The sequence below is a fragment of the Gobio gobio genome, assembly GCF_949357685.1.
Source record: "Gobio gobio genome assembly, chromosome: 7".
Taxonomy (NCBI): domain Eukaryota; kingdom Metazoa; phylum Chordata; class Actinopteri; order Cypriniformes; family Gobionidae; genus Gobio; species Gobio gobio.
In genome coordinates, this window is record NC_137103.1 from 19,888,084 (window position 1) to 20,176,441 (window position 288,358).

At 38.2% G+C, this 288,358-nt stretch overlaps 5 protein-coding genes and 1 long non-coding RNA gene across 10 annotated transcripts in view; 4 read left to right on the forward strand and 2 right to left on the reverse strand.

Moving 5' to 3' along the window:
- The window catches only part of dnajc15 (DnaJ (Hsp40) homolog, subfamily C, member 15), a 28,198-nt gene extending 8,513 nt beyond the window's left edge, over window positions 1-19,685 (forward strand). The window contains exons 4-7 of one of the 2 annotated variants that reach the window (XM_079820988.1): window positions 5,064-5,140; window positions 7,691-7,761; window positions 9,886-9,928; window positions 19,220-19,685. In XM_079820988.1, the coding sequence (XP_079677114.1) occupies window positions 5,064-5,140; window positions 7,691-7,761; window positions 9,886-9,928; window positions 19,220-19,253 (225 nt within the window). In that variant the 3' untranslated portion in view covers window positions 19,254-19,685. The remainder of the gene's footprint in view (window positions 1-5,063; window positions 5,141-7,690; window positions 7,762-9,885; window positions 9,929-19,219) is intronic. The other variant, XM_079820989.1, reaches the window with a different exon arrangement.
- Window positions 19,686-36,779: 17,094 nt separating this feature from the next.
- On the reverse strand, window positions 36,780-194,600 carry enox1 (ecto-NOX disulfide-thiol exchanger 1). 2 transcript variants are annotated; one of them, XM_079821157.1, is made up of 15 exons: window positions 194,435-194,598; window positions 103,279-103,409; window positions 101,014-101,151; window positions 88,365-88,532; window positions 86,992-87,198; window positions 81,862-82,095; window positions 69,238-69,450; window positions 64,258-64,364; window positions 60,818-60,935; window positions 54,753-54,937; window positions 48,803-48,910; window positions 43,591-43,650; window positions 41,078-41,177; window positions 39,850-39,935; window positions 36,780-37,531 (listed from the first exon to the last, which is right to left on the reverse strand). In XM_079821157.1, exons 2-15 carry the CDS (start codon window positions 103,286-103,288, stop codon window positions 37,400-37,402), a joined length of 1,866 nt encoding a protein of 621 aa, XP_079677283.1. In that variant the 5' UTR covers window positions 103,289-103,409; window positions 194,435-194,598; the 3' UTR covers window positions 36,780-37,399. The 2 variants fall into 2 exon arrangements, with proteins under 2 accessions (XP_079677283.1, XP_079677284.1); XM_079821158.1 differs by lacking the exon at window positions 103,279-103,409 and having other exon boundaries at window positions 194,435-194,600.
- Window positions 173,694-176,844, forward strand: LOC307129675. The gene is made up of 5 exons (XR_013816925.1): window positions 173,694-173,824; window positions 174,051-174,103; window positions 174,754-174,922; window positions 175,471-175,641; window positions 176,289-176,844. It is a non-coding gene; the product is annotated as an uncharacterized lncRNA (long non-coding RNA).
- A 9,106-nt stretch (window positions 194,601-203,706) lies between the features above and the next one.
- On the forward strand, window positions 203,707-214,396 carry lacc1 (laccase (multicopper oxidoreductase) domain containing 1). The gene is made up of 5 exons (XM_079822597.1): window positions 203,707-204,361; window positions 207,320-207,498; window positions 207,691-207,856; window positions 212,228-212,453; window positions 214,105-214,396. Exons 1-5 carry the CDS (start codon window positions 203,806-203,808, stop codon window positions 214,271-214,273), a joined length of 1,296 nt encoding a protein of 431 aa, XP_079678723.1. The 5' UTR covers window positions 203,707-203,805; the 3' UTR covers window positions 214,274-214,396.
- A 54,781-nt stretch (window positions 214,397-269,177) lies between these two features.
- On the forward strand, window positions 269,178-272,912 carry serp2 (stress-associated endoplasmic reticulum protein family member 2; the record flags this gene model as incomplete). Its single annotated transcript, XM_079820994.1, has 3 exons — window positions 269,178-269,261; window positions 272,707-272,779; window positions 272,872-272,912. The coding sequence occupies 3 exons, from the start codon at window positions 269,178-269,180 to the stop codon at window positions 272,910-272,912; spliced, it is 198 nt and encodes a 65-aa protein (XP_079677120.1).
- Window positions 272,913-274,240: 1,328 nt separating this feature from the next.
- Window positions 274,241-288,358, reverse strand: part of tsc22d1 (TSC22 domain family, member 1) — a 67,884-nt gene continuing 53,766 nt past the window's right edge. Inside the window, exons 1-3 of one of the 3 annotated variants that reach the window (XM_079820991.1) lie at window positions 276,787-277,117; window positions 276,275-276,326; window positions 274,241-275,618 (exon numbers count right to left, since the gene is read on the reverse strand). In XM_079820991.1, the coding sequence (XP_079677117.1) occupies window positions 275,358-275,618; window positions 276,275-276,326; window positions 276,787-276,908 (435 nt within the window). In that variant the 5' untranslated portion in view covers window positions 276,909-277,117 and the 3' untranslated portion in view covers window positions 274,241-275,357. Of the gene's footprint in view, window positions 275,619-276,274; window positions 276,327-276,786; window positions 277,118-284,570; window positions 285,134-288,358 lie in introns of those variants that run through there. The other 2 variants (XM_079820992.1, XM_079820990.1) reach the window with 2 other exon arrangements.

Sequence of the window (288,358 nt, forward strand, 5' to 3'; positions counted from 1 at the left end):
CAATTGGAGTGAAGATGAGACCCTTTCATTTTTACTTTTATAGTCCTAAAACTTGAAGCTTCTTGAAAATCAGGTTGTGTGTGGCGTTCCTCCAGTCATTGACATTGACACAGCAAAAATGCAAATGAGAACAATTGCCCAGTGTTTCGAAATGTACAGTGTGAAACGTCTTAAGAATACCGCAGATTAATTGTTATGAGCAGTGTGAAACGTGAAGTAGGATAATACAGGATTCCATTTACCCGGTGTTTAGAATGATGCAGGGTTAAATATTTCAAGTGTGAAACGCCCTATTGTGTGAAAGGAGAAGTCCCAAAGTGAAGAAATGTAAAAAATTTCTCATGAGGTCTGTACTGTAACAAAATCTCAGCAAAAAATTATTGAATTCGAATGAAGAATACAGCCTAAACTTCATCCAACCACCTGAAGCTCATAAGAAACTTGGCCTTCATGATCTTAAAGGGATAGTTCACCTAAAAATTAATCATTGACTCACCCTCAAGTTGTTCCAAACCTCAATGATATTTTTCTTCTGCTGAACACAAAGGAAGATATTTTGAAGAACATGGGTAACCAAATAGTTGAAAAATACTAATTCTTTTGTGTTCAGCAGAAGAAAGAAATTCGTACAGGTTTGGAACAAAGTGAGGGTGAGTAAATGATGACAGAATTTTCATTTCTGGGTGAACTATCCCTTTAAAGGTGCACTATGTAACTTTTCCATCCGCTAGAGAGGCCTATTCAAAACAAAGGCTTAGTTTGATAACGCCACGTTTGAGCGCAGAATCTTGGGACATGTGGTCTTCACCTCACAGCCGGTGGAAAAGGACTCGGGCAGAAATCATGTTCATGGATGCGATTATTAACGTTACTGTAGTATGAAGCAGAGTAGGACCAAGTGTTGTGGAGCTGAGCAAGGCCGCTGGAGCGATTGTTAATAAGATGAACGCAACACCTCCTGAGCAATGGGACTTTTATTATGCCACAGTTGCCGGCGCCATTTCTGCTTTTCCGGTCATGAGTATGAGGGAACGCAGCTCTGTTTATCATATTAGATACATCTGAGTGTGTTGAAAATTATGTTATGACATTACTCTGTGCATTCGCTCGGCGGCTGCTATGACACTTGTTGCACACTGCAGTCAGAGTAAAGCGTTTCTGCAAAATAAAACCGGAAACCGAGAGTAATGCAGATATGATGCTATTGACAGGCGATTCCCTCACACGACCCAGTTCCTTGGTTAAAATAGCAATTTTCTCACGATTTACAAATAGTTGGAAACATTTGGGATATTGTAAGTACTCAACTGAACAAAATATATAACACTGGCCTAGTAGTTTTTGGATATTTTACTGCAAAAATGTTTCATATTGCAGCTTTAATGCTCACTCTTGGGCTGTTTAATTTATGGTGTGTTCACGCGATGGCAGAATTACTGTAGTTACTAGATGACAACCTGGGATGTTCTACTTAGAACTTTTCACGTCCTTGGACTCGGAATTATGCATAATTTTATGGCAACACAAATTAATCTTTGTAATTTGAGTAATCAATAGACAAAGCCACAACATAACATATAATGCAAATGCCTTATTAATAAACCTATTAATAAGGCTTCTCACTACTGTGTGTGTGTGGATGGGTTAAATGCAGAGCACAAATTCCAAGTCTGGGTCCGCATTCTTGGCTACACTTCACTTCACTTCACTTCACTTCACTTCACTATATTTTAAAGGGGTGGTAAAACACATTCTTTTGAAGGCTTGACTGTGTTTGTGGGGTGCACTGTAACATGTGTTCATGCTTCGTTTTAAAAAAAATTGCCTTATTTTTCATATATTTGACCTTTATTCTACACTGCTCTGTCCCTCCTTGTAAAACGGTCTGATGCTTTCCGGGTTGTATGAAGCCAGTCCCTCAAAAATACGCAATGGGCTCAGATTGGTTAGCTGGCCCAGTGTGTTGTGATTCGCTAACCGCCTATTGTACGTTTATCGGAAACGTCACGCCCCTTACCTGGAGGCTGTGCTTTGGTCAGTATTAGAAACAACGGCGTCAATAAAACCATATGAGCCCGAATCAGACCCAGAACATTTGAGTGAAGATGATCGAGCAGAACCTGTTCAGTCCTCAAGAGTAAAGACTGCGGATCTATAATCGCTACTGACTGGCACTTTAACTTTTGTATTTTTAGAACGAATATCGCCAGATATCTGTCGCAAGAACTATTAACCCAAAACGAACACTAAGCACTGGCTTTAACTAAGTTAGTAAGTTAGCCAAATCACACACAGAACCATGTTTAGCAAGCCTGTAGATAAACAATACATAAAAGCTCTAATCAAAGAATCATTTACACTAATGCCAAGTTCGCTGTTGAGATTTTAACGTTAGTGTTTGTAACGTTATGTGTTCGTCGGATAACGTTAAGTGTGAATGAGCATTTAACAGACTGGTTTGCAGAACAGCGCTGTCATCTGTTTACTTCCTTGCTACAACCTATTACAGGAAAACACATCGATGAAAAATAAATCAGACTTACAGGTTGTGGCCCGTAAACAGCTTCTGTTTGTAAATCCAGCTTTCAGGACAAGCCGTTGTGCATATCCTGTATTGAACTCGCGAAGTTTGTGGAAGTTGTCCTCCGTGAAATGTGCAGCGCGCACGTCGTGCATCCACGCACCGGCAGTGTTTTTTTCACGCAGCTGACGTTGTGCAAATCCGGCATTGAAATCGCGAAGACGGTGGATGTTTTCCTCTGTTAGATGTGCTGCAGCGAGATCCGCACGCGCCTGTTCCCCGCTGTCTCATACACACGTGCAACATGTTGTATGTTAAACGCTCTGCAACGCACCCCCGTCCCAAGGAAGGCTGAACAGAGCAAGTACCCCAGACCTGCAATCCGGATGAAAATAACAGCGTTTCCTTGGCATCGCGGCAACACCACTCCAGCCTAACTATACCACAACAGCGCCGCAATACAAAATGGCCTCACCCCCCCTTATTTAATATTCTCGGAGGAGGGGTTTATGTAAATATTGGGGCTGGTGATGTCAGCAACCCTGGAGCAATGTCTGTAGTCGCCTACTGGCCGTTTGCTGTAGTTCTTAGAAATGGATTTCTTTAAAAGCAAATATCTCCCTTTGCTTTAAACTTTGAACGTTGTAACTTTGCAGATGTTGTTTATGCTCAAGCAGCAACATTACACGCTAGCTAAAGTTAGAATAGTGAAATCGTGGTTTACCACCCCTTTAATGTTAATTTTTTGCTACTTTCAGTGCTATCTACAGTAAATTATTATATACCTTTTGTATATTTAATTTATTAAGTCCCCCTTGTAGTCAGTCATTTTATCACTTAAAACTAATCTTTGATCACCAAAATGACATATTTAAATATTTTTTTTTTTTTTAAATGTCTTCATGCCTTAAAATAGCTTGAATGTAACTCTACACCCTTGCTTCATTTAGTCTACCCGGATCCATGAATATGCAAATCAGCCCCGCTAATTTTTTCCTGTAGTACACACTGCACAATGGTATCGCTCTTTAAAACGTCAGACACATAACGGTAATGAATATGCTTAGCCTTTTTCTTGACCGCGTTATCAAACAGCTAATAATGTGTTGCTAATGTTACACAAACCATGTTCCCGTTCGCCATCTCAGTCTACCTTCTTAAAATCAGCATCCTTAGAAATGCTTTGAACATCATAGAACGTCAGTGGAGAAAGGCATATAGTTCATCTTAATATACATCATATACATAATTCACCTGCTATATTGCTAAATGTATAAATTTTTTCATATTAACAGAAAAAGGTATACATATACTGGTATGGCTTCTCTTGAGACTCCTCTGCTTAATTCGCTGCATAGCAATGATGATATGCTAAAACCCGCCCACACGTTGACGTGATTGGTTACAAGGTAGTTTTTGACGTAAGAAACACAGTTGATTTAAAACCGCCTTTTTTTTCTTTGGTTCACGTCAGTTTTAAGGAGAAAATACTCCTTAAATGCTGACTTATGACTAAGAATATTAAAAACACCACATAGACATATAAACAACATTAAAAACGTGATTTTCACCACATGGGTCTTTAAGACATTAACAATTGTGAAAATATGATATATCAAAATGTATTTGACTACAATGACTACATTTTACTGCTGAAGCCGCTGCCATTTCGAGTGTTTACGGTTGATGTTGCTGCGATCAGGCAGTACAAGTCAGGACTCTCCGAAAATTCAGTTTACAAATTGGAACTACGAGTTCAACGAGGACATGCACACTTTTCAAGTCGGCAATTATGGTAATTCTTGCGTGAATGCACCTTTAATTTTGGAATTTGGATAATTATGGGGTCAATCTTCTCAAATCCCTAAAATCTCCATTTTCACATAAGGAAAAACTAAATGCTGATCATGGGGCTTTTAGCTGAGCCAAAACATCTTGGTTGCCATCCGTATTGAGATTATACATGTTATTGTGCACATTAGTCATCTCGTATTGAGATTTAAAGGATGGTTAAGGGTTCAGTATTATATTATTGACAGCATTTGAGACAGCATAATGTTGACTACTACAGAAATGAATTCTGACTCATATTTTTCTTAAAGCACTTAAAGGAGTTATTCAGTTAAACCCTGTTTATAATTTGATCTGTACAATTTGATGAAATCGGTTTCAGCTGGGACCACTTTTCTGGGTGAACGAACTTCTGATTACGGATTACCAGTGTAATGTCTGTGCTTTACAGATACCTCCATCATGTCTCGTTGTGTGTATCATGACAACCAAATAGAAAGATTGGGTATAACTTTACAAGTGATTCTATCATCCCAGTTTCATGTCAGTGAGGTTGAAGTATCGTGACATGTTGAAAACTGTGTGTATGTTATCAAGGCCAGGCGCCTTGTGTATTTCCATTCTAACCGTTTAAAACTGAGGAAGGCATAGTTTTTTTCCTAGTAATCAACAATATACCACAGATGTGCTGTTGATAGGGCTTAACTTTGAATCTGGACCATTGTTTTCAACATTTTCTGTTTTTTCCTAGTCATTTTCTGCATATTACAAAGGTGGATTTGAGCAGAAGATGACCAGACGGGAAGCCAGCCTTATTCTCGGGATCAGGTAATTGTGGGCCGTGGGCTAAACAAAGCCCTAAATCACTGCAATTCCTCTGGCTGAATTCTCTCATTATGAGTTGTCATGGAAGAAAACAAAGGTGTTTTACAGTATATACACACACACTGCATCACTAAACTTCCCAGAAGAGCTTGCGGTTAAGTCTGGGGGCAATTCTTTTGGTTTGAAGTCGGTCGTCATCTCCTGTCGTCAGAGCTTTGATCCTGTAACGTCTAATGGGAAAAATTCTCAGCTGTGTCTCTTTTTAATTTGTGATCTGCTTTTGGGTGGACCACCCTCCTCATCCTAGGAGGGTATATTTCTCCAAAAATTCCCCTTACTTCAACAGAAGTTCACATGGTCCCACACCAGGTGTGACTCACACCGTGCAAGCATCACATCCTGTGTGGCGTGCCTTGCGTCATTTCTTTGTGTTGTCAGTCAAACTGGACTAATGTTTTCATAGAACTGAACTAGACTGTGTCCAATATTTCTTGGATGTGACCAATATGAACTCGGTCAACCGCATTCATGCTCATAAAACGCAGCTGATTCGGGTTAATAGTTTTTATTATTCTCTTCTCATCTGTCTTCAGCTTTACTTTGGTGTCTGTCACTTACAGCTGAAATAACTGACTCCAGTAATGTTATACTGTTTGCACTGATACACTTTGATCTCTCTACACCCATAATAAATTCAGCTTATTTGTAGGGTCATTTGTGCTTTTTAAAGGGATAGCTCACCTAAAAATGGACGTTTTGACATTTTTGTTCATCCATCCAGCTGTCAGTCTATCCAGCAGAAATGTGCGGCAGTCGGGAGACTAAGCTATAGGAAAAGTTTCAGGTCAGTTTTTTTATTTTTTATTGAAAGGATGCATTAAATTGACAGGCAGTGGACAGGTGTCAGCATGGACACCCTGACTGGTCTGTGGCTATGCAGCCTATTTGAGCTACAGTTGCTCATCTGTTTGATCAGACCACACGGGCCAGCCTTCGCCGCCCACGACCCTGTCGCCGGTTCACCACTGTTCCTTCCTTGGACCGCTTTTGATAGATACTGGCCACTGCAGTTTTGGAGATGCTCTGACCCTGTCGTCTAGCCATCACAATTTGGCCCTTGGCAAACTCAAATCCTTATCTCTTCATCACGGCACCTGGTAGTGGGTGGGATATATTAGGCAGCAAGTGAACATTTTGTCCTCAAAGTTGATGTGTTAGAAGCCGGAAAAATGGAATTTGAGTGAGTTTGACAAGGGCCAAATTGTTATGGCTAGATGACTGGGAGCATCTCCAAAACGTATATATAGATGTTACAGTGTATTGTAATATTATGTAATACTATTTCAGAATATTACTGTTTTTTACTGTATTTTTGATCAAATATATGCTCTTGTTCATGTTTCCTTTGATGATCCTCATAGTCATTGCTATTCTGACATTAAATGAGTTTGAGCGCATAGTTTAGTCTCCTGACTGCCACACACATCTGCTGGATAGACTGACTCTTCCAACAAATGCTGTTTTGTCTAACGGATTCGTCATCACATTCTGGAAGCATCCACTCCGCTCAGTGTTTTAATCAGTTGCTCTGGCCCCTCTCAGACGCCCACTCCTGCGTATGATTTGAGACTTGAGAGGAGGCTTGGTAGGACTGAACGCTTGTGTGTAAGCATTAATCTATCTTTTAATCATCACTTCTGGCTGTTTAGCCATGACTCAGATCCAAACCCTGAAAGCTGTAGGCTGGAACGAAATGTATTCATCTTTCGGAAAGGATACAGTGTAAACTCATAACTCAATGTTTAATATAAATTAAAATATTTAATCTATTTAATAAATACAGAAAGTTGAATCCTTTAAAAAGAAACATTACTATATACTGACTGAATGAAGATGTACATTTATTTTATTTATTTATTTTTGTTTATAAATGTCCTTGAATGTGTCACACAAATTGTAAAGAAATGTTTTGGGATTTTAAGCAAGTCTTATTAGTATCTAGCACACTACAAAAACAAAAAAGTATTTTAAAAGAGGGAGATGAAAACCATCATATAGTCTTCATTTATTAATTAATTGAAATGAATGCTTGATTTGCCAATATTCATTATACACATCTTGTATGTATCTCTGATTTTATAAAATTGTATTCAACATAAAAAAAAATTCAATTAAATTCATGTTTTAAAATATAGTTAAATAAAACAATTTAACTAACTACTGAATAAATCATTTTAGATGCATTTTAAATTGTAATTTGCAAAAGTGTAATTTTGTCTCTTGCTTTTCTTTATCATTTTGTCAGTTAAGTTAATAAATATATATATTTTTCTCATTTCTGTTGCTTGTTTTGCCCACTAAATTGGGGAATTTCAGGGAATGTACAGCATTTCCAGTTGATGTGTGCAATGATGAAGACAGACCACACATGTTGATGATTAGTGCAAAAAATCAGTCTGGAGGCCTGTAATTATATTTATGCAGCAGTTCCCACTGTGACCACTAGATGGTGGTGTGTTCCTTCTCTAAATGTTCTGTTTTCTTGTTTTCCAGTCCAACCAGCGCTAAGGCAAAGGTACGGGATGCCCACAGAAAGATCATGGTCCTAAATCATCCAGATAAAGGTCAGTAGTTCACGTTGACGTGTTGGGATGGTTGTTTTAATCAATAATTCTCTGGTTCGGTTTTCCACATGCAGCCCTAGTTGTAGGTATTGTCTGAGCAGACAGTAGCAGAGACGGGTGTTGATTACAGTATTGATTTGACCAGCATTTGTCATTACACACTTTTTAAAGAGGGCTCACATCCCTGCAATGCTGACTTGCTGTAATTTAAGCCAGAACCACACAAAGCAGGACATAATCGGGTGAACCATCACTTCAGCCAAACATTTGTTTCGAAATATTTAAATGAAAAACTTAAATGCTGTAAAAATATACTGAAAATAATCAAGGCATGTTTTCCAATCTGTCCTTCACTAAAGGTAGAATAATATTAAATCATTTGCATTCATATTCTTCCAAAAATAATAGTACATAGTGACATATTTTTAATAAAACGTTATAAAAAAAGCCATGCCATGCAAATTATTAATTCAAATCAGTTTTATATTTATTCAGCTAATAATTTTAACTGATTCATGGTAATCATACATTCATACATGTCCGCAGGTTGAAGCGACCCCAATTGTGTGATATTTAGCACCGGGAATGCGTATTTCAGCAGGAAACCCTGCCAAAAAGACATATATTTTACCCCCCATTAGAGATTTTTACCAAAAAAACCCCACTGAAATGAGACTGGGCTTGTTTTGGGCTAGTTTTGAGTAGCGATTGGGCGGGTTTTGTTGTGAATATCTGGCAACCCTGATCTGCTGACGGACACTGTGCTGCGTTGTCACCGGAACATCCCAGCTGAAGATAATGAGGAATTTACGCCGCTCCCTTTGCCAAGTGCATTCCAAACTGCTACATACGGTACAGGTGTGTCCTGCTCACATAGGGATGATCAAATAGGGAATACTGATTCCCGTGTCCTGCTCACATATAGGGATGATCAAATAGGGAATACTGATTCCATTTGGAACTCACCCCGTGAACCGTTCGGTACGAATACACGAACCGTTACACCCCTAATATAAATGTATAATGTAAAATATAATTTTGCAGCTGAAGTTTAGAGACACTATTGATTAATTATTACTTAAAGGGATATTTTGAAGAATGTTTGTAACAAAGCAGATAGAGCAACCATTGACTACCACTGTATTTTTCCCCCTACTTGGTTACAAACATTCTTCAAAATATCTTCTTTTGTGTTCAGCAGAACAAAGAAACTCATACAGGTTTGGAACAACTTGAGGGTGAGTAAATGATGACAGAATTTTCATTTTTGGGTGAACTATTCCTTTAAGTCATGAAATGAGAAAGGAAAGTAAAACTTGCACATTCTTTAAGAAACTTAATGGTTGATTAGCAGATGTTTATCCCAAAAATAGTTTTTAATACTTTTATTCATCAAAGATGCATTAAAATAATCAGAAGTGACAGTAAAGACGCTTACAAAGTTTACAAAAAATCTGTTTCAAATAAATGCCTTTCTTTTGAACTTCATTAAAGAATCCTGGAAAAAATGTATCATGGTTTCCAAAAAAAAAAAAAAAAAATTAAGCAGCTGTTTTTCAGCATTGATGATAATGTTTCTTCAACAATAAATCAGCATATTAGAATGATTTCTGAAGGATCATGTGACACTGAAGACTGTAGTAATGATGCTGAAAATTCAGCTTTTCCATCAAAGGAACAAATTGCACATTGAAATATAAAATATTTTAAAATATTTCACAATATTATTGTTTTGACTATATTTTTGATTACGCAAATACAGCCATCGTGAGCATAAAATACTTCTCAAAAACATTTAAAAAATATTGCGCAGTGTATATCACAGGCAAAATCATTTTCAATACATTTAGAATATTCTGTGTATCTCACAGTAGTGATAATGCACCAGGTTCCAATGTATTTAGATCTGATAGGGATTTGTTCACTCTGATCTGTGCGACACAGGTTATAAATCACTGTCTAGCGAATTGCTTTTTTTGCAGTGGTCTTTTTTAGTGCAGGGTCTCACCTAATAAACACTGTGAGCAGGAGTCTTTATTTTCCCTTGGTCACTGTACTCGCCCTGTTTTTCTGTTCAAGGTTAATGGCCTCACCTTGCCTTTCTCTGTTTTTTTCCTCTTTCAGGTGCATTTCTCACAGCGCTCAGAGATGCTGTTTATATATATATGTGAGTGTGTGTGTGTGTGTGTGTGTGTGTGTGTGTGTCAGCCCTTGTTTGCTCCTCTAGTCCACTAATACTCTCAGTGAAATAAGCGATAGTGTCTGTGATGCTATCTGTAGTGGAGCGATAAGGCCTCTGACTGTAGGGAGGACGACCAGCTGAGAAAGTGTGCCAGATTTATCCAATCCTCCAGCGCTGCTAAGAAATCCTTTACTACAGTGCTGATAATAATGGTGTGCAAGTGCCCATTTTGTTTGTTATGGTAGTGGAGGGGGCTGAAGTATTAAAGACCCCATGAAATGGCTTGATGAATACAGTTTGCTTTCCTGTGGCATGTATGTATTTCTTATTCAATCAGGAAGCTGGAAAAAGACGTACTAAGAGGCTGTTTACACTACACCGTTTTCAACTAAAATAAAAAAAAAAACGTTTAATGAATTTTGGCCATTAATTTACACAACATCAGCGTTTTGGGGGCCTGAAAATGCAAGCTTTTGAAAACCGTTATCGTCTCTGTATAGACTGAAAACCACGGATTTGTGAAAACGCTTACGCATGTATATTACGTGTTCAGTCTAAAGGCGTGTAGTGTTTCTTTACAAAGTGACATCGCCAGCTACTGGCCTGGCATGAATAATACAACGCTTTTAGATGTTTTCGCAGATTTGTGTGAACAGGGATCGTTTTCACAACGCTGTCGTCTGTACACGAAATCACAGGATAAACTTTTACATTTTTGGTACATTGTTGTCATGTAAATGTACCCTAAAAGACTCACCCTTTTTTGTTTTTAAAGGGTTAATAGCTTTAAAGGTGCTGTGTGTGTAAGTTTTTGACTGTACTAAAGCATAACAATACTATAATATGTTGATATTTAGGAGTTCACATACTGGTTTCTCTGAAAAACTAAGCTACAGCCAGTTATTTTACTTTTAAATGTGTCTTCCGTGTCGGAATGTCTGTTTTTGTCTCTGTGATCCCCCCCACCCAAACAAACTGGGTCAGAGATTGCAGAATCTACCCGACCTAAAATGCTCCGCCAGCCATTTAAAAATCTATATGAACGGAAGCACGTTAAAACGTGGATAAATCAATTCATCCACTTACAGTGTGCAAGTTTTCTCGCCTTCCATTGTTGCTCACTCGTTCCTGTTGCGTGTCCTGTCCAGGCTCACACTGGCAACTCGCGTGAGCGTCGAGTCTGAGGGGGCAGGGCAACTATATTTTGAATTTGGACTGCAGTACCCATTTCAACCACTTGCTGTCATTCTTACATACAGCACCTTTAAGCTGTGGCCACATTTACCATTATTTGGCTAATTTTCATGGGTAAAATCCGGTCATTTTAATAGGAATCCCCGCAATTTGGAATTTCCCATGAGGGCAAATGATTTTTCCAACACCGATTTCGCAACAGGTTCAGGGGTGAGTCTTTCAGAAAGCTGCTTGGGTTGAACGTGACTTCTGTGTGAGCTGCGCTTCATACACCGCTGGTCGCGATTACTGATTTAATCATCTATTCGTGGTAATTCGTTTATTTGAGATAACTGCAATAATCGTGTAATTCAAATTTCACATTTTGCCAGCCAAATTGTGTGCGCTTAGAATTGCCAAATGAAGGTTTGTGGCTTTTATCGGATTTTATTATATTTTTTACAGTATATAAAATTGTATAAAACATAGAAAATACATTTTCATAGCATTAAAGTAAATCATATGATCCTATTTATTTTTAATTTTATGATTTTGAGTAACTGTAAGTGAAAAAAATGTCAGAATTAGAATTCCCCAGAATTAAATCGTTAATCACAATTATTTGTATGACAATGAATGGTCTGCACAAAATTCCTGATCATGACAGGCAGATTATACATTGCTACACTATTGACAATAGACTTATTTTGCCTGGTGAAATTTCACTAATGTGATCGCACCTTTATGCCTTGTTCCATTCAAAGTTGGATGTGTGATAGTCCTACTTGATATCTCAGACTTTCGACAACAAAGGTGTTCTGTTACACAATGCTCCCATAAGGAAACGAAAGGGCAGAGCAACCATTAAACATTGCAGGTGTCGCAGGCGTTTCATTGTCAACACAGAGGTCTCTGAGAGGGTGAAATATGCTGTGCGACAGTAGCGTCTGTTCTGCAGGAGTGCCATTATCAACAGGGAGGATACTTTATGATTTAATATAGAAATTTAATGTAGCATTTTATTTACGACATCTGACTGGGCGCCCTGCATGTGATTGTAACAACATATTTGTACATTTGCATCTCGAAATGTCTTCAGGTTTTTCCAAGTTGAAATTTCAAGTGGTGTCAACTGCATTCTGTTCTGTTAAAATATTGTTTTCTGAGGAACTCTGACTGGTGAGTTATCAATATGGGTCTATACATAGACGTCTCACCTTGACATCACACACAATTCAAGTCAGAAAAGAGTCTGTGAACCAACTGAGATGGAGCGCTTTTCTATATTTCTGTGTTCATCTTGCGTTTAGCCCTTTTGTGAGTTTAAGCCCCCATGGCAAGGTTTCACAGCGACATGAGGATCGACGTTATTCGCTCCGGTATCTGCTCTTTAGGTCGTAATGAGATGATTAACTTTGAGCGGTCAGGGTAATGGCATGGAATGATTGTTGAAATGGCTTTCATTAGTTTGCTAGCTATGAGCAAATGAGGACATTGAGAAACCGTCATACTTGCCTTAACTCAACTAACAGAAACTGTATAAAAGTGGGAGCAAACTAAAAAAAGGAAACGCAAATAATTTTTTACAGGTTATTGTGTTCTGTCTGAAAAGATGATGACATGACGTGTGCTTTGTTCTTTGTTCTGGCTGGCAAAATTATATCTCATTGAAATCATCTAATTATTTATGTATTTATTCTTAAATGGCTTAAAAAGAGAAACCATAATTTTAACCTAAAAAAGCTTTCATTATTTCTACTCGTTTTAGGCAAAGGAAAAATGATGTTGAATTGTTCACCAAAGTGTATTTTCACCAATGCAACAAAGTAGCATACTTTAAACAAATATATGTTTACTTACATATATTTATAATTAGGGTTGTCACGGTACCAAAGTTTCAGTAGTCGGTTAAAATACGAGCCTGGTCATAGATATATCAATCGTAGATGCCTCATTCTACTGATCCGTGCAACCGCCTTCCCTGTTCAATTTATGGAAAATTGTTGAAAGTTCCCCTGCCGATCGAAAGACTAACGCGACCAGGTACGCTCGCCATGACGTCACGTACGCATCTTGAGTTTCACTTTAAACATTCAACACTTTTCCATGGAAGGTGGTCGGTCGAAAGTTTACTTGATAAAGTTTTAAATATTTTTCTTACACAAATGCGTCGATTCGCTTCAGAAGGCCTTTATTAACACCCTGGAGCCGCGTGGAGCGTGTTATTTGACGGACAGATGCACTTTTTATGGACATCAAAAACAGAGCAACTATGAATCAAATTCTAATGCTTCGAGTAGCCTGGACTTTTGTAATATACAACCCCAAATCAGAAAAAGTTGGGACAGTATGGAAAACGCAAATAAACAAAAAAAATAAGTGATTTCTAAATTTACTTTGACTTGTATTTCATTGCAGACAATATGAACACAAAATATGTCATGTTTTGTCTGGTCAACTTCATGTCATTTGTAAATATGCATCCTTTCCTGTCATTCAGACCTGCAACACATTTAAAAGAAAGTTGGGACAGGAGCAATTTAGGGCTAGTAATGAGGTAAAATGGTTAAATAATGATGTCAACAGGTGATTGTAAATATGATTTGGTACAAAAGCAGCATCCAAGAAAGGTCTAATCCTTTAGGAGCAAAGATGGGCAGAGGATCGCCAGTTTGCCAACAAATACGTGAGAAAATTATTGAAATGTTTAAAAACAATGTTCCTCAAAGAAAGATAGGAAGAGATTTGGATATTTCACATTCAACAGTGCATAACATAATTAAAAGATTCAAGGAGTCTGGAGGAATTTCAGTGCGTAAAGGACAAGGGCGCAAGCCTAAGCTGAACAACCGTGATCTCCGATCCCTTAGGCGGCACTGCATCAAGAATCGTCATTCATCTATAAGCGATATCACCACATGGGCTCAGGACTACTTTGGCAAACCTTTGTCAAGTACCACAATACGTATTTACATCCACAAATGCCAGTTAAAACTGTACTGTGCCAAAAGGAAGCCCTATGTTAACAGTGTCCAGAAGCGCCGTCGACTTCTCTGGGCTCGGAGGCATCTGGGATGGACCATCACACAGTGGAAACGTGTACTGTGGTCAGATGAATCAGTATTTGAGGTATTTTTTGGGAGGAATGGACGCCGTGTGCTCCGGACCAAAGAAGAAAAGGATCATCCAGACTGTTACCAGCAACAAGTCCAAAAGCCTGGGTCTGTCATGGTATGGGGTTGTGTCAGTGCCCTTGGCAAAGGTAACTTGCACTTCTGTGAAGGCACAATTAATGCTGAAAAGTACATAGAGATTTTGGAGCATAATATGCTGCCTTCAAGAAGACATCTTTTCCAGGGACGTCCATGCATATTTCAACAAGACAATGCAAAACCACATACTGCACACATTACAAAGTCCTGGCTGCGGAGGAAGAGGGTACGGGTACTTGACTGGCCTGCCTGCAGTCCCGACCTGTCTCCAATAGAGAATGTGTGAAGCGCAAAATGCGACAACGAAGACCCCGTACTGTTGCCCACCTTAAGACTTGTTTGCAGGAAGAATGGGACAAAATTACACCTGAAACACTTCATCACTTGGTGTCTTCAGTCCCTAAAAGTCTTTTAAGTGTTGTGAAAAGGAATGGCAACATTACAAAGTGTTAAATGCTTTACTGTCCCAACTTTTTTTTAAATGTGTTGCAGGTCTAAATGACAGGAAAGGATGCATATTTACAAATGACATGAAGTTGACCAGACAAAACATGAAATATTTTGTGTTCATATTGTCTGCAATGAAATACAAGTCAAAGTAAATTTAAAAATCACTTCTTTGTTTCTTTTTTTTTGCGTTTTCCGTACTGTCCCAACTTTTTCTGATTTGGGGTTGTAACTCTGATTTTATTAGTCTGAAAGAAGAATGTCATATACACCTAGGATGACTTGAGGGTGAGTAAATTATGGGCTAATTTTCATTTTTGGGTGAACTATCCCTTTAATAAAGGCCTTCTGAAGTGAAGCGATGGGTTTTTGCCAGAATAATATCCATATTTAAAACTTTATAAACTATAATCACAGGCTTCTGGCAAAGTCCGTACACGGGCTCATGAGAGAGTCGAGTTCCCTCTGACCCGAAGTTTTGTTTTGCTCTATCCTCTGCGCTTCCGCGTTCATCAATACTCACCTAAGCTTACACTACGCCTACATCAGGTCATGAGACAAAGCTGGGAAGAGCCAGGATATTTTTTTAATATATCCGATTGTGTTCGGCTGAAATAAGTCATATACACGCAGGATGGCTTGAGGGTGAGTACATTTTTTAATCATGGGGTGAACTATTCCTTTAAGTAACGACTGGTATCGTTTTGTTTGAGAACTCTATTCTAATGTGAAAAATTCCCTGGCGGGTGATGATGCAAACACATTTTTGAATCATAGTTTTGATTGAAATGGACTCTTGGATTTGATTCATAGAAATTAATCAAACATTTCAAGTGTAACTGTCACTATGAGTCACAATTTTTTTTTTAAATTTCTCTTTTGGGATATATGTCTATTGGAAATGTATTGGGCAAACTGATATTGGCAGAAAATAATGTGTAATTAAGTGCATCACTGCAGGCTGAGTGCACAGCTCCACTTCTCTGACACACAGACAGATTAGCAGCCTCCTCAGGCCCTGCTCTCTGCTACCTGTTCACTCTCCTGCGTGTTTTCCAATTTGTTATTGCTGCTTATCATGATAGTCTTGTGCAAGTGGGCAGGCAGAGACTGTGTGTGTGTGTGCGCGTGTGTGTGTGTTTGTTTGGGCACACAATGGATGCTTTCAGGATCTTGGAGAAGAGTGGCTTTATGTAAATCCTGTGACTGCGAGTCCTTCAGGTAGAGCAAGGTCATTGATATCTTAGTGCTGTTCTCTGAATCTCATATTTATAAATCAATAAATAAATGAATGAATGAAATAAAATAATTGTAGGATAAAGACCACCAAACATTAATGTTTTTAATAAATTTTTATATTGTAATAATTTCACATTTAAACTCCAAATGAATGTAGACAGACAGTAGACAGTATATTTTAAATGTGTTTAATGGCATCTTTTTTATGAAAGAAGGCCATATCACCGATATACCAATATTGCTACTGATGTCTCTATGAAATTTATATTTTTTCCTCAATTTTAGCCATTAATTATAGTCATTCAACATGAAATGATTGAAAGCTGTCAATTTTAACATTTATTAGGCTTAAAAAATATAACAACTTTTAATTTGCGTGAACTTAAAACAATCTTCACATAAACCCATTATAATAATAGGAACACCATACTAATACTGTGTTTGACCCCCTTTCGCCTTCAGAACTGTCTTAATTCTACGTGGCATTGATTCAACAAGGTGCTGAAAGCATTCTTTAGAAATGTTGGCCCATATTGATAGGATAGCATCTTGCAGTTGATGGAGATTTGTGGGATGCACATCCAGGGCACGAAGCTCCCGTTCCACCACATCCCAAAGATGCTCTATTGGGTTGAGATCTGGTGACTGTGGGGGCCATTTTAGTACAGTGAACTCATTGTCATGTTCAAGAAACCAATTTGAAATGATTCGAGCTTTGTGACATGGTGCATTATCCTGCTGGAAGTAGCCATCAGAGGATGGGTACATGGGGGTCATAAAGGGATGGACATGGTCAGAAACAATGCTCAGGTAGGCCGTGGCATTTAAACGATGCCCAATTGGCACTATGGGGCCTAAAGTGTGCCAAGAAAACATCCCCCAAACCATTACACCACCACCACCAGCCTGCACAGTGGTAACAAGGCATGATGGATCCATGTTCTCATTCTGTTTACGCCAAATTTTGACTATACCATCTGAATGTCTCAACAGAAATCGAGACTCATCAGACCAGGCAAAATTTTTCCAGTCTTCAACTGTCCAGTTTTGGTGAGCTTGTGCAAATTGTAGCCTCTTTTTCCTATTTGTAGTGGAGATGAGTGGTACCCGGTGGGGTCTTCTGCTGTCGTAGCCCATCCGCCTCAAGGCTGTGCGTGTTGTGGCTTCACAAATGCTTTGCTGCATACCTCGGTTGTAACGAGTGGTTATTTCAGTCAAAGTTGCTCTTCTATCAGCTTGAATCAGTCGGCCCATTCTCCTCTGACCTCTAGCATCAACAAGGCATTTTCGCCCACAGGACTGCCGCATACTGGATGTTTTTCCCTTTTCACACCATTCTTTGTAAACCCTAGAAATGGTTGTGCGTGAAAATCCCAGTAACTGAGCAATCTGCTCAAATATACTGTGAAATACTCAGACCGGCCTGTCTGGCACCAACAACCATGCCACGCTCAAAATTGCTTAAATCACCTTTCTTTCCCATTCTAACATTCAGTTTGGAGTTCAGGAGATTGTCTTGACCATGAACACACCCCTAAATGCATTGAAGCAACTGCCATGTGATTGGTTGATTAGATAATTGCATTAATGAGAAATTGAACAGGTGTTCCTAATAATCCTTTAGGTGAGTGTGTGTGTGTATATATATATATATATATATATATATTATAGGGTCTAATTCTCACTATTAACTAGTTGCTTATTAGCATGCATATTACTAGCATATTCGCTGTTTATTATTACTTATAAAGCCCATATTAATGCCATATTCTACATCCTTAATCAGGGGTTTAAAAACAGGGGTTGTGAGCATGCTCATTGCGTAGTGAAGGGGAAATGATTGATACAGATGTGAGGGTCTAGCTATGAAATCTGCTACGACTTTGTGACCGTGTTCTGGACCTCCAGGGCACCTCACACACGCACTCGTGGAACGTGATTTTTGAACAAAAGATGCAATGGAAATTTATAGCAGCATGATGGGGCGCAGCGGGCACCAGGTGTGCCTCATCACACTCTGCCAGCAATAGCACACCCCCCACCCCCCCCTCAGCCACACACTCCCATCATACACCATGGACGTGGGCTGAAAGTCAGTGATTGGAGGCAAAGAGATTTCTTTTCTCAAGCTAGCGGATGTAGAGCTGTAACTAGGGCTGCAGAAATCATGAAAGATTTGCGCCTGTGGACTCGGGGTAGCAAATTAATTATGTTGCTCCATTTAGTTTCAAAGTGACTTTAAAGTCAATGGAAAGCACTGTTTGTGACCCATTTGATTTCTGTTATGACATGTCTGAGTGAAACGTGATATTAAATGAGAAAGAAAATGTAAGGTGGTCAATTTTATCCACCCCGAATTGATTGGAATGTGAAAGTGGGTGTTTTATACACTGGTATATACAAGTTGGGTCATTAAGTTTTATTTGTTTATTGAAAGAAATAAATACTTTTATTCAGCATGGACATGTTAAATTAATCAAAAGTGACAGTGAAGACATTTATGTTAACAAAAGATTCCTATTTCAAACAAATGCTGTTCTTTTGAACTTTCTATTCAATCCTGGAAAAAAAAATACAAGATTTCTAAAGGATCATGTGACACTGAAGACTGGAGTAATGATGCTGAAAATTTAGCTTTGCACCACATGAATAAATTACATTTTATAATATATTAAAAAAGAAAACTTTTTGGTTACAAACATTGAGCATGAGACTTCTTTCATAAACATTAAGAAAATATTACAGACCCCAAAATAGTTATTACTATTTGGAATAACATGCGCTAATGTATCATGCACAATAAAAGGCATTTAGAGAGTATTAAGATAAAAATAAAATTGTAATTTCTTGTTGTGTAAGGAGTGTTTACATTTAGTTTACATTTTGTGAAATTTGTCTGTTCGCAACAGGCAATTTATCCATTTGGCAAAAAGGAACACAATGTGTCACTGCGATGGTACCCTTTCAAAACCATTTAGGTACTAATATGTACACTTTTAGGGGTAAATAAAGTACAAATGTGTACCTTTTGAAAGGGTACCGCACCAGTGACAGTTTTTTTGTAGAAATGGGACAGGAAGTTATTGGAGATAGAGGTTATTGGAGTAAGTGCACTTTTTACAGTTTAAAAGAATTAAAAGAATAAGAGGAGGAAGGGGAGACAATTCATGAACATGCTGAATGAAAACTGCTGCTTGTCCTGCAGGTGGATCCCCGTATTTGGCAGCCAAGATCAATGAAGCAAAAGATCTGCTTGACTCTGGCCCTCGGCGCTGACCCAGCTGCCCGCGCTACCCCAACAGAGAGTTACATCTACTTCAGTGCCGCCAACTCATGAGCCTCCACAAGTCATTGTTCTTCTCCATGTTTTTCTGCCATAAATCAGCCGACTCTCTGCATTTTGTGCTCCGTTCTGTCACTGTTCCTTACCGACACTTTAATGCATGTCGTGAAAGGTTGATCCTTCATGTTAAAGGATTTTCACACGGTCCATGTGAAATATCTCACAGTAATCTTTATTATTTATTGAGGTGACTTGTCTAATGTTTAACATCTGCTGAGAAATCTGGTGGATGTATCATGTCCAAGTATTTCCCCTAATCCGCAGGCACCAGACCATGTAGGTGTGAGTTATTTTAGCTTGCTGAATAAACAGTTTTACAAATCTGGAATGACTCATTGTGAGTATTTTTTGTTTGTTTGCACGCTACCGTTTTCCTCCTGCTGTGCTCGTGCGGATGCATGTGGTACAGATGCCTGTCTGGTCTGCACGTCTGAGTTATCCACGCAGGAGCGGAGCGTTTGGGATTGGACAGAGGGATGTTCTGTACGCCAAGCCTTGGACTGCTGATTTGCTGTTTGTCAGTTCTGGAGATTAATGCCAAGGCCAAGATACCACAACACAAACTGCACAATCCACTAACACGTTACTGCAGAAGAAATAATAGGCAAGCAACAGGGAAAGAAATTGCTTCCTGGTTGCATTTTATATTTCATTTCTTTGAGAGAGGTTATGTTTAGAACTGTTCAGTATTAGCATGTACCTACTGCATACTGCCTACTCTGTTTTAAAAATAGCTATTGATACAAGGCATTAAATGTTTCCAACGATATTATGCTTTATCTTATTACCTCACTTATTCAGATGTGATTGGCATCCAGTCATCATGCTTTTTTTATTCACTTTAACTTGTATTTTAATGTGTCCTTGTTGCAAGTTACACACTGTCAAAATCTTTTAAAAACTTAAGTATAAACAAATTGGCTGTACAAGTAATTTCATTTAATTTCATGAAAAATGTAAGTTGATATTGGTTCTGTTTTTATGAGTTACATTTTTTAAACTAATGGAAAAACAGGAAGCTGCCATGACTTATTCATCATATATTTTTTTTTTTAGTGTAATAATAACAACAATTTATTCTTAATTGCAAACAACTAACTAACACTAAACCAAACCTTAATCTTTTGTAGGTAGCCTACGTTAGATGATATTATTCACTTCTTATTTGTTAATGGCAATGTAACAAGTGCACATAAAAATGACAAAAAAATATTTTTACTTTTTGCATCTTAAAAAGGAATATTAAAAATCACAGCTGCTATTACTTCCAGATCATCTCACTAGAAATTGAAGATCATTTACCTTAAGGGACATGGTGGAGGAAAGAAAAACGAGAAAATATATTTCAAAACTTGTGCCCCCCCCCCAAGAACACTGAGATTACTTGCAAAGCATTCCCTGAGAAACTTTGCATTCTCTCACAAAAATTGGTAACACTTTATAATAACGTTCAGTTATAAGTCACTTACAAGTTATTAGTTAATGATGAAATAATCATTTACAAAACATGACTATATGTTCATAAATATAGTCATGTTTTGTAAATGATTAGTTCATCATTAACTAATAATTAATAAATGACTACTGAATTAACAAAACATTTATAAATTATTAGCATGTCACCTAATCATTTATGAACATATTGTCATGTTTTGTAAATTATTAGTTCATCATTAACTAATAACTTATACGTGATCTAGGTAAACTTTACAATAAGGTTTCATTAGTTAACATTAGTTAATGTTTTAACTAACATCAACTAACCATGAGCTGTACATTTGTTTCTGTATTTGTTCATCTTTGTTAATGTCAGTTAATAAAAATCCAGCTGTTCGTGGTTTGTTCATGTTAGTTCACAGTGCATTAACTAATGTTAACAAGATTTTAATAAAGCATTAATAAATGTTGAAATTAACATTAACAAAGATAAATAAATGCTTTAAAAGTGCAGTTCATTATTAGTTCATGTTAACTAATGAACCTTATTGTAAAGTGTTACCGTGATTTATAACTGAATTAACAAAAGATTTATAAATTGTTAGCATATCACCTATTAATCATGTTCATAAATGATTAATAGGTGATATGGTAACAATTTATAAATGTTTTGTTAAGTAATAAGTCATTTATTAAATATACGTTAATGATGAACTAATCATTTACAAAACATGACTATATAAATATAACTTATTAATAATGCTAGTGATATACAAATGTGCTGTAAGTTATCTTAAAAATTTATAAATCATAAAAAAATCAAACAGATCAATAGTAGATGGTTGGTGAGTTATTAGTTGATACACTATTTATAATTTATAAATCATTGAAGTATTTACGTCTAACTTGTTTCAGTATTGTCTCAATAAACACTGGTTAATCTTGAACAAATCATGTTATCATTAGTAAATGATCAGTATAATCTGTTCTGTGTTCAAAAGCACAAACATGTGGGATGCTAAAACAGCTTTTTTCTTCATTTTTTAAGAAGAGTAATTTATTTGTTTTCAAGGGGATAAACATTTATAAATGGCTTCCAGTGGGTTTAATAAATTCTTTGATCTAGTGGTAATGTGAATCAATTCCACCTTCCACTGAAGCTCACATCAGTGTTTAAAGACTCCATGTGTGTCAGAGAAGAATATATATATTCCCTCACCAGTCAGCACTTACACTGCAGTACACACTGCAATGTTCAACGCCTGTTATATATGATTTGTAAATCATTTACAAAGCTTTCTGCGTCCCCTAATCCAGGGGTTTTCAAACTTTATGACGCTAAGGACCCCCAAACATGATGAACCTTAATGGGGGACCCCCTTCCTAAAATCCATCTATATATACGGTATATTTTTATGTATGAAAAAAAAAAGTTTTTTTAAAGTGTTAGAGTAAGTGTGACATTATAAATTCAACACATTGTTTCCACACTTCAATTGGCTATACTTAATGTTGGATGTATAAACCTGAAGAAGAAAATTTTCGATAAAAAATTATTTGTATAAGCATCTTTCACAATAAATGTATGTAAGCAGCTTACGTACTGCGTACTACCCCAGTGAGCAAGATAAAGCGGACTATAGGGAGAAACTCAGTAGAAAGATACAAAGCAAACACAAACAATTCTGGAAAGTATATACATGGCAAGAAAGGAGAGAACCATTTAGACTTTATCCATTTTTGCTTTGTCTTTTTATTCTCTGAAATTTTCTGGAGGACCCCTGGGGGTCCCCGGACCCCAGTTTGAAAACCCCTGCCCTAATCTAAAGTGTAAACCATTCATCATGGGTTACATATCATTTGTAGATCTTTCTTACCTTTCTTATATTGTGTGTATGTGTATACAAGTCATTTACTAAGCTTTCTGCATCCCCTAATCTAAAGTGTAAACTATTAATCACTTATATATATGGATATAGGCGGTCTAACATACCACTTATTAATAATTTATGAATGTATTAACTAATCATTTATAAATTACTAAATTAACAAAACATTCAAAAAAATGTCAGCTTATCACTTTTTAAAGGGGTGGTTTGATTATGATTGCTAACTGGAATTCTTGAAGCTCCGCCCCATGAGCAGCAGCTCATTTGCATTTAAAGGGTCACTCAAAAATGCCACATTTTTGCTCACCCTCAAAAAATGGCAATTTTAACATGCTATAAAAAATTATATGTGGGGTATTTTTAGCTACAACTTCACATACACACTCTGTGGACATCAGATAATTATTTTACATCATGTAAAAAGGGGCAATCAACCACCCCTTTAATCATTTATGAATTTATAGTCATGTTTTGTAAATGATTAGTTCATTATTTATATCTTAACGTTATTATAAAGTTTTACCCTAAAATTTTGCTAAACATTTCGTAAAACATTTGTGAGACCCCCTTGTCCTCCCATCTTATTTTTTTTTTTCCATAGTTCCGATAGTTTTCCATATTTACTGCTTATTTAGACAAATGTAGGCCATCTGCATATATAAAATACTATGTAGTGCAAAAAATTGGATGAGTAGTATGCTATTCTGAACATAGCTTTTATATGTGTGGAAGTTTTCCTCTTGATTCTTATGAGACCCACTAACAGTCTGTGCTTCAAAACAGGACGTTATCTTGGAACGTTCGTCGTTCCAGATGGACCAACATGAAAATTAAGCCAGACCGTTGCAGAATGAGTGTGAGTCGTATGTCATGGAAAGACTCGATCGACCCAGTTCATTTTCCAAATGTTCCGTTTGATTATTGCAGCCATGAGATTTCTGTAGGTGAAAGCTTGAGTCTACAAATAAAACCCAGTGAGGTGTTTGGCACGCTTATGAAATACTTGCCACTTTGAGGGTTGCCCTGCTCTGGCCTCGCTAGCTGGCTTTATTTACTGCCACAGCCTGCTTCTTTTTGTCTGACCCTTCTTAGGGGCTGTTAAAACTGATTAAAGCCTAGCATGCTGTATGCAGGGGGAGACAGCTGGGAACGCGGTCCCAATGTGTGACACTGTCTTTGTCCTGACTACATGTATAACAGAGGTAAAAGCCCCGATTCTGGCTGAAGTTGCTTTTTGCTCTGACCCCCTTGTGACTGCAGCTATTTTCGGCTTCTGCTTGCCGTGCAACCAGCATGGAGTTCCTGAGCAAGCCTGTTCTCCACAGGTTTCTCTCTGTCAGAGTGAATTTCCATTAAACAGTGTAAAAAAAAAATTTAACTAATCCACACAGGGTTTCATTACAGATATGTGTTATGCACTGTCCAGAGGAGCATATGATGCATGTGAAAACAAAATACCTCATGAAACTCCTATTAACAGCTTGTACATTTGAAATATGCATGTGAAGGCCTATAGTTGAAAAAAGCGTGCCAACTTTCACACTTGACATGACGCACTTGACACACTTGATACTTGATCTTGGTATTGATCAAGTGTTATAAAATTGTGTTATAAAATCAAAAGTATTTTTTCCTGACATTATCGGTCTGCTTGAATGAGACTTCATGATATGTTTCATATAACTTTTATGACAGTCTACCAGCTGCCAGCTGTAATTCTTTGAAGACTCTTTGATGCTTTGGTTCTATTCCTGTTATCAAAACTTTTTTCATTCATCTGCAGAAAAGGATGTAATTTCAGCTCCCTTATGTTTTCAGTTAGGCTTTTTGATTCAAGAATTTAGAAATCATTTAAGTGCGTATTTGGAAATACTTTGTCCATATGTAACACCCAATAACTCCACCAGAATTGAAGTAGGCCTATACAATAAATCCAGTGGTGTGGGGTGGTGTTTTAAAATGAGAAGGCAAAGTCCTCATATATAAAATACGGCCGATGGAAACAACGATAATTTTGATTGGGTTTTTTAAAGGGATTTTGGTTAAATGGTTGAAATAAGATCTGTGGTGAACACAAGCTCAAGACACTTTCACATTTTACTATACGACATAAAATACATTAGCTGTTACATGTCTTGAAAAAGGCGGTTGCTAACAAGTGGCTAAATGGGACTACAGAGGCTGTCGAGGAGATTAAACACCATCAGCCGAACAGATAAACTCAGTCCGCTTTTCCAGCCTCATTATGGTTCTAATTGTGCTCTTATAAACTAGTCTAATTCAAACAATCTGCGAAAATGTTTTTAGATAAAAACTGAAAGAGTTGTCAGAAGCTTAGTGATGAGGATGTTGAAGTCGTGGGACCGTGGTGTAGTTCGTTTTTAGCTTACCTTTAGCTTTTTACTTCTGACGACTGCATTTAGTTGTTTTGTCTTATCTTGATGGACAAAACGTGCAAGTATCATAAACTTTTCTTGATCACAGAGCTTGTTTTGGGAAAATGGGTAAATCCTATTGGGTTTCTATGGAAACAGTTTTGCATTTGCAGGTCACCTGGTGCACGTAAAAGTAGCATGATAATTTTTTAGAGATGGTACGGTAAGTTTGGACAGAAGACGAGACAGGGTTCTTTATTAAACAAAATAATAACAGTATATTGGATTCTTAAGAAAGAAATGCTACATTTTATCAAGACCTTAAAGCAGATAGGAGGGAGAAACACCCAGAAACACCTCATACGTGGCGGCTTTCCTTTTTACTTGTACACTGTAGAGCGTCCTTGAGCACTGGAAAGGCGCTATATAAATAAAAATGTATTATTATTATTAATATTATTATTGGATAACCTGCTATGTAATTAAAAATAATGGCTAGTGTGGTGGATTAAAAATAAACAGTGCATCCGGAAAGTATTCACAGTGCTTCACTTTTTCCACATTTTGTTATGTTTTGCAAATGGATTAAATACATAATTTTCTACAAAAATCTGCAAACAATACCCCATAATAACAACGTGAAAGAAGTTAGTTTGAAATCTTTGCAAATTTATAATTAAAAAAAGGAAAAAAAAATCACATGTACATAAGTATTCACAGCCTTTTCTCAATACTTTGTTGAAGCACCTTTGGCACCAATTACAGCCTCAAGTCTTTTTGAGTATAATGCTACAAGCTTGGCACACCTATTTTTGGGCAGTTTCTCCCGTACTTCTTTGCAGGACCTCTCAAGCTCCATCAGGTTGGATGGGGTGCGTCAGTGCACAGTCATTTTCGGATCTTTCCAGAGATGTTCAGTCGGGTTCAAGTCTGAGCTCTGGCTGGGTCACTCAAGGTTAGGAGACCATGATGGACAGGGGCCAATGGGCAAATATGGCCAGGATGCCAGGGTTACACCACTACTCTTTATCGAAGGACATCCTTGGATTTTTAAAGGGGTGGTAAAACACGATTTCACTCTTCTAACTTTAGCTAGTGTGTAATGTTGCTGTTTGAGCATAAACAACATCTGCAAAGTTACAACGTTCAAAGTTTAAAGCAAAGGGAGATAATTGCTTTTAAAGAAATCAATTTCTAAGGACTACAGCAAACGGCCAGTAGGGACTACAGACATTCCTCCAGGGTTGCTGACATCACAGGCCCCAATATTTACATAAACCCCTCCTCCGAGAATAAGGGGGATGAGGCCATTTTTTTTATTGCTGTGGAGAAGAGTTGTTGTGGTATTCTTAGATTTCATGTGACGTCCCACAGTGGCGCGGGCGCCATTTGTAGGACTGAATTGCAACATGCCGTCTATCTGCAGTGTTGTTGCTGCAATGCCGACGAAAACGCTGTTATGTTCATCCAGATTGCACATCCACTTTGTTCAGCCTTCCTAGGGACGGAGGAGTTAGGGATCAATGGTTATCTCGCTCTCTGTGCTGCACATTTTACAGAGGAAAGCTTCCACAATATCTTCGCGAGTTCAATGCAGGATCCGCACAACGGCTTGTCCTGAAAGATGGATTTAAAAACAGAAGCTGTATACGGGCCACAACCTGTAAGTATGATTTATTTTTCGTCAATGTATTTTCCTGTAATAGTTCGTATTGTTAATTGTACGTTGTTGCAAGGAAGTAAACAAATGACAACGCTGTTTGGCTCTGCAAACCAGTTTGTTAAATGCTCATTCATACTTAACGTTATCCGACAAACACCTAACGTTACAAACTTTTTAAAATCTCAACAGCGAACTTGGAATTAGAGTAAATTATTCTTTGATTAGAGCTTTTATGTATTGTTTATCTCCATGCTTGTTTATCTACAGGCATGCTAAACATGGTTCTGTGTTTGATTTGGCTATAGTAAAGCCAATGTTTAGCATTCGTTTTGGGTTAATAGTTCTTGCGACAGATATTTGGCTATATTCGTTCTTAAAATACAAAAGTAACGGTGCCATTCAGTAGCGATCACTATAGATCCGCAGTCTTTACTCAAAAAAACCCTTTGAGGACTGTAGTAGGCTATACAACAACAACAAAAAACAAACCATTCTGAAATGTCGTTTAACAGCCGTTCTTGAACAGGTTCTGCTCGATCATCTTCACTAAAATGTTCTAGGTCCGATTCGGGCTCAAATTTGTATGGTTTTATTGATGCCATTGTTTCTAATACTACCAAAGCACAGTCTACCGGTAAAGGTAAGGGGCGTGACGTTTCCAAAAAATGTGCACTAGGCGGTTAGCGAATCACAACACACTGGGCCAGCTAACCAATCTGAGCCCATTGTGTATTTTTGAGGGACTGGCTTCATAGAACCCGGAAACCATCAGACCGTTTTTACAAGGATGGATAGAGCAGTGTAGAATAAAGGTCAAATATATGAAAAATAATGCAATTTTTTTAAAACGAAGCATGAATACATGTTACAGTGCACCCCACGAACATAATCAAGCCTTCGAAAGAATGTGTTTTACCACCCCTTTAATTACCACAGAGAGTCAGGACTTCTGTTTAATGTCTCATCCAAAGGACAGTGCTTGTTACAGTATAGTGTCCCCATCACTATATTGGGGTGTTAGGACCCACACAGACCACAGGGTGAGCACCCCATGCTGCCCTCACTAACACCTCTACCAGCAGAAGCCTAGTTTTCCCAGTTGGTCTCCCATCCAGGTACTGACCTGGCTCAGCCCTGCTTATCTCCAGTGGGAATAAGTCCTTTGTTATCTTGGCTGTGTGCTTAGGGTCGTTGTCCTGTTGGAAGATGAACCTTCACCCCAGTCTGAGGTCCAGAGAGCTTTGGAGCAGGTTTTCATCAAGGATGTCTCTGTACATTGCTGCATTCATCTTTCCCTCAATCCAGTTCCAGCCGCTGAAAAACATCCCCACAGCATGATGCTGCCACCACCATGCTTCACTGTAGGATGGTATTGGCCAGGTGATGAGGGGTGCCTGGTTTCCTCCAGACATGATGCTTGCCATTCAGGCTAAAGAGTTCAATCTCTATTTCATCAGACCAGAGAATTTTGTTTCTCCTGGTCTGAGAGTCCTTCAGGTGCCTTTTACTAAGGAGGGGCTTCTGTCTGCCCACTCTACCATTCTGGCCTGATTGGTGGAGTGCTGCAGAGATTGTTGTCCTTCTGGAAGGTTCTCCTCTCTCCAAAGAGTAACGCTGGAGCTCTGTCAGAGTGACCATTAGGTTCTTGGTCACCTCCCTGACTAAGGCCCTTCTCCCCCGATCGCTCGGTTTGGCCGGGCGGCCAGCTCTAAGAAGAGTCCTGGTCGTTCCAAACTTCTTCAATTTATGGATGATGGAGGCCACTGTGTTCATTGGGACCTTCAATGCTGCAGAATTTTTTCTGTACCCTTCCCCAGATCTGCCTCGATACAATCCTGTCTCAGAGGTCTACACACAATTCCTTGGACTTCATGGCTTGGTTTGTGCTCTGACATGCACTGTTAACTATGGGACCATATATAGACAGGTGTGTGCCTTTTTCAATCCACTGAATTTACCACAGGTGGACTCTCAAGTTGTAGAAACATCTCAAGGATGATCAGTGGAAACATGATGCACCTGAGCTCAAATTTGAGTGTCATGGCAAAGGCTGTGAATACTTATCCCCGTTTTTTTATTTTTAATAAATTTGCAAAGATTTCAAACAAACTTCAAACAAATCCACTTTGGACAGTTACATAACAAAATTTGGAAAAATTGAAGTACTGTGAATACTTTCCAGATGCACTGTACCAAAGACTTTCTAAATAGGAAGACGTTGCACTCCGATTACTTATGAATGGGAGAAAATGCAAAGCCCAAAATAGCGAATAAGCCCCGCCTTGTAAATAAAAGAGCTAATCATTGATTGGTAAAGCCATCGCGTCACTGCTGCTGCCGTTAGACGCTCCGGTTGCTATAGAAACAGGCAGTGTTCTAAAACGTGCGTTTAGGACATTACGCATTAGCTTTGTTCAGGTTGAAAAATGCAGTTTATTGTTTTATAAACAAAATTCATGCGACAGCTGTCAGATTTCATTGGGGATTTGAAATATGAAATTTATTCGTAAGATTGGCAAACAATTTTGGAGAATTTGATGTTTCCTCATTCAAAGAGATAGGACCTACACTTGCATGCCTGAGAGGCGTTTCAAAGATGGTCGCTGAGTGAAATGACTTATTTTAAAGGGACTTTGGATATACGTAAACCTACTAACCTACGTTTTGGAATGATTTATCACAAGAGGAAAAAAAAATATGTTTAGTCGCATAACATCAGTTAATGGAGACACTTCGCAAAAGTTTTGTGCTAATCTGTAATGGAAACCAGGCTAATGTAACACATTTTTATTCTGCTTTACCAGTGGAGACAACGAAAGAATCGGTATCTGTATGGCCAAAGAGGCAGAAAATACCTGTCTAAAGATAGAAAGACCAATAAGGACAAAAAAACAAGGGTAAACATTGGCACAGCAAGGAGGAAATATGTGATGACTGAGAAAATCCTAAGTGACCCTTCTTCTTCCAGACGCCGAGTTGCATCTTTTTTGTTGGACAGGTAAGGGAATAAATTATTATGTAGACTGCTCTCTAAAAGTTTCAAGTATTAGTTTAATTTACATAAAATTCACCATGCCACCATTTTGGCATCCAACAGCGATAACTGAATGCACTTTTAAGCTGTCAGCCTTATTATATGCATTGTAACGCCCAGAGAATTATATCAATGGCTGGCAACCACCCTGAATAGCCCATCATAAGCTTAGTAATTATCTTGTCTAAGTGTTCAATCTACCTTCAAACGGCAAAACCTTTTGAGGCAGTATTAATTTTGTTGACACACTTTCCTTTGCTAGTTGTCATTCTGCTACATCTTTAGCATGGCATGTTCCATCACACTGTAGAGGATAAGTTATGCCAAACAGACTGTATATTTCCAAGTGTGTTTGGTGGAACTCTTTCGCTTTGCACAGATTGTTTGAATGTCAGGAAAGAAGCAATGTAGTAGACATGATTGACATCTGGAGGAAAGATCTTATGAGAACTAGTGTAAACTGCTGTCTGCTGCTCTACCTGACTGTAATATACAGTTATATACAAAACAGCAATAGAGTATATAATGTGCAATGCTCTACTCTAGACAAGCCTCATTAGCTTCATGCAGAGAAGCTGCAATGCTCTCCAATGGGGAGCTTTAATAAGATCACCTTCAGAATGATGATGAATGCCATGTACCAGCACAAATGTTTTCATTTGATCGTTTTAGAGCATGAAAATGATTTTCATACCAAATGTAATGTCACAAATCATTCACACCGCCACCGATGCAGTGACATTTGGAGGGATGTAAATGACTTTAATGTTGAATTTCTAATCGTTATAAACAAAGCACATAAAGGCTGACTTTAATTAGAGCTGTCGAGCAGCTTCATTAGCAGAAATCCACACATCTAATGTTGCCGTTTCCCCCCTCCCACTAGGTTTATTTATAGACGATGTCAATAAGGCTCATTTACAAAACCCAGCTTTTGTCTCCCAGGCTCCCTTGGAGAGCCTCGGTGCTTCATTTTCTTAGCTTAAAAACAATTCCCTGCTAAATCGCTCATCTTAATGCAAAAATATGCAGCTCACTGGTGATGGGAGCATGTTTCGTTTTTGCACTTTCTTCTGTGAAATGAGGAAAACTCTTTCGAGAAAATGACTAGCTGTGCAGATCGTTTAGTCTGACTTTAGGCTCCTGCAATGCAGTGCAATATCTCTGTGCCTCAGGCTTGACCAATCAGGGTGAAGAGCTGCTTATGTCACATCACCTGGTTTTCATTAATACGGAGACAATAGACATGCTGATGGCACCCACAGGACAAATACGACATCTCCGTCTCTTCAACGGTGATGTGAGTAGCAGACAGATGGGAACAATAGAACAAGCTCTGGCTAACGGTTTGGGAGGGATCCAAAATAGGAGGGAAAGACAAGCGCTCAATCTGAGCGTGTAAACAGGCCGCTGTGTGTGTTGGTGCCTCACTGGTCATCCATCACTTAAAGGACGTTGATCGCACGCAGTACAGACTTCATGGATGAAAATCAAAATGGCCCGGGAAGGAAAGCTGTAAAAATATGCATGTGCTTAATGCAGCTGCCGCGTGAAACCGCAACAAGAGGGTCTCGTTCATTTTCATTTGCTGGCGGTGCAGTGAAAACAAAGCAATCCGTCACATAGGGAAGTGCGGCTGTAATATGGGCTGTTTGGCAGGCCTCATTTCATTGGCCGGCATTATTGCAGCAGCACTATTTTTGTTTGTTGCCTCAGTCAATAAAAATAGCTTGGCCAGACAATACATGTCTGTCCCATGCAGCTGTCGACATCAACAACAACTCCTTTTATTATTTTTGTGCAAGCACAAAATCTATAATCTCTGGAGAATGAGTTTTGTAACCAGTCCAGCTGCCTTGTTTGCTATTCAGAATGTGAAAATGTTCACACACTTTTGGACATTAATGAAGCTTTCAGTGTTTGGTTATCTTTTATTGATTGCAGAATATTAGTTTTATCAGCAGTCCAGTCCAATGATTATAAGTCTTAATTTAATATTTCAACAATTTTTTTAAATCAATCGCTATAAATAATTTTTCATAAATTAGCCAGTGTATTACCATGGGGACTACTATAATTGTCCATGGAATGTATGGAAAAGTCATATTTTCAGAAGATATGCATCTGTCCTCAGAACATAACTCATACATTAAAATATAATAAATGATAGATGGATGGATGGATGGTATAGATAGGTGGGTGGGTGGGTGGATGGATGGATGGTATAGAAGATATAGATAGATGGGTGGATGAATGGTGTAGATGGATGGTATAGATATATAGATGGATGGATGGATGAATGGATAGATGGGTGGGTGCATCGGGTGGGTGGATAAATAGATGAGATGGATGGATGGATGGATGGATGGATGGATGGATGGATGGATGGATGGATGGATGGATGGATGGATGGATGGATGGATGGATGGATGGATGGATGGATGGATGGATGGATGGATGGATGGATGGATGGATGGATGGATGGATGGATGGATGGATGGATGGATGGATGGATGGATGGATGGATGGATGGATGGATGGATGGATAGATAGATAGATAGATAGATAGATAGATAGATAGATAGATAGATAGATAGATAGATAGATAGATAGATAGATAGATAGATAGATAGATAGATAGATAGATAGATAGATAGATAGATAGATAGATAGATAGATAGATAGATAGATAGATAGATAGATAGATAGATAGATAGATAGATAGATAGATTGGATGGATGGATGGATGGATGGATGATATACTGTAGATAGATGGGTGGATGGATGGTATAGATGGATGGATGGATGGATGGATAGACTGAGAGCTCTGCAGTGCAGTGTAGTCACTCATCAGCAAACTATGAATGACATACTGTTTGATAATAAGACGTTTAGATTCAGAAGAGCAAACTAAAAAAAAAAAAAAAAAAAACGCTTGAGAGCTCAACTGCACCTTATTCATTTTTCCAAGGAAATGTCAGTTTAATCTGATACTGGAAATCTAAATATTCTCCAGGAGGTATTACTGTCTCTTTTCGTTTATATGTTGTCTGTATAGTTCCGATTTCCTCTCTGTGCTCTTGAAAACAGCTCGGCTGAATATCGAGCCGTCATCTTAATTTCTAAACCGAGGCCGATTAAAAGGCCTTGGTTTAGGAATTAAAAGTTGACCTCTGCTTCCTTCACAGTGATCTTATTAACATTTCATTGCAGTTAGTCTGTTTCATTCTCTCTACTGAGAGAATGCAGATGTTCCACTCACTGAGCTTTAATTGTTGCGTTCAGAACATTAAAAGCTGAAGTAAGCCTGTTCTTAGAACTGATCATAGCACTTAATTGGTCAATTCATGATCTTGACTGGTTGAGGTGTTCATTTTCTATCACGTGTATCACAGTGACCCTGAACACATTGCTGCTTTGATGTTGTACACAAGTTACAGTACAGGTGTGTCTTGCGTGAGCTGGAACCGCATGTTTATTACTCGGTAGCGTGACCTGTTTAGCTCCACGAGTCGGTGGGCGGGCTTGAGGTGGTGCTTCTGTATTCTATGACGTCAGTGCTCGACATATTCTGAGATCGATCGTTTTCTGGGCCTAGTGTCAATAAAATCTTTTCTTTGACTAACAAGGACGTTTTCAGCTCCGAAACTTACAGGATATTCTTATATTACCATGACCTTTTATATATCAAAGGCTTAAAGGAAAGTTGATTTCTCAATTCATCACCCCTCTAAAAGAAGACGTCAAGCTTTCTAAAGACATATCTCTCATGTCTGTGTGGCAAGTATTCTCTGAGTTTCAGTTCATTTTCAGACTTCACTGGGAGACAGACGGGAGTAAAAGTAAACACTTAAAGGTCCCATGGCATGAAATTTTCATTTTATGAGGTTTTTCAACATTAATATGAGTTCCCCTAGCCTGAATATTGTCCCCAAGTGGATAGAAATGTTGATCGGTGTAAAACCGAGTTCTGGCTGTCTTTCTCTGTCTTTGAGAAAATGACAGGCCAGACGAGCCAATCCTGAAGTCTCCTGGTTTACCGTCCAAGCAGGAACGGTTACCTCCCTTTCCTCCACCCAGAGAATCTGGCACGCCCATGCAAACGCTCGAGATCATTGCTTGTGAACGAGTGAACGCTGGCAGTTTCTCAGTGTTTGGATGTACAAATGAAAACATAAGTCTTTTTTCAGTTCCTTCTGATCTGTGATCAGTGATTTCTTATGTGTAGCTAATTATTTATTATTCGTGCACACGCTGCGGCTTCTCTCTCTCCCGACAGAACGGTGTTTTCGTGTTTTCTATCTTGTGAGTCAGTGTTTTTGTACGTCCTCGTCGCGTCTATCTGTTCTACAATGTGCATACAGTTGTTTCTGCTCAACATCAGCAGAGTAACATCTTTAGAGATAAACCTTACACACGCCGAGGCTCGGGCTGCACTGACCGGTCGGCCTCCAACATCCCCGACCCCCAGTACTGCATCTGGCCCACAGCGGAGGCACCAAACGCGGCCAGAGATTGAGCAGAAGGGGGGTAAGCGTGAGCATATCCGGCTAGGCTAGCCAGCTATTCCCACAATAAACTGGATTACATCCGATTACTGCTGTTGTGTCTTTGTTTGCGCTGTGTACTCAATGCGCGTCACTGACGCTTTCCATATGATAGGAACATATCTAAAAATAATGGTTTTATCAACACTTACTCATAACTCGTTCATCTCGACAGCTGTAATGGTACTTTGCATGTGTTACAAAGTTGGTAATAATGATGAAGACTGACTCGGTGTGACTGGGACTCGTGTTTATTCAGAACTCTCAGATACAAACACAATAAACTTGCGCTGACTGACAGCGCTCTCATAACTCAGTAACTTAGTTACTATAAATAACTTTGTTAGCAATCGCTGAGCTCAGTCTCTGGTACATTAGTGATGTCCGGTCCGGATCTTTCTTTTGAACCGGTTCTTTTTAGTGAACCGAATCAGTTCACCAAATCGGACTGAATCGTTCTAAACGGTTCGCGTCTCCAGTCAGCGCTGATCCATAATTTACTAAAGTTACTAACTTTCTGACATGAGTGACAGCCCCTCCGACTAGAAATAGACTAATAACCTGAAGTATATGCTGTAACTAAAACAGTTCACTGAACTGAGACTGACAGAACCGATGTGAAGTGAACTCTGGTCCATCCATCTCTCTGGCAGCAGCTCGTGCCTGCTCGTGCCTCGTAGACCAAGTTAAACCACGCCCCCTCCGCTCATATCAAATGCAAAGATGTCAGCCAATCACAACAGTGGGCGTTTTTACTGAAGTCTCACAGCAGACACGCCTCTTGAAACAGGGCAGTCAGCCACAGGGCAAACAGCAGTATAGAAAAAATGCCTTTTATTTCTAAATTATGACATTTTATGATGTAAAAATCATACTAACAATATAAGTACACCTCAGGAAACATTATAAAATAATAGAAAAATGCCATGCCATGGGACCTTTAACAGTTTATAATGATGTCTCACATTTATCTGTATGGCCAAAAATGACGGAGTATTTTAAGTTGTTTCCGCTGTCATTAGGAAAAATCCAGCAGAACGTGGCGGCGCTTTCGTCGGGCTCAGAGTTTATATTGAGAATGGTTTTCAGAATAATATTTGTATTGTTATCTTTATAGTTATCGTTGTGAAAGGCCTTTAGTGTGCTATATCTTTTCTAACTGATCAGACTTATGGTTTTCGTATAAATTATGACCAAAACTCCCCAAAAATCACTCAGATTTACAATTACGCTCCGTTTCCATCAGTTAAAATGACAAATAAATGCATACCCTGAGAGCGCTCCACAAGTTATGGTTGTTTATATACGATCTGGATATGGTATGTTTTTAATATGTAACTAGATAAGACCACGCGAGTGTGTGCAGTTTATGTTGTAGAACAAAACATCCATGTATCGGCAAGTTATGTTTACCACAGACCTTATTTTAGTCATGAATTGAGAAAAATGCCCTTATAAAAACCTATAGGAGAATCTCGAGGGTACCGGTGGTAAATTAGGCCCTGTCCCAAATGGCACACTTCACTTGCACTTTTGGCCTTGTGGACAATGGCTGCCGTGTGCGCGTGTCCGTTAAGTCCATGAGACCGTAGGGTGTCCCATTTGTCTTTTTTAAGCTTCAGAAGGGTGCTCGCACTTTTGCTGAGCCCGCAGCCAAACAGTCAAAGCGGTGTTACGTCAAGAACAGTGCGGACTCGTAGTGTTTAGGGTGCCATTCGGGACAGGGCCTTAGTCTTCCGGGTTTTGACAACATCCCTGCAGAACTCTAAAGAGTGCATTGCACATGAAGTGTTCATTCTTGTACTTTGTGACTTTATATCTCAGAATTGTACAACATATTTACTGTTCGTTTGAATTACACATTGCAAATGCAACTAAAGGGGTTCACTAAAGATGCAGGTGCTCTAGGTCTTGCATCACCATAATCCTTGATCTTTGTGCATTAACTATTCATGACTCTAACAACCTCAAATAATGCCAGTGCTGGTACAAGCAACAATGCAAATGGCTTAGATGGTCTCAAATGCACTACTAACAGCGTCTCAGTGGCTGATGTAAATAGCAAATAGATCACATTAAACACACACAGAGCAGCATTCTCCACCCCTCTCATTCATTATTCACAGCTTGTTATATTCTGGGTGATTAGGGAAGTTCTGCTCCACATTCATGGCAGATAGTTCAGTTGTTTATCCCAGACATGCATCAAAAAACATGTCAGACACAACGCTACCAGGCAGCTTTGACAACATTCAAAGACGGGGTTGGGCAAAATCCAGAATTGAAGAACTGGCTTCCCTCCAGAGGGTGAATTTAAATTCGCCACACCTCAAAAGATGTTAAGCTGTAGTGACATTTATGGAATTTCAGTAGTCGAAAACAAAATTCCTAAATGTTCTGTTTTCAATTCTGCTTTCGATACTAAATGGCACCCAAAGCTGGCTTTGATTTCTCCAAGAACAACTGCGTTCGATTTTGGATACAAAGTTTAATTGATTAAAAAAAAATCATAATTTACATAAGCAGACCATTGACAACAGTGCATCAACACATGAAGAGCATGTTACATACATTGTCTACACAACATGGATGGCCTGAAACACAGCAAACTGTCCAAAGAGCGTCAGCTGTGTAACTGTTGTCTATCAGCTCCAGCACTGGAGGCCATGTATTAAATCATTTTTCAGAGCAGAAATCATCTTCACACACACTCTGGCTTTGATGGGCGCTTAGGGCCGCAATCACACATCTGTGTCCCACATTCAACATTCCGTATTTTTAACTGAGAGGCGCGATATTCCTGGATATCACCCAGCCTTTAGGGACAACGCCACTGACAGATAAGTTACGCAATCGGCACACAAGTCTGGAAGGAGCTTTTTCAAGTAAATACATCTGATGCTGCGTCACACGTAGAGTCTTACTTCCTCTAGAGAGTCTGCAAGAAAGAGACGACTTCCATCTGATCTGATCTGTGGCGGTATACGGGGGTGTAGAGCCTGTTGTTTGTCTATGAGGCTCTGGCCCTTCTCGCTGAACCTGGATCAGTCCTCCAGAGGTCCAGCAGCCTCAGTGTCAGTGTATGTGGCTTTGCGAGTCACGCCGACTTGAGAGCCTCAAACCCGCAGAACTTCCAGCGTTTCTCCAACGTCGCTCCAACGCCACTGAACTCCTGCTTGAACATGTTGGGCAACCGGACCATTAATCTTTCAAGTTCACTGGCCGAGATCTGAAGAATGAGAGATGAGCAAAGCAAAGTGACACTTGGATCCACGTTGAACGTTCAGTGCATAAACTGACACAGTTTGTGACCTCGCCTAAGCTTGTTTAGAAATTAATAAAGGCACTAATGTGTTTGTCAGTAAATTTGTCATTTGCTCCCTGCAAACAGTTACTGTCATATTGTACTGCTCATTTTTAAATGGAGATTATATAAACATTTTTATTCTGTTTATACTACTGCTTGACTGCTGATTTTCTCTACTTTTAAAGTAAGTGACTATTTAGATTGGGATTTGATAAAACAAACTAAGCTGATCTCATATTAAAGACAACATGAAATGGCTTGGTGAGAGCAGGTTTATTTTCCTTCAATTGAAGGAAATTGGAACTTTTGGACATGTTTTTTTTATTTTTTATAGTCAATAGAATTTACTTCATAAGGCCTGTTCACACCGGGACGATTTTCGTGCGCATTTATCGCCGACATTGAACGCCTCGTGACTGAACAAAGGGCACCAATGTGAGTGTGTACACCGATGCGCAAAACGCCAGGCGTAAAAACGTTTTTGTTTGTTTTGACGCGGCGTGTTAAAAACTGTCCGACCAATGAGATCGGCGCTTTTGTTCACGTGCCTAGAGCTGCTGAAGTGACAGTAAAACACGACTTGGTGGCGCTCAAGCACAAAACGGTCTTGCCGAGCACACATTGATACGACAAAGAGGAAGTAAGTAGAAAATACTGTCTCTCTTCTTCTTTTGCGTGACAAGCGAGTGTCAGAAGCGTAAAGTGGCACAGCACCACCTTGTGTACTGGGAGCAGTACAATTTCTACTGAAATTGCACGTTCACTCGGCGCATCGCTAGTGAAAATCGATTCGGTGTGAAAACAAAGAAGCCCCAAAAACCGATAAGCGCGCGATAATCGCCCAGGTGTGCACAGCCTGTTAGACTGGCAAATCCAGACTAACTTGCCAGCTTATACCATAAACAAAAGCAATAAAGACATTTTCAAAAACAAATTCCAGTCACTTCCTTCACAACCAATTTATGGTAAGAAATACATTTTCTTCATTTCTATTTAAAATAAATGTTGTTCTTTTTAACTTACTATTTATCCAAAAATCCAGATTTGTTTTGTTTCCTGTTTTCCAGCAGCTGTTTACATGTTAAAATAATAGCATTAGTGACTTCTTTCAAATCATAAAAAAACTATTTTAAACTTGTATTATATTATATTATATTATTTATTATTACAGACAAATTGGTAAATTTTGGTCTAAAATCTCAATATGATTCACAGGACAACTTACTGCTTAAATATATTATCCAATTGAATAATAACATATACAGTACTGTTATGATAGTATATTATAATAGTAAATTTGTATTATTTTGGGGCTTTTATTTATAAAGACGTATGAGTGTTGACAGGAAGGAATGTTTTGTCTACACATAAGCACCACCATGCAAAATGTCAGAACACATTCAGTGCCCTCAAAACCACATCTGACACATACAATCTGCATTATGTTGTAGACTGATCAAGCTCCACCAGGCTACCTGGGTGCAAATGGCTGAATTCAAACAGTCCCTCTAATATTTCATGGGATCTATAAGGGACAAGGAGATAATGAACACATGGCTCATATAACATATTGACTCAAAGGAGATTGTTTCTACTCTATTGTTAATCCTGCATGCATCATTGCCATAATGTGTAAATTAATTAAAATGATAGTTTAAACAAAAATGAAACACACCCTCAAGTTGTTCCTGACCCATAAGACTTCAGTTATTCTTCTAAACACAAATTGAGATATTTGAAATGAAATCTGAAGAGACACAATCACTTTATATTATGAAAAGATTTCATTTAGGCTTTATTTACATCTAAATGATAAACACACATAGACCATATCACATATGGTAAATGGAAGCTCAACCATGCTTGTATGATGCATGAGAACCAATGAGGTTGTTCAAGCGTGTGACATACGTTTTTACCACGTTATGAGCTCTATGTAGCCTATTTGTGTTTATATGTGAATAAAAGTCTAAAATAAATCTGTTCATCACATAAAGCCTTCATATCGCTTCACAATACTTACATCGCTCAAATCATATAAATTCGTTTTACGACACCACTATGACCTTTATGGATCTTCTAAGTTTTGGTTACCTGGAGACTCAATGGAGGGACTGAAACCTTGCAGATTTCATTAAAAATATGTGTTTTGAAGATTAACCAAAGTCTTATGGGTTTGGAACAGCATGACGGTAACTAATAACAGAATTTTGGGTGAACTAATTAACAAAAATGATCACCTTTGTATCAAGTCTCTGGATGTAAGACCACAGATATTCGATGTTGGCTCCAAATGGGTGGACATGGAGGAAGGTTGAAATGATTCCTGGAGAGACAGACAACAGAACAGGCTTGTAAATGAACGGACAGTATGTTGTCTCTGACTAGTAGTCAAGACAAGAGCCGCAGCCGCATGGTCATAAATATGCCGCCTGAAGCAGAAGTCCTGTCCCTCCCCCACTTAAGCTGATTACTTTAGAGAGGTCCTGCAAAGGTAAAGTACCGATGCAGAGGCGCAGGATATAGTGCCTTGCCTGAAGGGCCAGAGCCAATATTTATTTCCTTGATTTATATGCCGTTACGCAACCAATTACGAATGAACCTCATTCAATTCCCTCCGTAAGACCTACTTTCACAGAGCTACACTTGGGGAGGGAAGGGGAGTCTCAAGATGCCCATTCCGATTTTAAAATTCAATGCAGAACAGCTGAGCCGGCACCATACGTCTCTGTTCTGCTACAGTGCGTCGTACTTACCGAGATAAACATATCTGTTTTCGCATACTCGTACGAGAAATCCAACCAAACAAACTCATTTGAATGGCCTAACAGCGGAAGCTTATACAAAATTATGTTTACAGAGCAAGCTAATCCAATAACTGCATTAGACGTTCTCTTCGGAGCTAACAGTCTAGAACAGGAGCGCCTGGAGACTCAAACAATTTGTTTTCTTCAGTCCGTCCCTTCACTTTGTTCAGCTCAAATGAGTTTGGCTTTTCTGCCGTTCTGGCTCAGGGCCTCAGAGCCTGGCTGACGTTCCCTACTCCATCAATGCGGTATATGTGTCCTCTTTGCGAGCAGTGGTGTTGTGCAGCCATTAGATAGAGCGAAGGCTGTGTGGCCTTCTCTGGACTAGAGCCAATAAAGCGCCTGGCAAAAAGAAGACCAGCTCCCCGGAGCTCCTCCTAAGGATCATCATCCAAAAACATGACAGAGAGACTGGGGTTTTGCAGAGTGTCCGACCGGCCTCTCTTCCCTCACCTTTCCTAGTCATTGTTATCGTAGCGGTTCAAACATGGGTTGGACAGCCTTGCATTCAACTGCTTGGCTGCTCCTGCACCTGCTCGCCCTCTTGTGCTTTTAAGCTAGGACTCAATCCTCCAAGCCCATCTGGTATTCAAGCCCCTCAGCACACGGCTCAAGATGTTTTATAGATCAAAACGGCATGAAGCGGAGTTGGAATAATTACCGAGCAAGAGAGCCTCTTTCTCTGATCTCAAAGGACCCCAAATGACCGCGTCGTTATTCTTCTCTCGATGGTGGTAGAGTGCTGCTGTGCCATTGACTCCCTGTACACACGCATACAAAGGGAAAAACACACATTAGGATGCAGTGTAACCTACACGAAGCAGATAAAAGAGTGATGGGATCATACTAACTGTTGAGTTGGATGGGTATGCCTGCTAATCTTTACTGAAAATGCACTGCATTCTGCTGCCTTCAGAGAAATCAATGCCTATTGACATTTAAGAGGCTCTTCTTCCAAGATGGCAGGCCGTAAGTCACATAGAGGTTGAACCAACATTATAGCAAACATGCTTGCGCAGTGCATTTTTGGACACCCTCGGGGACAAACTGTAAATGGAGGCAGCAGTGCATAGCATGTGTCTAAAGCCATATATGACCTATGGAAAATTCCAGTTCAGTAATTTTTTAAAGAAAACTTCACAATATGTACATGTATGTCCTCAGAGAGAACATTGCTTATTGTTTCTTGAAAGTGCATCACTCCAGTGGGATTACAGAGCACTTCCATGCCTTTTTCAGTGCATGGGGATTGCTGACCAGAGATTGAATGAATGAATAAATGAATGAGGTATTTATAAATTAACCAAGCAGACCTTCAGTTTCTTTGTTGTCAAACTACATTTTTAAAATGTGGGTTCAGTTTGTTTTCACAAGTAAATAATTCAAAACGGAGGACGATTTGTTTTTAAAAGTGTCATTGGTCAGAATGTGCAGAAATACAAAATTACAAAGTACAGAGCCTGAGCGACTGAGCAAAGTCATGTTCTAGATGATACACGAGTTGTGAAGTTGGAAGGGGCATGTAGATTTGAAACAAGGCGGAAACACTGATCTATGATATACTGTAAATAACACATATATATCTGTAATCTGTATATTGTGATCAAAGAGGAGAAAGCAAGTCAGTAGCAAAATTGTGTAATGTTAATCACTCAACTTTATTTTACAGTTTATTTCACATTTAGGCGTGATACCATGTGTAAATATGTGATAGAAATTCATATGCATGTTTCTATGTGGGACAGCTGTGCTGACCCACACATTTTGTCTTCAAAGATCAGATACTCTCATGGTTGTTATCCATTTTTATATAACATCTATCTTTATCTCATCGCTAGGAATCGATTGGAATATCGGTTTCTTTGGTCTACTCGGTTGGATTGCATTCTCATTACAAGCAGTCTGTTACAGAGTTGACAATACCACTTTTTGGTGTGAATGTGGTTGCTGTATTTATATAGACCTATTTTGTGTTTGTAAACAGCGTCTTCTTTTTCCCCTCAGAATTGTGGGTTTATATCCGTCAATTCTGACTTTTCCCCCCGAATTGTTATATCAACTCACTATTGCAAGAAAGGAGATAGGCCTAAAACGTTGTTTAAATGTTATATGTTATATATATGTAAAAATTTATAGATTTAAATATTATTTCATGCTGTAACTGTAAAGCTATTATGCTCCTATGAACTGCATATGTGATTATTATGTAGATCTATTGTTTACATCACATCCATGCTTTAATAGTAGAATAATCATCGCAGGTTTCAGGTTTCATCAGTCCATTATGTGGCTTGTAAACATAATTGTCTTTATTTAGCTTCTTGACGACTGTACTCTCTAAATATGAAGACCATTTTTTTTGCATTCCGATTTTGACATCCAAAGGCGCAACAAGACATCTGTTCTCTTGTTCTGTAGATTTTGCCCATTTTCCTCCACTTGTTACAATTGTTTTTCTGCCACCACAATGCACGCGCAGCTGCAAATGACATAAACGTGATGTAGACTCCAAATTGGTCATACTAGATATTAACATGACCTGACCTAAGGGAGAAAGAAAACATACAAGGTTCTGAATCAATTGCTACAAACGAACGGGGTGTGAAGAAAAAAAGAAAAAAAAAGCTGATTTTACTTAATGCGAAGAAAAGACTCCAAAACTCCAAACTACTGTGACAGACAATAGAGTTATTATCTAACATATGGGTTAACCGGTCAGCTACATTAGTATTTGATTTCATAGATTTAATAGATAAGGATATTTAACAGATTTAACAGTCATAATTGTGAACTACTTCAATTGTGGATTTATTTTGCACTGTTTTTCTTTGGTTAGAAAAAAAGATGTTTAGAAATTTAATTCTTGAATTCAAATATTGCGCCTTAATAAAAAGTTAATTTCTGACACTGCGGCTGACACTCTCGGTGGAACTGGTTCAGCTTGGGAGTGTTGTATTATGCAGAAAAGCAGAGGGAGGCCATATACTCACTGAACATACAGATCAGTGGGCTAAAATTAACTCCTGCCAGAGAACTCATGGTGTGAAGAGAAATGAAGGGATGATACAATGTTAGCGGTTCACATGCCTCTTTTGAAGTGTTCTGATATTGCAGACTAATCTCACTGGTGGTGTGTCAATGCATCAGTGACGTGATGGACGCTGGGTGACTTACCTTTTCATGGCCTTCAGAGTTGTGGTTCATCAAGTCTACTGATTCCATGGCATTCAACAGCTGTCAAGAAAGAACAGAAATACTCACTTACAGACCCAATCCTGTTTTGAAATGCAGCTGTGAAGGAGCAGACAGTAGCTATGTTTCCATCCAAAGTTGCGAATTTAATTAATGCGCAAAATTGTAATATCGCATAAAACATTTGCGCCTCAAAGCGCAGACGAAACGGAATAAACGCGGTCATGTTATCGGAGGCGAATGCCTACTGTTCGGGAACGCAGTCGTGTAAGACAGTTCTGGGAGGAACCACGTTGACAACAGACTTTGTTCAGGCATTTCAGAACAACCAAAACAATTTTTCAAATGTTATCATCTAGCATTTCAGTTATGCCGTCTCATCGCTCAAAGTTACATGATTTTTTTGATGCGCATCAAAAAAAAAATCCAGTAAATGTGTTTCTATCGTAGTTTATGCGCGTCTTCTCATCGGATAAAAAGTGTATCCGACTCAATTGAGTGCATACGTTTCTCATGTGCATCTTGGCGTTTCCATCCAGCGTTTTTTATGCGATATACCAAAATGCGCATTAAAATAGGTGGACAGAAACATAGCTTATGTTACTCCTGGGACGGGCTTCGAGTGTGCCAAGTTGATACTAAATTTTTAATGGATGTGGGAGAAATGGGGTAATGAAACACATTTGTGATTCCATACATTATGGCCAGGGTGTCTCTAGAAGGTCACAGCAGTTTCTTATTTATGAAATATGAAAGCAAGCCCCGTCTGATTCTAAAAATACTGTACACACGTCTCCCATCTGCTAGCGGGTTCGGTTAGGAGCGTTAATACAGTACGGGCTCCACAGGACCTCCACGACTATTGATGTTCCTATTATCTCAGTCAAATAACATTCATGCAAACCAATGTCTGCTGTTAGGAAAATAGAGTAAACAAGCCTGGTCATTATTCCCTGCGTCTGGGCAAACCACTTTACCGGCACAAATGATGAGGTATCATGTTGTGCTGTTCATCAACAGAGAGAACATATCATCTGTTCTCAATGACAATAGCTCTATACCTTAATCAAGGCAGAAAGAACATTTCAATTGACATGGATGAAGAAGCTGTGAGATGTACAGTCTGTTAAATAGATATGGTAAAATGCCTTAAAGGATTAGTTTACTTCAAAATGAAAATTCCCTGATATTTTACTCACCCCCATCTCATCCAAGATGTTCATGTCTTTCTTTCTTCAGTCGAAAATAAATTAAGTTTTTTTTTGAGGAAAACATTCCAGGATTTTTCTTCATATAATGGTTTTCAATTGCAACCAAAATGTTCAAGGTCCAAATCAATGCAGTTTCAAAGATTTTCGAAGGGCTTCAGACGCTCTGCGCGATCCCAGAGGAATAGGGTCTTATCTAGCGAAACGATCAGTCATTTAAATTTGTTTTTTTTTTAAATAAATTTACTTTTTACCTAAATTGCTCATCTTGCGCTGCTCTACAACGTGTTAGTGATTGCGCAATCACATCGAAAACATCACACTAGACGTAGAAAGAAGTATGGTCCCTGTGTTTACAAAGTGCATATGTGAAGACTAATACAAACACCCTTTAGCCAAAAAAAGGTAAAACAATGTCAGACGATGTTGAAGTTGAAGATGAAGTGTTTTTTTTTTGGTAAAGGGAGTATGTATTAGTCCTCGCACGGTCACTTGGGGCGGTACTTCTGTCTACGTCTAGTGTGACGTTTTCGACGTGATTGTGCAATCACTAGAACGTCACAGAGCAGCGCAAGATGAGCAATTTAGGTTCAAAAGTATATTCATTTTTATTTCATTTTTAAAATGGCCGATCGTTTCGCTAGATAAGACCCTATTCCTCGTCTGGGATCACGCAGAGCATCTGAAGCCCTTTGAAACTGCATTGATTTGGACCTTCAACATTTTGGTAGCAATTTAAACCATTATGTGAAGAAAAATCCTGGAATGTTTTCCTCAAAAGAACGTAATTTCTTTTCGACTGAAGAAAGAAAGACATGAACATCTAGGATGAGATGGGGGTGAGTAAAATATCAGGGAATTTTCATTTTGAAGTGAACTAATCCTTTAAGGCCAAAAGTCACATCTAACTTTCACAACTCATGTGTCTCTAATTTTTGTAAAGATCTATTTTTATGAGTGCCTACGGAGACAGAATGTTAAGGCACCCCTTGTGAAAAAGAAGTAGCTTAACTTAAGAGTGTTTTTAGAATTAGATATACACTTAACTATTGATTGTGCACCTTGGGTCAGATTTGCTAGACAGGGCAAATTAGCGTGAGAGCACAAATCCATAAAAGCACAGATGGGAGTGGACAGTTCTGCGTGTGATCTACTGACGACGCGCAAATTAATGTATACAGGCGCAAGCCGGATCATTTACATAATGACCAGCGCAATCTACCCGGTAGCGTCTGGTGCTTTTACCCGGTAGCATCCCGACATGCTTTTTTTGGTCGGTAAATAATGGTGCAAAACACCAGTAAATTGACTAGCGCAAACCTTTGTTAAATCACCTCAATTGATTCATATAAATACTATCCTCTCATGAATTTTGCGCCAGAAAAGGGAAACTCCTACGAATGCATATGCAACAAGGTCACCCACAAAAATAACCCTGTGTCTTTAGTAAATCATGACAGTAGTTTTTTAACGCCAAAACAGGGTTTGCGCTGACGCAAGCTGTTAGTAAATCTGGCCCTTAGTATATTCAGAAAAACTGTTTAGATATGAGCTTTAATATGCTAGTCAATATTTATACCTTTTTTTCTCATGCTTTAAAGACGTACACTTATGATGTGTTGACTAACGTCCTAAAGCTCATGTAAAGTGCTTTCTTATAATTTTAACTGTGGTGTTATTCAATATTACATTTAAAGTTTTTTTTTATTAATTTTAAATGCACAAAATTGCAACTTCATCATTGCAAATGTTTGATTACAAATGTATTTAAATATATAACATGCAAGTTTGACAAAGTATTTTTTAGTTAACCATAAATGCTTGTCGGTACATTCAGCCATATGCTTTAACCACATTTCAAAGATAATAGAAGTAATTATGAAAATGCATATAGGCCTGGTTTCACAGACAGGGCTTAGATTAAGCCAGGATTAGGCCTTAGTTGAGTTAGGACATTTAAGTAGCTTTTATAATCATGCCTTAGAAAATTCGTTACTGGTGTGTATCTTGAGACAAAACATTGCCATTGATATATTTTAAGATATGCAAGTTGCTTTCAGTTAAAACAGCTCAAACATTAATTTTAGTCTGGGACCAGTCTTAAACCTCGTCTGTGAATTTGAGAACATGTGTTTCCTGCAAATGCAGGTGTTGTGTTGTATATCATTTTCATAGACTGGGCCTATATGTGACTATGCGTGTCTAGTGTAGAAATGAAGAACAACCCGGCTCTCCAGCGTAGCCTTGTTTCCCTTCTCCAGCCATAAAAAAACATTCATCTTGAGACAAAAACAGTCCTGCTCTTTTTCGTGTGTTGCTGCTAACATGTCTCTATTTTCAGGTGTGTGCGTGTGCATCCTGTGCTCCTGCTGCCATGTTGAGTTGTGTTTCTCGCTGCATGCACTGGGGGAGTGAGGACAGTAAGTGACCCCAGGCTGCAGAGCTTCCCGTTGTCACATGAGGAGACAGACACTGCCAAAACGCAGTATATCTGAAGCGAACAGTGCTCTTAATGGCTTATATAAGGCTTTGTGCCTCTCTACAAACTAACTCCCTACCAGTGCTGGGAAGTAACTGAATGCTACACACTTAACTATATGACACTGCCAAAAGTAGTGACACAATTATATATTGCACGTGAAGTTTTACAGCCAAGTGAACTAATCAAACAAGCTTGCCTAAAATTTTCACTATTTCTTTCAAATGAAGCAGTGAGATATGGAAGCTTGTTTCCATCGCAGAATAAAATAAAATAAAAAATATATATAAAAGGTAATTGTGACCTTTTGGGCCCTATTTTAACGATCTGAGCACATGGTCTGAAGCGCATGGTGCAGGTGCACTTAGGGCGTGTCTGAATCCACTTTTGCTAGTTTAACGACGGGAAAAATGGTTGGCGTGCCCGGCACATGGTCCAAAAGGGTTGTATCTAGTCTCTTAATGAGTCATGGGTGTGTTTTGGGCGTAATGTGCAATAAACCAATCAGAGTCTCATCTCCCATTCCCTTTAAAAGTCAGTTACGCTTGCACCATGGCAGATTCACTATTTACATGGCGGAATTTGCGAGCAGAAAGACTGAACACTTCTCCAGAGGGGAATCCTTTTATTTTTAATATTTATTCACGAGTTCACACTTACATCAAATTAAATAGAGTAAAGATCTCAGCAGCCATTGACTACCATAGTTTATTTTTCCCCCATTATGGTTGTCAATGGCTGCTGTGATCTGCCTGGTCACAAACATTCTTCCAAATATATTCCTTTATGTTCAGCAGAAGAAAGAAATTCATACAGCTTTGGAACAACTTGATGCTACTATAATGCTATTTCATGCATTCTGACTTATTGTTCAAGAGTTGGATGCTCATGCTAAACATGGCCAAAATTTCAAAAACTGAGTTAGACATATGACTATGAGTATTTCTGTGCCAAATACACTCCTTCAGGATTCGAATACGTTTCGGAAAGTTTTTTTCGAGTATAGGCCTGTGTAAGGTCATAATTGGCGGAATTGCTTGAATGGGCACTTGTCCCAGGTGAGCACATCAACGAGTTTCGTTCGGGTAACGGAAGCCGTCGACAGGGCTGGCATTTTATTTTTAGACCACGAAATCAACAATGTCACTAAAGAAGTGTGTTTCTGGTTGTGAGAGAAAGATAACCATGTTCAGCTTCCCAAATAACCCAGCGTTAATTAGTGGATGGGAGACTATATTTTTTTATCACTACAATTTCTGCCAAAATTATTGGTAGATGGGTAGAATAATGTAGACTAATGTCACCTTAATTGGAATCCTCATTATTTTCTGCCATATAAATGTTGTGATTGCAACGAAATAATAATCTTGTAGTGTAGCTAAAAGGGTACATTTAATTTGAGTAGCTGTAGCTTCTCCTCATAATCATTGTTTGTGCCCTCAAATAAAACTATTAAGTATATGGAAATTCAGATTATTCAGTAAAATGGCCAACAAGTCTGTCCAACCTTTTCCCTGAGGCTGAGGACCTCTCCCTCTAGGTAGCGCTGCTCATCTCTGGCCTGTTCCAGCTCCAGCTCCTTCCCTTTCAGCTCTTCCTGGAGCCGAAGCAGTTGCTGTGGAGACAAACAGCATCGTGAGCAACAGAAAGCAGATGGCTGGAACAATGAGCAGCGTGTGGGGCTGCATGGTGCCCTCATAAACAAACAACACATAAACATTATTGAACGGCGAAGATAATAAAGAGGGGTGTGGTGGGTTAGCAAGGTTGACCGAGTCAGACCTTTATGCCTGTTCAGAAGTTCATGCAGTCAGCTTTTTGTTGAAAAGAAAAAGAGGTAACACTTTAGTTTAGAGTCCTGTTCTCACTATTAAATAGTTGCTTATTAGCATGCATATTACTTGAATGAATAGAAACTTAAATTTGAAATATATTTTTTATATCAATGTAAACTTAAAGTTTTAAATTAAATGATGGCAGTCCACTGCTCTCTATATATATCTGAATATCATCTTTCTTATTCAACAAAAAGGATACTAATTTCTTACATTAGTATTTATCTTGTACATAAAAGCCTTTGAAGCAACTGCACAATGTAAAATGATAGCGAACAAGAGAGAGAGAGAGAGAGAGAGAGAGAGAGAGAGAGAGAGAGAGAGAGAGAGCTCACCAGGGCCTGCGTTAATGGCTGCACTATGACAGCCTGCGTCATGAAGAACACTGTGTCCAATCATCGTTTAAGCTGATTTGACAGCTAATTAACGGAGGTGTGAGTGTTTGCGTTCCAGATGGAGCGCTGACGTGCGAGCATGCTGAACACTTATGCATAACTGATGCTTTGAGTATGTTTGAATGTGTCAAATGTGTTTCACTGTTTAGAAGGGTCTTCAGTCTCAGCTGTGATGATGTGATCTTTCGCCAGCATCAACTGAGATTGAGTGGACTGTGTAAGATGTTACTTTGCAGATTCTTCAGACATAGGACAAATATGTCCCTTAAGTCTTTTAAGCCTACTGTATCATATTTGAGACACACATTTCCAAGGCCTCTAAATTCATGATCAAAACTTTGCCGAAAAACCTGTTCTTCTAAATGCCTTCGATCATCTGACAGAACTACAGAGCTTTGATCATAAAACAACTGCATCAAATTGCATATTTATGTTCAGTTCGGGCCTCTGGATAAAAAAAAATTTTCTCTCCTCGATTATGAGCTCAATATTCTGACTATATTATAATATATGAGCCATAAAAGCCTGATGTATCAAATATGACTGAATAAACACAATATTAACAACATATTTTTTATTTAGTTTTATCTAAAGGTTTAACTGTTCCATTAAAAAAATACACAGTATATGTATATATATATATATATATATATATATATTGAAGGGCAGGTAAATGTGACATTTATTATAATGGGTTATAAATGTGACATTTAATATAATATATATATATACAGTGCATCCGGAAAGTATTCACAGCGCTTCACCTTTCCCACATTTTGTTATAGTAAATGGATTAAATTATTTTTTTTCCCTGAATTCTACAAACAATGCCCCATAATGACAAAGTGAAAGAAGTTTGTTTGAAATCTTTGCAAATGTATTAAAAATAAAAAATGAAAACAATCACATGTACATAAGTAATCACAGCCTTTGCTCGATACTTTGTTGAAGCACCTCAAATCTTTTTGAGTATGATGCTACAAGCTTGGCACACATATTTTTGGACAGTTTCCCCCATTCTTCTTTGCAGGACCTCTCAAACTCCATCAGGTTGGATGGGGAGCGTCAGTGCACAGTCATTTTCAGATCTCTCCAGAGATGTTCAATCGGGTTCAAGTCCGGGCTCTGGCTGGGCAACTCAAGGACACTAAGCACAAAGCCAAGATAACAAAGGAGTGGCTACGAGACAACTCTGTGACCTCTGAGTCATTGTCCTGTTGGAAGATGAACCATCGCCCCAGTCTGAGGTCCAGAGAGCTTTGGAGCAGGTTTTCATCAAGGATGTCTCTGTACATTGCTGCATTCATCTTTCCCTCAATTCTGACTAGTCTCCCAGTTCCTGCTGCTGAAAAGCATCCCCACAGCATGATGCTGCCACCCCGCTTCACTGTAGGGATGCTATTGGCCAGGTGATTTCCTCCAGACATGACGCTTGCCATTCAGGCCAAAGAGTTCCATCTTTGTTTCATCAGACCAGAGAATTTCGTTTCTCATGGTCTGAGAGTCCGTCAGGTGCCTTTTACTGAGGAGTGGCTTCCATCTGCCTACTCTACCATACAGGCCTGATTGGTGGAGTGCTGCAGAGATGGTTGTTCTTCTGGAAGTTTCTCCTCTCTCCACAGAGAATTGCTGGAGCTCAGTCAGAGTGACCATCGGGTTCTTGGTCACTTCCCTGACTAAGGCCATTCTCTCCAGTCCGCTCAGTTTGGCCGGGCGGCCAGCTCTAGGAAGAGTCCTACTGGTTCCATTTATGGATGATGGAGGCCACTATGCTCATTGGGACCTTCAATGCTGCAGACATTTTTCTGTACCCTTCCCAGATCTGTGCTCGATACAATCCTGTCTCGGAGGTCTGCATACAATTCCTTAGACTTCATGGCTTGGTTTGTGCTCTGACATGCACTGTTAACTGTGGGACCTTATATAGACAGGTGTGTGATTTTCAAAATCATGTCCAATCAATTGAATTTACCACAGGGGGACTCCAATCAAGTTGTAGAAACATCTCAAGGATGATCATTGGAAACAGGATGCACCTGAGCTCAAGTGTCATGGCAAAGGCTGTGACAAGGCCAAATTGTGATGGCTAGACGACTGGGTAAGAGCATCTCCAAAATTGCATCTCTTGTGGGGTGTTTCCGGTCTGCAGTGGTCAGTATCTATTAAAAGAGGTACAATGAAGGAACAGTGGTGAACCGGCGACAGGGTCATGGGCGGCCAAGGCTCATTGATGCACGTGGGGAGCGAAGGCTGGCCTGTGTGGTCTGATCAAACAGATGAGCTACTGTAGCTCAAATTGCTCAAGAAGTTAATGCTGGTTCTGATAGAAAGGTGTCAGAATACACAGTATCACAGTTTGTTGTGTATGGGGCTGCATAGCCGCAGACCAGTCAGGGTGCCCATGCTGACCCCTGTCCACCGCCGAAAGCGGCAACAGTGGGTACGTGAGCAACAGAACTGGACCACAGAGTAATGGAAGAAGGAGGCCAGGTCTGATGAATCACGTTTTCTTTTACATCACGTGGATGGCCTGGTGCTTGTGTGTCACTTACCTGGGGAACACATGGCACCAGGATGCACTATGAAGGCAAGCCGGCGGAGGCAGTGTGATGCTTTGGGAAATGTTCTGCTGGGCAACCTTGGGTCCTGCCATCCATGTGGATGTCACTTTGACATGTACCACCTACCTAGGCATTGTTGCAGACCATGCACACTATTTCATGGAAACGGTATTTCCTGGTGGCTGTGGCCTCTTTCAGCAGGATAATGCCCTGCCACAAAGCAAAAGGATTAAGGAGCACAACAACAAGTTTGAGGTGTTGACTTGGTCTCCAAATTCCTCAGATCTCAATCCTATCGAGCATCTGTGAAAAGTCAGATCCATGGAGGCCCCACCTCGCAACTTACAGGACTTAAAGGATCTGCTGCTAACATTTTGGTGCCAGATACCACAGCACAGCATATACAAACTGACTATTATTTCATTTATCAGGCTTTACAGGGTTAAATAACAGCATAAAGAAAAGGTTTAGAGCAGGCTTGCCCGTTCTTTAGTGTGATCTAATTGGTCACCCTGTGATTCATGAGTCTGGCCTAATGACTGGACAATAATATCAAACATGCTAGTCATCAGTGTCAGCAGGAAGTTAAGTCACCGAGGCTGTTAACGCACACCCGCTGAGACACGCATCAGCATGTACCTCTGATTCACCCACAACAATACAATACACCAAGTACGATTTCTGTTTTTAAAGAAATTAATAGTTTAATCGATTTCTATTTCAAATAAACGCTGTTCTTTTGAACTTCTCGATCAAAGATGTCAAAAATGTATCACGGTTTCCACAAATATATTAAAGGTGCCATAGAATGGAAAACTGTATTTAATTTGGCATAGTTGAATAATAAGAGTTCTGTACATGGAACTGACATACCATGAGGCTCAAACACCATCGTCAGAAGTTCTGCAGGCATTGAGAAGATAAGGACAACAGCGAAAATGGCAGATCATGGATATAAATGTTATGTTCCAGGCTGTGCAGGGGATGTGAGGACTTTTCATACCCTTCCCACAGACACAAAACAGGCATGGTTAATGTTTATCTATAACAGGATAGGCTACCGCACTAATTTAATGCAAAGTTGTTAGTTTCCTCCAACTAGTGTCAATTTCGTTAACGAAAATTTGACGAAAAAAGTTCGTTGACGACCTTTTTTTCCATGACTAAGACAAGACGAGATGACACAAACGGAATAACTGGGATAATAAATTAAAGGATAACTGTGTATATAATCATGCAATATCGTTGACGGAAAAAGATGAGACTAAAATGTAGTTAAAAAAACAAAAACTTGACCAAAAAGCATTCTTTGGTTTTGTCGGGGGAAAGAGAGGAACGTTCGAGTGTTCATGCTTGCGGTTGCCAGATTTCGATAATTTAAAACAGAGCTTTTCTGTTAAAATAACACGTAATCTATCCTGCGTTTTACTCAAAATGTGCAATCTGGCACGTGAGCTCTCTCTCTCTCTCGCACGCGGATGATCTGAAAACACCAATAAACAAGCAAGCTGCATTTCAGCAATCTCCATTTGAGATTTTCTGCTTAAAGTGACATTACGGTGGTCTGTGTTCTGTCACGACTCACGAGCCGCTTGTGCTGTTTGCAATTGTTTTTGCTGAATAACTGCACTTGTGTGAGCTGCTGAAATGAGCCTTGCTGTGAAACAGCCAATCAGAGCACAGCTTAACATTATTATTCATGACCCTTCCAGATAATTCCAGGTAATAACAGCCCATTTCATTCTAGGGACAAATCCTAGGGTTGTAAATAGACATGTAAAACCGTATCTGGAGTATTTTTGCCCTTACCTAAGCCACACACCTTCTATGTAGATATCAGAGAACAATTTAAAATATTGTATCAATGCATTAAATGGCACCTTTAAGCAGCACAACTGTTTTCAACATTGATAATAATAAGAAATGTTTCGTGAAACTGGAGTAATGGCTGCTGCAAAGTCAGTTTTATCACATAAAATTACACAAATTACATTTTGAAGGGGACCTATTATGCAAAATTTAGTTTTACATGGTGTTTGAGCATAAATGTGTGTCGGCAGTGTGTAATTTATTAGCATATACCCCGCCTTCAGTGAGCTGTACACAGTCCGCCATGTTTATCTCCTCGCCAGAGCATTTAACAGCAGCATTCAAAAGACATGTATTCTTATTAAAGCTACTAAAGTAATTTATTCAAGAGCAGTGAGTTTTCTGTTTTTCTTTTGTTGTTTGATTCATATTAGCATATATAGCAGTAGGTATTGTATATTACGCTGCTTTCACTTTAATACACAGATCTAATATACACATGCAATTTCTTTACTGTTCTTTGCTGTTTACGTTAACAGACATAACGACTGTGTTTATGTGATCTTTTTGTGTTTTTGACATAACCTTGTGTGTATTTGACAGTTTGAGTGCAATAAGACGTGAAAGAGAACTTATGATGAAGATTAAGAACTGCAATGCTACGTGAACGTGGCCGTGATAGAGATGATTGCCAAAAACTAAAACATCTTTAAGGGCTAAAAAATAATTTTTTTTTTTAATGGAAAAAACCCTAATATTTTGAATGATAGTATAGCTTATGAAAATCAGCTGCAAAACCAAAAGCGGGACGCCGGCCTGAGACTGAACCCTAAAACTGCTGCTGATGTGTGTATTACCTGCTGCATGTTCTGCATGGTCTGTTGCAGGAAGTGCAGCTGCTGTTCTTGCGTGTGGTCCTCCTCAGTACGGTACGCCTTGCCCTGCTCCTTCTTCAGTAGCTCTACCTCGTTCCTGTAGGCGTCCAGCTGCCAGCGCAGACTGTCATTTTCCTCTCGCAGAGCACATGTCTGCGCAGACAGCCCTGCTCTCAGACAGGAAGGAAGACAGATAGGAAGTGAGCTTGGAAAAAAGTTTTCAATTTACAGCTTCCCTAACCTGTTATATAGATGGGGTGAATTCACACTTTGTGCCTGGTAGACCGTGACTCAGCTGGTGAGACCGGTGAGCTGGTTAACTGTTTCATAATATGTCACATGTGGTCTTAAATTATTTGACCATCTTTACCACCTTAAAGTCAGCATGAAACAAATGTTGTGATAGTCTTATCTTCCCTATTATGACATATATCAAAATGAAACAGCTTCTTGAATAGGAAAATATGCATGATAGGACTTGATTTTGTCTGTGAGGAATTGATTGGATCATTGGATGGTTGTGGTTTGCTATTGGTGGATCTCATGTGAGTGACAGGTTGTCCCGCCCTCGCGTCAGTAAACACAACATCAGAAATGAGAAGAGATGTCACTGTAAAAGGGAGGGGAAGTTATTTTGATTGAAGATTATGAGTACATGAATAAAAATAAAAATAAAAAAAGTATATATATATATATATATATATATATATATATATATATATATATATATATATATATATATATATATATATATATATATATATATATATATATATATATATATATATATATATTTGTCAAACACTTCACTTCATAAATGTGTCATAAATTAATCTGTGAACATCATATATATATATATATATATATATATATATATATATATATATATATATATATATATATATATATATATATATATATATATATATATATATATATATATATATATATATATATATATATATATATATATATATATGTATGTATGTATGATGTTCACAAATACATTTATGACAAATTTATGACAAATACTGCAACAATAATTGTCAATTTTGATTTCATGGTGACTTTAAGGTAACATTCAACACTCCAGCTGAATAGAGCCAAAACTTTTATTAGATATTATCATATTTCCAAAGCTGATTGGTTACAACAAGAATTTGAAAGGATTTTTTGTACTACATTTTCTAAAAAGTTATGTTTAAATATGCAAATTAGGCATCATCTAATTAAATGTGCCCTAATTTACATTCATTTCCAGAACAGAAATCTGAACATTGGATAAAGCCAGGTTCAGCATTCTTGATCATTTTGTTGACATATTACAGAGGGAATTTTGGATATCTCTTTATTACCCAATAAATAATAATAATAAAAAAAAAGAAACGTCCACACCATGTCTTTAAGAATAATATGTTGTATAAAATCTGCCAAATGATATATGAACAAACTAGTGCTATCAATTGATTAAAAAACAAACAAATAAATTGCACGTTTTCTTTAATTAATTGTGATTCATTGCAATTTTTATATTGCAATAATAATTTCACATTTAATCTCCAAATTAATGTAGAAACATAAAGACAGGAGTCTATATTTAAATTTTTTATTTATGACATCTTTTTATGAAAGAAGGCCAGTATCACTGATCCCAATACTGCTTCTGATGTTATGAGTGTCATAGATTTCCCCCCCCTAAATTTGATCCATTATAGCCATTCAGCATGACATTATAATTGAAAGCTATCAATTTTAACCTTTATTAGGCTTTAAAAAATATAACGACTTTTAATTTAAGTGAACTTCAAACAATCTTCACATGAACCCACTATAATAAATGTCACATTTACCTGCCTTTCAATATTTCAAGGCTCAATTTTTTTCAATTGTCTCAGTCAGACCAGTTCAGATTCTTACTTGCCCTGTCAAAATGCACAAAAGGTTATTGTTTTCATTGTTTTTGGCCCATGTAACCTTGTAAACTGTGCTTTTAAAGATTTTTTAGGTAGTTCTAACAGGTAGGAAATATACAGAAAGGGAATAAAGTGATCAAACACTTCAGTATTCACTGCATAAATATAGATCAATCCAAGAGCAGTGAGTGATTTGCTCTTTTTTTGTTCATTGATTATGCTGAATGTCAGACAGCAGCAGGTTTATTAGGCTATTTAAACTTTAAGACCTCCTGCTGCACATGACGCGGATCTGACACGCATCCCATTTTTCTCTCTCTCTTTACGTTCATTTAAGACTTTATTTCACTCATTTAAAGTCCCAGTGAACCGGAAGTTGCAACTGATTTCATTTCAGCGCTGTGACGTATTTCCAAGTGAAACGGAATATTGAACAGAAGGCAGGTTACTTCAGCGACCCCTCCTCTCCATCTCTCGCTCATAGCAGACTAACGGTTGGAGGGGAGTGGTTAAGGATATTCAAACCCAAGCCGTCAAACTGCCGTCTTTGGAAGGGGAACGCCATTCCAGACCGAGAGTAATTTTTTAGATTTTGATTAAAGATTAGGCCTACCACGGCAAACTATTTTTTTCTGTGCACTGATTAATTGTTCACCCTAGGACCTGTAATGTGTGCTAACAAAATAAATAAGATTGATTTTGATTTCATGAGGACTTTAAGACTGTGCTTATTATGTGTGTTTTTGTCCATTCAAGCGCTGTCTGAAGCAGCTTTCTGCACGCACGAGTGTGTGTCACACAGACAGGAGATTCACAGACAGCATGTGCCATTACCACACTGCACTCTCTTTTGTGTCTTATCCTTTTCAGTCTATAGTCTTATCACACTTGAATGGTTTAAAAGCATTTGCATGAATAAGAGCGTAATCATATAATGTAGCCAAAGGATGACAGAAAAAACGGATGCTGTGTTAATTGCGTTGAATATTTTTAACGCGTTAAACTGAAAAAAAAAAAAACGTGTTAATTTTGACAGCCCTAGAACAAACCCATCTGTAAATAAATATGTAAAACAGAATATGTAAGTGCTACTGAAGTGGAGATTTCTGACTTCTCTGAATTTTTTGTTGTTGCTGAGAAAACAGCCTACTGTCATTTAAATCTAAAGATGCAAATAGAAAGAAATGTAATAAAATAAACACTTAAAAGTGTATTTTGGATGTTTTCTTCCCACTAGTCTGAAACAACATGCAAACTCAAACAGCCCCAAATCTCAGAATTGACCAGCGCGTGAAAAAAACCCTATGATTTCACCTGTAGTGAACCTTTCTCTGCTAGCATTGGGCAACATATGATCTGTTACTTCATCTAACACGCAGCATATAAGACAAGTTCTAACATCAATCCGTCTGGTTGAATCAGCATAAATGCGTGGCAGTCACGGTGGCAGGCTTTAGAGGAAGTGTTATGATTCATAGCTGAAATCGATGGTGAAGTTTGCATAACAACTTGGTCACTGTGCTGAGTCTCTGCTGTGTCAACAGAGAATCTTAACTATTAGATATTCCTTCCTGCCACCGAAAATACTTCTTTTATTGAGCCAGAGCTAGTGTGCTGTGACAGGTCATGAAATATCGCTGAGCTCAGAATCCCCTGATACTTTCTGCCGCCGTTCTCTGCTGAAGCAATATCATTCATAATCAGATTTGCTGTGGGATACGCGCAGGAAAGAGAGTGTAATCACTCATGTTGATATCTCAGCACAAATGCTGTTGTACTCAAGGTTATCTGAAGGATGTGATCGCTCCGTTTAAATAAAGCTAATAAATATACAAGTGGTCACGGCAGAGTTGATTTGATTAGAGACTAACAGGGTGATTGTGTTTGACATTAAACCAAGTTTATTTTTTTCATTACATCAAGGAATGATTGCAGCAAGCCAGATGTTTTCATTTTCAAAGCATTAACACACTTGTAAATGATCAGATGTAGAGAGAGTGCAGCACTGGTCCCATAGGACATTTTAACAGGGCTCTCATGTTTTGAACTGAGTTCAGAGTGAGATTTTGGCGACGGCAGCAGGGGTTTGGGTGGGGACGAGGTTCAGATCCAATTTTTTTTTATAAATAAATAAATAAATAATAATATTTTTTTATTTAATTCAACATTTCTGTCTGTGTGTGTGTGTGTGTTTGTGCATAGTATTAATTCTTGCATTTCTCTATTTCAAAGATGTCAGGGAAGAGGCAAATTAATAATCCATAATAATAAGAAATATATATATATATATATATATATATATATATATATATATATATATATATATATATATATATATATATATATATATATATATATATATATATATATATATATATATATATATATATATATATATATTTATCAGAATTGACTGTGTTGTAACTTGTAAATATAATTTATTCTGAAGCAACAGTCTCACAAGTGTTCAATCAGCTTTGAGATATTTAAATCTGCATATCTTTGATATTTTTACCTTTTATGAAGGGCATTTTCCCATAATCTTATTAAATATAGGCTATGCTTCAGCTTTCATTTTATATTCTTAAATTTGATCTATAAATTAAATTAGAATAAGACACTGTAGGGCTGTTGCCAATCAAATTAAATCATTTACACTGAAAAATGTTATGAGATAGTTTTAAATATTTTTGAATATACAAATAAGAAATGTTGGAAAGAAAACATTAAACTAAACCACCAGTAGGTGGCAGAATGTAAAGTTGTTGCGGGAATATCTAAATCTTACCCGGATACAGCAATGCTATTTTCTGATTGGCTGTTCGGTAGCTATATTTTTTATTTGATTGGCTGGTGCGTGGCAGGCCCATCTGAACTCTATGTGGAACTCACTTGATTGCTCTAAATAGCGACGCAACTTGGTGGGCATTATTCTGGAAATTTCTCTGCGTGAGCTAGGCTAGCAGTGGATGCATCAGACAGAGTTATGGCTCGCACGGAGATGAGAATGGTATGTACGGACTTATCTAACTCTGGGGGATAAGGTGAATAAGCTCCCAAAAAGTTGGCGTGTTCCTTTAAAGTGTATTGTGAAGTGTTATAATTTTTGTATAATGTAGCAGGCTAACAATAATTTTCAATCATTCCTTGATTTAATGAAAAGTGTTTAAGTAAACATGTTTAGTTCGGTAGACATTGATGAGGATTGTTGAAATTGAGTGAAACTCAGTGATTTGTGATCAGTTATCATCAGTTACATATTGAGTTAAAAAAATTATAAACAAATAAGTTTTGCACTTTATGCTTTTTCCAGCATTGATATATATTTGTATTTTTCACAATCTATTATTAATTACGAATGTACATTACCATTCAAAAATATAGGTTCAGTGAGGTTTATATTTTTTATTTTTTTGAAGATATGGTACTTTTATTCAGCAAGAATGCATTGCATTGACCAAAGATAACAAAACAAATAATTTATGATGTCATAATGTGAGATTTCTGTTTCAAATAAATGCTGTTCTTTTGGACGCTGTGCTCCTCAAAGAATCCAAAACAAAAATCCACACTTCATTAAGCAGCACAGCCATTTTTGACTAATAATAATAATAATTTCTTGAGCATCAATCAGCATATTAGAATGATTTCTGAAAGATCATGTGACACTGAAGTAATGATGCAGAAAATTCAGCTTTACCATCACAAATTTACATCACATTACATATTTAAAATTGAAATTAAAATAGAAAACAGTTCATTTGTGCAAGGGAAAAGCTTGCAGGTCAATGAAAAATTATTAAACTATTAAACGATTGGCCTATAGCAACAGCAAAAAAATCCATGTTGTTGAACTCTAAAATGAAATGTAATTATGTGGGCACTGAACAAAGCTCTCCATGGCACTAGCATTACATATTCCTCTTATTCACCAATGACCTTTATTATTGATTTATTAATCAATCAGTTTAATTGCACTGCATTTGGTATGTAAAACAGCTTCGTCAAGCATGAAACTACAGTCGATGTCAGTGTATATGAACTAGATGTTAGGCCATCAGGTCTAGGCTTGTTTTGGGCACAGTCAGTGCCTGTCTCATGATTATGATAATCAGCGGCTGATCACAGGCCTACCCGTGTCCTCCATTCTGATCTTTTTGCAGGGGTTTTCCTCCAAGTCTTCGTCTGACATCTCCATTTCCTCTTCTCTTCGTATTCCCATGATCTCTTCACTGTGAGCATTTCTCAGCTCCTAATGGAGCACAATACAGAAATCAAACGAACACACACACACATCCCATTACTGGCTTCTGTCTGAGACCTTGAACGATTAAAGATTACATTTTCCACACATTAACATTTCCTACAAAGACACACGTTATAGTTTAATTTGCTGTATAAATGTGGCAGTAACATGAAAATCACACAATGAAATGTTTTTCTGCAATTCTACTCGAATTTAACCTGGAAAATTTTGATCGGATGAAAAACCAGGCAATGATTTGGCAAGCGCCGGCTCTGGTGATTGATTCCTTAACCATAAAATACAACCCAGAGGAAAAACCGAGGCTCTGCCGTCTCAGTGCCGTGCAATAGTGAAAGTTCATTTATCTAGGTCTGAAAATGGAGCGTAAAAATCACATTACACAAACTTCCAAGCCCACTGATCCTCTGATAGCCATTATAGGGATCAGCACAAAGGACGATTAATGCCACCACTGTGAAATCTTTCAGATCGGACTCTATAAAAGGAGTGCGTTTGAGCTTTTCTTTATCTGTGATTGAATACATTTTATTCTAGCACTGTGTCGCCTGAGCATTCATCTGTTTCTTGAAAGCAGTAGTATCAGAGGAATAGAGGTGGAGTTCTGGATTGTTTCTGATATCATATTTCTCTCCAATTCTCACATTATTTTAGGGGGTTCCCACACCTTTTTTGACCATTGAATTTCCAAGACTTTTCCGATAGCATTTTAGTCATTTGGGAAAACAGTGGCAAAACACAGTAAGGTTTTTAAAATTCCTTTTATAAAGACTGCATTCACAAAAAGCAATTTCTAGCCAACAAAATAGGTGAGCCTGAGACTATTTGTCACACTGGGACACTCTCACAAGGTTTTAAGGCAAAAGTCCAAAATACGTTTTCCATTTTCTAGCAGTGATATGTTGGTTTAAAATACTTAGTTCAAAACTGAGTTGAATTAAAATATATTATTTTTAATTTAGTAAAAAAAAATTAATTCCAATATCATATATTTGGTAACACCTAACAATAAGGTTTAATTTGTTAACATTAGTTAACTACATTATTTAACATGAGCAATTAACAATACAGCAACAGTATTATTAATGTTAATCTCAACATTTACTAATACATTATTCAAATCAAAAGTTGTATCTGTTAAAATTAGTTAATGAACCTGAACTAACATGATCTAACAATGAACAGTTTTATTTTTATTAATTATTGTTAACAAAGATTAATAAGTACTGTAACTCATTGTTAATATTAGTTAATGCATTATCTAACCTTAATTAATGGAACCTTATTGTAAAGTGTTACCATATATTTTGTAAAAGCTGTTGAGTAAACACAATAAAACGTGTATAAATTACACATCAAAATGTATTTTATATATAAATTATGATTTCTGATAGACAAAACAATGTTTTTTTGTAAGCATGTGCTTAGTGTGTTTTGTAAATTTTTGTGTTTTTCATGTCGCATAATTCATGCATTTCATAATTGTGTTTCTGTTTAAATTTAGCTCAAAGCTATTAGCTTCTGATATGCTATTTAATGGTAACTTCCCACTTTGACAACATACAAAAGGTCATTTTAATGAATGATATCTTTTGTCATGGGCAAGCTTTAAAATATATAGCATTTTTTCATGACTTTTAATTTGTATGATCAAGCCTTTGTACAACATCCTGACAGAAAAACCTGTAAAAATCTGTACTGAACTTTGTTTATTAAAAGTTTGTCTAAAGTCTTGTTCACACCAAGAGTGATAATTACACCAAAAAGCAATACTCTAGTCTAGGGTATGTGCTGCAGTTTTGTTGTCTGTCACTTTAAATGCTCGAGCTTTTTAAAGCAGGATGGATTCTGATTGGTTGCCAATGTTTTTATCGTTCATCAGCTGGAAAAATCATTCTGAAAGTGATTCCAATAATATTGTTATCATTATAGTTGTGGTGTGGCATTCTTTTATATTTAGAACGATTTTTAGAACTATCTTTATCGTCATAACTTCCTTCCCAGCAAGCAATTTTGCGTTTAAAAGATTTTTTGGGGGTTTCCCGTCCAAACACAGCCCTGATGTCTCGGCTAAAACAAGACAACTTTTCAAATAAATTAAACCAAACACCTCGTAATCACTGTTGACTTTGCTTACACGATGGAATATCATACATCTCGCATGTTATTTTGGCAAAAACAACATGTAACCAAATTCAAAGTTATTTTTGCTAGAAGTGGGTTACTCATAAGTGGACTATATCGGGTCTATAGTTAACCGAGATGGTGAAATGACGTCTATTGCTTGCTGGGTTGGTGTTAACAGGCCGTAACTCTATTTATATAAAAATCAACAAGAACTCTTCACAGGGGTGGCATCTCAACTGGCTTTCACCTCTCACAGCACCAAAGACTCTGCCGCGTCACTGATGTCTTACCTCTTGGCGGCTGTGAACTGAAATGGAATCCTTTCATAGACTTGACTCAAAGCAATTAATCAATACAGTCAGTGTATTTCTAGGATTAGCTTTCGGTCCTCACATCACTGCTCATGATATACAGTCACGGAAAAAGTCAGATGGCTGGAGGAAAGACTGCAGCTGGAGTCTATCACCAGTGAGGGATTTGTATATTTCAAGGTTCATTGAGTATTCTGTTTGCACTAACATGAATTTTGCATACTGGTGATGTTCCATATTATGAATATGGAAATTCCATATTGTGCATTCCAGAGAATTCAGGGGTTTATATGTTTACTTTCATACAGGCACATTGTAGGTTAACATGCACCTCCCTTTCCTTCCTCATAGAGAGCTAATTCAAATTGGATGAGTTATTAACAATTAATTCAGGCTAATCACTGATGAGCATCATTATAATCCTGCCAGTATCTGTTGCCATGGCAGCAATGGAGGTTCTTTCTAGGTGGCAATTTCAAGGAGAGCTCTGCAGCACGAAAGGCAGAGGCTAGAAAACTGGGATGTTTGCTGTGTGAGGGCCCACAAGTCTGTACAATGAAAAGCCACAAGATACACTGCCATATAAACAGCTGCCGTGTCAGTGTACCATGAAGAGCAGGGGTCTCAAACTAATACTAGCCAGGTGGTGTTCTCCTTCGGGGGAAGTTGAACATTCACAACAAAACCATGAATTTGATTAAATATTAGCGCAATATGTTGGCATTAAAACATATCACGGTCAAACTAAATATGTTGGCGTTAAAATATATCACAGCCAAACTAAAAATGTATTTGCAATGAGAAATCTTGGCCCAGAGTTTGAGACCCCCGATGTAGAGTCAGCATGACAAAAGGGGTGGAGAAATACCAACCTCGCACTGCTTTCGCCAAATGTCTATGTTCTTGCGCTGCGCTTTTGAGAAATGGTCCCATGCCTTTTGCCTGGTGGCAGCGGTGAACACAGCCGTAATCTGCTCAACTTTGGTGGGTAAGGAAGTCAGACAAGACAAGCCATTTATGTAGAGCTCAGCATCTGCGCCAGCTAGAGTCAGACGCATCAGGACCCTCGCAACACTTCTCTGAGAGGCTCCTGATAGTGTCTGTTGTACTTACATCTCATTAGCTGCTGTTTCAATTCCTTAGGACTGAGGGAGGCAACAGTCTACAATGATGGATTTGCAGGAGAAGTATTAATAAAGTACTGAGTGTTTGATGTCAAACATTGATTGAGGATTTAGCTCAAAATGTGAACTGTTTTTTTTTTTTTTTTTTTACTTTAGATTGTTGGATTTGCATTACAATTGTAGGCAGAGGCGTCATGCCCATTCAAACCGAGGGGACACGAGCAGCTTCCAAAAGCCACAAAAATATTTGTATATTTGATAATTAAACCTTTATAGCGTACAATCACACCAGTGTGATTAGAATATCAAATATTACTAATGCTAGTGCACTCGTGTTACTACGAAAGGGCGAATGTGCAATGTGAAATATGGTGGAATAAGTCCCGCCTTCCAAGTAAAAAGCCAATCGCAGATTGGTAAAGTCATCGCCTTATTGCAGCTGCCGTTAGAAGCTCTGGTTCCTATAGAAACAGGCAGTGTTCTGAGACATGCGCTTATGCACATTAGCTTGGTCCAGGCTGAAAAATGCAGGGGGGTTTTTTTTGTCATGATTCGAGCATTTAAACAAAATTTATGAGACAATTAATCGTAAGCTTGGTGAACTGTTTTGGAGAATTTGATGTTTCCCCATTCAAAGAGATAGGAGCTGCACTTGCATGCCCAAGAGGCGTTTCAAAGATGGCCGCTGGGTGAAATTAATTGTCTTAAAGGGACCTTGAGAACGTTCACTGTGTCACGTTATCAACTGTTGAATTAAAATCTCCATTTGCGCTTTGGCTCGTCATATATCACAACTGTTCAGTGTTTTCAGTAACCATATAGGGCCCTTTTTTTAATGATTTGAGCACATGGTCTGAAGCGCACATGGTCTGAGGGTTGTACCTATTCTCTTAATAAGTCGTGGGTGTGTCTGGGGCGTAACATGCAATAAACCAATCAGAGTCTCCCAGAATCTCCCATTCCCTTTAAAAGCCAGTTGCGCTTTCACCATGGCGGATTCGCTATTTACATAGCGGAATTTGCGAGGGGAAAGACTGAATGCTTCTCCAGAGAAGAATAATTTTATTTTTTATAATTAAAAATGTTTGTGTGCTGCTGCGCGTCCGTGAGTGTGTAACAAGCAGAGTGTACGTGTGCTGTGCACCCACCTATAGGCGCATATTTCTCACATGCACATGATTGCGCCAGGTGTATGATAGGGCCCATAATATTTATTTTGTTGTCTGACAATTTTAATACAGATAAGTGCAAGCAAAAAACATGTATAGTTTGTAAAACATACACTGATGTCTATGGAAGCGGCAATAATACTTTTAAATATAAATTGATGAAGTGTTTTATTGGTATCCGATATTCTACACATTGCGTAGGTAACTATAAAGTTTACTCTAACCTTAGAATATTGTAGGTACAAAGTCAATAGTGCCCCATAGTTGTCGTCTTTTGGTGAATTTCTTAGTTTTGAAGCTGTCATTCTGCTGCCCAAACCCTTTTTTTGCCCCCCCCCCCCCCCCCCCCCCCAAAAAAAGGTGGTGCCCCCTCAAAAAAAAATGCATGACGCCCCTGATTGTAGGATTAAGATTTAGATCAATTGTAAACTGTTGCCTTCTATTTATTAATTTGACCAAGTCTATTCTTTTGTAAACAATAATATGATTATCTTCTTCACTTCAACTGGCATAACTCTAAAATACATTTTCTCTTAGTATTTCATGCACATATGGCATCGAAAATGTCTAAATTCTGTGAATCTGCCAATTGAAAATCTCCATCACACATATTCATTCAAGCAAATTACTTTTCTCGACTCTTTGGTTGAGGTGGGATATTGTCTTCTCACCTGTCCAGGCCGCAAAAAAAGATGAGTGAATCTGATGTTGGCCTACCTTTAAGTTAAGTTGAACATCTCCACATCTGCTATATGGTCAGAGTGCTTCTACTGAGACTGTACTTACCCAGGGCCCTTCTATGGGCTTTGGCTACAGTCACACTGACAAGGGCAGCTAGGTCTCAATGCTGTTTGAGCATACATCATATCTTCTAGTGTACGTGTGTATTGTATATCTGCAGTGAAGGGTTGTGAACTGTGTAAAGGAAAGACTGTGTGGCTCTGTTCCACTACTTGTGAGCTGCTTTCTTAGCTACATACTGTAGGCTACTGCCTTCTAAAAAGCATCCAAACCTCAAGCACTTGAGAGATTTAACACACAGGCCTAATTGATTTCACAATTGACTTCTGCTAAGCTAACAGAAACATAAAAATAATTTGTATCACACTGCATTATAGAATATTAGATTCTGATTGCTCAATTGTTGGATTCAGTGGTCAAATATATCCTAATATTCCTAGTTCTGTCATGACAACTCTGGGAATGTTTGGCATGTTAATGGGTATGATATGTTGATATGTTTGGTCTTGGCAAAATAGATCTGCTATGCTGCTGCTACACAACACACTGCTGTGAGCAAGAAAAGACATGCTGTTGCTGTACAATAGTTTTTAGACCTGTACAGATCTATACAGGTGGAGTTGGGGAAGGTGGAGGGTTTCTGAAAGTGGGCTGCACTGCTAAGGCAAATGCTAACCAAGTATTTGAAGGTTGAGCACGCAAGTTCATTGGCTACTGATACAGCAGGAACCAATCAGCTATGACCTATAGAGAATTATGTGATTGCAAACAGATTGAGTTAAGGACCTGTCAGCCTGTTCCATCAAGAGTTTCATGACAGAACTTTGTATTTGTCCATGGCAGTAATGTATATATATCTGACCGAAATCGCTGCTACTTTCATGTCTCCCATTTCACGTATGTCAGATTCACTCTCTTGTTTCATACAAATGCAACTGCCGTTATCTTGCGTCTTAGTTATCAGCTGTAGTGACCTCAGAGGACTTCAGTATTAATAGAACTGCAATATTGTTGCCATGCTAATGTTGTTGCTAGTTTGGTTGTTTTTTACATTGGACTATTGATTTCATAGCAGAAGCTTTAAAATAATATACAGGTAAAATTATAAAATAATTTCTAGGCAAATCAATAGTTCATGTCTTAATAGCTATTTATTTGGTGTTAGCAAAGTAATGAACAGGAGAATGTAGAAAACCCCTCAACTCAATGTTGCGTCCTGATCACATCATATATACATACACACATACATACATACATATATATATATATATATATATATATATATATATATATATATATATATATATATATATATATATATATATATATATATATATATATATATATATATATATATATATATATATATATATATATATATATATATATATATATATTTTGCAAGAGAATGCAAATGTTTTATGAGCGAACAAAGTTTCTTGGGGTAACACAATATTTTTGCGAGAAATTATGAGAGAATGCCAAGTTTTTCAGGGGAACGCTATAACCGCATTATTTTGTAAGAGAATGGAATTTTTCATCCATTCCCATTTTTTTTTAATCAACATGTGCCCTTAGGGGATCTGTAGACTGGCACACACAAATATACAATTTCTAATTAGACAGAATTAATAACAGTTCATTTTATCAACATACACTGCCTGGCCCAATAAAACTTGCTGTTTGGATAAAAAAAACAAAAAAACATTTATGCATCAATTTTTGGTCAAGATCTTGTACTGACAATGCAAGACTCGAGCACTCAATAAAGTCTCTTTCAGCACATCCCAAAGATTTTCAATGAGTTTAATGTCTGGACTCAGAGGTGCCAATTCATGTATGAAAATTCATGTATGAAGATTCTTCATGCTCCCTCCCAACCATTCGTTCACAATTCGAGCCTGACAAATCTTAGCATTGCCATCCTGGAATATGGCCATGGTGTGTCTTCCTACATGGTTGTTTAAGAGATGAAAAGCTACACACTTCATCAATTAGGGTTAGAAGAACTGTTGCCAAACATATAACATGCTAGAAACATCATAATCACTGCAATGATGATCCAATCATTGACTCTTATGTATCTGCATATTTAAATCCAAACAGCAACTTTTTTTATTTTGGCCAGGCAGTGTAGAATGAACTACAAGTATATTTATAACCTACATTTCTAATCGTTGTATTAAGGTGTGAAATTTCACTGACAAAAAAAGTCCATTGTCAATAGTGTAGTGATGCATGAAGCACAGCTCACATAAAGGTCACTTTCAAACCGAGCAGCCAACCTGGCAAACTTGTGTGACCAACTTGAACCACTTGAAACTCCCAATTGCACAGATTACTATTGAATTTACTTGATTCTCTCAAACTTGTACAGAGCAACGGTAAATGTGATGCAATTTAAAAAGGATTTTATCGCAGTGCATCATGGGATTTTATTATCCGTGAAGGATACTTGTGGTGGCTTTTATGGTGCCTACCTTTTGGATCAGCTCTGTGTAGGAAGCTCACCTATGATGCCTATGTAGGCAGCTCTCTAGGTTTTGGAACAGAGCCTGTGTCTTGCCTGTTCAAGTTAGGAGCAGTGTAGTGTATGTTGTAGTTGTATTAACAAATACACTCCTACTGGCAGTACAGCCATATTTATCAATATGAGTGTGAAACGTCCAAACAATCAGATCAGAGACTGAGCCCACTTAAGGACAGCTTTATCATCTCTCTCTCTGTACAAAGGATGTGCCGTTGTCATGGCAACACTAGATAAAAAATCTCAAGTAACCAGTTGGGATAGAAACAGTGAAGGCAGGAGGTATCTTACATTGTGTGAGGATGGCAAGCAGGGAATTCTTAAAGAGTTCTTTGGCCAGCTCCATCTCCTCCTCGTGCTGAGCTTTCTCGTTCATTAGGCGCCGCACGTGGCTGTTCGCCGACTGGATCATGGAGTAGAAATGATTTGCTGTGCGTCGGTTCACCTCGCCTCTGTCGACCCACGTGAACAGCACTGTCGATGCCTCGCTGAACTTGTTGTCATCTGGAGAAAAGAATGAGGAAAACTGTCAGAGGGGAAAACTGTCATTTTTACTTCAACTACTGATGACAGAGACTGCTGTTACACTTACTTTGTTGGCTTGACAAAGCTAGCATACAGTATAACTACATAAGGCTTACATACCCTTCACACTTCAAAATCTCTCAGTTTTCACATTATACGAGACTCACAATAACCTTCAAACTTTGAATCTCTTTTCAAACTGCTCAAGTATTCGAACGACAGTACACAAGTCTTATAACCTTCAGAAACCAGAAACTTTACTACAGATTTAGACAAGAATTGTTTTGACAGACTTTACTGTGTGAATACTATATAATTTATTTTATGAGCAAATTTTTTATGGTTTATATTCGGCACTGTTAATAAAGGGAGTAAATAAATGATTTAATAATATATAAATAAATAAATTAGGCTAAATAAATGTTAGCCTGCACCCCCGCTTTTGAAAAAATCCTAAGAAATGGCATAATCAGACTAAAACTCTTACAGTTAATGATTCCTTTGCACTAAAATCATAAGTATGGCGTCATTTGAAAGCAGACACTTGGCAGTTTACTGTCAATTCAAAATTATAATTATTTTCATAATCAAAAATAGCTATTTTGTAAAGTTATTAGAAATATATTTGTATGAAATATCTTTATGAAAATAAAATTGAAGTTGGCATTTTAGCAATCTAGAAGTGCACTACAGCTGAAGCCACATATCTGACCATGTTATATTTCAAATCTAAAGATGATAAGTCTAAAACTCTGAATTTTATTAAATGTTTTTCAAGATCATGTTGCCTCTGGCTTGGCGTGCTCAGTTGGGGGCACTACATTTTTCAACTAAACATCGAAATAAATCTAATTAATAAACTAAATTAACCATTTAAACTAAATTACTGATCTAATTATTGATCTAAAGCCCACACTGTCACTGTATGATAATTGAAATGAACTGATGACATCAGCGTTTTTTTCAGAATGGCTATACAGCTGAATAAAATTATGCTGCATTATTTTCCTGTTTAACACTGTAAAGCTGCTTTGAAACAATCTACATTGTTAAAAGCGCTATATAAATAAAGTTGACTTGACTTGACTTGATCATGTTATATGATTTTATTTTGAGATTTCTCTAAAATGTTAACTGATGTTTATTGCCATCTCTTCTGAGCTACCATTCAGTTTATTGTCTCTATTGTTTTGAGGTGCAAACTGCCCATTCAGTTTCAGTCTCCCCAGAACACTTTCACACCCCTCTGGCCAGGTTATGGCTTATTATCTTATTCTTTTGTCTTCATTGTAATCACTGACGACTATCTATTCAAACTGTTCTATTCAAACCTCATTTCTTTGATCAAACTTCTCACTTCACCTTCTAAAGTGCCTCAAATGCCGTTGTTGACAATAGAAACATTTTAGTTGGTTTTTCATTTCAGTCTATTCAAAATTATTAATAAAAAATAACGTATTTGCCCAGGTGGCAGGTGCATTGGCTAGTTAGCATAATACACAATCAAAATACAATAAAGATTAAAACCATGTTTTTTCTCCAAAATTACTTTATATCACAAGTGGGATGTTTTAAATAACCTCCTGTTGTCTCATTTGGCTTTAGATCAAAAAATCAGACAGAAAATATATCATTTTACAATATTCTGCATATTGATAAAAGCTATATCGAATAGCATTGCATTATAAATATAATCTATTATGAATACACCCAACATGGTATAAAGAACACAGACAAACCATAAATCGTCGCGATTGTGTGTTTATTATCTTCAAATGTCTCTATTTGCTTATTTAGCGATCTCAGAAAGTAAACTGAGGTTAGGGAGCGGGGCCACGCCTCAACCAATCACCTGACTTCTCAAAACCTTCTTATATCTGGCTACCCTTATGGTGTGTGCATACCAAAAGCAAATTTAATTATTTAAGCAAGTAGATTATATACAAAGTCAATGTAAAGATGGAAATAGATGCAAATTTGCGCCGGGCAATGCAGATGACACAATTTGGGTGACATGCAATATTCACCTCATGTGAAAATTCGCATGACACGATATCAAACTGGTCACCCCTCATCCTCAAGTCATCTGATGAGAATTTAAATAATCAAACTGGCCACCCCTCCTCCTCAAGTAGCGCTGGAAGCAGCTGTCATCCAGGCTCTGGATGGTGCTGTGAACCCAGACACGTCGGTGTTTGCTTTCCGGCGCATTTGGGACTTCCACAACAGGTACAGAGCAGCAATAGTACAGTATTTATCTCCAACATGGTTGATGACGGAAAAAATGGCAGGAAGAAATGTTGTTGTTGTTGTGTGTTAAGACACTCCTCATCTTGCAGTGTTTTTATTCGCGCGAGTGACACGAAAAGCAAGTAATCGAGTAACGAGATTTAGTGAGTAACAAGATTAAGTGAGTAACATGATGGGAATATTCGCTTCGCTTTTGGTGTGAACACACCATTACAGTACTATCAGTCTCGTTCTCTCGAACCCTCCCTTCCTATCCCTCTCTCATCCATTCAACCATCTTTACCATCCCCTCTTCTCTTCCCTCAACCATCTCCAGGTTGTATCGGGGGGTCCTAATTTCTCGGCCTACATTTAACTGAGATGATGCCCGTGCCACCAACACCAGACACCCAGATCTACCTGACTACCATCCCATTTTCATCCTTCATTTTCATCCCTAACTTTATTCAATAAATTATTCTCCAACATTCATTGTTGTGACATGGTCCTTGCTCATGAATAGGTGCTGTATTGAGAGTAAAAGAAAGGACAGGGAGAACGAAATTAGAACTCATATCCACACTAAACACTAAACCACGGCTCTAACTTTAGAGCCTCATTTAAAGACTCTTTCCCTGCATTGTCTTTTCCTATTGGACAAGAACATCATCTCATCAGTGTGTTCAGTCACGGCTCGTGAATCAGTAACTAACCCTGCATTTTTCCTGTCTAAACATGAAGTGTAATTCCAGTCTGAGCAGCTGAGACATGAGGCGTTCAGTGTGGCCTCTCCCAAGCTTCAGTAATCTGCTCCCTGTGGACCTGTGTGAAATACATTACTGAAATTGGAAGAATAATTGAATTTTGACTCAAAGTCAGTGCAGTAGGGCTGGCAGTAAATTCGATCCCTCCCTTAATGAGATCCTGTACACGGCAACAACATCATTCCCTGCATCTTTGCTCTTTTCACCAGACTGTTATTGCTTCATCTCACCACATAAAATACGATTTCTAGCCAATGAGGAGAATGACATCATGAGAGATGTATCAATTATACCAAACCTCTATTCCAGTTCTTTAAAATATGTCCTCAAATCGTTTAATTTGAAATGTGATATCTGTTTTAGTCCTTTTTTCAATTCAATAAATATTATTCCCATGTGCAGTTGGTAAGAGACCCAAGGGACTTGAGATCAAGAGCAGGTATGCTATTAAGGTGGCACTCAAACTTCCCAGTTAATTAAAGGAAATTGAATTCTCCCAACCCTCGGGCAAAAATGCCATCTGACGAGAATTAAAATAATTTCCACAGTCAAATGAGCCTGCTCTGCCAATCTCACGCCTAATGAGAGCCTGCATAAGAAATGCAACGTGAAATCTCCACACTCTCCTTCAAAATTCCCAGCATCCAGTCATCAGACCTCTAGGTAACTCAGACACTATGTAAGCCGCTATGCTACTGCCAATTCAGTCGGTTTCAGTTATGGTCGGGAAATTAGCTTTGTTTTAAACATTGCTCATATTAATTTTTCCATGAAAGCATAATGTGGCAATGAGCATTTACTTGCCAGAAAGCATTAACCAGGGGCTGTTTGAAGGAATAGCATTAAAGTCTTTCCAAATGCAAGAGACAGAAAGCAGCAATGGATAGAATAAGAGTCAATTTTTTTTAAAGAGCCGAAGAACGGCCAGATTTGAGGATGAGTGAAACAATACATTTATATTAAAAAGGGTTTTAATGTACAACTACACTCTCACTTAACTTTTCCACTTCCATCTTTTACAAACTCCTTTTCTTCTGTAACATCATGAACATTTTCACAATGTAATTTGCATTACATCTATCAAGACATTGTACTGTTTAAATGACATTAACATTTGTGGAATAAAATGACGAATCTTTTGTCTCGCTACAGCTAATTTCATAGCTAGCTATTCTATGTATCCACAATGAAATATTGTTTTCACACCTTTTACATAATTTGATTGAAAATGAATAATGAAAAAATAAATAATGTTTCTTATATTTATCATGTTTTATATCGCTTTAAAGGGATAGTTCACCCAAAAATGAAAATTCTGTCATCATTTACTCACCCTCAAGTTGTTCCAAACCTGTATGAGTTTCTTTGGTCTGCTGAACACAAAAGAAGATATTTTGAAGAATGTTTGTAACCAAGCAGATAGAGCAACCATTGACTACCATAGTAGGGGAAAAAATACTATGGTAGTCAATGGTTGCTCTATCTGCTTGGTTACAAACATTCTTCAAAATATCTTCTTTTGTGTTCAGCAGAACAAAGAAACTCATACAGGTTTGGAACAACTTGAGGGTGAGTAAATGATGACAGAATTTTCATTTTTGGGTGAACTATCCCTTTAACACCGTTTTCCCATTGATAAACAAACATTTATAATATTAATTAATGAACTGTATAATTGTTGTTTGTTGTGGAACGCTATAATTGAGGGACAGTCATCATGTGTGTAAAACTAATATAAATCGATTTCACACAATACATTTTATTTCATTGATTGATTAGTGAAATTATAGAATTATAGTTGTTTTCATAAAATTTAATAATTGCTATTTTATGTTGGATTTTCATAACGTGACAAGGGTAAACCAAAGGCATAGTCAAATGTTTTCAAGACAACGAATATATTAAAAAATGGTAACACTTTAGTATGAGGAACACATATTTATTATTAACTATGACTTTTGCCTCAGTAAACTCCTAATTACTGCTTATTAATAGTTTGTAAGGTAGTTGTTAAGTAGGTGTTGGGTAGGATTAAGGGATGTAGAATAAGGTCATGCAGAATAAGGCATTAGTATGTGCTTTATAAGTACTAATAAACAGCCAATATCCTAGTAATATGCATGCTAATAAGCAACTAGTTAATAGGGAGAATTGAACCATTAAAATAAAGTGTCAACTAAAAAATCTGCAAATGTAATAAAAATTTATCTTTGGGACACAAATGTGCCCAAAAACGTTCCCTAACACAAAGACCGAGGCCAATTTGCATGCTGTGGATACTTAAAAAGGCTGTAGTCAAAAATATGTGTGTAGAACTAATTAGCAGAATGGCTTGAGTTTAAACAAAGGTTTTGTTGAAGAGGCAATTAGATGTCAGGCATGAGCAAAACCGTGCCAGACACCAGAATATCGAAACCCCGTCTGAGATGTTTTGTCTGTTGCCTCGTGGGCTCAATAAACATGAGAACGTACAGACAGAGCTCTGGATGCGCCACGCAGGGAGAATGGGAAGTGCTTGACATGGGAAGTGCTGTGATTGCTGATGAGGTGGAGGCTGCAGTCAAGTCCCCATCATCGAAATGAAAGCAGTCTCTCCAGAGAGACAAGAGCTCAGAGAGGCATGGAAACCACCGCAGCCAGCATAACTCAACCATCACTACCTTCCTGGAGCCGCTAGCTGTAATCAAATCACAGCATGGGAAAACAGCTGTCAGCCAGGAGCCGGCTCTGAAATTAAAACGTGAAAGGTGACGTTACAAATATGTGTGAACGTCAAAGGGTGTGATGGATTGGCGAAACTCTGAGGTGTGGAAACACAGTATGTGGCAGCTTGAAAATAATCCTGTATATTGAAAATTTGACGTACCGTATGAGCTTTCAAACCTCTCAAGATTTACAAATAAATGTGGTTAAATATATTAAACCTTACACTAACTATTCCTGTCTGTCTGAAATTGATAGGAGATCTGCAAAAACATTTACAGCCAACATTATTGACGCAACTGGCCACTTAAGTCCACGCAAATTCGTAGGACAGATACTAAAATAACAAATTATATCTCTTTAATATCTCACTTTGTTTTTTTAGACAAAAATTGTATTAAAAGAAGAGCAAATAGATACTTCTGCTTAAGTCTCCAGCTTCTCAGAGTTTCCTGATATGTTCCAATAATTTTCACCCATATCTTCTCTCGAGTTTCACAAAATATATTTAAATAAAGCAATTATAATTAATTAAATTAATTAATTAATAAATTAAGCAAATGAAAACTATTTAGTCAACATTGGAAACCCTTTGGGTTCACAGAACCCTGGTACTGAGTAGTGTTGTCACGATACTGGAATTTCTAACTTTGATACGATACCTTGAAAAATATTGATATTCAATACCATTTCCGCTACCATGTGGAAAACTACCATACAGATAATGTATCATAATTTGGGTCATTTTGATGCAATATTGTATTTATTTGTTCTTTTGTTTGCAATTTGTTTATTGATTCTTATTTTATTAATGACTGTTTACTTGTATTTTTTTCAATAAAAAATTGCAAACAATACACAAATAAATACAATAGAATAAAGTGACAAATGAAATAAACATGGCTTTGAGTTTTTCAGGTGGGTCTAACTAGCCTGGTTAAAACCAGACCATTCTCAGTAGTACCTGAGTTATGGTCTGGCAAAGCTTCATAGACAAATAATTTCCAAAGGGGCGTCACCAACGGGCGTCGCTCAAATGCCTCTCGGCGCAATTGGATAGACCTCAAACCAATCAGAGCGATGAGGGAGATGACGTATGCAGAGCGACAGAGAAACACTAGCGTCTCTCAATATTCGTTCTTGTCTGTACTTGTGTTCTCAAATAGGAAATGTCCCCGGTTTCCATTTCAGAAATCTGGTCACCTTACCTAAACCACATATTAATGTTTAATATATTATTTTTAAAATGTAAACGAAAAGAGGCAGGGTGTTTTATACTTCGTTTTATTATAAATATATAAGATAATCAATGTAGGCCTAGCTACGCGTTGCCTGAACCACATTCGTGTGGCTATTATGTTTAAGAATTTTTTTTATTTTTATGAAATGAGGCAGTGGTGTTTTTTATGACATATTTCGTACGCGAACTTCTGACTTGCGTCCGTGACTTACCAAGTTTGACTCCGGAGAAGGAACTCCCGAGGACGGGAGGACACTAGTCTGCCTACAATGCTCTTGACAGTATCACTCTGTATATATTTGTATATGTAGTGCAGGCAATGCATGTTATCTTCAATGCATGTTTATAACAAAACAAAATATAAAAAAACCAGCCTCTTTTCGTTTACATTTAAAAAAACACACACATATATATGATTATCACTGTAATAAATTAAATATGACATAAAACACAACCCAGTCTCTTTTTGTTAAATGTCAGTTTATGTGTGATCATCAATAGCAATTATAAAAGTATAAGTAAAAGGTGTAAGAAGCTATACAATAAATAAAGCAATTCAGTCAAAGTCAGCGCTAGGAGACAACAACGGTAAAGTTTAATATCGTAAAAATATAAAGTTATGAAACTTCACTTTGCCCTCAGACAAAACGATCTGTCTGGGAACAAATTATAGATTAATGAGAGCAAAGATCAGCCGTTAGATCTACACAAGACGAGACGAATCATATCTTATGTTTAACCACTACTGAGACATCAGAGCCAGCGGCAGACGGCAGAAGGACTGGCCGAGGAAAGGCGCCTCTCGGCGGGCTCAATGAGCGATTGAGCGCCGCTGAACCACTGGAGCTCACAACTCCGAAAACGGCAGATAAAATTTTAAAAAAGGTGCTCTCTTTATAAATAAACCACAGATTTGAGCTTTAAACAACTACATTCTCGCCTGAAAAGGACTTTTGAAAAACTATTTTGTAAAACATTAACACTACCAGAGGGCTCTCGCTAAGACCCATTCGTTTTTATCCACCAAGGGCCAAGCTGGTATATCAGACTTTTGCCGAATCCAGTCGGTAAGACAGCGATTACATCTTTTGTAGATATGAAGGCTTCGAGTGTTGTTCTTTGCTCGGGTTTTAACGAAAAATAAAAGTTTAAATCGATTAAAACAGACGCGATAGCTGATTCGAACGAGTGATGCTCCACGGCGGCTAAATCTGCTTCAATGTCGCTGCGCTGTCGTCATCGTGTAAAGCCCGCCCCAACGTTTCTGATTGGTGCCGCGATTTCTAGGGATTAGAAATGGGTTTGAATGGGGTCTTTGCCAGACTACTTGCAGAGCAAATCTAAATTTGCCGGAAGTTGTCTGGGTTTTCCCAGGCTAGGGTCTAACAGTATTCAGGTAAAAATGACTGCAGAAATTAAAGCAACCAAATGTAAAATAATGCTGGATAGTTTTCATTGTAAAAAATTAAATACAGATTAATGCTTACAATAAAGTTACAAAAGTTATTTAGCCAAGAGCAGCAAGAGATTTTCTCTGTCTTCTGTAAAACTGCATTCTACCATCTTAAAAAATATATATCTAAATTACGCTACATGCTCTCAATGCAAAATGCTGAACAGTTAGTTCATGCGTTCATGACATCAAGGCTAGATTATTGTAATGCTCTGCTCACTTAATAAACAAACTCCAGCTGGTCCAAAACGCAGCAGCCCGAGTTCTTACTAGAACCAAGAAGTATGACCATATTAGCCCGGTTCTGTCAACACTGCACTGGCTGCCTATTAAACATTGCATACATTTTAAAATCTTGCTTATTACTTACAAAGCACTAAATGGTTTAGCTCACCAATACTTGAGCGAGCTCTTAACATATTATACTACATCACGTCTACTGCGGTCTCAAAAATCTGGCCAGTTGATAATACCGAGAATATCGAAATCAACTGCAGGCGGTCGATCCTTTTCCTATTTAGCACCTAAACTCTGGAACAGTCTTCCTAGCATTGTTTGGGAAGCAGACACACTCTGTCAGTTTAAATCTAGACTAAAAACACATCTCTTTACTATGGCATACACATAAAACACTTTTTTCAATTAAAGGATTGTTAGGCTGAGAGAGGTGGTGGTCCAGTGGTGGTGGTCCAGTGGGTTAAACCACTTAACTGATATGAAGAAGGTTGCTGGTTCGATCCCAGCGGTCACCACCAGTGTGTCCTTGAGCAAGGCACTTTACTCCACGTTGCTCCAGGGGGATTGTCCCTGTAATAAGTGCACTGTAAGTCGCTTTGGATAAAAGCGTCTGCCAAATGTGTAGAATACTAGGCTGCATTAACTAGGTCAGCCGGAACCGGGAACACTTCCCATAACACCTGATGTACTCGTTACATCATCAGAAGAATGGCATATCCGCTAATGTTAGTCTCTCTGTTTTATCCCGAGGTTTACTGCAGTCAGCCGGATCCGGGCCGTATCCAGATCAGATGGTGGACCTGCGCCGAGACATGACCAACGCATGACCCTGAAGTGTCTGCAGAGACCATGTCAATTAGACTCCCCCTGAAATTACCTCATCGACACGGCATCCTCAATAAACCGGCGTGATGACTCAGATTTTTCGAATTTTGCAATTTAATAATTGTTTAATCGACACATCATCCTCAACAAACCCGTCTCTGGCGTGTTGCCTCCGATCTTTTGAATATTCCGATCTAATATGACTTCTGACCTGTAAGGTTGCCAGAATAATAATCATACGCTGTTTGTTAATTGACCAGAGGAGAACTGGCACCCCGACTGAGTCTGGTTTCTCCCAAGGTTTATTTTTCTCCATTAGGTCACCTGATGGGGTTTTGGTTTCCTTGCCACTGTCGCCTTTGGCTTGGCTTGCTCAGTTGGGGACACTAAATTTTCAACTTAATATCCAAATAAATCTAATTAAGTAAACTAAATTAACCATATAAACTAAATTACTGATCTGCCCACATTGTCACTGTATGATAGTTGAAATGAGTTGATGACATCACCGTTTTCTCTGGATCAGCTGTACGGCTGAATAAAATTCTGTTGCATTATTTTCCTGTTTAACACTGTGAAGCTTTGCATTGTAAAAAGCGCTATATAAATAAAGTTGACTTGACTTGACTTTTGTTCTCAGATTAAAATGACTCACAGCAGCAGGTTTATTAGGCTCCTGTCACTTTAAGAGCTTATTACACAACATGCCTTTTCTCTCAACTATTTATGTTCCAAAACTGACTGTATTTACCTGAATACTCAGCAAGAGACTAAAAATGTTGACATACTTTTTTATGTATCTGACCGTTTAAGCACAATAAGCCACGAAAAATAAATTTGGTACCCGCAAGACCTGTGGGAATGACTAAAATGATGCGCAATACAAGCACTATTTAACCGGAGCGAATGAGATGAGCGAGTGCGTCTTTATATTTTGAAGAGTCTATACCGTGAACAACTTTAATATTCAACAATATGATTGATGAGACTGCACTGACACTATTGGTTGAGAACTGAACTGAGCTGGACGATGGCATCACTGTTTTTCTGCAGAACTGCTTTATAGATTAAATGATTTAAAGCCGTGTTTCCACCGCAGGAACTTTCCGAAACTAGGGACTTTGGAGTGGTACTCGCTGTGTTTCCAACACAGGGACCAGGGTTTAAATGAAGTTCCAGGTAAAAATTTCCCCCTCAAAAAGTCCCCCTCGGTAGTATTTTTTCAACGTTCAGGAACTTTCAGGGGTGGGACTTGGGCGCTGAACATGCTGATTGGTTGAGATCACGCAGCATTTTATTTCAACCACCATTAAAGTGTATTGCGGTGCGTGCAGTATGAGTTGTTTATACCAAGGTTCAGGCTTTATTAAGCTTATATGCGGAGGACGAATTCCAGCAGAAACTGGAAAGTTGCGCCAAGTTCTACATCAATGGACTAATTTGCCTAACATTCACAGTACTTTAGGCCGCGATGGAAATGCAACAGGTCTGGGGGAAAAAATGTCCTGGGACAAAATGTTCTGGGTAATTTCAGTGGAAACACAGCTTAAGTTATTTTACATAATATTAAAAAATAATTGATGATCTTTACAACAGATCTGAATCAACACTGAACTGACTTCAGAGCTTCACTTTGAGAGCCGCTATACAGCCGAAATGAACTCTGTCTGCACCATTGAATCAATTTCCTGTTATCACTATAAAGCTGCTTTGAAGCAATATGTATTGTATAAAGTGCTATATAAATAAAGGTGACTTGACTACAAATACTTTCGAAATCCAGTGTTTAGTTGAGCATGATAGATGCTAATTGTCACAGTTGTAAACACAACAGCTTTCTTTTTCCATGAGGGGGTTTGGTGTCAAGAACGGCTTTATGTGTGGATGGACTGTTAAAGAACGAAACGCACGCACGTCTCTCGGAAATCCTGAAGAATTGAACCAATCAGATGACGACTTGCATGGGAGGGGCATAGGGTAGGGAAATAAAACTTACCTAAACAAACCATAGAAGAGGAAAAAATATGTCACAAATTATATTTCATTTGTTTCTCAGAATAAACCGAAAAAATTTAAATGGTGAAATATTCTAACCCTACAAATTTTAAAAATCTGCTGCTGATGCAACTGGACACTTATGACCATGCAAAGCCATGGAAGTGGAAAACAACATATTATGTGCACAACAATGAGCGAATGGGATACTTCTGCTTCTCAGAGTTTTCTCCTGAGAAAATATCCCAATAATTCTCACATGTCTCCTAATCTAAACTGCTCTCCACCACTCCATACTTTTATGGCATGTCAACAATTTTAGGAAACATCTGAGACAAAGTTGATCCTACAATGAGACTCCAGTGAAACTGCACTAGGTCTCCAGTGCTATGATAAAGCACACTATCATAAACTCTTGCACAGTATCCTATTTCTAGATTAGAATCAATCAACTATCAAATCAATTCTAAGCACATTTAAGCACCGTAAATGCAAATGAAAACGATTTAGTCAACCTTGGAAACCCTTTGGCTTTACACAAGTTTGGTACTGAGTATTCACTTCATTGGCAATCATTGGTCCCATTGAAGCTGATGAATGGAACTAGCTGATCATATAAACACACCAGTCGCACAGAATAAACAACAGCTGGGGCTTACGCTTACAGCTGACGACTGTAAGCGTAAGAGATTCAAAACTATGTAGCCACTCATTAATGTCTGTCACATCATCAGAGAGTAGTCGTGGACAGCTGCGAAATGTCTGAAGGAAAGCAGACCTGGTTGTGTAGGTCATCTTACCACATTTTGCCTTTATTAGAAGCATAAAAGTCCTGCCTTGAAGCTTTTCCAAAGAACCCAAATTTCTCTCGGCACTACATTAAGGATGACAAATCTTTAAAGGGTAGATGAGATCATGGCACCACAGTCTGTGGGAAAGCTTACCTTTCAGTTTCTCAGCCAAAAGAGCTGCCTCGTGCTCAGAGTAGTGCATTATGGGAGGAGGTGATGGAGGTCTCATGCGTTCCTCATGGATTTTCCGTCGGTGCCGCTCCTCTCGTGCCAGCAATCTTTGTTTGCACTCCCACTCATACAAGTCATCTCTCGCCTGAGCAAAATCTACATGTATGCGGCCCGAATCCTTTTTATCAGTGCTGGAGCCAATGCGCATCCGATAACCTAGAACAACAAACATTGTTCAGCAAACACAGCTATCATACATATGGAACATGGAGCGCATTTACATGCAACATTCAATATTAATCGTCAATTCAAATGATAATTATATGCATATATTAAATGAATTTGAGTTATATAGATTAATAATCCATATTAGAGATGCAGCGATTCTAAATTTCTCCGCTAATACCTGTTAGCTGATAGCCGTTTATTCAGAATGATATCTGCTGCAAGTTTGATTTATCTTAAGAGGGAAAAAAAACTATAAAACACTATAATATTAGAGGTTACAATAAACAACAGAGGTATTATATTCAACAGCTATATAGTTTCAGATATACAGTAATAATGACTAAAATGTTCGTTGCAAAAACTAAACCAAAGTTGCACATAAGGTAGTTTTCATAAGTACTTATCTTTGTGGCAAATGTATTTAAACATACATGTATAATCAACAGTAAATAAGCTCATCTCTATTTTTTATAGCTTACCAACAAACTCTGAACATTGAATAACCTTCCTGAGGTAATTGCTGCGCTATGTGTTCACAAGCTGTTTTATTGCCATCTTTCTGCAGTTAAAACAGATAAAGTGATTACAAAAGACATAATACAGACGTTAAGCCTAGAAATCTAGACGCACCCTAGAGGCAGCAAATGTAATTTGCAGCCAGGGTCGTCTAGCAACTCTCCGTTGGCTTGCGAGCTTGAAAAACCAAACTCTAGTCAGGCCAATCACAACGTGTATAGTGGGCTCAACATAATGATGGTAGAGTTGCGACGGTTCCGCATTCATTTCCTGCTACTTCCCTGCTAACAAAGAACGGCACTGAAGTCATTCTTAAAAAAGAAAGATGTGTTCTGAGTTTTGCCGACCGGATACGGCAAAAGTTTAATCTATCAACTAGCTCCGCTGCTGGGAAAACGCATGGGACTCAGCCACAACTGGCTTGTGATTGTTGTCTCACCACTTATAGCACTCTGGGGTGCGTTTCCCAAAAGCATTGTTCGCCAACTATGGTCGCAAGTTCTGTCGTTATCAGAATAGTTCAACGAGTCAGTGTTTCCCGAAACCATAGTTCCAACGAACGTTCGCAAACAGCTTCGCAAAGGAATGACAGTAGTTAGAAGCATAGTTTCTTGTTTGCATAACATTTGGACTTAAAAAATCTGTATCTTGAGCAAAATAAGCAAGCTGACATTCAGTACAATCTATATATTTTATTTAGAATACATTAAAATGTCATTTACGTCTTTTAGTTTGTCAAGAGATTTAAGGCACTGTTTTTTAAGAGTGCGCATTCTCTAGTATGTAGTCACAGGGTGTTTTGGTGTTGGTTCATGTTCATGTTTCATGTTTTCAGTTTTGCTGCATTCCACTCCAGTTATACAGGGAGTGCAGAATTATTAGGCACGTTGATTTTCTGATCATATTTTTTTTCCAGGCACATTTGACCAATTCCAAACCACAGTAATCCTAATAACTACTATTGATTTAGTATTTAATAATGTATAAGTGATATATAATTGTTCATGAAGGCTTGAAATGAAAAACACCTTATATTCAGGTGTGCAGAATTATTAGGCATGTTTTCTTTTACAGATAAATTGAGCCAAAAAAGAGATTTAACTTCATTTTTAGTCCATCTCTGCAAAACGGACTTCAGGATGGACTAAAATGAACTCCCAAAACGTACTGCCAGATTCTGGAAGATGAATTCTTCAAACAGTGGTACTAGAGGATGAGGAGCTGGTCCTTCAAGAGTCACTCTCAACCTATCTGTCCATAAAGCCTATAAAAAAACCTTCATGTATTTTACAACACTTCAGCTTGTGATTCTTATCTAGTGGGGGTAATTTTTTAGGATTCTTTACCTAACTGAAGTCTCTGAGATCCTGACACCTTGCACTTCTGGAGACTCCAGTTAGGTTGCAGCTTTGGAAAATGGTGGCGCTGGAGACTAAAGGGTTCCTGATGGTTTCACCCTTAATTCTTCACCTTAATTCTTAATTCTTTTGCGGTTAACAGGTGTCTTTTCTTCACCACCTGTTTTTGTCAGATCCTGCTGACCCAACGAGCATTTCACTGTCCAATGGTCACGCCTTAACTGCAATGTCTAGTATTGCATTAGTATTGCATCCTTCTCATGGGCATTTAATACTTTTTGACTTTTCAGTCTGAGTTAAATCTCTTTTTTGGCTCAATTTATCTGTAAAAGAAAACATGCCTAATAATTCTGCACACCTGAATATAAGGTGTTTTTCATTTCCAGCCTTCATGAACAATTATATATCACTTATACATTATTAAATACTAAATCAATAGTAGTTATTAGGATTACTGTGGTTTGGAATTGATCAAATGTGCCTGGAAAAAAAATATGATCAGAAAATCAACGTGCCTAATAATTCTGCACTCCCTGTAGACACGCACTTGCGAACTTCCCTAAGCACTTCCCCTCGGGGGAATCCCCGCCGCTATTTTAAAGTGTGTTCAACTTCGTGAAGTGGACAAGGGAAGTTCATATGGACAGACCCTTGATTTTGACCGAGGGAGCGAGTATACTTCAGATGTACACTTCAGGCAGCTTCATATACCACAATGCAACACGTTTGTGACGTCACCGCATATCGCGTTTAATTTACCCCACCACAAACAACTCTATGATATTTGTAATATTTTTAAAAACATTTAAAACAACCCAAATACACCCATATACATATGTAATGTTGCATTAAACAATTTCATAAAGGAAAAAAATAAATAATAAATCAACTCCATAGTGGATTCGAAGTGATCAAGGGCTTAGGATGTTCCAGTTCAGTCCATTGCAAATGTTCCTCCAGTAGTAGGCACTCATGCAACGTAAGCAATGACGCACATCCGAGTGAACGAGACGGAGGGAAGTTAACGAGTGAAGAGCATAATAAAAATGAACTGGAACGCAGCATGAGTCATGTTTTGTCTTGTCATGCACTTCCTGGTCTTGTCAGTTGATTCCCATGCCCTCACGTGATCTTGTCGTGTTCTGTCATTGGTTCATTGTTTAATCAGTGTTCCCAGGTGTCCCTTGTCTTGTCATTAGTCTCAGTGTATTTAGCCCTCATGTTTGCCATGTGTCCTTGTTTGTTATTGATATTATAACCCACTTGTTGGTGAGTCTTTGTCATAGCCAAGTCTTTGTTTCTGTTTAAGTTAAGTCTTTGTTTTATGGTTTTGATTTATGTTTTGTTCTAAATTATAAATAAAACTTCACATGGGTTCTGAAGCTTGACTCCAGTGGACTTATGTTACATACGTAAGGACGAGCCAATGATTGAATCTGGAAATAAAGCAAAATAACTGAGAATTAGTCCTCAGGTGCCATGTCCACAATTTATAGCAAAAAATCTAGCATAAATTCGATCTCCAAATAATTAATTTAAAGCAGTTATTACTCCACCACCTGCGTGACATCATTAACCAATGTGGTTGAACGACAGATTTGCGACAATACGGTTTTGGGAAACAGTCATGACTAGCTAGTTGATTTCTTCAACGATGCAACGTACTATGGTAGTTAAGCAGTGAGTTACGTCGTTGTACGGGAAACGCACCCCTGGTTGGTTGTAGCGCTATCCTATTACGTGCAGAGGGAACCATTTATCCCGCCCCTCGGATTGAGCCCTGCCAATGCTGTGTTCCCAGACCCAACATCTTGATGTGGCTTGTCAGGCTAACAGATTTTGGTAAGATGTACTGTATCTTTTAACATGCCTCCTGATATTCAAGCATGTTTTTTGAGATAAAACTTGCACAAAGTTATATTAAGTTATATTATATTAAAAGTTATTATTAAGCTAGAAGAAAAGACTCATTTGACCTGAGGTGCTACAGTGATCTGTCACATTTAAGGGCGTCAAAAAGCCATGTATATGTATGTATGTATATAAAATGGACAGAATTTGAAAGATGACACGTTGTTTCTTCAGAAGTAACAAAGAACAAAGCTCTTTGCAATTATTGGATGGGAGACGCGCAACAAATTATGTTTGGTGTAGGGAAAAAACGCAAACCTGGCAAGTTCTGGCTTGAACTATACAGGTCATTCATGGGGTCAAATAGTTTACAAATTATTATTGTCGCATTAACTTGATCTTAATTCAACACAACAGAGATGTTCTTCACACACAGTATGAATTGCAGTCTGACATGTTTTTCCGCAGCCTTTTGATTTAAAGGATATAATCGGCCCTGATCATCGGCTGTTTTTAAACAAAACCGATTATTGGCAGATCCATCGGTGCATCTCTAATCCATATAACATAAATATAATAAATAATTAGCAGCAAAAGCCAGGCAATTTGTCTATAGACTTTTATCAGTTTGAACTGCTTTAATTTGGAACGAGGGATATATATGTTACTTTGCTCACAGCTGATTGGTCCAGTTTTGGTTTGTATGGAAGCTTGATTCTGCCACAGAATAAAACATTTTGAAAGATAATTGCAACTTTGTATCTCAAAATTGCGCATTTACATCTCGCATATCTGACTTTATAACTTGCAATTGCGACTGTATATCATGCAATTCTGAGATGTAAACTCGCAATTACCTTTTAAATTTTTATTCTGGGGCGGAAACATGCTTCCAAAGGTTTGCAATCTCTAACCCAAAATAAAACCTGCACCAGAGCAGGTCAGCCCTGTTACCATGGCGATGAACACCTTCTTAAGCTGCTCAAACTAATCTCAAACTCAAGCCATAGCAACTGAAACCAGCTTCATGCAACATGCCCCAGAGAAGTAGAAAAACAAAACAAACTTTTACATCTATTAAAAAAAACACATACACACCAGAGAGAGAAACAAAACTAAAGATTTACATGTTGGCTATAAATAGAAAACAAAGACACACCGGAGAGGTAAAGGGCTTTGTCCACCATGAACTCCTCAATAAAACGAATGTGGCAGAAGTTTTTCTTGCTCTTGCGGATGGCGATAATCTCTCCACACTGGTCAAACACTTCTTTGATGATTTCTTCAGTTGCATTCTCTGGAAGCCCACCAACAAACACCGTCTTGCACCCTGGAGGTCTCTCTCTCGTAGAAGGAGGAGGAAGATCTGCAGAATCCAGACAAATGTCTTACTGCACTCAGATTGCGTGACCAAGTGAGTAATTGTTTTCACATTAACTACACTGTAAAAAAAAAAGTTGGTGACTTCAAGAAGATATTTTGAAGAATGTTTGTAACCAAGCAGATAGGCAACCATTGACGAGCATAGTATTTTCTATTTTTCCCTACTATGGTAGTCAATGGTTGCTCTCTCTGCTTTGTTACAAACATTATTCAAAATATCTTCTTTTGTGTTCGGCAGAACAAAGAAACTCATACAGGTTTGGAACAACTTGAGGGTGAGTAAATGATGATTTTTGAGTGAACCATGGGTGAACCATCCCTTTAAATCTTAAAGTACAATCTACTTGGACAAACAATTGCATTAAACTGACTAGTTTAGTTGAATATTGCTTAACTTATTTCGATGAGTTAAAGCAATGTAAAAACATATGTTGTTCTGTCAACAACAAGCTAAAAATTTGGGATTTAAAATGGAATTTAAACCTGGAAATGAACCGATTTTAAGACTTTGAAAAAATGAAAACATTTGAACAATTGAAATCCCAAATACATAAATACATGGACATGGAATATTTTTTGGAGCCGCCAAAACTATTTTACTGTTAATATATTAGTCTAGCTTTTGTAAAATTGCATCTGCAAATCACCAAACATGAAGATGGTCAATTGTGGTGGGGTATTGCATATCAGATATTATCACCATTTATTCAAATTACATTAATGAATTATCGTTAGTTTACTTCCATTAACAAAAAAAAAGTCGTTTTATAAAGAATATGAATTTAACTAATTGGAGTCTGTGTGGGTAAAGTCAATTATGCTTTAGGTTTCATTTAGATCTATAGTATTTAGGACACAAGCTCTACAGATTTAACATTTCGTCTTTCTCTGATTTTCCACATTGGAGGATTTAATAAACGCGGTCCTGTGGTTGCTGTGATTTTAATAACCGTAAAATGTTTGGCATAAAGTTACAGGTCTTTCAGTGGAACATTTTACCCCACTGTTACAGGTCATTCAAAATGGCACAGACTGTACTTTATATATTTACCATGACATCAGTAGAAGTAAATAAGGGTTGGCTACGTTCATCTGTGCGCCTGCTTTTATGATGAAACCTCTAATAATTGTGCTGTGGTAAGCTCTTACTGGGGTTCTGCGGGAACAGTGTGCAGCTCTTGCAGTGGATGATTTCCTTAATGACAGGAAGTTCTGCTGCCACAGGATGGGGTGGGACCAGACTGATGCCAGCCATCATGGGGTTGATTGGGGTGAGGATTCCTAGGTTGGGGTCAAACCCCTGTATACAGATTGAGTCTGGAGAGGGAAACAGAAAGAAGGTCTAAATGCAGTCATCGATTGAAAAAAAAAAAAAAATTCCAAAGAAATAAGAGCAAAGCTGGTGAAAGATTTCACAGAGATGAGAAAAGTCCAGGTCACTGCTCTCTTGCTCGACACAGATGACAAAACCCAGAAAATCTACTAAAGATTAGTTTCTTCTTCAATGAGCTTTCATCACACTAAGCTGCACAGGATCTGAGACTGGAACGCATTTGGATTTATGCAGTACACTGTGTTGCACTGTAAACCATGACAGAAGTCCTATACCCGCATGCTGACTTGATACTGTATATATGTTTGATGATGCACTATATGATCAAATAAACTTGTTCAGTGTCAAAAATTACTGCTCTAACTGAAACCATGAATGATAATCAATCAAAAATGTTTTTTTTTATTTTATTTACTATATTCCATTATTGCTATTTTACCTTCCATTGGAGATACTAATTTTGAATAATACAATCATATAATTACACATTTTGATTTGTTGCAGTTTATTTAAAGGAACACAACGACTTTCGGGGATTTTAGCTTATTCACCATATCCCCCCGAGTTAGATAAGTCCATACATACCATTCTCATCTCCATGCGTGCATTAACTCTGTCTGACGCACCCACCGCTAGCCTAGCTTAGCACAAAGACTGGAGGTAAATGACTCCAGCTAGCCTACTGCTCAATAAGTGACAAAATAACACCATCATTTTCCTATTTACATGTTGTGATGTGTATAGTTGCATCGTGTACTAAGACCGACGGAAAATGAAAAGTAGCAATTTTCTAGACCGATATGGCTAGGAACTATATTCTCATTCCTGCGTAGTAATCCTGGAACTTTGCTGCTGTACCATGGGTGCAGAGGCGCAATGATATTACACAGCTCCTGAAAATAGTCCCCAGCACGCAGGTTGTCAACTCTGTGCCGGTTGTCATGTTGGTTATGTTGACGGAAGTAAGCTTATTTTCAGGCGCTGTGTGTTTCATAGCGCCGCTGCACCCACCCAAAAAAATGCCAAGTTGGGTTGAAAATGGACTAACCCAGCAATTGGGTTGTTTTAACCCAGTGAATGGGTTGTTTTAACCCAGCAATTGGGTTGTTTTAACCCAGTGAATGGGTTGTTTTAACCCAGTGAATGGGTTGTTTTAATCCAGTGGTTGGGTTAAATGTTTGCTTAAAACAACCCAATCGCTGGGTTAAAACAACCCAATTGCTTTTTTTAGAGTGCATGGTACGGCACAAAGTTCCTTGATCATTATGCAGGAATGAGAGTACAGTTCTTAGACGCACGCACGGAGATGAGAATGGTATGTATGGACTTTTCTAACTCTGGGGGATACGGTGAATAAGCTAAAGTCCCAAAAAGTCAGCGTGTTCCTTTAAAAAGAGAGAGAGAGATGTGAGTCTAGTTAACATATAACAGGGTTCAGAAGTCTGAAGCTGACAATTTGGGATTCAAAATGGAATTTAAACCTGGAAAAAAAAACTGATTTTAGGACTTTGAAAAAATGTAAACATTTGAACAATTTAAATAAACGTCTTCCCAAATACATAAATACATGGACATGGAATATTTTTAGAGCCAAAATTATTTTATAGTTAATTTATTCATATAGAGTAATACAATCATATAATTACACATTTTGATTTGTTGCAGTTTATTTAAAAAGAGAGAGACAAGTGAGGTGCATTGGGATAAAACTGAAGTATCTAGACAAAAACATGCTTGAGCGAAAGTTAAACAAGTTCCACATTTAATGGTATTTACACATTCCAAGGTAACTTGACTGATGAACCCAAGAAGCAGAAAAGGTTTTCCCATTAAAGTAACTATTGAAAGCAGCCTGTTTAATAACAATTTTCTCCTTGTCCTGACCATGTTGAAGGTTCTAGGACACAGCTGAAGATAATTATAAACCTCTGAATGTTAAAGTTGAAATTCAGCAACAGCCGTTGAGTGATCACTCACTCACTCTGGTCAGGTTCATCAATCATCAATGATGGTTAAAATGATATGCATTCATTAAAACAACCGCTTCAGATCAAAGACTTGGTTTTGACTGATGATTTCAGTTGAGTAAAATGATTTGATTGGCTTGTTAACTCTGTATGGATGACATATAATAATTCTTGACATATATTTTTTAAAGGATTAAAATGTTAAATGTTTGCTTGACAATCTAATTAAATAAATATAAAAGTATTTACATTCAGTAGTACTTCAGTAAAGTACCATATACCCCTAATGTCTGCTTACTGCTATTAAATAGATAGTTCATCAATTACTCACCACCATATTGTTCCAAACCGGTATGAATTTCTTTCTTCTGCTGAACACAAAAGAAGATATTTTGAAGAATGTTGGTAACCAAACAGTTGATGGGCCCCCATTAACTTCCATAGTATGTAGGGGGAATAGTATCTATGGAAGTCAATGGGGACCATCAACTGTTTGGTTACCGACATTCTTCAAAATATCTTGTTTTCATACCGGTTTGAAACAAAATGAGGGTGACATAATGAGAGAATTATCATTTGTGGGTAAACTATCCCTTTAAAGTTCTCTTTATAAGCCAAGAATAGTCTTAACACGCAAAAGTGCTGAGAGCTTGAGTTAAAACAGAAACAATCTTGAGGTTGCAAGCTACTTTCTCACTGTATGTATCTAGAAGATTTGAGAGTTCCTGCTACTACATTTTTATAACTGTAAAAAAAAAAAGTACAACATTCTGTTTTATCAGTCGTTATGTAATTTTGGCCTCTTAACTAATAAGGTCATATTCAGTCATTATAATTACTGTGTGAGTCAACCACTTAAACAAGCACTCAGTAATTTGTTCTCATTAAAACGGTTTGACATACAGATTAATGAATAGTACTGCGTTTACAATATGTTTAAAATCTTCCCTCACATGAGATGAAGACTTATTAGTGGCCTATAAAAGCTTTTTGTTTTTTGGTGTGTTGAGATCACATGGCCAGCCCAATACTACTTGTTTTATTAGACTACTTTGATAGACTACTACTAGACACTTTTGTTTCACAACTAAATTAATGACAACCGACTGGACTTAGTATATCAATAACTGAAACTTTTTGCATCTTAGCTGCTAAACCACTACAGAAAAATACTTTAAGTTCAGTACAGATACAGTAAACACGTTGAATCTAATGAATATGCACAAGAGGAAAGCATCATCACAAATCTCTTTTCAGATTCACACTTCAGCATAAGCCCAGTAAATGTTAATCCCCAATTTAGCTGAGACTGGTGGTAGAAATGCAAAGGCTATGGGGTTGATTCCCAGGAAAAGTTGCTGCCATTTGTGAATAAATGCACACATTACACCACTGTTTCACTTCCAAAAAAGATGCAAAAATACATGTATATTTCTACTGCATTTGAGCCCAATACCAGAGATGAAGACTAAGTAAAATAATTGATTATTTACTCAACTCATAAACTCAACTGCTCTTAAAACATTATAGCTTTTTCCCTCTTTGGCAGTTTAATGTAGAAAAACCAACCCAGAGGATAATAATAATGGGTTTTAGATAAATTCTAAATTAATGCATTACAATTTAACTAACCCCATTAGATTTTAGTCAACTAAAATCTAGTTTGGTCGACTAAAACTAATACAACAAATCATTGAATTCAGCTGTTCCAATCACTACCATGGCCACAGTAAAAAAAATCAAGCACCTAGGCATGCAGACGCTTCTACAAACATTTGAGAAAGAATGGGTCGCTCTCAGGAGCTCAGTGAATTCTTTGTGGTACCGTGATAGGTTGCCACCTGTGCAATAAGTCCATTCGTGAAATTTCCTCACTACTTAATATTCAACAGTCAACTGTTAGTGGTATTATAACAAAGTGGAAGCAATTGGGAACAACAACTCAGCCACGAAGTGGTAGTCCATGTAAAATCACAGAGCGGGGTCTTAGCACATGCTAAGGCGCACAGTGTGCAGAAGTCGCCAACTTTCAATAGCTACAGACCTCCAAACTTTGTGTGGCCTTCAGATTAGCTCAAGAACAGCGCGTAGAGGGCTTCATGGAATGGGTTTCCATGGCTGAGCAGCTGCATCCCAGCCCTATATTACCAAGTGCAATGCAAATGGGATGCAGTGGTGTAAAGCACGCCGCCACTGGACTCTAGAGCAGTGGAGACGTGTTCTCTGGAGTGACGAATCACGCTTTCCTGTCTGGCAATCTGATGGACGAGTCTGGGTTTGGTGGTTGCCAGGAGAACGGTACTTGCCTGACTGCATTGCGTAAAGTGTAATGTTTGGTGGAGGGGAGATTATGGTGTGGGGGTTATTTTTCAGGGGTTGGGCTTGGCCCCTTAGTTCCAGTGAAAGGAACACTTAATGCTTCAGCATACCGAGACATTTTGGACAATTTCATGCTCCCTACTTTGTGGGAACAGTTTGGGAATGGCCCCTTTCTGTTCCAACATGACTGCGCACAAAGCAAGGTCCATAAAGACATGGATGAGCAAGTTTGGTGTGGAGGAACTTGAATGGCCTGCACAAAGTCCTGACCTCAACCCAAGAACACCTTTAGGATGAATTAGAGCGGAGACTGCGAGCCAGGTCTTCTCATCCAACATCAGTGCCTGACCTCACGAATGCGCTTCTAGAAGAATGGTCAAAAATTACCATAAACACACTCCTTAACCATGTGAAGCTGCAAAGGGTGGGCCAACTCCATATTAAACCCTATGGATTAAGAATGGGATGTCATTAAAGTTCATATGCATGTTAAGGCAGGCATCCCAAAACTTTTGGCAATATAGTGTAACTCAAACTAAATGGCATTTTAGTCAAAAGACTATGACTAAAACTGAATAAAAAAATTCTGTCAAAATTAACACTGCTTCTAAGTCTTTGAGTTCTTTTCTCGTGATGTTTCCCCGTACTCATACCGGTGCACTTCACATTGCAAGTGCAACACTGTACCAGATGAGCTACTGAGTTTACTATATTAGAAAAGACACATCTGGAGGAGATTAAGCAATGTCAAATGTCAAAATGTATTTCAAATGGAAAAAGTGTTTTGAGCTCATAATAGTGTTGTGCAAGGAAATGTGCAAAAGTCTTTAATAATCTGCCCCTGTAATCATAATTTGTGTGAAAAGGAATAAAAGTTATTGGTGTTTTACAGCTACTATCTGAGATGGAAACTGCTGTGAATTGTATGTATATGTATTTATAGTGTGTTGCAGAAATCTAGGTAGAGGCACATTTTTCCAATGGGCCTGGGTTGCAAAAAAGAAAAAGAAAAAGAAAAGACAAAAACAATTTTTTTGTGTGTGTAATTTGCAGCTTGTTTAAATTTTAATTATGACTAGTTTGTAGCTTGGCAAAGAATACGTTTAAACATAGCTTTACCATCACTGCTCACCAAAACATTATTCAGTTACTGAGAGCTCAGTATTTATTAGAGTGTAGTAATATTTCAACCTTAATCAGGACAATCCTGCTTACTTTGTCCTGTAGTGACACATTGCAATGGAGAACACTAAATCTCACACAAGAGATGCTTGAACTGAAGAAAATCTTAAATCCCTTGCTGGGGAAAGAGATGATGAAAATTACGATCCATAAATCTCATAGCGGCTGCAATCATGTGAAACGCATCAGGAGATCCATGCAAAACTTAAATCAAAATGTAAACAGGTAAATTACACACACGCCTTCGCATTTATCGTTTCTTAATGTTGTTTTTCTTCAGTCAGAATGATTCAAGAGCTACTCAATCCTTTGGCTCACAGCTCTTGTTTCTTTTCCAAAAACCTGCTTCACGTTTTATTTGTCGTTATTATCTGTTTTCCATAAAAATTGGATTCACTATGAAGTCAGCATGCAGCTTCCAAAATATTGAGTTCCTACAGGATGCAGATGCTCATCATTTCAGAGGTGAGACGGCATTAATCAGAGCCCATCACAAACACCATTACTAAATGCAAAGCGGCAACCCCTGCAGCCCCAGGCCCTGCAGTCCAAATACATAATCCGCAAGGAAATTTGTCTCAGCTGTTTTTTTACAGTCTCGCTTTTTTTGAGCTTGAAAGATTTCCAGTCATTGCTCACCACAGCTAATATGCATAATTATCCAGAGCAGCCAAAATGACTCTAGCAGCACTGAGTCAAACAACAAACCTACATTTAACATTTACTGAAGCTGTGTTGTGTACATTAGGGCTGCATGATTGAGAATTCATTTTTGAAAAAAAAACTTAAAGGTTGCAGTGCTTGTTTGCAGGACTGCATAATTTAGCGATAATTATTATTATTAATAATTAAGAAAACGTATATCATAACTTTATTTTACATTACTGTAGAACTGTAACATTTTACAGAACTGTAAAATTACAATACTAATATAATGTCTTAATTTCTTCATTTTCAAATGTTAAAGGGGTCGTGTTTCATAATGTTCTAGAGGCTAGCAAGATTTTTATATTTTAAAAAAATCATAATTTTCTTAAGACGTAAGACTTGGAAGTAAACGCCCACTGCTATGATTAGGCAAACATTTTGCATATTAAATATAGATTTATAGAGTAATATAGAGTCCCCGCCATTGCACGTGTAATTGTTTGTAAAACTTCTGATGCTGAAAAATGATCCCGAATCAGAAAAAAATGAACCTACAACTCAAATGCCAAGGATACTCAAGTATTTCAAAGATTAATAATCTACTCATTTATCATAATTTTATTACATTATATTAGTTTTGAATCAAAAAGTTGTTTATCTCATTACATAGCCAAATGCATTATTGTCTTGGTTGTGGGAAATAAAGATTAAGTACAGGAGTTACCACAGTTGACAGGATTACTTGCAGTGTTTTGTGTAAATGAATTATGAATGAAACAGTGCGTTTGTCGCACTGATGTTCATATTTTCATCATTCATAATTTTCAGTAAAGTGAAAGTAAAGTGACAAAGCAATAGTCACATGGTCAAAACACTGTTACATTACTGTCGGATCCAGTATAGATTGCTCTGCATCTTGTTTTATTTTTAGTCTCTCTGAAAAGCCAGCATCTAACTGTGTCTTGTCAAATGAATCGAACAAACACACTGTGTCTTTCTGCAGAGGCGGTCTTTTATCGCATTACATCAAGACAAAATCCGAAACGAATCGTTTTGGGAGCTTGGTTCCAATAAAAAAATTTGTGTTCTGAAACTTACAGGATATTTTATTAGTACAAAGATCTCTTATATGTCAAGAGGAACATCATATGTCATGAACTCTTTAAAACACAACTTATAAAAGAACACAGTGCCTACTGCATGACATGGAAGCGCCGACGCGATCACTTGCATTTTTCTCATTTTTGGAGTATAATAGTACATAAAATTAAAGGGACTACTTTTATTTGTGTACTCTCTCTTAATAACAACAAAACGTTGTGCTTTTGTAAAATAAAGAAAACAAACAGGATGCGATTTCTGCCGTCTTGGTCTTCCTGAACTGCAGCGCATCACATAATTGAACCGAAACTCACTTGCCTCATAGACATGAGAAATATATCTAAGCTTGAAAGGTCTACTTTTAAACAAACCAATTCAAAACAAATCAGCATTGTCAACATTAACTTTGCAGCTGACACTGCTATTTTTCCCTACACATTCATAATCATTATACTTTTGCCAGTGCTTTGCGGCAAGCTTTATGTGTGCGCTTGAACGCGGAATAGGCTTCCACATATGTAAGTAGGCCTAATCAAATTAATATAAATCAACGACTACTAGTCGTCTAGAAAAATCTTTATTTGGGGGCAGCCCTAGTTAAATCTGATTCTGTTGCAAAGAATGAAATGAAGAATGATTTATAGAAATATTCATAATATTATTTTAATATATTTTCTGTCCAATTTTGGTGTTACTTTACATAAACGGAGTGTCTATTTACACCAAATGCAAATACCGTGCCTTGTTGGCAAGTGCTATTCGCACTAGCCCCGCCTAACAATGCCTGGTTGGGCAAAACAAGATTAAAAAAAAGACATACATATTCTAATGTATTCAGTGGTGTAGTAAGTAGAGCGAAAGGCTTGTTGAACATGGTTTTGACGCAATCAACCCGGGTTCGAATCAGCCTTTTGCCAAGCTCGCTCTTCTCCCTTTTCCCATCACATATCACATCGGAAAGGTATTTACTTTTAATAAAAATTAAGAAAATAAATTGCCAAACGAAATGTTTAATAATAATAAAAGTATTGGGTATGGTTAGGGGTAGGTGTAGAAGGGGCTTTTATTGTCCCATTAAGGCAGCACCCGTTTAATAATTTTAATAAATATAATCATTTACACTCTGTAATTATTGCATCTGTTAAAGTGCAACAATACTGAGGCGCAAATAGTATGTATCTGTCAAAATAAAGTATAAATAGCATCTAATACATATTGCAAAGAACTGGTACTTTTACATGGTTTACATAGAATATATATATCACTATTTTCACTTACTATGCTATTTGACTAAGTAAATAGCATCTACAGCTATTTGCACTTAGTGTAAATAGAATCTATTGCTAAGAAAAATAACATTTTCTTAGCGATAGATTCAATTTACACTAAGTGAAAATTTTTGTGAAAATATGTGTAAATAGAATCTATTTGCTATTTACACTTATAAAATAGTTGCTGCCTTAAATAAAAGTGTAGTCATTTTATTTAATTGGTTTGAATTTTAATTCATATTCAGTAAAATTATTGAATTTAATTAAAAAGTCTAATAATAATAATACAATTATAAAAAATATAATTGTATTAAATTAATATAATATAATATAGCAATCGCTACTTTTCTGACCAAATTACAATACATTTAGAATAAATGCATAAACATTGTCATGTACTGTATAGCATGTTTTTTCTGAGATTTGAACACAAGCTCTGCCCTTGTTTGCTGTCTTCACAACTTTCTAGGTCCTAGTGCTTCCGTAAACAGCACTCAGGAAGATGTTTCTTTGTTAAATAGGTCATCGTGAATGCAAGCGACTGTTCTGGTGGAGCCTGATTTGGGTTTTAGTTTTCATTTCCTTCTTCTTCTTCTAAGCCACTTAAAGCAGCCTTGGTGAATCTTGTGTAAATCTATAAATTCATACATTCAGGGCTTACACCCATTCTGAACCCAAATCTCCAGCATGCTCAGTGTAAAACTCTCACAATGGAGCCGCAACAAAAGCAACTCGTAACTGCAGGAAAATCATCTATATTTAGAGTCGTATTCATTGTTGTGCCTCACCAATCCAGCGGGATACAACCATCTGAAATTTTTTTTTTCTGACAAATCATGTCTTCTAATGAGCTGGTGCAAATAAACATTTATAATCAATAGAAAATGTGCTGAAATGCTGAGAATGAAACTGCCTGCGAAAATTGTGCAAGTGGGCATCTGTTCTGCGAGCAGCAAATTTATGAGCAGATATGGGACAAAATAGAAGCTGTGTGTGTGTGTGTGTGTGTGTGTGTGTGTGTGTGTGTGTGTGTGTGTGTGTGTGTGTGTGTGTGTGTGTGTGTGTGTGTGTGTGTGTGTGTGTGTGTGTGTGTGTGTGTGTGTGTGTGTGTGTGTGTGTGTGTGTGTGTGTGTGTGTGTGTGTGTGTGTGTGTGTGTGTCATAAGCAATATGTGTGATGTTGAAGTGTGCCTGGAAACCCTGCTGAGGGAAATTAAAACAAAGACTCAGAGGCTATTTCAGCATAATCTGTTATATTCAACAGAAACCAGACAAATCTTTTCCAATCATTCCCTTAAAGCTGGAATTTCTGTCATCGTCATAATAGTCCTTCTGGAACCAGATACTTTCCAGTCTGTTTGTCCTCAAAGACCAGTACTTGTGCTGGTGTGACAAAATCCTCTTTCAGCTATCTAGAGGCATATCGCTGGAAGCCTGCATGTACTACATGTGTGTGTGTGAAAGAAACACACACTGAAAAAACAGGAAAACACATGTTGTCCAATTTACTTAATCGTATTATTTGTGATCTACGCAACAAATTTGTGTTTCTCTTCTAAACTTGATTTCATTGCTTTCGATTAATGTAATTCTCTAAATGGTGCAATCTACTAGATTAAATTATTTGGAGTGAATGTGAACCAATTAAGTACTCGAAAATGATTTTTTCTGAAACTGTAGTTCCCAGCATGCTTTGCTTGGGACTTGACGACTAGAGTAAAATTGTTGAAATTAAGTGTTATTTTATGTGTTTTGGGGCAAAATGAGAAAAAGGGGGAGACTTTATTGTTTATTAGTGTTTAATGTTTAATTATGTTGGAATTATTCGAACCATTTAAATTACACTGGGTTACCATAATGGAGAAGAGCGGCGCGATTGCTTAGACTGTGGACTGACTCAGCACATGTCATTAAAGAGCATTTCACATTTAGCACATATATGATGTGCTATTGCTGGCAAATATGATGAAAGCTACTGAGTACTGTGTTATAGATCAGTCAAGTGACAACAAAATTATACAAAAATAAACATGTGTTTTGGTTAAAGAGGCAGGGTCTCAAGCCCCCGTGTGCACCACTGTTGTTAGGGAGCCGATATATAAAAATCATTGTAAGACTACTCAATTCGCTTACTTAAAAATTACTTAATTCCATTATGTTGAAATTATGTGAACAAATTATGTTTTTTTAACTTAATTGAATCATGTGGAACCGATGTACATGATTAAATCAAGTAAATCCAACACACCATTTTTTTCAGTGCAGAAAGAAAGAGGATACCGTATATAAAATCCTCATGTGAATTGCTTTCTTTCAGCTGTGGCGTATTACCAAAGGCTTTAGCTGGGAAGCTGAGGATAATAGTTTTAATATTCATTCTTAGATGATTTCTGAAATCACCCAAGAAAAAAAAACCTATATGCAATTCAAATGACTTGTGCCTTCTCAAATTCTCATAAATAATCATGATCTGAAATATCGGCTCATGCATTTTAATCTGAGCCTAATTTGCCTCAATCCACGGCTTCCCTTAGCATGATATTAATTATAATAGGATGCAAACCAAGGAGATAATTTATTTGTCTCAAAAACTGTCTTGAGTGCCAGTGCTGGGGAATTGTTAACAAAAAAGTAGCAACGCTACTAGCTTAACAGCATTCTTCAGTTTTATTTGGTTTAAAATTGAGTTTTTCCAGTAACAAGCTACTTATACATAAAAAAAATGACCTTTATAATGTTAAAAAAAATATTTCTGGATCAAACAAATGCTATTGAACTTTCTATACACCAAAAAATCCTAAAAAATGTATTACAGTTTCCACAAAAGTATAAAGCAACAACTGTTTTCAACATTGATAATAATAATAAATGTTTATTGAGCAGCAAATCAGCATATAAGAATGATTTCTGAGGGATAGTGTGACACTGAAGACTGAAGTAACACCAAATAGACCAAATGTCCCCACAAGTATAGTAATAGCAGAAAATGTTGACCTTGTGGGGACATTTGTTTGGTCCCCATGAGGAAACAAGCTTATAAATCATACAGAATAATCAAAAATAGCAGACAGTTGGCTGTGGGTCCATTATGCCACCTGATGGAGTTTTGGTTCCTTGCCACTGTCGCCTTTGGCTTGGCTTGCTCAGTTGGGGACACAAAATTTTCAACTAAATATCCAAATACATTTAATGACTAAACTAAATTAAATACATTAACTAAATTACTGATCTGCCCACATTGTCACTGTATGATAATTTAAATGAGCTAGATGACATCACCGTTTTCTCCGGAGCGGCTGTACGGCCGAATCAAATTCTGTTGCATTATTTTTCTGTTTAACACTGTGAAGCTGCTTTGAAACAATCTGCATTGTTAAAAGCGCTATATAAATGAAGTTGACTTGACTTGACTTTAGGGTAAGTGTTAGTGTAAAGGGAACATACAGATTGTAAAGTATAAAAAAACATTACATCTATGGAATGTCCCCATAAAACATGGAAACCGAACGTGTGTGTGTGTGTGTGTGTGTGCAACTGGCATTTACAAAAGCAGCAGACCTGTTATGATGACTGATTGCAGATGGCTGCTGACGATCAGCAATGAAGAGAGCTGTCCAGCTCTCGGACAATCTCTACAAAGCTTCAATGGAGACCAGTGCTCAGGGCAAGAAAGCGGTAGGTGCCACCGTCAAACCAGGCAGTGGGCTTTTCAGAGCCACAACAATCTAGCGTCTCAGCTGAAGAATAAAGCTCAACAAACTGTAACATGCTTCAATATAAAATCCAATGTGTAGTTCTGCTTCTAAAGGTCACATATTTGGCAGGGGAAGCTGGTGCCTGTGCAGCTTGCCAGAGGGGGAATATGGGAACCCCAATTTAATATCTGCCTTTTATTCCCCTTGCCGTGAAAGGGAAGAGCAGAGAGCTGTGGATGAAACACAAGGATTAGCACACTGTAGGGAGGGCGCAAGGCTTCACCTGATACCAGCTGCTGCCCGGTTAAGCCCATCGGCACAATGCCCAGGTTGTTCATGGCGGTGGCCCAGGCACCAGGATCAGCCACGGGAACGTTGATGTGGCTCTGCTCGGTTCCCAAACTGCTGATGCTGTCTGCTGCTGCAAAAGAGAATACAGTCTATTAGGCTACATTTGGGATTGACAGCCTCATTTACTTACAAGTATGAGTCTCAAAATGTCCCGTTCACCTCAGCAATTCAGAGTAGAGTCAATGGATGTGAAGCCAGTATTCTCTTACCAGTACTATAACAACAGTGACCAAAGTATATCACAGATGGCGACATCAATAAAACCAGAAAGTCGTTTTACTTTTGACACGACAAGAGTCCAATCTATCTTTGAGTTCATCCGTCAAATCTACATTAACTGACAGCAGCTTTTATATATGGTGATGGTCCACATTTGAGTTGCACGTATAACTCAAAACTGACGGGAGCAGCACCGAGAGGTCAACAGTGTACACTACAGCATCTAAAACCTTCAGATGACACACAGCACATATCTCTGTCAACCACACTTGAGAACTTGCAACACACGCAGAGTGGCTCTCTCTCACAACTAGTTGTCCAGTCTGGTTCTGTTCAGGCAGCACAATTTTCCAGGAATGCAATTGTAAGTCCTGCAAATTTATAGGTGTGAGTTGGGTTACAGAACGCGGTTGTCACTCCTGTAAATAACTGAACTGTGTGAATGTAACACTTTTAAGCACTCAAATACAGGACGGAGAGCCGTATTCTGCTGCTGTGTAAACGTGGCCTTAGACTCTCATGCAAAATGACACTATCTTCAAATCACACACTGGTTGAACAGCTGCATGTACTGTATGTGTTCACCTGAGCATAACCTGGCTATATGCTTGACATCACTTGAACTAGTTCAGAGGTGTTCAATTCAAGTCCAGAGATGCTCAGCCTAGAAATCTAGACGCACCCTAGCAGCAGCAAATATAATTTTCAGCCAGGGCATCTAGCAACTCTCCGTTGGCTTGCGAGCTGGAAAAACCAAACTCTAGTAAGGCCAATCACATCGTGTATAGAGTCGGTGGAAGGGCTTAGCATAATGATGGTAGAGTTGCGCCGGTTCCGCATGCTACTTGAAAACAAAGAAGCTGGCGAACAGTTTAATCTATCAACTAGCTCTGCTTCACCTTCTTCATTGCTTTGATTGGTTGTAGCGCTATCCTATTGTGTGCAGAGGGAATTTGAAAGACAACCGTTTATCCCACCCCTCGGATTGAGCCCTGCCAATGCTGTGTTCCCAGACCCAACATCTTGATGTGTGTCTGGCTTGTCAGGCTAGCAGACAATCACAACTAACACTGTTTCAATGTAATACTGCTTTATTCTCCATTGAAAAAGTCCATTGGTATGAAAATGCCCTTTGATATTTTACAATAAAAAACAACAATATGTAATACATTATGTTCGATTTACCACAACAGTGTATAGCCTAAGCCTATTTAGATAGAAACAAAAGATTACGTAAATTAGTACACAATGTCCTAGATGGCTTTGATACCACTGTCATTTAAATGTGCAACAGATATAAATACAGTATTTGTAAATAATTGTATGTCATAGAGAAAATGTACAATGTACAGTCAGGAAATAGGGAGACTCACAGATTTCAATAGAGAGTGGTATTCATAAAGCTAATAGCTCCTTACTCTGAACATGCTAGCATGCACATCATTTTAATTATATTGAACTATTTTTGTTTCAAACTGTTTATGTTGCAGTACTGAATTTCTTATTATCATTAATGTTGAAAACAGTTGTGAAACCTTGATGCATTTTTTTCAGGATTCTTTGATGAATGGAAAGTTTCAAAGAAGAGCGTTTATTTGAAATAGAAATCTTTTGTAACAACAGAAATGTCTCTATTGTCACTTTTGATCAATTCAATGCATTCTTGCTGAATAAAAGTATGAACTTCTTCTTCAAAAAAAAATCTTACTGACTTTTTCCCCCCATTGAGCTCAATGCAGGGCATTCTGGAATTGCATTTTCCACAAAGGACACATGCAAGCCTGCTCTAGGATTTGCTATAACGAGATAACGAGAAGAAAGCATAATCATGCTGCCTACGTTTGGAAGAGTTTCCACATCATTAGCGTGTTTAAAATGCTGCCCACGTATGCGGCTTACTAAGTTTTGGAAGCATGTGTGGTTTGACTGGTCTGCTAAACAGGGCAAGTTCTGCACATAATTAGAGGAGGTTAGTTACCGCTCGCCATGGCCGGTAGTCAGTGTTTGTTTCTCTGGGTGCCACTGCTGTCACCTGAGCCCTGGCTCTTCCAAGACAGCTGGCCGGGGAGAACGGCACACTCAGGAACTCATAACAGCATTCAGAGGAACCTGCAGCACACACAAACAACAAAACCATGTGAGAGCTGAGACGTCATTCAGTAGCTCTGGGACTCCTTTCCAAAAAAAGAATAGATTCTGAGACGCTGAGAATCGATTCCTCAATTGGAATCGATTTTCTATTTGCAACGCCTCAGAATCAATAAAAAAGATTCTCGATTCTCAACGCATTCTATCAAAGAGACCCGACTCCTCTTTAATTGCTTTTTTTAGTTAATAGAGCTAATTATTCATTTGCCTCTTGGTCACTTGCTAATAGTGATGCGAAATCTGATTCATTTCCTCGAATTGGTTCTTTCAGACGGTTTGTTTCTATGAAACAATTAAAAAATGATTGCAGCCATTCTTTTGTCAATGCGTAATGATGTCACTAGTATGTATTTATAACAACTTGGTGCCATGGTATGTCATACTGAAACATTCCAATAAGGCCACATGTGCAGATTTACCTTTCATCACTTAAAGTGCCCCTATTATGGTTTTTTGAATATTCCCTTTCATGCAGTGTGTGATAGGCTATTTGTGAAAGTCGAAAGTGAACGATAAATAAAGTTGTCTCCCAAAAGAAAGAATCGACTCTAAACCGCCTAAACAAGTCTTCTGTAATTCGAATCCTGCGTGACGGTTCTACGTCACTTGTTAAGACATTTGCATAATACGAACAACTTGACCTCCCCACAAACACGTCATTTTACTGACGGCTGCTTCTCAAAGTTCAAAATTCGCAAAACACTTGCTCTTGAAAGATGGGTCAGTACCCAGTTTATTTGGACTTTGCATTTATTTGGATAAGTATGAATAATTATTGATGTATATATTTTCTACCGGGTGTTCAAAATACGTAGTTTTGTCTTTTATTTTGTGTACGTTTCCAGCTAACCAGCTAACTCACATTATTAATGTCTTACTGAAATACTTCTGCTAAGCAGTTGTGAGTAGGGCTACGCAATATATCAAAATTATCGAAATATCGCAAATGTACATATCGCGATATGCATATCGCAATGGCACGCAATATCTGAATGATTTTAATAGGCTACTTCAACATTGTGAAAAGTGTACATTTTAGGTTGACGCATATAGCAGAGAATAGACTGGGCACATGACTGTTACTAATGTGACTTGTTTGACATTAAAAAGAGTTATTAAACGCAATAACTTGCGAAAAACAACTCCTTGCAGTCTTGCGCTGTCTGACACACACACCGAAACGTGCGCACAAGCCGCCTCTCTGAAAGTGTCCCTTCAGTTCTGTTTTGTGCCTTTTTACACACTCACACTGTCAAATACATACACAGTTATGTCAAAATGGCTGTCTTGATGAGTATTCATGTAAACACAGTCGGTTATGCTTTAAGTGAATGATATCATTCGGGGAAAGAAACCGAATGCGTGTCAATAGGATCCGTGCATTAGGTCTTAAAGTGACAGCCTGCTAATACAGTAAACCTGCTAATACAGTAAACCTGCTAATACAGTAAACCTGCTGCTGTCTGTCAAACAACAAAAGAACAAGAGAAAATCACTCACTGCTCTTGGCTGAATAACCTTTGTAGCTTTATTATGTTATTAGTGTATATTTAATTAATGTGAAGACTACCGTTTTTAGTTCTTATTTTTAAATATTTAAATATCGGCATTACATTTTTTGTTTGTTTACATTGATGTTAAAATGATATTGTCAGATTTGTGACATACATTTTTGCTAAAGCACTGCTGGTCACTTTCAGAAGTTGTTGCGATGCTTTCTTTTCCCAGAAAGAATGTGAAACACATGGTATTCTCATTTCTTAAATATTTTTTTAAATATAATTTGTATTTAAAGCACACTTTAAGCAATATCGTATCGCATATTGCATTATTTAACAAGGATATCGCATATCGCATTTTTCTTCAATATCGCACAGCCCTAGTTGTGAGCCACTATTACCTAAAACTGTCTATAAATGCAGATTGTCTGTAGTTCTTACTACTTTGAATAAATATAAAGGGTGGCACAAGATTTATATTACAAACTATAATTTTACATCAGTCATTCACATTAGTGCTGGGCTAACGTATGCGCTGTTATTGATATAGTTCCCGCATGTGCACCGCAACAAATTAGAAATATATACATGGGTTTGTTGATGGACATACACTAGTTAATGCTTATGATGAGGAGTTAGAGTTGAAACATCTCATAATGTACCTCAAACTGAGTATCGTATCACTGAAAAACGTCCTGCTCAAGTTGTCCTTGCGATGGAGGTTCAAGTTGAATAACTAGTCCTTCCAATGTTTCAGCATTGGACTCTCGGATTGATATGGTAAAATCGATATTATTGTTACTGTCTTTACAGTGTGTACAATCGCTGAGAACTGAGGAAGCCCCCGGAGCTGAAGTTCAGTTATGGTAATGAGTGTTTCCTTTCCGACATGTGCTGCAAGCAATAGACCAATCACAACAGACTGGGCCGGTCTGGCCAATCAGAGTAGAGCAGCTCGTGGAAAGGAGGGATTTAGACAGACTGATTCACCCGACGAGCATATGACTGACGAATATCAATTAGCCTATCTTGGACAAGTTTCCTACATTAAAGTTTTGCACCTAAAACACACAATACTGACATTTATGCACAAACACAGATTTTTTAAAGTATAGAAAAGTGTAAACTAGTCTTATAAACTCCATCATTTAGTTTAAAGTGTGAAACTGGTTTGTTCTGTTCTTGTCTGTTGTGAAGAGACAACAGATGCTGATAATAATCAATGTATACAAAGAAGGCCGTCTTATCATATCATGTAGACACAAGCAAGATTAAGTGAACATGTTCCTCCAATCTTTGAAAGAATAGAAAACAACAGAACCAGGAATCAGTTGTGGCAATTCCAGACCAAGCATTCATTTAATGCAGCTGAGGAAGGAAGCTCGGTTCCCAGCGCTCCAGCCAAACACATAGCTACAAATGCCTCCTCAGATAGAGCGAAGCTGTAAATAGTAATGATAATATAATATAAAGAAATATAACAGTATCCTAACTCTTATTATCGGATCCTAATGTGCCAACTCTTACCATCACACCGGGTCCAATCGTTTTTACAGCTGCGTTAGCAAGACTGCAGGAAAAGCCTTCAAGGACGTGTAGCTCCTTAAAGCCACTTTGAGACATTCTGTCAGTGCAGCCGCGCAGAATGACTTACAGCTGACCCATCAGTCTTCCATCAGAATGACACATGTCATCAGCTGATGGGTCACAGTGTGTGTGTGTGAGATCCGACCCCCTCCCCCCTTGACAGATCACATCCCATCCTCCAGCACTCTCTATCCTCACGCATTATATCATCCTGGAAATCAAAATCTGGGAGATGGGGCATTAAGCTGTTTAATACGGGTTGGAATAATGGAACCCATATGTGGCGAAAGCGCAGTGCTCTATCCCCAGCAGGGCTGTGAGACTGAAGTATCATCAGTATGCCAAATGCATTCCTCTCTGCCACTCTAAACCACAGCACATTATTCAAATCTGACAGACGGATATCAACTTAGGAGCACGATGCAATTCCCTTTAATTGAGAAACAATCATATCACAACTTTGATTAGGCACGGTGTTAATGTGTTTACGTTTTAGTTGCAGGAAATGGATATCTGGTGAAAAAGTGTTTGGATTTTAACTCTCAGGATAATGGCTTGCATCTCCGGTTGAAAAATATGAGGCATCAGAAACGTCACAGGCGCTTCACAATGTGCAATAAACGCACTTAACCCTAGATCCCACTGTATCACATTTGATATGCAAATTTCTGATAGTTTACGCTTTTTTAGCAAGTAAAAGACCATTTAGTGTAATTGTAAAAATGTCCACCTTCAGGTCGTGGTACATGGAAAATGTAAGAATGATGAAATTATTATTAATATTTAAAGATGAACACTTAAAGGGATAGTACCAACATACTATGGTAGTCGCTCTATCTGCTTGGTTACAAACATTCTTCAAAATATCTTCTTTTGTGTTCAGCAGAACAAAGAAAGTCATACAGGTTTGGAACAACTTGAGGGTGAGTAAATGATGACAGAATTTTCATTTTTGGGTGAACTATCCCTTAAATGGACTAAAACAACTTAAATCATGTTAAAATGTACATATTAAATGATACATGAGGCTTTTGATGAATGTTTATTCATTGTACATTTTAGCGGCATCTAGTGGTGAGGTTGGGAATTGCAACCGTCCACCGCTCACCCCTCCCTTTCGAAGCACATAGAGAAGCTAAGGTGGCCGACACAGGACAAAGATGTCGTCTGAGACAGCAGAGAGTAGCTAGTGCTCTAAAGAGCAGTTTGTCCGTTTAGGGCTACTGTAGAAACATGGCGGCACAAAATTACGATTTCACTGTAAGGGGACCTGCGGTGTATGTAGATAGAAATAGCTCATTCTAAGGTAATAAAAACATAACAGTTCCTTATGTAAGGTCTTTATACACCACTGAAAAAATAGTGATGTATATTATATTGCATTTCTGTCAATAGATCCTCATACATACTACACACTGCACCTTTAAAATGTATAGATTTTTCTTACTATTATTTTATATGTCAGCCTTTACAGGGTTAATGCATTTTTAAAAGTCTTTTTGTACATGATTTATGGGTGTATGTTATTGTGTGTGACATTGCATGCACACACTTCATAATATTTCATCAAATTTTAAAAACTTGCTCTGTCTGTGAGATGACATTCCCATTCTGGTAACGCCACTTTACATGATCCAATCATAAGAAAAGGGGGATTCAATCAATTCCCGATGCATAAAATCAAGCTCTGCCCTACGTTTTGTCATATTGAATATTCTGTTTCACTCTGAAATGTGCCACATTATAATAAAACATACAGATTTTTACCTGCATACTGCATACATAAATGCATGAGACAAATATTGCTTGACGTGTGCACATGTGTATTGCTCAGAAGTCATTTTTTTCAAAGCTCACAAAGAAAGCAATTTTGCATTATGCATTCTTCAGTGTAAAACGTGTTTGACCGTTGTGCTTGTCTTACATCTTTCGGTGTGTCTCATGCATGACATGGCATTCTAAAAATGCATAAATCAAGTTAAAAGTAGTTCAAAGTTTTTTTTTTGTGTTTTTTTTTTTTAAATGCACCTTGCTTTCGCATCTCTAAACCAAAAAAAATGCAATCTGTGTGAATGGCCCCTAAGAATTCTGAGAATTCTCATTTTGGCCTATGTTTAATTTAAGTTTCAAAATTTTCTTAGATGTTTCTCCTAAATTTCTTGACAATTGTTGACTTACAGTAACATGTTTAAGAAATATTTGAGTTTAAAATCTTTGAGTTTGAAATCTTTGATGTTTGATTACAGATTTTGGCATGTTTGCAAATCTGAGCACATTTTGAGATGTTGCTGTGATCTTTTCTGGAACTCTAGTGGTTCTTAATCCTGGTTCTTCTCCAGGAACAGGGTTGAGAACCACTGCTCTCAACATGTGGAGAAACATAAGCAAATGTCTCTATTTGTTCTCCAAATCATCTCAATAAAGTCTGGGGAAAGGGTGTCCAATCTTGCTCCTGGAGGTCCACCGTCTTGCAGAATTTAGCTCCAACACACCTGCCTAGACGTTTCTGGTGATCCTGATGATTAGCTGGTTCAGGTTTGTTTACAGTAATGAGGGCTGTGACTAAACTCTGCCAAGAGCAGGATTGGACACCCTTGGTTTAGGGGAAACAACTGAAAGATTAACAAGGGCTGCGTCCAAAAGCTTAGTCAGCTGACTTGTTGCTTTGCTGCCCTATCAGGCAATGACTTTGCAGGCAACATTTGCGCATGAAGGTACCTCCCAAAATTGATTTCAGAAAGGCTTCTGATGAAGCATAAAAGTCTAATGATCTAAAGGCTGGGACAAGCTGACAGTCGGCCGAAGGGCAATGTCGGGCTCATGTCAGATTAGTTTTTTTAGTGTGTTCCTCGGTGTTGGCTCTAGTTGGACGCTGTCAGGGTTTTTAGGGTCAATTCATTATGTTAAATAGGCGTTGGGCAGTCGGTGAGAGAGAGAACTCTGACTGGCTGCTCAGCTTAGCAAACGAGTCAGTGCACTAATAGAAGTGATGAAAGCGAAAAAAGAAGTCAAGACGGTACAGACAGAAGGCTGTCATAAGTTTACATCTTACGTAAGCATTTGAATGCATGAATATTTTCATAATAACAAGAGCCAACAGGAATGAAGAACGTGATCAGCGTGATTGATATTCAAAATGGTAAGCAGGCGCTGCTTTGTTTACGGGTTGTATATCTGCAGTCCTGGTTTTTGGTTTCCCATTTTGACGAATGACAAAAATAGACTATTGATACCTGGTGATATAGAGAGATATTTACTTACACCCAGTCCCAGAACGCATGTGTTAGTTGACAGCCGCCTGTAGTCCTTTTGGTGTGTTGAAGCGCAGCTTTTTGGACGAGACTCAGCCGACAAGAGGCAACAAAACAGTCATCTTTCATCGCCACTAGTTCTTTGAAGTTGGCTTGATGCAGGGCCGTAACCACCATAGATATTGAGGGGAACAAATCCCCCCCCAATAATTAGAAATGGCCAAATTGTCCCCAAACAATATCTGAAATTCTTGCACTGCTCTGCTGCACTCCATTAAACAGTGCTCTGTATGTTGTTAGGATGACAAAAAGGTTTAAAAGTTACATTTTTAGTCTGGTCTGCCTCAGCGGTCCAACAGTGATTGAAATGATTGAGTTGACCAATCAAATCAAAGTAGGCGGGCTTTACCGTTCAAAGAAGCAGCGTGTGAATTCCAGCACGAAGCATCAGTGTAAAAGTGAAAGATGTAAATAGTGAAACATTCAATACATGTTTTACGATAGAAATGTTAAACGACCGACAGTAATATATAGTGATGCAAACAGATATGTCCGTTTTGATTTGAAAAAAATCTAATTATGTAATTAATGTAATTCCTAACTGCGTGTGAAAAGAAACGTTTTAAGTTTTCGCCATATTAGGCATACAAATAAAAGTAAATGCTTGTTTTAATGCAAATTCATGCAAATGTTATATGCAAATAGTTTGAAATTATTATTTCCCAAATAGAATTAGACAATGCAAAAAGTCTGCACTCTAAAATTTATTTTATTGACGGCTGTTCTGCCTCTGTCAGTGCCTAATAGAATTAGACCTAGACTTTCCTTGTTCTGTTTCTTTCTGCTTTATGAAAAATTGGTCCCCCTCAATGTTCAAGATGCGGTTACGGCCTTGGCTTGATGTGATAACTAAGCAAATATTTAAATACTATAATATTTAATTCTCGCTGGAAAAAGTTTCATGTCAAAAGTAAAAAAAGCTGGTCAAAAATGTAGCTACATTTCCAAACAAACTGGCCATCAAATGCAACTTTTAGATGCCATTTTTATTTTTGTTCTTATCTGTCATGAATCCAAAGCATTTTGGAAGCAGGTTTGTGGGATATCAGCGAAGGATCTATGCTACCTTCAAAAATCAGATGAGGGTATGTCAGTAGACAGGATGTGACACAATCATTGCAGTCGGACATGCCTTGTTCCCTTCCTACCTCCGTATGCTGTCTGCGGAGGCAGCATTTTTTTTCTCTTTCAAAGATCTCAGCCAAGATCTCATTTGTGATTTTTCTTTCCTATGGGTGAAAAATCCAACACATGCATACTAAGAAAGAGTATCCCTCCCTCATCTCACTGCGGCTAATGTGTCCTTAGTGTGAAGGCAATGTAGCATCACAAACACGACTCGATATAGTATCATCTCCTCCCTCATAAGGTCCAGAACACAGTGTGGGGTAAAGCATAGCCAGCTGAAAAACAACAGAACTGCCACATCTCTCCTCCTATCAGTCTGTGCTTCTCTCCCACTGGTCATTATCAACAACCCATGGAGAATCTGGCTCACTTTCACATACTATGAAATATTTACACCACAATCCATGTTGCTCTTTATAATTCATGGACTCACTTGACATTTCTAAATTATTTAGATGGCATCCACTCCCAAACAAGTGGGCTATTTCAAAATTGGAGTCTATTATGATCGAAATGTAAAAAACAAAAAAGAAAGAAAAGGATCTTAAATGTGTTATGCATTGGCAGGAGTCTTGATGGTTTCCAAATGCTCTCAAGGAAGTAAAACTGATAAATCAATTTGAAGTGAATTGGTTTTATTATTACTTTTAGCTTTACAGATGATTCAACTTCAATATCCAAATAGTTGTTGTTTTTCTGTCAGCAGTGTGTCAAGATTGATCTGATTAGCCAGATTTTTAATGTTGTTTATATGTGGTGCTTTTAATGTGCTTTAAGACAAACCATGAGCAAATTCATAAGTCAACATCATTGCTATTATTTTCACCTTAAAAGTCCAGTGAACCAAAGACAGTCTCAAAAACACGGTTTGAAATCGACTGTGTTTCTTACATCACAAAGTACCTTGTAATGAATCACGTCAACATGTGGGCGGCTTTAGCCTGGTCCTACCAGACTCTCTGGTCACTCTCCATTGACTAGCATTAAAGGTAGGGTAGGTAAGATTTGGTTAAAAAACGTTTTTTCCAAATTTGCTTAAACTTTCTTTATATCAATACATAATTAAAATGTAAGTACTCTGAAAAAGAAAGTATAAAAATTGAGTGTCTGTAGACCTCTCACGACTGTTTTAAAGACAGCTCATTATTTCCATTCCCTCCACCTTCTCCCTTCTGGGCTCTTTCCAAAGCCACGCCCCCAAAACACATGAACGCGCTACGCCAACCGCTCAGCTGAAAGACGCATTATTTACCCGAGACGAGCGGAGAAGAAGGAGCGGAGTGCATGTAGTGACATCATGTCAGAATCACATATTCTGTCACAAATCTATCACAAAAAAATCTAACTTTATCATTATGAATATAAACAAATAAGATGTCTTTTAGTACTCACTATCAAGCTAGAATAACGATACAAAGTTTAAAATACACACACAACACAGTGTCTATGACACACACAGATACAAGATAAAAACATCAGTAAACATAGGTAGAGAATATAAAAACAAACCAAGGGCCGAAATAAACGTGCAGGTAAAGTTCCCGGTGAACATGGTAAAAGAGTTTAGACAGAGGGTAGTAGCTAAAGCTATCTTAGTTCTAAAAAAAGTTCCTGGATGCGGTGTACTAGCTTTTACACATGCATTTTGTTATCTAAAGTTACATTTTGCGAAATTCAACACGACAGCGATCAACTTGAGCCAAGCATATTGAGTATATATCATCTCTACTAATGGCTCGCTAAGTGTATAACATTGTAACTTTATGCTAAGTAATGTTATGTTAGCTATATTAGGCAGCTACGTGTGCTAGTGAGACATGCTTCATGAAAACATAAACCAAAAAAATGTATAATCAAAATGAAAGATTACCTGTCCAGTAGATACAGCCTCTTGAACTCTTCAAATCAAACGGGTGCGCCAGGGTTGCCAGGTTTTCACAACAAAATCCGCCCAATTGCTACTCAAAACTAGCCCAAAACAAGCCTAATCGTGTTTCTCTGGTAAAAATCGTATTAGGGGGGTAAAATACGTGTCTTTTTAGTAGGGCTGCCTGATAAAATTCGCAAATCCCGGTCCAAAATATCACATAATTGGGGTCGCTTCAACCCGCGGACATGAAAAACAGCCCGCGGCAACAGTGTTGAAGTAGCCCGACTTGGCAACACTGGGATGCGCGCATGTATCCTGTAGCAAAAGCGGCGGTAGCCATGGTAGCGAGAGAGAGAGTCAATCTCTCTACAAACAAGCCAATCACTTGTTTCGTCCCGGACGAAAATAATGAGCGGTGTTTATTGCAGATTAAAAAGTCTAGAGTCACTCGATTTTTATACTCTCTTTTTCAGAGTACTTACATTTTAATTATGTATTGACATATAAAGAAAGTTTAAACAAATTTGGACAAACGTGTTTTAGATCATTCTAATCTACCTTTAACTTCTGTCAAGGTACTCTGTTGAAGTTTAAAACTAATTGGATCTGCCCAGAGCCACTCTAAATCTGCCATAATCAATTGCTAACATTTGGTTATGACGTATGTCATCTCAAACTAGCGCACAACATCAACATCATCTTTCTCAGCCACTCCCTCTGTTCGCTGATTGGACCGGTTAAATTTTGAACGGGGAAAACCAGAGAATATACCGCAATATATATATACCCCAGACGGAGTACTGAACGAAAATTGAGCGGAAGTAAGTAGGAGGGTGGAGCCATGCTAGGCGGGATTTAGCATATCATTAACTATGTAGCACTTTACTTGTTTGAATGTAAAATGGGAAATAAATGGAGAAAATACTTCCAAAACCAAGATAGCTTAAAAAGTGGGTGGCCTCTGTTGCTCTATTTCTAATGCATCTAAAGTCTTATCCATTGTTGTGCTCTTCTGTCTGCATCCATCTGATGGATCCAAAATGCCAAACATTCCACCTCTCAGAACATCATGAGTATGTGCTTTCAGTCATCCAGCATGGGTGATCTATTTATTCGCCTGAGGCCATGGAACAGATGATACACGTCCCACATGCTTCTCATGGTAAGACCAAATGCATTCTATGTACAGACCGGTTTAAAAAGCTCAGCACAGCATGCTATACGTCAGCAAATAGTCTCACCTACGCAGAACTGGAAGATTGTGATTATACCAATGCTTCATAATAACCCACCCATGGTGTATCTAACGTTTTGGTGCAAACACATCATATGCTCAACCTGCACACGACATCAGATTAATGGCACAATCTAATGCAATCTAAATGACGCCGGCAGACTTTCCAGGCATAAACCCCAATGGAGGAATTCACTAGGCAATATTCTATGGAAGCTTGTTTCTGCCACAGACAATTGCAACTTTACACTTCACAAATACCAAAGTATAAAGAAAGTCAGGATTGTGAGTTTGCATCCCACAATCACAATTTTGTGTTTATTACAGTGTTTGCAGTCATAGTGTGCCTAATTTTTCTTGATGTACTATTTTTTTTCCTTTGGACAAGCACCTACAGTGAAGCTTTTTAGGTGATATGCATACTTTTTTGTACTTTTCGATTTATAATCAACAGTTTTATATTTTTTCTATTGTTTTAAATTCAATAAAATAATTTGTAATGCTTTATGGAACTGTAGTTCATTCACTCATTATTAATGATGTTACACAGTGTAGTACCTTTGTCTTTTTACTTCATTTTATTTGCATTTTTATTAATTAATGTATGTATGTATTATTATTATATTTTATTTTTTGCTTAAAATCAAAGTTTAAAATGGGAAATAAATAAGGAAAATACTTTCATAACCAAGATAACTTAAAAAGTAGGCCGCATCTGTTTCCAAAGCTTTACAAATACAGTATAAAAAGGTCAGAATACAGGTCCTACAACCCTTACATCTGAATTGTTTAATGCAAACTTTAAATTGTGAGATTTATTAATCTGTATTTATCATATTTACATATTTATGTAAAATCTGTGTTGGAAACAGGCTTATAGTATTGTGTCTTAAGCATATTCAAAATGAATGTCAGTTTATATATGGAGGTGCAAATTTTCATTCTACATTATTTTTGGATTCTCCTTAAAAAGGGGGTAATTTCTACACTGATCAGGGGGGTATTCCAGAAAGCAAGGTTAACTTACCGTCACATATACTTTAAACTCTCAGTTTATTAACCCAAACCTTGCTTACTCGAGGTATGCTGGTTCCAAAAATGAGTCCGGGAGTTAGTTCAGACAACTCAGAGTATGTTCCCGGTTAACAGACATTCTCAACAGAAAAAGCGTGCCATTCTACTTCCTCCTTCTTTTGTTTAATGGCGATTTACATAACCTACTTAGTGCACATCGCCACCTATTTGGTGGTTGTGCAATAATTTTTTTGACCTTTTCGTTTAATAAGTATTCTTATTCACTGGGAATAAGGATTATATTGTTTGTTTGATGCTAATTGATTCAATGCAGATTCATGTGTGATATGACAATAAAATAAGTAATAAATGTATTTGAATTGAATTAACATTTAAACATTACCTTGTTGTAATAGTGCTTTAGAATTAATATATAATATTGTATATTATAACTGTAACTATATAATACATTTAGTTATATTGATATAACTCTATATTATATAACACGCATCTGAATACCTCTTAATCAAACTAACCCTGGAACATGAGCTCTTCTGGAGCAGGTTATGTTCAGAGAGTGAGTTGCTATGTCTACTTACATACCCTGAAAGTTACCTCCGTTTTTGGAACTGAAAGTTGAGATTATCCGCTTACTTACTCTTAAAGGGTTAGTTCACCCAAAAATGAAAATTCTGTCATTAATTACTCACCCTCATGTCGTTCGACACCCGTAAGACCTCCGTTCAAATTCGGAACACAAATGAAGATATTTTAGTTGAAAGCTGATGGCTAAGAAAGGCTTCAGATAGGCCTCCATTGGCATTCAGTACATTTACACTCCCAAGACCCATAAAAGGCACTAAAAACGTTGTTACAAAGTCCATCTCACCACAGTGACTCTACAATAATTTCACGAAGCGACGACAATAGTTTTTTGTGCGAAAAAAAAATCAAAATAATGACTTTATCCAACTTGTTCTTGTCTTCCGCGTGTGCCTCCACGACGCATGCGCGAGAATATGACGTAGTGCCGGGATTCGGGAATCCATGAAATGCACACTTTAACCCCATTTTGAGAACTACGCCAAGACCTAAAGCACGATCAATGTAGAATTCAACAGCTTAGATACACGCGTCTTCCTCTGCTTGTAAACAAATCGCTCCTGGGTCATGTGTCCGAACGGCGGATCTGCGTCATATTCTCGCGCATGCGTCGTGGAGGCACACACAGAACTGAAAAATAATGACTGTTTTCAAATAAGTTACCCAGACTGTTTGCCATTGGTCAGTCAGAGCTGAGAGTCCCGCCCCCATACTCACATCATTGGTTGAGTCAGTGCTGCTGCGTTGTACTAATTAGAATGCATAAACAAACAGAGCAATGCTTTGATAGCAGCACATAGCCACAGTGTTTATGCTTTTAGGTGTGAATCAACCTAAAAAATGGCTTACTTACAGTTGTCTCTGCATATTAAGCCTGGATAGCAGAGGAAAATATTTTAGCATCGAAAAAATTACACACATCATCTTTAAGTTAAGCCTAGCTTGCCTTCTCTTGTCTGACTTCTCACAGTGTCCTGGTTTTCCCTCCTGTTTCGCTGATGGACTAACATTAGGCGCACATAACACAGCACTCTGATCTATATGAGTAGAACAGAGCTATGAAAAGACACCAGCACTTCCCTTTGATGGAAAAGAGGTCACAATATCATTCATAGCTTATAGTGCAAATTGTTCTTAATAATACCATTAGCAAGGCACCATTAAACCCAGGTCCGCTCATGGAGGGGAAAAAAACACATTTAAAAGGAGGAAAATTGTGGAATTGATTTATGCCTGTGACTATCAACACCACACTGATTGGTTCAAAAAGACAAATCCAGATGCAGTTAGACAACAGCATATTTAAAAAACGAAGGCAGGTTTTTACAACAATTTTACTATCAGGAATTAACATCCATAATGCAATGCTTTGGCCTCAAGCCAAGCACAAGTAGCTCAGAATCAGCACTCGTATCTGCAGCTCCGGGTAAATACACTACTTAGCGTATTCACTGAATGAAATGCATCCGAACAAAGAGAGGCAATTCTCCATCTGCTCGTCCTGAACGGATTCAGAGGAGCACGGATGGCTGTATAGGAGAGGAGCTCTTAAGATCACTCGGTGTACGACTAGACCTCATCCAACTGACAGAGGAGAACGCGAAGTGCTCGTGTTTAAGCACTGGCAACACACGGAGCAAAGACACTGACACCACATCCTAGAGGAAGCATGTGTACTAAAAGTAAGCAGCAACAGAAGCGTGTGAGGAAAGACGCAAATGTTTACGCTGGAGAGCTGTTCTTTTGATTGTGCTTTTTTAAAGCCCGTCTCTCCCTCCCACACTGTTCCTCGGAAGCATGCACACCTTTGCATTATCCTAATCCCATTAGTGAGATGAAAAAGCTGTGGAATCCCTCAGTATGTATTACAGAAGTGTAATTCCTGCTGGAGCGTTGGTTAAGATCCGGTGAAGCAGAGCTCTGATGGCTCTCTCTAATCTTTTTAGTGCTGTTGGGGATGAGTGGTCATTGAGATGGGAATGAGAGCCGGTGGGAAACCAGTCCATATTACATTTATAGGACATATGAGATTGCTAATGGTGCTGACCAATAAATTCCTTCCTGAAAGCTGTGATTACGTTGGAGCCATGTTTTTGGCTTTTGAGTATCAATTACTGATGACACAACCGCATTACCTCACTGCGCTCAAGTGATGTTACTAGAGCTTGGTTAATCAAGACATTTTTATTACATGAATAAATCATAATAAATGACAGGCCTGTTATACACTTTTATTTGAACATTTCTTGATGTTCATTAATTACCCATGTGAAAAAAGAAGTGTGCTTAATTGTTTTGAATGTGTAGTGTACTTTAAATCTTAAAATTCTATTTTTAAAAGCTGTTCTTGCATAATATTCATTAAATAAAAGCCACTTAGGTGAAGTGAAAAAAAGACATGCACCTGTCCCTAGCCTCCTCACAGTGCAATATTTGTTGATTTCCAGGTCAGCGAGGTAAACAGGAAGCATCATCATGAAGACAATGGGTTTTTTGAATGTTTTTCTTGAAATAAGATCTGTGGTAAACACAAGCTCAAGATATTTACATATTTTATACTACAATATAAAATACGTTAGTAAAACCCTCTTGTGATTTTTTATTTAACTTGTCTTGCTAAAGGCGGTTACTAAATTATGTTTTATTAACAAAGTTCGGGAGGAACACGTTCAAATTGCCTAACCAATCAGCAAGAGATGAAGCCTATATATATATATATATATATATATATATATATATATATATATATATATATATTAGTGGTGGGCCGTTATCGGCGTTAACGTGCTGCGTTAACGTGAGACTCTTATCGGGCGATAAAAAAAATATCGCCGTTAATCTATTCTCAAAGTTGGGTTGGGAACTGGGTCTATACTACGCAAGCTATGATGACTTTCACCTTGATATTTTAGCGCGGATGTATACCTAGCTGAATTGCACTGTAGGGGGCGAGAGAACGAGTCTTCGAACCTGTGTGTATGCCTACTAGTGTTGTCAAAAATATCGATATATCGCTATGTATCGATACTGAAATATCTGAAACGATACAATACTCATTTTCTACAGTATCGATATCAGCTGCGTTCTCCTCTCCTCTCCGACCGACAGCGAGTTGACACGCACCCACCTCCCCTCATTCAGTCCAGTTAACCCTCTGAACATTGCGAACGTGTGTTCTGCTGGATTTTTCTTCATGACAGCGTGTTAGTATTGGTGCGACCGGTCTGAATTTCGTGCGGGGTTGCACATACCGTTAATTCTACTAATTCCCGCAGATTTCGCGCTCGCATCTGAAGCGCACCGCACACACACATAGCCTACTATAATAAAGCCGCCTCTGACATACAAGTGCAAAAATTAGCTCCTTTTTCCAGCTTATTAATGGTCAAATACACTCAAAAATGTCTCAATGCCCATCTTGGTGAGTTTTAACGTAAACACAGTCGTAACCAGCTCACAGGAACAGTGGGATCCATGCGTGCGTCTTAAAGGGACAGAAGTTATTTATTACAAAAAGAAAAAACGATCACTTACGAGCACATATATTCTAAATGCCTTCGGCAGAATTCAAATGAGCCATTTTAATCTATATTAATTCCAAGATTACAGTGAGATTAATCTAGATTAAAAAAACTAATCTATGCCCACCACTAATATATATATATATATACTGTATATATATGTATATACATGGCTGACTCACCTATGTTTCTCGACAGTTTTCTGCATCCCACCATTTACATTTACATTTAGTCATTTAGCAGACGCTTTTATCCAAAGCGATTTACAAATGAGAGCAGTAGAAGCAACTAAAACAGTCAAGGACAACAATATGCGAGTTAATCTAGCACAGAAGACATAGGACAGTACAATTTAAAATATATATATATTTTTTTATAAACAAACAGAAAATGAATAGAATGATAAGTGCTATTTGCACTGATTGGTCAGGTGCTGCTGGAAAAGATGAGTCCTTAGACGTTTTTTGAAAATGGCTACAGACTCGTCTGCTCGAATTGAGATAGGCAGGTCATTCCACCAGGTGGGAACGGTCCAGGAAAAGGTCAGTGAGAGTGATTTCATGCCTCTTTGGGATGGCACCACGACGCGTCGTTCACTGGCAGAGCGCAAGCTTCTGGAGGGTGTGTAAGTCTGAACAAGCGAGTTTAGGTATATTGGTGCAGAGCCTGTGGCTGCTTTGAAGGCGAGTGTCAGTGCCTTGAATTTGATTCACCACCACCAACCCGTCTTCTCACACTTGCCTGGTTATTATCCTAACCAGAGATACCGAAAAATTCCGAGCTCGGAATTCCCCTCAGACAGCACGCCAAATACACATACCTTTTATTCAATCTGATTATTTGTAAGTGTAAACTCGTGAACAAGTGGTTAAATGGGACTTCTGATTGTATTTACGTTTCAAAATTAAAGTTGTTCACGATGACCACAGCGTGTAAGAATTGTAAGCTTTTGTTAGTCACAGACCTTATTATCTGCTATAATCTAAAAGCCAATGGACAAATCCGATTGGAATTTTGTGAAGGGAAACGGTGAAGCTAACTTACGGGTTGGCCTACAAAAATATGTGGGCTGCATCCTAAACGTCACACTTTCCTAATATATAGTAGGTGAAAAAGAGTGTGTGACAAAGTAAGTAAGTCAGAATTCACAGTTCTCATAAAAGAGAAGGTAAAAAATACCTGGATGACCTACTACTTTCAGCGAGACTCTAAAAAAGGCTGGGTTGTTTTAACCCATGTTTGGGTCAAATATGGCAAACCCAAATGTTGGTTTACATTTTTTTATTACATTTTTAAACCCAACGGATGGGTTTGTCCATATTTGACCCAAACATAGGTTGAAATAACCCAGCATTTTTTAGAGTGTATGTCCAGTTTACATTCATACTACACACATTCGTACTAAAGAAAGTAGAAAATAGAACATTAGCGGTCGTGAAGTAATTTAAGACTTACTCAAAAGAGCATGTGATTTCAGATTCAGACAAATTTATTTTGAGATAATGACCAGCTGAAAGTACATTACATAAATATGGAGGCGCAACAAGTTTGGCAGTGGAAATATGCATCTTTTAACGGCATGTAAGTGAACAGATAATACAACCACAAAAGTCAAAACATAAATGATGAATACAGCCAAAATCCATAGGAAAGCTGAAGCTCAGACATGAAAGACGAAAAACAATTGTCTTGCAAAATGTTTCTCTCACTTTGTTCAGCACATTTGTAGCTAAACAGGCCAGAAAAATGAACAGTTGTCACCAGTGAGGACAAATGGGGTAGTGCCGAAATTCACAGTAGAGATACCTTAAGCTCTTATTTTCCCGAGTGTAAAAATGAAAAAGCGTACAGTGACTGGCAGTTGATGCCAGAACAGAAGCCAAGAGCTATGTCTGATCCTCCCTGACTGGCTATTTCATCTCGCTGCCCTACAACTTCCACCTAATTGGCATTCACTATGAAGCATATCCATGTCTTTCAGCTGCCCTCTATCCACTCGGTAGCACCAAGGTACAATCTGTGTCAAAGCAGAACAGACATTCATCTGTGCATATTTCTCTTTGTTCTGTCTCTGGGCAGCACCAGGCATGTCACTGCTGGCTCTGCGGTATATGACAAACAGGAAACCAGGCCTGAGCGCTTCTGTCGTAAGACCCCTACACGAGGACAAAGTCGTTAGTCTGCCATTATAGTGCAAAGTTAATTAGTGTCTATATGGGCCTTTGGAAGCGTCCGGGAGGATTCGGAGAGCCTGTAGGCAGACGGCCTGCCACTGTCAGACCAGAACGCCTCTCAACTGTTAATGAAGACAAATGTGAGCGATTGTGTTTGCAGACACCCAACACAAAGGAGCATGCAACGGAAGTCAACTCCTCACATCTGCTTGCTTCCTTTCCTCCAGCCTTTCAGAGATGATCCCTCACTTTCTCCAGCCAACCTTTCTGCACGTGTCTAACACTCACTCCCCCTATTTTTCTTATGCCAAGCACACTTTTTTGTGACACTTTAAAAATAAGAGTACTTACAGTATTACAGAAGTAATATACTTAAGTGTGAACTGAATGTAATGTTTTTGGACACTTAATTGCAGCGATCCATTTGCTTCTCTTTTCGTAGCTTTCAGCAGTCTGCAAAAATATACAGATTTTTTGTCAAATCTATTAGTCAATCTCAAAGCTCTTTCCCGTTTAAGATGTGTTTTGTGTGTTTCTCGCGGCATTCATGCTGACTCCAGTCACTCCAGCCGACAGTGAAGTCATGCGCATACCCTCTATATGTAGAATTCAGAAACCCTTGTTTTTAATGACACCAGTGGCCGTTAAAGCAGCACTAGGTAACTTTTCAACCTTCATAATATATTTTCAAGACTCTTGTGATGATACATCGACTTACAATAGGTTGAATGACACGTCTGCCATAGCCTGACGGGGTCTGTATCGTTTTTAATCGTACTTTTAAACTTCGGGTTTCGGGTAGTAACCCGAGAACAAAAAGAACTACAAAATTCGACTGCTTTACGGCATATACGTCACTTTCACCACCACCCCCACTTCCTTAAATTCGGACGTGCGAGCCCAACTATCATTTGTTTGCCGAATGTTATAGTCATGGCCGAAGCAGCACAGAAAAATAAGAAAGCAAAGGTTTTGTCAGAGGAAAGCAAAAAGAGGAAACGAGAAAGTGATCGGATTAAAGGCAGGACGAGGATCAACATTGGGCCAGCGTTTGCTCGTTGACGTGAGCTGAAGGAGGAGGGGCTACATTATTGCAAGTAAATACGTAAGACGTACAAAATCATATTTTAGGATACCTAACATGTCTGTGATATTTGTTTATTTGTCTTGCCTCAAGCTATAATGCAATCTATGGTAGCTTGATATTATAATATTGACGGTATATGGTTATTATACCTACCACTCAAACATTGAATTGAAGTATCATATCGATTCTGTAAAACGGGAACCAATAGACTAGGCTACTATAATGACGCTGGCTTGTAAACGTGAGTATCGCGATCATTTGGCGTTTGAAAAAAAATAAAACCCATGAAATTATATTCATATGACATGCTGAAACAAATGCCACTGTACCTGGGATGAAGACATTTCACACGCGACGCAAGCAGAACACCTGCATGTGAACTCCGGCAGTGTTCAGGGCTATCATGGTTGTCATGATAACAAATGCACATGCGATGCATCCACTGATGTAGAGTGACAGAGTTTACGACAGTAGTAGAGGACAATACTGTTTCCCAACTGTAGGGGGACCCAGAGAGCAAAACCTACCTAGTGCTGCTTTAAGTGAACTGCAGCCAGCAACTTATTGCTTGTGCTCGCATTCATCACATACAAGTGACTGAACGTGATTCAAGGCCCCGATATACTCACGGGAAGTGCTTTGCTTAGAAGTAAAAAGAAGTTTGACCTTTGCTAACAAACATCCTGATGCCATCCACGCTGCTGAGAGTAACTTTACATGAATATGTAAATATGTGCTGAGTGCTTTCCTAACTACTTAAGTGCAAACTGAATGCAATGTTTTCGGACACTTAAATGCACGTTAATTGCAATTAAATGAGAATGTGTTACAGCGTAAAAAATATTAAATGCGATTAGCTGAACTGTACATTTACTTTAAATGAAATATTGAATAACACACTACAGTTAAAATAATAATCAAGTACTTTACATGAGCTTTAGTATGTTAGTCAAAAAAAGTTTATTAAAACATCATGATTTAAAATGTACTTTAAAGTAAAATTTGACATCATTACAAAGTGGGCTAATTAAGTGTGTTAAGAAACAGTCATAAAAGTATACTCAAGTGCCTTTTATTTTATTATATGGAAGAAAAAATATATACTTTTAAGATTGGAAGTATTGTACAAGTACACATTCAATCCACCAATCTGCGAGTAGTTGTCACAGTGTGTTTTGGTTTTGTTTCATGTTCTTAGTTTATAATGTTCACTGTCATGTTCTCTCTCAGGTTTCCTGGTTGTCATGTGATTCCCATGCCCTCATGTGTTCTTGTATCATGTTGTCATTGGTTCATTGTTTAATCATTGTTCACAGGTGTCCCTTGTCTAGTCATTAGTCCTTGTGTATTTAAGCCCTCATGTTTGCCATATGTCCTGGTGTAGTATTGAATGTTTGGGTAACCCGCTGCTGGTGAGTTTTCTGTGTAACCGTGCCAAGTCTTTGTTTTATGTTTTGGATTACTGAATAAACTGCGCTTTGGTTCTGCAAACTTGCCTTCAGTGGACTTGATGGTACAGTAATCTACATGAAAAGCCCCACATCATTACTACTTTTTAGCATGTGACGTCACTGTTCTTCTTATGAGTCACGCTGCACTTAATCGCTGACTGTATAATACATTTCAAACTGGTATAACATTTGGCTGACTAATGAGACTGTGGTAATGAGCAATGGTCAGTGAAATTGAGAGAGAGAGACTGCAGGGGGACAGAAAGGCATAAAAAAACAACCATCAAACTGCTGCCCACTCACTGAACTGTATTTTTTGCTCTTTCACATTCTGTGTTGACATTGTGTCAGGTATGAACTTGACACAATGAGTTTGTGAGAACGGTTGGGAACGACGTTGCAATATAAGATAGGTAGTCGTATAGAAATGTCACAGGCAGTCGAAAGGAGCAGGGTCGCCATCATTCTCACTTGAGTTAAAGAGGGGCAAACAGGTGAAAAATCATTCCCAGAATGCTGTAATTTACCCCAAATTTTAATATCAGAAGCTATTTTTAAAAGGTTGTCTGAAAACAATGTGAAGCTCTGTGGCAAAATTAAAGGTAATTGTTTTGAGAGTATTGTACTCAATTTAGAAAATATGTCTAATCATATCTTAACATGTTCAAATGTATTTTAGGAATAAATGGCCATTACTGTTCAAAATGATATTTCATTGCTAAAATTTAAATGTTCTGTTGTCTGGCTGTATTTCTTAAAGCTGTAATTCACTAAATTCCTCATCCTGTAATTCCAATTCAATATCCTGTTGGGTGTGTCCAATTCATTTAAAAACTAATTAATTAAAAGGGAGGCAATTCGTACATTTTGCCTAACCTGGGAGAGAAAAATTACACCATGCACATGACATACAGATGAATAAATAGATATTGTGGCCATTAATTAAGAATTTGTTCCCACTACTTATTAATTGGTGGCCATATTGTATTGATCTGTTTCCTGGTTTTTTGTTAAGAGTGAGTGACTTTACATGAATATGTAAATATGTGCTTATACCTTTACCTTGACATTACAGTAGAGAAAGGCTTTTTCGCCATTATCATGAGCATTTGTCTCATGTGTCATAAAACAGAAGGGAGGCTTTCGGGGGTGTGTGTAAGCGTCTCATCTTCTGGATTTTCCTTCACATAAAAATCTACCTAGGAAGTCGGGTAAGGTCACGTTTTTTAAGTTTCGTTATAAGCTGTTCATATATTGGAAATAAAAAAAGTGATTAATACATGAATATTCGTCCTTATGGCCCCTTTAAATGGCAGCCACATTGTACTAATTCGCACCATAGTTTTAATTTAGTTAAATCACAGCTATTATGCAAAACAAGGGATCAAATAACTACAACGTAGTTACAAATTCTTAATTCAAGGCCACAATATCTATTTTTTTTCTTCCATCATGACATGTGCTGGCCTCAGTAAAAATGTTGGTAGGTGTGACATACCCTTTGTAATCTCCAAAATTGTTTAAAGTCCTTACTGGAATGCTCTCTTAGTGTTTCCTTTATGTGTGGTTTAATGTGACAAAGTAAAGGCACTTGAATGAGGCACATTGCACTCCAGGTCACCATCTCTCGGCTCATCAAAATGATGACATGTCCCCACTTTTCCCCTCCCCCTTTCCCAACACTCTTCTCATCTGTCTGTTTGCTCCATCTGTTGCCCCTGTCCGTTGACACCCACTGTCAAGAGGGTCAATTCTTGGCTGAAGGTACAGAAAACTATCCCATGACAGACAGATCTTTTAGGGCCCAGCACATGTGCACTCATGCACACATGAGGAGAGAAAACCTCCAGTCACTCTTTGGGATTTGGCCCTGCATACATAAGCTTTAATACTCTGAGTTTGAGAGCATGTTAATCTATGTGCACATAGATTTAATGCGTGATAAATCCATATTTATGGGTCAACAGACTCAGCATGCATTAACACACTGCTGCAGATTAGATGTTTTCTATTTGGAAAAAGATTATCACCACTCACTTTTTCCCTTTCCTTTTTAATTTCATCTTCACATTTGCCAATATGTTGTCTTTGGTATAGTATCTGCAAAAAATGATGCATATTGCACATCTTTTCACCCATTTTATCGACAGGGACAGTATACAAAAAAGGAAAATCTGGTGCTCCCCTATGCATGCAGCATTACCCACAATGCTAAACTCTTAAAAGAACATTTCTGGGTTCCCCAAAGAAACTTTGAACAGTTCTTAAAAGAACCATTTTCACTATAAAAAACCTTTTGTGCAATGGAAAGGTTTCATAGATGTTAAAGATTCTTCAAGGAACCAAAGACGCCAACAAAGAACCATTATGCAGGGCTGCAGGGTCAAAATCAATTCACATTAGTGAAAATTCATGGGCAAAAAAGGTCCATTGACTATAGGGGCTTCCGCACCGGATATTTTTAGGAACTTAGTTATAGGAACTAGCCAACCGGGTGGTTCCCTGACAGCTAAAAGTTCCCCATGGGCCGTTTTTCCTGGTGGCATTCACACCACCAGTAGGAACTCTGAAGTGATGTAAGCCAAGCTTGTTGGTGTAACTTTTATTTTGACGGTGCGACGGACCTTTATTTTGACAGCGCAGAGAACGCTAGAGCCTGAGCACACAAAACTCGCATTTTCAGTCTTCATTAGTTACGATCTGTTTAACAGTCCTGTCTAATACATTATTAGATAGAACTGTTATACAAAGAACACAGTACATGAAAAAGTATTAGCGTTTGCCGTGTGGTTAATGTCCAATGTCGCTGGCTGAGCAGAAATACATAATCATGTTTCGCTTGGTCCCTTCAAAATTGCGTTGGATTTTCTCTTTAGCGTTAAGGTTGAGAGGTCCATCTATCACTGTTTTCCATGTTTGTAGAGTTAGTTCATGGAGGTAATATATAGTCTATAATCTGTGTGTGTACACAGCTTTTTAAAAAATGGTGGGTACTGGTGTTTGCATGTGTTCGGCCAATCAGCGTACACTTAGGTCACTGGTAGTTGCTATTGTCCTGGGTTAGACCCTACTCTGAAGTAGGAGCTAATTTAGTTCCCCCAATAGGAGTTCCTAGAGCTAAAATCGTTCCTAGTTCCTGTGGTGCAAACACGACAAAATCCAGCTACTTCCACCAATAGAAGAAATGCGAAAGCCCCTTATTTTGTCAATGGTGTAGCAATGTATGTAGTATCTTTCAAACAAAGCAGCTTTCTGTCGGTCAACATGATGAATTTGCGTATCCAACTTGAACCTGTTGTGAAATCGGCGTGAGGAAATCTTTCGCCCATGTGCAAAATTCTCAGTCACATGGATTCCTTTTGAAATTACTGGATTTTGCCCATGAATATTCGCCAAACAACAGTATATGTGACCCAATCTTTACACTGAAGGAGGGACCCAAGCCCTTTTCAGTTGTATCACCTTGTCACAAAGGTTGAATACTTAGTATGAGTAATAGCAGTGAACGGCCATAGCAAACACTCACACGAGTGTCACATCTCAAAATCTTAGAGTAATAATAATAATTTGTTACATTTATATAGCGCTTTTCTAGGCACTCAAAGCGCTTTACATATAGAAGGGGGAATCTCCTCAACCACCACCAGTACACGTGTGCTCTAAAACATGTTCTAATGTGCCCTGTCCCCCACTTTCTGTTTCTTATTTCGGTTCCTCTCTTTATTTATTTTTTGAAAGAAGCCAGACGGATGGATGAAGACTCGCATCTCACTCAATCTACCTAATCTCTAAACAAACAAATCACCTCCTCTCAGCCTGTGTGTCCCTCCATCATGGCAGTCTGAGCACCAGTCACCAATTTTATCCATCGCTGGCCGCACAACCTATTTTTGGTGTTGTAATCACATCTCTGTGACTAGAAGCGTGAGTGTAAAGAGGAAATTGAAGTTAGTACACGGTCGAGACAGCGCCTGTCTGGGCCTGTATAGAGGGTTTTAAGCTCTTTTCCCCAAAAAAAGTGAGCATCTAAGTCACCTTTTACTGGCATCATTGCATGTATCCTAGAAGGGAAACTCAGAATATGCATTGCAACAAGCTCAGTGAAAATAATTCATCCAAGATGGCGGTAAAGAAAAAATTCTGGCATAAATGTCATGTAGCTTTAGCCTGGATGCCAGCCGAACTTAGCCCCGCCCACAACATTTTTACTCGGGCAGTTCGGTCTGGACTTGATCGGTAGAGAAGTAATTATGCCCGAACAGAAACTGTTCGGACCAATGAAATTGTCAGGGCGGGCTTTAGACGATGATGGACAGATGATCAACACTAACGTAATCATCTACGTCATCAAAGGCGCTTGGGTTGAGTTTGTTCTAATCCTAAATGGAGAACTTGTTCGTATATGCATTCACCTTTACTATTTCTCTCAGAAATGATGATCGTGTTGGTAAGTAAACTCTGTGTATCCTTTTTTTTACAACACCGGCAAAGATCGTTTACACTCATATTTTTCTTCTAACGTTAGGCTACTTATTTCAGCGTGCGTGCAGGTACAGGGTTGCCAAGTTTTTACAACAAAACTTCAAAACTAGCCAAAAACAAGCCCAATAGCTTTCCAGGGGGGGGTTCTCCGGGAAAAAAGGCTTTTGGGGGGTAAAATATGTGTTATTTTGGCAGGGCTGGCAGCTTAAATTCGCATTCCTGGGTCTGTATGTCTCATAATTGGGGTCGCTTCAACCCGCGGACATGGCAACACAGTGCAGTTGAGTTCTGTTGACATTTGATAACTAACGTTATGCGTCGCTCCGTTGCTCTGATTGGTTGTAGGTCTATCCAATTGAGGTCTTTCCTGGTTCGGTTGAAACACGCCCCATAATCACAGCCCAACGGAGCAGATTAGTCATATTCTGACTAGAATTGAGTATGACGACGTCAGGCTAATGTAGCTTAGCAACATGCTAATGACAAACTCAATTAAAATGAACTAGAAAACGTATTTTCATGTGAGAAGCACTTTTTGTGCGATGCCCAAATCTGCTGCCAATGAAAAAGCATTACTTGAGGTTAGAATGATGCCTATGCTGGCAGTACAGCAAGACGGTTCACAAACACTAGACAGTTTCACAACAGCCTACCTGTGTGTGTGCTTAATTGTATTGAATGTGCACTTGTACAGTACTTGCAGATAATATAATATTAATGAATGAAATAAAAGGTCTTAAAGTGTTCTTTTTAAAGAGGGTTTCATGAATTCATCTTTTTCTCCGGAAAAAATGCCGTTTGGGGGGTAAATTGTGTGTTTTTTTAGGCAGGGTTGCCTGCTAAAATTCGCATTCCTGGGTCTAAATATCACATAATTGGGGTCGCTTCAACCCGCGGACATGGAAAAACAGCCCGTGGGAAAACCGCGGACTTGGCAACACTGTGTGCAGTTGAGTTCTGTTGACATTTGACAACTAACATTATGCGTCACTCCATTGCTCTGATTGGTTGTAGGTATATCCAATTGAGGTCTTTTCTGGTTCAGTTGAAACACGCCCCATAATCACAGCCCAACGGAGCAGTATCAGACTCATATTCTGACTAGAATTGACACGCCCCATAATCACAGCCCAACGGAGCAGTATCAGACTCATATTCTGACTAGAAATGCGACGTCAGGCTATAACATAGTAAAGCACATGTAAAGTAATCGTTTTAAATGTACATATGTAATGGCAACTTCATCTAATATAATTTCTATTAAAACTTGTATGCCATGTATTTAAATATACTGGTAATTACACATTTGTAATGATATATAGTATATTTTAGTTTACCACGAATGCTTGTCAGTACATTTGGCGGTAACGCTTTAGATTACGGCCCGGAAAGTACAGCGTAACTAAAGAGAATTTACAGCATAATTTTCGGTAATTATAGTGTAACCATAAAGTAAGTACGTGTAGGTATAAGGGAACAATATGTAATTTTGGGGGAATAAAGGGGTAACTATCAGGAAAATTAACACATTATTTATACTGTAAGTATTTTTTAATTAAGAGGTAATTATCCGTGTAGTTACAGGGTAAGTGTGAATCTGCGGGCTGTAAATTAAAGTGGTGCTTGTTCCCCTCTTGTTTCGTGTAGTTACAGGGTAAGTACAATAAACATCGCATACAAAATCTGATATCACTCGGAAATATTTAAAAACAGATTTACAACACTTATTCGTTTTTCTTGCTTGGCTTTATCCTCGTCTTGTTCCTCTACTTTTTCGTCCTTACCACAGATGAATCTTAGGAAGGATGTCTCCAGCTATTCTGTATTATGTAGCTAACTACACTGAAAATACAGTTCACGCTTTATTTATTTTTTTAAAAATGAATAAGAAAGTGTCAAATCTGTTTTGGATTAAGTTGTTTTTCAAGTAAATGTTTCCAAGTGATATCAGATATTGTATGCGTTGTTTATTGTACTTACCCTGTAACTACACGGATAATTACCCCTTAATTAAAAAATACTTACAGTATAAATAATGTGTTAATTTTCCTGAAAGTTACCCCTTAATTCCCCCAATATTACATATTGTTCCCTTATACCTACACATACTTACTTTATAGTTACACTATAATTACCGGAAATTATGCTGTAAATTCCATTTAGTTACGCTGTACTTTCCGGGCCGTAATCTAAAGCGTTACCCATTTGGCAGTACATCCTTTAAAAGACAATTAAAGTGTCTGAAAACATTGCATTCAGTTTGCACTTAAGTAGCTATATTCTTTTAAGGTATATTGTTTCCATAATAAGTACCTTTTTTTTAAACTTATGGTAAAGTGTCTCTTTTATCCACAAGGGTGTGAGTGTGTGTGCGACGTGCGTGTATGCACGTGTATGTGTACACACGCGTGTGTGTTTACCTACTTAACCATATTTTGGGAACAAATTTGTACCCAGATGTGAGCAAAACCTGACAAATCTCCAAAAACCTCCCTTTGGGGATGTAAAAAAAAAAAAAAAAGTAATTTAAGTTTTTCTGTTTTTTTTATGATGGATATGTTTAGGGTGTGGGTAAGGGTTAGGTTATAAAATGTACAATTATCTGTATATTTGTACAGTATAAAAAGCATTATGTCTATGGAAAATCCCCATAAAACATGAAAACGCAACATGTTTGTGTGTGCGTGTGTGTGTGTGTGAGATGTGGCAGCTAGAAACGTGTGGTGGGGTGATGGTTCTAAGTCACAGTGAAAGTGACCAGATGGCGAAAGCGAACTGAAGCATTCCTCTAGCCGCGACTGCTCTGCATTTTAAACAGCCTGCCTCACCATGATCCCACATCACACACGCACACCCAAACACGCAGGCAGGCAGAGCCAATTAGCATCGTGCTGCATTTCACACATTGCCTATAAACCTGAACCATGAATATTTAGAGACAGTGGTCCACAGAGACAGGGTGAAATAGCACAGGATGTTATTGCTGCCTCAAAAGAGCCTCCGTGGCCATTGTGTTCATCTAACCACCTGCAAAGCGCAAGTGTAAGTGCTCAGAAGTAAAGTGTTGTTAAAGGGGAAGTGTGTCATTTCCAATGTTTAAATAAATTATCCTATCACAGTTTAATGTGCAGCATCACCTATAATGTATAATTAGGTAGATTGATTTCCCTGAAAAGTGTGAACACTGTGGTTCTGTCATCATTGCTGACCAGCCAAACAAAGTAACCAATGGCATGAGGTGTCCCTTTCACCAATGAATGATTTGGACCCTTGTATATATACAGTTTATTTAAAGCTGCAATATGTAACATTTTTGCACTCAAATATCCAAAAACCACTTGGCCAGTGTTATATATTTATTCAGTTGTGAACTTACAATATCCCAAATGTTTCCAACTATTTGTAAATCGGGAGAAAATGTACATTTTAACCAAGGAACCGGGGGGTGTGTGAGTCGCACGTCGATATCCGTTTTACCCTCGGTGTCCGCTTTTACTGCCATAGAAACCATGGAAACAGACGTGGACAACTGCATAACGTCTCGCGGCACAATGTTTTAGTTTCACGCAAACATTATGGACCATGGCAAGCAGACTTTGGAACAAAATGAGAAATTAAAAGAGGACCACACTCAAAAAAAAACAGGTTCTATATGGCACCAAAAATGGTTTATGGCTCGTAATCATATAGCACCAATTTTGGTGCTTCAGTGGTTCTTCAGAGGTTCTTCACCGGTTCTTTGACTAAGGTGCTATATAGCACCTTTGAAGAACCGCTGAAGAACCACTGAAGAACCACTGAAGCACCAAAATTGGTGCTATATAGCACTAAAAAAGGTTCCCCTATGATTACGAGCCAAGAACCATTTTTGGTGCTAAAAAGAAATCTTTTTTTTTTTAGAGTGTAGTATCGACGTGGCGTTTTCTAGATGGCGAGAGCTTCACAACAAACTTCCACTTGACAGAGATGCCGTTCTTGCATGTGCTTTTTTAGACAGGTGAGCAAATGCACATAAAACGAATCAATGTTATGTATAGCTCAACACGAGGAAATATTAGAATATCATCAGTATGATGTTCTAATGTTGATGTAGCTTACTGCTAGTCTCATACAGCTAACAAACTAAGACACAGAATAACAGTATAACTTTCAACACACTCAAATGCAGTTTAGATAGTGTAGACCAATTGAATCAGCATTGCGTTTTCTTCACAATTTTATTTTGTCAAATAAACTGATAATAAACGAATTCAGCACTTGCGGGTAGTTTGGTAGAATTTCTTTATATCCCCCGGGACTCACGCATGTAGTGCTGATATCTGTCTCGTATTAGTAATCATGCCCTGCTTCATACCACAGTCATGTTAAAAAACATGAATGCATTCACTCATCCAGAAACATTATTAGATCCATCGGCATGACGATAAGCTTCATGATTCTACGCTCATTCACTGCGTCATCAATCTACGCCTTTGTTATTGTTTTGAAGAGATTAGCGACCCCTAGAAAAAAAATACATATCATAGTTTTATTTCGATTAATCATGTCGCCCTATTCTGAGAGAATACACATTTTGTTATTTTTGCAATTTTATTTAGTGCCACTAGTGGTGCAGAAATTACACATCTCACTTTTAATTTGGGCACAGTTGGCTAAGATAAGTATGCATAAACTGTTATGGCTTTCTTTGCACGGTGTTATTACAGATTAAATGTCATCAATGTGCCAAACCATGACAAAAAATCCCAAGATTGCAATCTAATCCCATAATATACACAAGGGAGGTCAAAGACTCGCAAATGACCGTGATATAATCCCCATAAAGAGGAGCATTGAACTCTTGGATGCATATCATATGAGTGGAATCTTCCACAGACCTGCTAATGAATCTCACAGCTGTGCTGACTTAACACTCACACAGGCCAGCGTGATGATAAAGTATGTCTCTCCTCACCATGCCATTAGAGAATATATGCACACATCAGACACAACACAAACCCCATACTGGCTTACACCCACAATGCCCAATTCCTGCCAGACGCTGTTTGTTAAAAAGAGCCAACTCCCGGAGGCATTGGGTACTGCAGTGCCCTACTGTCCCATGCACAGATGCTCCACAGTGGGGCGTTCCTTAGGCCCAGAAAAATAGAATACAAACGCAGAGGCAAATGCTTTACAAACATATTGCAAATGTGTGGTCCTGTTGTAGGTACATACACTGAACAAAATTATAAACGCAACACTTGTTTTTGCCCCCATTTTTCATGAGCTGAACTCAAAGATCTAAGACTTTTTCTATGTACAGCATGCCAATTGCATGCTCCCTCAAAACTTGCGACATCTGTGGCATTGTGCTGTGTGATAAAACTGCACATTTTAGAGTGGCCTTTTATTGTGGCCAGCCTAAGGCACACCTGTGCAATAATCATGCTGTCTAATCAGCATCTTGATATGCCACACCTGTGAGGTGGATGGATTATCTCGGCAAAGGAGAAGTGCTCACTAACACAGATTTAGACAGATTTATAATAATCTAAGTACTATAGAGTAATAGGCCTTTTGTGTACATAGTACATGTACAAAACATTTAGGGAAATTTTTTTTGCAAATTGATCATTACATATTGGCCCAATAAATGACTTCCAAATAATTATCGCCATGCAAAAAGATGCATTGTGCTAATCATAGCTTAAGGTCTTCACTCAAAATTACAATTGTATATTCACCGAACATATTTAATTGTGCTCAGTCAATCTATGAAGTCGAAGTGAAAAATCCATGTTTGGCTGAACAAGTCCTACGTCCGAAAAACAGTATACGCATGCGCAAAATGCACTTGAAGAAAACCGTTTGTGTGGAGATTTCAAATGCGGATCGCGGGAGCGGCAGCGCGAGCGGAGCCGAACCAGCAGGTGCTGAACTGAAGACCGAAACAGACATTCCCAAGAGAATAGAGATATTCATCTCACAAAGACTTTGGTGAGTATTTAGCACTGAAATTATTCTCCAGAGTTTTGCTTTATGACCGGGTATGAAGTTTTAAAAACATTTTGTAGAATCACGAGTTCATGCATTCATTGGTTTCATGAGTGTGTTCACGCTTACCACATATGTGTAAAAAGTCATAGATCTTTGAGATCATCTCATGAAAAATGTGAAAGTGTTGCGTTTATAATTTTGTTCAGTGTATGATACAAGTATGGTACATATGGTACAAATCAACATTCTCAAAAAATTCAAAATGGTTCTTTATTTTATTATTTCTTCTAAATCTAAATCTTGCAACAAGCATTTAAACGAACCATATGAAAAAAAAATTCAACTTTTTTAACAGGATAATCACTAAATGCACTTTTGAAATATATTTTAACACTGATGGTATGCATTGACGTTACTTTCTCGCCAGAACAGCACCCCTCAGCCGGACTGAGTGGCAGAAGAGCTGCTGCATGAATGGATTTAATAGGGGAAACACAAGTAAAACAAACAATTATCAGTTTAAACTAAAGGTTTGTCTTGATATAGTGTTCCTTACAACTTACCAAAGATCCAGTGGTCCATGGATATTGACATGCAGCCAGGAATTGTGTTTTCTGACATTTATATGTGCCTGATTTCTACGCCGGGTAAATACATAGAACACATTTGCCTGTGAAAACTTTAAATACAATATTGGTAGGTCTAAATCCAGGTGATCACTTATATCAATATCATATTGTCCAGCCCAAAAACTTGTATATTTTTTTTTGTCAGTGTTTATTTAAAAACATCCAAATATGCAGAATATATACGATGGTAAATATTAAATTGATGAGTTGTCAATACAATATATACCAATGCAATATATAGGGAATGATTTTACCCCAAAATTCAACATATGGACACAAAATGATAACTGCAAATCCACGTTTCGCAATTCGCAATTTGCAACCTCACCACTAGATGTCGCTAAAATGTACACAGTGCACTTTTAAAAGGATATAAATAGTACGTTCTTCATTCATTGTCACTTTAATTAACCAAATTATTATTGTTTAATTAGCTCATATCTAAAGAGTTAGGTAATGTTTTTAAGCTTTGTTAATAACCTATTAACTGTGAATAGTTCTCACTTTAGATATGTTCACGGAAAAGGGAAAAAATATAATTTATGTGCATTTATTTAACCTTTATTAGACATTAATTGCATTAGTATTAATTACATTAGTGTTACAATTAGTGTTTTTTGTCTTCCCATTTATAACATTGTTTACTATGGAATACCTTTAATAACACTGAATTTATGGGGGGGGGGGCACAGTCTGCTCACTGTGTTGTTACAAAAAACGGCGTCATCTGCAGCTCTTAATGTGGCGCTTTACGTCTTTAGCAGGAGATAGAAATAACGTGCACAGAACAGAAAGGGCTTGAATGAAGCACTGTTGGCAGTAGATACAAATATTAGAGGATGTAGTGCCGAAAAATATTTACCATGAACAACATTGAGCGCTTGTGGTGTGCACCACTCCGTTGTTTCAACAAGCTACTCACTTTAATCTTTAGAAACTGTAAAATGGTGTAATTATGTCCAGTGGTATATATATATATATATACAGGGAGTGCAGAATTATTAGGCACGTTGATTTTCTGATCATATTTTTTTTCCAGGCACATTTGACCAATTCCAAACCACAGTAATCCTAATAACTACTATTGATTTAGTATTTAATAATGTATAAGTGATATATAATTGTTCATGAAGGCTGGAAATGAAAATTACCTTATATTCAGGTGTGCAGAATTATTAGGCATGTTTTCTTTTACAGATAAATTGAGCCAAAAAAGAGATTTAACTCAGACTGAAAAGTCAAAAAGTATTAAATGCCCATGAGAAGGATGCAATACTAATGCAATACTAGACATTGCAGTTAAGGCGTGACCATTGGACAGTGAAATGCTCGTTGGGTCAGCAGGGTCAGACAAAAACATGTGGCGGAGAAAAGACACCTATTAACCGCAAAAGACTTAAGAATTAAGGTGAAGAATTAAGGGTGAAACCATCAGGAACCCTTTAGTCTCCAGCGCCACCATTTTCTAGAGCTGCAACCTACCTGGAGTCTCCAGAAGTGCAAGGTGTCAGGATCTCAGAGACTTCAGTTAGGTAAAGAATCCTAAAAAATGACCCCCACTAGATAAGAATCACAAGCTGAAGTGTTGTATATATATATATATATATATATATATATATATATATATATATGTATATGTATATGTATATGTATATGTATATGTATATGTATATGTATATATATATATATATATATATATATGTATATATATATATATATATATATATATATATATATATATATATATATATATATATATATATATATATATATATATATATATATATATATATATATATATATATATATATATATATATATATATATATATATATATATATATATATATATATATATATATATAATATGAATTAACTATAAACTAATAGTTTGTTAATGATTTGCAAGTACTTTATTCCACCATTTGCTTACATACTTGCATAGAGTAAGTACCAAACTAAGACTGCTCTTCATGCCCCAGGTTTCTCCATCCCCACCCATCTCGTCTAAATCCACTCAACCATCAGGCTTTATTACAGGCCATTATGCTAGGATGTGAGGAAGGCCAAGGCTGACTGAAATTGATTCCCTTTCTTGTCAGTCAATCAGTCCTCCCTTAAACATTATAAATGGACGATGAATGTTCACTTTCGTAAGGCAGTGGAACAGAGCGAGAACGTGCTTTTATCTCACTCTCAAGTTCAAGACCTCTCACAGAAACCCCACTGCATTGGTAGAACGGTTCTGTATCCTTGACCTTGGATTCATATGGCTGTTTACTGTTGATGGAGCATGAAGCTCCCAACCCTAAAGCAGCGCTGCTGTTCCTGGAACAGGGCCAATGGCCTTACACCATGCAGAAAGCCCAACGAAACAGAAGGAGGGGGAGGAATCCAATAAGAGGAGGTGAGAAACACTGTCTGCTCCGAAAGTAAACGTGTCCAAATAAATCGTCTCTGTTATCTTAATGAACCAATGAAAGAGGCTACTATTGCATTCCTACCGTATGGTACGTGACAAACCTGCTCTGAGTCTGGACTCTCTGCCATTTGCATGCAGCAATGCACTGTGGGCCTTTACCCCTGTGACAGAAAATCTTCAGGCCAAGTGTCACCAGGAGCAGTGAAATATTACTACAGCATTTGTTGCTGTATATCAGGTTCTCTGCAAGGACATTATACCCAAGACCATGAGAGAGATAAATTAGCTGACAAACATCAGCAGAAAGCATGGCAGCCAGAGGACAATTCACCGTATAGGGCAGGACGATACTGGAAAACACTGACATTGCGATATTTTGTTTTTCTGCAATAGATATTGTGATGTGAAAAAAATGAATAACTTTTTATTCCGAAGACTTCTTTTTTGAGTGTGATCCATCCTTTTATGGCCGAACGATTTGGGAAAACCTAAAAAATGTGTTCACAATTGGGTTTACTCTTTACAAGTAAATCTATTTCCACTTGTGCTTTAATAAAAAAAATGTTTTTATCAAAAATACATTAAAAACTAAAATATTGTAAATAAATAATTATATATATAAAATATATAAAACTATAAAATAATAATTATTGTGATTTTATTGCGACTATTATTAAAAAATTATGAAAAAACTAAAGTATTTCTTAAAACCTATTTTTTTATAGCACAACTATAAAATGACAGTACTAATATGTATATCTTAATTTCTTCATTTTCTAATGTCAAACTATCATTTTGCTTTCATTTTGGCGAGTTGCCAGCAAAAACTATATTATGCGTTGCCAGTTTTGGCACTGTGTTGTTTGTTCATTTAGACGCGTGCAGCTCATGATTCACAGCAGCTCTGGGAAACAAACATTCAATCATGAGCTGCATGCATGTAAATGAACACACTTCACTGTGAAGCTACTTCACTATCGGTAGTGCACATATTTAATTAGATTGCAGTCTGTCAATCGCACTAAGCCATATTGCGATATACATTTAATTTTGATATATTGTGCAGCCCTAATGCACCATAACGGCACAACCACTACGCTGTAGCGAGAGAGAAAAAACTGTATAAGCTAAGGGTTTTTCCAAATAGGAAGTCAACCTGTTCTACACATTCATGCTTGTTTGTCACAGGCCTGCATATCTGCACTAAACAGCATGATTGACGGAGTCACTGAGCTATTGCAACTCCGTATGTTCCCTTCCCTTCCAATTAATTTCAGACTTAAGCATTAATTGGTGAGCCTCAGAGGTGTGCACACTAGAGTAAACAACACATGTTTACCATCAAATCTATGAATAATATCCTGATACAGGCCCACCCTTGGCTAATGACAGGCAAGCTTGACTCCAAGGCGGACCTGATTTAGAAGCAGTCGGGACCCAGTGCGATCCAGGCGTGTCTGCAGGGTTTCAGTTTCACTGGGTTAATGAGAGACCCAGATGTTTTGGCGTTTACTTCAGGGCATCCCGGGTTGAGCTGCCTGCAGGTCTAGTTTCTTCAACAAGTCAGAAGAGTGAAGGCAGCAAATTAATCGCAGGTTGTCCGTTATTATTCTCTGCAAAACTCAAGAGCACTTGGCTTTTGTTGTGAGCAAAGGAGCTCAACATTTTCCATAGTCTGGCTAGGACCCTGGCAGCATCCCGGTTATAAATGGACACATTCAAAGTCTTTATCTTGCAGTAAAGACACCACTTAACCTAAAAGTGTTTCATAGAAATCACCAAATAAAATGAATATTGTTCATTTTTAAAATGTGTTTTCCACCCACATAGTCCACAATCTGGACCAAGATCTACTTCATTTCACCAACAAAGAAAGCCATTGACATTCTCGGTTAAATATGTCTGATTAATATCTTTCAACTGTCCATTGTTTCCGATGTCAAACGAAGCGGGATATCTTGAATATGTTCAATGGCTTTGCCTCACGTCTACATTCTCTCTACTGCAAGTAAACTTGAAATCTAAATACACTACTATTATACGATCAGGCATAACATTATTCACATAGGTGAAGTGAATAACACTGATTATCTCTTCATCACGGCACCTGCTAGATATATTAGGCAGCAAGTGAACATTTTGTCCTCAAAGGTGATGTGTTAGAAGCAGGAAAAATGGGCAAGCATAAGGACTTGAGCGAGTTTGACAAGGGTCAAATTATGATGGCTAGGCAATTGGGACAGAACATCTTCAAAACTGCAGCTCTTTTGGAGTGTTCCCGGTCTGCAGTGGTCAGTATTTATCAAAAGTGGTCCAAGAAAGGAACAGTGGTGAACCAGTGACAGGGTCATGGGTCGCCAAGGCTCACTGATGCACATGGGGAGCAAAGACTGGCCTGTGTAGTCCGATCAAACAGACAAGCTACTGCAGCACAAACTAACTGCTAAAGAAGTTAATTCTGGTTCTGATAGAAAGGTGTCAGATCTCACAGTTTGTTGTGTATGGGGCGGCATAGCCACAGACCAGTCAGGGTGCCCATGCTGACCCCTGTCCACCGCCGCAAGCGCCAACGGTGGGCACGTGAGCATCAGAACTGGACCACGGAGCAATGGATGAAGGTGGCCTGCTCTGATGAATCATGTTTTCTTTTACATCATGGATGGTCGGGTGTGTGTGCGTCGCTTACCTGGGGAACACATTGCACCAGGATGCACTATGCAGAAGGCAAGCCGGCGGAGGCAGTGTGATGCTTTGGGAAATGTTCTGCTGGGAAACCTTGGCTCCTGCCATCCATGTGGATGTTACTTTGACGCATAACACCTACCTAAACATTGTTGCAGACCATGTACACCCTTTCATGGAAACGGTATTGTTTGGCTGTGGCCTCTTTCAGCAGGATAATGCGCCCTGCCACAAAGCAAAAATGCTTCAGGAATGGTTTGAGGAGCACAAAAACGAGTTTGAGGTGTTGACTTGGCCTCCAAATTCTCCAGATCTCAATCTAATCGAGCATGTGTGGGATGTGCTGAACAAACAAGTCCAATCCATGGAGGCCCCACCTTGCATCTTACAGGACTTAAAGGATCTGCTGCTAACATCTTGGTGCCAGATACAACAGCAGACCTTCAGGGGTCTAGTGGAGTTCATGCCACGAATGTTATAATGTTATGCCTAATCGGTTTATGTTCAATACAGTAAAAACAGTAATATTATAAAATATTATGCTTTAAAATAACAGTTTGCTGTTTTAATATTTTTTTAAACTTAATTTATTCTTGTGATGTCAAAGATTTTTTTTAAATAATTGTCAGCATCATTACTCCAGTCTTCAGTGTCAAGTGATCCTTCAGAATCTAATATGCCGATTTGCTGCTCAAGAAACATTTTTATATTATCTTTTTTTTTTATATACATTTTTTCAGGATTCTTGCTCTGCCTCCAAACTGTCTCTTTTTGGCTCATAATCAAGCCCTCTAATTTTTTACCTCTAATTTTTGTCTTGTAAATACATCAACATCCAAAAGGAAATCTTAATGCAACCCTATAGTAAGGTTGATTTAGTGTCCACCACACTTAAATCAGATTCTTGGAATTCATTCTTAGGTTAAAAAACAGCTGGGCAGAGTGAAACGATAAATGAAATATAAAATGGTTTTAATAGTTGAACTTATTTAAACATTTTGACCACAAGCATTGCTCAAGTTTTTAAAAATATTTTGAACCTTTTGTATTGCATCACAAAATCCTATTAGTATTAAGTATACTAACTTGTTTAAGATATTATATATGTAGGTGGAAGAAACGAATGATTTGAGGTTCATGTATTCTTCTGAATCTAATGAATAGCATAAAATAAACCAGCTCACAGTCAACTTGTGGCTCTTTCTAGCTGAGAGAAAGGACTGCTTTTCATAAAAGTCGAGCACATTCAATAAAGAGACATATTATGAGGCAATTCATAAAGTTTACTCCGCTCCTATGAATAAATGCTTGATATACCAGTAAGAAAACATACTTCTCAACAGCTGAAATACAGTGACACTTTTCTCCCTTTAGAGAGATTCACTCTGTGCAGGCATTAATAGAACTGCTGTTGCATGAAGATTATGCATAGAATCAGGAAAAAAAAAAACATCTGATACGCGCCCAATTAAAAATAGAGAAAACCAGCAAAGGAGAGAAGACTTCATTTTTTCTCCCCAGAGATGCAGACACTATAGACACGGCCTTATTCACCCCACGGGTTGAAAAAGCAGATGCATGCTAGATCATAACAGCTCAGGTACTATCTCGCTTTTTTGTCAAGAATTGACTTGACATTATTCATCAGTAATCCAGCAAAAAAACTTGAACAATGTTATCTTACGTAAGTGATAATTGCTTCAACGCATGAGACGAACACTGATTTTACAACATAATCAGTTACTTCATGCTACAAGGCTGATGATGAATCCAAATGTATTTTCTCCTAAATTCTCAGTTTACCTTCCTTTGACCAAAGCAAACCCCTCTAAGACATGTTGTCAGGGATGCCTGGATGAACAAACAAGCAAATCATTGCATGAGACAATAATTCATCAATTTACTAATGTGCTCTCTTGCATGGAGTGCGCTGGATCCTTAGGGCTGTTAACAAACAGGATCAAAATAGCAACATAAGCTCTGAGCCTTAGATATTTTAGCCCATAGTGTGATTTTTGAGCCTTGAGTTATGCTCTGCAGCTGTGAAGATAACAACATGCAATTGAAAGTCTCAAATCTCTGAGTTTTGAATATGGAAATCTTTGATGCTTTTTAAGCTCTAAAGATGGCTGATGAGAGAGACAAAGGGAGAAAATAATAAAAGGAACAAACGCATAGCTGAAGGGTACAGAATAATGTGCTGAATTTTAAAAAGCCTGTTTTCCGAGAGGGAAAATTTAGCTTAAATGTAGGTGGCGGCCCAGCACATTTAACACAGTGAAAAAAGAAACACTTGAATATGACATGCCCTTCTCTTCTTTGCTGGTGTTAGGAGGTATTAGCGTTGCCCTGGCCACAAGATCTGACAGCGGTTCAAAATGTATGGTGCAAAAATTGAGCTTCAAAATGCCTCCTGCTTAAATCTCATTCGATTAAGTATGTAATACCACCAGCGGGAGGTCACGGCAAAGCTTTGAGTATCTCCATAATCCACCTGCACTAAACAACCTGGGATGTACATGGCAGTGTTTCTCTCTGGGGTTGTCTTGTGCTTATGTCAGACTACCTCCCTCAGGTTTACCCATCAAACTCTCAAACGCCTAAGCACATGACAATATCCTGCCCTGAACTAATTCTCCTTTCTAACTGACCTTTCTGACATGGCTATTTTAGGGAGAAGAAATGTTTAACTCAAGCTATGCACTGAATTATCATTTCAACCCACATTGTTCCATCATTTGAACTAACATTTTTGAAATGGAAATGACAAAGTGGCCTTTTAACTGGTATTAAGACAAAAACGAGACAGGACAAAGCAGGGAGTACTTATACCAGAACTAAAAGAGGGAACTAATGAGTTAATTAACGAACAACTGGTGAACTGAATGAAACTGACACAGACTAGGGCTGTGTCCGAGATCGCCCCATACCCTTAAATAGGGCACTATTTGAAGGGACAGTCATTTGTAGTGGTGTCCGAAACCATAGTGGACGTTATTGAGTGCACTCATTCAATCCCACAATCGACAGCAATAACAAGTGTGTACAGCTGATGAATGCTCAACGGCTAGAGAATACCCATAATGCACTGTGAGAGTCGCGCGCTGAATAAATTCCCCCGACTCGCCAGGAAATGGTGCCCGCAGCTGAATCAATATTCCATTCATTTTCCAAACTGCGCTGGTCCAGTTTACAGTCTATGGTCCAGCGTAATATCATACAGGTATAGACTCCTTTTTAATTGATTAGTAAATTGATTAATAAATTGTTTATGTTTCCATGGCAGAGTTCAAGATAAATTACCACTGGAGCTGCCAGTTTGCTACGTTTCAAATAATTATTAAACAGCAAGCAGAAACTATGCAAAAGCGGCAGCCCTTCCGGAGCACTCACAGTGTCTGAATTCACTCACTCGTTTTCATTCACTTCCTCAAGTGAACTATATTAGTGGAGTAATGTAGGGAATAGTGAATGAGGGTATAGGGGCGATTTCGAACACAGCATAGGTCAAGACAGGAACAAATACAATAAAACAAAGCATACTCCTGACACATTTATTTTATATGTTTATACCTATGCAGCATATTAATATGACAAGAATCTTATAGTTTCTCCATGAACAACCAATCCAGTTACATATGCAAATCATCATGCTCAAAGACAAAGGGTCATAAACTTTTCCTCCGAAAGTTACCATTACATCACTGACCCCCTGGAGGAGTGACCTCCACAGAAGTTTAGGCCACTGTCCCAGTGATGGCTCAGCTCGTTTTCCTTTTTCTCCTGGTTACTGTTCATGTGAAAAGACTGGAGACATTTCCCCAGAGTTACAACTTCATCGACCATAACAGAGCCAAACTAACACTGCAAGTTCATCATAATTTCTTCATTCAATGCAGAAGAATTTGATTGCAACTTCAAAACCAACGATTCAAGGAACCATCAAGACTTTCTCCAGAGACTGCATTGCAAGTATCTTACATTTGATTAACTAAACAGAGGTTTAGTATAAGCTGTAGACCCCTTGTTAAAGGGGACCTATATTATGCCTCTTTTTACAAGATTTAAAATAATAATTTGCCACTTTCGGGGAGGGGTGAGCAAAAACACAGTTTTTGTATGTGTCCCTTTAGGGAGCTCCCGGCCCCTTTTCAAAAAGAGGCTGGAGCTTCAAGAACTCATTCTCCAGTATACCGGCAACAACAAATCAGGACAATCTCACGCACTGAAAAGTGAAAATGTCAGAAACTGTCAGTAGTGGTGTTCAGCTTTATATGTATGAACCGGAGTCGGACAAATGATGTATGCACAGAGCCAGGGAATATATGCTGCATGGAGATAGAACAGGTATTGTTTAGTTAAATTACGGTTATAAATTATTCTCTCATTTTGCTTTTATCCAATATTAGTACAAGCCTGTTGTAGCTAGGGTTGGGTACCATTCACATTTAACTGGTACCGGTACCCAAACAATACCTTTTTTCAGTACTTACACTTCTGAAAACACTTGGTCTTCTCTGTGTGTTTCATATAAAATGTGTAATACCTTAATTCAAAGTGCTTCAGACAGAACAGTCCCTGAAGACGAAAAAGATGAATGTCATGTCTGCAGGGCGCCCTTATATACTTCCAGGTCGCGCGTTGATGACATCATGGGCTGTCGCCGGTCAATAGGATTGCCTTGATTCGATAGTAGTTTCAGACACCTGTCACGCTGAGGCGTTCCCCCAAAGCGTTCTAGGACACAGTGTCTCGTTCCCTGTTCTTAGGGAACATAGGTTGCATATGTAACCTGAGATGTTTCTGTGCCCAAGAAAAATAGCCTTTCTGAGAGTTGATAGACGATAAGTACTGATTGTTCGCTGGACAAACACATGAATTGATTGTAATATTAATTCAGCTACATCAAGTTTTTTCAATTAACTGATCCAAATTATAACTAGGGTTGGGTACCGAAACCCGGTGCCAATACGGTACCAATACGCGTTCAGCGCTTGAAACATATCGCAACTATTCAGTGTTTTCAACCACATAATGTTTATTTTAGGTTTCAGACATTTAGAAAAAACACACACTGATGTCTTTGGAACCGGCAATAACAATCCTTTCAGACAGTTCTAATTTGTTTACTCTATTCTCCTCCCAGTTCAGCGGTCACTTGCTTTAATGTATTTCGTGAGACGTGGATACTGAGGCGCAAACTAACATGGCAACGCCCATCGCGCATTAAAGATCAACTAACACACATTCACTTACATATATTACACATTTTTGACATAGTTAACAAGTTTGTGAATATTTTGATTAAAAAAGAAAAAAACGAAATAAACCCGATACAACTGAGCTGTCATACAGCACTTTTGCGGCTGCTGTGTGTCATGTGAGAAGCCATGGAAACAATAAGGCGACGTGTTCTAAAATATTTAGCCAGAGAATATGGTCATATTTCTGCAAAATAATGCTGAACCTTGAAGCTTGTAGCATACCAAGAATACCGACTACTTTGCTGTTATTAGTACTGTAGTGTAACTGTTATTTAGTGTTAAATTAGGCCTATTGTAGTTGGGTTAGGTGGCTTAGGTTTTAGTGTGAATTTGTACAGTAATTGTGTTTTGTAATTATTTATATTTATATTTAAGTATACTTTAAACTTTGAATAAATTGTTCAGTTTAAATAATTTGTTAATTATTTTATTTATTTCTTCTCAATAAAAAGCCATTCTTTAATGTCATCCACCTCGTTTTGTGGCTCTTTTTTATTTTTTAAGTATCGGTTATCCTTAACTAACGTTAACAAAAAAAGATTAATAAATACTGTAACAGATGTATTGCTCATTGTTAGTTAATGTTAAACTTACATTATGAACTAACATTAACTAATGGGACATTGTTGTAAAGTGTTACCAAAACAAATAGTACATTTCTAAAAACGTACATGGCACGTGTATCAAACATGATTTTTAAAATATAATTTTCTTTGCTCTTAGATGCCATTGATTTTAGCATAACTGCTAACAAACTTTAATTAGATTAAGGGCCCCATTTCATTCACAGGGCCTGGAACAAAACAAATCAATGAGTAGGCTTTACCACAGAGCACCTCAGTGCCTCTCTTGTCTTAAGGCCCAGGACAATTAACCACGAGGACTCTGACTACATATATAAACACAATTTTGTTCTGGTAAATAATTTTGGTTTTGGAAAGCAAAAAAATAATAGATGATGCTTTCAACAAAGAAATGACTGTATTGAACATACAGTATCTGGGACAAAAAGCATATTTGTTAGTGTCATTGTTTGTGGTTTTTCTCCATGAAACAAAGCCAGACCAAGATGATCTATATATCCACATCAGCAGAAAGTCATGTGAGGCCCCAAAGGAGCCTTTATGTTCCTAGTTTCCCATTACTTCTTTATCATTTGTCACATATGTTTTCTTCTGTCGAGTAAGAAAAGAAGAAGAGAGCGAAGGAGACGCCGTTATTTTGTCTGTTGAAGGGATTTATATTGTTTTGTCTCATAAAGAAGGGAGGGAAACTGCATGCTGCACTGGAATCTGTCATAATCATATATATGTGACCATGTTCGTGAGATGGATGTTGTGTCATTTAAGCGCAGGGAGTTTTAATTAAAAGGGAAAGATGATTCATTGCCACTGCAAATCTTGTCTCATAGCTGGAGTTCAGCTCAGGCCTGAGCTTCGATATGAGAGCAAAATAAATTAAAGGTGAAGTGTGTAATTTTTGTGCCACTAGACAGAATTGCAATCTGGCCTGACTGGCTTGAACATTGGCTTTAACAGTAGCATGAGTTTGGCTGAACTAAAGAATGACAGACATGGAGCTGGAGCAGAAATCACATCACTATTAAAGAGTGATATTACAGATCGCAGCTAAGATATATAGGCATTAGATTAAGGGCCAGATTTACTAAACAGGGCAAATTAGCGCGAGAATGCAATTCCATAAAAGCGCAGATGGGAGTAGAAAGTTCTGCGCGTGATCTACTGACATTGCGTAAATTAAAGAACACAGACACAGCCGGATCATTTCCATAATGACCAACGCAATCTACCAAGAGCAGCGCAAATTAGAGTCTGGTGTAACACATGGTTTTTGGGGGTGGTAAATGGCACAAACACCCGTAAATTGATGAACGCAAACCTTAGTAAATCACCTTGCATGATTCATTTAAATTAGTGCTGTCAAATCAATGAATCCCGATTAATCGCATCCAAAATAAATCGTCGCTGTCCGATGAAAACCACGTATGTCCATTTTGCCGATTTTGAGATTTTTCGACGGATTGAATGTCCAGGTTAATTTCCGTATGCAGTATGCTTCACATATCTAAATGGCCAATGAAAAGTCGTGAAATCATGTCATCTGATTTTCACGTATATCCATTTGGTGTCAAAGCTGTCAATCACGCCGCGTATCTCCCGTCCTGTGGAAGCATCTCGCCGGTCTCGCCGGTCTTGTGAAGTTTCATCGAAGCTCAGCACTGAATAGCCGAAAGTACGACATTGAAGCTCTCCATAGTTTAGTTCTAATCTAGTTCTTCACAGATTAGTTTGCTTGCTAGTATGTAAATAAACTCGGTCTCATTGATAAGATTCAAGCTTTTTTTTTTCTTAGTCAAACTGATCAAATTATAGCCTGTATAGACTCATACTGCTATCACCGCTTGCCAGAGGCTGAGAATGTCCATCACGTATTCCTCTGTCAATATGAAACGTGACTTGGCCGTTCTAATTAATGATCGGAAGAATGCGTATCGACCACCGTTACTGTAAAATATGCACGTATGTCCATTTAAACTCAATTTTGGTCAAATGTGGATTATATCATTACACTGGCAAGAATATGGTTACATGTAAAGATGCCGTACCAAGTATGACAACGCTACATTCAACTGCTTTTGAAATACAGTGTTTTTTTCACTTCCTGAAAAGTAACCAAAAATGTTTTGGACATACGTGAGTTTCATCGGGCAGCGACGAAATGTTTGTGTTTACATGATATATATGAGTGTACTAAATCATGATTAATCGATTTGACAGCACTCATTTAAATACTCTCCTCCCATAAATTTTGCATCTGAAAGGGAAACTCCTACAAATGCATGAGCAATAAGGTCATCCGCGAAAATAACTCTGTCCACACCTTTTCAGCGCTAAAGTGTCTTTAGTAAATCCTGACAGTAGTTTTTTTAACGCCAAAAGATGGTTTGCGCTAACGCAAGATGTTAGTAAGTCTGGCCCTTATTGGCACTTGTGGTTGGTCTTTGTCATGGGTATAAATTGTCAACATCACCGAAAAGGGAAGAAGACTTCAACATTCAACACTCTCACAGTCTGATGACATCAAGCAGGTCTCTAGAGTAGGGCTGTCACGATTATGAAATTTAGCTGACGATTAATTGTCCAATAAATAATTGCGATTATGACGATTAATTGTCTATTTTAGGGCTTTGGCGATTAATTGCCTGTTTTAGGGCTTTGTCGATTAATTGTCATACAAATTGTTGTGATTATTTAATTGAATCCCTTGTAAGTTGTCACTTGCAATAACACATTAATACACTTAAAGCCTTTAAATATTAAAGTAATTTAATCAATGAAAAATATGTATCTTTCAGAAATGTGTACATTTAAAGAAACAATGTAAATGTATATGAAAGTATAAATAATAGAAACAATCACCATAAAGTTACCATAACACATAAAGGACTGTCAATATCTCATTCCAAACTAAAGTAAAATATAAATATATTTTACAACTTTGAAAATTCTGTAAATAACAAAAACAATGAATCACAAATATAAACTATGACCATAACAGAACAGGCCATAAAAATCAAATTCTGAAATAAAAACAATCATGCTCCTTAATGGCTTGGTAGATTACGGGAAAGAAACACTAGCATGTTGACTTTTTCTGGCTTAAGACAGCATCTAACTGGGGTGACAATGTTGCCAGCTGTACTGAACATTCTTTCAGAAGCAGTAACGTTACTTGTTGCACATATGCACATGTAGGCTACTTTCTCGCCAACTTGGAAATTAAAGGAAACCTATGTATGACACGCCAATTCGCTATGCCATTTTGGAGTGCTATCAAGACGCATAATCGCTTTTTAACGTGTTTATCAACGCCGTTTCATTCTATCCCCCTACACTGTCCCTACCCATCACACACACACACACACACACACACACACACACACACACACACACACACACACACACTGCCCCTAAACCTACCCATCACAAGAAACATTCTGCATTTTTACATTTAAAAAAAAAAACCATAATTTAGTATGTTTATAAATCCATTTACATTCACGCGGAATCACACGGCGTAGACATACACGTGGAGATGATGGTTTGTTTCGGCGTACACATACACGCGGAATCACACAGCGTAGACATACACGCGGATAGCTCAAAATGCGTACAGATAACACGCCATTTGGCTTTAGAAAGTTAAGCAAAGCCATGATGTCATGTTGATTGACGTTGTCGTTTTCGGCTTTGAAACTAAATCCATCTTTGTTGAATAACTGGGCTGCTCTAACTCAGGATGGAGAAATCAACAGGGCAATATAATTTGAACGTAATGCTCAGCGTAATGAATTCAGAGGGAGACCGGTAGAAGTAGAGTGCTGCAGGTACGTCGTTCATGAACGAATGATTCTTTATATGACTCGGGACTACCGAGTTGTCTCAGAGAGTGATCCGTTCTTTTGTTGGCCGCGCGTGTGCGCAAAATCCCATAGGTTCTGTACATGAAACAGAAAATGTTAGTTCATCCCTCGAGTTCGGGTTGAGTCTTTCGTTCTTCCTGTCAGTCCTATAGTAGACTATGCTGTCAGAACCGGAAAGAGAAATTATTAGTTCATCTTTCGAGGTTCGCGTTCCGCCGGGTCCGAGTCTTTCGTTCTTCCTGTTATGCTGAAATGACTCAAATTTTTTTTTTTTCATTTTGCTGAACGAGATTCAAAGATCCGAGTCTGTAAAATGATCCGAACTTCCCGCTACTAACTACAGGGCCCCCTTGTGTCTTCTAATAGTGGGCAATAATAACGATCACCTGTAATGACCGCGATTAGACCAATTGACCGCGATTAGACCAATTAATCGCGATCAAACGATTATTTTTATAATCGTGACAGGTCTACTCTAGAGTTCCGATATACACAAATTTTGCTGAAGTCAGGGATTTCATTCACTGAAGGCCCATATGCAAAACTAATCAGAATTTGACTTGTAAGCGACCTCTGACTTCATCCATTATTCGGCTCATAGTTCATCTATTTTGACAGGAAAATATGTGTGCCGGTCTGCCTTTGAGATCAGAATCTGACTTTGGATAACAAAGTAGAAATTGTGAGGTAAACATAGAATGCATTAGCATGAATCTTCATCATGTCTTCATCTTGTCAGTAAAAATACAGATAAAAACGTCAATGGCAACAAAGACGAGATGAAAAACATGAAATTGCAAAGAGATTGCAAAGAGCACCAAGATTTTTAATGTTTCTGGAAGAAGTCTCTTATGCCCACCAAGACTGCATTCATTTGATCAAATATACAGTTGTGAAATATTATTTGGCCAGGCGGCCTTCCGTGTTCAACTTACGAAGAAAGTGTAACACCTATCGCAGTTGAAACGCTTACGCTACGTCTGACCTCATACAGTTACACTTTTTTCGTAAGTACTGAAAGGTGGTCTGACGGGAGCTAGATATTTAACTTTAAAACGTGTTAAATATCGATATTTTTCTTACACAAATGCATGGCTCCACTTCAGAAGGCCTTTATAATGGATGGATGCACTTTTTTGGGCTTCAAATTTTGAGCTCCCATTCACTGCCATTACACTCTAAAAAATGCTGGGTTAAAAATAACCCAAGTTGGGTTGAACATGGACTAACCCAGCGGTTGGGTTAAATGTTTGCTTAAAACAACCCAATTGCTGGGTTAGTCCATTTTCAACCCAACTTGGGTTATTTTTAACCCAGCATTTTTTAGAGTGTATAATGCTTGGATTAGCCATGGCATTTTTTAATATAACTCAGATTGTATTTGTCTGAAAGAAGAATGTCATACAGGATGGCTTGAGGGTGAGTAAATCATGGGATAATTTTCATTTTTGGGTGAACTATCCCTTTAATATCTATGGTGATTATGGCCCTGGATGAAAGAGAGAAAGCAGAAAAGGATTTCATGTCAGTCCACAGGCATTTTCTACATACATCAGTCAACATGACCATTGGGTAAAATGCTTAAAATGAGCACCTTTTAAATGAAGACAGGAGTGTCATATTTTCCCTTGACTCAAAGCTTGATGCCATTGAAGGAAGTTGAGTCAAAAGTGCTGGCAGCTGACAGCTGGACTAGATGTGAGATCATGAGACACTCCAGTTAATCCAAAATAGATCCCTGAGGCCTGAGAGTTTGACATCCTCCAGGACTCGTGAACTATTGCAATTACACCCACTTACTGAAATAAATTATTAGGATGGGAGTATCCAGACATACAGAACTTCAATAATATGCTTGTTCCATGGAATGCTGGAAGCTCATTTATTCTTTGTTAAAATGCATTCTCCTATCCTGGATTAATATGACAACCATAAATTGGCCATAACATTTCCCCGATGGTGCAATTTAGGGCTGGACTATCTGTTAGTCCGATTAACTGCAAATTTTCAGGAAACCAGTTTGAAAACAGTAGTGTTTTCTTTTGGTGATGCAAGCACAGAAATTACATATGCCGCTTTAAGAAAGATAAACAGTTTCTGGTAACTGTCTCAGGGAGACATGCAACTTTTTGAGTTTATGTGACAAACTGCAACCCACAACAAAAACCCTCTCTGTGTGTCATGCACACACACATATGCATTTACACAAACACAGCAAGACAGGGAACAGAGCGTTCATCCAAACATCCTATCTCACTTACACAGACACATAGAACAGCCTTGGGCTTTGTGTTGCTATATGAAATCCTCTCAAAACATCTCTCACTTTTTTCCCTGCTTCACTGTCTCTCTCGCTCTTCTTGGTTTGGATGTGGTCACTGTTATGTGCGGTCCTACAGGGCTTTATAGCACTCATAGGTCTTGTCGGGACAGTTGAATCATGGAAATCATATTCATGCCCAGGCCTTTATGCCAGCTGAACGAGACGCAGCACCCTGGCAAAGACGCATGCGCCACACAGTCCGTCGCTCCAGATCCTCTCCATCTCCTGTGAGATACAATCCAAGCAGTGCCAACCTCGACAACAGCAGCCCTTAGCTTGGACACAAAGTATCCTTACCTCTGTGTTCCTGGTCCTTGCTCATCATCTGCCGCCACATGCTTTCACCGGCCTCGGTTTTTCTACTTTTGGTGTCCCTATCTCTTGCTCTCCTCCTATATATCAACAAGATGAAGTGGCCTTATAGTGACCATCTCAGCCTTTAATAGCCTCCGTAAATCACCACAGGTTTAGCACAGCACAATAGCAGCAGTGACCCATTCATCACCTCCACACTACAAGAGTCCTCTGACATATCAACATGTTAATTCCAACACTATTACTACACCATGTTAATTAAAAAGTATTTTTTTATTAAAATGGACATTCAGAGCCTAAACCAAACTTTTAGAAAATCTTAACCTTCATAGGTCAATCTATTGTAAATATCTAGACAATCTAGATTTGTGTGATTTTTTTTTTTCTTGCAATACATTTTAAATAAACTTCAAAATCGACACAATTTTAAAATAAATAAAAATAAAAAAATAAAAATAAAAAAATAAAAAAATAAAAAAATAAAAAAATAAAAAAATAAAAAAATAAAATAAAAAAATTAAAAAAAAAATAAAATTAAAAAAATAAATAAATAAAATAAATAAAATAAAATAAAATAAAATAAAATAAAATAAAATAAAATAAAATAAAATAAAATAAAATAAAATAAAATAATAAAATAATGTTACAGAATTGGTACCAGGGTGGCAAATTTGGCAATAGCTAATTCATAGCTAAATTATGTAAACATTTTTCTGTCTTACAATAAAAGAGCCGAATAGTTGATCTTGTTGTTATTGTTAACTAAAACGATTGGAAAAGTATTTTTGTCATTTGAAAAAAGCTGAAAAAAATAATATAAATATTACATGAAAGAAAAATGAATAAAACTAATACAAAATTAACTAAAACAAAATTGCTAAAATGCAAACTAAAATTAAAATGAAAGCAAAGTATAAAAATAAAGACTAATTCAAAATATTACCACATACTACAATAGTAAAATAACACTGATCTGGAAAAAAAGCATTCAACGCAATTTATGGAAAAAGACCATTTCCATCATCCCACAGAAATAATCAAAATTTAAATGTATATTCACATTTTTGTAATGAGGAAAATCATCTGGGACACAACCAACCATTACGTGTTTTGGTAATTAAATACCTTTTGGTAACACTTTAGGGTCCAATTCTCACTATTAACTATAGTTTCTTATTAGTATGCATATTAGGCTACTAGGATATTGGCTGTTTATTACTATTTATAACGCACATATTACTGCTTTTTCTGCACATATTCTACATTCCTAATCTTACCCAATACCCAAACGTAACAACTACCTTACTAACTATCAATAAGCTGTAATTAGGAGTTTTGTGAGGCAAAAGTCGTAGTTAATAGTTAATAGTGAGAAGTAGACCCTAATCTAAAGTGTGACCATATTTTCTCATTAAAAAATAGCTTTACTACAATAAACGGAATATAAATTCAACAAATTACCTTACAACTGTTGTATGATTTTAATGGTTGAATACAGTTAAGAAGGTTTAAACCTCTGAGGTGATAGTTATTTCATGTGTCTGCCATTAACAAATAAAGTCTACCCTGTAAATGGAAAATTGCATGCTTGTGTGTTTTCCCTACAGGAATGTATTTAAGTGTGTGAAGGGGGTGAAAATGTAGAGTGAAGTGACAATCAGCTAATCCAGCGCTAATCCACTTTCATTGCTTCTGCGCTCTGGTGGCCATCAGAGGTTGAGGGTGTCACACACCTGATGCATTCTCTCTCTCTCTCTCTCTCTCTCTCTCTCTCTCTCTCTCTCTCTCTCTCTCTCTCTCTCTCTCTCTCTCTCTCTCTCTCTCTCTCTCTCTCTCTCTCTGTGCTTCATCAATATCTCCATGATCAGCTGCCTCAACTAGACCTTCACATCAGCCTCAGACACCAGACTCTAATACATAGTATACAAAAACTCGCAAGCACTATATGAAATTTATCATCTGTAATCTGATTGGCTGGCTTCTACAGTATGCAGTTCCCTCGGTGCACGAGTCTGCCTGGAAGTACCAATTGATACAATGACTGCATTCACATGCACCCTCATAAATGTGATTATAATGTGATTATAAAGTCTTCAGCAATATTTCAAATAAAATTTACAGAATGTAAACACAATACTTTGATCAAATTGATGCGATTAAGCTCATAATCATATAAGACACAGTAAAATATGTACTGTGCCTATTTAAATCTCAATAAACATGCATGTAATCACTTTAATCACTATTTATTCCACACCCTGATTACACCTGGTATTAAGATGCATTTTGGTCACAAGTGGACGAAGGAAACACATTACCGTTTATATTTGTTTAATCTGTCTCTTTTGTCCACTTTCAACCACTTCTGTCCCGATTTCATCAAGGGGAGGGTCTATGGGCGGGTAAATGTGTGGATCTTTCGGTCTAATGGATGAAATAAGCTCACGCAATTTACATATGAACATGGAAGGAGACTCCAGAAAAACATACAGAGAGCATCAGCTTTAGTTTCTGCTCTGACAGCCTCAAGACCACGATGGATGTGGTGTGTGTGTGTGTGTGTGTGTGTGTGTGTGTGTGTGTGTGTGTGTGTGTGTGTGTGTGTGTGTGTGTGTGTTAGAAATCAGGAATGGTGAGAGAATAGTGCTAGGTATGTTTTTCGTTTTCAAACCAAACTTGGGACTCCAGCTGACAAAGTTTAAATCCCGTTTATGTATTAGGTCAGTAGGTGGAGAGTAGGCCACATTCGACCACATGTGCGTTTACACTACAAAAGTAATCCGGCTGAATGCGACTACCTCTGGAAGTGGTCGAAAGTGGACAAGCTCAAAACATTTTAGCCCCCATTTACACCTGTATTTAGCCTCGTCCACTAGTGATCCAATCAACCAAAACGCATCTGAATACCAGGTGTAAACGTTCATCTGAGACTGAAACTGGTCTTTTAGTTGTTCCAAAAACTCATCTAAGACTAATGGGTGATAGGGCTTTTTCCTCATCAGCTCCAAAATTATGGAATTCTTTACCGATTGAGATAAGGCAAGCTCAATCCCTTTGCATTTTTAAATCTTGCCTTAAAACTCATTTTTTTAGGGTAGCTTTTTATTGAACATTTGTATCAATTTTATAGTTTTTAATTGTTTTTGATATAACATTCTTCTTTTTTAATCATTTTTCTTTTTTGTTTATTTCTACTTTTGTGTACTATGTTTTGTCTGTTTCAGTAAAGCGCTTTGAGATGTACATTTAAAGGCGCTATAGAAAATAAAGATTTATTAATATTTATTATTATTAAACAGGGCCTGTGATGTACACAAATGATGTTGTCATGAGAAGGCATCACATTTTTGGGGTGCTGAAGAAACTGTTCATGTTGACAACATTGTGCGACATGAATAAAATGAGGGGTGTACATAACCGCTGCGCATGTGTGGTAAAAATGAACAATGTGCAGCAGAAAACATGGAGGAAAGCGCTTTTGAGTACCAACATTTTTGGCATTTTTGGAGACAGGGACATGTTTACTTACTGGAGTAGGATTTTATCTCTGGTAAGATAGCAATCATGATGATAAGTGTGTTCATTAATCGTCATATCATGAACAGAGCAACTCAAAGGGCTTCACGGCAACCCGTCAAATTCGGTTTTAAGCCCGTCAAAGTTCGGTTCAACTTGACAGAAATATATTAGATTCACTTAAGATGACAACAGAGACTTTTGACCCAAAGCCAAGCAGCCAAGCAGCATCTCAGGTGTACTCTTGAGACCTAAAAAGTTATGTGCACCCCTGAATATAATGCAGTAGATTGATGGTCAAAAACATCAAAAAGAAGACATTTTAGGCACATCACTGAAAAAATACTATATGTCTTTATAAATGTGTTTTGTATTTGATGTAAGTAGATTAAAACAGTGACACACCTACTGCATGCGAATTAACCATTCATGCTGGGCATTGGGGTATGTGAATAATGGCAGTAAAAATAACCACAGAGAATAGAGAATAATCAGAAAATGACATGCAAATGGGAAAAATAAAAAAAGGTTTGCTTGTGCCATGTAAACATCTTACTGCGAGTCCTTACTCTGATTATTTGGGTAATCACAATATTGGTGTGCACGTAAACATAGTCAGTTACAGCTCTTGAGAAAGAAATCAGAATGTGTCTTTCTAAAGCTGGTTAGCCAAGGAAGTATTGCTGGTTAAACTAACTAAGCAGCCTGATGGAGACACACGTCCTGATTTTGCCAAGTTAGACGCGTTTCTGGGTCAGCATATTAAACATGACATAAACTGTCCCTCAAATCTGATTGGTTGATTTGAATGTTGTTCCAGGATCAACAAAGATGAAATAAGGTTATGCGATGGAACACCAGCATTCCATGCTGCCCAAAAATCAAAAGTCTTTTAAGAATAAAACAATAAGCCCCAAGAAGTGGTGGTTTACGGTGAATTTATAACAGGGGGCTTTGTTAGAGTTCACTGTAAGCCACGGCTTCACAGGGCTTATTGCTTTTATAAAACGGTTACCAAAAAATACAAATATTAAAGCCAAAATATATGTATAAAGCCTTCCTTCTGCCGGAAAAAATAGTCCCTGGCCATGAACTGCAACCACTGATCTTTATAAATGTTGTCTATATAGATCAGTGACAGCAACAGAAGTTAACCCTTTAAGACCTAAGGGTATTTTTACAATTAATTTTCCGCCTGGTGTTATTTACTAAAAAAGCTTGTAAAACATCAACCCTGTTGTGCACAGACAATTGACACACCTCTTTTTTTTCAAGACAAGTTGCTCTGTCAGTATATTTGTGTTGCATTGATGTCACCTGAATGTAAAATAAGTTATGGGACCATAAAGACAAATGAAAACATAAAACGGAAATTGAATCACTCAAATATTTATTTAAAGCACACACAAATAAATAAAAGCTAAGCATATTTCCTCTGGAAAACAGTTTGTTCAAGTCTTTGGAGTCCTGGAACTCAGGAATAAACATGATAACTTATACAGAACCAAAACTATTTACATTTTTCCAAAAAAAGTCCAGGCGCTTTTGGCCTCTTTGGATTTTGGATATTTACTGGTGCCAAGCCTCAAAACAGTTCCTATCAGGAACTTCTCCTCAAACTTTCTCCTCAAACTTTCTCCACAAAACTACTAAAAACTGCAGCGCGTCTCTCTCTCTCTCTATCCTCAACACTATTGCCGTGCGTCTCTCTCTCTTCACAAGAGCTGTGGTTCATGCGTAATGACGCACACCAACGTGGATGACGGATCAGCCTGTCATTGGTCAAACCCTCATCCAAAATGGCAGCTAGCATCGCGCTAGCGGCAAAAATGACGGAAAATTTATAAATTATGGACATCAAGTGGATATATCTTGGATGTAAGCGTTTTGATTTATTGCTGAACAACTCCAAAAAGATGCACATGTTCCAGGCTGGATAGAAAACCTTCTGTAAAGGCTACAAAGACACCAAAGACACCCCCGTGATGGCTAGCTCGTTAGCTTTCTGCTGGAAAAAACGGTAAGAAAATCGATAAAAGTTTCATGAAATAATATAGATATTTATCGGAGGTGCCGTGTGACGTCGTGGGCGATGTCGTCGGGCTCTGAGGGTTAAAATGATTATGAGTAAGTCACTCAATAGCGAAGACTTTTATATTGAAAGCACTAAAACGTGTTGTGTGAACACGGGAACAAGACGCAACTGACAAATGAGCACTGTCACTGTCAGGACACGGGAAAATTAACATAGGACTGACCTTAAAGGGTTAGTTCACCCAAAAATGAAAATTCTGTCATTAATTACTCACCCTCATGTCGTTCGACACCCGTAAGACCTCCGTTCATATTCGGAACAGAAATGAAGATATTTTAGTTGAAAGCTGATGGCTGAGAAAGGCTTCAGATAGGCCTCCATTGGCATTCAGTACATTTACACTCCCAAGACGCATAAAAGGCACTAAAAACGTCGTTACAAAGTCCATCTCACCACAGTGACTGTACAATAATTTTACGATGCGACGACAATAGTTTTTGTGTGCAAAAAAAAATCTAAATAACACCTTTATCCAACTTGTTTTTGTCTTCCGTGTGTGCCTCCACGACGCATGCGCAAGAATATTACGCAGATTCGGCGTTCGGACACATGACCCAGAAGTGATTTGTTTACAAGCAGAGGAAGACGCGCGGTCTAAGCTGTTGAATTCTACATTGATCGTGCTTTAGGTGTCGGCGTAGTGCTCAAAATCGGGCTAAAGTGGATTCCTGAACCCCGGCGCTATGTCATATTCTCGCGCATGCGTCGTGGAGGCACACACGGAAGACAAGAACAAGTTGGATAAAGTCGTTATTTAGATTTTTTTTTGCGCACAAAAACTATTGTCGTCGCATCGTACAATTATTGTAGAGCCACTGTGGTGAGATGGACTTTGTAATGACGTTTTAAGTGCCTTTTATGGGTCTTGTGAGTGTGAATGTACTGAATGCCAATGGAGGCCTGTCTGAAGCCTTTCTCAGCCATCAGCTTTCAACTAAAATATCTTCATTTGTGTTCCGAAATATGAACCGAGGTCTTACAGGTGTCGGACGACATGAGGGTGAGTAATTAATGACAGAATTTTCATTTTTGGGTGAACTAACCCTTTAAGGGATATGCTAAATCTAAAATACACTCGGTCACTCAATCTCTCTCACACAATAATACCAGGGTTGCCAACTCTCCTGCATTTGGTAAATCTCACGCCAAATTGCCAAACCTGCTTTTGATATGAAACAAAGTCTAAGCTTTTATTTTATTTTTTACGTTTTAATACGGAACTCAAACAATAAATAGCATTTACAGGTCACATGGTTCATGAGCTCTCAATAGTTCTTAGCAAACCAGCACTGTCAATACATTTGAATGGCTTAAGCGGATAGACAACAGCTTCACTATACAGGTATTTGCAGCGATTTTTGGTAAACAGTACAGCATAGTGTGCATTGATTATTACGTCAACCACATTTACAGTATCATTTTATTATGGAGAGTGATGGAGATGCAACATTGTTAACATTAATGTTAATGTTTTATATTACAATTAGTGTAGCAATTAAGGTTAAAATAGACAATTCCAATGCAAAGAGGCAAATTAGAGTACTTTTGTGGCTGGAAAAATAATAATAATTTTCATTTGTAATGCCATTACCCACTAGGTGCCTGTATGGGTCTTTAGTAAATAAACATGTAGGCCTATCTTGTCTACTTGCTCAAAAAACTATTGCAGATCATAACTGCTTAATTATTTTTAAGGTTTAAATTTGAATAAATATTTAGACAAGATCAAACACTAGATTTCTTTAAATGTGAAATTTTAAAACGTTAATAACTTTCATGCTAATATTTTTAATGATACTTATATAAGCACACACAAGTGAATATTAATGAATGCGAGCAAATATAATTTAACCCAAGATCGAAAACAAGATCGAAACCCTGTAATATTTTTGTCAATCAATCGCCAATTGTCAATGAACAATATCAATGAGAACAAACATATGTTTACGTTGCTAAGAGTGGTTGCTAAGGGTGTTATTTTGAGTGAAGTGGTCAGAGCCGTGTTTTATTAAAACAAAGCTATTGACCAATCAGAATCAAGGACCAGAACTAACCGTTTTATAAGGATGATTTGAAAATGTATTTAAAAAACAAATTATTATATTAAATAACAATGATGGACTATAAAAAAATATAGAAGGGAACATTAAGTTAACTTTAGCCATGCTGATAAGCATGAAGAAAAGCTTTCAAATAGAAATGATCAATATTTCTCCAGCTTCCTTGAATGATATTGATCTTAGTAAAGGAAGAGATCCTGCTGCTCAGCAAGCCGGGACAGCAATGCTGCAGGGACAGGTGGCTGTAATTTGGTCATGTCTGGCCTGTGTTCCCACAGATGTGTTCTGCTATCTGGGTCAGCTGTAAGGAGCGCACACCCATTCTGACAAAAACCAGGGCTGCAAAACCCACAGAAGGTTTTGGGTGCAGTCAATAATTCTGTCGTAGCAGGGTGGGATCCAGAAAATATTGCATGACATCAGATTTACATCCCCCATGGCCCACAGAGAGCAAGGGTTGTCAGACTTTTAATTTGAGACAGTAACAGGACCTTTGTAAAAGCTTACAATTGTGTGTCAATATGCCAAGCCTTCAAAAAGTTAAATTAGATGATGGTATTGCAATAATTATGATTTATCATGAGTTGCGGAGCATATTATTCTTTTGTATGACTGGTAATAATTAACAGAAGTGTTACATTATTTAAATTTATTTGACTTGTTATTTCAAATTTATTTGTACAGACAACTTTACAAGAAAAGTCTGTTCCAATTAAAGACAGTAAATTAGAGGACATCAACTGTCTGCTGTATTATTATTGGCTTTAACTGACATACCGAATGAGAAATAGTCCTTCAGCCGTCCAAATTAAAGGTTAGAGTTTACCAACAATACAAAACAATATGAAATTAGTTTATTTCAAAAATAAACAGATTTCTACCACTGGCTAAACAAGTGTCCTGAATGTTTTATCAAAAATAGCATTTTCCTTTTGGCATGCAGTTACTTTTCTGCATGATTTATTTTTGTGTGCATATGACCAGAATGTAATCTGTCATATTCAAATTATGCAGCCTTCTCTTTGGTCTATTTCTGTCTCCTGTATGGAGATCAAATGCATTTTGCTGTTATTGCACCAGGCTACCCTTACGAAAAATAGTATGTAAGTATACTAATATTAATGCATTAGAATTGTATTTGTAAGTGTACCTTTTCAGTACTGCTTGGGACTAAATTGGCCCCACTTTTTAGTGTATAAAAGTATACACAGTATAAGTGTAACAGTAGTAAACTTTGAGTACATAACTAGTTTTTCATTTACTGCAACTATACTATACTTGTAGCACAGTTTTTAGTTATGAAGTCAAGGAAGAGTAGATTTGAAGTCAATCCCTATGTACACTACCAGTGGACTAGCCTACACAAAAATTATGATACTCAGAATTAGGAACATTTCTGTTTTCTTAATAAATCAATATTTTCAAACAATATAAGTTTATAAGAGAGTATGTAAACTATGTGAAAAAGTATATTTAATAGGCGACTCAATACAAAGATTAAACACTACAAGCCAAGTATACTTAGACTACTTAATTATACTTTTAAGTATATCTTGATCAAAAGATTGAGTACTTGTATAGTCCAAATATACTTAGACTTTTCTGTCTATATAAGTCAAGTATAAGTGCATTTTTTCTGAGAAGTACATAAAAAGTAGACTGAAAGTACACTTAAAAGAAGTAGAATAGCACACTTGAATAAGCTTCTTTTTCACAAGAGTATATGTATCATGTCCTATGTTTTGCTATATTTTGTTGTTGTTAAAATGGAAGTACAGGGGGTTGTGAACATTTTAGGGTAATGAAAGGGGTTCTTATTGTCCTCATACTTAAGATGTAACATGAATGGCCCCTTTCACAGACGAGCCTTAAAGGGATAGTTCACCCAAAAATTAAAATTAGCCCATGATTTACTCACCCTCAAGTCATCCTGCATATGATATTCTTCTTCAGATTAATACAATCTGAGTTATATTAAAAAATGCCCAGGCTCTTCCAAGCTTTATAATGCCAGTGAATGGCTGTTTCTGTTTTGAAATCCATAAAAGTGCATCTATCCATCATAAAAGTGATCTGCGCAGCTCCGGGGGGTTAATAAAGGCCTTCTGAAGCGAAGCGTTTGTGTAAGAAAAATATCTACATTTAAAACTTTACAAACTATAATCTCTAACTTCCGTTAACTGTTGTGCGCACGTTCACAAGAGACTGGCATTCAGAAAAATATCTACATTTAAAACTTTACAAACTATAATCTCTAACTTCCGTTAACTGTTGTGCGCACGTTCACAAGAGACTGGCATTCAGACGCTTTTGCTTCAGAAGGCCTTTATTAACCCCCGCGGATCACTTTTATAATGGATAGATGCACTTTTATGGACTTCAAAACAGAAACAGCCATTCACTGCCATTATGATGATTGGAAGAGCCAGGACATTTTTTAATAAAACTCAATTGTATTCGTCTGAAAGAAGAATGTCATATACACCTATGACTTGAGGGTGAGTAAATCATGGGGTCATTTTCATTTTTGGGTGAACTATCCCTTTAAGCCTAGTCCCAGACTAAAATGCATGTTTGAGCTGTTTTAACTGAATGTTTTTTTCTGAGGCACATTTATAAAAGCTACTTAAATGTCCTAATTAAACTAAGGCCGAATCCTGGCTTAATATATGCCCTTTCTGTGAAACCAGGCCAATGTTTTGTAATTGAGATCTGGAGATCAGATCTGTAGTTGAACATTTGCTTATGTCTCATATCAAAACAATGTCAACAGCTTAACATCAAGTTATGATTACTTCATTCTTATTGTCTCCACAATATCCCTTGTGAAAAGGAAGAACACTTTAGCATACTTTTTAAAAAGAATCACGGAAATAATACTTAAGTGCAAACTGAGTGAAATGTTTATGCAACGTTACATTTAATGCAATGTTAATTTTAGATTAAATGTATATTAAATTGACTTTACAGTGCTTTTTTGATCCATTTAAGTAGGACTTAAGAACATCTTCATATAATTTCATAATTATTGTCTTTGAAATATGTTCAAAGTGTAGTGTTGAATGTACTGACAAGCATTTATGATCAACTAAATTATACTTTAATGTAATTTCTATTAAAACTTGTATGTCATATTGAAATAAGTGTGTTAAGAAACATATTAATGAGTGTGTTTTATATCATATTATATATATATATATATATATATATATATATATATATATATATATATATATATATATATATATATATATATATATATATATATATATATATATATATATATATATATATATATATATATATATATATATATATATACTATATATATATATATATATATATATATATATATATATATATATATATATATATATACAATAAAGCACACTTCTTTTTCACAAGGGATGTTAACTTAAAAGTAGCATTTGCAACAATACTTTATTCATTTTAAATGTTAAAAGCAAATTATGGTTTATAACAGAAATGCACTTTGAATTCAATATAAATACATATTTTAATATCAGCCGATTAAGTTCAGTTTATGCAGGCCAAAAATGTACCACCTGGTTCCTGCATCCCTGTTAAGGAGTGGAAAATGTATTGGCTGAATTTGCAAGTGCAGCACAGGGAAGAAGTGAAACGAATGTGATGAGTGGCAAAATGTGGGACAGACAAGTTCTGCATGTCATGGAAAGAAAATCAGAAAATACTGCTGTTAAAGCAGAAACAAGTGTTGGGGATATGTTTGCCAAGATGCACATATGGTAGAGCGGTCATGTTCAGATAACCCACTGCTAGATGAGTGAAAACTGCATAGCGTGGCTGTACATATGGTGGAGAACAGTGGGTGCTCTCTGACTCTGAAGGGAACGGATCATTAGCTAGAGGACTTTTGGGTGAGAGGTGCATTCTTTAGTCGTGACTGCATGGAAATTCATAAACACTAATGAATGAGAGCTATAAGTCATAGAAATAAACAACGCTTAATAGCAAAAATCATTCAAATAATATTTAAACATAAAAAAAAAACGTAAAGCATAAAACAGTTCAACCCAAAATGAAAATTCTATCATCATTTACTCATCTAAAGTAAATGATTAGTGCATCAAAATGTCCGAATGTCTTAAACACCTAGGATGAGTGAGAGTGAGTAAATCATGGAGTAATTTTCATTTTAGGGCGAACTATCCCTTTAAGTGAGGTTAAAAACAGGCCTTATTTTTCCGCATAATTTTGCTTAAAGTTACATTTATTTTATTGAAAAACAATACTGATTATAAATTGGTCAGTCACTTTAGCAGCGTGATGATGAATAGTCTGGGCCTTTTTCAAATGGCAGTGCAGACAAGCTGATTCACTGAGTTCAGTATGTGAATAGAATAGACTTGTGAAATAGCAGAGGAGCCTTGTGATGTCAGGCTCAGGGCAGAGGAAGTGTTCACAGATAAACAGCCGTCAGCCTGAGGTGCTGTGTCCTCCATTCATCATGATGTCCATGAACAGAGACACCTCCTCTAATGAGCACCTCTTGTGGCAGGGCTGACTTCCTCTCACAGGCTGCTGGATGGAGTGTATCTAAGAGATGTGATGTAGGGATGAAGCTTTTGTCATGATCAATCACCTTCAGCTAACAGAAACCTGCGGCTCACTACGTTATTCTGGTTAGCATCATTTGTCAACACGGCTCTACCAATCTTTCGCCAAATACAAAGATCAGTTACCCAGGTGAACTACATATTGTGTGTGATGTTAAATTACTAGCTTAATAAGCAGAGACTGCAATAAGCTATTTATTTCCCTTGAAAAATGTAAAACATTGTTCAAATCGCTTCCCACAAGCATCTGTGTTTGCCCAATCCTTCATTACCAATCTAATTAATGACTCCATGTTTCCCAAAACTGTAGTTCCAAAGAAACAAACAGCTTTGCAAACTTGTGTGGTTGGAACTACAGCTCTCGACCTTTGGTTATGAAGCAAATACACTCATTTGGCTCGTAATCATAGAGGAACCACTTTAAGTGCCGTATAGCACCAAATCTTGGTGCTTCAGTGGTTCTTCAACGGTTCTTTAAATGACTGAGGTGCACTGCTACCATATACGAACCTGTTAAGATAGTGCTATATAGCACCAAAAGTGGTTCCCCTATGATTACGAGCCAAGAACCACTTTAAGTGCCATAGAGCACCATTTTTTTTAGAGTGTAGTTTCTTGTTACATGACACGTGGACTGAAATAAATCATGTTCTTGAACAAAATAAGCAAGATAACATGTAGTACAATCTCACCAAAGGCTCATTGAAAAAAAGGTACCTCTACATGTTTGCAAAACGTAAATTCACTGCAGTTTCCAGTCTTAAATGAACACTAGAGGCAGTAAAACGCCAACAACTATTGTTATAGTGCATGATTACATTTTGACATTTGCATCACATAATCAGCTCCATGACTTTTCTGATGTAGTAAACTTGCTCGGTAGCTCATCTGGTACAGCAAGCAGTAATATATTTTTAAAAAATGATATAGAGCAAGCACCATTTACCAGACAATTTGTGAACTGCCACAACCAACTTAATAAATGTTGCCAGATTCACATTCATCTGTTTCCGATAAATCTAAAAATGCTTTTAGCACCACTCACTGGGCATTTCACTTTGAATGTGTCAAGAAGGTGCAAGAAGAAACGTAAAATAGCTATTTTCTCCAACAATGCATCATACTATGGTAGTCAAGCAGTGAGTTGCATCATCGTAGGCATGGCCGCGGAAACTAGGGTGCTGGACCACCCCTTGTCGACAGCTGCATTGGAATTTAAGATGACACGATTTAAAATACATTTCTGTTTTTTAATGTTTTTAATTTTCCACCTTTATTCATAAAATTACTCTAAAGATTATTTTGTTTTTATATGTTGTCAAATATGGTTTTATGACTTATAGGTCTAATAGGCTATTTCAAAAGCCAATCTCTCATGGAGTGAGTGACCTGAGAACTGCAGGACTAGCATGTCTCAGAACTCATTTGACATTGCATGTTTACGCAGACATCGGTGAAAAACTAAATAAAAGTCTTGATTAAAGCATTCGTCTGCATTAGGGCCGTTCACACAGAACACATTTTTTTAATTCGACTGTGCTACTACATAGTTTTTTTTCCTTCTATGTAAACGCACTAGACGGACCGTTAACCGATGCGCTCAAGTCTTTTACAAGACACAGCAAGACACCGCTTTCAAAAAACGCATCCCTCAAGATAATTCTTCAAAAACACACATCTCGAGACCTTGCATTTTTTTCCCCATTCCACTGCCTGCGTCTTGTATTTTTGCTTTGAAAGTTTTTGCTTTCTGTGTGAACCGAAAGCTAACTCCTGTGCGCCAAACTACATTACAAGATAAGAAGCAGATTTTTCTGCTGCCGCCGTGTAGAGAAATATTCTGAGCGTTCCAACATAACTCTGTCCTCATTGATTAGCATGTTCATCTGTAAGTGTTGTTTGGGCTGTTTAATATTAGGATTTTGTTTAAATCCTCCACCACGGCACCACCCTGCAACATCAAGCCCCGCCCATATAAAATATGTTCCTGCGGCTATGATTGTAGGAGAAACACACCCCAGTCCGACAACAGCAACACTGGCTAAACCAATGGCATGTGTTTGGGACGGGACTATGAGTTTGCCTTACCAATGGAGTGTTTGGGAAACCTGTTTGAAAACAGACAGTACAATTAAAGTTTCACTATGTAACTTTTGATGCTCTTGCAGTTGTGAGCAAGCTCAGACAAAAACACTTAATAACTTTATGTTGACCAATCCCATCTTGATTAGTGAAATGATACAGAAATCCAATTCTTCTTCTTGCCGGCTGGATCCTGCACCTACAACACTTCTGAAACACTGTAACTCTGCCATTTCTGCACCTATATCACATCTTGTAAACATGTCTATTCTCTCTGCCTCTGTTCCAGTCTCACTAAAGACGGCTGCAGTTACTCCTATTCTTAAAAAAACTAATCTGGACCCAACTGAATACGCTAACTACCGCCCAATCTCCAATTTACCGTATGTCTCAAAAATCATGGAAAAGGTTGTCGCCACTCAATTGCAGTCATATCTATCTCTCAACAATAGTTTTGATTTATTTCAGTCTGGTTTTCGCCAAAACCACAGTACTGAAACTGCATTAGCAAGGGTTATCAACGACCTCTTACTCGCTGGTGACTCGGGAAACATTTCCTTACTTCTACTACTCGACCTCAGCTCAGCTTTTGACACTGTCTGTCATAAAGTCCTACTAATGCGCCTATCAGAGATTGGTATCTCAGGGGCTGCATTATCCTGGTTTTCCTCCTATCTAACAGATAGGAAATACTACATCACTATGCACAATTACAAATCTCCCACTGTCACTCTCAAACAAGGTGTTCCACAGGGTTCAGTTCTTGGCCCGTTACTATTTATTATTTACATTTTGCCTCTCGGACAAATTATTCGCCGCCATGGTTTTCAATATCACTGCTATGCCGACGATATCCAGATATATACTGCTTGCCGACCGGATTATATTTACCAGACCACATCACTATCATCATGTGTAAATGAGTTAAAGACCTGGCTCAACTCCAACTTTCTCAGTCTGAATCTGACTAAAACAGAAATATTAATCATTGGCCCTCCATCTCTAACAAAGAATATAAGTGATATTCCCAGACTTGACCTTGAAGCTACATCAATAATTCCATCTGCCACTGTCAAAAATTTGGGTATCATTCTTGATCCTTCACTGACGTTCGACGCTTACATTAGCCAACTTTGTAAAGCGTCCTTTTTTCATCTGCGCCGTATTGCCAAACTCCGCCCCTATGTCAGCCCAAAAGACGCTGAAGCACTAGTCCACGCGTTCATCACATCTCGCCTCGACTACTGTAATGTTCTTTTTTCTGGACTACCAGCACACTCTATCTCACGTTTGCAATATATCCAAAACTCAGCCGCAAGACTGCTAACTCACACTAAAAAAACTGCCCATATCACTCCAATTCTGTTCAAACTGCACTGGCTACCCGTGTTATCCCGTATCACTTACAAAATTCTTCTGCTTACCTTTAAGTCACTCAATGGTCTTGCTCCAGCCTATCTCTCTGAATTACTTTCTCCTTATATTCCCCCTCGAACTCTCCGATCTTCTGGCTGTGAACTCCTCTGTGAGCGGAGATTTCGCCTATCATCTATGGGTGGCAGGTCTTTCTTTGTTACAGCCCCTAAGCTATGGAACTCTCTCCCCCTGGCTCTCAGGACAACAACCACGTTAAATGATTTTAAAAGTAAACTTAAAACACATTTGTTTAATCAGTATTATCAGTCATGAATATGTTAACTTGACATAACACAATCACAATGTTAACTGACTACCAATAATCTGTTGCATCTTTACTCAAACTGCCCACCATGCTGTCTGTAATTAATGTTTGTTGCCTTTGTTTTTCATGTTATTGCATATGTAGTGCGATTTGCAACTGCAATCGCTCATTACTTGGACTGGGCAAATGTCCACTGTCCGTCTATGTGTAAACTGCTTGTTACTTACTGTTATTGTGAAGCGTCCTTGAGCTTGGGAAAGGCGCTATATAAATTAAACTTATTATTATTATTATTATTATTATTATTATTAATAAACAAAACTGCATGCTACTTCTCTCTGTTTATGTAAATGAGTCTCCTCTGTCTCCTCTTCACCAATAAGCTGGTGTGTGGTGGGCGTTCTGGGGCAATATGGCTGCCGTCGCATCATCCAGGTGGATGCTGCACAATGGTGGTGGTTGAGGAGATCCCTCCCCCCCTTCCATGTAAAGCACTTTGAGTACCCAGAAAACAGAAAAAGCGCTACAGTAAATGTAACAAATTATTATTATTATTATGAGTCACGCTGGTACTGGGCTACTCCGCAGCGGTTGTCATCCCGCTCTGCCTAAAATAGTCTGAATATGAACACTTTTTATAGGCGTACTATGGTGATTAAGGATACAACAAAATAAAGTCTTCAGATGACGAACACCTGTGAAGAGACGACTCAACTCCTGTGAGGACTTCAGATGACGCACCCATGCTCATTTCTATATACCCTATTCATTAACAACATGTATTCTTATTTCACTTATTTCTGTGCCTTAATTATTATATTGATTAATAATACATTGTTAGCTAATCTGTGTGCTTTGTATATGTGTATTTCTGAAACACATAATGTGGACAAATCACTTTAAATTGTAATGTAGACGCATGCATTTTCTGTGAAGCTGCTTTGAAACGATATGTATTGTGAAAATCGCTATACAAATAAATGTGAATTGAATTGAATTGAACAAAAACACGGTTTGGAAGATGGATTCAGTCATTATATACATTTTGTACATTTTTGTTGTACCTTTCACGTTAAATGATATGAACATTTAAAAGCAAAATGCACTTATCTTTACAGATTTTAGTAAGCATAAACTTGAAAAAGGCACCAACATTTTGTGAGGACAATGTTTATTGCTATCCAGCTTAAGAAAATAAAGAGGCTAACACTATTGACACTGCCAGCTGTGTTCATTTAGGTATAACTTTGCCTACATGGCTAATGATACAATGCTTTCTCATACTCTCATAAGCTGTATTGAAAGCCTTTGTGCTCTATCCACAAAACATGTTTTACAAACACTGTAAATAGCATTAGCCTGATCCGATTTAAAGAAAAAAAAAAAAAAAAGAAGCCAGATGGGCATGTTTTCATTCCAAGGCACACAGCAAAATGTTGGCTTGAATATTTGGTATCATAGATCGCCCCAGATATCAGCCAAATGGAAGGAACATCCGCCAATTCCAGATAACATATTTAGCATGGAGATTGGCTGCTTCTAATCTATAGGCTAGCTAATCAACCTGTCCACCCAAACCAATCCCCTAGCTAGTTAACAAGTGTACTTGCCAAGATACACAGAGGAAAATACATTTTCTGATTATGTTTATGAACATGTTGTAATCATTTTCAGGTCATGCAATCATACTTGAATTATTTTCAGACCTTTCAGAGACATTGTAGTTAAGTGACCTCATAGCATAGAAACAACCCAGATTCAAACAGTTATGGGTAAGCTTTAGTTTCAGTGTTTGTTGATCAATATACGGAGTCAAATGAATTCAAATGACCTGGTCTGATCAATGGAGGTTAACTTGAAACACTCTCTTACTTTCTCACAGTATGTTGTGAGTTAATTGCCAATACCTCCACCTTACTTGAGTGAGCTCAGAGATCTGGAAGGCCTGCTAAGTACAGCGTTTGTTCCAGAGGTGCATAAGAGAAACGTACTGCATTATTTGAGTTCCAGCTTTTCTATGCAGCATTCATTTCAAAACAAAAAACAGATGGAGTGGTTTTGTGCGCTTGACAAAGTCCATGCATCATGTCCGAAGAGAAAATCCAAATTATGCACTGTTTACTGTAAACACCAGGTAGGTCGAAACATTAACGCAACCGCACAAGCCTATTCAATGAATGTCTACAATCCAGGAAATCTGGTCTAATTTCTCCCACAGGCTCTGGAGGTGCTATTGATTTGTGTATCTCCAGAGTCCTAAACCCAGTCAAAGTAGAGCAGAATACATCAAAGCGCATTTACATCTCACAAAGACCGCCTTGAAGATGCGCTTGGTTGCTTCTTTGTTATCTCCTCATGCCAAGAAGTTCCTTTTTGAAGCACCACTTTTATGTGTGCTGCACATATGGACCTTGTGTTATTAGAGATGTACAAAATGCTACTGACCTATATGTGCTTAACGTATTTATTTCTCAGATCACCACTGCATTTAGAAATATCACTGTAGAGGTCATCCAAACCTGCTTTCCTAAGTGGAAATGCTGTTTGTGGATATTTAAGACCTTCTGTTCTGCACAGTGTGAAATTAAATACATCCATTCAGGGGTGATTTCGTGTGACTAATTCCCATATCATTCTTTAGAATAACTCATTACATTGATTGTAATGAACCTATTTTTTATGATAGATGAGATAAAAAACAGTATATACACCAAACAAAGAAATTCCACAGAGAACCCCCATCACCATCCCGAGCACGCAGCAGCAATATGGAGGTGGACGTCCCGTGAGAATACAATGAGACGCCATCCAATAAAGAGGATTATAGATTCCAGCCTGTGCACCCAAGTGTTTCCAATGAAATAACCACATCCTGCAAAAGTCATTAAAATTTAAACCATCCTTTCTTAGGGATATCACCATACAGCACATATTACCCGGCGAATGAGTGGAAAACAATCTCTACCTTGACGTGCATTAGGCTCACACTGGAGTGAAAAGTGTGCCTTACGCTGGAAGATTGTGTGTGCGGGGGTCGGTAGCGTAAGAGTGTGAATGTGTGTTTTCTGTGGAGAGAGAGAGAGAGAGAGAGAGAGAGAGAGAGAGAGGGATTTCTGGGTACACATTGCTGGGTACACATTTCAAATGGTGACTGTAAGCTGCCGTGAGAGGGAGTGGGATAATGTTACACATATTTTTGTAGGCTCTATTTTTGGCTGATATTCAATGGTTGATGAAACATTCATGGGGAAACACCAGTGGCAAATAAGAAAAAATCTTTGTCTAAGCACTTTGGGCCATTATATATGACGCCAGTCTTGTATTAATGCAGAACTACTGTTTCCTTGAAAATCACAGTAGTAGCATTGGGAACCGAGAACCATTTTTTAGAACAAGTTACAAACAAAAAATACTGAAACTAAATTATTGTTCTGACATTTTGTTCTTGACATTGTTTTCCAGATCTACACTACCGTTGAACAGTGAACTCAGCAAGGGTGCATCAAAGTGATCAAAAATGACAGTAAAGATAATGTTTCTTGAGCATAAAATCATCATATTAGAATGATTTCTGAAGGATCATGTGACACTGAAGACAGGAGTAATGATGCTGAAAATTCAGCTTTGCCATCAATAAATTACATTTTAAAATATACTACAATAAACTTGGGTAAACATACCTATTAAGCTCAAGTACCCATTAAGCACACTACTATCTTTGAGCTCAGATTATAAAAAGAAAAAAAAATATGTATCATCATATTTGATGTCTTAACCAATTGATGTGTTTGTTATACCTCCTGTAATTTCAAGCTAATCAGTCCATTATTATAGATATTTAGATTTTTGCATATAATAACCTGGAACCTGGATGTGGGAAATAATTACAGTTAGATCCAAAAGATAGTTTTAGCAACATAGCGCAGGTGCTATGGAACATTGTTAGCTTACTAGCTGTATAAGACTGTGTGCTACACTAATAGATTACTTCACAGGCATTACTGGCTTGCACTTTTAAATTCATTATACACTGTTAGACATTTCTGTAATTTGTACAGTTATTTACTATATATCACCCAGTATAATACTGTAAATTCTCTTTACAGTAAATAACTGTAATTCCCGTTGCATCATGGGTATTTTCTATGACGTCAAACACCAAATACAGTGATTTCCTGTATTTTTAAAAAATAAAGTATAATACTGTATTTACCACAACGGCCTCTTTGGCACAATTGGGATCGACAGGATTTGCTTTAGATTTAAATTAGGAACCATCAGTGCAGCGTTGAAAGTTTCACCCGAGGAGAGAGCTCACGGTTCCAGAGAGAACATATGAGCTGTGTCCGGACACCCTGCGAAGATTTTTTCATCCCCCGTGAGAACGGCAAACAAGCAAGGTAAGTGTGATTTGTACTAGCCGCGGTTGTCTGCACCCCAATTTTTGCTTGTCAGCATTGGTGCTAAAAACTGAGGTAAACCTAACGTTTTATTTAAAAAAACAAAACAAAAAAGTAACTTAGTTTATTGAATTAGACTAGGAACCCGTGCAGTGTTGTAAGTTTTGCCCGAGGAGAGAGCTCACAGTCCGGACAACATACTTTACAGAACGTTAGGTTATCATTTGCTTAAACTTTGCTGCTAAAAACTGAGGTAAACCTAACGTTTTATTTAAAAAAATGAGTTTATTGAATTCATGGGCGTCGGAAGCAAAAAAAATGTGGGTGGGTCCTCAGAATTTTTTTACTGGAGTAGATGCCAATTACATTAAGTACAAATATACCGCTTTACTTGGTAAACGTATAGGTCGGAAAGACAAAATTACGTAAATCAATTGCCATTTCATTGAGAGCGACAGTAGTGTAGGGGTAAGATGCACGTCATCTAGTTTTGACACAAATCGACCCGCGGTTCGAGTCCGGCTTTGGCCGAAATCAATCTTCTCCGTTTTCCCATCACATATCAAATCGGAAAGGCATTTATTTTCAATACAAATTAAGAAAATATTAGAAAAGTGGAAATAAAGCGTCTAATATGTGTTTAATAATAAGTGTTTATCGATTAGGGTTAGGTAAACAGACATGTGCTGAATGTTAGAGACGATAAAAGTGAGTGGGTCCAATATCATTGATCGTAAAAAGTGGGTGGGTCTTGTCCGTCTTGTCGCACCTACATACAATGGTTCCGACGCCCATGATTGAATTAGATTAGGAACCAGTGCAGCGAGCGTCGTAAGTTTTGCCCGAGGAGAGAGCTCACGGCCCGGACAACATACTTTACATAACGTTAGGTTATCATTTGCTTCAGCTTTGGTACTAAAACTGAGGTAACGTAAACCTAACGTTTTATTTTAAAAAAAGACTTAACGTTAGTGAGTTTATTGAATTAACTTTACCAATACAATGAAGATTTTGTTTATCGAGCATATTAAGCGTACATTAGGACGACGTTAGTTAGTAAATTAACGTTGGCCACTAACGTTAGTTGCAAAAATAACGTCGTTAACAAGCAACGTTTACATTTGGATTGACATTATTTATTTTACATTTTAGATAAGAATACCAGGAGCCTGCCTGTGCTGTGCGACACTGGAACTCATACAACGGTAAGTAACGTTACCCCTCTTTGTTTCTCCACATTTTACTGTTAATTCAAAGTTTTTCTTGTATGTTTTAGTCGGGTCTGTTTAACTGAATCACAAAATTATTTAGTTTTTCCACCTTTTTTTAGCTGTAACTAGCCATGTACCATGTTTTTTCATAAATTATATTATACTAAAATAATCCAAAACTGTGTTTGTCCAGGACTGACATAATATAATTTTATTTTCTGGAATTTAAGCAGTCCTGGACAATTTTTGGATGATTTTGGCAGATTAAATATAATTTATGAAAAAAAACATGGCAAAACTTTAGAATAATGTTGTTCAAGTTCAAACCTGAATACATTTCTGAACACAAAAGAAGATGAAGAATGTTGTAACCTAACAGATTGAGGCACCATTCACTTCTATAGTAATTTTTTCCTACTATGGAAGTGAATGGTGCCTCAAAATTGTCTGGTGACAAACATTCTTTAAATGGTTTAGAACAACAGGGCGAGTAAATGACAGAATTTACTTTTTTTTTTTTGGTGAACTATCCGTTTAATGACGGACCATTATTCTAAAGTGTTACCAAAAACATTTAAAGCAAAGGCACTAAGGGTGATGAAATTTAAAATATCTTTATTCTCTTAATTTTCCCTTGCTTTAAGTTTTTTTTTCGTGAGGAAAAACCCAGAGGAGGGAACAAGATGCACCACCTAAACCGGAGTGAGTCGGAAGACCAGGGAAGTTGTGAACAGGAAGACCACTGTAATCAACAACAGAGTGTCATCCTTCCATCGCCACCTAATGGAGTTTGAATATAAAAACTTGGACAAGGTGAGACACTTTTTTAATAGGATATGTAATGTACTCACTTACGCTGCATTCACACAGGGCGTAATGCCGGTTAGAAATTTTGTCTGACTTGAGACAGTGCCGACGCCACGTGACAGTGACGTATGGCATCAAAGCACCGCGAGAGCAATTCGAGAGCAGTCGGCTAATACAGCCGGTGCAGTTTCTCCAGAGCGACTGCACAGACTTTGATGATGACACAGCTGTTCCACGATTGGCCAGATTCTCTGCATGACAGCGATCACATGTTTCGTGTTTATTCTAAAACCTTCAGTTCCTCTAATGCGCACAAATCTGTTTTTTATAACTGTTAAACCTCTTTTCATGTAGTTGCGATGTTATAATGTCATGTTTATCAAAATAAAACAGATGAAAATGTAGACCCTACTTCATTGATAGTTTAGGCTTGTATGTTAACTTTATTCTTGTACAAACACACGCTGTATTAAGCAGTGCATAAAGTATTACATGACAAAAAATGTCTCTGAAACATCTGTGTATTGACAAATACTGCATTTATTTCACTTCAGCTGATAAAGTGTGCAAACACAGCGCGAGCGTCACTGCGGGAAGCAGAAAGTGTTCGACTTCACGTCTCCGTTTGCAGCTCCTCCCCGCCTGCACGCGGCTACTCTCGCCGATTGGTTGCATCCAGCCACAGCTGATGTCCAACACACCTTTCAACTTCTGCCACTTGCAACGTGAGTGAAGCGACGCGACGCGACCCACAATTCAGTTCAGCAACGCATGACGTCACCCATTCAAAGTAAATGAGAAGCGTTAACGCCGGTGCCCCGTGTGAATGTAGCATTAAGTTTGAGGATACCTTACTAAAGCTAATGCAGTATACATGTAATCCATCCTGCAATAAAATGTTACATTGTTGTTTTTGATTAAATAGTTTGTGAAATCATGTTGAGGTGATTCAGTAATATTACTTTTTTGGAGCATGTAGTTTGTGCTGCTGCTACTATTATGTACTGACAGTTTTCTTTAGTTTTTTACTCGATATCAATTTTGTTAAGCTAAATTACAGAGACACCTCTCTAATATGCAATCAGGTTCAGCATCACTACAAAGTACATTCTTCAAAATATTCATTACATTGAATCACCAGCTAAAACAAAAAAAATTCATTTCACATCTTCATGAAGGCATTGCAGGACTGAATTAGACTAGACAGCATACGTTAAGCTAGGTGTACCTCAAAGTGTTAACTTTTTATAAAATACTATTTTACCATTATGATGAATTGTAATGGGATTATTATTTTTTATTAAATTCCAACAGTGTTAAAAGTTTGTGTATACTCAAATTGTATGACTAACTTCATATCATTCTTATCTAGAGGAACTTCTTGCCATAATGGAGCAGAATCCTGGTTCCTGTTTGAAATCATCCAATGTGGAAGATGGCACAGATCGGTACAGACATGAAACTTGTGTTTGTGTTGTGATAACTTGTTTCAGAATTAATTTGCTCTTTGCTTATATTTTATTCATGTATATGTGTATTTTGCACCAAAGTTACAGTATTCTTCAACCAACTATTTACAGTATTCTACCAACTATTTTCTGCAGAGTTTTTAAAATTGTAGCTCAAACAATAGTGTGTGGCGCTAGTAAGGTCATGGGTTCAATTCCCAGGGAAAGCAAGAACTGACAAAATGTAAAATGTGTATCTCGAATGCAATGCAAGTCGCTTTGGATAAAAGCGTCTGCCAAATGCGTAAATGTAAATAAAATGTAAAATAAGTGATATTGAATGCACTCTGATCACTTTTATACATGATTTTCTGAAAATATGATGTGATTCGAGGATGTTTTAAAGTGAACTTTTTCCACACATTTACATGTTTAAGTTAAAGCACTTAAATGTTTTAAATAAAGAATTTTATATTTCATAATAATTGTGTCTGTTTGGATTACTTCTGTAGGATAGATTAATGTAAGAATTAATGTAATTCAGTAAATATTAATGATTGAATAGGATTAGGATTAATGCACTGTTAACCAAGGTTTACAGTAACGGTACTGTATTACAAAATTACAGTAACATGTAGTTACTGTAAACTGAAATGCGGTTATTGTACTGTAAATCTCAAATACAGTAACTTACTGGCAACAGTGTTGCCAGTAAGTTACTGTAAAATCTCTTATAAATGTCTAACAGTGTATTATAAAATGTACAGTTTATTGATGTTCTGTGTTTTTACACTGCTGTAATTTTTAAAGACTTCATATTATTGTAAGGTGAGCTTAAAGGGGGCACTACTATGAAAACCACATCTTCAGTGTGACATCAATAAGAAAAAGTATAATTTCATAGATATTTTCAATAATAGCTGTTCATATTAAAATATGTATTAACTTGTATGACCTAGATTATTTATTTAGCAAAATTGTCCTTTTAAATTTAATTTAATAATATTTATTAATTAAAAAATGTTTTGCTGTTCCAATAAAGCTCAGTGTGCTCCTTTTAAGCTCATCCACATTAAATGTCTATGTAAATACTTCATAAACAGCCTTTAAATATGAACTCATGGTTGTCATTTCGAGTTACATGTTGTTTAAAATAAACAAGAATTTCACCCCCCAAAAACATCTTGTGAGCTTAATAGCAACAGGGGTGTGCTTTAAGGGTACAAACATGTACCCATTAAGCACAGCCAGACTTTTTGCATTTAATGATGTATATCTTAATTAAAATCCTTTTGTCATTTAAAATAAAATAAAATATTATTGTGTGAGAGATTAATATTTTGTAATATTACTTCTTGTTGTATTTTGAATCAAATAAATGCAGCCTTGGAGAGCATAAGAGGCTTCTTTTAAAGGGTTAGTTCACCCAAAAATGAAAATTATGTCATTAATTACTCACCCTCATGTCGTTCGACACCCGTAAGACCTCCGTTCATATTCGGAACACAAATGAAGATATTTTTGTTGAAAGCTGATGGCTGAGAAAGGCTTCAGATAGGCCTCCATTGGCATTCAGTACATTTATACTCTCAAGACCCATAAAAGGCACTTAAAACGTCGTTACAAAGTCCATCTCACCACAGTGACTCTACAAAAATTTTACGATGCGACGACAATAGTTTTTGTGCGCAAAAAAAAATCTAAATAACACCTTTATCCAACTTGTTATTGTCTTCCGTGTGTGCCTCCACGACGCATGCGCGAGAATAAGACGTAGCGCCGGCGTTCGGGAATCCATGAAATGCACACTTAAGCCCCATTTTGAGAAATACGCCGAGACCTAAAGCACGATCAATGTAGAATGCAACAGCTTAGATACGTGCGTCTTCCTCTGCTTGTAAACAAATCGCTTCTGGGTCATGTGTCCGAACGCCGGATCTGCGTCATATTCTCGCGCATGCGTCGTGGAGGCACACACGGAAGACAATAACAAGTTGGATAAAGGTGTTATTTAGATTTTTTTTGCGCACAAAAACTATTGTTGTCGCATCGTAAAATGATTGTAGAGTCACTGTGGTGAGATGGACTTTGTAACGACATTTTAAGTGCCTTTTATGCGTCTTGGGAGTATAAATGTACTGAATGCCAATGGAGGCCTATCTGAAGCCTTTCTCAGCCATCAGCTTTCAACAAAAATATCTTCATTTCTGTTCCGAATATGAACGGAGGTCTTACGGGTGTCGAACGACATGAGGGTGAGTAATTAATGACAGAATTTTCATTTTTGGGTGAACTAACCCTTTAAAGGTGCCCTCCCACACAAGACGTTTTTACTTGTATTCTTTGTTAGGTCAGTTAGGTCCATATGTGTTTGTGTTATGTCGTGAAATGACTGCTACCTCCTCTGTCAACCCCAGCCACTGAAAAGAAATAAGCGGAGAAATCAGGCCATTTACAAAAGCTGGTCACTCTGACGTGGTGTTACCTGAGCTCATTACTATTCATGAGCTCGCCCAGTTGAGACTGCACCCACAGAATTCGTCTAGCTCAGTGACAGTTTTCGTAAACAGCAAGGATGGCTGAACGGCATGTATATATGGCAATATACCTGAAGAAGCCATTTCTGCAGCGATTCCAGACGATAGTAAACAAAGTTCCTCTACTTGTTGCAATGCTGATAGCCAGGCTCTCATTGCCAATCAGAGTCAAGCAGCTTAGCTCGTTGAATATTAATGAGAACTGGCGCAAAGTCTTCCTGCAGGCTTTCTACACCACGCTAGAATAAGTCCATGGTAGAACTTCAGACATTGCCACAAAAGTAATGAAATGCGTGTGGCATGCCAACTTTGAAACCATTATAAAAACCTTAAAGACTCCAAAGTTTTAATGGTGTAGACAGAACTGCCACGATCATGGTTCATAGTCGTGTTCTGTTTAGTTTCTTTGTCATGGTTTTCTTTGTGACTAGGTGTGTTCGACTTGAAGCAGTGCTGCGCAGACCAATTGGTGTATGGGTAACACTTTACAATAAGGTTTCATTAGTTAACATTCAAAACCGCAAGAGTTATTTGAAAGCATATGGAGCCAATCGGTCTGTGCAGCACCGCTTCAAGTTGAACACACCTACTGTTCTCATTCGTTTGTTACCATGGCTTCTGATTAGCTTTTATTATTTCACAGAACCCATTCTTTCTCTCTCATCACATTATGTTCAGGCACAAGCTCACTTCTTTTGCTGTGCTGCTGGAGGTTCAGTAGCGGCAACAGTAAACACCGTTAATGAAAGTAAATGTCATGAGAATCATTTGGTTCCTGTATTTCTTTTATTCCCAATCTGAGCACATTTTAATAAATACTAGATATAGTTCCCGTCTGTATGATCATTATGTGGAAAAAGTGAGTGGCACCTCGGCAATGAGTTTTCCTTCAGCATGAGGCATGCTTCAGGAGTGAAAGTACAAAGGCAGTGAGGTCTGCACCTCAAGCCTAAACCCTCAGAACGCCTGAGATCTTCAATGCACTGGAAAACACACTCTGTAGTCCTCAGGTGCTGCAGCTGCTGCTCTTTCATGCTTGAGGGAAAACTGAGTGAGTGTGTCCACATAAATAGTTTGAGGTAGATTGGACAGCGAGGGAGGTGTGCTCATGTTTCATTTATGAAGCTCAACAAAAACCTTTTCTTTGTTGGTGTTCCTACTTGTGACCTTGTCATCGAAAATAAAAAATAAAAAAGGACTGACCAGTCAGACCAATTAAGATTCAAGCCTTCCAAGGAGGCTTGGGCTTGTTGCTTAGCAACCTGTTCAATTCCCAGTTGAGAAGGTGTCAGATCCATGGCAGGTACATGTGTACATCAGCCGTTACATTCTGATTTCTTCCTTTCATTGATGCCCCTCTTGCACTGATCTGCCAAAATCAAAGGCGATTTAATTCATCCGCCATGCAAATACTACACTTAATCACATGAAAGCACAATGTGAGGGTAAAGTCAAGATTGGTATTCTCAATCCATTTTTACAGCAGCAATGTGACATACTGTATTTTCATGTGAAATTGGGATTTCAGCATGAATTAATTGGATGGTAAAATGTCCATTACAATCCAGAAACGAGCCAGAACATATGCGAGTTGTGTCCTGAACGACATACACTCATACTACGTGCTCTATCAACTGGTGTATGAATTTTATAAGGTTATTTTGTCATCCAGCATTGGACTGTGACAGCTGAATGCATTAAAGGATTAGTTCAATTCAAAATGAAAATTTCCTGATATTTTACTCACCCCCACCTCATCCAAGATCTTCATGTCTTTCTTTCTTCAGTCGAAAAGAAATTAAGTTTTTTGAGGAAAACATTCTAGGATTTTTCTCCACATAATGGTTTTCAATGGCAACCAACGGGTTGAAGGTCCAAATCAATGCAGTTTCAAAGGTCTTCAAATGGCTTTAGAGGGCTCTGCACGGTCCCAGCCGAGGAATAGGGTCTTATCTAGTGAAACCATCGGTCATTTTCTAAAAAAATAAATAAACATTTATATACTTTTTAACCACGGATGCGCTACTTCTGTGTTGTTCTTCTTCATGGCGTATGACGTCATCACGTCGGAAAGGTCACGAGTGAGGTAGGTGGAAGTACCGACCCAGTGCCAAAAAACTCCATCTCATGTTCTCCTCCAACTTTAAAATTGTCCGACATCATTGTTTTACCTTTATTTTTGTAAAGGCCGTTTGATTTAGTCTTTAATTTTAACACTGGGACGGTACTTCCATGTATGTCACGTGCGTGACCTTTCCAACGTGATGGCGTCATACGTTTCTTTAGAAAATGACCAATGGTTTCACTAGATAAGACCCTATTCCTCGGTTGGGAGGTGGAGAAAAATCCTGGAATGTTTTCCTCAAAAAACGTAATTTCTTTTCGACTGAGGAAAGAAAGACATGAACATGGATGAGATGGGGGTGAGTAAAATATCAGGAAATTTCCATTTTGAAGTGAACGAATCCTTAAAGCGTCCAACATTCCACAATATTCCAATTAATTAAGTGCATCATCTGGGTGAGTGCACTTTTTCCTTTTGGACTTTTCAATGCGAACAGACTACTCACACTATTTGTACTACAAGATTACATAGAATAGAGCATAAGTACTGTATGTTAATTGGGATGCACCTAATGACTACATTTATATATAATAGCTTTTTTAACATAAGTGATGCGGGAAAAAAATGAAAGATTCAGGAGAAAAGCTATTACATTTTGATTGCATATTAAGATGACAAACATTTTTATTTTCCCCTGGAATAACGTGCAGTGATGAATCATTCATTGTATGACATACTGTAGAAAAAGCATTCGGAAAGTAAATAAGGTCCAATTGTTTTCAAGATAACTTCAATGTGTCTTTACTTTTATTATTTGTGATATCAGGGAGAACTGATCCATAAGAAATGTATATAATATAGCAAAACTTTTACTTCTGATCAATCACATAATGTTTGGGGGTATTTTCAAGTGGCTTACTGAAGATTTTGCTCAACCTTTTGTCCAAAAGAGAATAAATTCATACCTTGAGATTAAAGACACTAGGGATGGACGGTTTGATGTTGTATTGTATAACTTTGATGTTGGAATTATCCGTTTTATAATGTTAGTAATAATAATACCTGACTTGAAGGACTCATTGGCCGTCCCTGACTAGTGTGCATGTCATCAGGTTTAAGGACATGGGTTGGCTGAAGTGGTGCAGTGTTAAAATGTCAAGTATAAAACTTATTCCTGATGCTACATTCAGTGTGCGTGCCAACCCTCTGTGCCCGAACAATTGTCCCTCTCAGTGAAAGAGAGAGAAACACTAGAGCTTCAATCTACAGATGACTCACTTTGTTCCCTCTTTTCGGTATTCGTCTGGCCCTTTCGGGTTAGATCTATCCTCGAAGCAATCTAGGTAAGAGAAATGGAACTGAGATGAGATTTCGACTGTGAGGTGTACCCTGCTCCAACACTATCAGTGCTGACGTTGTTTCATTAGAGAGTTCAATGCAAAAGGCTGTCTGTGTTTACTGAGGCCGTAGCCAGAGACTCTCCTCTGATCAGTCAGCAGTTCAGCTGGAAGAGAAAATGCGGCCTGTACTGCCTTTCTGCTTACTGGCCATTAATGTCTAGAGAAATCCCATCATCCAACATGGAGCTCAGTGCTGTGGAGCTGTGGCCTATTCACAGACACATCTTCATCATCTCTCAACACCTGCTGCAGAGCGGAGGATGGTGTGAGGGGTTCAATCAGGTACAGCCCTAAAATCTAGTTATCTGGCTGATATATGACATAACCAGCAGCCTTTACGATGCCAGAGCGCTGACTCAAAGGAAGTATTATACTTATAATGATGGATTTTAAAGTTTTTATTGAGCATTCAAAATGTTGGCGTCTCAACGATTTTTTTTATGTTTTTGAAAGTCTCTTATGTTCACCAAGGCTGCATTTATTTGATCAAGAATATACTAAAACGTAGTATTGTGAAATATTATTACAAATTAAAATAACTGTTTTCTATTAACCCTTAATTGCATGAATGTTTTGCCATTCATTATTACATAATCAAGTCTTTAGCGACCCGGAACACGGATGGGTCTCTAACTGCCACAATAGTAACCTCTCCTGATATCGTAATAACAATTACAAAATAATAAAATAAAGCATATTTCAATACCTTTTGGAGCTTGGAAGGGTTCAGTTTGAGCAGATACTTTTTACCATAATCACTGTCATCATCAGGGCCCATTTCCTAGTACATTCAGGATCTGGCTCATATTCACAATCTCAACCATATATTCTCAAAACTATCATTTTCAACGTCTCCAAAATCAATGTTTTGATCGCTGACAGCCACTTCACCAGATCCACCATCAAGTTACAGTCACACATTTGAATGCGTTCAGTACTTGCTCTGCAGTAAAACGCTGAGCTATTTCAAGTGTGGCTGAGGATACTTCCTATTCTTTTGTTTTCTGCCTGCATTAACTATGAGTGAAACATTGTGTATCAGACATTTCCATCTTGTGGAATAAAGGTGAATTGCACTTATTGAGTCATCAGAAATTCAATTATTTTTGCACAGAAAAAATATACTTGCACTATTACATACCTCGTGTCACAAGCGACCCTATATCCGTTTATTCTTTTATAACTTATTTTTTTCCTTGTTATTTAGTTTATAATGAATAGATTGAGGAATACTGAAAAGGTTGATGTCTAACTTAAAACAATTCAGACTACTGCCACCAGCTGGTACGGAAAACTAATTACTCTTGCGCAGGCGCAGAATGGACGTGCTACTTGGCCGTCGGATGTCGAGCGTCGAACAGTGTGTTGCTTAATATTTTTTGTGGAAACCGTGATCATTTTTTTCAGGATTCTCTGATCAAGAAAAAGTCCAAAAGGACAGCATTTATTTGAGATTATAAATGTAACATTATAAATGTCTTTACTGTCACTTTTGATTAATTTAATGCATACTAGCTGACCCCAACATTTTGAACTGCAGTGTATACTTGCTAAATGCAGATAAATAAATGAAATGGGACAAAAAAAATGCTTAACTAGAAGCATTTGCATTCACCTATGAGTATGTTACGAGCCGACGATGTGCACGTGTCAGTGGTCCAGCGCTTCTTATACCTCCATTGTCTCCCCTCCCCCACCTTTACAAGCCTTTGTCCTTGAACAGGACAGAGACAGAGAAGATGAAAGCCATCTCTGAAAGGTTTTCATATCTAAGTATATATGTGCAATCATGCAGTGCCTGTCCACTGATCCATCATACATGGCAAACATCTAAATCATTTCAGGAAGTGAGAGATTTACAGCCATTATTTGAACATCTTCTTAAAGTTAAAAAGGATAATAAAAATAAACATTGTCTAATGGTAATGCAGGGTAAAGCAAACCTGTTCTTCTATTAGTTAATTTAAAGAATAAAAAAAACACTAAAATCTGGATAGCAATCCATGTGATTCCAAAGAGACACTTGGCTTTGGACACAATGAGGACTGAACCTCACAACTGAGTGTGTTTACCACACCATACAGTATCGCCGAATGGAGATTTCCTAATAAATTGCATATTAAAATCCTGCTGCTTAATTATGTCATCATTTTCTGCATCAAAGCAAATATGTTGTAAATATACGTATTGCAACCAGCACTACGTCCTGTGCACTTAGAATGAACTCACTTTTTCACTTTGTGTTGATCTTCCGGATCAGCTCAAACCAGATTACTTGAGTAGTGTTTCGAGCTCTAAAACCTGGAGTAAAACCAAGAACCTAATGTAAAACAAGGCAATAGCACAATCTGATACTCTCCGCCTGGAGAGATACTATCTTATTCAATCTATGCATGTCCAATGATGCAGTGCAAGGTCAGGACAATGGCTGCCACAACAGGACTTCAAATGAAGCTGGAGAAACGGAACACGCACTAAATACACATTTAAAACATTTTAGTGTGAATTCTGTCCAAACCTGTCCAAAAGAAGAAATTATGAATAACTGTTTTTGTCTATATAATGAAAGTCAATAGGGTCAAGACAACTTTCGCTGTATGGACACAATTGTTTTTTGTGTTTTTTTTAAATATCAGACTGATGGCAGAAGGTCTGACTGACATGTAAAGTAACCAATCACAGTTCGTTTTGTTCCATGTCATGTTTAGGGGCATGAACATGTAACTTCGATGTCCCTACAACAACAGAGCGGTGTGTAAAACTCTTGGACGTATTTTAAAGAGTCTTTGCCGCAAACTTTCTATACGTCACATACACATACCAATCAGATGACGACTTTGAAACTCCTGAAGTGTTTCCAATTTGGTGTGCCATATGCATCAGACGTTCAGCCAACAGTCCTATTTTTTGGTGAACTGTCCCTTTATAGCCCAAAGTATACAGCGGTTTTTATGCAAGTCCAATTTCCCAGCCAAAAACGAACAAACTAACTTCACACGAGTTATAAACGGAGCAATTCCAATAGGTTTCTCGCACCCTAACAAAAATGTAATGACAGAAAAGACCCAGCCTGCATTGATTTCACTAGTGTTGTAGTCAAGACCACCTAATCCGAGACCAAGTCGAGACTAAGACCAATGTGTGTTGAGACCAAGACAAGACCAAGACCAAGTCAGGACGAGACAGAGTCAAGACCAAGACCAGACCAGCACTCCTTAAATTCAACTTGAGAAAGTACTACAATACTAGATTTCACTGTACAATCCTACCACAGTAAAAAATACAGTATTACATACATCATGCTGAATAAAAAAAAAAATTAAAAGGAAGAAAACTGACAATGAAAATAATTATTTCCAAAAAAGTCTAAATATAATTTTCCCAGCAATACAGAAGCAGACCCATACTGAGAATGCTTTTCATCCCTTTCACAGCCCTCTCGCAGTAAAGCATGCAGAATGAAAGGATTGAATATCCAAATGAGAGAGACACGCACAGCAGAAACCATTAACCCCCATTCCTGAAGGCTTCTGCATCACTGCCTGCTGCACTGTTTGCAGGCAGAGGTTTGTGTGTGTGCGGATGATAATCTCTCTCTGGCCACAGGCTGGTAATGGGGAGACAGGCGGTCTGTTCCTTTTCCATAGCACCCCTGTCAGTGAGAGACTAAGCAAATGCACCTCTCAAGGCAAAGTAACATAGCTGAAGTCACGCAGCACTCTCTCCTGAAATAATAATAAAAAAAAAAAGATTCCAGTGCAGTCGCCAAAATCTTGACTTTCTAACTGACATGAAAACCCAAGAGAGACGGAGGAAAGAATCGTCCATTTTAACAGCCAGACCCTGCCGTTCAGCAATCAACGAGATTGAAATAACACTGTAAAAGCCACCCATGGACAATTAACTTTAGCACTTAAAATGTGTAATTACAACAAAAGCTAGTTGAATAGAAGGCAAATACAGTCATTCACAGTTAATTATTGTAAACAGCTCTCTTTAAAAAGAAAAACATTTCTCCCATTTCTCCTCATTGCTGTTTAATTAGTATAGCTGTGGTTCTTTACTGGGTTTAATTCAGAATGAAGATTTTACAAGGACACCAAGTGGCAACTGGTTACCCAATATTAAAACTGTTTTATTGTGCAAAATGAAACAAAAATGTCCTCAAAATTAAAAATAAATAAATAATATATATATTAGTGCTGGGAAAATTAACGCGTTAACGCGGGAGATTAAAAATTAAAAAAATTTTAAGGCAGTTAACGCAGCGTCCATTTTTTATATCCATTTTTGCCCAGCGTTACATTATATGATCACGCTCTTATTCATGGAAATGCTTTTAAACAATCTAAGCGCGACAAGACAGAAGAGACCGTGCTGTATGTCAATGTCCTGTGTGGGTGCGTCTCAATCTGCTCCCTAGTTCAGTAGTCAGGGCACTGATCAGGGAGTCGTCCACATTCATGTACACCATATACTGATTCACCACCTAGGAATCTAGGGAGCTAATCGAGGGGCACCCTGACACACACACACGCACGCCAGTCTTGTGCACACATCGAGTTCTCTTTCGCTCTTGAACAAAAAATAACAACAAAACAGACAATTTGGCCAAAATTGCAGTTTTGTAGAGTATTCTCATATTAGGAGTCTTAAATTAGTTAAATAACGTCTTAAATGAACTTGGGAGAAAATGAGATGCATGTGAAAGCGTGTCAGATCCACGTCATGTTCAGAATTTTTTTTTTTAGCTTTAATCTATATTTAATTTATTATTTATGCAGTTAAGAAAGGTGTTGATAACTTCCTTCAATTTCTGTGTAGACTATGTCTAACAGGGAAGGCCATATGTAAATATAACATTTATTATAATGTTTATATGATGGGTTATGTAAAGATTGTTTTAAGTTCAATTAAATTAAAAGTTGTTATTTTGTAAAGCCTAATAAATGTTGAAATTTGTAGCTTTCATTTATACTGAAATGTAACGTCATTAATGTTTCATAGAGACATTAGTATCAGTGATACTGGCCTTCATTCATAAAAAGATGACATTACAACAAATATTTAAAGTATGCTGTCTTTAAATTGTTTCTCCATTAATTTGGACAGTAACTGAAATTATTACAATATCAAAATATTAAAAACTCCAATGTTTTTAAATTGCAATTAATCATGATTAATTACAGAATTTTTTTGTATTAATTAGTAAAAAATGTAATCGATTCACAGCACTATGTATATATTGGTTTCTAAATGTCTCTTACTTCCAATAGTTTCGTGCTCTTATAGCTGCCAATAATTCACTGCACATAATTGCAATTTTTAATTAAAACAAATCAGCTGGATTGCATAATATAATTGAGTATTCCAGAGAGCCATACAATAAGCCTATTTATCTTGCTTTCATAACTAGTTGTTTTTTTGAAGTTGTAAATTATTACAGTACATTTGACATGAAAATACTCATTCTTTCTACTAAAGAATTTCACATTTAATTCAGTGTGATATTTGTCATTTCTGAGTAAAAAGTAAATCCTTCACCAATTTGTACAAAAGCTGTATTTGTTAACATTAATGCACTGTGAACTAAGGAACTAATGAACAATTATATTTTACTAACATCGACAAAGATAATACATAATAAACATAATATGTTATATAATACTGTTCATTGTTAGTTCATGTTAGCTAATACATTATGTAATGTTTATAATGAGACCTTATTGTAAGTTTTTCTTTAGTAAACAACTAGACTTCAACCCATTTTTGGTTTGCGACCCACCAGTTTGACTCTCACTGAAACTGCTCCTCATGTCCTGCGCTAACCCAGCCATGTTTATTCAGAGATCTGAAAGGCAGCAAATTGCATTTCCTGCTCGCTTTATTCCATGGATCTCCATATAAATTAAATTATAACTTGATTTATTGCCAAGCTTTACTTCGGGGCTCACAGTCCCCCTCCGAAGGATAACGCAGCTTATTGTGGCAGAAAAGCTGTCCCAGAAAAAACATCCTAACATCAAAGGAGGCTTTCATAACTGCTGCTTTGAGATGCAGTGAGATACAGTGGCTTCAGACGGCAAGTGTGACCAAAGCCATTTGGACACGGCACATTGGGCCAATTACTGCCTCGTCAACAGCGGTCATGATCATGTGTTATATAAAGTACAGGGGGTCTAGATGAGATAAATCTAATGACGGCTAGTATTGCTAAACTGAGGAGACAGCTGGTATGGGGGCCAGCTGAGGAAAAGCATGTCATGCAGAGTAGCATCAACCTCACAGTGCTCTAAATCTGTAAGTGAAAGCATGACATAAAATATGAAAGGATTTAGCAGTTATACTTTAAACGCACAATCAAACTGATTGCTTGTAACCCTCTAACCCCGCATTCCACCCAGCCCTTGGGACGTCCCGTCTTGTCGGTGTGTCCAGAGTGTCTTTGCGTCAACAGCTGACCTATTAAGAATATATATCAGCCACGTGCAAAACAACCTGGTGACTATAATTTTCCTGAGTTGATCATTACAATTTCGTTTGGGGGTTTGTGCAGTAACGGTTAATGAGAAAAGCGCCTGTGGAAGAATTATCTGCACATGAGCCTAATTGGACTCCCTTTTGATAGATGGAAAAAAAAAGACTGGCCAGCAGTGAGACCTTTCACTCTCACAGATGATTCAACTATTTGAAAACAGAGCTTGGAAAGTATTGGACCACACTGCAATGCCAATTCAGTCATCGAGGGTAATTTCATTTGAGAGAGAAGACATCAGTATGGCATTCTTTTGTAGTACGACTGCATTCGTAAACAACTAGAATGTGAGAGGGAATGTTTTCAGGATTTTTCGAATCTAAACCGTTGTATTGGCATAATGCTATTAAATCATCACAAAATGATGCCCTGCTTCATTTCCATGAAACTGCAATGAAGTCAATACAGATGGGAATGCTTATTTATAATTACCATGAATTAAGTTTGGAGAAACATGTGCAATCTTTTTTTTTTTTAAGTAAAAGAAACTACAAGCAGAGGCACAAATACATGGTATGCAGAACACATGGAGCATTTGTACACACTAAGTATTTGCCTCATACTCAAATTCCCAGACTGTCCTCCAAACAAAATTACTCTATAGGTCGTTTTTCAAGCACCTTATTACAACCTTTACTTACGTTTTAAAGTCATGCGCCCTCTAGCTGGCGTAAAAATAATGACAGTGTCGTGTTACGTCTGTCGTCATGAAATTACGTATTATACCAATCAAAATGCGTGTTAATTTAAATGCAATACGTGGACTTTTTACCACCATTTGTCATATTTCCATTTAGCAAAAATAATTTTTTATTAACAACTACAGCCTGGGGTGGCCCCTAAACCTACCCAGTGATTTATAGTGCATATACACTTTAATCGAACCCACGATTGCATGATCACATTATTACATGATGTTGTATTTTGCAATGCTCTATCAATTGATCTACGCAAAACCCGAAATATGACGCAAATAAAAGGAAACAAAGCATTAAAATGAAAGTGTACTGTTGTCGATAGGGGCACAACTTTAGTAAACGCTTCTATGGGTCTTATTAAATGAATTAAAATGAAAGTGTCCTGTTGTCGATAGGGGCGCAACTTTAATAAACGCTTCTATGGGTCTTATTTCAGGGAAGTGACAAACAACCTATATAAGGGTATTAGTTAGAGGACATGTTGCAAATTCCACAACAGTGCATTTCAATCAGTGCATGTCTTTCTCTGTTTACAGTGCCTTTGAAAGAAAAGCAGCAGCAGTAAAAATGTTGTGACTATCATCAGAGGCTTTTTTTTATGAAGAGGGTTAGCCTACTTAAAACAGCCTACCTCATCATCCTTATGGGACACTTAAAAATCTCACTTAAGGATCTCCTTCTAGAGATCCATCTAAGATGTATTTTCTATTATCACCTTCAGACATGGATTTTATGCTCTGGTAAGACTAAAGGCAACCCATTTTTTAAATATATGCACTTATAAATAAATAAATATACCAGTCTTCACATTACATTCACTGTAATGTGCATTTTATCCTTCAAAAAAAGGAGATGACAAAACCAGAATTGGGCCCAGAGTCTAATCTCTTGTGCTTGTTGCACCCCTAACTACAAGTATATTATTCATGCATCATAATGAATAGCCAAGCATTCATAACGTCAGTATTAAATATCCTTATTCTTTTGTCTTCACAGCTCTTTACTGCAGGCCCAACTGCCAGCTCTGATTAAAGGGTGGATATGGTTATTTTGTACTGATTTTGCTTGGCCATCCATAAAGAACTCATTTGCTATCGTTTCAAAAGCAGTTCTTGTTGAGGTACTTCACTGACCCAGAATGGAAAATAATGTTATAACAAACACGTGCCAAGTTCGGTGCCTCATAACAGTGATTTTTAGAGCACTTTCCCTCACTGTAACTAATAGGTCAACAGAAAATTGCAGGTTGTACAATGGACTTTGACTTTTGTTTATATTCTAATCTGAATGAAATCAAACCATTTCTAATCCTCCATTCCGACAGAAGACTGATATATTACATGCTGTAGTACTATAGTTGCATTAAACCAACTGGAAACAATTGCATTTAAAGAGATGTGGTTTCAACATGGTTCAACATGCAAGTAATCGAGTAATGCGAGTAAAATCAAGTAATTTGCATTATGGACAGAAATTGTACAGTTGGTTTGTATATTTCTTATCTGTCAACAAAAAATGCTTCCAAAAGAAGCCAAAGCTTCAAGCTTTTCATGTAACAAGGAGCGCACATCACTCGGCTTAAACTCCACTCCTGGTTTTTGCTCCGCACATAGTGAGAGAAGCGCAGCTTAAGCGATCGTGGGGGGATATAAACGCTCCAAACATAACATGCATACATAATAAACACACTTATAATGATATTTGCTGCTGTAAGGAAAAACCACACATCTGCCTCTGTTCACGATAGAAAACACAGACTCTATGATTTTTAAAATACCTGCTCTGCACGATCAAATGGTGGAGAAATTTCCCTCCATGAATTATGCCCGGGATCAAGTTTGGAGTACTTTGACACACAAATTCACATCGTTGACCAATAGTTCTTTGGACAGTTTATGAGGGTGGGGCTAAACATTTATAATAAACAAGTCCCAAGCCACCTCTATCGCCCTGTTTAAGAACATAAAGTGCTGCATTTGAAGAAGAAAAAAAAAGATGCTTCACATCTGGTCACGCTTTTTTCAACAGCTGAATTTCACTGTGTAAACAAATGTGACCGCACTCGGCTACTCATTGAGCCAACCAACAATTTTAATGCACAATGTGGAGGCAAAGAACCGCCTGGTCGTGAAGCGGATGGTTGGTACCTCCACGAAATGCCTTAAAATCGTTTAATCCACAGCTAGTCGTGGATTATCTCACTTATACCATGGTAATTTGTCAGCATTAACCACTTAGAGCTGTGTTACTGATGTGTGCAGTGCATTATTTGACCGGATGGGTAAAATTGACGGTTAGATCTAGCATTCTGTCCACTTTGAATCAGACACAGAGATAAAGTAGTGCGTAATATTACATTTATTTGAATTAATGAATTATAGCATTTATTTGAATTAATTATCAAGAGAGAGTGAGAGTGAGAGAGAGAGAGAGAGAGAGAGAGAGAGAGAGAGAGAGAGAGAGAGATGTGTACCTGTGTCTGTTCAGCGTCTCTCTCCATTAACAATGAGGCTATGAGTTTAATTACTTCAAACTAGCGATGTTACCCCCTCGTTGCTGAGAAATATAATAAAGCAATTCAGTGGCAAAGCTATTTTGTTACTTTAAGTCACAGCGGGGCAGCGTTGATAACAAGTTTCTGTGCTCCCGAATGCTTCTGTTAGCCTAGAAATCTAGACTTACCCTAGTGGCAGCAAATGTAATTTGTAGCCAGGGTTGTCTAGCAATTCTCCGTTGGCTTGCAAACTTCAAAAACCAAACTCTTGTCAGGCCAATCACATCGTATAGAGAGTCGGTGTGCGGGCTTAATGACGGCAGAGTTGCGATGGTTCCACGTGCTACTTGAAAACAAAGAAGCTGGCGAACATGTGCCTTTCGAATCGGCCTTGGCCACGTCTCTGGAGACTTGGAGTTAAGCTTTTCTTTGAGAAAAGAACAAAGAACGGCACTGAAGTCATTCTTAAGAAAGGAAGATGTGTTCTGAGTTTTGCAGACCGGATACGGCGAAAGTTTAATCCATCAACTAGCTCGGCTTCACCTTCTTCGTTGCTCTGGTTGGTTGTAGCGCTATCCTATTGCGTGCAGAGGGAATTTGAAAGACAACCGTTTATCCCGCACCTCGGATTGAGCCCTGCTAATGGTGTGTTCCCAGACCCAACATCTTGATGTTTCTGTGTGTGCACAGCGCAATTTCCGCTCTCTGTGTGCTAGTGTCATATGTGTGTGTGCGATTCAATGAAAACAGTGCATTAATACAGAACGGTGATTAAACTGACTTGGAACTACCAGTGCATTAAACGGTTTTATTGCACACCTTCCAGCCAATCAGAATCGAGTAGACCATGGTAGACAGACCATGACCATGGTATAAAACCATGGTATGAAATAAATAATTAGCCACATATTGAGAATGTTACATGAATTTAAAGTCAGCATGAAACGGAAGTTGCGATAGTCTTCTCTTTTCTATTGTGACACGTATCCAAGTGAAACGACTTCTCGTACAAGAAAAGATGTAGGGTGGGATTTTGTCCAACGGGAATTGATTGGAATGTTGTGTTGTGTTGTGTTGTGTTGTGTTGTGTTGTGTTGTGTTTGTTGTGTTGTGTTGTGTTGTGTTGTGTTGTGTTGTGTTAGTTTGTCCCACCCTCGCACCAGTACACACACATCATTAGAGAAGAGAAGAGAAGAGAAGAGAAGAGAGGAGAGGAGAGGAGAAGAGAAGAGAAGAGAAGAGAAGAGAAGAGAAGAGAAGAGAAGAGAAGAGAAGAGAAGAGAAGAGAAGAGAAGAGAAGTTATTTGATCAAAGATTAGACATGAATTTAAAGGCACAATATGTAATTTTTCGCAGTTAGAGGTCACTTATTCAAAACAAAGGCATAGCTTGATGACGAAAAATCTTACATATTGTGCCTTTAAACAAAAAAATATGTGTACAAATAAATCATTTATAATAAACACTGCAATATGCCATAAAAAATAAGAATGGAACTTTAAATTAATTTGTAAATTTCTGTTTTTCTTTGTTTGTTTGTATAAGCTTAGTGTCATATCAAACGTACGTATAAACAAAGAATAGTGTCACAAACAAACATAATACAAAAGTTGATCATCAACGAGCTGAGGAACCGAGCAGATGAGAGCAAATAACTTTGGTTTCTTGCAGCGTTGAGCCGCGACTCTCTCCATGGTGCTGAAGCGGTTGCCCAGGTGACATGACATCAAGGGCATCGGCGTTTCTACAGAGCCGCTCAACCATCTGACGCTCACCAAACCAGCGATTAATACACAAAATACAAAAATGACACGACATTCAACACTTCTCAACAGAATTTAACCAACGTATCTTGTCTTCAGCCTGTTTCAAAACATCTCAAAGCCAAGAAACTTATTGTTTGTGACCGTCTTTCTTATCTTATCGCGTTATGCACGAAACAAGCTCCTTCGTTGAGTCGGTGTATGTTTCTTTCCAGTGAACTCCGTATCCAAGACAAAACATTTCCGCGTTGAACTTTCAAAACTGATGTAATATTCAACATACAACAGCTTATGATAATCATTCTGTCTCAACAAGTATTTCAACAAGTATAATATGAATATTAAGTCTCAAGTGAAACGCGCGCAATTTAGAAAACAGTGTATGTAAACAATAATGTAGTAAACGCGCCGCTCGTAAATGTTATTGATGCTTCGAAAGCGGGAAACATAGTGATGGAGCTCAGCTCAGACTGATGAAATGAGAAGAATGGGAACTAGCAGACGCTATCAGGACTGGGACGTACACAAGGAGCGAATACAGACAACAGCAACACTGAAGAATGAAGACCGACTCTTACCGGTCTGAATCAAGCCTGCTCCGAGCCTCGGCGCGATTCGGTGTAATAATCCTGCAAAATGAGCGTGAATGAAGCTGAATGGCGAAATGCTGCCCGTCGTTGCTCTTCAGTGCTGCTGCATCTGACGGCACAGCTGCTGCTTCCACGCGCTGAGAACGAGAGACTGACTGAGGCGCGCGCGACACGGATCAGCGTGCACGAGTCCACAGCGAACTGCCTCCAATGAACGAGGACAGTTCATGTGCATTTTAGTAAAACCGATGTATAGCTATTTTTATGTCTAAAAACTAGCAAACAATCTAAAATCACGATTTAGTCAGTTACCTGACGCCCGGTCTGGTCAGGTAAAATAACATAAAGTTCTTACACATATTTTTTTTTTTCTTTAAATTTTTTTGTATACAACACGCCGTCACTCATACTAGCCTATAGTAGTACTAATATCATAACACTCATTACTATATTCACTGCATGAAAACATGATAGGCCAACATTTGCTGTTCTTTTGATACATTAAGAAACTTTTCAAGATTTAGTCTTGTGTCCTAAAATTATCACGATGCACGTATAATTGGTTGCTTTGGTCTGTTTAGTGCTCGTTTATTGATTTTAAATGAAATTTACAATGCTCAAGATTACTATTGCTCAAGATATATTTTCAGATCAGAGTCAGAGCACCATGGCTGATCAGGGTAAAGGCACAATCATCTGGTTATTGTACTCCCTCTGTTGGCCGCTGGACATTATGGTATTTGCTAAATGTTTTAGTTAGCCTATCAAATGATCAACTCGTCACTATGACACGTCATAAAATTACGAGGAAGTGATTGAATCATGATGTGTAGGTAAAACAGGTGTTTTATCTGGAATAATAAGCACATTCTTTATAAATCTAAGTCTTTATTTCTTATGAAATGGTTTTGTAATGATATAGCTTTTGTTAGCCAACTTTATGACCATGAAGGACACTGTTGCCTTTACATGCACATGAACTTTAATGACATTCTTAATCCGTAGGGTTTAATATGGAGTTGGCCCACCCTTTGCAGCTATAACAGCTTCAACTCTTCTAGGAATGCTTTCCTCAAGTGTGTTTGGGAATTTTTGGCCAATCTTCTAGAAGCGCATTTGTGAGGTCAGGTACTGATGTAGGACGAGAAGGCCTGGCTCGCAGTCTCCGCTCTAATTCATCCCAAAGGTGTTCTATCGGGTTGAGGTCAGAACTCTGTGCAGGCCAGTCAAGTTCCTCAACACCAAACTCGCTCATCCATGTCTTTATGGACCTTGCTTTGTGCACTTGTGCGCTGTCATGTTTCAACAGGAAGGGGCCATCCCCAAACTGTTCCCACAAAGTTGAGAGCATGAAATTGTCAAAAATGTATTGGTATGCTGAAGCTTTAACAGTTTCTTTCACTGGAACTAAGGGGCCAAGCCCAAACCCTGAAAAACAACCCCACACGGTAATCCCCCCTCCAACAAACTTTACACTTGGCATAATGCAGTCAGGCAAGTACCGTTCTCCCGGCAACCATCAAACCCAGACTCGTCCATCGGATTGCCAGACAGAGAAGCGTGATTCATCACTCCAGAGAACACATCTCCACTGCTCTAGAGTCCAGTGGCGGCGTGCTTTATACCATTGCATCTGACGCTTTGCATTGCACTGATGTAAGGTTTGGATGCAGCTGCTCGGCCATGGAAACCCATTCCATGAAGCTCTATACTCACTGTTCTTGAGCTAATCTGTAGGCCACACAACGTTTGGAGGTCTATAGCTATTGACTCTGCAGAAAGTTGGTGACTTCTGCACACTGTGCGCCTCAGCATGCGCTGACCCTGCTCTGTGACTTTATATGGCCTACCACTTCATGGCTGAGTTGCTGTTGTTCCCAATTGCTTCCACTTTGTTATAATACCATCAAACAGTTGACCGTAAAATATTTAGTGAGGAAATATCATGAATGCACTTAATGCACCGGTGGCAACCTATCCTGGTACCACGCTTGAATTCACTGAGCTCCTGAGAGCGACCCATTCTTTCACAAATGTTTGTAGAAGCGTGCTTGCATGCCTAGATGCTTGATTTTATACACCTGTAGCCATGGAAGTGATTGGAACACCTGAATTCAGTGATTTGGAGGGGTGTCCCAATACTTTTGGCAATATAGTGTATGTTGACCTATTCTGGATTTCTTTGCAAATATAATATTTCTTAGGTTATAGATGCTGTTCCCTCTGGTCTAAAAATGCTTATTAAAAATACCTGTCCTCAGCTCTCTCCATACTCATTGGATCCGTCGGTCATATCTGTTTCTCTCTTTCCCATAATAAGAATAATAATTGTTGTGTACGGGAATTGTTTCAAAGGGATATTGTCTCCAGACCTGCTATTTTATCATTCTGGAATGGTTGTGTTGATGGTCTAAAATCTGGAAACTTCTTCATAAATATTTAATCACAAATTAAATCAAAGACATTTCTCTTAAACTCATTTCTAAATATTACCCTTGCCATTATTATCTTGTGAACAGATTTAATTGTGATATTGATATATCTTGTACATTCTGTGGTTTACACGTTGAAACATTTGATCATTTATTTTGGAGTTGTCCTCATTCAGTTTGTTTTGGTCAGATTTCTGTTCTTTTATCAAGGCTCACATCATGCCCAGCTTTCAACTGTGCTTTAAATAAAAATTCTCCTATGACAAATCTTATCATCAGGAATACTACTTAATTAATCTGCTTCTTCTTTTAGCAAAATTTAGTATTCATGAATGTACATTTGGAGGAAATATGCCTTTATTTTTAATATCTAAATCAACAAATATCTAACAATATCTAAACACAATGTTCTGTTTAAAGAATAAGAAAACTGTAAAATGTGTTTCCATTTGTAAACATTTCCATATTTTTTATTTAACTTTTAAAGGGTAACTTCAGTGAGCATTAGGCTTTGTATCAGTAGAAACCCCGTAGTATATTTGAATTATGGTACTTTCCCCCCTCATATCCCCCTGAGAGGAGAGAATTATAGATTTTTTATTTCTGGAAAAAGAAATCAGAGGATTTTTTGGCCAGAGGCTAAAGACTACAGCCACTAAATGGAGCTGTTCCGCATGTTTTCAAACCGCCCATAGGGGAGAGATCTCACGCACAGAATGTAAGAAACAGACGGCTGCACGGACAATCATAATCGGAGCGCGGTGCAGAGTAAAGTGAGTGTTTCAACTTTTCAATGAATTCCTGTGATAGTTTAGCTTTCATATGCGATCAGAAAACGTGCCAGACTGGCGCTTAAAGGGTAACTAAACCCCTGCTCAGAGCTTAACTCCACCCACTGGCAATTTTCAAAAAATGCTGGAAAAGTGGGCAGAGCCCGGCGGACACAGAGGGGACGAACCGAGGGCGGGGCTGAGCGGAGGGCGTGCACCTGAGACCCGCAGGGACGGATTGATTGACAGCTGTCTGACTCGCGAGTCGCAGAGATGTAGAGTGACTGGAGTGACGCCAGCTTTGCAACAGAGCGGTCATTTCTCCTACCTTCACCTGAAGTGGAGGAGGGTGAACTATCTGTAGACACAGGGTCAGAGCCTTATCAATGCAAGCCGCTGCTCAAACTGCGTTAACTCCCGATGCAGACGATGCTAGCGAAGCAGCCGCGCAAGAGAACTGACCTAATCTACCGGTATCTGCGTTCGTGGCAACCACTTGCGTGTCAGGGTTTGAAAGCGCGTCTCATGTATGAAAATTATCTGTACACATGACGGGCGGCAATAATATCGCAAGAAAAGCCTGACGTGTACTGACAACTGCATTATTTAACCGTATTTTCTTCAATACAATGTTAAAGCAAGTGTCAAGTGAGTTTCATTCATAATGTTTACTTCATGTAACATGACAGTTCATACTGGAGTGAAGCCGTTCTCATCGTGTGATTGGCGGAAACATTTCTGAGGGCGCGGTGAGCTCGTGCCAGGGGCGCGGATAGTGAGCCGTTGGAGGTACCATCCTACGTCACGATGTACCACAACGTCCAATAGGAAAATTCAACTGCAGTAGCCACCGTTCAACCTTAAGAGGGCAGCACTTTGGCGGTTTTACACCATATTTTATAGAATTAAAACACTTTATACTCAAATGTCAAAACATTTACTCGAATCAATGAACGGCATTAATAAAGCCCCATTATTACAGATCATTAACTAAAAAAAGTTGGTTTAGGGTTTAGTTTCCCTTTAACGTTTACTGTTACCTCAGTTCTGCTCAGCTCTTCATGATGAATGAAATCTGACACTGCTGCGTGCGTCTGTGCCGTGACTTTCGTTCGGCTCACTCACACTTTATTTTAGTGTTTATTCTCTAACTGAACGAAATTATTGTATTACTATGAAGATCAAAACGACGGTGTACGGAGTGGCCTCGAAGGGCAGCGAAGCAAGTGCATTCTGGGAGTTGTTGTCTTTCATCCACATGAGACAAAAATACATTTTCTGTCTTTTCTAAGTCTAGAAGGCACCAAATTCAAAAATAATTTCACATTTCTACTGCATAAATTACTCATTTTATATACAAAGCTTAATGCTAAATCACTGAAGTAACCTTTTAAGTTTGTCACTATTTTTTATTCATGTGTTTGTCTTTTTTTGTTTGTTTATTCAATGGACTGAAGTTGTAATTCTTTAAAACCATAAAAAAGAAAGCAAAATCATGATGTAGGTAAAACGGGGAAGAAAAAAAATCCTGACTGATTGGCCTTTAAATATGCAGGAGAAAATCAAAGGCAATGATTATTAAATGTAGGCTACATTGAAAATCCACTAATAAATGAAAGCCCTTCTTTTGCCTCTATTATGAATATAACATTAATCCTTTAATCTAAATTGCCATAACCTAAATTACATTTTCCTGTCCCACGTTACAATAAATAGTTTCAGGTAAAGTGCAACATGTTTAAAAACTGTTTACATTAAAGGTACACTATGTAAGATTTTTGGATTAAAATATCCAAAAAACACTCGAACAATGTAAAATATTTTGTTGACTTGTGTACTTTTATTCCAAAAGTTTCCAAGATTGTTTAAATCCAGAGAAATAGGCAATTTGAACCAGGACACAGACCGCGTCCGTGCGTCACCTATTAATGACATCCTACCCATGTCACCCTCGATTTCCGGTTTTATTTTGTAGAAACCATGGAAATACCAAAGACGCTTTAATATATTATGTGTTTTATTAAGACAGGTGAGCAACTGTTTGGATACATTAATCGACAGAAAACTAATCATTGTTATATAGCTCAACACAGTTAGTCTTATTGTTTGAATCTTGTTTTCTTGATTTACCATGAGTACATGTTTTACCATCCCTAATATCAATAGCTATACTGCAGTGTGCAACAAATGTCTCATAGTAGCCGCCAAGCGAACGCACAGAGTAGCATTATAACATAACTTTCAACATACTCAAATGTATCTGATAAAACTGCTTTGTTACCCCACATATGCATGAGCGGAAGAAGCAGAATCGGTCATCTGTGGCATAATAAAAGCTCAGCGAAATCAAGGCATCATCAAGCTACACGCCTTTGTTTTAAATAAGCGACCTCTAGCGGTGAAAAATTACACATTGTGGCTTTAATCATCATATTATTAGGAAGTAACATGAACCATGTCATGCAACAGTCTAAACTGCCTATTTCCTATTAGCCCATTGTAAATAAAGCTCAGACATGTGACTCTTCTGATGGTTTTTAGCTGGACCACAGTGCTGAGGCCGAACATTTCTACTGTTACTGCCCAAGAAAGTAGTTAATAGTAGTTAGTAAGTGTATTTTACTTGTCACTCTATGTGGAAAGTTGGAAACCTGCTGTTTATTGATAGGCCTATACTGATTTGAGTATAATACCTTTTGGGGAAATGTGACATTTGCTATAAAGTAATAAAAAGCCATTTTACCCAACACATCTGGAAAATTGTAGGCCTATTATATAGTACTTAAAGGCTTTTCAGCAAATTTTAAATAAAACAGTTGAATTCAGTTCAGTGTTTTGTTTGTTTACAGTTATTATACCTGAAACTAGCCTGAATCAGTGTGGTTATATTGTTTTTACTTGTTACCCAACAGCTACAGAAATATAATGATATTGTAGTTTTAGTTTGGAGGATAGAATTCACGGGTGTTTGTATTCAACATCCACTGCTAGAGAAAACAAGTATTTGTGCCACATTGTTCTCCATAAATTACTTTCTATTCAAATGGTGAAATGATGCAGGAATTTCTGTGAAATATAGGATTAATATGATAACTTCTCTCGTTATTTCCTGGGGTTTTCTCCGTCAGAGCAGTACAATACAACAAAATGACTCCTAACGATAATAATCACGTAATTACTCATCTCTGACAGGTTGCGACGGGCTATAATCAAACAATGGAATGTATACTAAGTAAATCTAATAGCACAAAACATAAGAAAAGGTAGTAAAAACATTGTTAAAATGTTATGAACCGACGAGAATACTTTTTGTGCGCAGAAACCAAAAAAAGAACAACTTTATTCAACAATTTCTTCTCGTCTGTGTCAGTCTCCTGGAGTAGCATCTGCCTGCACAACCGGAGGCTGCATTTTCAGGAACGCAGTCCTAGGACCGCATTTCTAGGACCCTAGGTTTTTATTGACAACGCCACCTAGCGAATTAGAGGACCAGCAAAGATGGATGACGATCAGAGTGTGAGTATCACATGTCAATCAGTTTTTATTTTAACATTAAAAACAATCGTGATGCATTTCATTGGAAAGTTAACGTAGCCGAAGTGATCGTGATTTGCTAGTCTTGAATAGCTATCATACGTATATTAGATAGTGCTGTAAATTAATTGTTAGCATGTTCGTTTAACTAAACTTGCATGAAAGCTGTGTCTTAAGACAACTGTATTACGTTCGTTGTGAAAGCTTGTTAGTTACTCGTTGTTTTTTTTCTTCATTTTAAAGTGGCACTTGTTTCGGATCTCCAAAACTAGGGTCCTGGAAATGCGTTCCTGGGATCGCGGTTCTCCGATTCGGTAGGTGGCGCTGTCACAAAAAAATAGGGTCCTAGAAATGCGGTCCTAGAAATGCGGTCCTGAAAGTGCAGTCTCCGGTATTGCAGACGGATAATGTTGGGGTCTCCTATGCTGTTGACGTTGGCCAGCTCCTCCATCATCAGACGCATACATCGTGGTGCTCATGTAAACAGCGTCGGCTAATGGTAAACGTGCATTCTGGCGTAACACTGACGTAACTCGGAAGCGCTGTACAGTATTACAGTGTGTCCACCAAAGCGTTTTTTCACGCAGCGGGCTGGAGTATTCAATTGTTTTCAATGGGAACACTGAAAACAATTGAATACGCCTGCGTGAAAAAACGCTTTGGTGGACACACTGTAATACTGTACAGCGCTTCCGAGTTACGTCGTTATGCCGCGTTTTTAGAACGCCATGAGCGTAACGAGGCGCTGAGCGAGTATTTCACGCTCAATCGCTGAGCGTTCAGCGTTTTTTACTGGTCGCCGAGAGTTGAAGAATGATCAACTTTAAGAAAAACGCAGTGCTCACCACTGTCACTTTTCACCCAGCCGTCCAATCAACTAACCCTTTAATATCCAATAATATCATTAATTTGAATGCACTGGCACTACTGGGTGAGAGCTGAACTGAACTGGACAACAACATTTTTCTACTATTTTTCTATTTTTCTACATAGTTTTCTACAGAACTGCTTTATAGGTGAAATTAACTAAATTAATAATTAAGGATCTTTATAACAGAACTGAATCAACACTGAACTGACTTCAGCTGTACAACAGCCGAAATTCATAACTTTCCTCTGCTTTAAACAATTTGTATAAAGCGCTATATAAATAAAGGTCTCATGACTTGACTTGATACTACAAAAGACACACAATGGCAGGTGGAAGGTGAAATTGAAAAGGAAAAAACAATATTTTTTTTGCTATTAAAACAAAATTAAACTGTTTAGTTTTAAACATTTTGATCAAAGAAAGGAAACATTGAAGAACCATATCTGCCAAATTTTCATATTTCAAGCACATGAAAAAAAGGCAAAATCCATTCAAATATAGGCCTACCAGTGAAAAGTGATTTAGGCTATAATTTCCCCAATTCTCATGCAATTGCAATTAATCACAATTACAAGTCAAAAGTTTGAACACATTACTGTTTTTAATGTTTTTGAAATAAGTCTCTTATGCTCATCTAGCCTGTATTTATTTGACCAAAAATAAAGGGAAAACTGTAATATTGTGAAATTCTAAGTATTTTAATATACTTTAAAATATTATTTATTCCTATGATGCAAAGCTGAAGCATCATTAGGCTACTCCAGTCTTCAGTGTCACACGATCCTTCAGAAATCGTTCTAATATAATGTATTATCAATGTTGGAAACAGCTAATTCATTTATTTATTTATTTTTTATCTGATAATTTTTTTCAGGATTCTTTGATGAATAAAGTTTAAAAAAAAGAACAGCATTTATTTAAAATAGAAATCTTTTGAAACAATACCTTATCATCTATCTATCTATAAGTAATTTATAATGTTCCCAAGTATATATACACACACTACAATATATATATATATATATATATATATATATATATATATATATATATATATATATATATATATATATAAGGGCTGTCAAAAGATTAATCGCGATTAATCGCATCCAAAATAAAATATATGTGTGTGTACTCTGTTAATTATTATTTATATATAAATACACACAAGCATGTATATATTTAAGAAAAAAATATAATTTTTATATATAAAACATTTATATTTATATATATTATAGATTATATAAATGTATATACAGTATATACATGCAAATATTTCTTAAATATATACATGAATGTGTGTGTATTTATATATAAATAATAATTAACAGAGTACATATTGACTGTCAGTTCCGTCTCAGAACAAAGCTCTTTAATGGGGAAGCTTATGAGGAAATCTGACAATCTGTATGCTACGTCTGGAAAAACAGCAAACGGGTAAAATGAAAACGCATCAAACTGTAGCAGCGGGCTGGAAATTCTGTATCTGAGAAATGTCACATGCTATACCATGAGAAATAAATCAATGTCAACACATGCTGGTCTGGTGAGGAGTTTCCACTGAGGGCGGCGCTACACTCTTTTCAGGAAGTGCTGGGACAGAGGAAATTTTATTTTCGTGGTAAATAAAAGTTCCTCGTTCATAACCCAGATATAATCAGGTGTATGGTATGTTTGCACGTCCACATAACTCCTATCCCAGAGAGAGCGAAGCAAGCGTGTCTGCGTCCGATGATCCGTTAACGAGCAGTAATGGCTGCAGTTTCTCTTGTGGATCTCACACATGTCCGCTGTTCACAACACGACATCTGTGTGAAAAGACGCATCAGCAAGTTCTGTGCACTGGCCGGGAATGGCTCACAGGAACCGGTCTTCTTCATAGCGGATCCAGAGAGCTCCGTGGGGACCGACATATTTCCTAGAAGCGCTGTTCTGGAGATGTTTATCGGTTTCAGCAAATCCCCAAAGGTCCTGTGCGAAAGCTCTCTTTCAGCCTCATTATACTCATTCAAACAGGCTATAGACAAAGAGGACATTAGTAATGTGAAGATCATGACCTCGAGCCACGGGAGAGGATTGTTTCAGGTCTACCAAGAGCTCCTCTTCACTTCTGCATATCATTTTGAGTACAGTATCATATTTGACAGTCTGTCCTGTGACTCGTCTCCCCTGGGTGTCTGCACAGACATCAGCACTCAGGAGGCAGAAGCAGAGGCAGCTGACGCTAAACACGAGCTCGGCACGTTTCTACAGCACCTCCCAGTGGTCAAAGGAGATATTACAGTTCTGAGATCTTCTAAAATTTCAGGTTGGTGGTTATATACATAAATGCTCTCAAAAAGTACATAGTAAAATTCCATCAAATTGAATTGAATAATCCTTACATATTATGAACTAAGAAAACTAGAGTTTAAAACATTTTGTATAGCCATAATCCTAATGGAACAAGGCAATGGACCGTTTAGTTTAAGTGATTCGTATTCATAAATAAAAAAATAAAAAACATTTACATTTAAGATTTTATACAGAATGTGTTATTAAATTAAGATTTAAAATTCTTAATTCATCATATGAATAAAATGTAATATGTAAGGATTATTCAATTAAATTTTATGGAAATGTACTATTAAAAAGATGTACTGCGTAAATCTTTTGAGCGCTTAATTTTTTGAGTGTATGTACTATTCATTATATTATTTATTTTGCATGCTTTTTATTTAACTAGTAATATAGTAACATTTTTAAACGTATGTTCATTGTCTACAAAACTAAAACTATATGAATTTGAGGGCTGGCATAATTTAATTTGGTATGATAAATACAATACAGTTAAAATTCTTCAGTGAATTTATGCTTCTTGTGATCTTTAAAACTTTTGTTGTAAATGCTTATGCTTGAAATTAGTTTAGTGCTCAAATACAAAATGTCTAAATATGATTTTATTTTTTTTATTTACAAAACTTAAATTCTTTTAATTTTATCTAAATTATAATCATATCTATAAATTATTATTATTATTATTAAAGCTGTAAAGCCCGCCATATGAAATAATATTAAGAAAAAAAAATGTTTATAGGAACAAAGTGTGTTTTATGTCTTGTGTATGTTTTATGGCTCTTGTATGATGTAGCAGAATATGGAGCTCACATTGAGGAGGAAAGAACACGTCACTTTTGTTCAGAGGCCCAAATGCTAGCTTCATGATCAAATCAGGGTAGTTTTCATTTTGCGGGCCAAAGCATATAATGCAATGCAGATCAATGGTGATTGAGAGATGAACAAATAAACACTCCCCAAAAGCCTGTTGTATCATATTTTATCACTCACATTTAAATTTAATTTATATATATATATAATCAGGTAAACCTAAATTGCTTCAGTGCAGTAAGTGTTCATTCTGAAATATTCATACATTATAAAAGTTTTATAAGATTTCACAGCAAAAAGAAACGTGTAACACAACCTGAAGGGGGACATTTTACAATTACACTAAAAAAGCCTTTTTTTCTTCCTGGTAAAGTATAAACTATTTAAAGGGCAGAAGACATGTAGTAAATTGTGTACAACAGGTTCCCTTTCAGACGGTCATGTTCAACGTTACGTTGACATCACTGACGTATTGGGATCACAATATGTCAGTGACATCGACTTAACGTCGAATGTGACCGACTGAAAGGAAACGTCTTGGTTATGTAAAGAAGCGCAGGTAAAGAAATTATGTTTTATTAACAAGGTTCAGAAGGAGCACGTTCAGATAATTGACACTAGTGGAGAGCACTCAGCTAATCTACAATAGAGGTGTATACACTCACCTAAAGGATTATTAGGATCACCATACTAATACTGTGTTTGACCCCCTTTTGCCTTCAGAACTGCCTTAATTATATGTGGCATTGATTCAACAAGGTGCTGTTCTTTAGAAATGTTGGCTCATATTGATAGGATAGCATCTTGCAGTTGATGGAGATTTGTGGGATGCACATCCAGGGCACGAAGCTCCCGTTCCACCACATCCCAAAGATGCTCTATTGGGTTGAGATCTGGTGACTGTGGGGGCCATTTTAGTACAGTGAACTCATTGTCATGTTCAAGAAACCAATTTGAAATGATTCGAGCTTTGTGACATGGTGCATTATCCTGCTGGAAGTAGCCATCAGAGGAAGGGTACATGATGGTCATAAAGGGATGGACATGGTCAGAAACAATGCTCAGGTTGGCCGTGGCATTTAAACGATGCCCAATTGGCACTATGGGGCCTAAAGTGGGCCAAGAAAACATCCCCCACACCATTACACCACCACCACCAGCCTGCACAGTGGTAACAAGGCATGATAGATCCATGTTCTAATTCTGTTTACGCCAAATTCTGACTCTACCATCTGAATGTCTCAACAGAAATCGAGACTCATCAGACCAGGCAACATTTTTCCAGTCTTCAACTGTCCAATTTTGGTGAGCTTGTGCAAAGTGTAGCCTCTTTTTCCTATTTGTAGTGGAGATGAGTGGTACCCGGTGGGGTCTTCTGCTGTCGTAGCCCATCCGCCTCAAGGTTGTGCGTGTTGTGGCTTCACAAATGCTTTGCTGCATACCTCGGTTGTAACGAGTGGTTATTTCAGTCAAAGTTGCTCTTCTATCAGCTTGAATCAGTCGGCCCATTCTCCTCTGACCTCTAGCATCAACAAGGCATTTTCGCCCACAGGACTGCCGCATACTGGATGTTTTTCCCTTTTCACACCATTCTTTGTAAACCCTAGAAATGGTTGTGCGTGAGAATCCCAGTAACTGAGCAGATTGTGAAATACTCAGACCGGCCCGTCTGGCACCAACAACCATGCCACGCTCAAAATTGCTTAAATCACCTTTCTTTCCCATTCTGACATTCAGTTTGGAGTTCAGGAGATTGTCTTGACCAGGAACACACCCCTAAATGCTTTGAAGCAACTGCCATGTGATTGGTTGATTAGATAATTGCATTAATGAGAAATTGAACAGGTGTTCCTAATAATCCTTTAGGTGAGTTTATATGCGCAGCAGTCCTACCTCCGTTTGTTGACAGTTATAGCATTCCTCCACCACCCCTTCTCCACACTTTTAGTTCTAACCACTTACATACACGGGGGTACTCTGGGTTCGGGCCAAATTCCGAGCTCAAAGCCCTCCCCCCCGGACAGCACACCAAATACGCATTTAAATTTACTCTCTATAAATGATATGTAAGTGTGAACTCGTGAAGCAGCTAATATATCTATTTCTGTCTCATTCAAAGACTGCTTTGGTCATGGCTTCACCACTCGTACTGGAGGAATCTCCTACATCAGCACCCTGAGCTCACTGAACCTCTTCTCTAACCCTCGGCGCAAAGACTCCAGAGCGGTGGTGGCCGAGAACCTCCGCCGGCTCGGCCTGCAGGCTGGATTTCACCCTCGTCAGTTCAACCTCATAAAGGTACTTTACCACAAAGAAAATATGAGGAAGTCGGTCTAAGAGCAAGCAGCATTTCATAACTTTAAACACTCCACTGCATCTCTAAAATTTCCTGTTGCATTCTGCCAAAGACGTTCTGGCTCACTCATTGATCTTTCACACTAAACATGCTTCTACATTGATTGCATCATGTGTCTTTGTTATTGACTTCAGTGCAATCATGCGAGTGATGTGTGGGTGATGGGCAAACCTGCCCCCGACAGTTACGACGGAATGGTGACCAATCAGGTGGGAGTCGTCATAGCAGCACCAGGGGCCGATTGCATGCAGCTGCTCTTCACTGACCCCGTGGAAAAGGTCATTGGAGTGGCACATGCAGGTTAGTCACATCACAATGCAAAAAATGCGTAATACATATCATTTCTACTTTCGTTCTTTTGATTTTAGAGTGAAACATGACCAAGACATTTTCTTGACAGGTTTAACTCGACCAAATACACTCAATAATAATGTAATTGATAAATTACGGTTAGATCTGCATAACCTTACAGTGATTTACTTGTGAGTTCTGTGGGAACTGGGAAGTATGTGTTCAAATAATCTGAAATGGAAGGGAAGTCAAGTCAACTTTATTTATATAGCGCTTTTTACAGTGCTGATTGTTTCAAAGCAGCTTCACAGTGTTAAACAGGAAAATAATGCAACAGAATTTGATTCAGCCGTACAGCCGTTCCGGAGAAAACGGTGATGTCATCAGCTCATTTCAATTATCATACAGTGACAATGTGGGCATTAGATCAGTAATAAGATCAGTAATTTAGTTTATATGGTTAATTTAGTTTACTAATTAGATTTATTTGGATATTTAGTTGAAAAATGTATTGTCCCCAACTGAGCAAGCCAAGCCAAAGGCGACCAAAACCCCATCAGGTGACCTAATGGAGAAAAATAAACCTTGGGAGAAACCAGACTCAGTCGGGGTGCCAGTTCTCCTCTGGTCAATTAAAAAACAGCGTATGATTATTATTCTGGCAACTTTACAGGTCAGAGGTCATAATAGATCTGAATATTTGAAAGATCGGAGGCAACACGCCGGAGACGGGTTTGTTGAGGATGATGTGTCGATTAAATAATTATTAAATAGGAATATTCAAAATATCGGAGGCATCACGCCAGAGACGGGTTTATTTATTGCTGAAGTCAAAAGGTGTGTTCCATTCGACCATATGTCCTAGTTTGTATGGCACTGTGAACGCCATATAAGGGAATAAGAGAACATCACTTGACAGGAAGTGGAGAAGGAAATTTACCCACCGGTTATTGCACATCACTCAAGTACTAAAGTAGTTTGAATAAAATAAACGCAGTGAAAATGAGCTGAATTGATCTTAAAAATATAAAGTATAGAGTGACAACTGATAGAGTGACAATCTGTTATACTGTAATAAAAATATAATTGATTTAAATATGATTTAAAAAGGTAGATTATATCTTACATCGATATAAATAACATCTCCCAAAGTGCCGGGTTCTTTCCTCCTCAATATGAGCTTCATATTCTGCTATATCATACAATGGCCATAAAACATACGCAAAAGATATAAAACACATGCAAACTTTTAGATTTCTTTTATATGTTTTTTTTTAATAATCTATAAAACCTTTTTATTTTTAATAAACCATTTCATTTAAAATATTTTTTTCGTACTATTATTTTATGACATGATTACATTTTTTTTTAAATAAAAATAATTAATTCATATGTAGACAATTTATATTTCAAGCATTTAAGCATAGCTACAAAAACATTTACAACAAAAGTTTGATAAAGATCATAATAATCATAAATTCACTGTATATTTTTAACTGTATTATATTTAGTCCCAGGTGTGTTTTGGATTGTTTCCACTACAGGATAAAAATACTTTATCTCGCAAACTTTTTTCTCACTATTCTCAAGTTAATATCTCACAATTCTGACTTTATTTCTCAGAATTACGACTTTATTTCAGAATTGCAACATTAAATCTCACAAAAAGTCAGAAAGTCATGACAATTTTTTCTCATAATTGCTTGTTTATATCACACATGTGGGCCTTTATAACTGTTAGACTGTCAGAATTGTGAGATAAAAAGTCACAACTACCTTTTTTATTCCATGGCGGAAACAAGCTTCCATAGTTTTATACACTGTTGTTTGATTGTATGATGGGTTAGGGCATGAGACGCAACAGTTACATAGCAATTTTAATGATTATAATTAACTTATATGATTATAATGAAATAATTATCTAACCAAATTGCATTATCATCATATTAGACATCAGAGCAGACATTCATCATGCGTTATATTGTCACATCCATCAGCTGGATGCTGGAGTGCTTATGATATCCACCAGAGGGCACTCCACCCTAGTCCATTGCTACCAGATCATGGTAGCATTTCCTATAACCCATTGCCTGGACTCATAATGTCGTGATTATGTTCAGCTGTTTCTCATTATCTTTTTAAACTGCCTATATAAGCCCTGTATTTTCACTTATTCTTGGTGAAGTCTTATAAGTGTCATGCATTTCACAGCACTCGCCCTCTGGTTACCCATGTTTTAGTTTTGTATTTCTGCCTGGTTTCCTGGATTTCCCTGTTTGCCTGTGATTTTCTGTCCTGTTGTCTTTTTGGATTATATGCCCTGTGTTTTGACCTGTTTAATGGATTATGATTCTGGATTGCCCTAATAAAGCTGCATTTGGATCCTCAGCTGTGCCAGAGCAGTATGTAATATATACAGTACACACGTACATTAAATGGAAGTACATTTTTTACAGAAGTATATTATGTCATTATACCTCAAACTATAATAAGCGTGACTCAAGTTTCGTCTGTGTGATGCCGTTGCAGACTTTTCCAAATGAGTGCATTTTGTCAAGTGAAGTGAACAAATTGATATCCCTTGCTTTGGGAGCAGGAAGCCGTGTACGCTGCACATGGACCTTGTCATCAAAACTGACAGACATAAATCAATGTGTGTTATCTGAAATTCAGTATTCTGTGAAGGATACATGCAATGGAGTTATTCTCAGTGCTGTTGTGCTTGCATAATCCTTGTTCATGCAGTATGATGATCATTTTCTGTTTATACATAATATCTATACCAGCTACCGTAAATCCTCTAATATAGGCCCGGGCCTTTATTTTACTCAAGCGCATCGCGGTCCAGGCCTTTATTGGAAGGAGGCCAGAATTAGAGGCAGGCCTCAATTTCTATTTGAGCAAATCAAACTACCAGTAGAATGACTAAAAATGAGATTTTGCGTCTATTTCAACCTATAAAATACTAGGTTCATTTATTGAAAACGTACAGTTACCATAACATTATGGTATGCATACAGAACATTAACAACAAATACCGGTAATTCAGGCTAAATTCCAGTGTAGAAATATGGTAACAAAAATGTAGCAAACATAGGCTACCGGTAGTGCATTGTAAACACTTAACCATACACGGTGATAATTAGGTTATTGATTCATAACAAAAGGCAACAGACACCTTACCGCTCCAAAGTTTAACCATTCCTGTCTCGTTTGGTTTGAAGTTATAAAAAAAAAATCCTCCAATTCTGTTTAATCCTCGTCCTCCTCAGTTTCCTCCTCCTTTTCATCTCTCCCTGTAAACTCCTCATCACTCGCGCCAGCCTCTACAACAAGTTAATTATTGTACAGCTCCTCTTCATCCTCCTCATGTTCCGCTGACCGCTGCGCGTCTGTTCTCATCCTCGCGCCGTAAACGTTAGCCTACCGGACCCAGTGACTGAAGTCTCACGTGCGAGTCAAGAGTGAGGTGATCAGACATCCCAACCTGAAAAAAGTCATTTCAGGGAGGTATCTCTTCTAAAATTATGTAGATCACTTTTACTATTTACATAAGCTGCTTATACTATTTATGTAAACTGCTTTTATTTATATTTCATTGCAACTTTAAACAGGTCTAAGGAGTTTGTTGTTTTCATGTAGCCTTGGCAACTAGCCGACCTGAAAAATATGTGAATATATCTGAAACTTGTTTAACTCAACCATAACATGTTAGTTACAAACTGTAGAGCGTGCAAGATTGTCATTATGTTTATACTTTATACTTTCGTTTTTTGGGGCACTCTCCCTCTGCCATGCGCTCCAGTTTCTAGATACACTGAACTGATTAATTCGGTTCGGGAGAAGAGATAAAAGCCCGCCCACACTGACAATTGATTGGTTGACTTACCGAAACAAGCCAATCAGGACGCTCTCCGTCTTACATGCGCTTCATTAGGTGCACACTAGCACACACACGTAAGGTTTCTCGCTCTCTCTCCCTCTCTGCCGTGCGCGCGTGCACAGTTTGTGTCTCGCATGCGCGCTCTTGCTCGCTCGCTCTAGATTGCGGGAGAATTTTACTAATTTGCGGGCATCAGGGAGCCGCTATAAATATGCGGGAGGCTTGGGATGTCTGGGTGATTGACATGACCAGTACCCTGTGGTACTTGCATGTTACTATCACAAGCAAGCATAATGTTGAGGCCTGCCCAGAAAAACGTTGGTTCTAATAATAGCCCCGGCCGCTATTAGAGACCGGCCTTAATTTACCTTCGGTGACAGCGAGACCGGCCAATGTTGGAGACCCGGCCGCTAATGGAATACAGGCCAATATTAGAGGATTTACGGTATAGCATAATGTAACAATTGTTTATCTGGTATTTCTTGTGTGTGTCCCAGGCTGGAAGGGGACCCTCATGGGAATTGCCATGGCAACAGTGAAAGCCATGGTGTCAGAGTTTGGCAGCAGGCCTGCAGACATTGTGTGTGTGATCGGGCCTTCTGTTGGGCCATGCTGCTTTACTCTGGAGCAAGATTCGGCCAGAGAGTTTCACGCCATACACCCCGACTGTGTAAGAAACATGGACTCATCTACACCTTATGTCGACATCCGACTCGCAACCAGGTGAAGTTCAAAGGTCAATCCTGGATTGACTTCCACTGTACTCCAGAGATGAGTTTTATTGATCCCTCAGTCATCTGTCACTCACGTAGGTCAAATAATTCCCTGAAGTGACTCACAGTAATGAAGGTGATATATCTCTGTTAGAATATAAGCAGAAACAAAGACTTATCATTTCCCAAGGGAAAGTGAACGCACATGTATGCAAACCAAAGCCGGGCTCAGACGACAGGAGTTTTTCAGATTGTGAAATTTGGTTGCATCACGCACATAAGGAGAATTTTCTTCTTTCAAATCTCAAACTTGCACACACTATAAGATATGACAATCGTGGCGCATCACACACTACAGGATATTCTTAAAACGTGATCTTTGCAAACAAAATGGATACTGTCTCCTGGCAACTTATCAATACTTATTCTTAGTAGCAAGAAAAAACAGCCGTGTTGTTGCCACATTTCCACCAGCCGTTCCTCCATCTCCGTTGTCCAACAGACCTGTACAGCCGATTGTTGTTTTCGTGGTCGCCATTTCAAAAGTCTCCTTGTAGACTTGTTTCCCAAGTACTGATGTAATCATAGTCAGAATCATCACAATTGAAAATCCTAAATATCAAACATGTTTAAAAATGTCATGGCGGCCCCAATGTGTCGCAAGCAGATCGGAAGATTTAAGATTTGATCTGTAAAGCCGGGCTCAGACTACACTATAGCGATTTATGCCCAATTTACCCCTTCCGACATTTGGAGAAAAAATCGTGTCCAGGCAGGGTATCGGTCTATTCCGATGTTTGGCCCAGATTATCTGGTAATGTGAGGCATTTACAGATCAGATCTTAAAGGGTTAGTTCACCCAAAAATGAAAATTAGCCCATGATTTACTCACCCTTAAGTCATCCTAGGTATATATAACATTCTTCTTATTTAAAAGCATGGCTCTTCCAAGCTTTATAATGGCTGTGAATGGCTTTATAGTTTTTAAAGTCCATACAAATGCATCTATCCATCATATAACTGCTCCACACGGCTCCGGGTGGTTAATAATGGCCTTCTAAAGCAAAGTGGAGCATTTGTGTAAGACAAAAATACATATTTAAAACTTTATAGACTAAAATAACTAACTTCCGGCAGATTGCTGTACGCATCGATTTACGGCGAAAGAGTAACCCTTGACGTATGCGTATTGACGAACACAGAAGCACAGAGGATAGAGCAAAACAAAACACCGGTCATGAATTAGAAGTCTAAAATGAGAATTTTTAAAGAGAAATGGTGGAGGGTTTCGATATGAGAAGAGGGGTTTGAGTTTGTTGTCCAGTACTATCCGCGAGAGGCGTCAAAGCTTGCGATTCTCCTATACATCACGGCAAGGGTTAGTCGGCTTGCGTACCGCTGACCACCGGAAGTTAGTTATTTTAGTCTATAAAGTTTTAAATATGTATATTTTTCTTACACAAGCGCGTCACTTCGCTTCAGAAGGCCTTTATTAACCCCCGGAGCCGTGTGGAGTGGTTATATGATGGATAGATGCACTTTTATGGACTTGAAAATAAAAACAATTAAAACTTTAAGCCTATTCTAAGAACGCTACTTTATCTTGCTTTTTTTTTTTAAATGCTACATGTCAACCAACCAATCGTACCTTGGTCTTTTAGAATTCTGCTGGAGAGAGGTGGGATTAAACCTGAAAACATCGAGGACATCAGGATCCCACAGCAGTCTGATTCCACACTGTGCACCTCCTGCCATCCCGAATTCTTCTTCTCCCATGTAAGAGATGGACTCAACTTTGGGACACAAATTGGCTTTGTGTGGATCAAATAATCCTGCATTCACGAGCTCTGATTGAATGTGCAGAAACATCACATCTACATGTGTCATTTAAGAAATGCATCTAAAAGCCAGTAGCCTATAAACGTACTAATGTAATAAATTAATTTGTATGAGATTACCATTTATGAATATGACACCACTATGAACACTTTCACTTGGTATATACACAAATAGACATGATTTTTTTTTTCTTTTTCAAAATCAAGCTTTTAGACTAAACATATTTTAATAAGAGAAAATTAGCCCATGATTAACTCACCCTCAAGCCATTCTAGGTGTAAATGACATTCTTCTTTCAGACTAATAAAATCTGAGTTATATTAAAAAATGTCCTTGCTCTTCCAAGCTTTATAATGGCAGTGAATGGCTGTTTCTGTTCTGCATCCATCCATTATAAAAGTGCTCCACACAGCTCTGGGGTGTTAATTCTGAAGCGAATCGATGCGTGTAAGAAAAATGTCCATATTTAAAACTTTACAAACTGCAATCTCTAACTTCCGCTATAACTGTCGTAAGTGCATTCATACTGGCGTTCCAGCATATGACGTAGGACGCTCCAGTGAGAATGCTAGTATATGCTAGTTCTCGCGAGAAGCAAGTTTTGTTTTGCTCTATCATCATCGCTTTCGTGTTCGTCTCCGGAACTTACGCTACGCCTGCGTCATATGAACGCCAGTCTCTTGTGAACAGGCAAACAACAGTTAGCGGAAGTTAGAGATTATAGTTTGTAAAGTTTTAAATATGGATATTTTTCTAACACAAACGCTTTGCTTCAGAAGGCCTTTATTAACCCCCCAGAGCCGTGTGGAGCAGTTATATGATGGATAGATGCACTTTTACGAGTCGTAGCCCAATGGTTAGAGAGTCAGACTTGTAACCTGAAGGTTGCGGGTTCGAGTCTCAGGTCCGGCAGGAATTGTCGGTGGGGGGAGTGAATAACCAGCGCTCTCCTCCACCCTCAATACCACGACTGAGCTGAGACCCTTGAGCAAGGCACCCCCCAACTGCTCCCCGTTCGCCGCAGCAATATGGCTCTCCACTGCTCTGGGTGTGTGTTCACGTTGTGCGTGCACTTGGATGGGTTAAATGCAGAGCACAAATTCCAAGTATGGGTCACCATACTTGGCCACACTTCACTTCATACTTTACTTCACTTTAATGGACTTCAAAACAGAAACAGCCATTCACTGCCATTATAAAGCTTGGAAGAGCCAGGACATTTGTTAATATAACTCAGATTGTATTCGCCTGAAAGAAGAATGTCATATTCACCTAGGATGGCTTGAGGTTGAGTAAATCATGGGCTAATTTTTATTTTTGGGTGAACTATCCCTTTCTTTTTGAAACTAAGGGGTAGTTGTACATCACAGGACAATGTACACATTTTATTTGCCAATTGCTGAATTGTTAAAATATTAAAACTTTACATAATACATAATTTTATGTATTGGACAAAAAAAAAAGTGATTTGTGCTGTCCAGCCATTCTAAAAATATAAGTGGGAAAATTAAAAGAAAAACGTACTTTTTCTATGAGTACAGTAAATTATATGTCGACACAACCCGTTATTGGAAGCTACCAAAACCTCACAAAAATATGAACTGTATGTTGATACAGTAGCTATATGTCAGCATGAGAGTGATTTGTGTTTTGTAAATTACTTTTTTCAAATATATTTTTAATGAACTATTTTGATGGGTTGAACCGGACTGTGAATGTACACAAGAGAAAGCCAATCGTTTGATTTCTTTCGTCTTGAACATTACATGTAATGAATTATCAGGAAAACTTAATTGTTTAGTTATTAAAAGTTCTGCTGTAATATTGCACTAAACTAATCACTAAACAGCTGCTTCTTGTCAGCCTATTTTTGTATTGTGTTGTGTATAATAAAATTAATGGTAAAATATGTGTAAAACCGCTTGTTTAGCGTTATTATGTGTATAATGTATAATGTCGTTTATCTTCACATCCGTTCTGTGTTTATTTGAGAGAGGACACTAGAGGGCGCTCGCGTCACTGTATCCTGTGCGCGCGCTTGTTTATTATTTGAGACGCTGATTGTTGGCTGCTGGCCAAGAGCCCTTCAGCAGCAGCATCACACACAGGCAGGCTTTTGTCTCCAACAGCACTTTTGCAATGTCACAAAAACATCTCAGCTATTCCTTATCGCGTGCTGTGGAAATGACATCAAGTCATTAAAGGTGATGTCCAAGAGTGACGTGGTGTTTTTTTACCAGCACTGAAGAAAAGACCCTTGTCAGCTAGAGCTATTGTCTGCACAAGCAGCAGCAGCGGGCAAGTGAGTGTAACAGAAAATGAGTGCCTGTGGTAAACCAAACTATTTGACAAAACATCGACAACACCTCTGCTGACCTACTAAGGGGTTTTCAATATGGGGTCCAGGGACCCCCAGGGGGCCGCAAAGGAGTGACAGGGGGGACAGTGGCAGGGGGTCTGTGGAAATATATAAATGAATAAGATTAAAATAAATAAATAAGTTATTAAATATAAAATTAACGTATGATAAAACATACAAAATAAATCATACAATTAAAATAAGTAAAAAACTAAATCTGCTTTATTTATTTATTATTTCTAGATTTGCTTAAAAATCTAGAGAACAATAAATAAATAAGATTAAACAAATTAATAAATGATTGATGATATATAAAGTACATAAATAAATTAGATTAAAATAAATAAGTGATTAAATGTTAAATTAACATCATAAAATGTAAAAAAATACTAAAATACACGAATAATGTGATTAAAATATTTGTATTCATCTATTAAACTAAAAAAATGTATATTAATCACATTTCTATTCATTTACTTGAATCTACTGTATTTGTTTTAATTTAATAATATTTAATATTTTTATTATTTGTTAATTTAACATTTAATCACTTATTTTTTTATTTCACACACTCGAATTAGATTGAAATAAACAACTAAATTATACTCTTCACAGTACATTATTATATTGAGTAGAAATGATGTATAATAAAGTAACTTAATAGAAACGAATGTTAGATTATATTAATATTTTTAGTGTATTAATTGGGTGTTTATAAAAGACAGATATCTTTTACATTTAAGGATAGGGGTTCCTTCCAAAAGGATGTTTATTTTGGGGGGTCCGTGGCATCGAACTATTTGAAAAGCCCTGTTGCCTACTATAAGGGATCAAACATTGCCAGCATGCACCTTAATCACCATACTAGCGTACCAGTGGTTCTGCTTTAGTACGAATGTTATGTGGAACTGTACCAAAATTGTTTATCATACAAAAGTAAACATGAACTGCATAGGCCGACCGATATGGAAAATGATTAACATGACAGAGGCTAAATAGGAAAATGTAGGTTAGGTTTGTAACTTTTTTTGATAAAAATAACAAAATGTTATAAACGATAGAGTGAAAAAGTCTTCTAACCCATATCTTTATTTTACACTTAGTCAATTGTGTATAATGATGATTTATTTTAAAGCTGTCTGGATGGTTTTCGCGTGCCTATGTGACGTCATATCTGTGGATAAAAGTAGTTCCGGTGTTCTGTCGATTTGTCCTACACTCTAAAAAAAAAGTCTCGTAATCATAAGGGAACCTTTTTTAGTGCTATATAGCACCAATTTTGGTGCTTCAGTGGTTCTTCAGAGGTGCTATATAGCACCTTAGTCAAAGAACCGGTGAAGAACCTCTGAAGAACCACTGAAGCACCACTGAAGCACCAAAAATGGTGCTATATAGCACTAAAAAAGGTTCCCCTATGATTACGAGCCAAGAACTATTTTTGGTGCCATATAGAACCTTTTTTTTTTAGAGTGTACCTTGTCAGATTTTGCTACCTCCCATTAAAACAGTAGGTAGCACGATTCGACAGCAAAAAATGCTGCCTATCAGATTGTGCTACCAGCATCATATTCATCTGATTTGAGGCTTTATTAATATCCATACCTACTCCTACCCTGAACCTACCTTTAAAACTATGTAAATATTTTAAATAAATAAATATTATATATGGATGTAAAATGCTACCTATCAGATTGTGCTACCAGAATCATATTAATGTGATTTACTTTATTAATATCCATCCCTATCCCTACCCTAAACCTACCCTTAAAATGTAAATATAAAAAAAATATTGATGTGAGCATGCGCAGTAAGCCTTGGTAGGACAATCTGACGGGTAGGATGAAATGTCAGGACACCGGCTGTAGGTAGCGAAGCCGCACGTTTGTTGTCAACCAACGAGAGAAAAAAATAGCCATGGATAATTAAAAAGAACAGACCTACGGGAATCACCGGTTGCAAAAGCAAAGAAGCCGTTATTTATTTGTCTGTGTGCTCTGATAAGATGTCCTATATGTGTACATTGGTGCCTGAACCCCATTGATCCGCGCAGAGAAGCTAGAACCAAAACAAAATAGGCCTACAGTATTTCCACAAGACTCATGCAGGTTTCATTTTTAACTGATAGAGATTACATCGTGTAGCTTTAAATTCATAAACAACAGCGGGATTATGATTTCTCAGTCATGAAACTAACACTGCTGGGGCAAATATTGTATTAATATTAGCCATGAATTTGAGTTAATATTGTAGTGTTTGATTGGACGCATATCCTTTGACGTCAATTGAGTTTATGGAAAAAAGTTTCTTTTGTTTTTTGTTTGTTACTTTATCTATGCACAGTTTACTGTTATTATTTGCATTTTCCCTGCCCTTCGTGACACTATTAGAACAAACCGATCTGAGTCTGCACACTTTACTCACTACCTTCTTTATGCCTTCAGCTAGCATTAACAGAGCAGGTCAAGTATTTATGTGAACTTGCAGCATCTTAACTGGGTCCCATATTTAAATATAGATTTACATGCCGTACAAAGACTTTCCTGCATGTGAGGTCAAACCTCAGATTAATAAAGTGCTTTTATGTGGGTCATGCAAAAAAAAAGGATGGTAATTTCCCTGCAACAGATGGGGAATTTCTAGATATGGTTGTCATGAAAATAACTCTTCATTTCAGATCATGGGTTAAAAAAACACTTGCACATTATGATGTTTAGAGTACATATTGTCTACAGTGTACTAAAGCCAGAGCCACATTATCATTAACACTTCTGGCACTGATATTAGGGTTTTATAGCACTTTAGACTGTAATGTTTGCAGAACCACAGTTCCATTTTTTGAATGACCGGAACAGATTTCTTGATTTATGACTTCCGATCATGCCTCAGCGTTCCTGTAACTTATTAAAGTACTCGACTCGCATATCCTTTGTGCTCGAGGAAACATTGTAACTTCCAAAGAAATTGCATTTGCAGACTTGTAAACAAATAAGAGCAAGTTAAATTGCATTTAGGAAACGGGATATAGACGTGGTAGGTGGTTTCCAAGTCCAGTGGTATTGCAAAACTCGTCTGGGAACCAGATGCACAAATCTTGGCCTGGGCAACTCCTGTGCTCTAGTTTGTTTTATTAACCTGAGTTCCAACTTAATCTACATTTACAATGAGCAAACACAACACCATCAGCCAGACTTACTGGAAATCATGTGATCTATAAAGGTGCAGATGTAAGGAGCCGTTTGATCGGCGAATGGGTGTGCTTTAAAGTAAAAATGATAACTATAACGATTCATTTTCTTCATAGGAGAAGCTAATTTATAATCCTTTAATGATGTGAGCTATGAGAATGTTAATCAATTTTTTGCCTTCAGAACTGCCTTAATTCATTGTGGCATAGATTCAATAAGGTGATGTAAACATTCCTCAAAGATTTTGGTCCATATTGACATGATAGGATCACGCAGTTGCTGCAGATTTGTCGGCTGCACATCCACGATGCGAATTTCCCATTCCAACTCATCCCAATGGTGCTCTATTGGATTGAGATCTGGTGACTGTGGAGTCAGTTTCAGTATAGTGAACTCATTGTCATGTTCAAGAAACCAGTTTGAGATGATTTGAGCTTTGTGTTATCCATCAGAAGATGTGTACACTGTGGTCATAAAGGGATGGACATGGTCAGCAACAATACTCAGGTCGGCTGTGGTGTTTAAACAATCGTCAAAAAGGGGCACAAAGTGTGCCAATAAAATACCCCTCACACCATTACACCACTAACAGCCTGAACTGAAGATACACAGCAGGATGGATCCATGCTTTCATGCTGTTCACGCCATATTCTGACCCTACCATCTGAATGTTGCGGCAGAAATCCAGACTCATCAGACCAGGCAGTGTTTTTCCAATCTTCGATTGTCCAATTTTGGACAGTTTCCTGTTCCTATCAGACAGGAGTGTCACCAGTGTGTCTACTCTTCTGCTGCTGTAGGCCGTCTGCTTTAAGATTCGACATGTTGTGCATTCATAGATGCTCTTCTGCAGACCTCGGTTGTATCGAGTGGTTATTTGAGTTACTGTTGGCTTTCTATCAGCTCAAACCAGTCTGGCCATTCTCCTTTGACCCCTGGCATCAACAGCATTTTCGCCCACAGAACTGCTGCTCACTGGATATTTTCCCTTTTTCAGACCATTCTCTATATAAACCCTAGAGATGGCAGTGCGTGAAAATCCCAGGTGATCAGCAGTTTCTGAAACACTCAGACCAGCCTGTCTGGCAAGAACAACCACGCCAAGTCACTTAAATCCACTTTCTTCCCCATTCTGATGCTCAGTTTGAACTTCAACGTCTTTTTCCATGTCTAGTTATTTTCTATAATGTGTTTTTTCATAGTTATCATTCTTGGTGTGAACGGGACTTTAGTCACTGTTCCTTAAGATTTAGTATAGTCAGACAACAGCATTTTGAACTAATCCAAAGCTTTAAATGCATATGTCGGTGATGACTGTGTGTGCCCGGCCCATTTGATTTGCTTCAATGAGGTAACATGGATTAAAAGCTTCCAAAATACAGATATGCAAACCTTTTGTTATGGAAAAAATAGCACGTCCTCACAACCAGCATCCATTTCTGCACGTAGCCCTGTCAGGCAGCAGTTATTTATAAGAGTGATTTACTGGAAACAGGCTTCCTGGCCTTTCTAAATATGCCGTGTCAGAATGCACACAAGATATCAGACATTCTTTCAGTCCATGTAAAAATAATATTTTAATATAAAACAACAAAAATATATGGATTATTTGTCTACTTGTAATGAAGAAATGTGGACTCTTGTATTATACACAGTACATATAATACACAATTTTACCATTTACCATTACAGCATTTAAAAAAATATATCTTAAAACTATGTTAATTTCAGGAAAAATTTAAATCACAGATTTTTCTGTGGTCTCAGTCTTTTGTACACTACGGCATATTGAGTTGAGATTAAGTCTTTCCTAAATTAGATTTCGAGACAAGTCTGCTTATGCAACTGTGCCGATGACCCTTTCCACCCCCATCATACACCTTTTTGCATTCTGTATAAACATTAGTGTTTATATCAGCAGTCCGCTGAAGCAGAACCTATTATATAAAAGCATATCCTGTCTATGAACATAGATAAGAAAAAAGAACATGTTTAACTTTAAAAGCTCCATAAACATTACAGATCCTTTTCAGATAAGTTTACAGTGAGCCTGAATCCCAAAGCTACTGAAATATTGTCTTATTAAAGATATGCTAATATCTAAATAGCTGCCGCTTGAGGCTAGAGCTTTTTCATGCTTCATGAGCCATGCACCCCCACCCGCTCCTTTCTTATCTTTGATGTGGGCGGCTTGGGTTTGCTCTGTCACGATTACTCTGTGGATATGAAAACAGGGGCTTGCTCAAAATACAGTTTTGGGTGTGGATAGTCTCTGACTGTCCTTTTCTGATTTCTTTTGTTGAGTCATGTCTGCAAACATAACATCCTAAAAGGAAAGGGATAACTAGCCAAAAAAAAGTAAAAATTGGTCAGAGGGCGAGTCAGACCAAGAGGCAAAATCCAGTTCCATCCGGATCTACAGTTCAGACGGCCCTTGTTTTATGTGGTTTGTGTCTCCCTCAGCCCAGGGCCTGATAATACATTTTTTTCTCATGCAATATGACTCAGACATATCCCTTTTTGAGTTTATGGCCACTATGAGCAATACACTTTTATGTTGAATTTTCAAGAAACTGGTGCTTTCCCATGCAGAACTTACTGGCACAATGCTACGTTTTGAATGGTTACTAGGATGTCACTCTTTGGTTGCTATGGTGTTCTGAGTGGTTGTTAGTACAATAATATGCAGTGGTTAGGGTGTTCTGGGTGGTTTCCAGAATGTTGCTATGCAGTTGCTACAGTGTACATAGTAGGCTACTTGTTAAGGTGTTGATATGTGGTCGCTAGGCTAGTGTGTGTGGCTGGTTGCCAGGGCGTTGCTATTGCAGTTGCTCTGAATGTTTGTTGGCACATTAATATGCATTAATTTCCCATTTGCTGCAGTGTTCAGTTCTTGTTAAGACATTTATATATGGTTGCTAGGGTGTGTGGGTGGTTACCAGGGCATGCAGATGCTACAGTGTTCTGACTGTTGATATGCATCTGTTATAGTGTGTTCTGGGTGGTTGACAGAGTGTTTCTATGTTTCTATGGTGTTCAGAGTGCTTGTTAAGATGCTGGTATGTGGTTGCTAGGGTGTGTGGCTGGTTCATATGCAGTGTTTATGGAGTTTGGAGGGGTGGTTTCCAGAGTGTTTATATGTAGTTTCTATGGTGTTATGAGTGCTTGTTAAGGAGTTGATATGTGGTTGCTAGGGTGTGTGGGTGGTTTCCAGGGTGTTGCTATGCATATCCTACAGTGTTCTGAATGATTGTTAGCACAGTAATATGCAGTTTTTTTGGGGGGTGTTCTGAGTGATTGCCAGAGTATTTCTATTTATTTGATATGGTTTTCAGTGCGATTGTTAAGACATTGATATGTGGTTGCTAGGGTGTGTGGGTGATTTCCAGGGTGTTGCTGCAATTCCTGCAGTGTTCTGAGTTGTTGTTGTTGTTGTTGTTAGCACATTAATTAGCAGTTTTTTGGATGTTCTGGGTGATTGCCAGAATAGTTATATGTTGTTCAGAGTGCTTGTTAAGGTGTTGATATGTGATTGTTAGGGTGTGTGAGTGGTTTGCAGAGTATTGCTATCTAATTCCTACAGTATTCTGTGATTGATAGCACAGTAATATACAGGGGTTTTGTGTGTGTGTGTGTGCGTGTGCGTGTGCGTGTGCGTGCGCGTGTGTGTGCGCGTGTGTGTGTGTGTGTGTGTGTGTTCTGGGTGTTTTCCAGAGTATTTCTATGCATTTTATTCAGCGTGCTTGCTAAGAAGTTTATACTGTATGTGGTTGCTAGGGTGTGTGGGTGGTATTCAGGGTGTTGCTATGCAATCCCTACAGTATTCTGAGTGGTTGTTGGCACATTAATATGCAGTTTCTATGGAGTTCAGAGGGGTTGTTGAGTATTTCTAAGCAGTTGCTACATACAATACAATCTGAATACAAGTTGCTACATACAAGTGAATATAATCTGAGTGATTGTATTCAGTTGCTAGGGTGTTCTGTGTGGTTGTTAGTGTGTTGCTATGCAGTTAATATGGTTCTGAGTGATTGGTGGAGTGTTGCTACAGTATGTGGTTCCTATTGTGTTTGGAGTGCTTGTTAGGATGTTGATCTGTGGTTGTTTGGTTGTGTGGAATGTTACCAAGGCGTTGCTATGCTGTTGTTCCAGGTGGTTTGCTATATGGTTACCTAAAACATCTATCTTAAATAAACCACATTATTAATACTTACCAATACTTACATTATTAATAAGTACCATTCTTGTAAATGTTGTTTGATGTTTGCTCATATTCCTTATAAAGAGGCTTCTGCCTCCTTAATATGTGGGTACAGTAGAGAGTAGTGTTGTAGCACTCGAGACCGGTCTTGGTCTTAAAACAATTTTTTGACGGTCTTGGTCTTGTCTCGGTCTCGACCACATTTGTACTCGGTCTTGTCTTGGTTTCAGACTAAGAGGACTCTGGATTGTGTTTCAAGACCGGTCAAGACCACAGCTGCTGGGATATTACTAAATTGCCAGTGCATTGCCTGATTTATTTTTTTAACATCATTAATGTGATTGGATGTCAGACTTACTGCTTCAGATGCAATCAATAACTTATTTCTTATTTGATTTATTTATTGTGCCGATTCAGAAATTAATTAGGGATTGTGTCAAAAATGTCACCAAAAATTAATACAAATGCTCAAAAAATTCAAGATATTGTTGCACCACGGCTGGTGTGCTATCTACTGCACCCTAGGTTCAACAAAGTCTAACAGTTTTAAAAGCACACAAAAATTGTGCTAATTAAAAAGAAACATTAGCTAATGCCAATTGCTGGGCCCTGTGGCATAACACTATTTCCATTACTTTTCCTCTGTCTGCTATAGCTGAGTCAGAGGAGGATCCGAGCCCAAGGGGGATCCTGGAGGGAAGATTCAGAGCCAGTGCAGGTCTGCAGTGCAGAGCAGTGTTGGCTGAAGTGCAGTATGGATTGCACGTGTTAATGCTGATGCAGCAGCTTTCTCTCACCTGCAGAAGCAGGCCTGCTGATAGAAGAGTTTACAGAGAGACAGACACATTCCTGGCACTTCCACCCACTGCTGTCAGCACAGGGCCACCAGCAATGAGGCTATAGCCTGGAAGACACTCTACCAACATACCCTACTGTACAAAATTTTGGGGTCAGTACCATTTTTCTTTTTTTTTTAATGAATGAATGAATTAAATGGATAGTTTTCTTCAGCAAGGATGCATTTAAATGATCAATAGTGAAAGTAAAGACATTTATAATGTTACAAAAAATTATATTTCTGTCATGACAACTCTCTGAGTGTTTGGCATTGTAATGGATATGACAATGTTGATATATTTGGTCTTGGTGGAATAGATCTGCTATGCTGCTGCTGTTATTGCTGCTTCTGCAGAGAAAGTAAAGGACTTACTACTGTCAATACATACACAACACGCTGCTGTGAGCGAGTAAGACATGCTGCTGCTGTACAATAGAGCGTACATGAATTACCCATAGCAGATCTATACAGGTGGAGCTGGGGAAGGTGCAGGGTTTCTGAAAGCGCGCTGCAACTGCAACAGGAAATGCTGACCGAGCGTCATTTGACGGTTAAACAGCGAGCTCATTGGCAACTGTTGCTGTTCTTTTGAGTTTTCTATATGTCAGAGATTCCTGATAAGGATATTAAGATACTAAAGTGTTTTCAACATTGATAATAATAATAAATATTTCTTGAGCAGAAAAGCAGCATATTAGAATGATTTCTGAAGGATCATGTGATTGAAGAATGGAGTAATGATGCTGAAAATTCAGCTTTGCGTCACAGAAATAAATTATATTTTAAAATGCATTAAAATAAAAGTTATTTTAAAGTAAATTTATTTTAAATATTTCACAATGTTACGTTTTTTCTTAATTTTTGATCAAATAAATGCAGCATTGGGAGTGACTTTCAAAATCATTAAAAAATCTGGCACTCTTTACTTAAAACCTTTTATATAATGCATTTTTAAAGTATTTTATTTCATTAAATGCATTAACTATGCCTTGTAATGCACGTTATAATGCAGTGTATTGTCTTATGAATAATTGTAACCACAATACATTATAATATTTATCTATTCATTGTTGCACCTTTAGAAAGTATTGTAACGTAGTCCACAGGAGGCAAGTTGAAGTGATGAACCCAAGTGCAGTTTTATTGATAAGCATGAAGTGATACAAAATAAACAAGGACTTGAACTTGACTGGACCAGACTTGACTTGGAACAGACTTGACTTGACTTGGACGCAGCCGATGTCGAACACACCTAAAATGACACAAGAGACTAAACACATGACAATGGAGCACATGGCAGATCACATGACAAACAGGGACACATGACAAAACCAGGAAACATGACTGAGAAAACAAGATAAGAACATGAAACATAACCCACACACTAGACATTACAAGTATATGCATTAAAACACACAACAATAATGAATTTCATATGTAACAAAGAATCTGCAGATATTATAATGATTTTAACTTTGGTTACACTTATTTATAAAAGAATATATAGTGCATTATAACGTACATTATGAACACCTTTATAATACATTGTACATAATGTAAAGGCCATTACCAAAAATCATAAATGAAGTAAAGTGTTACCAAAAATCATAATCGAAAGGCAGTGTACATGAATGCAGTTCAGCTTCATATGTTGTCCCATGTGGGTTTGCATTCTTCAGCGCAAAAGTTTTTAAAAATGTTTTGATTAGTATTTTTTCCCAGTAAAAACGTAAACAGGATACATTTACTTCAGAAAAAGTAAGACTTATTTATTTGTCTTTGTCCATCTGCAAATATTTGAAAATGAAAGCAATCTTGTTTAGAGCATATATCTGCAGTTTTGGATTATGTAAAGTATGTTTTTGGCCCAAAGCGGCTCATCTGCATCTCTGCACGCTACTGAGAAGCTTGACTGCTTTCATCATGTTTACAAGGATTATTGACCCTGGATTGACCTTCACCCTCTCTCTGTTCTTGAAACACGATGCCTTCTCTTCTCTAATCCCTCCATTGCCAAGAGCTCTGGACAGTTTAAATCATTTAGCCTCTTATCATGCTATGATTGAAACTAGCACATCACTTTGATCTTTTACATTTAAACAGACTGCTGTTACGGCTTCCTCCTGTGGCTGCTTAACTTCATCTTGGAGTGAATAAAAGCTTCCTTTGGCTCTTTTCTCCTTCTGGCCACAGTCCTGGAGTAATGCTGACTGTCCCCTTCATCTTGGGCGGCAGAGGCGGTTCAGCAGGTTTTGTGGCCACCCTAAAGCACACAGGAGGGAGAGACAATTAATAAGAGCCTCAGATGTCTCACTGCCAAGAAATCAGCCGCAGTGCCCTGCTGCCAGCTGACCCACTGTTCCACATCTTTTCACGTTTTTGAGTGGACTCGGGTGATAAATACAGCCTTAATGTGATTGAGTTTCCCCTCCCAGAAGGGAAAAAGTGCTTCAGTGTCTAGAGACATCTTTAATGAGCCCCAATCATTTTAATGGCATTGCTAACAGACTGCAGGATTCTCTAAATTCAGTCAGTGCCATAATGCTAAATGATAAGGCAAAAAATGTTGGCAAAAAAATGTCCCTACTACCTTTAAAATGACGTGTTGGTGTGATTCAAGTTGATTTAGACATACTATATTTTGACTTAATATAGTAAAAAAATAGAATCTTAGACTAGTTACCACATTAAGCACATTTTACTATAATTTATACCTAATCCAGCTCATCATAGAGCAACTTTAAATCCGCTGTGTGACAGTAATGTCTGTGAGAAACCTCCTTTCCCTCTTTGGCTTGGTTATTTTGGACCTCTAGATCCTTTAGCCTGTTCAATTGGCATTCTAATTGACCTATTGGTAAGCCCCTCCCCTCGAACGCAGATGAGCCAATAGCAGTTGAGTATCAGTTGCGCTGGGACTGGAACTCGGACATCTTTAGGTGTCAGCGCAATAGAGAAACATTGGAAAATCCGAAGCTGTCATCGATTTGATGGTGTTTATGCAACAAAAATGCCAAAACGTCCTGCCTGAGGTACTGTAACACTGATTCCAGGTATCCTGAGAGGATTTTCTGTTTGTCATACTCTCGTTAAGTTACGATTAAAGATCCTGCTAACATACAAACCGAAATAACTAACTGTTCTCACGTCATGTAACACTGTAGGTCAAAAACACGAAGGTCTACATTTCAGTGCCTCTCCATATTAAACTGGTTATATGTAAATTAATTTAATTTTAGATATGTTTAAGGTCTACATTATCTGTCCTACTAAGGAGGTCTCCTATTTTGATGGGTATTATAGTCTACGGATAGTGAAAGGAAGAGCTCGCACGCAGTTTATCGGAGTTGTTTTGCAGATACAAAGTTTACCAGTTATTAACTGCACCCTCGAAAAGTCATAAGCTCGGTGTATATGTTTGTTTACTGTTAGTTGTATGAGTGTTTTTGTGTAATTTGCTGTGTATGTTAATGGTAATGCAACGGAGAGAGAAACTAGGGGGCTTACCGATAGGTCAATTATGAGCTGTTTTAGGAAATACTGTAGCTGTTCTGCTTTCAGTTCTTCAACTCTGTCCAAAAATACAACTGTGAGAAATCATTTGTAAATGTTTTGTTAGTAAATCTGAGAAGAGGGTACAAATTGAGCACATTTTCATGCTGATAGTGAACCAATGTTGGTGTAACAGGTTGGGAGCTTAGCTTAGTTGGTTTTGTGTATAAGGTGGGCGAGAGAAAGTATTTCAACAATCAAAAAAACAAACAAATGCATATTACCTTTAACATTGGACAAAATACACACATTGAATGCGGTAACACCTAAAGTGTTCATGTTACAAATATAAATATACAACGATAACAATGTGCAAATACAAGCAGTTCCAAAAAATGATTAAATATTAAAGGATGTAATTTGCATTTTTATAGTATAATCCTTATAATAATAATAATTATTATTATTACAATTATATTACAATTAATAAAAATATTAAAAATAAAGATTATGCAAAGCTAGCTAATTTTATTTTCAAGAAGTATACATATGTTTATATATATATGTTTAATTAGTTTATTTTCTTTATTAAGATGTCTTTGAATGTATTCCCCCAGAATTATTATTTTTTTTTATTTAAAAAATATGTTCTTGGGGCGGCAGTGGCTCAGTGGTTCATGTAGGTTGTCTAAGCTGGAAGGTTGGTGGTTCAATTCCCCGATTCCACCTGACCAAGTATCGAGGTGTCCATGAGCAAGACACCTAACCCCAGCTGCTCCCGATGAGCTGGATGGTGCCTTGCATGGCTGACACCGCCATCGGTGTATGAATGGGTGAGGCAATATGTAAAGCGCTTTGGATGGCCATGGGTCTGTTGAAAGCGCTATACAAATGCATTTGCCAAGTGCATATGCACAAAGCCAAGATAACGAAGGAGTGGCTACAGGACAACTCTGTGACCTCTGTGTCCTTGAGTGACCCAGCCAGAGCCCAGACTTGAACCCGATTGAACATCTCTGGAGAGATCTGGAAATGACTGTGCACTGACAATCCCCATCCAACCTGATGGAGTTTGAGAGGTCCTGCAAAGAAGAATGGGAGAAACTGTCCAAAAATGTGTGTGTCAAGCTTGTAGCATCATACTCAAAAAGATTTGAGGCTGTAATTGGTTCCAAAGGTGCTTAAGCAAAGTATCGAGCAAAGGCTGTGATTACTTATGTGATTTTTTTTTTTTCCGTTTTTTATTTCTAATAAATTTGCAAAGATTTCAAACTTCTTTCATGTTGTCATTATGGGGTATTGTTTGTAGAATTTTGAGGAAAATTTTATCAATTTTTGAATAAGGCTGTAACATAAAATGTGGAAAAAGTGAAGCGCTGTGAATACTTTCTGAATGCACTGCATAAATACTTTGATATAAAGTTAAGTATTTTAGGAATTACATCTAAAGTAAACAGAAAAAAAATCAGTTCTCGTCAACAGCCCCTCCCAACAAGTGGTAAATAGAAATCTGAAACTGTTTATAATCTCAGACGAAACGACTTCTTTGGAATCTGTCAAAGAAACCGGTCTGATCTAGTTTGCTGCGTCTTGACAGGAAGTGAGCTGGGCTGAGCCAGCCAGCTGTTTTGGAGGGAGGATTTTTTTTCCTGGCGAGGGTAAAGGAAGTGCCAGTTGTACTCAGGTGATCTCAGCAGATGGGCTGAATAGGCTGTCTGTTATTCACGTCTGTGCACTGGCTCAGTCGCAGCTCTGAATCTATAAAGAGTGCAAACAAGCCAGGGGATGTTTTTATTCCCTCACATTCAGCAGATTTGTAGCCCTGGGGAAGACTAGTGAGGATCTTTCAACCGGGCACAGCTGACCCATATACCTGAACCGGCTCCTTCGAGACCGTCTGAGCCCTGTGTTCTTGAAGCCGGCTGGATCTCCACCCTCCGTGAGGCCTCTCTGCTTTACAGCTGCCAACCATTTGGCTAAATATTTTCCTCACATGTGGAGTGTATACATGTGTACATATGGACTGTGGGAAAAAAGCGGGGCCCACAGAGGGAAAGAGAGAGGAGTGTTCAAGAGACAGAGATGGTGTGTTGTCGGCTGTTTAAACAGCCCTGTTTGGTTTGGCTGCACTGGAATCTGTTTGATTGATTCTCCTCGTCTCAAACCACTGCTGAGGATGAGCCGCTCATTGCCTGAGCTTCATAATTGGCAAAGATAGGCTTGCACAATTGATTCTTTTTGAGAAATATTTGTTGCTTAGATCTCTAATCATCTCCCGAAATAGATGTATTTATTTGTCCTCAATGAGGAAATTATTTTCCACAGTGGTGCATATATAACAAAGACACATAGAACATTCAGACTCATACAAAATTTTAGGTTGCGTTCACACATGTTCGTTTGGGCTGAACCAAAAAATGAATAAATAGTCCTGGTCTGCTTAGCGTTCACACTGGGATTTTAACACCGAATCTATAGACATAGGGATGTGTTCACAACTTGATTGGTCTGCTTTTATTATGTATATTTCACGTCCGAACATCTAAAACAATGCTGTGTGCTGGGCTAAATGCGCTTGTTGTATATGCATAGCTACATGATGGTATTTTGCTTATAAAGTGTGTAAAGGAGTCAAACCAGCGGCAGGAATCCCTCCATCACAAACAAACGAAGATCTGCTGTGAGGAGATGCGGTTCTGATGCCTGTACCGAACTGTGATTGGCAACGTCACGACTATGACGAGAAAAAACAGGTATGCTTGCGCATTCTGTCCTTTTTAGGGTCGCATCTTGTGCTGTTTTTGGTTCATTTACATGTCTTTGGTTTGTGTTGCATTCAGATTTCATTAGAAGACTACCAGTGTTCGGTTCACTTGTTTGGTGCGCACCAGAGTTCGTTTGGAAGCAGGCCAAGACCCATCTTTTCATCGGTCTCGGTTAACTTGTTTGGTGTGTTCCAGTGTTTGTTTGGAAGCAGACCGAGACTCATCTTTTCAACGGTCTCGGTTAACTTGCTTGGTGCGTACCAGAGTTTGTTTGGAAGCAGACAGAGAGCCATCTTTTCAAAGGTCTCGGTTCACTTGTTTGGTGCACACCAGAGTTTGTTTGGAAGCAGACCGAGACTCATCTTTTCAACGGTCTCGGTTCACTTGTTTGGTGTGTTCCAGTGTTTGTTTGGAAGCAGACCGAGACTCATCTTTTCAACAGTCTCGGTTAACTTGCTTGGTGCGTACCAGAGTTTGTTTGGAAGCAGACAGAGAGCCATCTTTTCAAAGGTCTCGGTTCACTTGTTTGGTGCACACCAGAGTTTGTTTGGAAGCAGACCGAGACTCATCTTTTCAACGGTCTCGGTTAACTTGCTTGGTGCGCACCAGAGTTCGTTTGGAAGCAGGCCAAGACCCATCTTTTCAGTTGTCTCGGTTAACTTGTTTGGTGCGTACCAGAGTTTGTTTGGAAGCAGACCGAGACCCATCTTTTCAACGGTCTCGGTTCACTTGTTTGGTGTGTGCCAGAGTTTGTTTGGAAGCAGACCGAGACTCATCTTTTCAACGGTCTCGGTTCACTTGCTTGGCACGTACCAGAGTTTGTTTGGAAGCAGACCGAGACCCATCTTTTCAACGGTCTCGGTTCACTTGTTTGGTGCGTACCAGAGTTTGTTTGGAAGCAGACCGAGACCCATCTTTTACACGGTCTTGGTTGACTTGTTTGGTGCACACCAGAGTTTGTTTGGAAGCAGACCGAGACTCATCTTTTCAGCGGTCGCGGTTCACTTGTTTGGTGCGCACCAGAGTTTGTTTGGAAGCAGACCGAGACCCATCTTTTCAACGGTCTCGGTTAACTTTTTTGGTGAGCACCAGAGTTCGTTTGGAAGCAGACCGAGACCCATCTTTTCAGCGGTCGCGGTTCACTTGTTTGGTGCGCACCAGAGTTTGTTTGGAAGCAGACCGAGACCCATCTTTTCAACGGTCGCGGTTCACTTGTTTGGTGCGCACCAGAGTTTGTTTGGAAGCAGACCGAGACCCATCTTTTCAGCGGTCGCGGTTCACTTGTTTGGTGCGCTCCAGAGTTCGTTTGGAAGCAGACCGAGACCCATCTTTTCAACGGTCTTGGTTCACTTGTTTAGTGAGCACCAGAGTTCGTTTGGAAGCAGACCGAGACCCATCTTTTCAGCGGTCGCGGTTCACTTGTTTGGTGCGCACCAGAGTTTGTTTGGAAGCAGACCGAGACCCATCTTTTCAACGGTCTCGGTTCACTTGTTTGGTGAGCTCCAGAGTTCGTTTGGAAGCAGACCGAGACCCATCTTTTCAACGGTCTCGGTTCACTTGTTTGGTGAGCTCCAGAGTTTGTTTGGAAGCAGACCGAGACCCATCTTTTCAACGGTCTCGGTTCACTTGTTTGGTGAGCTCCAGAGTTCGTTTGGAAGCAGACCGAGACCCATCTTTTCAGTTGTCTCGGTTAACTTGTTTGGTGCGTACCAGAGTTTGTTTGGAAGCAGACCGAGACCCATCTTTTCAACGGTCTCGGTTCACTTGTTTGGTGTGTACCAGAGTTTGTTTGGAAGCAGACAGAGACTCATCTTTTCAACGGTCTCGGTTCACTTGCTTGGCACGTACCAGAGTTTGTTTGGAAGCAGACCGAGACCCATCTTTTCAACGGTCTCGGTTCACTTGTTTGGTGCGTACCAGAGTTTGTTTGGAAGCAGACCGAGACCCATCTTTTACACGGTCTTGGTTGACTTGTTTGGTGCACACCAGAGTTTGTTTGGAAGCCGACCGAGACTCATCTTTTCAGCGGTCACGGTTCACTTGTTTGGTGCGCACCAGAGTTTGTTTGGAAGCAGACAGAGACCCATCTTTTCAAAGGTCTCGGTTCACTTGTTTGGTGCACACCAGAGTTTGTTTGGAAGCAGACCGAGACTCATCTTTTCAACGGTCTCGGTTAACTTGCTTGGTGCGCACCAGAGTTCGTTTGGAAGCAGGCCAAGACCCATCTTTTCAGTTGTCTCGGTTAACTTGTTTGGTGCGTACCAGAGTTTGTTTGGAAGCAGACCGAGACCCATCTTTTCAACGGTCTCGGTTCACTTGTTTGGTGTGTACCAGAGTTTGTTTGGAAGCAGACCGAGACTCATCTTTTCAACGGTCTCGGTTCACTTGCTTGGCACGTACCAGAGTTTGTTTGGAAGCAGACCGAGACCCATCTTTTCAACGGTCTCGGTTCACTTGTTTGGTGCGTACCAGAGTTTGTTTGGAAGCAGACCGAGACTCATCTTTTCAGCGGTCGCGGTTCACTTGTTTGGTGCGCACCAGAGTTTGTTTGGAAGCAGACCGAGACCCATCTTTTCAACGGTCTCGGTTCACTTTTTTGGTGAGCACCAGAGTTCGTTTGGAAGCAGACCGAGACCCATCTTTTCAGCGGTCGCGGTTCACTTGTTTGGTGCGCACCAGAGTTTGTTTGGAAGCAGACCGAGACCCATCTTTTCAATGGTCGCGGTTCACTTGTTTGGTGAGCTCCAGAGTTCGTTTGGAAGCAGACCGAGACCCATCTTTTCAACGGTCTTGGTTCACTTGTTTAGTGAGCACCAGAGTTCGTTTGGAAGCAGACCGAGACCCATCTTTTCAGCGGTCGCGGTTCACTTGTTTGGTGCGCACCAGAGTTTGTTTGGAAGCAGACCGAGACCCATCTTTTCAACGGTCTCGGTTCACTTGTTTGGTGAGCACCAGAGTTCGTTTGGAAGCAGACCGAGACCCATCTTTTCAGCGGTCGCGGTTCACTTGTTTGGTGAGCTCCAGAGTTTGTTTGGAAGCAGACCGAGACCCATCTTTTCAACGGTCTCGGTTCACTTGTTTGGTGAGCACCAGAGTTCGTTTGGAAGCAGACCGAGACCCATCTTTTCAACGGTCTTGGTTCACTTGTTTGGTGCACACCAGAGTTTGTTTGGAAGCCGACCGAGACTCATCTTTTCAGCGGTCGCGGTTCACTTGTTTGGTGCGCACCAGAGTTTGTTTGGAAGCAGACCGAGACCCATCCTTTCAACGGTCTCGGTTCACTTGTTTGGTGCGCACCAGAGTTCAGATGGCAGCATTCACACTTATTCAAATGAGCAGCACTAACAGAGCAATCACACCAGGGTTCGTTTTAATCGAACCAAACATGGCAATTGTGAACACACCCTAATAAACACACCAAATCACAAAGAATGACAAGTGCATATCACACAAGTGGCTGATCCTCTATGTGCATTGAAAGGATTGTTTGGCTGTAGAGACGAAGCTCTTACTATAACTGACCTTTCTACACATGGGTATTAAGTACCTATGGCCAGAAGGGAAGGGGGTAAATTATTGATGAAATGGATGATCAGAATCATGTATAATTGTCAACACTTTACGGATCAACAATGACTTAACAGATAAACTGGGAGTTGAAACACCAACAATTTTGAGTTATCTTGTTCTTATTAGTGACTGAAAGCATATCAAAAACAGATCACCATACAAACCATACAATGCAAAACAACTGGTTCAATAATGCTACAATACAGAAGAAGATGAGGTTGGACAGACAGGTTTTTTAATTTCCAGATAACTGTCAGTCTTTGTTGACAACGCTTATAAACACTCAAAGAATGCTGCGTGACGTTGAGTTCTTTATCCATTGTAATACCAAGGTATCATTTCAACCTTCTCTCCTTTAATGGTAATACCAGAAGGAAGGATCGGCTCCCGTGATGTAACGCCACTTTGACACTTTGACTTTGTCTTTTGTGGAGCTCGTACCAGTGCGGGTTCTGCAAAATTGCACATCGAGGGCGCATATCGACCGCAAAAGGGGAGCTAGCGAACACCCTTCTGAAACCTTTTTTTGGGGTCATTTTTTTCAGTGTTTGAGTAGTTTTTGTCTTACCCAGATCCTGGGTCAGACGTAACAACCCAGGGGTTGAGGTATTTATCACGGCATTCCCTGGCTTTTTGCGACATCTTCGGGAGAGAGCAGTGCCAAATTGGTGCATGTCTTTGGTAAAACACAGTTTTGTGTACATTTTATTTTATCCATATATTCGTTATTGTGCTGTATTTTATGCAAAGCAACATACAGGGGCACGATGTGAGTCACATAAACGAGTGTCTTTTTGCGTGATGGAATGGCCTGGTGCTATGCCCTTGCATACAATTCTATGATTTTATTAAAAAATATACAGAATATAAATACGTAGGATGTTAAAATATGTATCTCATGGAATTAGCTGATTAGAGTGTGGCACCAGGTGTCTTCAATATTTAACCTTTTCACAATATTCAAATTTTCTGAGATACTGAATTTGGGATTTTCCTTAGTTGTCAGTTATAATCATCAAAATTAAAAGAAATAAACATTTGAAATATATCAGTCTGTGTGTAATGAATGGATATAATATACAAGTTTCACTTTTTGAATGGAATTAGTGAAATAAATCAAAATTTTTGATGATATTCTAATTATATGACCAGCACCTGTAGATGTTGCAATGCATACAGCACTAGTCTAAAACAGCATGCTCAAATGCATCTAAAACTATTATGTTTTTAACATTAATTATGATTGCATGCAAAGTTTTTTAAGATCAAAAGTGGGAGCGTATATTAAGCTCAGTCTGAAGCGCAGTGTACCTTCACAAACATACGCCGTTGTCACCTCACAGGAAGTGGGCAGGGAAATTTAATTTACTCATCAGTCATTGTGGCCCATCTGAAAGAGAGAGGAAGCATTTCAACATTTAAACATTAATGAAGAGATATGCGAATGCAGCTTATGTGTCTCTGGCCACATGTGGTGATGCAATTTGTCCAGGCTCAGATAGTCCTGAGGTTGTGAATGTTTGAAAAGGTTCTCGGAAATAATTTACCCAGGTCACAGAGATCTCAGAGTAATTACTCCAGTATTGTGAGTAATTGCCATGGACACCTTGAAACCCGTTGAGCGTATAACCCGCAGTACCAGGAAGATTCACTCTATCCTCACTCATTAATAAAAAGCCGGCATGATATAACCTTACGTGACAGTCTCGGACTTCCATTGCCTTTACAATGCGTGCATGTAAAAATTGGGTCGCTTTGAGTCTCGAGTTGTGTTGCTTTTCAAAACAAACGGATCATTGTCAACAGGAATGTGGCTTGGAAGATGAAATTGTGCGGATTGAACCATCATGACTTCCCACGCAAGACTCTCGTTACGCTCTCAGATCGGTGACGGCGTCAGGTGACACATCAGAGACTGAGACGCAGGGTTTACTGGAGGCAAAACAAACACAATCCCACAAAGACCTCAGCCTGTGTGTTTGCTCTGAGCTGTGGCTGTGTCACCTATACGGCTGAATAACTCTGGTCTGACATAACACGGCCTTATATGTGCTTGCGTGACAAGGTGCCTATTATGTGCAATACTGAAACTATCAGGTTTAGCAGAGGAATTCAGGATGAGTGCTGAGAACATCTAAAGAGCTTCAAATGTCTTCACTCTGTAAACATACAACTGGATACAACATGAGGCATGAAAAGTTTGGTTTGGGGTGCATTTTTTTATTACAAATGTGAAAAGATCTGAATCATCTTACATTCATTTCATATAATGTTTTAAAATGTTCTAAATCCTAAAATGTTCGGTTTATTTCCGTTAATTGTTTCAAAGCAACTTTACAGAGATAAACGGAAATAATGGTCAGTGATCATTCAGATGAAGTCAGTTCAGTGTTGATTCAGTTTAGTTCAATAATTGTGCAACGTTCAATTCAGCTTGAGTAGCTATAAAGACAATAGTGTTGAGTCAGTTCAATGTTGATTCAATTCAGTTCAATAAAAGTCTTGATGTTGCAAAATTCGTCAATTATGAAATGAAGTCAAATCCGATATAAAGTAGCTCTTCTCTTCAGTTTTCTACTCATCCAATACTGTCAGTGCAGTCAAACAATATTACTGAATACTAACTAGTATATTAAAGGGATAGTTCACAGAAAGAAAAAAAAATGACCCCATGATTTACTCACCCTCAAGTCATCCAAGGTGTATATGACTTTCTTCTTTCAGACGAATACAGTCGGAGTTATATAAAAAAATGTCCTGGCTCTTCCAAGCTTTATAATGGCAGTGAATGGCAGCCCAAAATTTGAAGACCAAAAAAGTGTATCCATCCATTATAAAAGTAATCCACACGGCTCCAGGGGGTTAATAAAGGCCTTCTGAAGTGAATCGATGGGTTTTTGTAAGAAAAATAGCCATATTTAACATGTTATAAAGTAAAATATCTAGCGTCTTCCATATTCAACTTACGAAAAAAGCATAACTGGCGCGGTAATGATGTCGGACATAGCGTAAGCGTTTTGAACTGCGAGAGGCGCAACACTTTCTGCGTAAGTTGAATACGGAGGGCCGTCCGCCGAGAGCTAGATATTTTACTTCATAACGTGTTAAATATGGATATTTTGCCCAATGTTCTTCAGAAAAATCCTCTAGGTCCTGCAAATTCTTCAGTTTTCCAGCATTTTTGCAGTGAATGTATGATTTTGAGATCCGTCTTTTCACACTGAGGACAATTCAACATTCATTGATGCGCCAGAAGGAAACACAATGCATTAAAGGGTTAGTTCACCCAAAAATGAAAATTCTGTCATTAATTACTCACCCTCATGTCGTTGGACACCCGTAAGACCTCCGTTCATATTCGGAACACAAATGAAGATATTTTAGTTGAAAGCTGATGGCTGAGAAAGGCTTCAGATAGGCCTCCATTGGCATTCAGTACATTGACACTTCCAAGATCCATAAAAGGCACTTAAAACGTCGTTTCCACAATCTCACCACAGTGGCTCTACAATAATTTTACGATGCGACGACAATAGTTTTTGTGCGCAAAAAAAAATCTAAATAACACCTTTATCCAACTTGTTCTCGACTTCCGTGTGTGCCTCCACGACGCATGCGCGAGAATATGATGCAGATCCGGCGTTCGGACACATGACCCAGAAGCGATTTGTTTACGAGCAGAGGAAGACGCGCGTGTCTAAGCTGTTGAATTCTACATTGATCGTGCTTTAGGTCTCGGCGTAGTTCTCAAAATGGGGCTTAAGTGTGTATTTCATGGATTCCCGAACGCCGGCGCTACGTCATATTCTCGCGCATGCGTCGTGGAGGCATACACGGAAGTCGGGAACAAGTTGGATAAAGGTGTTATTTTGATTTTTTTTTGCGCACAAAAACTATTGTCGTCGCATCGTAAAATTATTGTAGAGTCACTGTGGTGAGATGGACTTTGTAACGACGTTTTAAGTGCCTTTTATGGGTCTTGGGAGTGTAAATGTACTGAATGCCAATGGAGGCCTGTCTGAAGCCTTTCTCAGCCATCAGCTTTCAACTAAAATATCTTCATTTATGTTCCGAATATGAACTGAGGTCTTACGGGTGTCCAACGACATGAGGGTGAGTAATTAATGACAGAATTTTCATTTTTGGGTGAACTAACCCTTTAAGAGCCTTTTGAACAGAATGAAGATGTCCAACATTTTTCTTATTTTGTTTAAATACCAACTTTTTTCATTTAGTACAGCCCTTCAGAAGCGACAGGAGATACTTACATGTTTCCCGGAAGACAAATTAAGTACAATTTACCTTGATCTTCAAATTCAAAATGTTTTCACCCCCCAGGCCCCAGATCTTAATGCATCGTGTTTCCTTCTGGAGCATCAGTGAATGTTTCAACCTTTTTTATTAGTTGTGTTTGAGTCCCTCAATCATCCTCGGTGTGAAAGATGGATCTCAAAAACGTACTGTCACTGCTGGAAAGGGTTAAAATATGCAAAATATGCTGGGAAAACTGAAGAATTTTTGTGATTCTCGGGATTTCTGGATTTTTTCTGGAGAACATTGGGCAGTTTAACATAGGACAAAGAACAACCATCACAAAACAAACAAAAAACAACCTTGATTCTTAAAGGGTTAGTTCACCCAAAAATGAAAATTCTGTCATTAATTACTTACCCTCATGTCGTTCGACACCCGTAAGACCTCCGTTCATCTTCGGAACACAGATTAAGATATTTTAGTTGAAATCTGATGGCTCAGAAAGGCCTCCATTGGCAGCAATGACATTTCCTCTCTCAAGACCCATAAAAGGTACTAAAGACGTCGTTACAAAGTCCATCTCACTACAGCGGTTCTACTAAATTTTATGAAGTGACGAGAATAGTTTTTGTGTGCAAAAAAAATCAAAACAACGACTTTATTCAAAAAATTCTTGTCTTCTGCCTGGGCCTTTGACGTGAACTCACGAAGCACCACGGCACATGCGCGAGAGTATGACTTTCATTTCGCGGCTTTGATAAGGCACTTTTACGTTCACTTGTTCGTTTCTCACGGTTCGGGCATCCAGGAAATGCACAATTTAGCCCCATTTTGGCCACTAGGCTACGCCAAGATCTAAAGCACGATCAATGTAGAATTCAACAGCTTAGATATGGCGCTTCTTCCTCTGCTTGTAAACAAAGCTCCTCGCTTCCGGGTCATGTGTAAGAAGAATTCCGGCTCCACGTCATATTCTCGCGCATGCGTCGTGGTGCTTCGTGAGTTCACGTCAAAGGCCCAGGCGGAAGACAAGACTTTGTTGAATAAAGTCGTTATTTAGATTTTTTTGTGCACAAAAATGATTCTCGTCGCTTCATAAAATGATTGTAGAACCACTGTAGTGAGATGGACTTTGTAACGACGCCTTTTATGGGTCTTTTGCAGATAACATTGCTGCCAATGAAGGCCTTTATGAGCCATCGATTTCAACACAAATATCTTAATTTGTGTTCTAAAGATGAACGGAGGTCTTACGGGTGTCGAACGACATGAGGGTAAGTATTTAATGACAGCATTTTCATTTTTGGGTTAACTAACCCTTTAATGCTGTGTGTCTTCACCTGGATGATCCACGGCTATGTAAGCTTTTGAAGGGGGTCATTTTTATAAATTCAGCTGTTTTTTGTCTTGTGGACTGTATGTAAACATCTCTTACATAAAATATCTTACTCAGGACAGTACTAAATGAAAAATAACATGCATTTTGTATGATCCCTCTTATTTTGTTAAAATTATTCACAGATTCTGCAAGGGGTGTGTAAACTTTTGAGCAAGACTGTATATAAAATTCATTGTGGTATACCTCAAAGGTACATATTACTATTCTAAGGCACTAATATGCACCTTTTAGTGGTAAATAAGATAAAGATATCCATTTTAAGGGTCAGTGACAAGCTGTTGTACCAGTTGTAAAGGTACAGATTTGCTCATTTTTTTCTGACGGTGATATATAAACTAAATAATACTAATCAGAATGAATTGATAACATGCAAATCAGCTTTAAGCAGCTGTACAGATTATTTAAACACTGAGTAGAACACATCTCAACTGCTTAACAGATTTCATTATAATAGTTGTGAGAAATCACACCTGCGACAGCCTTATCTGTAAACAGCATAAAACAGTCAAGTGAGCAGCCCAAAAACGAGCCAATCAGAAATGCTTTTTCCCATAAGTTTTGCTGACATCAGATTGAAATGTCCTGCTTGCCAAAACAGCTGAAAGCACTTCCAGCACCTTTAAACCATTACGGAAACGCAGCGTGTCTGTATGTAAACTACTGTTGACTTTCACCTGCATTCCTGCTCTGACTCATGAGCTGCAGGCTTCAGCAGAGACAATGGCTGTCGCATGCTTCTGTGAAACCTGCCCTTCACCCTGTCACTCAAGTGAGGAGCGTTTCACTAACGCTTCCATGGGGAATGCCCGCCTCAAACATTACATCATTAGTGACAGGCTAAGAATACCAGCAGGCGAGATATAGATGAACTGCTCAGCTGTGTGTGTTCAGGATTTGGCACGAAGGGACAAAATGTCAAGCTCCTGCATAGACACGTACACTAAAGTACACCTGACCTGTCCTGTAGATTCCTGGGTATTCCCTTTAACAGGGTACACTTTGATGCCACATTACTTTACAAAAATCCTGTGTATTTTGTATACTCTTTGAATAAAAGTTTCAGTGGGATTCTATATAGGACCCTAGGGTTCATGACTTTTAAAGGTCCCATGGCATGAAATTTTCATTTTATGAGGTATTTCAACATTAATATGAGTTCCCCTAGCCTGAATATTGTCCCCAAGTGGATAGAAATGTTGATCGGTGTAAACCCGAGTTCTGGCTGTCTTTCTCTGTCTTTGAGAAAATGACAGGCCAGACGAGCCAATCCTGAAGTCTCCTGGTTTGACGTCCAAGCAGGAGCGGTTTCCTCCCTTTCCTCCGCCCAGAGAATCTGGCACGCCCATGCAAACGCTCGAGAGATCATTAACGTTACTTGTGAACGAGTGAACACTGGCAGTTTCTCAGTGTTTGGATGTACAAATGAAAACAGAAGTCTTTCTTCAGTTCCTTCTGATCTGTGATCATTGATTTCTTATGTGTAGCTTATTATTTATTATTTGTGGACACGCAGCGGCCTCTCCCGACAGAACAGTGTTTTCGTGTTTTCTATCTTGTGAGTCAGTGTTTTTGTACGTCCTTGTCGCGTCTATCTGTTCTAAAATGTGCATACAGTCTTTTCTGTGTAACATCAGCAGTCACATCTTTAGAGATAAACTTCACACACGCCGAAGCTCGGCCTCCAACATCCCCGACCCCCAGTACTGCATCTGGCCCACAGCGGAGGAGCCAAACGCGGCGTGAGATTAAGCAGAAGGAGGGTAAGCATGAGGGTATCCGGCTAGGCTAGCCAGCTTTCCCCACAATAAACTGGATTACATTCAATTACAGCTGTTGTGTCTTTGTTTGCGCTGTGTAACGTTACTCAATGCGCGTCATATTCATATGATTGGAACATATCTAGAAATACTGCTTTAATCAACACTTACTAACTCGTTCATCTCGCTGTAATGGTACATTGCATGTGTTACAAAGTTGGTAGAATAATGATGAAGAGGACTCGGTGTGACTGGGACTCGTGTTTATTCAGAACTCTCAGATACAAACACAATAAACTCCGCTGACTGACAGCGCTCTCATAACTCAGTAGTTACTATAAATAACTTTATTAGCAATCGCTTCGTCTCCGTGATGTCCGGTTCGCGAACGAATCATTCTTTTGAATCGGTTCTTTTTAGTGAACCGAACCAGTTCACCAAATCGGACTGAATCATTCTAAACGGTTCGCGTCTCGAGTCAGCGCTGATCCATAATTTACTAAAGTTACTAACTTTCTGACATGAGTGACAGCCCCTCCGACTAGAAATAAACTAATAACCTGAAGTATATGCTAGTAACTACAACAGTTCACCCTGAACTGAGACATGCTGAGAGAACTGATGAGAAGTGAAAACAGGTCCATCCGTCTCTCTGGCAGACTCGTGCCTGCTCGTGCCTCGTTAAACCACGCCCCCTCCGCTCATTTAAAATGCAAAGATGTCAGCCAATCACAACAGTGGGCGTTTTTACTGAAGTCTCACAGCAGACACGCCTCTTGAAGCAGGGCATTCAGCCACAGGGCAAACAGCAGTATAGAAAAAATGCCTTTTATTTCTAAATTATGACATTTTATGATGTAAAAATCATAATAATTATATAAGTACACCTCAGAAAACACTATAAAATAATAGAAAAATGCCATGCCATGGGACCTTTAAAGCCTCTTTATACCAAAAAGGTTCAGGAGAAATGTCTCAAGTAATTACACTATATACTTTGATGACCTGTTAAAAGTTATTCAAATTATTTTGACAATTGATTTAATTCGTAAAATGTAATCAAAATAAAACAAATAATTAAAACAAAATTAATTAATAAAAACTTCAGTTCAGTTCAATTCAATTCAGTTATTTAAATCAATCAGCAATGTCTTTTCTTTGATATAATCTATTGAATTGATATTCAATCAAAGTAGCAACTTTGTACTTTTTATCATTTTAATTACCAAAAACAAAATGTCCATGCTTATTCACATGATTATGGGCCTGTTACCAAAAGTGGAGAATTTGGATAAAATTTAATTTGTAATAATATAATATATTACATAATATATTCTAATATACAACATAATTTGGGCCCTTTCTACAACATGCAGGAAAATCTATATTAATAATAATAATAATAAAAATCAGCATTTACACACATTGTGTTGCTGATTCATCAAGCTCAGCCGTTCAGTCATGTTACTATATTATTGTAAGAAAAAATATTAAACAAATATTTTTCTTTACTGTATCAGAAATATAATTTGATATATTTACACCAACATACACAGCCCTTACTGAGTAACAGTTTAATTATTTCAATTTCCTTTATTTCAAAATTTGACTGTCATTTATAATAATATATTTATTTATAATAATATATAATAAAAATAATAATTTCCCTATTAATAATTTCCCTAAATTTTGACTAACAAAGTCACAAAAATTGCAAGTCTGGAAACTGCTAATTTTTCAAGGTTAAGCACCTCATTTCACACACACACACACACACACACACACACACACACACACACACACACACACACACACACACACACACACACACACACACATATGTTGGGTTTTCATGTTTTATGGGGACTTTCCATAGGCGTAATGGTTTTTATACCGTACATACCGTATATTCTATCCCCCTACACTGCCCCTGCCCCTAAACCTACCCATCACATTTTACATTTTCAAAAAACATCACTTAGTCTGATTTATAAGATGTTTTCCTCATGGGGACCTTAAAAAGTTTCAAAAGGATGAGGATTTCGGATATTGCCATCTTTGTGGGGCTATAACGTAGGGATTACCAGTTCACACACACACACACACACACACACACACACACACACACACACACACACATACATTTATATACAGTACCAGTCAAACGTTTGGAAACATTGCTATTTTTTGTGTTTTTGAAAGACGTCACTTATGCTCATCAAGGCTATTATTTGATCAAAAATACAGTAATATTGTGAAATTTTATTACAATTCAAAATAATGGTTTTCTGTTTTAATATACTTTAAAATATTATTCATTCCTGTGATGCAAAGCTGAATTGTCAGCATCATTACTCCAGTCTTCAGTGTCACATGGTCCTTCAGAAATCATTCTAATATGATGACTTATTATCAATCCTGGAAACAGTTGTGCTGCTTAATAATTTTTTTATACCCTTTGATATTTTTTTCAGGATTCAATGATGAATAAAAAGTTAAAAAGAACAGCATTTATTCAAAATATTAAATTTTGAATAAACTACTAATTAAAGATAGTAATATTTACAAAAGTATAACTATCACTTTTTATCAGTTTAACACATCCTTGCTGAATATAATTTGTTTTGTTTTTTCAAAAAAAGAAAGAAAAAATTACCGACCCCAAATTTTTGAACGGTAGTGTATGTTGTTATTATAATAACTGAGTAATAACTAATTACTGAGCATCATATCATAATATTAGAATGAGTAATGATGCTGAAAATACAGCTGTGTGTGTGTGTGTGTGTGTGTGTGTGTGTGTGTGTGTGTGTGTGTGTGTGTGTGTGTGTGTGTGTGTGTGTGTGTGTGTGTGTGTGTGTGTGTGTGTGTGTGTGTGTGTGTGTGTGTGTGTGTGTGTGTGTGTGTGTGTGTGTGTGTGTGTGTGTGTGTGTGTGTGTGTGTGTGTTTAGTTGTGTGCTCTATTATGTGTTCTATTAATGGAAAGTGCCTTTTCCTTAAATGCATGTGTAATGCAAGTCTCATGTGAAGGCATGAGAAGTGTTTTTGTCGCTCCACCTCTGTTATTCTCCAGACTGCAGTTTACATTAAGATCACTCTACACTCAGGGAACTCCAGCACCACACCCACAAACCCAAATAAAGTCTTAAAGTAGACTGCGCTTCACCTCCGCAATGTTGTATCAGACCCGTGACATCACAAAGCTGACGTGTCAATTCCTAGAAAGATAAGGTCGCCATGGCGCTTGTTTTCAAAACACCACCGCTGGAGTTTCACACGAAACTGCAGCGCGCCGGGAGCAGCCGTGCATAAGACCTGTAAACCCAGACTGTTTGTTTTATAGGCAGGGCCGTAAGGAACTAATTGTGGTCCAGTCTCAAGTCTCAATGACATGTTTGAGGGAGCTTGACTCTTTTGCCGCTCTCTCATTCAGAAAGCTGTTTGGCTTGTCATGAGGCGACCCACTTTCCGCTGTCCTGAATAGTGGCACAGGCTGGTGGCATAGATGGCTTATTCACACAGGCTGGCGTTTCAGGTCACACTTCTAAACTTTTGTGTGGCTCGGTTTAAGCGAGTGGAAGGAAAGGTTTTTTTAGTTTTTGTTGACTTTGGCAACACGAGGCTGGCTAGGCTACTTTGAAAATAATTGAATGCCCGTGGAGCGGCTGAAAGGCAGCAGTTTTCGCTTGTTTATCTAAATAAAATCTCCTTTGATTGTGGTAAGGGTGTGAGGGAAAGCCAAGTGTATAAATATTGGTATTCCCGCACAGGAATGTGTCTTTTGAACTAGTTAGGTTAAGTTCTGTTCGTTCGCTTCTGTTTGGCCATGTGTGTTTTGTAGGCATGTGAGGGTCATTGAGCAGAACAGACAGCACAAACACACGCGCACGCTTGCACAGTCATAACAGCTCTGTCGTGACTGGAGACGCAAAATAGCGCTGCAAGGACGAGCTGGAGAGCGGATGAGCCAGTCTGCCATTTAATATTCACCAGGGCTGTAAATCAGAGGCCTCTGCAAAGGCATTAGAACAGCAGTGAGAGAAAGAGCCAGAACTGACTCCGGATCCCTTCTCTTGATGAGAACACCACTAGAAAATGTATAAAACAATAAAGATAAAGATGCTATATTATATATTATATTTTAATGCTACATTTTAGTAATATAATATTAAAGATATTAATGCTTTTATTTAGCAAGAATGCATCAAATTGATCAAAAGTGACAGTAAAGACATTTCTAATGTTAAAAAAGATTTCTATTTCTAATAAATATAGTTTATATGTACACTCTAAAAAATGCTGGGTTGTTTTAACCCAAATTTGGGTCAAATATGACAAACCCAACTGTTGGGTTAAAAATTTAAATGTAACCCAATGGTTGGGTTTGACCATATTTGACCCACATTTGGGTTAAAACAATTTGTTAGAGTGTTAAGATAAAGTATATAAATATATTTATAGATATCAATATAAATATTCTTTGTATGTAAATATACTTTCAGTTTCCACCAAAATATTAAGCAACACAACGGTTTTCAATCTTGATAATAATAGTAAATGTTTCCAAATCAACATATTAGAATGATTTCTGGAGTATCATGTGATCAATTCAGCTTTGTCATCATAGGAATAAAATACTTTTTTTCAATATATTCAAATAGAATTTTGTTTATTTTAAACCGTAATAATATTTCACAATATAATAGCATATTCTGGTTTGGGAGGAACAATAAATTCCACATAGTTTAACTATGGGGTAGAATTGATTTTAGCAGTAATCAACAGTCTTAGAAACCCCCTAGCAACGCCCTAGCAACCACCCAAAACACCATAGCAGCCACTATAGCAACTCCCTGACAACAACCTGTAACACAACCTGGAGTTTTTGCACAGGTAAGCAACAGATTCAATTCTACTCACATGATAATAATACAATAAATTATAATAAAAAGCTTTTGAATGTCTCTTATGCTCACCAAGGCTGCATTCATTTGGTAAAAAATACAGTAATATTTGACCATTTTTTCATGATACTGTATGTTGCGCTTCATCTGCAGTTTACTGTATTGAATTTGCAGATGATTTGCATACAAAACGCAGCTGCAAATGTCCAGTAACATGTCAAAACTGATCATCCTCAAGGCTAAGTCTCCCCATAAATATCCTGCACAGTAAAAATCTGTTGGCAAGTTTGTTAAAGTGTGTGTCATTGGTGCAAATGAACTATGTCCAGGTCAAATGCCACTGTATTCCTTCCCACATTCATGACATGGGTCACGTCCACCCCGCATGACATGATGTTTGTTTTCATTTCCATGTACCAGCAGAATCCATATCCACCCATCTTGCTGAATTCATATACCTCACTGACAGCGGTTGTCAGGGGTCAGGCTTTGTGTCCCTTTTGTGGTTGACCGCTTTGTTCCTCTAAAGGGTGGATCGCTTAAACGGCGCAGGCGTGCTCAAATAGTTTTGTGTGGGGCCGCAGCATTAACAATATGACCAGTGGCAAGCTTACAGAAGCACTAGAAGTGTTTGACAAAGAAGAAAATGGCTGCGCTAATCGCACGCAGGGCTGAAACAATACGGGCCGAGTAACGCGGCTGAGCCCCCCACCGATGCAGCCCTGCTTCATGTTCTCTGCGCTTCATCCACTTCAGAGTGGAGCCAAATACATCTCTCTCTGAACAGACCATCCTTCTGTCCATCGCAGTCACACACATACACCTCTTCATCCACAATTACAACACCCTTTTGTTTACTGGGCTTTTGTGCAATAAAAACTCTTGGTAATCCTAAGATTTGCTAAGATTTATTAAATCTATTTGACACTCCCTTAATTATCCACTAAGCAACTCCCAAGTATTTTGCATTTTTTGGTTGCTATAGAGTTCACTGCAAAATATTGCATCTTTGAAAGATGACTTTTATTTGAGTATTTTGTAGTTATTATTTAATAAACCACATTTTTAGATTTATTGATCAATGATTTGATCTATTCATTTATTATTGATGTTTTTAGTTATTGAATTACATTTTTTTTAGGGCATCATTTAAAAATGGCCAGGGTGTTAAAACTGTCCTCATATAGTAATGAGAAAATATTATTATTATTTGTATTATTATTAAATTGTTGTGCAACCAACATGCAAAAACAAAAGAGGACTCCTGCTGACCCATTATGAATAGTTTAATATAACAATAAAATATATATTTATGTACAATCATTTATATATAAATATATAATTACTTATAATATTCTAGAATTTTAATATAACAATAAATTATATATTTATGTATAATAGTGTATATATATATTTTTCTTGAACAGTATATATATATATATATATATATATATATATATATATATATATATATATATATATATATATATATATATATATATATATATATATATATATATATATATATATATATATATATATATATATATATACTATATGTATAACTATATATATATATTGTGTGTGTGTGTAAATTTATATTTTTATAACAATAAATTATATATTTATGTATAATAGTGTGTATGTGCGTATATATATATATAGATTTATATATTAAAATGATAAAACAACAATATATTTTCTGAAAAAAGTCTTAATATTTTATTATATTTATTATATTTTTACCCCAAAACAAGAGGAAAACACTGCTATATTGAAATCTAATATGGTTAATATATATATATATATATATATGTTATATTATTCCTTAACACATTCATGACATGGGTCACGTCCACCCAGCATGATGTTTGTTTTAATCTCCATGTACCAGCAGAATCCATATCCACCCATCTTGCTTCATATACCTCACTGTTTACAAGTGTTTATATATATATATATATATATATATATATATATATATATATATATATATATATATATATATATATATATATATATATATATATATATTTACCTTCAAAATATGTATAAAACATATTTACAATTATTAATCTCAGATATTTTGACCTAAAAACGGGAAAAAAATACTGTTCAAGAAAATGATTTTGCAGTCTTAGCAATGTTGGCTTACACCTCATCATTAGCTCACACAATGTCTGCAAGCTTTCCCTCACTACACCATTAAATATTAATCAGTTTCGTCTCTGCTCTGAATTTTGCTGTCCCGGTCCCAGAATATGATTAGGCTTTGACTGAAGCAGCTTCTGACTGGATCTTCTTTGTGTTGTCTCTTATATTTCAAGACTCCTTTCATCAGATGCTATTGTGAAGGGCATTTGCGATGTTTTGGTCTTAGACGTGCCGTATTGTGTTCCATGTAAAGGTAACCCGTCAGGTTCTCGAAAGGGTGTGACTGAGTGTTAGCGTGAGAACTCAGTCGCATGTGTTTCTCGGCACTGCATAGATTCGGTTCAGTGAATCAATTATGGATGACCTTTGAGCAGAGTGTGGTCCCGTCGCTCTCTCAGACAGTTTGACCCACAGAGCGTACAGTGAGCTATAACTGTCTGTCTTTGTGTGCAGGTCAACAAACTTCTTCTTAAATGGACAGAAGTACACCGAGCCCAGCAGTTTCTTAACAATAATAACTCTCTATGAGAACAGAAATTAACTCTGTTCATGTGTGTGACCCACTTACAGTTTATGTGTTCTGGTGTTTTCACACTGTTTATTCATATGGCAAACAGTAGACAGTCAGAGTTTGCTACTTTACCTCAAAAAATCCAGCCTGCTTCTTTCTTCAAATGCAGAGAACACAAGTATACATAACACTTCTTAATAAATTAGTATATTTCATAATTCAGATGGTAATGAGTCGATATGCCAGCTGTAAGAATTGGAAGTTCCAACTTTAAGCTAAAAAAGCAACCTCACATTAGCATCAGCATGCTAAAGCTGAAGAAGCTAAATGTATGACTTTTGTCACATTCTATTATTTATTTCTTGTCACATTTGTTGCTTTTATTCAGTCTTTCATATGTATATGTTTTGCCTAGAAAACACCTGCATGTTACCAAGATAAACTGACTTTGGTTAAAAGACTAACGATGCATCTGAATATGGCGACTATATACTATATAGTTGCTGAAAAACAGCCGAGTAGTACAGTATGTCCAAATTCAGAGTATTCATTCAACAGTCGGCGAAAAGTACCTGGATGACCCACTACTTCCGGCAAGATTCTGAAGTGTGCATTCGATAGACACTTTACTATCCCATGAGGCCATGGGAGAAGATTTATGAATGAAAGTGAAGTGACGCAACTGAGGCTGTAGGTCACATGATAACGACAACATGGCCAATGTAGTCCGTTCAGATTACATTCATATTACACACATTCATAATATAGAACATACTTTTTAAAGATCGCAAAGTTAGTTTCAAACCATATGTTGCACAATTATGTGATTTTTAGATCCAGCATAGGAGATGGCATTGGCATTGGATGTTTGTAAATGTTTATTATTATAGTACACTTCAAAATAAAGGTTCCAAAAGGGGTTTTTTGCAACAATGCGAACCTTTCAGTGATTTTTTCTTAGTTTGAAGAACATTTTAATAATCTAAAGAACCATTTTCCACTATAAAGAACCTTTTGTGCAATCATGATGTTTAAAGGGTTAATTGAAAATTATCCCATATTTTACTCGCCCTTTAAGCCATCCTAGGTCTGACTTTCTTCTTTCAGCCAAACACAATCTGAGTTATATTTAACAATATCCAAAAGCTTTTTAATGGGAGTGAATAGTATTTTGAAGACTCAAAAAAGTTCATCCATCCATCATATAATCCATACAGCTCCAAGGGGTTAATAATGACCTTCTGAAGAAAAATATCCATATTTATAACTTTATAAACTATAATCACTGGCTTCCGGGAATGAGTCTAGTTCTGGCGGAAGAGTGACCTCTGACCCGATGCATTTGTATTGACGTATTGACGTATAGACAACACACCGGTAATGAATTAGAAGTCTAAAATTAGGATTTTTAAAGAGTAGTGTCGGAGGAGCTTGAGTTTGTTGCCCAACCCTCTCACCGAACATCCTACATCCCACGTCATGCGTCGGGTCAGAGGTCAGAGGTCTTTATTAACCCCCTGGAGTCATATGGATTACTTTTATGATGGATGGATGCGCTTTTTGGAGCTTCAAAAACTCAGGCTAGATGGCAGTAAAGAAGCTTTATTTTTAAGAATGTATTATTTCTTCATTGTATTGCAATATGAATCAACAGCCTGTCGGCTAATCTTCAACATGCTTGCCATTAGAACATTCCTTTTGTATTGATACATTTTTCTCTTACTCTATAATGTGACTGGTTATCAAGGTGCATTGACCATTTCCAAGTTGATTGTTTCTCCAGTACTTGCGCCAATATGAAGTATATACAAAGTTAGTATCTTGTTTCAAATATAGCCTGTGATTTTGATGCTTCAAACAGTCCGTCTTCTACTAGTAAAACAGTAACTGGTGTTTTAACCACTTATGCTCTGGGACCATTTTTGGGATTTCCGCCTGGATTTGGATCCAAATTTAAAAGCTTCCCATACCCACATACAGTGGTCTAAATACACAATTTTGGTGTCATGTTAAAGAAAACCCTTTGAAGTTACATAAACCACTGCTAAAAGTGATACACGTTTAAGTATATGTTTTCTGAGCTGTAATAACACTTTATGAGTTTTTGGTTATAAATTCAGTTTTGAAAGTGTATAACTCAGGCTCTGTGTGCTCTAGCATCCTGCAGACAGTTTGGGCTGTTTCCACTGGATTCCAGAAAATACTGGACAAAATAATTTTGTCTGTATCATGTTGTATTCAAGATTTATTCAAATGGATCTGAAGGGAGGAATATTGCAATTTTATGTAATTTCCTCCTAAAAAGCGTCTCTTTTTGGGGGGGTTACATCTTAGACAACATATACTTTCATGTTTATCACTTTTAGTAGCGTTTTATGTAACTTCAAAGGGTTGCCTGTAAAATGACACCAAAATTGTGTATTTAGACCACTGTATGTGGGTATGGGAAACTTTTCAATTTGGGTCGCCCAAATCCAGGCGGAAATGGTCCCAGAGTAATTTAGTGTAAACGAGTTACTTTGTGTAAAACAAATACCAAAGTGATGCATATCTCCAGAAACTAGAGACTATAAGCTTTCAAATGGTACCACTTATGAGGTCCGAGGCTCCTCCATAGACATTTAAAATGCAAAGTATATACTTGATGATGTCATCCCGGACCCTGTTCAGGGTCTGCAGAGTTTAACGTTCTCAGTTCACAGCACCTGAAATACCTGTAGGTGTACCGGGCTTCCAAGTGACCTCTGCTCCCCTGTTCAGTGTGTATCAGCCCTCTCTGGCCTTGTTTGTTTCCTGCAGCGGGACTCCCAGACTAAACATCTGGAGGCACGGAAGCATTCACTTGTCAACCACAGATAAATTGCACTGGTCTGTGACAGCTGCAAAACAAATGCATTAAGGACAAATGAAGGCAAGGCTTGAGGAAACCAGAACATAGTGTAACATGCACATACACACGTTTTTCTTTTTCTGGGAAAGAGACAAAACACAATATTGACTCCATTATGCACTTATGCTAGAGCAAAATACACCACCATTCAAACATTTGAGGTTAATTTGTCTTTATTTTTTCTTTGAGGAAAATGTATACTTTTCATTGTACAAGAATGCAAAAGCCCAAGGCCACATTGTAATGTGAGATTTTAATGAAAATTTAGGAGGCAAAGAAAAATAAATACTTCAGATTGCAATATTTTTTGGTCCCTAATCAAATAAATAATTTTGTGACATTCATCGTGTGACTCTTGGTACAGATGGACAGAAGTTCTTGCTTCCATTGAAGCTTAAGATGTTTTCTGGATCATCTAAAAAAAAAACATGCCGGAGAACACGATCATCAGGTTTAACACAAACTTGTGAAGTTCATGCAGCTTGAGTGCAGCTGTCATTAAAGTATGAGAGAAACAAAAGAATTAAATTAATCTTGTCATGTTATGATCATCTAATTTGTAATAAAATATGTTGAATTGAATCAGACTTTTGGAGCCTATTAACTGACTTAGATTTTTTTTTTTTTTCATCATATTAAAATGTGAATATCAAACATCAGGCTTTTGAAGAATGTTTATTTGTTCATCTCTCAATCATCATTGTTCTGCATTACATTATATGTTTTGGCCCCACAATGAAATCTACAGATATTTGATTGTAAAATGAAGCATTCGAGATAGCGTGAGAGTTGATATTTATGCATTGTATGTAAGTATTCTCTTATTGTAGAGCTCATTGATTTACTCAACAAAAAACACACAATATATATATTGTCTAAAGATTAAATTAACTGTCCATTAAAAAAATTCTGACTTTTATTTCATATGTCAGGCTTTACAGGGATAGTTGTGGCCTAATGGTTAGAGAGTTGGACTCGTGGGTTCGAGTTTCAGTACCGACAATGGAAATGTAGGTTGGGGGAGTGAATGAACAGTGCTCTCTTCCACTCTCATTACCCACAACTGAGGTGCCCTTGAGCCAATCGTTCCCGTCGCTGCAGCAAAAATGGCTGCCCACTGCTCCGGGTGTGCTCCGGGTGTGGGTTCAATACTCGCTGCTCTGTGTGTGCACTTGGATGGGTGAAATGCAGAGCACAAATTCCAAGAATGGGACACCATACTTGGCTACACATCACTTTAAAGGAAAAAAATGAAAAATGATTTACTCACCCTCAAGCCATCCACAGTGTGTATGACTTTCTTATTTCAGCCAAACACAATCAGCGTTATATTTAAAAAATCCTGGCTCTTCCAAGCTTTATAATGGGTGTAAGTAGAGCCTGAGTTTTTGAAGCCCCAAAAAAGCACATCCATCCATCATAAAAGTAATCCATATGGCTCCGGGTGGTTAATAAAGGCGTTCTGAAGCGAAGCGATGCATTTTTGTAAGAAAAATATAAATATTTATATTATTACAAACTATAATCACTGGCTTCCGGTAACGGCCGTACGCGAATCGAGTTCCGGTGGAAGAGTGACCTCTGACCCGACCCATGACGTATTGACGAACATGGAAGCGCAGGAGATAGAGCAAAACACCGGTCAAAAATTAGAAGTCTAAAACGAGAATTTTTAAAGAGAAATGTTGGAGAAGCTTGAGTTTGAAACGCGAGAGGCGTCTACTCTCAGCTAAGCTTACGCTATGTCTACATCCTACGTCATGCGTCGTGTCAGAGGTCACTCTTCCACCGGAACTAGACTCGCGTACGGCTGTTACCGGAAGCATTATAGTTTATAAAGTTATGCATTTTGATATAAAACCCATTGCATCGCTTCGCTTCAGAAGACCTTTTTTAACCCCCTGGAGTCGTTTGGATTACTTTTATGATGGATGGATGTGTTTTTTGGAGCTTCAAAAACTCCCATTATAAATTCCATTATTATTCACTCCCATTATAAAGCTTGGAACTCTGATTGTGTTTGGCTGAAACAAGAAAGTCATATACACCTAGGATGGCTTGAGGGTGAGTAAATCATGGGATAATTATCATTTTTGGGTGAACTATCCCTTTAAGGGCTCAGAAAGGAGGACATTACTCTTCGTTCTTCCGACATGGACAAACAGGTCACCTGTAATCTGACTGTCCCCGAGAGGCGGCCCTGGCTCCAAAGACCCGAGACAGCACAGCCTTCCACAAAAAGTCGTACAGAGATGTAAAGGGTCTCTGATAGGCCCCTCTTGTTCTGTCTGCTCCTGAGGGACGCATCTTCAGTGTCAGATCCACCGGCATAAAACTGGGCAGACAAAGACCTGGGATGTGACTTTTGAGGAGGTGCGCCGGGGTGAACGGAAGTACTTTTCACCATGACCTACATATCTGCTGCAGCTCCGTCTGAGACATGCGTGCCTGTAAATCATGAGCTGCTGGAGGGGGATGGTGCTTGCCTCTGATCATCATCTCAGTGGTTCTCAAGTGCTTTTGCTTTAGTAGACAGATTTTATACAAAATATTGTATAAATGATGTGAACTGTTTTGTTTCTAAATGCCTCAGTGATTTTCTCAGTGACAAACATGGAATCATGATCTTTGAGGTTTGATGTTAGTTGAAAATAGTTTGAAATGTTCTGCGGCAGTTCAGAAATGACTTTTTTTCTGAGTGGCACTAAAAAATGAATATTTGAAAATAACGTAGCACCTACACTAAACCCTACTCTAAACCTAAGCAATAGTGTTAAGAAAAGTACGTGATATAAAAACACATTTGCTGAAGCAATGTTATAGTCAGGGATGGCTGTGTAGTGAAGATCCAAGGATGCGTGATGCAGAAAGAACAATAATAATGGACTTTCAGTGAACATAAAGAACTTACACATAACAACGTAACATTAACACAAAGAGCCAGGGTGACGGCGAAGGCCTGGAGGGCCACGGCGGAGCTGGAGGTGGGCGTGACCGAGGTGGAGGCTTGGGCTGGGCAGACCGGGGCAGAGACATTGGGAGTGTGGAGGGTAAAGGCGTAGCTGCTGACTCTGAAGTCCGAGGCGTAGCCAGGGTGACTATCGACCAAGATGGAGCCAGAGGAACAAGGGAGCCCGGTGGAGCCTGAAGGATGACAGTCCATAGTGGAGCCAAGGGAGCTTTAAGCCAAGGTGGCTTAAATGTGTTGGCTTGCTTCTATTCTAAGTCTTTGAGCTCTTTTATCGTGACTCGTGTTTCACAGAACTCGTGTACACATGCATTCTGCATTGCAAGTGCCAAAGACTGTATATACAGAAAGACGGTGCACTTTTATTACTATGAATATGTGAAAAAGCAATGCTAAATATGGCGGAATATGTCACGCCTTCTAAATAAAAGTAATTGCATCACTGCCGTTAGAATTTAAAATAAAATACAATTGATTAAAATAAATAAATGATTAAAACAAAAAATGTGTTACTTTAATTGATAGATTGACCAATGCTGCGCAGTAAAATGCAACGGTTGTTTTCAAACTTATTGGTTATGCCTAGCCTACGATGTCATTTTCTTTGCACATAGTTCAAGATTACGTTTTTTCAAGAAATCACGGAAAGATGAGCGAGAAGGAGAAGTGCCATATACAACTGAGCCTACTTCACTTTTCTGAGTGAATAACTGAGGCTTCCCATTTCCAGGACATGCATATTTCATCATTGGACTATAGTGAGACTTCCACAAATTGGCACAATTACAAATGATTTTGTCTCATTATAACAGTGGAAACAACTTAAAATATGCCATCATTTATGATCATACAGTTAAGAGTATGACATCATTCAAAACTGTAAGGGGTCTGTTTATTTAAGTATATTCACAATAAAAAATATTGTGCTTTTTTAATATAAAGAAAACAAACCATATGCTTTTTTTTTTTACGCATGCTTGTGGAGCGTGTCACAAAAATTAATCGAAACTCAGAGCACCATCTGAAGTCTTGTTTTGGGTTGGTGCATATATATTCACTTCTTTTTATGCTCTTTTTCCTGTTGTGGTGGTTAGCAAACAGCGTTGCATTTACGCGCGCGCCCCCTTCTGGATTGGAGAGTGGATCGCTTGTGACTGACTGTATTCGTCGTCTGACTGTATGCACTGAACCGTGACATCCGTAGGATTTGAATACATGTACCTTTACACCCTTAATATCCACCATAAATTTTAATACCATATCCATCTGATTCTATATACATTATGACACATGCATATGACTCAAGCAATCCATGTGATTCTTCCCCACGAAGGTTTAGCTAGAGCATAATTGGACGAGTAATTTAGGGGTAAACAGATCTGAATCTAGGTCAGACATTTCCTCTCCCTCTTTTGGCTCAGGGATTTAAAATGCGGCTGCACTGGCAGTGAATCTCAGGACAATGGATAAAGACTTTTATGTTTCTCCTGATAGTTAATATTTCAAAGCACACATAAAGGAACCGTCTTATAGTACATTGTTCTGGCACCTGACACAGAGGGACATTGTGCCGAGGACACGAGAGGAGGAGGGAAAAGAGGATGCCCACTGGGCGAATTAGGTGAATACAGAGAGTGAATGTGCCAATTTGTATGTATAAAAGTGTGTGGGAAAGCAAAGGAGAGGGTAAGAGAAACCCTTGCGGTAGACAGAAAGAAATAGGATTCGAAGCTCAAACAGAGGAAGTTAAACCGTCTGTTGAGGTGACATCGAGGTTATAGGTTTTACTTCCTTAACCTTTTTGCTATGGTCCCATAACAGGCCTCACTACGTCCTTTTTTCTTGACTATTTAACCATCACTGGTCTGAAAATCAGAACCACAATGCCTCTTCTGTCCTTAAAATCAAAAGAAAAGACTTCTAATGAATGCTGCCTGCTCTGTGTGATCAAATTTCTGGTGTATTGGTGTGCTATTTACAAGCAGTGTTTAGGTTTCATGAATCAGTTTCGTTATTAGTATGCATCTCAGTTCTCCTGTGTTGTGGTATGTGCTACAGTCATATTAAGAGGTAAAGCATGAGTGGAATGCAGAAAGTCAATGCTGTGCTGCTGTAAAAAAAACATGGTAGATACTCAGCATGCCCTTGAGAACATTTGGGATATGGAACATGTAACACATAAGGGCTTTATCCCTCAAAATAATCATAGTCCAAGGCTAAAAAATGAATGGCTAATGCTGATGAATATTTCTTGTATTAAAATGGTGTTTATGCTCGGAAGGAGTTTATTTAGCATATAAAAGAGATAAAGCAAATATATATATATGCGTCAGAACATCTCCAAAGAAAGTCAGCCACAATACCGCACAGCTATTTGCGCAATGTGGCATTTTTCATGGCTGGATGATTCTTGGACACAGCAGAAATGAAAAGTGCACTGTGGTCGCATCTCAACATGCGTTGTAATGTGAAATGTGAACCCAGAGAACGCCTGAGCTCTTTGCTATGGCATTGAAGGTGTGCGCTGCTGTGCACAACCCCCTTGATGCAGTTGCTAAGCAACCGCTTTATCGTCTTGTAGGACCTGTGCCGATTGCTGAGGCAACCTTGTATCTGACTAACTGGCACCAACTCAAAAATACAGCAAAAATAGGGCATTATTCACCTTGACAGTTGTGGGGAAACTCAGTGGGAAAGCACAGTATTCCCCAAGGAATTAAAAAGACATGGAGAAGTCCACTGCAACTTAAAGTTACTCTGGGAACAATACTTTAGGAGGTGTTGAAGGAAATCCCTGCTGGGAAATCCAGCTGGTAGCTGGGTTTTGGAACATGGACCTTGTCCAAGCTGGACCAACAACAAACCAGCTGGTTATCAGATCAGATCATGGTGATTTTTTGCAACATAGTATCTGGTAAAACAGCATACCACATGCTTAGAACAGTAAATAAACTGCTTAGGTCCACTAATAACAACAGGACAAAAACTAGCTTGGGCCAGACCAACTTGGACCAGCTAGCCATCCTAAAAACAGGCCATTTGGGGTGTGTGCTAGTGACCATCTTGGACCAGCTAATTACCATCCTAGATAAGCTTTAAGCTTGGTCCAGCTAGTGGCCATCTTGGACCAGCTTTGGCCATTGTAAAAACAGCTATAACCATATTAGACCAGCTACTTACCATCCTAGATTAGCATTGTACAGCTTGGTCCAGCTAGTGGCTGTCTTGGACCTGCTAATAACAAGCTTTGTTTAGCTAGTGACCATCTTGGACCAGCTAATGACCATTTAGGAACAGTTATGACCAGCTTGATCCAGCTAGTGACCATCTTGGACCAGCTAATGACCATTCTGGAACAGCTAGTGACCAGCGTGATCCAGCTAGTGACCATCTTGGCCAGCTAATGACCATTCTGGAGCAGCTATGACCAGCGTGATCCAGCTAGTGACCATCTTGGACCAGCTAATGACCATTCAGGAACAGCTATGACTAGCTTGATCCAGCTAGTGACCATCTTGGACCAGCTAATGACCATTCAGGAACAGCTATGACTAGCTTGATCCAGCTAGTGACCATCTTGGACCAGCTAATGACCATTCAGGAACAGCTATGACTAGCGTGATCCAGCTAGTGACCATCTTGGGCCAGCTAATGACCATTCGGGAACGCTATGACTAGCGTGATCCAGCTAGTGACCATCTTGGACCAGCTAATGACCATTCAGGAACAGCTATGACTAGCTTGATCCAGCTAGTGACCATCTTGGACCAGCTAATGACCATTCAGGAACAGCTATGACTAGCGTGATCCAGCTAGTGACCATCTTGGGCCAGCTAATGACCATTCGGGAACGCTATGACCAGCTTGTTCCAGCTAGTGACCATCTTGGACCAGCTAATGACCATTCAGGAACAGCTATGACTAGCTTGATCCAGCTAGTGACTATCTTGGACCAGCTAATGACCATTCTGGAACAGCTATGACCAGCTTGTTCCAGCTAGTGACCATCTTGGACCAGCTAATGACCATTCAGGAACGCTATGACCAGCTTGTTCCAGCTAGTGACCATCTTGGACCAGCTAATGACCATTCAGGAACAGCTATGACCAGCGGGATCCAGCTAGTGACCATCTTGGCCAACTAATGACCATTCAGGAACGCTATGACCAGCTTGTCCCAGCTAGTGACCATCTTGGCCAGCTAATGACCATTCAGGAACAGCTATGACCAGCTTGATCCAGACAGTGAACATCTTGGCCAGCTAATGACCATTCAGGAACGCTATGACCAGCTTGATCCAGACAGTGAACATCTTGGCCAGCTAATGACCATTCAGGAACAGCTATGACCAGCTTGATCAGACAGTGAACATCTTGGCCAGCTAATGACCATTCAGGAACGCTATGACCAGCTTGATCCAGACAGTGAACATCTTGGCCAGCTAATGACCATTCTGGAACAGCTATGACCAGCGGGATCCAGCTAGTGACCATCTTGGCCAGCTAATGACCATTCAGGAACAGCTATGACCAGCTTGATCAGACAGTGAACATCTTGGCCAGCTAATGACCATTCAGGAACGCTATGACCAGCTTGATCCAGACAGTGAACATCTTGGCCAGGTAATGACCATTCTGGAGCAGCTATGACCAGCTTGATCCAACTAGTGACCATCTTGTACCAGCTAATGATCATTCAGGAACAGCTTTGACCTGCATAATAACCAGCTTGCACCAACTAGTGACCATCTTGGCCAGCTAATGACCCTTCTGGAACAGCTATGACCTGCATGGTCCATCTAGTGACCATGCTGGACCTGCTAATAACTAGTTTGGGCCAGCTAGTGACCAACTTAGACAGGGTTGTCAACTCTCACGCATTAAGCCCAAGACACACTTTCAGCTTCGGTGTCAAATTAAAAAAAGCCAATGGTTTTATTTTTGTTATGTATTTTGACATCATACGCCATTCGGTCTGTACAGCACCACATTAAGTCGAACACACATATTTACAAGGTATGGGTTTTAATTAAACCAATGATGACCTGCTGCAACCTCTGTACCAATCACATTTTCCCCACATGGTGCAAGGTCACTGTATAAGCTGCTGACCCCCACCTGCACAACAATCACCAAAGATGTTAAGGCGGCATTGTGAATTGCAGTGTGATTGTTTTTTTTTCCCACACAAAGCAGATTTACACATTTAAAATAACTATAATTCAGTTGAGTTGTTAAAGCCACACTATGTAATTTTTCACCGTTAGAGGTCCTCTTCTTCCGCTCATGCGCATGTAGGATAACACAGCGCTGTTTTATCACATTAGATACATTTGAGTGTGTTGAAAGTTATAATGCTACTCTGTGCATTCGTTTTGCGGCTACTATGAGACACTTGTTGCACATAATATTAGACATCCAGGACTTCGATTGCTCGCTGATCGATTGCTCCTGTCTGCCTGCTGTGTCTCCTGTCTGTCTGCCTCCTGTCTGCCTGCTGTGTCTGTTGCTCTGTAGCTCAAGTCTGTAGCTCTGTAGAGCCTTGCTTACGTTTGAATCTTTATTTTGATATTTCCTCTTTCTTCTACTGCTAAATATAACTTACTCATCAGCATACATTGTTTAAAAATTGCCTATCACGTTAAATTTGACATCGCTAGCTTTTAATCTAAATCACCATCACACGTTAGCATTTTGCTAGCCTGTTAGCTTGTTATCTCTGCACCCGGGCCTCCCTTTTTCTGAGTTCATAACTTGGATTAGTAAATTGTGTCCAGCAAACGATTGTGGTAAGTGGTAAATTGGATTAATCAACAAACACGGTAAGTCATGTCTTCTCCTGTCATTATCACCTGCAGTGCATGCCACATGTTCAGTATAGGCTTCTCCGCTGGCGAAAAGGGCTTCACATGTGATAAATGTAAGGAGATAGTTAGGCTGACGGAGAAGATTTCAGAATTAGAAACACGCATCCATACTTTATCTGAGAGTAGTGAGGATGTAACAGCTTTAGACACTGATTTGGATGCGAATAGCTTAGTGAACTCTGTACATTCTTCGGTTCCGGCTGCAGGGCCCTCGCAGCAGGGAAACTGGGTAACAGTGAGGCAGCATAGTCGCAGACCAAAGAACCGCTTTTCCGTTCCGGTTAGAACATCAAACAGGTTCTCCCCTCTCAGTGAAGCACCCACTGAGTATCCTGTTGAAAGTGCCCTAGTCATTGGCGATTCTATTACACGGAACGTGAAGATAGAGACACCAGCTACCATAGTCACTTGTTTACCGGGAGCCAGAGCACCTGACATCAAAGCAAATTTAAAAGTGCTGGCTAAAGCTAATCGTAAATTCTCTAAGATTATTATTCACGTCGGCACTAATGATGTTCGACTTCGCCAGTCGGAGATCACCAAAATTAACATTAAAGAGGTGTGTGAACTCGCTAGTACGATGTCTGAGGCTGTTTTTTGTTCTGGACCGCTCCCGGTAAAAAGGAGTGATGAGATAGTTAGCAGACTATCATCACTCAATGGCTGGTTGTCTAAGTGGTGTCTGCAAAATAACATAGGGTTCATAGACAATTGGAAAAGTTTTTGGGGCAGACCTGACCTGTTGAAGAAGGATGGCATCCATCCCTCTTGGGGTGGTGCCGCTCTTCTCTCTAGTAATCTGGCACATAGTCTTAGAGCTAAACCTTGACTCACTAGGGCCCAGGTCAGGAAGCAGACAAACTGGCTAAACCGACCGTCTGCTAGCTGTCTCACGTTACCGGAGTCAGATAAATCCCAGCACATAGAGACTCTTTCACCTAGATATTATCATATAGAGACTGTGTCTGTTCCCCGAATTAGTAAATACAAAAAAACATCAAAACCATTCAACAGTAAAAATTTAATTGACGTCCAACAAATAAACAAAATATATAATACAGATGAACAATTGATAAAGCTTGGGTTGCTGAATATTAGATCCCTTTCCCCAAAAGCGCTTATTGTTAATGATATTATTACAGATAATAATCTAGATGTGCTCTGTTTGACAGAAACCTGGCTAAAACCTGACGACTACATTACCTTAAATGAGTCCACCCCCCAAGATTATTGTTATAAACATGAGCCGCGTCTGAAAGGTAAAGGGGGAGGGGTCGCTGTAATTTATAATAATATCTTCAGTATTACTCAGAAGTCTAGTTTCAAATATAATTCCTTCGAAGTTTTGGTGCTTTATGTAACGCTATGTAGTGTACATGATAAAACCCGTTCAACATTTGTGTTAGCTACTGTATACAGGCCACCTGGGCATAATACAGACTTTATCAAAGAATTTGCTGATTTTCTATCAGAGTTAGTACTGGCCGTAGATAAAGTACTAATTGTTGGTGATTTTAATATCCATGTTGACAACGGAAAAGACGTATTGGGATTAGCATTTAAAGACACACTAAACTCTATTGGAGTTAGGCAACACGTGTCAGGAGCCACTCATCGCCATAATCATACTTTAGACCTAATATTGTCACATGGAATAAATGTTGATACCGTTGAAATTCTGCAGCAGAGCGATGACATCTCAGATCATTACTTAGTATCATGTATACTTAATTTAGCTAAGGTTGCAAAGCCGCCCCCTCGCTTTAAAAATGGCAGGACAATCACTGCCGCTACTAAAGATTGCTTTTTAAATAATCTCCCTCATCAGTATCATCTGCTCAGCATCCCAGATAGTATAGAAGAACTCGATGTTGCAACAGAAACTATTGACTCTCTCTTTTGCAGTACTTTAGACACAGTTGCTCCTCTGCGCTTAAAGAAGATTAAAGAAAATAGTCCAACGCCGTGGTACAACGAGCACACCCGGGCCCTTAAAACAGCAGCCAGAAAAATGGAGCGCAGCTGGAAGAAAACAAAATTAGAGGTATTTCGTAATTCGTGGAAAGAGCACATGATCACATACAGAAAGGCTGTAAAAACTGCTAGATCTGCTTATTTCTCAACTCTCTTGGAAGAAAACAAACACAACCCAAGGTATTTATTCGATACAGTGGCTAAATTAACCAAAAATAAAGCTTCAACTTCTGATGATTGTAAACAGCACAGCAGTAATGACTTTATGAACTTCTTCACATGTAAGATTGATAATATTAGGAAAAAATTTTTAACCATGCAGCCGTCTAATACAGCATCACATCAGACAGAGCATTGTAGTGTCACTGAGGAAAAATTACACTCATTCACTGCTATAGGAGAAGAAGAATTGGCTAAACTCGTTAAATCATCAAAATCGACAACATGTATGCTCGACCCTATACCAACTAGGCTATTAAAAGAGATGCTACCAGAGGTCATAGATCCTCTTCTTAATATCATTAATTCATCTTTGTCATTAGGATATGTACCGAAAACTTTTAAGTTGGCAATTATTAAACCACTTATTAAAAAACCGCAACTTGATCCTACAGATTTAGTCAATTATAGACCAATCTCAAATCTACCCTTTCTGTCAAAAATACTTGAAAAGGCAGTGTCTTCACAATTATGTTCCTTTTTAGAAAGAAATGGTATCTGTGAGGATTTCCAGTCAGGATTTAGACCGTATCATAGCACTGAGACTGCTCTCGTCAGAGTTACAAATGATTTGCTCTTATCATCCGATCGTGGCTGTATCTCTCTATTAGTGTTACTCGATCTTAGCGCTGCATTTGATACTATCGACCACAACATTCTTTTGAATAGACTCGAAAATTATGTAGGTATTAGTGGAATTGCATTATCATGGTTTAAATCATACCTATGCGACCGTTATCAGTTTGTAGTAGTAAATGAAGATATGTCACACCGATCGCAAGTTCAGTATGGAGTACCGCAAGGCTCAGTGCTAGGACCGCTACTCTTCACCCTGTACATGCTACCACTGGGAGATATCATTAGGAAGCATGGCGTTAGTTTTCATTGTTATGCTGACGATACTCAGCTCTATATTTCTTCACGCCCTAAAGAAACTTACCAATCCACAAGATTAACGGAATGCATAGCTGATATAAAACATTGGATGACTGGTAATTTCCTGCAACTCAATTCAGAAAAAACTGAATTTTTAATTATTGGACAAAAAAGCTCCACAAGTAGTAACCTAGAATACTGTCTAACACTTGATGGCTGTTCTGTCAAGTCCTCGTCGTCAGTGAGGAACCTGGGTGTGCTCTTTGATACCAATCTTTCGTTTGAAAGCCACGTTTCTAGCATCTGTAAAACTGCTTTCTACCATCTTAAAAATATATCTAAATTACGGCACATGCTCTCAATGCAAAATGCTGAACAGTTAGTTCATGCGTTCATGACCTCAAGGTTAGATTATTGTAATGCTCTACTGGGTGGTTGCCCTGCTCGCTTAATAAATAAACTCCAGCTGGTCCAAAACGCAGCAGCTCGAGTTCTTACTAGAACCAGGAAGTATGACCATATTAGCCCAGTTCTGTCAACACTGCACTGGCTGCCTATTAAACATCGCATAAATTTTAAAATCGTACTTATTACTTACAAAGCACTAAATGGTTTAGCTCCCCAATACTTGAGCGAGCTCTTAACATATTATACTCCATCACGTCTACTGCGGTCTCAAAATTCTGGCCAGTTGATCATACCGAGAATATCCAAATCAACTGCAGGCGGTCGATCGTTTTCCTATTTAGCACCTAAACTCTGGAACAGTCTTCCTAACATTGTTCGGGAAGCAGACACACTCTGTCAGTTTAAATCTAGACTAAAAACACATCTCTTTACTGTGGCATACACATAAAACACTTTTTCAATGAAATGATTGTTAGGCTGCATTAACTAGGTCAGCCGGAACCGGGAACACTTCCCATAACACCTGATGTACTCGTTACATCATCAGAAGAATGGCATCTACGCTAATGTTAGTCTCTCTGTTTTATCCCGAGGTTTACTGCAGTCAGCTGGATCCGGGCCGTATCCAGATCAGATGGTGGACCTGCGCCCAGAGAAGACCAACACAGGACCCCGAAGTGTCTGGGAGACCGTGATTAGACTCCCCCTGAAACTGCCTCATCGACACGGCATCTCAATAAACCCGTCTCCTGCGTGTTGCCTCCGATCATTCGAATATTGCACTTTAATAATTATTTAATCAACATCATCCTCAATAAACCCGTCTCCAGCATGTTGCCCCCGGTCCCTCGAATATTCTGATCTATTATGACCTCCGAGCTGTAAAACTGCCAGAATAATAATAATAATACGCTGTTTGTTAATTGGCCAGAGGAGAACTGGCACCCCGACTGAGCCTGGTTTCTCCCAAGGTTTATTTTTCTCCATTAGGTCACCTAATGGGGTTTTGGTTTCCTTGCCACTGTTGCCTCTGGCTTGGCGTGCTCAGTTGGGGACACTAAATTTTTCAACTAAACATCAAAATACATCTAAATAATAAACTAAATTAACCATTTAAACTAAATTACTGATCAAATTATTAATCTAAAGCCCACACTGTCACTGTATGATACTTGAAATTTTTCCAGAATGGCTATACAGCTGAATAAAATTATGCTGCATTATTTTCCTGTTTAACACTGTAAAGCTGCTTTGAAACAATCTACATTGTTAAAAGCGCTATATAAATAAAGTTGACTTGACTTGACTTGACATGGTAAAACATGGTACTCGCGGTAACTCAAGAAAACAAGATTCAAACAATAAGACTAACTGTGTTGAGCTATATAACAATGATTCATTTTCTGTTGATGAATGCATCCAAACAATTGCTCACCTGTCTAATAAAACACACAATATATTAAAACGTCTTTGATGTTTCCATGGTTGCTACAAAATAAAAGTATGATGCCAATGATAGGCGACGCACGGCTTATTTCTCTGGATTCAAACATTCTTGGAAACATTTGGGATAATGTAATACAAGTCAACAAAATACATAACATTGTTCTAGTGGTTTTTGGATATTTTAATCCAAAAATCTTACATACTGTGCCTTTAATAATAATACCAACTGACAGGGCTCCCTGTATGTTTACAGCATTAGTTGAGAGTTTTTTTTTCCTTGAGAAAAATGTACATGTAGCTACTGTATATTTATCTAAATTATAAAAACAATATCGCAAGCTTATGAATTGAAATCGTGAAATTTGTGTCAGACAAGCACTAATAAAAACAGTATCGCTACCAGTTATTGTACCATTGAAACATGTTGTCATCATTAAACTTAATGAAATCAGGTTTCACGCATAGTGTATAACCTATTAGGTTATATAGGTTATAGTGTCTAACCTAGTCACTATAACCTTATAGTGGTTATACTATATTAGATTATATACAACCCAAATCAGAAAAAGTTGGGACAGAATGGAAAACAGAAAAAAAAAAAAAAAAGGGATTTCTAAATTTACTTTGACTTGTATTTCATGGCAGACAATATGAACACAAAATATTTCATGTTTTGTCTGGTCAACTTCATGTCATTTGTAAATATGCATCCTTTCCTGTCATTCAGACCTGCAACACATTTCAAAAAAAGTTGGGACAGTAAAGCATTTACCACTTTGTAATGTTGCCATTCCTTTTCATAACGCTTAAAAGATGTTTAGGGACTGAAGACACAAAGTGATGAAGTGTTTCAGGTGTAATTTTGTCCCATTCTTCCTGCAAACAAGTCTTAAGGTGGGCAACAGTACGGGGTCTTTGTTGTCGCATTTTGCGCTTCAAAATGCGCCACACATTCTCTATTGGAGACAGGTCGGGACTGCAGGCAGGCCAGTCAAGTACCCGTACCTTCTTCCTCCGCAGCCAGGACTTTGTAATGTGTGCAGAATGTGGTTTTGCATTGTCTTGTTGAAATATGCATGGACGTCCCTGGAAAAGATGTCTTCTTGAAGGCAGCATATTATGCTCCAAAATCTCTATGTACTTTTCAGCATTAATTGTGCCTTCACAGAAGTGCAAGTTACCTTTGCCAAGGGCACTGACACAACCCCATACCATGACAGACCCAGGCTTTTGGACTTGTTGCTGGTAACAGTCTGGATGATCCTTTTCTTCTTTGGTCCGGAGCACACGGCGTCCATTCCTCCCAAAAAATACCTGAAATACTGATTCATCTGACCACAGTACACGTTTCCACTGTGTGATGGTCCATCCCAGATGCCTCCGAGCCCAGAGAAGTCGACGGCGCTTCTGGACACTGTTAACATAGGGCTTCCTTTTGGCACAGTACAGTTTTAACTGGCATTTGTGGATGTAACTACGTATTGTGGTACTTGACAAAGGTTTGCCAAAGTAGTCCTGAGCCCATGTGGTGATATCGCTTATAGATGAATGACGATTCTTGATGCAGTGCCGCCTGAGGGATCGGAGATCACGGTTGCTCAGCTTAGGCTTGCGCCCTTGTCCTTTACGCACTGAAATTCCTCCAGATTCCTTGAATCTTTTAATTATGTTATGCACTACTGAATGTGAAATATCCAAATCTCTTCCTATCTTTCTTTGAGGAACATTGTTTTTAAACATTTCAATAATTTTCTCACGTATTTGTTGGCAAACTGGCGATCCTCGGCCCATCTTTGCTCCTAAAGGATTAGACCTTTCTTGGATGCTGCTTTTGTACCAAATCATAATTACAATCACCTGTTGACATCACCTGTTTCAAATCACATCATTATTTAACCATTTTACCTCATTACTACCCCTAAATTGCTCCTGTCCCAACTTTTTTTGAAATGTGTTGCAGGTCTGAATGACAGGAAAGGATGCATATTTACAAATGACATGAAGTTGACCAGACAAAACATGAAATATTTTGTGTTCATATTGTCTGCAATGAAATACAAGTCAAAGTAAATTTAGAAATCACTTCTTTTTTTTTGCATTTTCCATACTGTCCCAACTTTTTCTGATTTGGGGTTGTAGGTTATAGTGACCCTCTTGGACCAGCTATCCTAAAAACACCTATAACCATTTTGGACCCACTAGTGACCATCCTAGATAAGCATTGACCAGCTTGGTCCAGCAAATGACCACCTTGGACCTGCTAATTACCAGCTTGGTTCAGCGAGCGATCATCTTGGACCGGGTGATAACCATTTTGGAACAGCTATAACCAGCGTGGTCCATTGTGACCATCTTGGACCTGCCAATAACTAGCTTGGACCAGCCAGTGAGCAACTTGGACCAGCTACTATCCTGCACGCTATGACCAGTTTGGATCAGCTAATAAACAGCTAGATGTTCCAAAACAAATACCAGTTTCAACTGGATTTCCCAATAGGGAATAACATGTTTATTTAGTTTCCATATTAGCCTATTATTATTATAATTATTAATTATTTGTATTGTCATATTAACCCTTTAGGGTGTGATAAATCAAGGTTTTAAATTCACATGCGATTAAAAAATATCAACGAAAAAATAGAAATATGTGCAGTTTAATGGAGCTGGGAGATGGAGCTGAGCTAAAGAGCGAGCGCGTCCCTCTAGACGTTATTAGGCTGCATGGAGGCGCACTTCCGTCCCGCATAAATCGGTTTAGGGGAGCAGGTGCAGGGAAGGGGACTGAAGCATCACCCTAGATAAAGCAATATATTTGATTTACTGTAGCGTTTAATTCATACATATACGCTGGCTCGGAAGATGGTAGCAAAACAAAGGATCCGTATGGCAAACGAGAAGCACAGTAAAAACATCACTCAGAGGGGGAACGTGGCGAAGACCCTGGTAAGACTGGCATTGTCGCCTGTATAAACGCAAAAGAATGACGCTCGTGTCACTTATGTATGGATGTCGTTTTTATGTGCATGATTTGGGGTTATCGTGACTGATTTCGAGGCCATCATCAGTTTTATCGACGGTGTTTTATTCACACATCATATGAGGCGAGTGCAAGTCTAATTCTTCACCTAATTCTTTGCAGTATCGGGGATCATCTTAAATTAGCCTTAATTCGCATGCAACGTAAACGTGCTATTGTTTTACATAATCACAATCTGCCCAATAAGCTTTATTGAGTCAATGAGCATGATGCACACCAGATCTAGTTAACCTTGACGCCTGTGCTGTTGCCATGGCCACAGTTGTACAAACTGATGACAGATGCACATAACTAATCTGACCATTGGTGACCCTCCCTCGTAAAGGTGCAGTTTAACTGGGTCACAACATCTGTCATAGGCATCAATGAAATCATTTTGCCCTGTATGGCAAGCTGCCGTTGTGTTTACTGGGAGAATGTGGCAAGGGTTAATGCATGATGAAGATCCATATGAAGTACGTTAAAGGATTAGTTCACTTTTAAATAAACTTTTGCTGATAATTTACTCACCCCCATGTCATCCAAGATGTCCATGTCTTTCTTTCTCAAGGTTTTGGATGAAAACAGTCCAGGGGTTTCCTCCATATAATGGACTTGAATGGGCTACAAACGGTTCAAGGTCCAAATGACAGTTTCAGCGCAGCTTCAAAGGGCTTTAAACGATACCAGTATTTATGCTATTATTTTACCTCTTAACAGGAGAAACGCGATTGTCTCTGAGCTCCGCCATTACTTCCGGCAAGTAAGGTCAAATTTGATCGTGGTCATAGATATATCGATAGTAGATGGCTCATTCTACTGATCCGTGCAGTCGCTAATGAGGCATCTACGTATACATCTATGACCACAATCAAATTTGACCTTACTTGCCGGAAGTAATTTGGACCATGATCCGTTTGGAACCCACTGAAGTCCATTATATGGAGGAAACCCCTGGACTGTTTTCATCCAAAACCTTAATTTCTTTTCGACTGCAGAAAGAAAGACATGGACATCTTGGATGACATGGGGGTGAGTAAATTATCAGCAAAAGTTTATTTAAAAGTGAACTAATCCTTGAATGAGTATTTCGGTCATTATGACAGGAATATACCCGATAGTGATTAGCAACATACAACATGTCCTATGTGGATCCGTTCTGATTTTGCAGAATTTGGAATTTTTATATTTTTGCGTGTATGTATCCGTTTAAGCACAAAATAACTGAATTCTGTGTTCCTATATATACACACACACACACACACACAAGGGTTGGACAATGAAACTGAAACACTGGCCAAAATAGTGTTGGAGGTTTCACGCCTATATACGGTCTTCACTGATTTTTACATTCCATTAGTAAGAGCCGAGTGTGAAGGATGAGTTAGCAGAGCAATAGCACAGCTGTACATAAAATATTGCAATCCGCACAACATAATGCGAGACATATCAGAGTTCAAAAGAGGACAAATTGAGGAAGTCTTTGTGGTGTATCGAGGGTAATGTCAGCAATACCTCCACGAAGGACGAACCACATCCAACAGGAGTAACTGTCGACGCAAGAGGAAGCTCTCTGAAAGAGAAGTCCAGATACTAACCCGAATTGTATCCCTTCCCAAAAAATAAAAAATAAAACCACAGCTGCCCAACTCACTGCAGAATTAAATGCGCACCTCGACTCTCCTGTTTCCACCAAAATTGTTTGTCGGGAGCTCCACAGGGTCAGTATTCATGGTCAGGCTGCTATAGACAAACCTTTGGTCACTCGTGCCGATGCCAAATGTCGATTTCATTGGTGCCAACAGTGCAAATCTTGGGCTGTAGACAATGTGAAAATGTGACAAATGTATTGATCTCTGACGAGTCCACCTTCAGTTTTTCCCACATCCCTGGGAATTAAGGTGTGGAGAAGCCCCAAAGAGGCTTAACACCTGGGGCCAGTTGTTCAAAAGTAATCTGAGCGGATTGGATTAAATCTTGAAAATGGATTATTCAAAAGAAAAAGAAAAAATGATTCTGAAATCAGATTAGATCACAAAATCCAATCTTGGTTTTGATCTGGATCAAATCATCAGTTTGTGTTGTTCAAAACTTTTTAGTAAAATTGGGATACATAAAAAAAAAAAAAAAAAAACATTATACTGGATTATACTGATCCAAGCAGAAGGGTGGATTTCAGGAATAAAACCTTAAAATTGGTCAAAAAATACAACATTTGCGTCATGTTATTAGTCAAGTAATTTGTGTCAAAAAAATAGAAGTAGACATTAAGGCTTTTGGTAGCCAACAGAAAAGTAAAAAAGAGATTTTGGCACCATAAATAATCCCCAAACAGCTGTAAATATCAAACCAAAAATATATATATTTCATTTAAGGTGTTTTTTATCACTGTTTGTAAACTGTATACTCATAAGAGATGACCCAGTCGAAAGTTCTTCACGAGCGAACAGTTTCGCAAAAGCATTACATTTTTCCCCCCATGCATCTCATATTTTTTCCATTACCATTTCCCTATAGGGGCTCCGTAGAGCACTAGCAATCAAGATTTGGTTATCTGAAAAAGTGTGTATCTGTATATGGGTGATCCAAATCCAATTTTGCTTTGAAAAACCGGCACAAAAGTAAGATCCTGGAAAGCAAAACATGGGATTTCCAAATCCAGATTAAACGTTTTGAACAACTGGCCCTGGGACTGTTTCTGCTCAGAATGAAGCATGTTGGTGGATCAGTCATGGTTTGGGCTGCAATATCAAGGCATTCCCTATACTGTGCTTGACCATGGTTCAAAGATTGTACCCTGAAGGGGTCGAGGTGTATTACACAGCAAGACTTGTGACAGAATGCTTTGATGAACATGAAAGTGAAGTTGAACTTCTCCCATGGCCTGCACAGTCACCAGATCGAAATATTTGTGAGCCACTTTAGGGTATTTTGGAGGAGTGAGCCAGGAAATGTTTTGCTCCACTAGCGTCACAGTGACCTGCCAGTGTTCTGCCAGGAAAAAATCCCTCTGGTCACTGTGAAGGACTTGTATTTCCCAAGTGGAGGCCCTACCCCATACTAATAAACCAGGTGTTTCGGTTTCATTGTCCAATCCCTTTATATAAAGATAAATGACTAAAATGGCTATAGCAGATCTTGACGCACAAAAATAATTGTATGGACAAACGCAACCTAGGAAAAAGTCTTCAGGTGTTTGTTTTCTTTTCGTTACTGTGACATTATGTAGACATTTGTGTCATGTGTAAACAGATGCATCTGCCGAAATTCCAGACCATATTGAGCTTTGTTTATGAAATATACATTTTTTTTGTTTATGAAACACTTGACTTTCACTGGTCCAAAACTCTTGAATCTTGAATCTTGTTTCAGCGACCGCAGGAGGAGAAATATCCGGTGGGGCCATGGCTTTTGGCACTCTTTGTATTTGTTGTTTGTGGATCAGGTAATATCAAAGTTTGCATTTTTGTAGTTTAAATGTGCTGAGTCCTGCTTGTTTAATAAACTGATTCTGTCATTTTTCTTTCCCGTTTTCAGCCATTTTTCAGATTATTCAAAGTATCCGAATGGGAATGTGAGTCCCGGCGTTCTTCACATACCCTGCCCCATATCTGAATGAGATTTTGTGGGTGATTGGATACGATCTGAAGGAAGACTGGAAGGTCGGAATCCGGCTCTTTGTGGGTCAGAGGGTTGTATGCTTGAGCTGGATCTAGTGTACAATACTACATGACATTGTCACACATGTTTACAGTGTCCCTGGAGGAAGGGAACACATGCTTTTCTACAGAACCATCGTTGTTGTTGACGCATCTTATCATGTTTGTCATATTTATTTGTGATTGATGATTTCCATGATCTATTTCTCTATTTAACCGTGTTTGCGTGAGCCTTTTTCAAATAAACGTCAAACACATTTGGATAATGCCTCATATACGGTTTGCTGATTCAAAAGCAGTTCATTTTCAAATGTAAACATTCGTGAATGTTACAGTTGATTATGTAAAAAAATTACATTTGTCATGTAAAATTAGCACCCAGCACATTACTGTACAGACTACAGACAACCCCACTGGATCAGGGATGTTTGTGAAAGGGATAGTTCATCCAAAAATGTCTACTTTTTCACTCTCAAGTTGTTCCAAACCGGAGTTTCTTTCTTCTGTTGAACACAAAATATGTTTTAAAGATTGTTGGGAACCAGAAAGTAGATGGCACCCCAAAAAAATGCTACGGAAGTCAATGGGTGCCGTCAACTTTCTGGTTACCGACATTTTTCTAAATATCTTCTTTTGTGTTCAACAGAAACTCATACAGGTTTGGAACAACATGAGGGTGAGTAAATGACAATTTTCATTTTTGGGTGAACCATCCCTTGAATGGGACCTGGATTTCAAAACGTGTAACTTGAGAGATTTACTATCTAGCTTTGAAGTCCTTAAGAAAACATGGATAAACGAAAGAGGAATTATTTTAAATTCAATTGTTTTGATTTTTCACGCGTCATAAAGAGGGACTTGTTTAGATGCTTGTGCCATGATGTTACAGTTTAAGATTACATTATGCACCGTACTATGAAGGCCAACAAAATAATGCAATTTTATATTTACTATGAAATCGGCATTTTCTAAACACGTTTTAGTCATACACGATTAATCTATGCATGTTTTGTTATTACCTTTTTTTTGTCATCTCAACTTTTAACCAAAATATAACGCGATCTTCCAGTGAAAATGACATTAGATTTACGACTTGACTACAGCTGTTTGGCCAACTAACATCTGAACTGAGAAAAAAAGCAGCGAATATAAATATGTAGTATATAAAATCATGTCCCTGTACTATGATAAACCCTAGCATTTTTAGTCTGGCACGTCACATAAGCTAAAGCATCTCAAGGATTTTTCTCAACGGCGTTCACAAACATGACTTTATTGAGAGTTGTGATGTGCAACTGGCAAGTGCAATTACAGTATTTTTTTTACAACTTATCTCCTGGTTTGAGAACATGCACAGAACATAAGCATACAAGTTGTACACAATGCAAACCCATGTCAGCTATATGATAGTCAAGAGTAACTGTAAGTTAAAAGATTGATCCAGAATACTTCACTGTCCAAACTGAAAACAGAAATCACATGGTTGTAATACTTCAAAATCATCTCAAGTGAACAAAGTAGTGTACAGCAGGTGTTAGATGAGTAGTTTCTTCCATTTTATCAGATAAATATCGTAAGACTGATCCTGCTTTAAAGCATAAAAAAAAAAAGCAAAAAAAAAAAAGGATGTCATCTCCTGGGTGAGCCAACTACCTCGCTACCCTTTAAATATGTACAACCTATATAGTGTCTCTTTAACCGCTTCACATACCATCGCTATTTTACAAAATACTTACACTAATCATACAATAATATACAGCCTGTCCACCTCGAAATTCAGCTTGCGTCTCATCCGTCATTCTCACTGCGCAGAGAGCGAATGCAGATTTTAAGCATCATGCCTCCTGGTTTTCTTCATTCAAAAGAGTATCATGATTACGCCAACGCAATTGGAAGTCATCGATGCGTCCACCTTCCCCATGCCAGCTGGGGCACAGATTGGCAGACCTTCAAAGTTTCGTCACATTCGTCACCATAAAAGTGCTTGCTTTATTAGAAGCTCGCAGTCTAAAAAGACCGCCGTCAGCATTTACACTACAAAGGTAAGGGAGACATGGAAAACAGCCTTGACTGAAAACCAACTTTAGACACAGGCACATTGATTCTTTATATCATGTCCTCTCCGATTGTTTTCTTCCACCTGACAAATCACATTCTGTGGATTTTGGCAACGTCCCAACCTCAGCCAACTGGATTGTCACGGGTGTATAAATCACCTCAGTACGACATTTGTCAAGTTTTGAAAGGTGTGCAAATTTCATCAGTCTAACATGTGAGCGAGGCATGTTTGTTCATAAGCTTCAGTCCGTTTCCTTTGTGGTTTCGATCCGATCCGTCGTCCTCAACAGGAACTTTCATTCTGTGCTACGCCGAAGGTCCAGAGTTTTGTGCTGCCAGTTGGGCCGGCGGGGCGGGCGGCTGCGCTCCCTGCGTGGACGACGCCGGTGGCGAGCCGGTCTGAACTTGCGCCTGGAACTGTGCAAGCTGCTCCGGACTGGCCAGGTTCTTCAGCAGGTTGTTTTCTTGCTCCAGTTGAGAATTTCTCTCAATCAGTTCTTTAATCTGTTCTTTCAACACCTCCACCTCCTCACGAACAGCATACATCAAGTGACTCTTCACAAGATCCTGAAAGTGGACAACAAAGAGTTATTCTCAAATCGTATTTATTCAAACAAAAACACCTGTGTTCATTCACACCTTCATTTTATTACATGTATCATATTGTTGTGTGGAAACACAACTGTCCTCTGAGGTGCTGCGTTCACAGTCAGGAGGGTTTGGAATAAAAGCCTTGAAAAGCTGCATCCTACTCGCTACCCACCTCCCTCCCTTTATGCCGCTGCTTGGCGTCACCAAACCAACAAAATGGCCGTCCCACACCGCGTCAGACCAATCAGAGGCCGAGATATTTTTAACTAGGTGTAAAAGCTTTGGGGTTTGCCTAGCAACAGTAACAAGGCGCACAGATCGCGTGAGCACGCAGGCAAAGCCCCAGGCAAGTCAGCAAACAAACACCGAACACTTCACTCGTTTTCTTTCCTTTTTTTTAAGTTCAAACTTACCCTGGACTTGAGCGAAAAAGCTTAACGTTACCATGTTCAAAACAATGAAATGATTTACACTGAAACGACGCTGTCAAAATGACAGAGCAACAATCATTTGATAAGGATTACATAATTCATTCCACTGAAGCAACTCGACACACTGATTACAGCATCTAAACACAATATCTATTTAAATATGCAATATTAATGATGAGAAAAGTGATGAAAATGACTTACCATCGCTTGTTCAATTTTGTTGTCTATGGCCACAACACTGGCACCCGAAGAGCTGTGGGAAGAAAGAGAGAGAATCGTTACTTCACGGCTTAAATACACCACCAACACACGAGAAACTATGGCAACAGCAAAACAACATCACCCTAAACACATAACATTTCGAAAATCGTCGTTTTCAAGGTAATGTCATATTACACATACTAATGTTTTCTGTTTTACAGCGCTGCTGTATTCAGTGTATTTGTTCAGAAAGACATATATTTAATGCTGCCTTCAGCACCATCTTTCAGACCGTGAGTGAACTGAAACAGCAGGCAAGCCGCTTACAGCTTAGGGTTTTCACCCGACCCAAGCAAAAAAACAGCAATAAAAACGCTCAGCTGTGATACCAATGAGCCGAATACCACACAACAGCACCGCGTATATTTTCATTTTCACCGCTCTATTTTTGCACAATACACATTGCACGAGCTTTAGCCTTTATTACGAGCATAACAAGTCTGACATTTTACCTATTGTCGAGCTTGACGGACGAAGTCTCGGTCCCCAACAACGACGAGAGAAAAGATATTGAGAAATTTCTAAGCTGACAAACACCAAGATCCATCGCCACGGAATAGCATGGAGAATTCATGCTATTGCGTCCATATGAAATCGGGCAGGGAAGCGAGCGCGTGTCCTTCCTACAGCGTTTTGAGCATTACATCCTTTGTGTACGTTTGCAGGAATATTGTGCCGTGACTCCCCAGCAGAAAAGCTCGCTTTATCAAGAGACCGTACATCCAGTGCCGCAGCACAAAGAAACTCCAAGGTCAGCTCATCTCTGCGCTGGTGAATATCTGCAGCCTGGGCTATTTGCATAATTTATTTTACACCAGCGCTGCTCAGCACGCCATTGGCGAAGAGCAAGAGCATTTAAATAATCTATGCAGCGACGCCCCTTTTGAAGCTCTTCCGACTCGCTCTGGATAATTTATTCAAACGCGACTTGCCTTATTAGACAATCCGGTTGGAGCGAGTTGATGTTATTTCCATCAAAATTCTCAAGGCACCAACAGCTCTTAACAGCCCATTTATATTACTCAGCATCTATTACCGCAGAAAGCAGGCAGAAATAATCAGTTCTTCTCCATTTTATGTCATTTGCATGGTCCTTGTAGGGAAAAGTATTTTTTTCAAATACTGATTTTTACAAAATGTTTCCCAGTTTGTTTAGTTTTATTGAATGCACGGGCAAAACAATATTTGAAGGGCAATGCCTATGCTTTGAGCACATGTCGCCACTTATCGGCAACCAGCGGAACTGCAGTTAAGTGAATCCCTAAAACAGGGGGTTTCCACCTTTACAAAGGCAACTGGAGCCCCATCAGGACCTTGGACCATCACAGGGACTCCCAAATAAAAAAGCAAAACATTTTATCGATAAAACGCCATATCCTCCTGAGAACTAATATAATATAATTAATATAATATAATATAATTAATATAATATATAATATATATATATATATATATATATATATATATATATATATATATATATATATATATATATATAATTTATTATTATTATTTTTTAATTTTGTAGTTTGTTTCTTATGCTCTAAACAATGTAGACATGGAAAAAAATTGAAAAAATTAAAAATATATTTTATTCATAATATGTTATGCTATGTCCTCTGTAGTGGACACCTGGGGCCTCATTTATAAACGTTGCGTACGCACAAAAGAAGGCGTACGCCACTCTATACGCAATAATTGGTATTTATAAAAAGCAAACTTGACGGGAAAATGTGCGGTCCTTCACGCAAGCTCTGACCCAGGCGTACGCACAAAAACGGGTGAAATGAGAAATGGCGACACCGTCGGCAGATGGAAGAAACACGTGAAAGTGTGTGAAACTGCAGACCGTTGTGTAAAAGAAATGGCAATACTGCCTCTCATAAATAACTTGAAGACTTCACAAAGCAAGAATTACAATTAACAGCCTACACAAACACCCGTTTGATCGATCTGCAGTGTAAAACAAACAAAATCAAACGAAAATCACAACAGAAATGCAAAAAAAAAAAAAAAACGTGAAATATGTTCTGCAACAATATTGGCATGTTATGCAATTCATCCTCATAAATAATATGGTAAACAGAACGAAATAATGTACAAAACTGATATTCTCGTCAATGTGTCCGTCTGGCGGAGCAGATATAGATGCAATTAGATAGACAGATAGATAGATAATTAGGGAGATATATAGATAAATAGATAGATAGATGTATTAATTGTCCACTGGGGAAAGTTGTTTTCATAGTAAAAATTTCTTCATCAGCTCCGGAATCATGGTATTCATGCAAATGCCTTTAGTTTGTTTTATTTTCGATAAAAATAACATATGACGTATGTCTCAACCATTCAGAAAGCTGCAAGAAATTACATTTGCACTGAACTATATCCCATTTCCACGTAGATAATAGGGATAGGGATTAATAGGGATTCCCCAATAATTGCCGCCAGTCTCTCATCAAGAGGGGTCAGCTCCGGTGTCCCGGTTCCCCCACCCGTGGCAGACACACTCTGGCGATGGAGCGCTAGACGCTTTTTTGCCTCGACTTTGATGTCCGATCATTTCTTTTTTTTTTTCGGCCACGGTCCGAGGTTGTGATGCTACAGCATTTACGGCGTCTGCAACCTTTTGCCACTCAAGTGCCTTTTTGGCATTAGTAATGCCCACACTGTGCCCTCCAAAAAATATTTTTCTCCTCTTTTCCACCACGCCAACGATAATTTCTACTTCACATTGAGTGAAGTTACGTTTTTTTGATTTCCTCTCTGTATTTGCCATGATTTCGCAATCGATAAATATTAACTTGTGGGCGTTTCACAGACTATTTATGGGCAACTATGGGCGTGACATGAAGCCGCAAAAGCTGCGCTACATTTAGAATTGATTGTGATTTATTAAGGGAAAACTGCGTAGGATGTGCGTGCGCACTGTTTTATAAATCCGAATATTTCCACTTCGGACGCAAATCCTACGCAAAGTTTTATAAATGAGGCCCCAGGACTCAGTTGTTTAAAAAATAAAAAAGACATGAAATTACATGTATAGGCAAAAACAATGGGATTTTTTTTTTAGGTTTTATGATGTGATATAAAGATGATTCTCAACTATGTTATGAAAGATATAACAAAATGAATTGATATACCATTTTACTTTATGCATTATGTGGATAAAATGGCCATAAATGGAAGTCCCATTCAATGCAATGCATCTATACACTGCATATATTTGTGTTCTTGGGGCAACTTGTAATGTAAAAAAAAGAAGTGTAATAATTGGCAACATTTTCATAATAATATCTCTTGATGTGTAATTTCTTTCCCTATTCACTTGTGTCTCCCAAAATGCCTGATGAACATGCTTTAAGTCCTGGTGTCCTCTACAGTGGACATGTAAGAAATCAATGCCCTGTATCATAACAGAAAGTCAAACATTTTCTTGAGAAGTTGATTTATGACAAACCTCTTAAAATGAGATTTAAATGATAATTACAAAATATATTTACAAAGGAGATTTGAGTGAGATAGATTTGATCACTAAATGAATGGCTGCGTTCACACTTGGCATTAACATGCGATCACCGTGATCTGATCAAGCTGATCGTATCAGTCAATCAGGACATGGCACGTTTACACTTGTCAACAAAGCAAGTGGCTTCTGTAGATCTGGATAACTGATAGGATCTCTCTTTGGTCTGCAGAGGATGGCCACGGTGCAAAGTCGATTTGAAGTGGTGGGTTTTCTTTTAAAAGCATTTTCACTCACGGGAGATTTTACAAATCTCGCAAAATGAGGATGAGGATGAGGTTGCAAAGATGCCACAATGGAAACGCTACAAAGAAATATATGGATTCGAGATCGTAGCCAGCGGTGGTGGAAAAATGCACGTTCTTTACAGAGAATGAATGGTTCTGCAACTTTCAGGAAGGGAAATAATGACAGTGGGTGGGGTTTCGTGTGACGTCAACCTGTAAATGCAGACGCGGTGCTGGATTGGGTTTTTACATTATACTAAGATACGATCACAATGCCTCATCGACTACCACCGAACCAGGACATGTTCATCGGATAACATGCGCGTTTACACTCGTCTTTCCAATGCGTATGTGGACAACATCCAGATACAGGTCGCATGTTAATGCCGAGTTGAAAAGCAGCCAATTTCAGTCGTTCTTGGCATCTCTGAAAAGCCCTGAATGTGCTCTTTACAGGACACCTAGACTTAAAACTGACATGCATGTTGTCAGAGAAATTCACTAAAATATACTAAAAGTCTATTCCTGGGTCCCAGGACGATATAAAAAAGTAAAAAGGACAGTTCAGCCAAAAATGAAAATGATCATCTATTGGTGTTCATTTTTATGTGAACTATCAATTCAACAGATTATTAACGTACCACATTTTGCAATACATTTTTAAATATACAAACTATTTGTACATATTTGTTTGCACATGGACCTGTAGCTGAAAGCTGAGGTCCTAATTTAGAAAGCATCTACAGCATGTTTAGATAAAACTCAGTCCCCTACGATTTAGGCGCAGCTAACTAATCTCATGTGAGCTTTAATTAACGTGTTTAACTACACATCAGCGTGCTTCATATTATCTGCGTGTGCACATGTGTTTGGTTTGCAAGGTTCAGTGTGATGCGAATTCAGTTGCAGAAGAGACAGAAGACTAAACTCAAGCACACCAATTCAGGAGGACAGTTTAATATTTTTAAATGCTAACATGTTCCAAGTGTGCACCACATAGCTACATGTACAGCTTTCAAAGCATGCATTTCTAAATGCACATTATTGAGCTTATTGTGAACAATTCATTCATGCATTTTTATTATTTAAATTTCTTTTTGACCTGTAATACTTAAATCAAAATGTCATTAGTCAATCTTTCAGTGAAATGGTAGACTTCTCTCCAGTGACGTATGCTGGACTTCTCCAATCATTTAGTGTGTTTAAACCGCCTCACTTATAATCGACTTCAAGTTCATTGATGGACAGAACCACAGAACCACTTGCGTTATAGCGACTTTAAGTTGTATTTACAACCATAATAGAGTAGACTAGGTGGAAAAGTTACACAATCTTCAATCTTGTGAGATAAGGATATAAATAGATATTGGGACAGTAAAAGGTAAACAAAAAATGTACTGTTGATTAAAATGCTGACTTTGGTATTACATTGGGGTGGAAATGAATAGGCTTGGACTGTTGCTGGTAACCCAATGCACAGGACAATGGCGACACCAGAAAAATATTGTGACGTTTTTGATAACGCGATCAAATATAGCAACCAGGACGTGTGTGAGAGAGGCGGGCACGCTTCTAAATGCAGCACATGTCAGAAGTGTGAACGCATTAAAAAGTGTCTGAGATAGACTGTCTGCAAATGGCCATTTTTGCATCCAAACACCCTCAAATGCAAGCAAGAGCACCCTCAGTTGATACTATAATAATATATTGGCAAATGTAGTAATATAGAACGTCAAATGTATCCATTTACAATGCGTTTCTGCAGCGGTGACAGGCTCGTAAAAACCTCTCATGAACAAACAAACAAAGTGTAGATGACGCAGGTAAGATATTTATTGTGCATTGTTAGCAGCTTCATTGAACTTTGTACTTTGTGAGACCGCGATGAACTGACATAGTGACAGCGTTTAGTGATCGTAAATGGAGCGTTCTTGGCTCGCTTTTGAGTCTACAGTCTATATAATACATCCATTGAATAAAACTAGTGTTTTTCCTGTTGCAAAAAGGATTAATGGCCAATTGCACGCTGCAAAGTTTCGGAAGTGACAGTGAAATGGTAACGCATTAAAGCAATGTAAAGGCAGACTAATAGATTAATAGAAAAATATTTGTTGCAAAATATTTTTGAAATTCTAAATAATCTTAAATGTCTCACTGTACACTCACTGCTGTGGTGGAGCCGTTGCTTAGCCTAGATCTGCACTTTAAAAGAGCACCCTCAGTGATTTCAGAAGCACCCTCAGTGGTTTGATTATGATACCTGTAGGCATAATAGGCCAAAGATAGGAAGGCATAAGTTGGCCAAATAAAAATATATATATAATTTTTATTATTTATTTTATTACATTTTAAATTTAAATTTTATTATATATTTATTTTAAGTTATATTGTGCTTTGTTTGGAATGCTAAAAAAATGTTCAGTGTTAAATAAATAATTTCAAATTGTAGTTTTGTAATTTATATTTCTTTAAAAAAAAGCAAGACAAAATAGTAAAAAGCTAATATTTACTATTTAATTTATGCAATGGTGAATAAAAATAAATAAATAAAATAAATAAAATAATATATATATATATATATATATATACACAAAACCGCGTTCAGTATTCAGTATTCGGGTTCAGCCAAGAATTTTCCTTTCGGTGCATCCCTAGTCACTGACTAGATATATTTAAAATAATTCAGGCCAAACTGGTAACAAAAAGACATTTGGCATTATCAGGACCCACAAATATCCCCCCATTGCATTATTATACATTATATTCAACATTATATAGTAGTAGTTTAATATAGTAATGACACTAAAACTCTGTGAACTTGATTTTTTCATACACTATAATTTTATTTTGGGTGAGCTGTACACAATACACCATCCACGGTACATATTGTTGCATTTTTGTATTGCGATATATTTTGACCACCCCTAATATAGATGTTTTTAGTTTTTTTTTTAAAATCACCTGGTCATGATCACAAAATAAACTGAGACGGGGTGTTCAGAATAAACTAAACAAACAAAAATAAACTAATGGAAATGAAATGTTGAGTTGATATCAAAGAAATTAAACAAGACATTAAACTAGATATGTAGGAAATCGTTAGGGACAACAGTAAATTATATATAGTTAAATCATGATACAAAAATATCTGATAAAATGCTTTAATGTCCACATAAGATGTGGATATTTCACCATCCAGCTACATCAGCTTCGCAGTTTCAACACACTGTCATTATGATTGTGGTTAGCTATAAAGGCGTGTACAATCCACATAGATGGTAAACTATAATAAAGGTGGCGTAACACCCAACCTTAAGCACAGAGGAATGCTTCATTACACTCACTGGATCATTTCCCGCCAAATGACAACCGATATCCGCAGTTCCTCAGAAGCATTGCATAAGACCTGCCCATTAATGACAATCCTTTGAAAACATTAGAAGGCTTTAGTAATGATGAAATGTTTAAACCAAGTGTATGCTTGCATCCAGTAAAAATAGATCACTTATCCTAATTAAATGCACACCAAATGAAGCCCCAAACTAAGCAGCTCAGGACGCTGTTAGCTGTTCCAGGCTCTTTGACTGGAAGTGGATTTAAGCAATTATGGAGTCCAAATATACCTCTGCTGTTAATGACCTGACCTCATACTACCACCATTCAGAGCGTCATCTAAACGCAACCCACTTATTCATTGACATCTTTGTGTGCCTATCGCAGTTCGCCATCTCACTATTGAAACGGTCTCAATTAAAAAACAGGCCAACTCCAGCTACGTACCTGAAGCCATGACAATTGATATGAACACCTGATTGGGCCAGTAGAAGGTTCTCTGGACAGTGTGTACTCACATAATGAACATGAAGAACATGTTGTCTTTGATAAAGAAGCTTCAGCCCAGACACTTGGACAGAACAACTCATCCATCTACCATTGCCACTTAAAAGTTCCATTGAAGCTCGAACAGAAGATCATTGAACTAGAAATGCCAAAGTCATGCGTTCAATACCCAGGGAATGGATGAACTGAAAACAAATGTTGAATGCAACGCAAGTTACTTTGGATAAAAGCATCTGTGTAAACGTAAATGGCTTTCAACAGAGATCAAATGACACCTGCCAAAATATGCAAAATATTAGAAGTGTTTGACATGCATTGCTATCTAAAAACATGTCAATGGACCAAATATTATTTTGAAGTAAAACTTTCCTTCTGTAACTCAAAATATACTTTGATTCGGTTGACAGACTGAACATGATTTCCTCATTAAAATGAGCAGATTAATCTGACACGCATATGATGCTCAGAGGAACAAAGACCACCTGAGACTATCCAACAAATAGAGGCCATACTTTTCATTCATACGGTCAAATGCATTAGCATCTTTCCGTTTAAAGTATCTTCCAAGGAACAATCTGAATAGAAAATGCTGTGTAAACTATTACATTAGATGTAAGACCAGGCAGTGTAAAACACACTTTACCTTTTCAAATGTTGCTCTAACTCCCAGAACAAAAGCTTCATGGCCAGTTCGTCTCGGCCGTGAACGCTGAGGACTTTTTCTCTCATTGATGTGTCAATCAGCGGGCCTCCAAAAACAGAACTTGCTCCTCTAATCCTCACACGACTCAAAAACACACACGTGCACATGCACAAAGAGGCATGGCCACTGTTTTGCTCCCTTTATCTTCTCCAGCAGTAGTAAAGGTTGAACCACCACCACAAGGCCTGGTTATAGCTCCGTGGTCCTGCCTCCGTTTGTCTTCACTACACTGCCTTTGTGCATCTTACAGGGAGATTCGTGAACAAGAGTGAAAACAAGAGTAGGGCAAGCTGTGATGTCACGTCACTCACAGGGTCACGTGACTGTTACATAAACCAGCAACAGAGATTAAAATATTCCCAATGATCGTTTCTCGCACGCACCCGTGCGCTCGGGGAGGCTGCTTTCCTCACAACCCTCAACGGCTATCCAAACCTATCCCAATGTTTTTTCCCCTCTCTTTATTTTCCCGGCACAGAAGCGTGCATTTCTCCCCTGTGGAGAGAAGAGACGGGCCCCTGCACTTGAGCCGGGACTTATCTTGTCACTTCTCATCAGTCTCGTAGCCCGATGCAGGCTTACAGCGTGTGCGGCTGGTGAAACACGCACACACGACTCTCTAGCTTAGGCTGCTTGCAGCAAAAACAACAACATGGATCCCAACATTGGGAGGGATTTTACCTGTTCAGATAACACTCAGTGACAGCTTTGAATGGCATTGTGAAGCTCCTGTACTTGCGCTACAGACAGCTGATCAGAATGAACACAGCCGCATGACTTCAACTTGACTGAAGCTCAGGAGGCGTACACTCGTCAAGCCTTCATAATACTTCAGAATCTGAACTCAAAAGGAAGTGAACTTCTGTCCAGTATGATAGTTTTAAATCACTGCATTGCACTGTGAATAAAATAAAATAACTAAATAGGCCTGTGGCTATCAGGACATATTACTAGGAGTGGAACAATATATCGGGTCACAATATATCGCACTTAAAAATGCAACAATATGTATCTTGGATATTGACAATGTATCTTGTGTATAGTTCCCCTAAAATGAAAATTACTGTGAGAAAACAAATTCAAGTTTACTGAGTTTTAGTGTCAATACTACATAACTACTATATATAAATTAGAGCTGCAACTAACGATAATTTTTTCTGTCGACTAATCTAACGATTATTTTTTCGATTAGTTGACTAATCTAACGATTGTTTTTCGATTAGTTGACTAATCTAACGATTGTTTTTTCCGGATTAATCTGATGATTCTTTTTTACTGATTATTGTACTTCAAAGAGGGTAGTGCATTTGTATATTATTTTAACATGAAATCGATGAATGATGACAATATTAATTGTATTTCAGGAAGGGTAGTGTACTTAAGCCATTTTAGAATGAAATATATGAACATAAGAGGCATTTTAAACATTATGTAAAACTAATGATACTATTCATCAAAAAATGTATACAGAATAGGCCTAATTAGGAAATGTTGTTTACTATAATAGTGGAGTATGATTTACTTATTGATTTGTGTCAATAGAAAACGAAAATGCACTTGTATTTATCTGAAAAAGGTTCACATACAGGAGCTTTCAGTATAGTGTTAATGTATAACTAGTCGTCTATTTTGAAGATATACATGTGCATAAACAACGACTAAAGCTGCCAGAAGTTTTTGCCCAAACTTCAAAGACACATTTAAATGATTAAAGCTAGAGGCATATCTTAATTTTAATGTTACTTTAATCATGTAAACTACCTATATACAGCATGTTATATATGCATATGTGTTTGGGACAGAGGGGAACCCGGTCGCATTTGCAGCAGATATATGCTGGCCATCATAAATCAAAGCATTAGACGTACTCGGGTCTGAGAAGAACACCGGAAAAGGTGACCAAATAGACAATATTCGTCTGTATTTGCAATACACACGCCACGGTTCAGCTACGCGAGATGAACACTGGCAGTGTGAAAGCTCCCGCTCTCCACGCGCACGGCTTTTAACCGGCGTTACAGAGCCAACCAAGCACAGTTTTATTCGGCTTCTGTTTAAAGTACTCCCACACTTTTGAATGTCGCGTTCTGGCTTTATATGATAAATGATAATTTTCACTATGCCTGGGAGCAGAAGCCGCCATTATTCTAGATCTGTTCTATCTAGAACGTAAAGAATGTGACGCTTCGACACATTTCACGCATGTCAACATTTTCGTAGTCCGTCGTTGCAGCCCTAATATAAATGTTGAATATATATAAACATATATAAATAAAATAATGCAATGGGGGAATATTGGTGGGTCCTGATAATTCTAAATGTCTTGTTACCACTAGTGGCCTACATTACTTTAAATATATCTAGCCAGTAACAGAGTGCAAGCATATTCGTCTAAAATAATTATGTATTTTCAGCTTCAGAATCATGAATATTTGTATTCTGGTGTCACCATTGTCCTGTGCATTTGGTTACCAGCACCAGTCCGAGGCCTATTCATTTCCAACCCCAATGCAATACCAAATTTAGCATTTTAAATCAACAATACATTTTTTGTTAACCTTTTACCATGCATTTTTTGGAAAATCGCAATAATATCGTACCGTGAGTTCAGTATCGTCATCTGCATCGAATCTCGACATAAGGGTTACACCCCTATATATTACATAATAATCACATTTTTATGTAATATATAAAATTACATATATATATTACATATGATTATTGTGATTATTTTAAAATAATAATCACATTCTGAGATATTAACAATCATTGTACTCTTTACATTTCAAATCATGTTATTTAACAACTGATATTTTGTATACATTTCATATATACAGCAGTTCTTATTCACCAAAGAACAAAAGGAATTTTAAGTGAATATAGAAATTACACAAAATGCCCACTTGTCTCCGTTTCTGGTGCATTAGTGCGCTATGAGAGCACTCTATATGACCTCAAAATAGGCGTGTTTTAAATGGTTCATGTTAAGTCCACAGCGCAGCTTGCATTATGATAATGCATTATGCACATGATGCAGTCCAGGCTTCACCTTTTCACATTTATGCATAATTTTTAGCCATTACCATCTCTAAAGGAGATGATTAATTAAAAAATATTATTTTTAACAATGAATAGCAGTAAGCATTTAAAATTAAATAGCCAAAAGCCTAACCCTAACATTTGTTTTCAAAGCCTTAAAGGAAATCATATTCAAAGTAAATAAACAACAGTGTATTTGGGATTAAGCTTGTGACATGAGTGACCATTAATCGCTAGCAAGTTTCATAATCCTGACAGTCCTAGTCTGAGAACTGGGCAGCCTCGATATTTACATGTAAAATAGACTGACATGATTTGAATAAGAGCCTGGTGAGTTTCGTCGAGAGAGGAGCTGAAATGGACACTGTTTAAACAGCTGTGCAGGATCTGCTGCTGCAGATGAGGACTGCTGCTTACAGAAGCCCTGCAGTCAGCAGCTCCCTGATACCCATGAGCCTTCAGTGCCACAAAATGTATAGAAAGGTTGCGTGTTTCAAACAGTGTATATAGACAGGCAGGGCTGTCCCTAGGCAACCGGCCACCCTCAGTGTGTGTAGTCAGGTTGCAGATGCCATTTTCCACATAGTCTTGAACCTGACCCTACTTTATGATTTTCCCTGATTCACAATGGCCGTCTGAAATGGTCCACCAACTTAACACATTAGAACTGAATGTGTACCCTGCATACG

Coding starts and splice junctions, on each gene's coding strand:
- enox1 (XM_079821157.1), bottom strand. Junction 88,533..101,013: donor CGGGCAGCAGCTGGTATCAG/GTGAAGCCTTGC, acceptor TTCCCTCTCCAG/ACTCAATCTGTATACAGGGG. Junction 82,096..86,991: donor CAAAGCCCTTTACCTCTCCG/GTGTGTCTTTGT, acceptor TTGTTGTTCTAG/GTTATCGGATGCGCATTGGC.
- lacc1 (XM_079822597.1), top strand. CDS start 203,806: ATGGCTGCAGTTTCTCTTGTGGATCTCACACATGTCCGCTGTTCACAA. Junction 204,362..207,319: donor GAGATCTTCTAAAATTTCAG/GTTGGTGGTTAT, acceptor TCTCATTCAAAG/ACTGCTTTGGTCATGGCTTC. Junction 207,857..212,227: donor CATTGGAGTGGCACATGCAG/GTTAGTCACATC, acceptor TGTGTGTCCCAG/GCTGGAAGGGGACCCTCATG.